The sequence below is a fragment of the Poecilia mexicana genome, unplaced genomic scaffold (genome assembly GCF_051168715.1).
Source record: "Poecilia mexicana isolate PSO_F unplaced genomic scaffold, ASM5116871v1 scaffold_20, whole genome shotgun sequence".
NCBI classification, from domain to species: domain Eukaryota; kingdom Metazoa; phylum Chordata; class Actinopteri; order Cyprinodontiformes; family Poeciliidae; genus Poecilia; species Poecilia mexicana.
This window is the reverse complement of record NW_028263389.1, coordinates 6,526,969-6,770,761: the sequence shown is the minus strand read 5'-3', so window position 1 is coordinate 6,770,761 and position 243,793 is coordinate 6,526,969. Positions and strand designations below refer to the sequence as shown.

Below are 243,793 nucleotides of genomic sequence, written 5' to 3'. Positions count from 1 at the left end.
TGAAGTGAAGTTTCTTAGTTATAAATATATTTTCTGTTCCTGTTCTGTATGACTATCTTTTCATATGTAAAACTTCTGTTTATTTGCTGAAGGTATCTAAGAAAATTAGAGCTAAAAATATTATTGTTTCCCAAATATTTTAATTGATAATGTTAAGACTGTTTCTATACATGGAGAAGATGAATAGTTTAAGTGTTTAGATATTCAACCTGCTCTTGGTTGTTAGTGTCTGAGATGTGATGCCGACAGCCATCACCATCTTCAATGGCTGTTTGAAGAATCTTGCTGAGATACAGCAACATTAAATTTCCCTTTGGGATTAATTAAGTATTTTTGAATATGAATTTGAAAAGCAGCTCTAGACAAATGGGTCTTTAGCATTGATTCAAAGGAACTCATGTTTCAGCAGTTTTGTAGTTTCTGGAAGTTAAAAACTGAATGCTGCTTTTCCATGTTTGGTTACGAATCTGGGAAAGCTGAGGAAGACCTGAGTGGTCTGAAGGTTGATTCATCAAATCTGTAATGTATTTTGACTCTGAGTCATTCAATGATTTATGAATTGACAGAAGCATCTTAAAGTTTATTCTCATTGCTACAGGGAGTCAGTGCAATAACTTTACGACTGAGGCGATGTGATCGATCTTATTGGTTTTAATGAGAACATGAGCAGCAGTCATATAGATCCACACAGCCCAGTCCTCCACCACTTTCAGCAGCAGGAATTCCAACATTGAACCCCATCAGGGATAACAAAGGCTACTTTTGCTATACATTGTCTCCACCTGATGAGAATGATATATTATGATGCAATCCCATATTAGATTTTTGATGAATATCGGTTGTTACATTGTTGTAAAGTTTTGTAGGGTCTTGTTTTATGTGCCCCTTTTTAACAATGAGCTCCTGTCCCTCCAAAGGTCTCAAGAGATTAGGATTAAGAAGCAAATCATTGCAACACTACTATGGAGTACCAAAACTGACATAATTAAAAATAAAAGTAGAAATCTATAGTTTTTGTTTTTCCTTTTTCTTAAACATGTCTTTTAGTCATTGGTCCTCTATGTACTTTCCCAGCTCAAACAATTATTTAATAAAATCAGTCTTATTCCCGGTCACTTTAAAATGTTTGACCTTTCTGCTTTTTGTCTTTTTCTTTTTTTTTTTTTTTTTTTGCTGTTTGACTTGCAAGAACTTAAACATAGTCATGCAGGAAACTCAAAAATAGTACATTAATACAGCATTTCTTCACTGCAGGGTTTCATGAAAACTTGTTCAGTTGTATCAGCTTCTTACAAATAGCTGACAAAGATGAGAAGTCAAAAATCAAGAAGTAGTTTTGTAAGTTCTGCAGGCAACTCACAGGAACAAACTTAAACTCAGTCAAAGGTCATGACAGCTGGCTCTATATTTTCTGTACTTTGTTTGGTATTTTTGTTTTTGTGAACAAACCTATTAACAATCATAGCTAAATATAATGAAATGAGAAATAATCACTCATATTCAGTAGCTCTGAGCTTCACTGGACAACTTCATGATGATGAAATGAAGAGAAAGAGCTGACTTCCTGTTTCTCAAAAACATGAAGAAGGGAAGCTCCTTTTTCTTACTTGTCTGTTCACAAATAAGGTCGATGTTCATTCTTTGCTGATCAACTGATCCTAATAGATCAACTGGTTTTAAAACTTACACTATTCTCATTTTATCTGCAGAAATTCAGGTACGTTTACATTGTTGATTGTGATGATTTAACCAAATATTTAATCAAGTTCTGTCATTTGTATATATTGTCAAACACACCTATTGTTGTTGAAAATATTTCTGTTTTCAACAGACGTTAAAAGAAGGTTGAAGATTTTGATTTTAAGTGTTGCAGATACTTTTGAAGAGCAAAGAGTATCAGTTTTTTCCTAATGTCTTCCACATATCAGTTCTAGATGTGTGTTAAGCTCATGGGTGCAAACAGCATTCAGAGTTACTTTACAATGAGTTAAACCTCTGACCTCAGAGCTACTTTAATAAATCATCTAAATGTTTGGTTTCCAGCCTGAAGGTACAGCAGAGTCTGTCTGAGAACATGCTGACAGTCAACATGTTACTGAGTGTCTTCTTTCTTCCAGGTGAGATGTTTGTTCTCTTCCTTTCATTCACATGAATTGTTTCTAGTCTGAAACATTTGATCCACATGTAACCTGCTGCAGCTGAACTGGAGTTTGTGGATCATGAAGTTTCTCTGCAGAAAGATTTGACTCCACGTGATATTCATCATTTGTCTGATTTTACAGGTGTTTTTGCTGACTACTGTCAAAACAACCCAGTAGCCCTCTTGATCACAGCACCAAAGGAGATTGAAGCTCTGAGTGGATCTTGTCTGGAAATCCCATGTAGCTTTAAGACATTGAGGCAGTTTATCAGCAGGAGAAATACCAATGGAGTCTGGATGAAAAATGACACAGATTTTAGCAGCGATCCAAGTGTAGTTATTTTCAACAGCAGTAGGTCAGTAAACAAATATCCACTGAATATCACTGGAAACCTGAGAGAGAGAAACTGCACCACTCTGTTTCCTGATTTAAATACAAGTTATACAGACAAATACTTCTTCAGGGTTGAGAACGGACCGTTCATAGCAACAGCTTGTGCTGATCCTCTTCAGATAAATGTTAAAGGTAAGAGAGGTTTTATTTTATAATACAGTAACATTAACATTCATGTTGACACTGATATTATCTCTGGTTTAAGAGAAAATACTAAACAGTGTTGTAGTCAAGACCACCTAACCCGAGACAAGACCAAGACTTTTAGGATACGAGGCCAAGTTAAGACCAAGATCAGCGCCTGGCGCTACATGACACAATAAAATGTAAAATATGATCAAAATTGCTTCTCAAATTGATCTGAAAGATTCACATTCCCATAAATACACCTAGATATTAAATACTTAGAGCTGAAATAAATTTAATCAATATTAAAAGCAGAACAAACTCTTTGTGCTTCCAACTCTGTGCTACAATCCGTGTTGGTCTCATGATATCCTAAAAAGATAATGCCCTAAGAGCTTGCCCATATCATTCATGTCAGAAACCACCACTGTCTGCACCATAAAATATAGCAATTAAGGCAATGCACTAACGATAAACAATGCTCAAATATCAACACTGACCAAGGAGCAACAAGCAAGAAGTAATCAAGCACAAGGCGCTCACCGTGAGGGGGGTGGAGAGAGTAACAGAAACAGGTTATAAGCAAGTCACATTATTGTTTGGATTTTAATTGGTGTGTTTTGCATCCACTGAAAACAAAGATGTTAACAAATAAGCTAGACAGTACGCTGCAAGTTTAGTGAGATTTCCACTGGCTTTGAGTACTACAACACTGCTTAACAATCGCTTTTTCAATAAAAAATAATCAATTTGATTTTCATCTATAATTGTTTTAAAGCTTTAAATTAATTTTCTTTCTCGTATTCTGCTACCCATCATGATGTAGCTGTGCAGAACCACATCAAACTCTCAGTAAGGAGAAGAATATTGAATGAAAAATCTGCAGTTGGCAGAATCTTTAGTTTAAATAAATAACATTTTAAATGATCTACAGTAAGTTAATGTAAAATTTAAGTACCTCCTGCCTCATTATAAACATAATCAATCAATGAATTTTTATTATTCATGTCTCAAAAAATAAAGTTTTATTTATTTAATAATAATCCTCTGTTAATGAAAGTTGTTTGAAAATTAAAATATTTTTATTTCTAAATCGTCATTAAAATAACTGCAGTACTGCAAATATGTAAATGTGCTGCACAGACAATAATGGCTAGGAAATCCCATACATGCAATCAGACTTCATTTTTAATTGGTTAATATAGAAATAGTAAAGCATTGTATAGAAATGCTCATTTAAATTTATTTTATACATCATAAACTGTGATTAGATGTTAATTTTTTAAAATGTGCATCTGATGTGAATCACCAGATTCTCCTCGGAGTCCCAGCATTAATGTTCCCTCTGACCTGAAGGAGCATCAGTCTGTCACTGTAACCTGCTCAGCTTTCACTCCCTGTCCACACTCACCTCCTCAACTCACCTGGAATCTCCAACAAGACTCTCTCAGACAAACAGAGAAAAACACAGATGGAACCTTTACAACTAAAATCCAGGAGAACATCACTCTGTCAGACACACATGATGGATACAACATCAGCTGTTCTGCCAGATATCCTGTGATTGGAGGAAACAAGACAGCAGAGACAGAAGTGACTCTCAGTGTTTCATGTAAGTGATCCTGTCAGCAGGTCATGGTTCAGCTGTTTGTGATCAATAAAGTTCATGTGTCTCATTTTCCTCAGATGCTCCTAGAAACACCTCAGCATCCATCAGTCCATCAGGTTTGGTGTCAGCAGGTAGTTGGGTGGAGCTGAGCTGCTCCAGCAGAGCCAAACCTCCACCCAGATTCACCTGGTTCAGAAAGAGCAAAGAGGGAATGTTTAATGTTTCTGTGGAGCAGGTTTACAACTTCAGTGTTAGTGAGAAAGGAGAGTTTTACTGTGTGGCTACAAATGATCTGGGGAATCAATCATCAGTGATCCTTACTGCTGAAGGTAAAGTGTTACTCTTTCTTGTTAATGTATAATCTCTTTTTCATATCGGAAATGTTTAATGTATTTAAGATGAGAGGCTTTTCTGCATGCATGCAGCTAAAATGTTGAGCTACTACAACTAAATCTTTTAAAGTTGATCTGAAATGGTGTCAGTGTGACTCAAAATTTAAGAAAGGTTGATGTTAACATTCTTCATGTTAAATATTTCATTTATTTTGTTAAAATCCTTTATGTGTTAAACATTTCTTTTCATCAAGTGTTAGAAGTCCGGGTCTATGCTATGGTGAGGATCCTGGGAACATTGATGCTCTTCAGTGCATTCTGCATCTTTCAATGGTAATAAATGTTTTTCTATGAGCTGCAGACCTGCTGGTCTCTGTTACATGTTGATGTTTGTTAATATTCTGATTTTTGTCTTTCAGCTGGTTTAGATTCTCCAACATACAAATGAAGGTAAGCTAATTAAACACGATATTTATTTTCAGTCAATAACAAAATCAGAAACTTTTAGGAAACTTTTTGTTTTAGACAGCATCTTCAGCTGACCTCTAGCTTCCTTTTAAAGAAAGAGGTCAGTTTAAATTAGCGTAGAGTAAATTTATTTTCAGTTCCTGAAAGTGATAATCTAAATATATTTAAATATATTAATTTATTTATTTACATGATGACAACCTAAAAATGTTGCTGACATAAGACCTTGACTCTTCACTGAAACCCATTTTAATTTGGCCCATCAGTCAGAGCAGGAAAAACATCAAAACTTCTGCCTGTTTTGTATTTATGACATATTTATAGGATGGATTCAAAGGAAACCTGGTCAAACTGAATGAATATGTTTTTTCACCAATATTTTCTTTTCATTTTCATTTTTAATTGAAAACCTTTGTAATTCCATTCAAAATAGTTTATTTCCAATAAAGTGTTTTGCAAAACCAACAGACTGACATTCCTTCACTGTCTCTTGTCCTCAGGCCACAGGAGAAGCAGACGATGTCCACAGAGTGACAGAGGTTCAGGCATCATGAGCATCAAGGAGACACAGAGGACTGATGTGATGTGAGTCCATCGCTGGTCACCAGTCCATCACAGGTCACCAGTCCATCACAGGTCACCAGTCCATCACTGGTCCAACCTTTGTGTCATGGAAGTGACCTCATGTTTCTTTACTGTTTTCTGTGATGGAATATAAGTATATAAGATGATTCATGTAAATAAGAAAAAAGTAAATATTGATTAGGAGAATGAGATTGTTTTTCTTTGTCAAATTCATTGTTTACTTGATATTTGACTTCAAGTTTTTTTTCTGTCTTAATAAAACCATATATATATATTAAAAAAATCCTCTTCTCGCCCTCTGCGGGTGGTCTCTTTCATCCTCTGAGCTCGGGTCCTCTACCAGAGGCCTGGGAGCTTGAGGGCTCCTCCAGTATCTTGGCTGTGCCTAGAACTGCACATTTCTGGACTGAGATGTCTGATGTTGTTCCTGGGATCTGTTTGAGCCACTGCTCCAGTTTGGGGGTGACTGCCCCGAGGGCCCCGATGACCACAGGCACCACTGTGGTCTTCACCTTCCAGGCCTTCTCCAGTTCCTCTCTGAGGCCCTGGTATTTCTCTAGTTTCTCGTGCTCCTTTTTCCTGATGTTGTGGTCACTTGGTATTGCTCTGCCTGCAAACTAAACTCCATCAGCAGCTTTCAGACTGCAGACGTCCCTCATGTCACTTTAAAATAGAGGAAGTTGATTTGTTGTGTTCTTCATGTTTATCATAGAGACTGTAACTAATGTATTGACTGAAGTTAAGTTGTAAACATGTTTCTGTTCCTGTTTTATATGATTTTCTTTTCATATCTTTCTCATTCACATTTTTCAAAAATAAAAAAGTTTTTAAAGATGAAAACTAACTTGTAGGCCATTTCAATTGTTTAGGACATTTAACGTCACCAATGAATGAATACATGAACTCCAATGTTGAGCTGCTTGAATAAAGACACAGGATCTCAGTCCGTTTAAAAACTTAATTTAAAGAGAACAGCACAGAAACAGCAGCCACTAAAAGCAGCAATGTTTTACTGCAGTAAAGGCAGCCCTTGCAAAATGCACACAATGTGAAATTACATCTCTACAAATAAATGTTAAAGGTAAGAGAGGTTTTATTTTATAAAACCGAAATATTAACATTCATGTTGACAATGAAATTATCTGGTTTAGGAGAAATCACTAAACTTAAAAATCTATTGTTCAATTTAAAAAAAATCTATTTTATTTGAGTCCAGAAACATTTTAAAGCTTAAAATTATTTTTCTTTCTCATCTTCTGCTATTCATCATGATGTAGCTGTGATGAACCACATCAAAACTCTCAGTATAGAAAATAATGTTGAATGAAAAATCAGTAGTGGGCAGGATGTTTCGTTTAAATAAATAACATTTTAAATGATCTTCAGTAAGTTAATGTGAAATTAAAGTATATCCTGCTTTATTATGGACAGAATCAATGTGAATTATTATTAATGTCTGGAAAAATGTTGCTTAAATGAAGTTTTATATATTTAGTAATAATCCCCTGTTAAGGAAAATTGATTAAAAATTAAAATATTTTTTTCTTTATCATCCTAACTATGACTGTATTTCAATCCGGAAAGACTCAGACGGAGAAAAGGGAACAATTAAAAGATTTAATGACAGGAGTGAATAACAGTTCTTTGGCGCTCGGGCCCCGGCAGCTGATATGATCTGAGATTTGATGTGAACTCGATGAACATCCCGATAACTGATTAGGGATGCTCTCCCCCCAAAAAAGGGCTGAGGCCGGGGCCGAGGCCCGAGGAAAGGTGAGACCTAAAACTCGTGTGATGACTTAAGAATGCAGGGAGAAAAGTACAATACGGTTGTAGACTAAAGGAGTGCAGAAGACCAGAAGGAGAGAAGCTGGTAGGAGTAATCAAATTGATAGAGGGGTTTTCATGATATCATGATGCACAACTGAAGAATGAAGGCCTGCTCAGAGAAGGGGCCGAAATAATACGAGGCATGAGAGTGAAAGATAGTTGAAGGTGCGGAGCCAGGCTGGGGATAGGATCAGCTAGATGACAACATCAACTGGAGAATGATGGAGGGATAGGTGCCCACTGTAAGGGAGCCAACACTGAAAGTATGAGGGAAAAAGAAAAACAACTGAGACAAGGGCCAACAATGAGAGAAAGGCTGGCACATGGACGAGCTGAAGGGGCAGGAGACGCTGGGACATGGGCCAGCAGCAGGGGCAGAGAACGCTGGGACATGGGCCAGCAGCAGGGACATGGGCCAGCAGCAGGGACATGGGCCAGCAGCAGGGACATGGGCCAGCAGCAGGGACAGGAGACGCTGGGACATGGGCCAGCAGCAGGGACAGGAGACGCTGGGACATGGGCCAGCAGCAGGGACATGGGCCAGGAGCAGGGACATGGGCCAGCAGCGGGGACATGGGCCAGCAGCGGGGGCAGGAGACGCTGGGACATGGGCCAGCAGCGGGGGCAGGAGACGCTGGGACATGGGCCAGCAGCGGGGGCAGGAGACGCTGGGACATGGGCCAGCACCAGGGACAGAGGAAAAGGAGTTAGCAGTGGAGAGAAAAGGAAAATCAAGAGGGGAAGTAAACAATAATGAAAGAGATAATAATGATAAAAACTCACTAGACTTAGGATGAGGTAAAAGGTGAGACCTGTAGGAGGCAGCGTGGAGGCACAAGTAGGAAAATGGGACAAATCATCACTAGATAAGAATGCTTGCTTTAAGTAAGAAAAGACCAACCACCACCAGCGAAATGCGAAGTGCTCACCTAGGCACTGAGGGAGCGTTGGGCTGACAGAACAGTAGAGATGTCTGGACGGATATAAGAGGAGAAAGCTGACGACGACCACCGGCCGGGCTGCTGGAGAGATGACGTTGGAATGCCTTGTGCTGCAGCGGATGTAGCTGCACCTATCCTAAATGAGTGGCCCGAGAATTGGCAGGGAGGGAGGCCACATGCGGCTAAAAGAAGCCTCAGGTGTTTTAGGAACCAGGAGGCGGACATGACGAATCCTTCCGGGGATAGGAAGAGAGGTTCGGGGGAGAACTTTAGTTTATGTCTTAAGAGAGCGAACTTGAACATGGTCAGATAAGGGCAGAACGGACCGTTATTACGGGCCACGATGATGATACAGGCGCCTTTAGATTTAGAGTGCTTAAGAGATAAACTGAAGAAGTCGGCGTGGAAACTAAGATCGGAAACCGCCAGATCCCGAGAAGAATTGAAGATGTTGTTAGGAGACGTGAACTCCCCCAAACGGAGGAGACCGTAAAAAGCTAGAAGAAAGGTGCTCGAAGAAAGATAGGGGGAATAGGAACTGCGACTGAGGGTACTGAGTAGATTGATGAGGATAGGAAAGGTAATCGGTTTCCTGGAATCAGGGGTAGTGGGGCGAGTATTATGAATACCCTTCAGAAGAAGCTTGATAACCTGATTCGAAAACAAACTACGAGTAGGGGAAGGCTGGTGGAACAGAGAGAAAAAGTTAATTCCGGCAACTAAACTGCGAATATACGATGGCGACAGATTAAATTCATCAAAACAATGGGTGATGAATGCTGCGACGGTGCTAACTAGAACGGGGAAAAGAGGGGTCCCGTGAAAAGAACAGAATTTGGCAAACTTGTGCCAGGCAAAAGTGTAAGATTTGAACGTGGATGGGGCGAGGCCGCCTGAGAGGTAGCGTTTAGCTGACTGAAGCAGAGGTAGGAGAGATGGGGAGATTAATTCAGTGCGAGGTCCTCGAAGGGGGGAATAGGCGTAGGGAAGAGGTCGGCTGTAGGACAGAGCCGACGGAATATCTGAAATTGGAAACGAGACAGAGCATCGGCAAGGGTATTAGAACGACCAGGAACATGACGCGCAGAAAGCATGAAGTTGTTAATCACGGACTGCCACGTAATACGTCGCAAAAACGGCATAATTGATTTGGAGGAGGATCGGCCTTTGTTAATGGCTTCGACGACTGCGGCATTATCACAGAGGGCTACAATGTGCCTGCGTTTCCACCGCTTCCCCCAAAGGCAGCAAGCTACAGCAACGGGGATGATTTCATAGAACGCGGAAGACTCGGACTGAGGAAACAAAGAGGGCCATTTTTCAGCAAACCAGCTGCCCTGGAAAAAAAAAACGAAACCCGCGGACGGGGCAGCATCGGTAAAAAACTGATTGGAATCTGATGTGTGAATAACGTCATCGTAGAAAAAAGAGATGCCATTCCACGAGTTGAGCAAAGAGGACCAGAACGCAAGATCGGAGCGGCAGCCATCCCGGTTTACAACTAAGCTACCATTTTGACGGAGTCTAAGGTAATGCCGAGAAATTGCAGCTCAGTAGACGGACCAATGGTCTTTTCCTCGGAGAGAGGGACGCCGATGCGGCTAAAAAGACTCTTCAGATTAGATAGAGAGTGAGAAGAGGGAGAGGGTGGATCAACGAGCAAAAAATCGTCAAGAAGATGAAACACGGAGGGAAGTTTGATGACGTTCAACAGAATCCAGCAGAGCGCTTCGGATAATGCATTGAAGATGCTGGGGCTACTCCTACACCCGAAGGTCAGACGCACAAAGAAATAGAAGTTAGTGTCCCATTTTGCGCCCAGAAGATGCCACTGAAAAGGATGCACAGGCATGACTTTGAAAGCGTCGGTGATGTCAGCTTTGGCCAGCCACGCGCCGGTACCGGCTGATTTAATCAGTGCAATGGCATGGTCTACTGTCGTGTAACAGAGAGAAAAAGGCGGCTTTGGAATGAGACTAATACTGATGTGGGAGCCAGTATGGGGAGCGGAAAGATCTAAAATTAAGCGTTTCTTCCCTGAATATTTTCGGATCGCGACTCCCAAGGGGTTGACGCGAAAGAGAGGGAAGGGGGGGGAAAACACAAGGACCGATGACAGCCCTTTGAGACTTCTTTTTGTAATAACTGAGCCACAGCGTTCGGATCGTGCAGTGCTGATTGCAAGTTCGGGATGACCAGAGAAGAAGCGGGGAGCTGGGGTAAACCTATAAGGAAACCTTGAGAGAGGCCGGTGATCAGAAAATTAACAAATGTACGATCGGGGTGGTGGATTAACAAGAAGGCTAATTCGGGGACGTTTATGGGGGTAGAGAGAAAGCGAGAAACTAATTCCTGAAACGTTGACTGCTGCTTCTGGGGAAGGTGCGGCGGGGGCAGACGGATTTGGGGTGGGCGTCTTTGCAGAAGCTACATATATGAAGAAAAGCACAGTTAGGAAAAGAGCAGACGTTTTCATTAAAGTTGCTACAGATAGGCATGTTGTTAAATGCTTGGACCTGTCTGCCTCGACGGTTGAACGGGACAGCTTTCAGGAGCAGTTGCGGAGGGAAGGTAACGGAAGGTCCGGTCTTGAAAGGGAGAGAGGGGTAAAAGGCGCTCTGATGACCCGGTACGCCGCACAGGTGACAGGAAGCGGCTTGAGTGAGCATTACGAGAATTTCCATGTCTAAAATGGACCAATTTAGAATCTGACCTGAGTGGGAAAGAACGGCTGCGGCTTTAGTGGCAAAAGCTTTATGATATTGGTAAAAAAGGGACCGGCCGTATTGTAAATGAAGATCAGAGATCAAAGCCAGGTAAGAGTCCAATTCGATTCTGCGGTCGGGATAAACAGAACAAATGACGTCCCTGAATAGCTAAAGGCTGCCACGAACTGACCAAAGGACAGATCCTTTACCAGACGGGGATCAGAAGATTTGATGATGGCGGAAAATTGCTCCGATGAAGCTATGCTGTGATCAACGGCAGGGGATGGCAGAAGGATAGAGGTTAAATTGACGTATTGACCTTGAAGAATCTTAGAGCGGAGACGAGGGGAAATGTTTGAATACTGCGGCGTATATGAGGAGCCTGTTACAGGGAGAAAGGTCGGGAGAAACAATCAACAAGGCGCGTAGAAGGAAAAAGAGAGAGTAAACGGGGGGATAGGCTTACCAGAAGAGGGTAGAGGACGGGCGTTGGCGAAGGTGAACGTTGGCGGAAGGAGACCGGCTGCGGGCGTGGGGGGCATTGAAGCTGATGCGACGCCACTGGAAACGTTCTGTTGCAGCAGGGAAGATAATGACGAAATGGAACATTGAAGAGAGTCCATAGAGACGGCGAGCGAAGACGAAGGGAGAAGGGAAGGTCCGAAACTTGAGAGAGCCGGCGGAAGAGGTGCAGGACACGGCACCGACGCAGAAGACGGACCGGGAAAACAATCGTCCATTTGGGGGGAGAGAGGGCGAGCCTTGCGTCGTTTGGCGGGGGGAGCAGAGAATTTATGAGTTCTTTCCCTGCAAACCGGAGGTGGGGGCTGAGGAACAGGAGCCGGCGGAGAAAGAAGAGACGGAGAGTCGACATCGGGAGGCAGAAGGGCGGCTAAGGACGCCACTTGCGGAGAACTGAGATCCGCAGAAAAAGAGATCCCTTTGGACCTGAGGATCGAGGCTGGGGACGGATGCTCCGGGCGCGAGGGAGCGCTGCGCCGGACGAGTGAGGTGGGGGAAGGACCGGGATCCCGACGAAAAACGAATGGGGAACCGGGAGGATTATCAGACTCAAAGTCAGACATTAGGTTGCGTACCAACTTGAACGCAGCTGGGAAGAGTCTGACGGTTTGGGTGTGGATCCTTTTATGCAGAGCCTGATTGCTGATTGAACGTGCAGGGTGAGGTCCAGGCTGAGAATGGGGATGAGCATGACGTCGATGGGTGAACGGAGGGGGCGGAGTCTTCCAGCTTGAACTTCTGCTATTAGCTCCATTACTGCAAATTTGTAAATGTGCTGCACAAAGAATAATAATTAAGAAATCCAATACATTTAATCAAACTACATTTTTAAATGCTGGATATAGAACTAGTTAAGCATTGTACAGCAATACTTGTATTAATTGATTTTATACACAATAGATTTTATACACAATAATCTGTAAATCAACATTTATTTTTGTAAAATGTGCATCTCATGTGAAACCCCAGATTCTTCTTGGAGTCCCAGCATTAATGTTCTAATGTGCTGTTATATATGTTATAACAGCACATGTTATAGTACTGTTATACTGTTTTAGAACATTAATTATTCAAAAACCACTCCCTGAATCTTCAGTTAATAGCTTATTTATGCCAGTCAATTTTATTAGTCAAAATGTGGACCATGAGGGGCCCTGACACACTTCCTGTAAATGACACACACTTCCTGTAGTGTGTATACTGCAGTACTTTCTTCAACCAACAGAGGGTCCACACTGAGCACACACTCTTTGCAAACACTTTTTCCACTTTTTGCTACCAAATGGGCCAAGTGAAAAAAAAGCATGAGACATGTTAGCAGAGCATCCTGAGGTGCACTAGAGTAGTTTCCCAAGTGGGGTCCAGCATTTTGGATCCCACAATGAAACAGGGCCTGGTTCTCGTTCCTGTCTTTCCCTCGAGACGTCATGGGAAGTTACCCCGTCAATGCCCGAGTTTCAAGACCCACCTGAATCAGTTGTTATCTGCCTCCTATCCCGGAGCTCTGACTGGCCGTTCCACCGATCCTCTGCCGCCTTCAAGTGTCAGCCTATCTGCCCGCCCTCCAACGTCGCCACTCCAACTCACTCAGTCTGCCACTCAGTCATTCCCTCCAATCTCCAGACCAACCTAAAAGAGAATCCCAAGAGACCAAAGAACCCTGGACCAACTTTACCCCTCCAACACCATTAACTCACACAACTCAAGTAAGTCTTCAAACTTACCATCAGTAAGTTCTTCAGTTGTCCATGACTTTGAACTCACCATCTCAACTGTTGTTTCCTCAGTGAGCTGTATGCTACAGTTCAGTCCCTGGACCCAAATTACTCCGGACCAATCTGTTTCTTGCAATAAACATTTGTAATTTTTCAACATTCTCCTGTGGTGTTCTTGCATGTGGGTTAAATCAGTAAAACCCATCATGACAATCTGCAGTTTTCTTCATTTCAGCATAATCTATATTTTCTGTTTTTCCTTTTCCTTACATACGTGTTTTTGTCATTGGTCCTTCATATACTTTCTCAGCTCAAACAATTATTTAATAAAATCAGTTTTATTTCCGGTCATGTTAAAATGTTTGCCATTTTTGCTTTTATTTATTTATTTTGTTTTGCTGTTTGACTTGTAGAGTTACTCATTAGAACATAAACATAGTCATGCAGCAAACTTGAAAATAGTACATTGACACAGTATTTCTTTGCTGCAGAGTTTCATGAAAACTTGTTGAGTTGTGAAATTACATTTTTTTACAAATTGCTAACAAAAAGCTGAGAAGTCAAAAAACAAGAAGTAGTTTTATAAGTTCTGCAGGCAATTCACAGGAACAAACTTTGAATAAAACACACAATCAAAGGTTATGACTGCTGGCTCTATATTTTCTGTACTTTGGTATTTTTGTTTTTGTGAACAAACCTATTAGCAATCGTATCTCAATATAACTATGAAATGAGAAATGACCGCTTATATTCAGTAGCTCTGACCTTCATAGTACGACTTCATGATGGTAAAATTAGGAGACAGAGCTGACTTCCTGTTTCTCCGACAATGAAGAACGGAAACACCTTTTTCAACCTTCTCTTTCATAGATAAGCTCAATGTTCAATCTACTGCTGACCAACTAATCCTAACAGATCAACTGGTTTTGAAACTTAAACTATTTTTGTTTTATTTGCAGAAATTCAGGTAAGTTTTTATTGTTGATTGTGATGATTTAACCAAATATTTAATCAAGTTCTGTCATTTGTATATATTGTCAAATACACCTATTGTTGTTGAAAATATTTTTGTTCGCAACAGATGTTGTTAAAAGAATGCTGAAGATTTTGATTTGAGTGTTGTAGATACTTTTGAAGAGCAAAGAGCATTAGTTTGTTCCTAATGTCGTCTTCCCCGTATCAGTTCTAGATGTGTGTTAAGCTCATGGGTGCAAACAGCATTCAGAGTTACTTTACAATGAGTTAAACCTCTGACCTCAGAGCTACTTTAATAAATCATCTAAATGTTTGGTTTCCAGCCTGAAGGTACATCAGAGTCTGTCTGAGAACATGCTGACAGTCAACATGTTACTGAGTGTCTTCTTTCTTCCAGGTGAGATGTTTGTTCTCTTCCTTTCATTCACATGAATTGTTTCTAGTCTGAAACATTTGATCCACATGTAACCTGCTGCAGCTGAACTGGAGTTTGTGGATCATGAAGTTTCTCTGCAGACAAATTTGACTCCACATGATATTCATCATTTGTCTGATTTTACAGGTGTTTTTGCTGACTACTGTCAAAACAAACCAGTAGGCCTCTCCATTACAGCACCAAAGGAGATTGAAGCTCTGAGTGGATCTTGTCTGGAAATCCCATGTAGCTTTAAGACAATGAGGCATTTTAGCAGCAGGAGAAATACCAATGGAGTCTGGATGAAAAATGACACAGATTTTAGCGGCGATCCAAATGTAGTTATTTTCAAAAGCAGTAGGTCAGTAAACAAATATCCACTAAATATCACTGGAAACCTGAGAGAGAAAAACTGCACCACTCTGTTTCCTGATTTAAATACAAGTTATACAGACAAATACTTCTTCAGGATTGAGAACGGACCGTTCATAGCAACAGCTTGTGCTGATCCTCTTCAAATAAATGTTAAAGGTAAGAGAGGTTTTATTTTATAAGACAGTAACATTAACATTCATGTTGACACTGAAATTATATCTGGTTTCAAAGAAAACACTAAACTTAATAATCCCTTCTCCAATTAAAAAAATCGATTTGATTTTTGTCTAGAATTGTTTTAAAGCTTTAAATTGCTTTACATTCTCATCTTCTGCTATTCATCCTGATGTAGCTGTGCAGAACTACATCAAATCTCTCAGTAAAGAATAAAAACTTTGTAGTGGGCAGGATGCTGTTGAATTTAAATAAATAACATTTTAAATGATCTACAGTAAGTTAATGTGAAATTGAAGTATCTCCTGCCTCATTATAAACATAATCAATCAATGAGTTTTTATTTTTTATATGTGGAAAAATAAAGTTTTATTTATATAATAATAATATTCTATTAATGAAAGTTGTTTGAAAATTACAACATTTTTTTTATCTAAATCATCATTAAAATAACTGCAGTACTGCAAATATATAAATATGCTGCACAAACAATGATTAGGAAATCCAATACATGTAATCAAACTACATTTTTAAATGGTGGATGTAGAATTAGTGAAGCATTGCATAGAGATACTCCTTTTGATTTATTTCATACACAGTAATCTGTAAATAAATATTTATTTTTGTAAAATGTGCATCTGATGTGAATCACCAGATTCTCCTTGGAGGCCCAGCATTAATGTTCCCTCTGACCTGAAGGAGCATCAGTCTGTCACTGTAACCTGCTCAGCTTTCACTCCCTGTCCACACTCACCTCCTGAACTCACCTTGAATCTCCAACAAGACTCTCTCAGACAAACAGAGAAAAACACAGATGGAACCTTTACAACTAAAATCCAGGAGAACATCACTCTGTCAGACACACATGATGGATACAACATCAGATGTTCTGCCAGATATCCTGTGATTGGAGGAAGCAAGACAGCAGAGACAGAAGTGACTCTCAGTGTTTCATGTAAGTGATCCTGTCAGCAGGTCATGGTTCAGCTGTTTGTGATCAATAAAGTTCATGTGTCTCATTTTCCTCAGTTGCTCCTAGAAACACCTCAGCATCCATCAGTCCATCAGGTTTGGTGTCAGCAGGTAGCTGGGTGGAGCTGAGCTGCTCCAGCAGAGCCAAACCTCCACCCAGATTCACCTGGTTCAGGAATGTACCAGGTGAATCTGACATGAATATATCTGTTGGCCAGATTTTCAGCTTCAACTTTTCTGAGAGAGGAGAGTTTTACTGTGTGGCTACAAATCATCTGGGGAATCAAACATCATCAGTGATCCTAACTGCTGAAAGTAAAATGTTACTCTTTCTTGTTAACATATAATTTCTTTTTAATATCGGACATGTTGAATTTATTTAAGACAAGAGGCTTTTTTGTATGAATGCAGCTAAAATGTTGAGCTACTACAACTAAATCTTTTAAAAATGATTTGAAATTGTGTCAACTTTGACTCAAAATGGAGAGACAGTTGATGTTAACATGCTTCATGTTAAATATTTTATTGGTTTTATTAAAATCCTTCATGTGTTAAACTTTTCCTTTCATCAAGTGTTAGGAGTCCGGCTCTATGCTACGTTGAAGATCCTGGGAACATTGATGCTCTTCAGTGCATTCTGCATCTTTCAATGGTAATAAATGTTTTTCTATGAGCTGCAGACCTGCTGGTCTCTGTTACATGTTGATGTTTGTTAATATTCTGATTTTTGTCTTTCAGCTGGTTTAGATTCTCCAACATACAAATGAAGGTAAGCTAATTAAACACAATATTTATTTTCAGTCAATAACATCATGAGAAACCTTTGGAAACTTTTTGTTTTAGATATTATTTTCAGGTTTATCTTTCCTTTAAAGATAGAAGTCGGTTTTATAAAATTATTAGCACAAAGGAAATTTTACTTCAATTCATGAAAGTGATAATCTAAATATATTTAAATATATTAATTTATTTATTTACATGATGACAACCTAAAAATGTTGCTGACATAAGACCTTGACTCTTCACTGAAACCCATTTTAATTTGGCCCATCAGTCAGAGCAGGAAAAACATCAAAACTTCTGCCTGTTTTGTATTTATGACATATTTATAGGATGAATTCAAAGGAAACCTGGTCAAACTGAATGAATATGTTTTTTCACCAATATTTTCTTTTCATTTTCATTTTTAATTGAAAACCTTTGTAATTCCATTCAAAATAGTTTATTTCCAATAAAGTGTTTTGCAAAACCAACAGACTGACATTCCTTCACTGTCTCTTGTCCTCAGGCCACAGGAGAAGCAGACGATGTCCACAGAGTGACAGAGGTTCAGGCATCATGAGCATCAAGGAGACACAGAGGACTGATGTGATGTGAGTCCATCACTGGTCACCAGTCCATCACAGGTCACCAGTCCATCACTGGTCCAACCTTTGTGTCATGGAAGTGACCTCATGTTTCTTTACTGTTTTCTGTCACTGAACATGTGTTATAAAGTAAAACACAAAACTTTGGTCAGTATATTAGATGATTCATGTAAATAAGAAAAATGTAAATATTGATGAGGAGAATAAGATTATTTTTATCAAACTAAATTAATTGTATACTTTATATTTTACTTCAAGTTTATTTCTTGTCTTGACTAAAATCTTTTTGTTTTACATCCTTTAAAATCTTCAATAAAAGAAAATGATTTTCAGATGTTAATTTTGTCGGAGCTCCAGTGTTCATCAGGTCAACATGATTCTTTACATCTCAATGTTTCTCACTTTTTAAATCAGCTTTACTGAAACAGAGCTAACAGAGTCTCCCTGTGTTTATCGTCTTATTCTAATTTAAAGTTTGGCTTCTCTTCTCCTCTGTTGTCACATCATGACTCTGTCCAATCAGGTGTTGCTCCTGTTTCAGAATCTCATTTCTTTTTCTCCTCTTGATGTGTTTCAGTCTCTGCCTGCAAACTAAACTCCATCAGCAGCTTTCAGACTGCAGACGTCCCTCATGTCACTTTAAAATAGAGGAAGTTGATTTGTTGTGTTCTTCATGTTTATCATAGAGACTGTAACTAATGTATTGACTGAAGTTAAGTTGTAAACATGTTTCTGTTCCTGTTTTATATGATTATCTTTTCATATGTTCCTCTATAACATGTTTCAAAAATAAAATGTTTTTAAAGATGGAAACTAACTTGTAGGCCATTTCAATTGTTTAGGACATGTAAAGTCATCAATGAATGAATACATGAACTCAAAAGTTGAGCTGCATGAATAAAGACACAGCAGCTCAGTCCGTTTAAATACTTCATTTAAAGAGATCAGCACAGAAACAGCAGCTGCTAAAAGCACCAGCCTTTTACTAGAATAAAACGTTGCAACGTTTACATGAGTAAACCCATGCAAAATGCACAAAATGTGATATGACAGCTGTTATTGTATTTCCTGTATTTTTGTCCAGTATTTTTATTATTATGATTAAAAATTAACAGTAATAGCTAAAGAAAACTAGCAAATTAGAAATAATAACTTATCATATTCAGTAGCTGTGAGCTTCTAGGACGACATCATGATGCTAAAATGAGGAGACAGAGCTGACTTCCTGTTTCACAGATCATGAAGAGTAGAAACTTCACACACAGATGAGTGAGTCGAAGGTCGATGTTCATTCTGCTGCTGATCAACTGATCCTAATAGATCGACTGGTTTTAAGCTAATTTTTTTGTTTGTCAGGTAAGTTTATATGGTTGATGTTGATGATTTAACCAAATATTTCATCGTGCTTTGTCCTTTCTGCATTTTGTCCAAGAGAATGTTAGCATATTTCAGTGTTTGAGATTTCTGTTAATAGCAAAGATTAATGAAGATGTTTTGACGTTATTTCTCCTTGAGTTTTAGAGCAAATTTATATTTAAATAGCAAACTTGTAATTGTTCCTAGTTTAGCTTATGGGTGAAATGTATCCAATGCAATCAAATTTAAACCTCTAATATCAGTGCTACTTTAATAAATCATCTAAATGTTTGGTTTCCAGCCTGAAGGTCTATCAGAGTCTGTGTGAGAACATGCTGACAGTCAACATGTTACTGAGTGTCTTCTTTCTTCCAGGTGAGATGTTTGTTCTCTTCCTTTCATTCACATGAATCATTTCTAGTCTGAAATATTTGATCCTGATCTTCTTGAAATGCTCAATGTCTAGCATGTTTTAATTCAGATGCATCTCAAATGATGCAGACTCCCAGTGAGTTGGAAGTCAGTAGATCATGAAACAGATTTCAGTAACTTTTGCATCTTGTTTTTCTAAGACTCAACAGAAGGAATTTTATACTTGGTGCTGATTGTAATTGGAGTCATTTTGCTCATCTGCCTGGTTCTTTCTGCTTGGTAAGTATTAAACATTAAAATAATAAAGCTTAATTCAGGTAACCATAGTGATGTTTCATTAAAACCTTCAGATCAATAATAGAACTAGTTCTCTATAGTAAGTGTGCAGCTGAACCTTGTTCTGGTTTCATAAATGTTTTAATCCTCTCAGGTCTGTTCCAGATCAATCTTGACTCTCAGTCTGAATCTTTGTTTTGTCTCCTGAAAATCAGCTGAATTATTCAGACAGATCTCTAATGTCTTCCAGGTTCTTTAAGTCCAAACGTCCAACTTCACCACAGACTCAGGCGAGGATGTTTCCATCTTTTGTCAGCAGCTCTGCAATTATTTTCCACCTCAAGTTAATTATGAAACACTTGCTAAACAAGAGCAATGTTGTTTTCCTACAGAATCAAATATATGAGGAGGTTGCTGTTCAGTCCAATGAACCAGAGGAAGAAGTTCATTATGGAGACATAAAGTTCCTCCAGAGGAGACCTGAAGCTTCCTGTGTCTCAGTGCAGGACAGAGGACAGCAGGAGACAGAGTACGCTCAGGTCAAAGTGTCTGCTGACAGGCCAGAGGATGTTTACGCACAAATAAAGAAATCATAACTTATTGAGAGAAATTACTTTGTCTAGAGGTATAAGTTAGTTCCTGAATTTAAACATTTTCATTTCACAGTTTAATGACAAGAAGCTCTAAAGCCTCTTTGTCCTCCAGGTCTCACATATTTATCTCTTCTGATTTTATCATCATAACTAATAACTGCTTTGTATTTTTGTAATCACTTTCCAACTTAAAAACCTTAATATGTTACAAAGGTCAGAGTATGAAAATATTATTTACTTTTGTTGCTTCTTGCATTCTAGCTTTAAACAAATCCATGTCTTATTATGACAAGCTGGATTTTTTTTTTTTTTTTTCATTTTTTAAACTTTGAAGCACCCGCTGTAACTTTAGTCTCATCTGATGTCTCTTTAATTCAGTTCACACTTCACCGCTCTCATTTCTCACCCAGCTACTTATTCGACTCAATCTCTTGGTTGTTTAGTAGTTTACTTGTTGAGACGAATAATCATAAATGTGCTTAAATCTGATGAATAATTGAATTAAAACCTACATTATGTTGTGTGTGCTTTATATGACTCCTCGAACTGTGGTTCTGAACTATCTAGTTCATACAAACTACTTCTCTATTTTGAATGTGAAAGAAAAGGTCCACAATAAAATGAAAAAAAAACCTCTTGAGCAATGTCCTGTTGGTGTTTTATATTAATAAGTGTCATATAACCATACTTCCTTAAAGTAAACAGTTGAACATAGAAACTACTGTACAAATGAAAGAGAGAGCTTTTTTTGCTGTCTTATTTCAGGAAGTAGCATAACCAGCATAATTTATGTTTGCAACTGATAACAGCAGCCTTTGTGGGTTTTTCTAAATAAAAAAAAAAACCACAAAGCTTTTCTATCAAGAATTTAGATCCTTTTTTTCCATCCTGGGTTTCAAAATATTACTAATGTTAAAATTCATCTTGTGCAATGACAGATATCTAGTTCATACAGGAAGCTCTCAGCCTTCCTGTTATCCACTGAAACATCCTTTTTTCTGTTTCTGGTGGCCTAAATTAACAGCTGGCTTGACATTTTTAAAGAATAGAATAGAAATACTTTTTATTGCCCCTCAGTGAGGAAATGTAAGTGATAACAGCATACTTTTAGAAATTATTTTTCACCTTGTGATTGTTAGATTTGTCAGTTCTACTTTGGTTTGTTTGTATTTTTCTTCTAATTCTTATGTGTTTGTTCTATGCAATTCAGTAAACTATGATAAAGCTTTTAAAACATGTGTGATAATTTTATCTGAATTATCAGTCATGTGCCATCTGCTTTGTTTTTTTATCTCTATCTTTAATTTCTTTTTATTTCTCTTTCTCACTGTTTATGTTTTTATCTTTTTTTTAAAAAATCTCTCTCTTTCTCACTGTTTATTCAATGTCACATGCTGTTTTTATTTTAATTATGTAAAGCACTTTGAAATGCCTTGCTGCTGAAATGTGCTATACAAATAAAATTTGATTGATTGATTGATTGATTGATTGATTGATTGATAATTTTTTATTGTACTAGTTGTGATATAAACTATTGACTAAACACGGAAACAAATACAGAGTTATCAGTCGTACCTTTGCAAAAAAGAAAAAAAAAATCCCTGACAAGTAATTGAAGGTCGAGATCTTCTTTAATTAAGAGGTTATGGCGCCATCTGCTGGCAGTCAGGTGGTACTTTGGCCCCCTCACCGATTGTTTTCCTTTCAGGTCACAAAAGAAGCAGAACCTCCCTTTCAATTCGGGCTTTAAAGTAAGAGGGCAGGAATCAATCTGCACTCAGCTTCTTATACACAGACTATGAAAGTGACACACGACTCCAGCAGGATTTCGAGAGGAACAAGTGAGATTATTGCTGATTATTTGTCCTTCTGTGCAGAACTAAGACAGAACTACAGGTACAAAAGAGGCAGTTGGTAAGTCAGCAAACATTTAACCAGAGACACAAAATTTACATGTTATTGTAACGTTATATGATGCTTCTGCTGCTGCAAATAAGGCCAGAGAGTTGACAGTCCAGTAATATTTGATTCAAACTGATTATTGCCACATATGTCTCACTATATGTTCCAACATAGACCCTGAACGTTACATAAAGGCTGTTTTTTTTTTTTTTTTTTGCCAGATGTATATTGCAAACATAATCTGTTGCTTCTGGCTCAACAACAATGGAATGTGCAAAGATTTTAACTTCGACATTTAAGATAAACTCCTGCCACAAGAATGTATTTATAGTAAGCCTGATTTGTTTGAAGGGTTTTGTGATGATGTCCTATCCATTTTACTAAATATAAATAGAGAGGGCTTTGTGACATAATCGTGAAATATTAATAACAACAAGACCGGAAAGTTGATCCAAGACAAGCGACTCTCCGGGCTTGGGCTGAAGTCCTGAAAGGAAAAGTGACGTTAAAGGCATCAGGAAGAGGGCATTGTTTTATTCCTCGTTCCTCCACATCCGTGGTTGCCTGAGAACCAAAATGTCTGACTGAGGAACTCAATAGTTGAGTAGTTAAAGGCACTACACAACAGCTAAAAAGAAAAAATATCACTTTCTTGTCTGATCAGCAGCATAATCTTAAAGGACAAGATGCTGACATCGATGCAAAGCTGGAGGCAGAAAGCAAAAGAAATGAGTTTGCCTCAACTGCAAAAATCCTGCCATGTGAACATGATGGAGCTGTGCAAGATAACACAAAGGGAGCAAAAATGATTAGAGGTTGGAGAGGAGTTGAGACTTGGGTGGAGGTCATCCTCCAATCAGGACAACATCCCCAATCAGCCAGTAGAGATCAGAGCGTACTGACGTGTTAGATAGCTCAGTCAACCTTCTTTCAACGCTCTGGACTCAATTCGTTATAGAACAGGAACCGTCTTGATTGTGTTTCATTGAGCACAAGAATTAGGCGCTACTTTGTGATGGTGTGCCACATAAAGGTCCAATACAAAACAGTTAAATTTGCAGTGAAAAAAATGTGAAATAAGCTCAGGAGGTATGAATGTTGTCCCAAGACGAGACCTTTTCCTACTCGGGAGCTGTCAATGGAGAGAGACATTGGGTGTGGGAGTATTCCCTCTGCTGAGAGTTTTTCCTCTTGAGCCAGACGGTCGCCTGATTGTTCTGAGCTGCAAGAGGGAAAATACAGCCAACACTACAGTACATCAGATTACCCGGCCTTTGTGGAGTCTCTAGATGGTGCCATCTTAGGACGCTGAAGGACTTTCATTCCCGTGTGCCCAATGCCAATCTGGATTTGAAAGATGTTTGGTTATTGGATGTTTGTGCTAAACACACACCAGGCCATCTTGAGCCAAAGGTCAATGACCAAACTTGCAATTGTACAATTATAATTTTGTCTGAAAGAATGTAACCCAGGCTTTGTCAAATAGAGCAGCTTCTCTTACATGTCTGCAGAGGAAGTTCAGAGTCTGATCAGGATGCCTCTTGGTCACTCTCCATTGGAGATTTTTATTCCTTTTGGCCCTGAATAGACGGCTGGCCAGACCGACTTTACATCATTATTTTAATCACTTTAAAACAGTGGGATTTCAGAGTTCTCCTATTTAAAAGCTTTCTGGGTAAAACTTGCTGAACTACTAGTCATAAAACGTCCTGTCTGTGTGTCAGAAGATGGACTAATTAATCTGCTTTTAGCTGAAACCGGAGTCCTGAATTCATGCAAAATAAATTGAACTTTTCTCCATTTTTTCAATTAATGATATACATTTTTTAGTTTGTAAAATGCAACTGTTAATCCAATGATTATTTTAATTGTCATTTTAACTTTACATATATATCAGGTTTGTCATTTCTGTTTCAAACACAGTGGTCTATCAGATTACGATGGCAGCTCAATCTGAGAATATGTTGACAGTCAGCATGTTACTGAGTGTCTTCTTTCTTCCAGGTGAGATGTTTGTTTGCTTCTCTTCACATTTAGAGACATCACATGAATCATTTCTACTGTGGAATGTTTGGTTCTGATATTGTTTAAAAGCTCCTCATGGTGAACTGAAGTTAGACGACATTGCAGTCGGGTTTCGCTCCACGTAATGTTGATCATTTGTCTGTCTTTGTAGGGGTTTTGACTGGCAACTGTTATAAACCACCGACGCTCTTCATCACTGCACCAGAGAAGATTGAAGCTCTGACTGGATCTTGTCTGCAAATTCCATGTAGCTTTAATACAAAGCACAAAAGATTTGATAGCAGTAGGACTGTCTATGGAGTTTGGATGAAAAAGAGCCTCAAATTTTCTCTTAATCAGAACGTAGTTATTTTCAACAGCAGTAAGTCAGTTAACACTTATCCACTGAAAATGATTGGAAACCTGGGAGAGAAGAACTGCACCACTCTGTTTCCTTACTTAAACACAAGTTATACAGACAAATACTTCTTCAGAGTCGAGAACGGGCCGTTCAGAGCAACAGCTTGTGCCAAGCCTCTTCAAATAACAGTTGAAGGTAAAAAAAATAAAAAAAAATACATACAAAATAGTATATAACATGAATTAATTTGGATAATTAATAAAGTCATAAATAAAGTGTCGTGGAATGACACCTCTCTGGTGGGGAGGAAGTTGAGTCAGACTCGGACTCAGCTGGACTCCTGGCCTTGGATCTCGTCTCTTTGAGAGGTTGGACACTTCCACTCTGGAGTTGCCCCTGCTGAGAGGTGCCAAGCAGGAGTGGGTATACTTGTTGCCCACCATCTTCGTACCTGTACATTGGGGTTCACCCCGGTGAATAAGAGGGTAGCTTCTTTCTGACGGGTTCTGACTGTTTGTGCTTAATTGCCAAACATTATTTCCAATTACCCACCTTTTTTGGAGTCCTTGGAGAGGGTACTGAAGAGCGCTCCTGCTAGGGACTCCCTTATTCTGCTGGTGAACTTCAATAATCAAGGGCAACGACAGTGAGACCAGGAGAGGTACGGTTGGGAAGAGCAATCATAGGCATGGACCTATGGTCACCTTGGGCGTGGGAGGAGTTCTGAGAGACCATGGAGAACAACTTCGGTATGGCTTTGAGGCAATTCTGGTTCACCGTCCAACGTCTCTGGGAGGAAATAGTGTTGGTGCACCACCAACACTATTTATGATGAGGGAAGGTATGCTGCTGACCTCAACTTGGGATGTCATGGGTGGATGAGCAGAATACTTCAAAGACCTTTTCAGTCTCACCAGGAGGTGTTCAACTGAAGAAGCTGAGCCAGGGGACCAATCTCTGGTACAGAGGTCACCAAGGTGGTTAAAAAGCTCCCTGGTGACTTGATCATCCACCACTGTATTATGTGGACATCGGGGCAGTTCTCCTGCAGTGGCAGTGGAGACCACAGAGTGTGTTCCAACTACAGAGGTCCTACCAGTCTAAATTAACTTTGTGGACTTTGAGAAAGCAATCAACCATGTCACTCGGGGAGCCAAGTGGGGGGTGAAATGGGAAAATGGGGTATCAGGCCCTTTGATAGGTGCTGTTAGGTTCTTGTTTGACTGGCATCACATCTTATTCTGCTTTGCCGACTGTAAGTTAGGCTCCTGTCCGGTGACCACAAGGACAAAGGATGACAAATTGCCCTTTGTCACCGATTCTGTTCATAACTTTTATGGACAGAATTTCTAGGCACAGCCAAGACATTAAGGGGTTCCTTTTTTGGTGGCCAGAGGATTGTGTCTCTGCTCTTTTCAAATAATCTGGTCCTCTTGTCTTCATTAGATCATGATCTACAATTTCTGCTGGAGATATTCTAGTTAAACTCATAGATAAACTCACCTCATTCATTTTCAAAAAAGTGTAGACAATATTTTACCTTGTTCGTTTAATTGTAATCCTCAGATTCTCCTAGGAGTCCCAGCATTAATGTTCCCTCTGACCTGAAGGAGCATCAGTCTGTCACTGTAACCTGCTCAGCTTTCACTCCCTGTCCACACTCACCTCCTGAACTCACCTGGAATCTCCAACAAGACTCTCTCAATCAAACAGAGAAAAACACAGATGGAACCTTTACCACTAAAATCCAGGAGACCATCACTCTGTCAGACACACATGATGGATACAACATCACATGTTCTGCCAGATATCCTGTGATTGGAGGAAGCAAGACAGCAGGGACAGAAATGACTCTCAGTGTTTCATGTAAGTGGTCCTGTCAGCAGGTCATGGTTCAGCTGTTTGTGATCAATAAAGTTCATGTGTCTCATTTTCCTCAGATGCTCCTAGAAACACCTCAGCATCCATCAGTCCATCAGGTTTGGTGTCAGCAGGTAGCTGGGTGGAGCTGAGCTGCTCCAGCAGAGCCAAACCTCCACCCAGATTCACCTGGTTCAGGATCAGCAAACATGGAGACATTAATGTGTCTGTGGGGCCAGTTTATGGCTTCAATTTTACTAAACGGGGAGAATATTACTGTGCGGCTACAAATGATCTGGGGAATCAGACATCATCAGTGATCCATCTTGGCTATAAAGGTAAATATTTATCTACAATAAATAGATAATCATTTTAATGTGTCCTCAAACCTTTTTTGCTTTTACTCTTATCATTGAAGTTGTTTATTTCATTGAGGCTTGTCATCTGGATATATAATATGGATGGGCATTCTAGTTGGAGGAACTCTCATCATCTGCCTGGGTGCTTTATTTCGGTGAGTATGAGACATCGATCATCTCACTTATTTGGCTGTTTGTGTTCAACTATGTCTCTAGATGAACATTTGATTCCCTTCCAATTTAAGCTTTTCTTTTGTAATAATTTATATTCACTTCATGCACCGCTTCTTGCTATATGAGATTTGAAGTTGATGTTAACGCCCTACTGTTTGCTTCTCTGTGTATCTGACTGTGCCGTCGCCTGAAATACAGCAGAATTGTTCTGAAATCTCTTTAATTTCTTCCAGGTTCATTAAGTCTAAACGTCCAGCTCCTCAACAGACTCATTTGGAGGAATTGTCAACTTCTGCCTACAGCACTGCAGTGAGTTCTCACTTGTTGATTTGTAATGCAAATTGCATAAAGATTAACACACCGGTAGCACAAATCTGTTTTGGCATTTCATTTCAATTAGACACTCTCACACCACCTTTTAAAACATTTAACATTCAAGCCTTTTTTGATTGCCAGATAAGCCTTTCTACTACATATTTGTGGTAGGAATAACACTTTGTCATCTCATGCTGTGCTATGCTTATGCATTACACACCTCAGGATGCTGGATGCATGAAAGTAGCCGTAAAACTTTCAGAACAACTTACTGTCTGATTAATTTTGCAGCTACTTATCTGACCACTTGGGGGCACTCACAGACGGTTGTAATTATCACAGCACCTTATTTAAGTTTGCATCACAGATTATGTAATATGTAATTTTGTTTTAATTACTGTTCAGTTTTTTGCGTTCTAATTTTGCTCTCATTTCAATCAACTAAGTCTTGCTGCACTGCCATCTTTTCCTGGGTCCACCTTTAATTTAACTCTCACTGGCTATTATTTCAACTCGCGCAGCATTTTCACGACTAAAATTAAACCTGAATCCATTTCATCTCAATACAAATTTGCCTGTCTCGTTTTTATTTCATGATAAAAGCTAAAAAGTTTTTGTTATCATTCCAGTCATTCTGCATGAGTTTTTATTCAGTGTGCATCTACTTTTTCTAGAAATAAGGAAGTGGTTGGCTCAAAATATTGTGTAGAATTTTGATCCACAAAAGTAGACGTTTTCATAGAGCATTGAAAATTTAATTCCCAGGTTAAGTCCACTCAATAAAATGAAACTTTGATTTAAATAATTTAAATAACACGGTGATGTCTCGTAAAGTAACATATAACGTCAGGATGCAGCAGAACACTGTGAATACCTAACCTTATAATTAGTGTAAGAAAATTTCAGCTGATTAAGAAACATTATTTGTCCCCAGAGTCAACCCGGTATGGAGTTTGACGTCCACATGTCAGCCAGTAAATCTAAAGAAAGACTCCAAGATGGAAATATGAATTTCACCCAGAGCGGTCCTGAAGTTTCCACCTTCTCAGTGCAGGACAGCGGGCGGCCAGAGACAGTGTGCGGACAGGTCAAAGTGCTTGCTGACAGTCCAGAGGATCTCTGTGATGATGATGATGAAATTGCCATTTTGTGATTTCTTTTGGTTTATAGAGATGTTGGTTCCTGTAAAGACGGGAGAGAATTTCTTATTTTTTTCTGCTCACAGATAAATGATCATGGATCCTGAATTTTCCCTTCAACTCTCATGGATTTATCAGCTTTGACTTCATTATTATATGAAATAATTAGCGCTCATGCATGACGTCACTTTCCAGCAACCCAGACAGTTTCAGACCATTGTCAGTGTAAAAGATTTCTTCTTCATCTGATGTAATGAAAGTGAACATAAGATGCTCCTTCAGTTTTGACTACTTCAGCTATTAAATAAATACTTCAGTGTTTCTCAATGTCTTTATTATTACCCATCGGTTTATGGTTTGTGTTTTTTTGCTTATAGGTTTCTTTTAATTAAATTCAGTTAAGTTTACTTACATCGCTTCGTTTCTCAGCAGATGTTTCAGGGCAAAAATCTAATCCAATTTGTTAACAGTATCTTTGATTCAGACAGATTCAAAGTCAGTTATATTCATTCCTATTCAACCATAATTATAAAACAATGCAGACTAGTTCAGTTTATTATTCCAAATGTTTAAATGTTCTGTGTCCAAGGAAGCGTGAGGAAATAGAGAGCAACCATCTGTCACAACCAGCAGATTCTGTGACTTTAATAGTTATGGCTTCCAATCTATACCTTTGTTCTCCGATTTTATTTCTATAAAAGTATTATCCTAGTTAATATTTTTAGTAATTCTAGTCTATTTAACCCAGATATGGATTAATAATGTTAATCTTTTGTTTGTTTGTTTGTTTTAACATTAACCTGTAGAAATATCTGCTGGTTTCATTCCTACTGGTGAGACCGACAGTCTTCCCCGTGCTCTTTAGTTTGTGTTAGTTTCCGAACCGGGCTTCCTTCCTGCGCGTCTTTGGATCTCTTTTGTTTCTTCCTGACAATTATTCACAGAGAGGAGGCCATTGTTTGCTGCTTTGAATTTTTTATTTTATTTTTTCTCAAATGGGGAGGGGTAACTGTTTGGATCACTTTACATGTTATTAGTGGTGACATAAACAAACAATTTACTAAATTTAGAAAGAAATCTTGAACGTTGGTTGCGTATTTATAAAAAAAAAATAAATAATCAAAATAAGCAAAAAGTAATTTAAACTGAATTATTGAGATAAGTGACCTAAAGCTTTCAATTTCTCTGCAATTTATTTTGAACAAAAATTCTGATTCAAATGAACTTTTAGATGATATTCCAATATATTTATTCAGTTTTGTTATATAGCTGTCTAATGAAGTTTATCATTGATTGTCAAAAACAAGGTCTCAGTTCCTCTATTATGTTTAGTTTACTTCTGTTATTGGCAGGAAACATTTGCAGCGCTTCTCTTTTGGGTTCATAAGCATGCAAATCTGTAGATGAAGTGACAGATGGTTGTTATGAACCCAACATCCGCCTATTTAACTCCACTGGCCTGTTATTTAATGTTTTAAAGACAAAAAGCGAAATGAAACAGTAAATGTTTTCAAAAGGCACCATTTATTTTTCAAGTCACTGTTCCCACATGTTAAGATTCTTATACATTCCACTTTTATATATAAAAAAAGAACCTTGAAAACACCTGATAATCTCCGAGGCATTTATTGGTCCGACTTTTCACAAACTGAGTGTAAACATCAGCCGAGATTTGATATCATACCGTTTAATCACAGTCATTACACAAGTGGCAGAGAGAATAATTTGTAGAAATCTTAAAAAACTGTAGTGAGGAGTTAGCAGACATCTTCATCAAGTTGAGCTTAACTTAATATTAAAATGCATTTTATGACACTATTAGTTTTTTTTTTTTTTTAAATAAACAACTTTAAATGAGTAAAAACTTTCTTTAAAAAAAAAGCTCTTTGGTCTTCAGTCTGTAAACTCTACAAAGGCACTTTACGGTCACCCTGATTGGACGTCAGCAACATGCCGGCAGGTATGTGTGGACGGAGGTAGTGATGTTAGAGTCCTTCTAAGGATACGTTCACACTGCAAGCGAACTGACTCAAACCTGATCTTTTTTTTTTTTTTGAGGAATGTGGGAGGTCGAGTTACCAGGTCAGACTTTTTAGAATAAGTGTGAGTCTACATGTGGTGCTGAATCTGACTCATACTATTTTCTTGAGTGCTCTTTCCAGCATCTCCACGTCACAGTGATGTGTCGCCCCAAACAAAATGCTGAATTTCGCTCTCTTTTTACTGGTGCAATTCCTTCTCAGTGCCTGCTGGCACATTAAAGTAAATACACTATTTTTTTTTCATGTTTCCTCCACCAAAGATTGCTGTGTTACACTATAGTTGTTTTGCACATTCAGGTCAATTTGTAACCGCGAACAGTCGCCACAGAAGTCAAATACGGGCAACATTTTAAGAGTAATGGAATGAACGGCTGTGCAAAAACAAAACAAAAAAATTTGATTCCAGAAAAAAATCTGATTTGAGCATCGAGATCTACAGAGTGAACGTGGCTTTTTAAAGTAGGTACGAGTTGAACTGCAAACTGAGCCGCCTTTACGCAACTGTTGCACCATTCATAGTGTCCAAAACGTAGCTATTGCATTTTTGAGAACTAACTGTGTTCACAGGCACAGAGAAGGTTCAATCATCTGATCTAAAAACTTGTTCATGTCTTCATTTATCACAGGAAAAGCTGTTTTCTCAGTTAAACATGATCTCCTCTGCGCCTGTGAACCCAGTCATAGACTCTAACTGACCCTGATGAATCCTGTTTCCTGAGTGCCTCTCTTAGCTTAGATTAGCTTCTTGTCCCTGGCTCGTCTAAGCGTGGACTCTGTCCTCCAACGCCTTCAGCTCCGTCTCCACCTGAGCAGGCAGATCAGCACCGACCTGCTGAGTGAAGTACGCTCTCAGCTCCTTCGTCTCCTTCTGCCAGAAAGGTTTGGGCACATCAAACAGGGCGCCCATATCCACCTTGCTGCCCAGACCTTTGGTGTCGATGGCACCATCTTCTGGCAACCAGCCAATGTAGCTCTTCTTGGCCGCTTCCTCTTCCCTCTCTCTGCCGCAGCGCTTGAAGATCCACTCCAGCACGCGGGCGTTTTCTCCGAACCCAGGCCAGAGGAAGGCGCCGGTGGCGGGGTCCTTTCTGAACCAGTTGACGTGGAAGATCTTGGGCAGCTGGGTGGGGGCCTTCCTGGTCTGCATGCTCAGCCAATGGGCGAGGTAGTCGCCAAAGTTGTAGCCAAAGAACGGACGCATGGCGAACGGGTCGTGCATGACCACCTTACCTGGAGGAAGAGCAAAATAACACAGTCAATCAAAAAAAAGGGCCTGGGAAAAGGTTATATAACAGTGCAGGGTTTCAGCAGGTTCCAATTTAAGACTTTTTAAGACCATTACGAATAAAATTTAAGACCTAAATACAATAATGTAAGACTTTTTATGGATGTGCAGCATTATTAATCCCCAATTTACCAGTCAGGTGGGTAAAGACATGTACCTTTATGCTCTGCAGCTGCTGTGGCCTCTGATCTCATTGCAGCTCCAACAAACACTCCATGTTGCCAGTTGAACGACTCGTAGACCAGAGGGACTCCTGCAAACATCAGCATTACTTCATGTTCAATGCTGCTCTGGGTTTGAAATGTTATTAAATGTACCAAAGTACAATATGATTACATTTGGCCTGTAATGGTTTTCTTATGCAGATGGAAAATGTTGAATGTTATCAAAATTCCAAATATTTGGAAAAAATAACCTTTAGTATGAGTATATAGATAATTACCTATAAGAGTAGCAGCAGTTTTGCTGAAAAAAAGTCTTAAAATAATATTTTCTTTCCTACATAATAAATAAATGCTTCATTGTTCTAAATTATATAGTGTGTTTTCTATATGAATAGAGCAAACCTTCAGGCCTTCTGCCTCCAAAGATGATGGCATCGATGGGAACCCCTTCCTCACTCTCCCACTGGGGGTCAATGATGGGGCACTGACCCGCCGGGGCACAGAAGCGTGAGTTAGGGTGGGCACATGGTGTGGAGCTTCCTGGGTGCAATAAGAAAGATTGTACATTACATTATATTATGTTTGTATATTACATTCTTCAATTTTTAAAATTGGAACTGACATTACTTTAGTACACCACAAGATGGTGCTATACTCACTAAACTAAACTTTGTGGCAGAACTAGTAATATTCATAAAAGTGTGTAGAAAAGCTTGATTTAGGAGAATTTATCGGTCTTTTACGATCTAGAATGTTTGAATATCCGAGTCTGGTTCTACCTGGTTTCCATGTTTTGCCGTGCCAGTCGGTGAGAGTAACCCCAGCTGCGGGGGGCTCCAGCCCCTCCCACCACACTCCTCCGTCGCTCGTCTCGCCAACATTGGTAAACACCGTGTTCCTGGAGATGGTGGCCATGGCGTAAGGGTTGGTCTTGTCCGAAGTGCCCGGAGCGACTCCAAAGAACCCGTTCTCTGGGTTGATGGCCCTGAGTTTGCCTACCAAGACCCGACAAGCTCGATTTAACACACAGGGACATGAGGGACGGCGTCAGTGTGTATCTTGATAGGCTCACGCTCACCTTGACTGTCGAACTTCATCCACGCGATGTCGTCCCCAACACACTCCACCTTCCAGCCAGGGATAGCAGGCTTCATCATGGCCAGATTGGTTTTACCGCAGGCGCTGGGGAAGGCCGCCGCCACGTAGCGCTTCACGCCCTGAGGGTTGGTGATTCCAAGGATCTGGAGACGGAAAAGAGTTGTGAACAAAGATAGAAGAGGTTCCACAGTGCATGGACACTGTTGTAATATCTTTTTTCTTTTTGGTCTCACCAACATATGCTCAGCCAGCCAGCCCTCATCCTTGGCGATGCGAGAGGCAATGCGGAGGGCAAAGCACTTCTTCCCAAGGAGAGAGTTTCCTCCATAACCGCTGCCGAAGGACATAATCTGCCTGGTGTCCGGCAGGTGAGATATTAGGACTTTGTCTGGGTTGCAAGGCCAAGAGTTGACCAGAGGAGCTGGAGGATGAGAGAGTTAGAAAGGTGAATGTAAACACAAACGCATCCCACCTGAACTTATTCAGTCCGTGAGAACGTTTGAGTACCTTTGAGCGGGAAAGGTCGTCCTAACGAGTGCTGACAACGGACAAACTCTTGTCCTTCATATAGTTTCTGCAGAACAGGGGAGCCCATGCGCGTCATGATCCCCATGCTGGCTACGACGTACGGCGAGTCTGTCACCTGAAAGATCCGCAACGTGTTCACGACAAGATCCCTGGGCAATAACCATAAAACTACACAGATTCTAATTAGGCTGTAACATAAACCACAACAATAAAGTCCAACATCACAAACAGTCACAACTAAAAAAAAACAGCAGGGTTATTGTTTTATTGCAGGTTTTTTTGCTGAGTACAAGGCATTTAGAGAACAGATAGTACCTGGACGCCATATTTACTTAGTGTTGAGCCGACAGGTCCCATGCTGAAGGGAATCACATACATGGTCCGACCTGCAAGGGGAACCCAGAGGTAAATATACACATTAGGGTTGCTGATTTCCAAATTATTTATGATAAATGTCGGCAGTAATGCTTGTATCTTTAATGTTAGAGCAGGGTTCATGGCCTCTTGTACCATTACAAATACCTTATTTTACTAGAAGACTTACTTACAACAGCAACCACTATTAAATAAGCATGCTAAAGGAATTAAAGGACTAAATATTGCTCCATATCATGTAAAGTTCTCAGAAGTTCACGTGTGGGTTCCTGTCCCTATACCATAAAGCATCAATGCTTCATCTAAGCACATGAAATAAAAAACTTCAGACTGTTTTCTAAACTGACTGAAAGCAGTTTAAAAAAATGATGCCAAACTGCTGGATCTCGACCACAGATGAAGTGCAAAACAAAACCAAGAGCTGAGTTAAGGAAAGTGCAATAAAGACAAGAATCGAACCTACACAAGTGTAAAAAGGGAAGGTTATGTTGCCTTACAAAACAAACTTTAGTATTAATTTTAAACATTCCGAAGGATCAATTTTAGCCCCTATGAAGCAACAAAACTGAATGGCAATATTGATGGATGTGACCAGAAGGACAAAGTACCCATCTGTTCAAACATACAGAGATACTGAGGGTGAAAGACTAAAGTTGCTTAGAGTTGTAAGGATGATCTTATGTATATTCTTAAACACCATATAGTTGGTTGTTTATTGTGGAATATCCTTCAAAATCTGAACTTGGGCATGGCAGTGGCTAACAGGTAAAGTGCATGACCCTTGCATGGAGCCCTCAGTCCTTTACGCAGCAATCACGGGTCCTGCATCATTTACCTTTCCCACATGTCTTCCCTTCTCTCACAAATTACTTTCCTTTCATTTTGCTATGAACTTGAGCCAAAGAAAACCCTTTAAAAAAATGAAAACTTAAAAAGTTGAAGGTGGCAAAGAAGTGAGGTTAAAGGCATCGTTCAACCTACCTGCCATGCACCCTGGGAAACGGTCTTGTCTGGCTTTCTGCCAGTCCGACTCGCTCATCCAGCTGCCCAGCTGGCTCTTCACCCCTCCAGCAGGGATGGGGATGGTGTCTCTCTGGTTTTTGGTTACAATCACAGTTTTGCTCTCCACCCGGGCCACATCCTTTGGGTCTGTACGGGCCAACCAACTGCCAAATAGAAAACTTAGCTGCAGAACAACTGCTTCAGAATAAGCTATCGAGGAAGATCGGCCAATCATTCGTGCAACTCCTACCAGTTCTCGTATTTGGGAAGCTTCTTGACCATGCCGTCCCTTTCCAGTTCGGCCAGGATGTTGGCCGTTTCCTCAGGAGTACCGGTTACGACGTGGACGTTGGCGGGCTTGCACTCGTCCACAGCTCCCTTCACAAAATCAGCCACGGCAGGTGGTAGAGAAGGGATGGAAGCCAGAGACCGGACCCCGACACTGGCCCCAACACCACCCTGCCTGTAAGAGTAGAACACCATGCTTAGACTCAAAGTGACTAAACTTTAATGAAGAGGTAGTGATCAACTACTCCTGGTTATTTGCTCATTGCCATACAGAGACCCCCTTCCTATAAGGTACACCTCATGTTTCAGAAGAAACTTGTTGTGTCGAGTCACAGATGTATCCTTCTGCCTGAGAGTGGACACACATTTCCCATGTACTTGTTTTTCTAGGGCTGCCAAGTGTAATCTAATGTTTCCATGTGACTGCAGGGGTAGCTGTGTCTTGAACTGCTTTATGGGAAAAAAGGGTGGATTGGTCTTTTTCAGTTTGAGCTGAAAACCTCATAATGACATCTGTGGACAAAGAGAGGCCTGTGGGGGAGCCAAGCTATTGTTTGTCAGCAGCATAATATTCATGTACACGAGCCAGTGAGTGGTGGTTGCCATGTTTACTGGTAAAACACAAACCTGTGTGCGTGTGTGTGTGTGTGTGTGTGTGTGTGTGTGTGTACCTTCTGCCTGTTCACTACCACAGAACATACAGTGTTATCTGCTCTGCCGTGGCCAACTCCATGTTGTTGCTTATTCTTTGTATATTCAGCAGCCATTAGCAATTAAAGATTACTATTACAACAAAATTTAAAGTTTAGCTGGTTTAACAGGCAACACAAGTCCCAAGCTTTCATTTCAGGGATGTTTGGTCAAACACAGGCAAGTGACTCCCAGGTGGCGTCTTTGAGTGTTTATTAAGCGAACACCAGGCCCACACAAATACTTCAATAAATGCATGCAGATAAACTCGTAAATCTGGTCTGAACATACAAAGTGTACGTGCGGCAGGTATGTTGATGAACGTGTGTCGTCACAGCACGAGGGCAAAGAACCAGAAACTTAATAAAGTGGAGGCCAAAACCTTCTTTGAAGTTGTGCTTTGAGAATTGCTTAACCATTGGCGTGAGAGCAATTAATCATCAACACAGTCAAGCTTGTGCTGAGAGTGCAAGTAAATGTGCCACAAGACTCAGAGTGGAAGTGTCCATCTTTGGTCTTGTTATCTTGGAGATAAACTGGAAGTTACATCAAGCAGCTGGAGCGCAGGAGGTGGTCGGCAAGAAGATAAACCCTTTTTTGGTTTCTGAATACCGACGGTTGTGGACCATCGGTCTACATAGGTGTACGCAGCTGGGAGTTTCAATGTTCACAATGAAAACACCGACTTTGAATGTTCCACATGTACCATATACTGTCGTGTTTGCCATTTGATTTTTATATTTGAGCATGTTCCTAGATGGGTTACCTTTGGACCTCAGATAGGTGGGGCTGATAGACATGCAGGTTTGCTGATATTTGGCCATAAACTAAATCTACAAAACACAAGACAGCTGCTAAGATCTTCCTCCAAGCACACAATGCCCACCGCTTTGTTTTTGTTAACTTGAAGTTGTGAAAACAGAAAAACAATAAAGTATTTTTAGTTTCCCCTAAAATATTGCTCAAGTCTTATGTTGTTCTCTTAAACCCCATATTGTCTATTGTCTTGCCCAATGAGCTGAATTAAATAAAAACCACTAATGATTTGTTGTCAGGCCAACAATGTTTGGTTAGAAAAGCACAAAATGAACTTTCAACACAATTAAATTGTTTGTGTGGGAGCTTATTGGGTACTCAGTATTAAAAAAAAACAGTGGCTACAGAGTGAACACAAATGATTTGGAAGCTGTGAGAACATAGCTGCTCTCTAGCTGGGAAGGTTAGAACAACACTGAACATTTCTAAGGGGGTATTTTGAATTTGTTTTATAAACCTAGACTGCAGTTGGTTATCTTTAGTCCTTAAGCTGATCAAAGATGAACCGTATACTATTCGTGGTCCATTGTGTCTAAAATATTTAAAAGAAATTGCAGCTTGCTGAAACACCTTTGTACGTTGATACTGGCTAGCATTCACAAAATAGAAAATCCAGGATTGCTGTTGATTTTCCTTAGCGCTGAACCCCCAGAAGCAGAGACAGCAAATTTAGTGTCTCCTCTTAAGTGTATTAATGCATATTTAGGTACATGTGGTTTTGGAATGATAGTTATAAATTATTTTAGAGAGGGTCTCACATATTCACAGATTTCAGCTATTCATGCACAGTTGAGCTCGCCAACCCTTGTGAGTTCCTCTGTAGTTCTATGTTGAACACAACTAGTGATTAGCAAAATCGTATCGTATCGTAGCACCCCGACATTTCACATATTGACCTGCATATTTAATTATTCATTGAGCTGAGCAGATCAATTACAGATCAGTGAAGTGGAAACTGAACAAAAGAACCTGCCACTGTCTTCTGACCCACATGACAGACAGACCCCTGCCCAGAAAACTTAAGGATAAAGACCCTCTGTTCGCCTTTTTTTTTTGTGATTCTGGATGAAACAGTCTCTTCAGTCAGATCTGCAGTGAGTCAGTCTTTTCACCACACAGGCAATCAGTTATCCACGTTATTCCTGTCATGCTGTTAATTACTGTAACTGGTGAGGTATAGCTAAACATTATGATGACTGTGTCTCGGACTGAGAAAGGAAATGACCCGGATTGGATTTTGACTTAAATTTGTTAGAGAGAAGCTTGTTAAAAATTAGAGTTACATGGTGTATAACTGATAAGACTGGATTAGTCGTTTTGTTCTTTCTTCTAATTTGCGTCTTTTTCAAGCTGGTGACCTTTGCACTAGTTTCCCCCCTCCTCAAAACTGCTTCCAGTTCTCCACCCAGTTCCCATCCCAGACCAGATATGCTGAAGAATGTCGCCTCACGGCACGTTTTGCAAGATTAACGAGGTTATAATCTGGCAGGAGGAAAACGAGACTATCCAGCAAGGAAAACATGGAATCCTGCTTTCAGTCGTAGGACGTTTCCTTGAAAACGCACACCTCCGATTCGACAAGCCAATCCACACACAACGCAGGCCAACACACCTCCTCTCCCACCTCACCACCCCTGCCTGACAGATCCTGGTTGAACGTCGAGGGGCCAGAGTCTGAGGCAAGCAGCAGCGTCACAGCAGACAACATGCACACTTGTTGAATTATATTTCGCTTCCAGTGACAACTGCACTCGGCAACAGGCCTTCAGGTAGAAATACAAACAGAATGCCCCATTGATGCTCACACACACACACACACACATACATATACACACACTGCACACAAAGTGTCAGTGTCTCTTTGGCATGCACCTTTAGAGATGAAGTAAAAGCACACACTATTTGAACTGGTTGCTCACTTTCACTGCAGGCTTCCTGTGTGATGTGGCCTCATCACAAAGCCTCCGGCGTGCAAGGGTAAAGAGAATGAAGAAAATGAATGAAGGAACGGAAACTGAACACAAATTCACTGCTTTGGCAAAAGACACAGAGATGTTGTTTTCCTGAAAGTCAGTTGACGTGGAGCCGAATCAAGTCCGACTAGTTTCTGACTGCAGCCCGCAGAAAAAGTGGGGAATCACTTTTTCCCCACTTTTCTTTTCTTCAAGAGTTTCCAATAACTCTTGAAGAAAAGGTTTAAGACGATAAGTGGAAGTAAACAGAGTGGACAGATTTCGCTGTCAAATAATAATAATAATAATAATAATAATAATATCAGATTAGTTGAACTGCATCAGAAAATATTGAATGACACGAGTAAAATACTCACCTTCGTATAACTCCTAATAAAAGGCACGACATCTTTTGGTGCTAAACTTGGACTGATAAGTTTAAAAAAAAACGGCAAAAAAAAGCCACATAAAAGTTATCTGCGGTGAGGGGGGAAAGGCGAATGACTGCAGCTAAAGCTCTTCACAGCTCATATCTGTTCTCTCACTGAGGACCTTGTACTTTGCTCCAAATGAAACACTCAGTAGATGCTGTCCTGCCTCTGCTGACCCACGACCGGAGCGGACTGATGGCTCCAAGGCGTCCCCACGCTGCTTTATCACGGTGAACTGCAGACGCTGGACTCGTAAGCTCGCAGAAGCGGGGAGGAGGCGCTTCTGGCGGAAATTTACATATGTTGTTGTTAGTTGGCTTGTCCGCAGTTTGTGTCCATGCCAATGATGTCCCTAAACCAGGGTGCTCGCCCTGTTCCTCCCGGATGATGCAAGCCCCGACAGTTCCTGCACTACAGCACGTAAAAACTGACGCAGAGAGGCTCCGGAACAACCCGGAAGCACGAGCTCAAGCGCGGAAACAAACTCAAAACAGACTCCTTGTGCTGTTCATACACGGTGATAAACACGTTTCAAGCTCGGTTTTTAGCTCTCTTTTTTTTGTCAAAACATCACAGTTTAGGTCTTTTAAGTCGTAAAATGTGCGTAAATCCAACGCATCTTATTTTATTATTATTTCTAGTCACTCGAAAATAACTTCTCAAACCCACATAATGGAGACCTGGGATGACTGTGTCACTTTTTGCTTCAGCTCATTTAACTCCTTCTTTCTTGGGAATAAAGTTATCAAACCAACACACGTTTTTACCTGAAATGGCTCTAATAGGAAGCCCTGTAAGTGTACTTTGTTGCAACTTGTAACAAATGCAGTGAGTTGAAACAATGAGACAAAATAGCGGCTACATTGTAGATTCCATTTTACAAGTGTATCTGAGAAGTAGAACTATATCTGTCACTCTTTATGATGGACAGAAATTCAAACACCGCTCCTGTTGACTTTATAGTTCTCGCTGCATATTCTCTATAAAGCAACAAACAGACATGTGGAGTCAATTTCTGACATTTCTAGACTAAAATCAAGCTATTGGTGATGTACTCTTGATGTATTAGGGTTTGAAGTTGATCACAAATTGTTGGTTTCTGTTCCTCGGGTTCTCAAGAAAATTAAGATCTGGCAGGTTTTCTTGTCACAGATCGAAAATTCAACTCAGTTTACTTATGTACCAACTTACAATAAATGTGGTGTGATGGTACTGTACAGATGATGACTTCAAACGTGTTCAGTTAATACCCGTTTAAATAAAGCATACAATACAATCATATGGGGAAAACATAGTTAAATACATAATAAACTAATCAAAATGATAACGCAAAACAGACACATTAACATATAATGCCAGTTGGTAGATGGTTATCTTTTTGAACCAAATGCGTAGAGTCATTGATTTTGCAGTAATCTTTCCTATGGCAGGAGTTGCTAGTTGTTAGAGTCGTTAGAAGTTATTGCAATAATTCTCAATGTTTCACTTGTGACAAGGTGTTCCATTAATGCTGAAAAGATCGTCGACGTTTTGTGGCTGGATTGTTGGAAGAAGTTACTCTGACAGGACCTTTGCCTTTAATCAGGACTGTGTCCTTGAGCAGGATTGGATCTGAATCAACCCCACACATGTATCGCATCACAATGCTTTACTGTAAAGTTGTCCTTTCTGTGTCAGGTAAACATGTTTTCTGTGTGACCTAAGCAACAGGAAGGATTAAATAACAGCAGAAATATTATCTTGTACATTATTTTCCATCCAGCAGAATTTTAGTCTCTTTTTGGGGGTTTTGGGTTAAAGTTGCCTGTCTTGTTACAAACCCATTGTTGGAAAATCATACTTGACCATACTTTTTGCAAGACTGATGAGTGATTGCTTTTAATATAAGAGAAGCCATGTTAAAAGTAACTGCAAAAGCATCTACTTCTCTTTTTCCAGCTACCTATATAGTTTATAAGACAAACCAAAACAACTACGTACTTTGGCAAAAATTCGGAAACTTACATGTTCTCCTGACATGTAAGAGATGCTGCTTTTCACTTTCTCGTTTATGCAAATGTGTTTAGTAGACCAGCTCAGAGATAGTCTCAAAGTCTAGTATTCTGGGCCTCTCTGTGTTCTGACTAAAGCAGCAATCCAAAATGTTTCCAGCTGTGAGAACACAACACCAGCAGATCCCACAAAATGTAGCTGCAGGAAAGTCCAGACCTAATTTTTTCTACATATTGCCAGCACATTGTCCGATGTTCATGTGTGGAAACAGTTGTTGAAACTATAATTACAGAGCTGCAGCTGATTTGAGACAAACACTAAAGGAGGTTTAGCACAACAATGTTTCAGAGCACAAACGGTCTGTGTCGAGCTAACACACAGAAACCCTGCGCTGCCAGACATGCAATGACACTTAACTTGTGGATTACATTGTCTGGCACCACTTCTGTAGACAAAGTGCAATTTCTACCAAAACAGCTTAAAGGCCAGGAAGAAAATAAACCTTTGCTGTATTTGAAATTTGAATGGCAGATTGAATGGATGATTTAGATAAGGGAGAGTTTTACAAGTAGATAAGCTTTAACAACGTAGCAATGATGGGTCCATTTGCGGTGCCTAGCAAAAGTATTTATATCTCCTGAACTTTTTCTGACTTTTTCTGTTTGTTGTGGTACAACCATAAACTTCGGTGTGTTTTAACTGAAAGATCATCGCAAAGTGGTAGAAAAATGTGAAGATGAAAGAAAAGAATCCATTTTTTGTTGCATTTTGTTTCCCATATAAATCTGAAAGGTGTGGTGTACATTTGTATTCATCCCCCATACTCTGTTACTCATGAATAAAGTCCAGTGCTGGGTTCAATGGGCTCTTTATCAAAGTGCGTCCAGATTAACGCTAGAAATCCCTTTTGCAGGTCACCACAGGAAACTTCTGGAACAAGGTGATCTGGTCAGACGAGATCACAACTAACGTTTTTAGATGCTAAAAGCAAATGAAGCCAGAAAACTAACACAGCACTTTAGCACACCATCCCTACAGTGGAATATGGTGGTGGCAGTATGATACTCAGGGGATGGCTGGAACTAAGTGCAGGGCAATCCTGGGAGATGATGAAAAAGGCCGGAGTGAAGGTATACGCTCTCCATCAGAACAACTATCCTTAGCATGCAAGAGGGTTTATGAGTATATCAATGTCTTAGAATGGCCCAGTCAAAGTCTATAGAACCTGTGGCAAGCACCATCCAAATTAACAGAGCTTGAATTCCCAGTTTATTTTTGTAATACTTGAAGGTGCAAGTGTTGACTATGTTTGTAAGGGAATTAATATTACATCAAGTTACAATGCTTGGAGAGAAGACCACAAGAAGACAATTAAATAATTATAAAAATATTTCTATGAAGTGATGTAAATAAGAATCAAATAAAATATTACAGAATTACACTTTTGGTAAGCGCTACAGTTGTTTGTGCGAGTGGCTGATGGTGCTTACGTGGCTCGCTGTGATGACTTTTATGCAACTGGATGCAAAGGAAGGAAACTACATGCCTGATCTGTTTTTATATGTAGCTACTGGTGGTTGAGTGGGTCAAACCTGGTGCAATAGCATACTTTCCAAACACAGAAGCAAGTCCAAAGGTTCCCTGTGCACCTCTTTTCTCTGTGCCCCACTTTTCACTTTTTTTTTTTTTTGGAGATATGTGAACTTTGTCCAGATCATTTCTCAACTGAACTGTACCGAACTCTGTGAGCTTTTAATCACTCACCCAGTCAAAATAAGTCAATAACAGGTTCTGTTTTCAGTGCAAACAAGTCCAGCCTTTGCTCTTTGGATCCTGCCCTGAATTACATGATTCCTAAGAGTTAAAGTTCATCAGCAGAAAACAGAGTGGTCCACACGCAGCCTGTCACACACAGCAAGTGATTATATCTAACAAAGGCGATTCATCCCTCTTGTACGGATGTACTTGCTAACACAGTAGTGCGGTATAAAACGACGCACTGTAAACAAGCAGAATCCTGTTAAGAGGAGGAGGCTCTGTCCTCTCTGGAGCCTTTATTTGTTTGACCGGATCAGGTTAACCGCAGCTCTGTCCACAACAGTTCTGATGAAAGAGACCCCGTGACAACAGATGTGCGACAGCAGGTCCAATCGTTCAAACTCAAACTCTGCATTCAGTAAAAAAGTTGTGTTGCTACATTGCTGCCACTACGTAAGTCTGGCATGAGAGATGAGCCTTGTCCTCAAATACCTTTAAAATTTCAATTTAACCTCCTCACATTAGTTCCTTTGCCGTGTTAATAAAGTCACTAATGCCAAATAGTCTTAAAAAAAGAAGAAGAATGTGACTTGAAAAGGACAAACTGATACAAAAAGACACTGGAAACAGATATAATGTTGTATAACGTTGTATTTTCATGAGCTTGTTCAAGGGCTGTTAATGTTTGTACTACATGTTCTCCTCTTGTTTGTCACAAACCCCTTCAGAACCCCTGAGAAAGAAACAGCGACACCAAGTGGAACCAGGCAGAACTAAAACTTTTGGACTAATTTAAACAAGTTCATTGAGTCACTGGAGTAAAATGGGGGGAGAATGGGGAATCTAAAAACGAAACATAAAATAAAAATAAAAAAATAAAAAAAAATTTTTTTTTTAAATAATAATAATAATAATAATAATAATAATAATAATAATAATAAAGAGATTTTTTTTTATTCTACGCTATCTTTACTTTGTTTTAATCAGCCTGTGAAGTCCAAATTGTGCTCAGTTAGTACAAAGGGACCCAAAGTGGGAACCATTAGCCCTCCACCAGCCTGAATACACACCAGTATGCTTACATTTTGTTTGTGCTGAATGTATGCCATCAGCTCAATGCTGCAGTGGAATCAAGCAACATTATTCCAGTCTGTTACTGACCAATTTTAATGACTCTCTGAACTGAAGCATAAATCTCATGTTCTTAGTTGACAAAAATAAAAATAAAAAATGCACCCAGAGTAACCTTCTGTTACTGCAACCTTCCTGCTTCATGGTTCAAAGTCTAGCGCATTCAACCATTGTGTTCTGAATATCATTTGAATCGGGGGAGTTTTTACCATCTTGAACCAATTTGGTAATTCTTGACATGGATGAACCAACTTAAATTGTATCTAAATCAATTTAAGATTTCACTAACACTTTTTCGTGCTACCAGTTTTCATTGAATTGAAATTGAAATTGAAAAGCCCTACATGTCCTCTCCAGATACCAAAAGGAATTAATTCAGTAGAATGCAGGGGGTGGGAGATATTCAAGTTTAGAAATGTCCTCTACAGAGGACAAAAATGAACTACTGGTAGTCAGGAGGTAGCTTTTCCTGCCAGGACCACTTGTTCTGGGAAGAGTAGCGGTGGAGTGGCTTAAAACTACAATGCCCACAATTCACCGCGACAGCTCGCAGCGAAGTGGGGGAAAGTACGGCGTTGTCACAAAAAAACCCTTCTACTTTCATTTTCGCTCTTTATGCTGAGTAACTCTGAACACTTTCCGTGTTCTGCACGGCGTCGAGTTTCACAGTGAAAAACGCGTATTTTCCCTCTTCTCAATCGCTTTTGCCAAAGCTTAATCATTCTTTTATAAGTCTATTAAAATAAGTTTTCATCTGCAGAGCGGACATGGCTTCTCCGGGTATTCAACTCGAGTCGAAGAAACAGGTGAGCTCCGCGGCTAGCATGAGATGTTAATCAGAGCAGTTTCAAACGCGCTGTCTCTTTAAAACACCTGGACGGAGAGGTAGTGACGCTAGCAGGTGGGCTCGGGAGGAGGGGGTCAGCTGTGTGTTGGCTTTGATTAGCAGGCAGACATTAGGGCTGGGGTCAGGTCAGGTGAAGGCTCAGGTTAGCTTCACGGCCTACAGTAGCATTGCGTCGAGAAATATAATCCGAGCAGGCTGCAGGCTGTCACTATAAAAGCTCTAAAGTGATATTTTTGTTTCAGGTGGATGACTTCTGTCAAAACCTTTCCAAGGAGGTGATGTTTTATTTTTAATATTTTTTTTAAATATTTGGATTTTTGAGTGTTTGTATTGACGTGAATTGTTTTTAACAGGCAGAGCAGTTGCTGTCCAAATTTTTTCCTGAGAAGATTGAACAGCTGCAGATGCTCCTGAAGGTAGGAGGAACTTCCCCCCCTTCTCATCACAAGTTCTTAGAAGTGAAACCAAAAACATTCATGGTGTATTTTATGAAAAAACATCACACCTTTTGGGGTTTTTATTGTTATGGCAGACATCTTTCAGCTGCGATGACCTGGCTTCCCTGAAGGCACCACTGGACATCCCAATCCCAGACCCGGCCAAAGAGGAGGCTAAGCGCAAGAAGAAGGAGGAGGTCGGTCCTGAACAAAAATTGTGTCCAGCTCTGACCTGGATTAAATAACATAAATATAATGGGGGTTTTTTTGTTGTTGTTTTTCTTTTTTTATGTCTCACTTCAAGCTCGTTAGCTCAGTGTTTTTATCTTTGATATTACCTTTAAATACGGCACTGAAAATGATTTCTTGGCTACCATGGCAACAAATCTCTCCAGGACTTTCATTGACCAAAAGATGTGTGGGCCTTTTGTTTCAGATGATGCATAATCCCCTTCAATATTTTTATTTGGCAGAATAACTCCCACAAGAGGTGTTCACATATAAATAAAACAAAAATAAATATCCTTACATAAAAATAAATATTACATCCTATCTGTAACATATTTGATGTCAATATTTTTCAGGGGATTAAGTGAAAATGATCAGTCTGCTAAGTTTTGGAAGGAAGCTTTATTTTCGAATGTTTTTAAATGTTGGTACATGTTCATTTTAAATAGTCATAAAGCGCACCTGAATAAGCTGTTAAGCAGACAATCGGTGAAAAACTCTTGTCAAGAGACTTTTCGTTCTCGTGTTGCAGAAAGAGGCGAAGGAAGGGAAGAAGGACAAAGACAGCGATAAAGAGGAGGAGGATTCAGGTAAAACCGGAACAAAGAGGAGCTGTTTCCCAACACCAATCACGTCGCCTTGCTAAAGCATTCATAACACATGAAACTGCGTTTTCTCACATTACAGCTACAGACTTCAATGTGTTTCGTGGGGGTATCATGTGACAGGCCAAAACAAAAGTAGAGCAGAATTAGGAAGTGAAAGAAAAAGGAAATGTAAAGAGGGGGAGTAAAGGGGATGGGTACTTTACCAAGGCCCTGCAAACTGCTGATTAGAACAACGAACAAAACTAATTTAATTCAGAAAACGGCTCTAATTCTGCCTCTCTAAAGTATGCATGTGTGACTCCGTGTCCTCTAGGGCCTCCTTGTGGTCCCATCTGCAGCAACGAGAGAGTGGAGAGTCTCTTGAATGAGGTCAAACCTGAGATCCAGACTCTGAAGGAGAAGCTCAACACGGTCAGTCTATCGTTTTAGTCTTTCCGGTTACCTCCTGCAGATCTGTTAGACCTAATTAACGAGTCGGACGATGTTTCCTGTCAGGTGTCAATGTGGGTGCAGTTGCAGATCCCCAGGATTGAAGATGGCAACAACTTTGGAGTGGCCGTACAGGTTGGTAACTATTAAAAATCTGCTGGTAAAACGTAGACGTGCTTTAACGCTGTTGGAACGATCTGGAGCTGAACTTTCAACGTTCGATCTCGTTAACAGGAGAAAGTGTTTGAGCTGTTGACCAACACGCGCACCAAGATCGAAGCATTCCAGACTCAGATTTCAAAGTAAGCGCCAGCTAATGCAGGCCGGGTTTTTGGCCAAAGATGAGAAGGAGCTGGTTTAACTTCTGTCTCTGGTCCTTTTCATTCTCACTCGTCAGTTCTGAGTTTGCGACTGCAAATGTGTACTTTACATCAACAGATGGAGGGGAACACAACAAGGGCTGTCGGGTTGTGTCTGTTGGGTAGCATTTCTGATACCCTGAGCTTTGATTTAAACTCGTATGAATCTGAGTAAAGTGTAAAAGTGACAGTTTTTTAGCCAAAGATTTTCTGAAAATCAATAATTATCCCTGTTTACTCCCTGTGTTTGTAGGGGCAACAGACAACAATGCCTTTCAGTAGTTCAAGTTCGTAAATACTTGGGACACCTCTTTAAAAACGCTTGTAACTTCCTATTTTAATAATTAACACTCTAAATATAACTTAATAAGCATCAATACACACCGTGGAAACTGTCTTAGCTCTACTGTATAAGCTAATACCTACAGTCTTCCTTGTCTCTGCTCTTAGCCAATCAGCAGCCAGGAAAATAAATGGTGCTCCTGGATTGGCTGGTTTGTATACATCAGCCAATAGAATGTCTAGTAGCATTGTGCCTTAGTACTTCTGCTTCCATAGCTGCACTTTCTTGAGAATATTCTAGATATACATTTTAAATATACGCAGATTTTTCTGCAAATAATTTTGAGTCGCATTACACAGAAAATCTGCAAATACTGAATCAGAATGTAAAAACCAAAAAGGCCTTCTGTGTTAGCCTGCTGCTAATCTTTTATGGACAACCAGACCTTAAGAAGTTTATCACAGTCCAAAAGAACAAAAACCATGGCATTTTTTTTTAAAGTGTGAAGCTTTGTTCTTTATTTGTAACACATTCTGTGTGAATACACAATGGAGCAAATCATCTCTGCTAGGGCAAAAAACAGTTTTTCTTCATGACAACATCCAATGTTTCAGCCAAGCACTCTGCCAGAAGCTCGGTTGTCACCTTTCAGTCTTCTGCTCCGTCTTTGTTACTTGTTTCTACTGGTTAAATTATGACACGCTGAGGCCGGTAACCTTTGGTGAGCAGCTCCTCTTGTGTTTGTTGCGCCAGGTATTACAGTGAGCGAGGCGACGCTGTGGCCAAGGCCTCCAAGCAACCCCATGTGGTCAGTAACCGTCACGTTTATCAGCCAGAGACCTTTACAATCATGTGGTTGCAACATGACAAAATGTGAACAACTTCAACTTAAATCCAGCATGCACTCTCTCTCTCTCTCAATTTTTTTTTTATTTCACTCCTCCTTTCTGTCACAGGGAGACTACAGACAGCTGGTTCACGAGCTGGACCAGTATCAGTACAGAGAGCTTCGCCTGGTGGTCTTGGACATCCGCAACACATACGTAAGACGCCATACCTCCACGCTGTTGTCAGACTGATTAGAAAAAAGTTGTAAATCACATGTATTAAAGCGGACACGGCCATCTGCTGTGTTTCGAATCAGATATCCAGCATGTAAACGATTCCAGCTGCGTCCGAGCAGCGGGGCAGTGGCTCAGTGGTGCCCCTGTTAATAGGAAGGCAATTAAACGAATTGCTTTGCTGGTGTTTAAACTGATTAGCGCGCCATATCCCATCCAATAACCCATGCTTCTCGCCCCTTTGGTCTTTGTCCTCCAGTGTTTGACGCTGGCAATGAAGACGGCTCACTCGGGTCTCATGTCTCCCTCGTAATCATTTCATCCTGCTGTTTCTCTCTCTCTCTCCTTCTCTCGCCCCTCAGGCGGTGCTGTTTGACATCATTAACAAGAACTACGACAAGATTAAGAAGCCCAGAGGAGATGGAAAAGCTCTCATCTACTGAGACCAGCTTTTTTTTCTTCTTTGTTTTTTTTTTAGACAAGCTACTGTTCTGTGACACTGATTGAATTCCAAAACACACACGTCCTGGCAGAGATGACGTTCTCTCAGAGCGCTGCATGCATGTTGTTTCAGATTACAAAAAAAAATAAAGCGACAGGATTCTTACAAGTGTTCTGCTGATTAATTTGAACAAACTTAAAGGGGCAGTGTTGCGTAAAATTGACTTTTTTTGAATTTCTATGTTGTTCTATGCTTTGATTCCTTTAGTCTCCCATGGCAACCACTCAAAAAGCAAAAACATTTGCTCTCGCCAACCGGCGCATTTTCAATGCAGCTACTAACTGGAGCTGCAGCCGAGCCTCTGCCTCCCAGAGCCAGCAGCAATAAGCGAACACCTGAGTGTCTGCTGAGCTCGTGAAACGCTCTAAGGAACGACTGTAGATGGGAAAATGGTGTAAAGTTGTTGGTGACTTCCTGAAGGTGGCAGGAGCTTCTTAAAGAGACAGAGACCCAATTTCAAGATGTTCAATTGTGAAGTCAAGTTTCTTCGAAGTTATATTTGATGTATAATTTTTATAACAGCTGAAGATAACAGTTACTTGATTGTGCTATAAAATGGCACAATGTACCCATAAAATACACAATACTGCCCCTCTCATCTACTGGGAGTGTTTATCAGAGTCTGTGCCGCTGAAGAGGCCCTCTCCGGGTAAACCAGGGGACCCCTGACTGGGCGTGAGCCGGTACCATCCCTGATAGAGGCCCCTCCACCCCAGGTAGCCCAGAGCTCCTCCCAGCTGCTGAGACGGCCACGCAGGGAAGTATGCCAGCACACACAGGAGCAGGACCATCCATATGATGAGTAGAACTACACAGAGGAGGAAGAGGACTCCCAACGGAGAGCTGGGGGACCTATGAAGACGCCTCTCCTGCGCCAGGTGGCGACCGAATACGGACAGTTCCTCCACAAGCAGCAGGCAGCACAGGCAGAGGACGAGCGTTTCCTGTGACACTTCGTAGCCTCTCCACATCATGTTGGCCTTCAGGCACGACGCCTTGTTCTGGTTTTCATGCAGGAGCAGCAGAGGCTGCCCCGGGGCGGGGGAGCTGTGGGCGTCCTGGACGGGCGCCAGAGGTTCGTAGCAGGCGCCGGCTGCGTCCTCCAGCAGGGTCAGAAGGCGCCGGCAGCCCCACCACAGCAGACCAGCGAGGCCGATCCGAGAGAGGTGGCGCAGGGTGAGGGAGACGGAGCGGCGGGCCGAGAAGGAGAGGAGGGAGACGAAGGAGCCTGTGAGGATGCAGGTCCAGCCCCAAGTAGACCTGAGGAACTTCCTGTAACACGGAGAGGAAGACATATGGTTCAAAAGTCTGTAAAATAGCATGAAAACATAAACTTACCTGCCCAGGACACTCCAAATTATTCCAGGTTTCAGATGAAAAGGCAAAAAAATTGTAAAGATAAAATAAATGTCTTGCATCTAGAAATTGATCTGGTGTCAAAATGAGATTATTCAAACACTAAGTGAGAAGCAGAGTAGGGCAGAGTTTTTACCCTTTGCCATCTGATCTTTGAAGGAAACACAAAGTGATTAAAGATAATGAAATATAAAGGAGTAGCACAAATATATGTTATAAAACAATAAATGAATCTTAACTACTACTCTGCCAATAAGTAGCCTTACTTTGTGCAGAGGCCATTTTAACTTCCCTGGATTTGGACAAAAACAGACTTTATAGTAATTCATCTGTAAATTTAAAATGTAAAATATGTAAATAAGTATCAATATACAGTAAGTGTAAGATTATTGTTAATTAAGGCTTGCTAGCCCCAGAAAAGAAGGGGATTCATTTATGTCATGATTTAACATGATTCTATGAGGGGGCGGTGGGGTGGTCATGGCCCCCGTTAATCCACCCCTTGGGAACGCCACTGTTGAAAGTTAATCATTCGATTTGAATACAAATCAATGTTCTCGGCATGAATATTATTCCTTATAACTGGAATTACCAAGTTACAATTTTAGTTTCACCCTCTTATACACTCTTGAGTGTTTTTGTCATATTCCGTTCGTCAGTCTTTATGCATCAAGTATTTTCCCTGTTTTTCATCAACTTGCTTCTCAGCCAACACAGCTTTCATGTAAAAGCATTTCATATCCATCAGTCCCCATAAATCACCCGCATTAGAACCCAAAGCTAATCACTTTTTGTCGCTGAAAGCTCTCACCTGTACAGGTAGTGGTTGCCGTTGGCGAAGATGCTGTACCTGGACACCCAGAAGCTCAGCAGAGGCCCAAAGAGGACCAGCCCTGACAGCATGAGGTGGAAATGCCTCCGGACCAGGCTGCATCCTAAAACCCAGGCCAGCAGGCGGGTCACCAACTCCAGAGCGGCACTCAGAGGTCTGAGGATGAATCTGCCCGGGAGAATCAACTCCGCCGCTACCTTCTGCAGCTTTTCCAAGTTGACTTCTGCCCCGAAGCTTTTCCAGGAGTTTTCGGTGTTTGAATCCATGTCAGTCGATGGTCTTGTTTGTTGCTTAACAAGCTGGCGTCCTGTTGGTGTCTCTCTTTTGACTGTAGAAGGCACACAAGTCCCACTTTGTGGCTGTCAGGCATGCAGCAGACCACATGGTATATAAAAATATAACACCTCTGCCCCCTTTTACCCTTAAAATCCCCCCACCCCCATCCGAACACAGGCTGAAAGAGGAGACGTGTCCATGCAAGCCGCTGCTAATGATCCCATTATTTTTTTTCAAAGCAGTGGCACAACACCAATTGCTAGTGTTGACACGACAGCTAAGAATACTAGACACTCATAGCTTCTGTTATTTTCTTTTCATTTTTGCTGTCAAATTTTAAAGAATTACTCCTACATAGATAATCTGTCTTCTTTTTCTGACTCTCCTTTCATTTCTCTAATAGAATTGCCTATTTTCAGGTTTAAAATTGCTGCAGGCCTGCAATTCGCTCTAACAAACAGCTACATTTCACACAATGCTTTCAGCCTTTTTATTTCCAGTGCTGGTCATCAGGCTACAACCCTTTTAAGCCTTTTTTTTTTTTAACTCTGAGCAAAAACACTGACCACTTCCATTCCTTCCATTAGATTCCTGTGCTAAAAACAGGGTCAGCCGGGCCTGCTACTCCCACGACGAGCTTACAGACTCATTCTCTGGCAGCTGAACACATTTCAGATTGAAAGGAAAACTGAAGTTGGTGGGTTTTTCGACACGATTCGAACAGTGGGCGTAAATAAACGAGCCACGCCAAAGAATCTCAGTCTAATTTTAGTGCGCTTGCAGTATGGCTGCCACTACAATGTCCTTCAGGCCTCTGCTGTGGTTACTGCGGCCAGCCGCTCATTGTTTATTGTTTGTCGGACGCATTTCAAGCAGCTCCCCTGGTTAAGCGTACAATTAGTCCAGCGATATGAAATTGGACAAATTCGATTTTCAGAACAGAGAAACGTCAGAATGACGGTTCATGTCCTGTGACTTTTTAACTGGGTATGAAGTGCAATCAGATTACCCTTCAAACCTAAAGCTTAGATCTAGTCACCACACATCCCTCTACTGGCTTTTTTTTTTTGCCGCAGAATACAGTTTTGACACTTTCTGAACGGTTTCTAAAACTGATGCAGAAGATAGCCACCAGCCACCGACTAAACGTATTTAAGTTGCTTTGAGGACGCCGACCCACAGGAAGTGGTGGTTCTTGCACGAAAGCAAGAACCACGTCAGACTCCTACTTCTGCTCTCTGTTTACATTTTTAGAATAACCAACAGTCCAGGTTGGATCTGTCTACATACTTAATACATACTTTGACACGATGTGCCAGTTATTGACCAGAAAAGTAAAAAAAAAAAAAAAAAAAAAGAAATGTTTTTTCTTTTTTTTAAATGCTCACGTTTCCCCCAGTGCAATGGCATCCTGCACTGGGAGCATTTTCCATACTATCCAGTACTAAATGGCTTTCTGCCACAAGAACAGCAAGAAACAAAAGAGTCCTAAAGAAAGAGTAGGGGTTTGTAAAAATATAGAGTAGTTTTGGTTTGATTCCAGCTTCCTCCTGTCACATGTGGCTGTTCCTCTGAGTGAGGAACGTAATCTCAAGTTGCCTTCTGATCTGTGCTTTGGTGTATGACTAGGTGAAATGTGGCTGTAGTGTGTAGCGCTTTGGTTGATCAGTATGCTTGCAAAAGTGCTCCATAAACTCAGTCTGTTTATCTTGTTTTTATTAGCTGCATTTGACTGAAGACATTTTTTCCCATCAGAACCATATTATAGTAGCCTTGATATGGGAGAAAAGCCACATGGCCAATTGATGCACATCATCACAACACTACTTCTCCTTTATGGTTCATATGATGAGCTTAGCCACGAAATAAAGCTTGAAAATGTCAATTTTACAAAATAACTCCTTTTAAAAGATTCAAATACTCAAAAAAAGTTTTTCATTTAAAACCAGATTGTTTTAGAAAAGTTTTTTTCCCCTGCCATACATGAAATCAACATTTATGAAAATATGTTTTATATTTACCCAGGTTATCTTCAATTTTAAAACTTTCCAGTATGTCAAAAAAGCAAAAATCTAAAAACAAAACATCAGGGGCAAATATCAATTAAATTAATATTCTTGTTTGAGATGTGACCGTGTTCCCTTTTTTATGCTTTTGCCCGTTTTTGTGGACAAATCAAATTGCATCTAAGTTTTTAAGCTCGTTGTTCCTGCAGAGAACCATGAAGAAACATATTTAATAGTAAGAAGCGACAGTCTTTGTGATACAATCAAAGAAAATTCTCTTTTTATTGACACTGTAAAACAACTGTCTGAAATTGAGACTTGAAGAAATTTATAAACACCTGAAAATTGCATATACAGATCAGTGTGAGAGATATTTACCATGAGCACGTCCCCGGGTCAGGTTTCAGCACAATACCACGCATATTCAAATCTTTGAAATTTATCACAGGTTGATACTGCCTAACACACAAAAAGAATCACTCTTAAAAGAAATTAAATAAAAAGCCACCTTGGACCAGATGGTCGTATTGCAGACTGGTGAAGAGAAAAATCTATCGTCAGGCGTAATATTTGGGATTTTGGGCATCTAAATCTCATCACAGCAAAAATGAAAATAAATGCCGACATCAGTTCCCCACAATGCACATCTCATTAAAATACTATACATGTATACAGAATCATCATCATTTTCTCCCTGCAATATCCATCATGTCTAACTTATTAAGCACTAACTTATCATTACGTCTTGATATCGCTCTGACTGCAGCACTCTGCAGCGCATTTAGAGGTCTGGTTAAGTCGAAAAGCGTCGCCTGGATTATTCTGCACAAGACCAAAAAGAAAAAAAAAAGGGGAGGTGGGACGAAGATCCAAAAACAAACAAGAGGACGTCCCTCTGTGTTCAAAGCCGCTCCTAAGGTGGGACCATTGAGCCGTTCCGAAGCAGCACTCCACAGCCGTGCCAGCCTCGTGATCGATAACATCCAGCATTGAATTCAAAGGGTCACAGTTCGTCTGAGCTTCCGAACTCCCAGCAGCCTCGTTTTCGTCGCCGCGTCCTTCATCTCTTCTCTTCCCGCTCTTCCTCCAGCGGGTGGGTTTGTCTGTGCTCCCACATGCGCACCGCTCCGTCCCACTGTGGGCACAATTTCAAAAACGTGATTTAATACAAAGTCCAAAGTTTTTTCTTTTGGGTTTCTTCTTTTAGTTTTTAGTCATGTATGTTGTCAACTTGCTTGCTGCATTTTAGGACATTTACAGGTTACTAAATTCTAGTTAGAATACTTAAGTTTGTTTAAATGTCTTACGGACTCGATTGTATTCTTAGTTACCATTTCATTTCTTTCATTTCACTGACTCTTTGCAACCTGCTGGGTTTCATTAGATAGAAAATGTTTTAAACTAATTTGAATAAAGAACTGAACTAAACGTTTCATAACTGGAATGAGTTGAATTGAAAACACTTTTTTTCTGTAAAATGTCTCAAGATGACATTTGCTGTGAATTGGCGCTACATAAATGAACTGAATGACAGCTGAGCTAAAGACAGCTTCAGGTATCAACTCTTTAATCACGTATTTGTTTAAAAATGTCATCAAAAGCATGTTTAAATCATGTTTAGCACATTCTGTGAATTTGAATCTACTTCTAACACCAACATATATTAGAAGAAATGTTTTTGATTATAAATTTTACAAATCCTACATACCGGCACATGTATTCATAAAGAGACAATTTTTATCTGAAAATTGATAAATATATGGGAGTTTGAAAAGGGGGTAAATAGCAGCAGAATACAGCAAGGTTTTTATTTATTTATTTATGTTGGAGAAATTTTTAGAGAATTAATAGCTTTCTAAAACTGCATGATTGAAAAAGAAGATCATTCTTTATTAGTCCCACAAATGGGAAATGTATTCATAGAGAAAATGTAAGAATAAAATATCATTATATTTAATAAATTATCTCTAAGCAAAAATAATCATCATAATTAACATTAATAAAGGCTAGAAAACATTAGTCGGTGTGTAATTAACCTGTTGAAATTTTCGGTTTCACTTCGTTTATGTCAGTAACTAACTAACTTTTCAATAGTTTTCAATTTTATTGAACATGACTGTTTCACACATTGCATATATAAATAAAGAAAACAGCTTTAGTCTGCTGTGAAATGACAAATGTCACCTTCTGCGCTTTAAATTCAAGACCATTTTACAAAGGGTCCAGTTTATATGTTTCTATATAAGCGTTCCTAAAGTTAAAATGGCTTCCTTTAGATGTGATGCCCGTCTGCATGAACAAGACTCACAGAGCTGCTGATGATTTTGTCATCGTATGGGTGCCAGCTGACGTCCCTCACACAAGCGTCATGACCCGACAACCTGGACACCACCATGCCAGTCAGGACGTCGTAGACTGGACACACACACACACACACACACACACATAAGCAACTCGTCAGATTCGTGTAGAGGAAGAGCGGCCTATTTTTTTTTTTTTTTTCATGCCGGGAGTTTCACTGGAACGCCAAGAGGAACGAGGACTCACTGACGATTTTTCCCGTGGAGCAGCCGGAGTAGATGAACCTCTGCCCGGTGCTGAACTCCGGCGAGAAGCGGCAGCGGATGAGCGTGTGCAGAACGCCGTGGCCGCGGTAGGTCATCACCGAGGTGTCGCCGGTCAGTTTGTGTTTCTTCAGGGCTGCAAATCCCAAAAAAATAAATAAATAAACGTATTAAAAAATGTCAAGTTTAATGTAGGAAAAAGCTGAATGTTTCCAACACAAGAGATCTGAACTTTCCATTTAAACTTATCAAACTACACTCTTTCTCAATAAGGTATTTGCTTGTAAATTCAAGTGTTACAAAAAAGTTCATCAATCCGAATAACTCGGTTTAAAATCATATAATGAAGGATTCATTACACTTGAAATTGCTTTTGCAACAATACATTTTGCTAGACGATAAATCGTCACAGTAATTATTGTGATAAACGATAATATTGTTGTTTTGATACCATTTTTGAAGGCATAATATAAAGAAGATATAATAATGTAAGTTTGCTCTCTCAAGCATCAATAAACTTTTTTATTTTGCAGAAAGAAAAAAAAACTTAGCACTGGAACTGGAAGATATTTTAAATGTCCAAAATAAAACACAACAAACAAAAACAATGAATAAAATGAAAAAAAAAGCACCAAAACCATAAAACATTGATTATGATGTCTCTGTAAACAAAACTGCTCTTCAAAAAATATTTAATCATCAGAATGGAAATGATCACGCTCATTTTTTTTCACAATGCAGTTAATTGATTATTTGATTAACTGCGACAGGCTTTGCCTTGCAGTCCTCTCAGGTATGCAGTGATCTCTTGTTCTTTGTGCTGCTTCTTCAGCCAAACTTCTTCCTTCCACTCAGTTTAGCGATAGCACTCTGGGAACGCCCATCTTTTTTTCTTTTTTTTTTTTTTTATTGGTCTAACTGAATTTTCAGTTTTCATCATCCAAATTAACATAAATAACTAAATGATTTAAATGCATAACTCAGTTTGCTTTTTTTTTTTTAAGCCGAATTACTACATTTGACTAACTTTTAGACGACACTCTAATTTACTTAAGTGAGCCCCCTCGGCCCCATCCTCACCTCTCTGGGGAACCTGCTGCCAGCGGTAGTCCCAGTTTTGTTGGGTGACTGCCAGGCGGGAGGCAGCCAAACCCTCTTTGGGTGAGAATTTCCGGACGTCCCACAGCTTGATGGACTGGTCCTTCGAGTTGCTAATGAGATAGCGAGCATCGCCCTGACACACGAAACACAACGAAGAATTGAGGCGCACAAGCCGAACATCATAAACAGCTCAGCTTTTTTGATGACGGGGCCGACGGACCAGCAATGCCACCCACCTTGCTGTGGATGAAGGTGACGCCGTCTCTGTGGCCGGCCAGCTGTCCGACGGGCTGCGGCCTGTCCTCTCGCAGCGTCCGTCTGTCCCACACCTTGCACAGAGCGTCGTCGCTGCCAGAAAAGAGCAGCTGGGACGAGCTGTCGGCGAACGCCACCGCGTTCACGTCATCCTCGTGGGCATCGATCTGAGGAAGAGTGGGGGGGGAGGGGTCGCAAAAGAGAGCGCTGGTTATTGTGGGCGAACACGAAGCGCCGACATGTAATAATCAAAACAGAGATAGAAGTGGGGACGGACTCAGGAGGTGAAGGACCAGATGGTGGGAGTTGCCTACTGACTGCTCTGCAGAGTGAAGCTGAGGGGCTGAGGATGAGGGAGTTTGGTTCTTATCCTGAGCTGCACTCCGCGGAGCAGCATGACTAGTCGCTTGGAGAAAAGTCTGACACTACGGGAGACTTCGGCTGGTAGATGATCGCAGAGAGCGCATTCTCTGTGCCAATGTTGTAGACGTTACGCGTCCGTGACATTCTTCTTTGCAGAATAGATTAAGCTCAGTCAGCAGAGATGCAGAGCAGCAATATTTAAAGATGGAGAATGTAAGTTTTATAAAAAGTAGGGTTTTTTTTTGTTTTTTTTCATTACATATTTGTTAAAACTGTCAGTATGTCCTTACATTACAATATGAGACAGATAATGTGTGGAAAAAAAACGAGCTCCTCTGGTTTCTCCTTACGTTCAACTGTTCCCAGTCGGAAACAACCAATCAGAGCAAAGGGGAGGGTCTTAATGCTGTTAATCACCACCACTTATGTGCTGATTGACAGCACTAAGATCCTCCCCCTGGCTCTGATTGGTTGTTTCTGACTGGGAGCGGTGTGTTTCTGCAGATGACAATAGGACCAAAAGGAGATGCCAGAGGTTATCTGTCTCCAATTATAAAGTCAGGACAAAATGATGATCGCCATTGGATTTAAGCATGGAACTATTATTATTAGTAGTAAAAATTAGAGTATTTTGATGTAATAAGAATATGCTTTGATCTAATCCATTCCATTGTAGCTCCTATAACAGGTTTTCTTCCAGGATTGCCTTGTATTTAGCTCCACCCATCAGCCCATAAGCCCCATTTCCCCAACAGGATGATACTTCCACTTCCACTTCACAAAGGTGATGGTGAAATCAGTCTGCCAGTTTCCTCCCTGTGTATAACGTTTAAATAAATGTTCGTAGAATATATGAAACAAGCACACCGATCTTCACTCACCTTCAAAGTTCGTTTATTCTGCTCAAGATCAAAAACGTAAAGGCAGCCGTCGTTTGCTCTGAAAACACAAGATGGGAAACACTGAATACATTCTCGCTCGACACTTCCAAGCAATTTACATCCTTCCTTATGAACTGGTGAAGTAAGCAGCACACGCTCCCTCAAGACAAACGGCTGCAACAATGGATTCAATTTTTCTTAAAAGAGCTCTCAGTGCTGCCCGTCAGTCACTGCTTTGACGCGTGACAGCGAGTTGGACTCACCCGCCCAGAATCTCTTTGCCATCTGTTGACGCAGCCAGCGAGAACACGCAGAACCTCCTCTCATCTGGACTACAGAGCACACACACACACACACACGTTATCACAAAGCAGTAAATCCCAACCACACAGCCGACCAAGTGATATTGCACATCAAAAAAAATTTATAAATTAAAAAAAGAAAAAAAACAGCGACATGAGTTTGAATGAATGATCTCAGTGTTGGACAGAGGGACACAAACACACACGGAGAGCAGGGACAGGATGGATGATGAGGCGACAGATGCTGACAGCGTCATTCGTCCCGGTGGAAGGGGGGAGTTGGAGGAGGCCAGGCAGGTAAGGAGTGATAGATTACCTGCTTTGTAATGTTATAAGTTACTATGAGGGGAAACACTAACTTGAGGTCCAGGGCGGTGTGGTTTTCACTGTCTCCGTCTATACTGCACAAATGAACTGTGGGAGAGACGGAGATGGATAGAGAGAGAGAGCATGTGAGAACCAAACGTTTTTATTGCACCAGTTGAATAAAAGATTTTGGAATATGCAAGGGATAGCTGTCGGTAGCTCATTATGAGGTTTATACAAGAATAAACAGTTTTTGCATTTTCTTGAGTGTGTCAAAATAAGAGATTGATTGACAGCACTGTGACCCTCCTCCTCCTGGCTCTGATTGGTTGCTCCTGACTCAGTCGTGTTTTTCTGCAGATGGCAGTAGGACCATAGGGACAAGGTAAAGAAGCTTGATTTTTTTTCTTTGTTTTCACAGATTATTGGTCTCATAATATACTGTCATGACATAGTGACACTTTTAAGAAATGTCAATATATATTTATATATTTTCTTTTTTCAAAAAGTTACCTAACGCAGCTTTAGGTTTGGGTTTCAAAATCAAAAAGGTAATAAATATATGTTGTACAAATAATGAATATTTCATGTTATTTTGGTGGCAGAAGGAATAAATGTTACTTTCTTGTTTTAAATAAAATAAATTAGATGACTTTTAATTATTTGAATGACTAATGATTATTTTATTTAAGGAGAAGTGGCAAAAGCAAATGAGGTGGATCAGCAGGGCTTGCACGTTTTCACATTGACAACTGATGTGAAACATCATCCCAGCTGCCCCGTAAATTGAAACGCTAGCTGTTAGCAACGACACTTTGAAGTTCTGCAGCAGAACGACGGGTGAGGAAAGCAGAGGAATGGGACGAGTCATGATCCGAGCAACATCATCTGTAAAACATGTGTGAGTGTAAGAACTTCAAACAGCTCTCGGTTATTAGTAAAATCTGTTTTACAGCAGCTGCTCTCCTAAGAAACAGCACGACTTTGCCTCTGCATTAAACTCACAACTCACAACAAGAACAGAATCGCATTTTCCCAAGCTGCTCTTTTATGTCCTTCTTAAAGAGAAACCAAAACCGACTAAAATCAGTAAACCGAAGCTTCGCCAAAACCGCATCTCAGAAATTGGCAAGAAAATTCCGACCGACGTGGGGAAAAAAAACCGCGCAAACACGAGACACGGTCACTAAATTTGGGGAAAATACATTCCCTGTTGAAACAGTGTTTCATTTCTCATTTTAAATTTAATACCCTGAAATTTTGCGTAGCAAACTGTCTCCCTGATTTGGAGTTAGACACATTTTCAGTTCGTCTCCCGTTTGTCTTAACATGCATTTTTAGTCATTAAAATAGTCAGCCTTACTGTAATCAGACCAGCTGGAGTAGAGCACGTTGCGAGCGTCCGGAGTGAAGCAAACGTCCAGCACGCTCCAGCCCACGTCACGCGCCTTCACCGTCCGCTGCAGGTGGAAGCGCCCCCTGGTGGTGTCGTACAGGCGGATATTCTGGTCTGCAAGACAAACAACATATATTTGAACTGCTAAAACACAAATATTTCCAGGTTTTAGTATAGAAAATGACACATTACGTTTGTATCACTATTTATTATTATTATGATTATTATTATTATTCTTGCAATAGTTTGCTGGAATTTTGGCCCATTCCTCCTGAATGAACTGGTGTATCCGAGTCGGGCTTGTAGGCCGCCTCACTCGCACACAAAACTTTCTTTGAGACCAAGATGAAGATTTTGCGATGGCCGCTCCAACACAACACATCTTTTAAATTAAATTGGCAGCATGCTATGAGAGTCACAATCCATTTGCGTCACCCAGCTTTAGCTTTCTGGATGATGTCTTGAAGTTTTGCTTCAGTATTCTGAATCTCTTTTGTGAAGTGCAGATTAACAAATGCGTACATTCAAGCGTCTTTGCCATCAAGCTCATGGACGTAAAAACTGGCTAATTCGTTCTTCGTTCTGTGCTCAGCGACATTTAGGGCCCAATTATATATAAAAGATAAAAGATTCAGGACCCCAGTCGAGCTCTACCACCAGCATTAGGCTCCTTCTTCAGTGCCTGCAGCAGCACATTGACAGTGAGCTTTTTAATGAGGAAAGCAAATAAAATCAAATGACGAGGAAGGAAGGTGGCAGCTGTATTGTTTTCTTCCAAAATAGCAACCTAATAAAAACAGAAGTATGCACTAAATGAGGAATTGGGGGGTGGAGGGAATGGCAAAAAAAAGGCTTTTAAACAAGAACTGTAAATGATTCCAGGATCATTTCCTCTGGGTTCTCATGTGAGATGCCGTATTATTTACCTTGGCAGGCGGAGAGGAACATGTTGCCCTCCTCACTGTACACTCCACAAAAAGCTTTCTGCAGGTAAGTATCCTTGTGGGACACGTAGTTTGGCAGAAAACTGCAAGAAAGAAAGAAGGGTCAGAATAGGGTCAGAAAAGTCCTCATTGTGTCCAGTGCATAAAAATCAAATTTTAAGGAGAAAAAAAAAAAAAAAAAATATATATATATATATATATATATATATATATATATATATATATATATATATATATATATATATATATATATATATATATATATATACATATATATACATATATATATATATGTATATATATATATATATAGTCTTTTTTTTGGGGGGGGGGTATCTACTCACTGTGTGCGAATACGGCTGCACTCTCCATGTGAGAAACTGGAGCCTCTACATCTGCCTTGTTCTCTCTGGGCATAAAACAGTTAATAAAAAATTACTACCTGACAAAAACACACACACAATTAAACTCTGTTAAATATATGTTTATAGTCATGCTTAAAATAAAACAAGTTGGACTAAAGAACATATTTTGCCATGTTTTTTTTGTTTTTTTTTTAATTTTCGGGATCAGACCTCTGTGAGCATGTGGGTGAAACTGTGTCGGCTTTTCAAGGCGGACGAGGCAGTAGCCAGGAGAATCTGCGTTCGGATCTCACTGCGGTCCACTTCCTGTGTGTCGGGTTGAGAGTCCACTGGACGGAAAGAAATACAGTCTAATAAGCAGAAACTTCTGGAACTGTGTGCTTTTAAAACATACAAATCAGTGTATTTGTACTTTCCTACAGTTTTCGAGAACTCTATTCAGGGGTCAACGTGATTTTGCATGAGTACTAAAAAATATATTGTAGTTTTGAGAACTGATTATGCAAGAGGAGACGATCAAATCGAGAATTTGTCTGGCTCACATGGAGATTACCTGGCGGATTGTAGCGGTCGCCCAGACGCCCGTCCCAGGCTCCGTCGCTGTCCTCATCGGAGTCAGAGTACGACTGGACCAGCTGCAGTCCAGTAGCTTCATGGCCATGGACCACTCTGACCTGGCCCCTGCACACAAAAAGGCAACATTAACCAACATCCAGGCAAAAATACTGAAGGGAATCTAAACCGATGCACCAAAAATAGAATATAATTTATACAAATTATGTTGCATGTACGGTATATATATATTTTGTTTTCCTTTGTTAAACGGTGAACGACGAGGAGCTCAAAAAGTAGATAAGAGCAATAAAAGGTTACAGGTTACGATACTGTATGAAATTACCTTGAAATATTTCACTTTTTGTCACACATTTTGTGCTACACCAAAAATAGAGTAAAGCAAAATTGTCAAGTGGAAGGAAATCAGTTTGTGTAACAATAATATCGCCAAACGACTGCCCACAGCGCAATCGTTTCTGGCCAATATACTCCAGATGTTATGAGTTCACACTCTGCATACAAATGTAACCTTCAGTCTGCTGGAGTCTTACGCCAGTAGACAGTGCCAAGGAGTGCAAAGGTCACAGAGGTTCCTGGAATATTATGGGATATTACATCCACTGTACATTTTATGTTTTTATTTTATTATTCTTAGGACCAGCATGGTTTCACGCCATGCAGGAAACACAGCACACTCGTCACAAGGTCCACTCACATCAGATCAAATAACTTTTTTTTTTTTACTATAGAAGGAAAACACCATCTGTGAAAGAAAACTGTTTGTGCACAATATCAGTGAAAAAATGGTAGTGGCAGCATCATGAGGTGGAAATATTTTTATTTCTTGTTAGTAAAAAACAAAAAACAAAAGCTCAAAATCGTGTTTCATTTGACTTAGCTTTATCAGTTTAAAAACTTTCTTTGTCTCTTTACTTATAGGGTCACTTAGAGAAATTTAACTTTTCGGTTTTTTTGACGGACCGAATCCGAATAAACCTATCAGCAATAGAGTCAACAAGTATAAAATTACTATTCTGCAATTAAATTACAGCCGTTAAATGAAATGAGCAGTGCTGCAAAGCCATGCCTTGTGTGAACAAGCCAGTAGTTTTATATTCTAGAACGGGATTTAATTACAAATTCTTTCTTTTTCAGCACATAAACATTCAGTCAGAACATAGGTTATTTATTCTGTAATGGAAAAACAAAAAAAAAACCACCACAAATTTTAACGCTCATTTTTCATGAGCAACTAAACCAAGAAAGCAAAATACAGATAAAATGCAATTAAGATTAAAAACCCATAAACTTCAAACTGATTTATTACCTTGTGATGAATGAGCTGGTATGATTATCAATTAGACCGTCTGCTTCCATGCACTTACACTGAGGTTGTTTAATGTGTGTAGAGAACGATCACACAGAAGATATAGCAGATGTGAATGCTCTACTGTTTTCTATGCCAACAGTCTAGTGAAAGTGATAGCCCTGCCATTCACAATTTAATTTATAGGGATTCTGTGGATTCTCGTGTCATCTTGACTCAATTGACCTACATAATATAGGCAAACAGGAAGTAGGTCGTTTCAGTGCCCTTATGTGAGTTTACAGAGCCAATTAGATTCCAGTAAGGAACGTCTTCGTGAGTTGTCCAGTTATTGAGTAGTGTCTTCATAAATAGCACACAAAATAACGCAAACTTTGCGCTTGTTTTTTGTACATACAAATGAATTCCTGCCACATTTACCTTCTCAGTAGGTAAGCCAGCACTTCAGCTAAGTCAACGTCCTCCTCGAAAGCGGACTGCCGGTCGCTCTGCTGCCTGTCAGCCGTCCTGCGGCCTCGGCTGCTGCTGCCGCTACTACTGCTGCTGTTGCTCTGGTTCTGGTTCTGGTTCGGTTCTGCTGCTTCAGAGTGGTCTGCTGGGTTGCCACTGGAAGAGCCCCTTCCACAAGACATCCCAGAACTGGACTGCGAGCCCATAGACTGAGAGGGCCTGGCAGAGACAGAGAGTTAGGAGACATTTTTGGGGGGACAATTTTGGGTTTTAGTTTTGCAGAGGTCATGTGAAGAACACCGTGTGTTTTAGGAGGAAATGATTAAAAAAAAGAAGCGTTAGGTAATGTCAGGCTGCATCTAAAAGAGTCACTTTGACAAATTATTTGATTACTTTGACTTCTTAAACCCAAACTACCTATGTGGTTCGCCAAATAAAATCTATCGTCACATGTATCCTGTGTGCATGTGCTGCATAAAACGATGCAGATTTGAAAGAGTTAGCTAAAGTTGCTAACGATAACATTAGCTACCGATGGGAAGTCCTCTTGACAGCTCGTCGGTCCAACTCCTCCTGGTTTCGGTGGGGGCTTGTCCGCTAGCTGGATCGGGATTTTCAGCCCGGTCTACCACACAATGCTGGTTTTTGCAGCGAACATGCGGTTTTGACAGCAGCACAATGTTTGATCAGTGGGCAAGCTGGGCCACTCCGTCAATCGCCATGTTGTTTACAAAAGTGTGAAAAAACCCTGCGCGTCACGTGACCAGCTGTCGTCATATAACCGGAGAGCACAAATAACTTTTACACCTCACCGATGTGCCAAGGAATCAAAGCAACACTAATTCATGTTACTTTATTACCAATAGATTGTGAATTTCTCTCAGAATTATATTTGTTTGTCTCTACAACCTTTACTGAGCTTCTCAGACCAATACAAAGTTAATAATAATAATTATTATTATTACTATACTACAACATAATAGTAGTTGTAGTAGTATAGTAATTATTATTGCTTAGCTATTATTAATGTTATTACTATTATTTATATTTGATTGTATTATAATAGTTCTATAAATAATTATTACTACTATTGTTATTATTTAGTAATTATTATTTCTATTAGTTATTATTACTATTGTATAAAATATTTATTATATTAAAATAAAAAAATTACATTAATTAATTATTAATAATTAAAATTAAATAATAATAATAATCATAATAATAAGCGTTATTATTATTAGTAGTAGTAGTAGTACTACTACTAATAATAATAATAATAATAATAATAATAATAATAATAATAAATATAAAAAGAAAACAATATAATGTTTTGAAAAGGCTTTTTGAACCTACATGAGCCAGTAAAGTGGAAAGCCAGTCCAGAATAGCAATTCATTTTCTTTGGCCCTGATTATCTGTACCTTCAATAACAGAAATATCAAAGACTGTAGAATATATAGCTTCTGTTGTAGTGTTGAGGCAACACTACAACAATAAACATTAAATGCACAATAAACATTGTGCATTTAATGTTTATTAAAATATATTTAGTGTTTGAACTATTAGAATGGGAAATTATGTGCATTTCCAGAGGGAGTCTCAAGTGGCATTCATAGATTTCAGCTATTCTCAAGAGGTAGTGGTGCCCTAGCCCCACAAATACAGAGAGTACATGGTATTCTGTTGCTCCCCTGCTGTACTTACAGCGCAAGTCTTTGAAGTACATCCTGGATTTTCAAGTCTTTTACAGCCTCTAAAATCTTCCAGGCATCTCATCATTGAGCAGCTTCCCTTTAAACATTGAAGGAAAGCACAGTGTTACGATGAGTTCAAGGTGATGGACGGTGTCAGTTTTCTGCAGCAACAGTTACTTGCATGTATTGCAAAAAGTTCAGTTTTGGTCTCTGTACCTTCTTCCACATTTTTATCATCTTGCCTGTGGAAAACTGTAAGTTGGTCTTTTTGTTGCTGTCCTCTTGCCACTCCTCAGTCAAAACCAGATGTGTGGAGTAAGTTAAGTTCTTAAGTTATCTTGTCAACAGAATCTCTCACCTGAAACGTGGATATACTTTTTTTTTTTTTCAGTTCTTCCATAGTTACCGTGGGCCTCTTGGCTGCTTCTTTAAATGCATAAATTAAGAAAGATAGACCATTAGGTCTTTCTTGTTATCTTCATGATTTTTTGGAGGTAAATTTCAGATTTTATGCAAATTATCCAAGCTACCATTCAGTGATCCCTCTCAAAACAGGCATAATCTGATAAAGACAGATAATTAAGAATAAATAGGTCAGGAGCTAACATTAAGTACAAACAATAACATCTGGGCTGGTTTTAAGGGTGAATACAGGCTAATCAGCAAGGGACTCCAGTCCAGAAGACACTGAATTTCTGGAGGAAGACATTAAACCTTCAAAGAGGATTTAGTGTGATTAAAAACAACACATTTGACTAAACTGGAAAGACCAGAAAAATATCACCCAAATAGTTTCTTTTAACGACATGACTTTGCACAATAGTTTTGTTCATGGGTATAACTTCAAAGCTGTGTGGGTGGTTTCATCAGCTGGATTCAAGTACTAGACTGCAAAGGCTCAAAACGCCACAGGTTTTGGGGTGGTAGCTTTAAAAAAAAAAAAAAATCACACACACACACACACGCACACGCACACGCACACACACACACACACACACACACACAGACATATTTGGGGTTTGCTTGTTAAGTAACCCAGCAGTAAGCATTGCATCTCTCCAACTCTGACTCTCCTGTGAAGGTAAACATGTCAGGGTGTGACCTGCCTCTTGCTCAGTGACTGCCAGGGTAGGCCCCATTAATGGATAAATGGATTTTCATGTAGCCGTTTCCTTAACTTCCCCCAGACGTGTTTTTTTTTTTTTCTTCTTCTTCTTCTTCAGTGACTGGGGATGTCTTAAGGCCATTGTTTTTATTGTTTGCACTCCTTTGTGCTGCCATTTTAACCCCCAGATACGTAGAAATTATAGACTTAGACTGATAGACTTGTTAGGATCCATTCCAGGTTTTGTATTAATCCCCACCGGAGCTAGTTTAGACTAGTAGAAGCCGGTTTTATTCATCTTGTTTATTTAGCGCAAAGCTCTGTTCTCCAGAAGACTTTAATCCATATTTAGTTTCTGTTTCAAAAGGATATTTTTGTCCAATAGTACCTGCGCCGGCATTAGGCCTCAACTTGACCTGATTTAAACCTCGTCTGGGAAACTGTTCAACTGGTTTTTAAAAAAAAAAAAAAAGTTTAATCGATAGAACGACATATTCCAAGTTCCACAGCTGTACCATGCTGAAGTTTATATATTACAGAACATTAACTTAGATTAATGTTATTTTCACGCGTTTACTAAAAATTGGGCTTCCATACAGTTACATCAAAAAAGTAAAAACCAGTAGGTAAAATTGCGTACAAGGTCAATGGAAATAGGGATGTATGAAGGATAACAGATAGTTTGTTAACGAGAAGAAGTTTTGTGACAAACTGCTAAGGAGGCATCGGGTTGATTAAAACTGGACACACAATATGCGGCGTGCTTAGTGATGGGGACCGAACGACTGAGCTTGGACTGGACCTGCAAAAAACAACTACATCACTGCTTTTGCCTTCCATTGATTGTCTAATAGATGAAAGCTTGGATTATAAACAGCTGCATTTACAAACAGCATGTCCAAAATGAAAGAACAGATGGCTGTGTTTTTGGTTTCGATTAGCTCCATACCAGCCTTTCTGAACCCATCTGGACGTACTAGCCATGCTGCCAGCTAACACCCTTCCATTCAGGTGAAAATGGAAAAATGTGACCTCGTCTTGATGGTTCATCTATGCTGGAAACTTCTGGCACATATTGGCCAGAACAGCAGTTGGCCACCATTGGGGACCTTGGTTGCAGGCAGGTGGAAACCCATTGCTGACATAAGAGTAAAAATTTTTATACATATGTGGGCCAAAAAAGTTGAAAGTATTCACAGGCACTATGATTTGATTATTTTTAAAAGTTAAAAACACTAAATTAAACAGAAAAGTCAGATCTTGTAAATCATTGTAGACCCAAGCTTAAGTATAATTTAACGTGTTTATCATTTCTTTGTGATGACTTTGCAATCTTTTTAATTTACTGGTTTGTAAAATTTCGCCCAATTTTAAAAACTAGTGCACACCCATGGCTAGTTTTGTCCCCTGGATGTCGCTAGAAACAAAAAAAAAAAAAAAAGAAAGAAAAAAAAAAAGAAAATTATGGTTAGTAAAAAAAAAAAAAGATTACTTTCGAGCTGCACCTACCATGTTTTCAGAAGATTTCAATCAATCTGATTCCTCTTTGAGAGGCCCCACATCATCAGTGAAAACTTCACGCTACAATGTTTCCTTTGAATTGTGTGATGTATCAACTTCCTGTGCTGGTGTTTGGTCACAAATTTGTGACATTTTTCAGCTGTGGTTGCGGGCTGCTCAAAACCGTTCAGCCGCCGCAAATGGTCTCCGGGCCGCTCTTTCGACACCTCCGCTCTGCTTCATCAAAACTCCCCAGACGAGAGAAATGCAATTTTGCGTCATCACACAGTAAAATTGTAATAAGTGCAAAGAGACAATTTAATGTCATACTGTCAACTACCAATGTTTTTATTTTTTTAATTTAATAAGAATCTCGAAGAATTCTCCCATTAAACATGTTTGTTTTTTTGTTTTTTTTGACGATTTGCACATCATCTGTAAACTTAATATGGAATTGTTAAAGCTTTGTTTTTACAAGTATATATAAAGCCCTGCAACCTTTTGTAAAAGACATGGGCGAGTGACTGAGCAGACGCCACAAAGGGCATTGTCTCTTTGAACTTCATTATCAAGAGAGACTTCCTCCTTTACAAATTTGCTGCTTTGGTTAACCAAAAATAGCCATCAAGCATAATTATTGTTGTTCCCCTAAATTATCTGTAACCATCATTGTAGTTTCTGTTCTCCTTCTCACTAAACGATTCAAGTACATATCGCGTAGATGCCCTTCATCTGAAGATGGGGCATTTATCGAGGTAAAACCTTTTAAAAAAAAGATTAAAAAATGCTAAAATATTTTCAGAGCTGCAGGTTTATTTGAGCCATGCTGCATTGTTAATCCTAACAGAATATCATATGATACAGTGTTTGCATACTGTATTTTTTTTAAACTTTGGTTTATAATAGTGACTGCATTTGATATTCAATTAGTGCACATGGCAGCAAACATGTGACTCAGTGAAACCCTGTTTAACAGCACAATGAGTAACCTTTAGTTTGAATATGTGTATTCACTGGGGTGGCATTAAGAAATTATTTTAGCAAAATCAGAGGTGACACATCTAAGAATTCTTATAAACTTGTTACTGCAGCCTTTTCGTAATTTATATTGCAAGTTAAACTTTGTTTCTTTGGTGTATAAGGATGAACTAACGGAGGCCAAGTTTTTTCTTGCACTCCTCAAAATGGGAATGACGACGAAACACGTCATTGAGATGAGAGTTGATCTCCAAAAGTTACAGAATTTTTATAAGACAAGTAAATCCTCATCAAAATGCCTTTATACATACAGTCAAAGGAATATCTAAAGTGTTTAAGACAAGCGGAACATCTCCATAATGACCATAAGTTGAGATCTTCTTACAAACTGATTATTTAGGTAAAATATCAGAAAATACAATTAAATGACTATTTGACTTTTTGGGAAAAGAAAAAATCCCTCCACATGGATCTGTCGTGAATCAAAGAATGAATATTTGCAGTAAAGTTTGGCATTATTGTTAGCAATAATGGTGAATCTCTTGATGCTTTCTCTTCTAAAGACTCTGTGAACTTTATTACTTCATGGTGTCAAGAACACTTAAGAAAATCCCCTGATTTTGACTAACAAAGTGATATCTTAGAAATCCATAAAAGCCCTTTGCCATTTTCAGTTTTTATTTTATTTTTTGCTTAAATTTACCAGAAGTGCAAATAATTGTAGAGGTTACTGTGAAAAAAAGAAAAGCAGTTTAGTAATGCTAACCAGAACCGGACTAGCAGATGCTAGTCAACTTTGTTTTGGGCTCCATAGCAACATGAATTGTACTACAGCAAGCTGTTAGATGACAATAACATGAACGCAGCATTAAAAAGATAAGAATTAGTTATTTAATATATAGTGTGCAATGTCGGCATACTGTTTGCATTGTTGCAGGAGTGCAGTGTTAACCTGCTCTACATTAAGACGCAGTCAACAGTCCATAAGAGTGGGTATGTTGTCTCCAATTGACAGACAAAAATAGATTACCCTTTTTGGAGGAATGAATAGTTCACATAGTGTCGTGACTGGCAATGACGTTTATAATAATATACATTCATCTGGAGCAACTCCAGTTCATTCTCAAGCATTTTCACAATTACCCGGCAACTGCATTTTGATACAGTTCACTCTGCTTATCTAATAACAACATTAGGTCTGTAAAATATGACTAAGTACAGTGAGGAACTATTAGAATCAGCTGTAATGTGCAGGATTTTTTCTATAAAACGTGCGCGCTCAGCAGTATTGCATATTGCTCTGGACGATATCTCTTAAGGTAAACGGTCATTTTCCCCTCAACTCGTCTCTCCTCGTTCAGACCTGAGTGGAAAAAAAAAAAAAAAAAAAAAAAAAACAGAGGAGAAAATCTTCACCATTTCAGAAAAAATAAAAATCATGTTACAGAAGTGAAGCAGAGAAAGCAGCAGATAGCCTGAAAGCTTTGAGCTCACCCAGCCTTTGAGTGGTGTGTCTGATCTTTTCTTGTGCAGACTGTATGTCTCCCCCCTCTGGAACAAGGACCTCTATCTCCCCCACATGGTAGCCAAAGTCAGCTTGGTCTAGATCTATCTTCACCCCGTCCTCTCCTTTCAAAGTAAATGACCTCCGTGTTGTGGTAAACTCTGCGAAGCAACACAGCTTCAACGTGTTCAGCCAGGAGTCGTCTTCGTCAGAGGGGGTAATGTCCGCCTTGCAGTCCTCACATGTGACTTTAATCACCTCCTTCACTCTCTGGTAAATTTCAGGCAGATTTGTGATCTCCTTATATCGAGTACACAGAGACTTTTCTCTTCCTGGCTCCACCGTGCCATTGACCGGATCTATTGGACACTTGAGCTCCCAGGATTGTTTCCGTCGGCGCAGCCACACGTCTCTCAACGTCAGTTTAAAATCCGGGGTGTCAAAATACTTATCGTGAAACTGTTTCTGCCCGACACAATCTGCAGGAAGGGATATAAAGTTAGAAACCAATGGTTAAAACTAATTAAATTAAACTGAATATGTCTGGAATGGCTGCAGGTGCAAATCAAGAGTTGGGAAATTATCAGTGAGCTCATATAAAGCGTTTTTTATACTTGCCTCCGATGTCCTCTATTGCTTTCAGGGTGTCAGAGTCGAATAAAAACTTTCGTTCCACTTCCACGCTCATCTGAAGAAAATTCAGCAACATCAGCCTAGATACGGTTATAAATAACGCCAAAGTGCATCTAGACTTTAAAGGACAGAACAACAACACAGCAATAGACAGATAGGTATTTTTAAATATAGTTTGCAATTTCTCCTTGTTTTTCCAGAACAAGCAAAAGTCATGATGTGATTTCCACAGAATCTTGATGTTATTCATGTAGGAAGTTTTATCTGTGACTATCACCAAGAGTAATTTTAAAACTTGTGAACTTATTATGATAATTTCATTTTTAAACCTTAAAGTTGTATCAATCTCAAGATATATTCTCAAATAGTCAAGCTGTTCTGAAACATGTTTTGGTTAACTACCAGCCAAACAATAAAAAAATGAATCTGGATACCTCTAATGCACTTTTTTAAAGTGAATATACAACTTTTTGTATTTTATGATAGAGGTAAAGCAACATATATTGGTGCCTTGCAAAAGCACAAAAGCACTTCATGTCATGTATTTTACCAGTGTTAAATCTTAAATACAAAATAAGTACCTTATTTAACTGTAACATACAATTAACTTTTTATTTAATTCAATAATATTTAAGAAAAATAATAATTTGAGCAAACCAGTCATAGTATGTAACTTAACAGGTCAGCTAAAAAACAAACAAACTTACGGTCCACCCTCTTTAGGAATGCAGTCATTTTTGTTGAGATTAGTAATTAGAATAAAATAAAAAATAAAACAAAACACCTGCCCTACGAACAGTCCAAAACGCTGCTGGAAACATATACCGTTAAATCTGCGAAACAATGTGCAAAGCACAATAGAGGGACCAATGTTCTCACATACCTTCACAGGTGACGACCTTTCAATTCGGGGTTTTCTCACTCAAAACCCGAGTTTTAAGCAGGTTTTAAGATAACTCGGGCCAGTAAGCGAAATCTATTTTTGCTCAGGCGCATGAAGGGGCACCTATGGAGGTGTTCAGGATAGTCAACGGCCGCCTCGTCGGTGCAGAGGCGCACAGATGGTGCAGTTTTAATCCTCACCGCTTCATAAATATTTATTCCGCACACTCGACTGGTTGATGTGCGCCACACCTAACATTTGATTGAAAACATGTCATAATTCGTGCGGGAGGCGCCGAGCAGTGGCTTTGCTGCTTTGGCTCCATTATTCAGCTTTAATTAACTCGTCTGAATGTGTGTGACGATCCAAGTTGGCAGAATGGGGGCTCATTTATAATTCACCTTTTAAAGTGGGAATGAGGAATGGTTTCATTTTAAAGGGCATTCCGTCTAATCTAGTCATCGACATGTTGTTTCTTTCGTAAAGGGGAAATTAGGCAATCGGGCTGTTTGTTCTTATGATAATTGCATTGGCCATTAAACACTTCCTGATATATAAATAATGTGTGATATCTGTGGAGTTACATAAGGGATTTCATAGTCATGTATGGAGGACCAAAACTGCTACAGTCGAATAAATTACTACTCAGAACCAATTGAAAAATGTTACACATATTTAATCTTGCATATAAGATGACAACATGAATGGAAACAAAAACAGAGTCAAGACAATTTCAGAATTAAGTCACTGATTGGTTAGGCTAAAAAGTAAAGTTTATGAAGACCCTGCTACATGTAAGAAAAACTATTATGTTTTTGTTAATACAAGTAATATTTTTATGACAATGCTAACTTACTATAAACTTCATAAAAGATGTATAGCTTTATTTTTGTTCAAATACATGCAAAGAGCTGCGTAAATAATTTTCTTAATGCAGTCAGCCCATGAGATAAATTCTGAATCATGCAGTTCCTTCTAATATGCAAGGTCAACTCCCTATGTAATTAAAATGAAATGATTATACTGATAAATTATTTGTTGCTAAGAAACAAAAATATATAGTTTTGTAATAATACTACTACTACTACTAATAATAATAATATTAAATACAAAAACAGAATTAAAACAAGTTGAAAAGGTTTCAAATATGAATAATAATTTTTGACATAAAAAGTAAACTAAAATTACGGTTAATATATGCAATTGAATTATTAATTTGGTATTGTTTTGGAGGTAAACCAAATAACATTAGCACAGTTTTACTCTGGTTAGCATTTTCAGCTCTTAATTGAACATATGTATTACACACACACACACACACACACACACACACACACACACACACACACATATATATATATATATATATATATATATATATATATATATATATATATATATATATATATATATTTATATATATATGTTGCTTTTCTAAATTACTCAATCAGTAAATGGTAAATCAGTGTAGCAAGCACACTGATTTATATATTTATATATTAATTTATTTATATATTACACTTTAGTAATTATTTCAAGATTCCTATTAATTATAGATAGCTAAAAAATAATGAAATATAAAATCTATAAAATAAATATACAAATTGTTTGTATTTATAATTTAATTTTGCATATAAATTGATATCTATTCATTAATTTGTTTTTTATATAGAAATATAGGAGTCTTTCACGACTTATTCATTTACCGGATTTTGGCACTTCTCGCCCTCCATAACGCATGTGCCCTCTGAATGTCAGCAATCAGCCTTGGGGGGAGCTGTGGTCTGTTTACTAGAGGGAAGAGGGGAAGGAGAGAGGGCGAATGAAGGGAGGGGGAGAACAGAGGAGAGCAGAGAGAGAGCGAGAGAGGGAGGGCAGGCAAGAAAACTTTTCACTTGTGAGGATCCACAGAGGAAGCGTGTGTGCGTGTTGGAGCGGCGACCATGCAGGTAAAAACGCATTAGCTAATTGCTCCGAACTTAATTAAACGAGATTCGCGGTCGGTTAATTGCGCCCGTTCGAGCGCGGAGAGTGGCCTGCGACTGTTAGACTAGCGAGTAAAACGACGGATCGTGCCCCGATACTAATCCGATCCATAATAGAAATCCTACATTAAATCCCAAACTTTTTTTTTCTGCCCCCTCCGTCTCTGTTTCGCCTGCTCTCCCTGCACCACCCCCATCGTCGAGGCGAACGCGACGCACGTACTCCGCTTTCAAGTAGCTTTTTTTGTGTGTATCGTTTAATTCTCTCGCCAATTACGTGTTGGGAGCTGTTTAAATAAGAGTTTAAAATGCCCATGTGTTGCACCGAAAGTGTTTAAGGTGTGGATACGAGCGCTAGGACGCAGTTAAATAGGGGGTCTAACTGGGCGGCGAGGGAGGAGGGGGTTCGAGTGTTCCCAACACATCTGTAAGCGGAGCCCACGTTCATTAATTAAATGGCTTTAGTCGGGCTAGGCCTCCATTTACGCTGCTGAGCAGCAGGCGGCGGGCGGTGCAACCCTAGATGCCCGATTGGCAGCCCACAATCAGAGGGGGAAGGAAATAACCAGAGGCCGAGGTTGTTGTTTTTCTTTTTTTTTAATCCGAAGTTTAGTAAGAGATTTTTTTTTTTATGGCACGGGTTAACTCGATCGATGTTTTCCAGCTCCCACCTGGCCCGGACAGAGTTTGTTTCCAGGGAGTGGAGAGCACCCAGTTGGAGGCAGTTTGAGCAACGGTTAATTATCAGCGCCTGCTAACAGGCTAGCTAGCGAAGTGACACGGCTGTTAACAGCTCCGGCTCTTTTGTTTATTAATTTAACGACGGCCCAGCCCAAACCGAGAGCCGATTGGAGATTATGCTGACGCTTTCCTCGTCTTTTTTCGCAGTTTCAGAGAAGTGTGTCCGTCGCCGCAGGATTATTTTTTGGTAAACTAACGGCTAACGAGCATTTCCAAGCAGCACTGTAATGCGACGTTGCAGGGGGGCTTCACAGCCTAGCTTGCTAGCTAATTGATTCGGTCGGCATAGCTAATTAGACTGCTCATTAATTAGCCTCCTTAAGGCAGAGAGACTCAAAAAGCTGTTACGTTGTGGTCTTTATTGTTAAATGTGTCACGGGGTATTAAATGTGATGTACACAATGCAGGGGTAGGCTCATCGAAATAGTATCCGATCACATATCCCCGCTAGCTTGCTAATTGGCATGAGTAGGAAGTAAGGTGGTAGCTGTGTTGGTATTTTTCCTCCCAGGCACGGGTTGCGTTTTTGGCTGCATCTGTGATTATTAATGCTGGCAGAAAAATGCATCTACGGTTTTCTTGAAATGCATACTGCTGGATGTCTTTTTTATTATTTTTTTAACCAATACAAATGCATGCTGTTGAGTTGAAGCAATGAGATCTGAAAATAAACGGCCCAGTGTTTTTGTGGCATCTGTCAGAAGTGGTGCTGCATGGCATAATTTGCATTTCTTTTTTTTGTGCCTTGTTTGTTCTCCTTTTTTGTAGCACAGGTTTGTGCACATGTGCTCTGAGATTAGTCTGGATTTAGTTTGAATTAAAAGAGGAATAAAACATTAGCTCTTCCATGTGGGAACCTCATTATATCGATGGGTTCTTGCATCACAATGTGAAATTTGAGCAGGTTATGGCAAACAAATAAAAGGGGATCCTCCCATAAACACATGGGCCAATCTGATGATCCCATGCTATCATAACCTTATATAGAAAAACAAATGAGAGACAAATTTACATACTGCAATCTAAGAGATTTTATTAAAAAGAGAGAAGCAATTATTTCTAAAGTTCTGGTAGGGGAAAAAAAATCTATGTTACAACCTGGTTTCTTTAATTAATCAATTAGCAAAGTTTTCAAGAGTTATTTTCAAGACAAATGCTTCCTTCTGAATGTGAAAAGTAGACATGGTGCCAACGACAGGTGTTTAAATAAAAAATTAAGATTCAGTGTTTTAAAAGCTGAAAACAACGGGGTGTTTTTGTCTTTCAATTTACACTTGTACAATGTGTTGACTACCCTGTCATCACAAGAGCTGTTGCCTTTTTTTATATATATATATTGCCACGAATCAACGAACAATATTTAGTGATTTGAACAAATTCCAGTTTGTTTGTAACCACTTGAATTTTACAAGTCAGTTAACCGACTTCTGTATGTTGAGGAACAACATTAAGATTTTATTCTTCTTTAAAAGTCAACATTATAGCTGAAATGCTAAAATGAACTATTCTGTGCCATTTTTAGCAGAAACCGGAGCTCGTCAGGACTATTTTTATATTCATTGTTTGACGCAAACCTTCTTGAAAACATTAACTAACTTTTATTTTTATTATTATTATTATTATTCACATACATTTGGCTGAGCAAAGTTTCAGCAATATGCTTTTGGCTCTGTTGTTAGAAGTAAAATAAAATTGGAATGACAATCTGGATATGTTTATTGAAAATGTTGCGAACAAAGCCAAAGGGGGCGGAGCAGCCAGCTGCCTAATAACCAACCAGATGATTGGAGGACAAATGATGGCATGAACCTTGCTCGAATATCATGCGTTTTAATTTTTTTTTTTTTTATACATATACCTAATCAGTATTAGAGAGTAGTCCATCTCTAAAGTTAGTAGTCATCTTTAGGTGCTTATTTTGAAGAATATACATTTTATTTTTTTTATACTTTTTGATTCAACGCTTTGTAGAGAAACTCCAGTGTAACAAGCTAATAATAATTACTGGCTAATTCAACAGAATACTTGGTTAGGTAGCTTGGTAGTTGTTTGCTTATATCAGACCAGAGAACAGCTCTAACTTAATTTGATGGATAGCGGGCGCTCTTTTTAGTTTCCACACACTGATTTGTTTATTTTTTGTGTGTGTGTGTGATTGAAAGCATTTTTTTCTTGAAAACAAGGCCAAAGTATCCATGTTTCAGCCAGATGGCTGGCAGTACAGAGCAACAAGTCGGGGCAGCACTTGCTACCCTGACACTTCAGCATCTAATTGAAAGTAGTTTAAATCGCAGGAGATTTAAAGTGGATTTAAAGGAGTAACTTTTGCCTACTCGTGTGGTTAAAGATTTGACGTAAAGGCGGAAAAAAATAACATAATGCCGATCTGAGATTAGTTTGTATTTTAACTAAATAAAACTCCAAAATGACTCCCTTCTTATGGATTAACATGGTTGGACGAGGTCAATTGGTTTGACTCTCCAGATGGTTGAATGCCTTTTTATTTAGAGGGGGAAATTATCAGCTGGAAAAATAATGTATTTCCATTTGCGTTCAAAGTTTTGTGTCGTCTCAAGAGTTGAAATGCGTTCCAGGAAACGAGCCGTGGGGGAGCATAAACAATAAGCATTCTCGGAGTCTTTGATGAAATTACCCCAGTATCAACCTGCTATTAATGGGCCCGCTGCGAGGCTTAACCAACAAGTGCGCTAAAGTATTTTTAGAAGGAGGAGCGTGATTCACTGACATTCGTTTGTATCTGTCAGGAGGAGCCTGGAGAGACGGTGTGCAGTGAAAGGAATGGAGTTGCAAAGTGGCTGTGCCCGCTGTGCCAACAAGGGCAGCCTGACAGATTTTCCTTGTCTCTACATCTCACTGAGCAACACAGCGTACTTCCATCGTGTGTGGACAGACTGCTGGACATTGTGAGTTTGGTATGTGACTATTCGCAATATCTTGCATTACAAATGTCATAATCAATGGCTTGACTCATTTTTTTTTTTTTTTTACTTTCCTTGCCTTCTAATTACATTGCTTAACCCAATAATTACAGCCAGTGGAAGGAAGAAAGTAAAAGATTTGGGTCCTATAGATCTAACATCAGGTGTACAAAAAGAAACTACTACAAATTGAAAATGATCCTGTGTTATTAAACAAACATAAAACCAAAAGCCTTGCTGCTTCCATTTGGATTAAGCAGAAAAGTTGCAGCCTGACGCATCTAATTAAAGCACTTCATTAACTAATCATCACCATGTGTGACAGTGTTTTCTGTAAAAGCAGGAGCTTTGGCGGTTTAGTCTTGAAGTCTTGTGTCCGTTTACACAACGCCAAGGTGGAGAGACATCAGCAGTGACTTTAGAGAAGCAATTGTTGCTGCCATTTAGTCTTTCAAGGGGTTGTTGGGCCACATCAAAGCAGGTTTAAAGTTATCGTTTAGCAGCTAATTGACAGTTTCTTATCTTCCCAGGTTGGAATGTTTTTGAACCATGTTTGTACTCAAAAGCATGTTTGTAGTACAACCTTGAGAGATGATGGTTAAATCGCCAGGCTTTAACTCTGGGTGCTAGCTCGTGCCTTAAAGTCTTAAAGTATTTAAAATGAAAGCCCTAGGATGTCTTAAATTAATTTTAAAATAAGTTGGCCTTAAATATGTTAGTCGGGGTTCTTAAATTTTGTTGTGACAGAGCTATTTAATCATAATCTGTGCAGTTTTCTTTTTTTTTTATCTCGTGAGACTTTACTGTTACGCAAAACTTGAGTCACATGCAGAAATCTTCACTGCTTTGTGTGACTCAGGGTGGTTGCAGCTACAGTAACTTGCTGCTAATATACCTGTGTTAGCTACCTTAATAGATAGCTAGCTATATTAATACAACTAGCTAGCTAATCAGCAAGAGTAGCTAAAATGGTGACAAAGGTAAAGCTAGCTATCTATTATGTTTATCATGGCTAAGTGAAAATTTATTGCCAGTTTGCTAGAATAATGTTTGTCTTAGCTGTTGGCTCATTGCTGTTGCCAACCCATACAATTTATTTATTAGTGACTTTCTTTTGTACATTTCTGTCATTATGGGTCTTAAATTCCGTTCATAATGCTCTTAAAACATTGGTTAAGACGTTTTTCATTTGAGTTAGTGAAATGTGAGTAAGCCTTGTAAGACTCAAGAGTAAGACTTTAAATTTGACCAAAGTGGCTTAATTTTCTTAATCTTAAAATTACCCTTTGGTTAATGCTTATAACTCACAATTAGCAATGAAATACTTGTTAAAGTAGTCGTTAGAGACAATTAACTAGAGGAATAAATAATGTAATACAAAATGTGTTAATATACTAATACGATTGGCAGCTCTAGGTGAAAACGGTTTATTATTAGAACAACAGTAGACTAAGTTTTAAAGTGTTTATGGAGACACCACATTGGGAATAATGAGCCACCTCACAAAAATAAAAACTTTAAAGAAAACACTTATTGTGAAGTGTTGGGGAGATGGCGAGTTTGTATTGGTGGATCTATTAAAGACGGGGTATGCTCTCGGGGTAATTTGCAAATTAAAGACTAGCCAGGCTTGCTATGTGTAATATAACCACACTTGCTTGAGTCACGCCCAAATGTGCTACATAATGACATTCGGCTCATCTGGCAGGAGCTGCTGCAGAGTCAAGTTTGTGATGGGAATTCAGCTGAACGACTCCTTCTCTTTTTACAGGCCGTTTTAAAACAGGCTGCGAGTGGAGTAGAAGATTACAGAGGTGTTCAGGAGACCACAGGTGAGTGTTGGGAATACTTACACTTAGTTAAACCATAAATGGATATGACATAATCATCTATGTGAAATGGGTGGATTCCCAGACTAGTAAATATGGATCCTGTAGCGCTGTGGAAAGTATTTGTCCATACATTGGTTTTGCTTTTTTTGTGTCATAGTTAAATTTCAGATTCAAATCTTGATTTAAAAGATGACATGATTACAAAAGACCATTTTCAAATGACTATCACCATAAGAAAAAAAACCCCTCCAGACCAACATATGTGAAAAACAAACTGTTTTTTCCTCTCTTGGCCCTTGAAGCATTTGTGAAAGCTGGCATTGAGCCTTTTACTTTGCATTAGGGAAACTTTGTCCCACTAAGTCAATCACATTGGAGGGTTTTCAAGAAGATCATCACACCTCTTCTGAATCAATTGTAAGTCTAGACTTTGAGTAGACCACGCCAAAACATTCTCTACTGCAAAACCCAATTTCACTTTAGCTTTAGTTCTCCCGGATGTTCTTGAGAATTTGCTCAGGAGCAAAATTCATGGTTCCGTCATCTGGGTTCGTTCAGGTCTTGAAACTAGGTGTTTATTATATTTAAATGTTAAAAATATGAAATCTTAGAAATGGGGATAGCAACAAATTAGCATTGATTTTGTTGATGTATATCCAAAAACATGAAAGTTAAGACTTTTTTTTTCTTTTTCTCCCCCCTAGATGCTGAATTTTCACAACTGATGTCCACTGAAGAAACCCATTCAGACCCCTGCCAATCTACAGAGTGTTCAGACGCTAGCCAGACCCTTGCTGACAAAGAGATGGAGGAGGAAAGCATAATGGAACGGGAGGGAGGTGACGCTGAGGTGGTTTTAGAAGAGGAGGGAAACTTACCCCCAGAAGCCAAACTGCAAAATGCAACTGAAAACTCAGAAATACCAGGCACGAGTGAAAAGTCAGTTGGTAAAAACAGCGTTCCAGCTGAAAAAAGCACCCGGTCATTCAAATGCAATGCCTGCTTGGAAAGTTTCTCCAACAGGACTGCCTTGAGTGTTCATTATACCTCTGCATCCCACGTTCAGAGGATGACCTCAGGCGCTGCAAAGCAAGGTGCAGAAGGCTCTACCCAGCCTCCCTCAGTTGCGGGTTTGTCTCGCCCGTACATATCGAACAAGCCCTACCAGTGTGCTGTGTGTCGAGTCTCATACAATCACGCCATCACCCTTGAGAGCCATATGAAATCTGTTTTGCATCAAACCCGCAGCAGAAATGCTGGCATGGTTTCAAACGGTGCAGTACCTGCTGCCAGTTCGAGAAGTAGCAATGCCAGCGCTCCGAACCCGGTAGTTACAACCTCTGAAAGCAGAGGCAGCTCCTTGGGCACCACCAGCAACTGTGCTGCTCCTGCGACCGTGATGGTGGGCGGCGCGAAGGATGGAGAGCAGATTGCAGGTTCACAAGTGGCTCCCTCCCTCCTCACGTCCCCGGTGGCCTCCGCTCAGGCAGTCTCTGCCTTTCTCACCCTCCTCACGTCAACTCCCAGCACCCTGTCGCATTCCATCCTCCCGTCGCTGTTCGCAGCGGGCGCCGCACCCGGTACCGCTGCGCCTCAGCTCGTGCCTCAGCCTCACATGGTCATGCCCCTGATCTTAAATGGGCTCCAAGCCCAAACTCAGCAGCATCAAGACAACCAGCAAGGACAGCTCCTCACGCAGTGCGTGCCATTCGTAGGCCTCAACCCAGCCCAGCAAGCCCTACTAACCCAAAGACTTAACAGCTTACAGAACCAGTGGCCCTCATCGGTTGTTTCAGCTCACGTGCAGCCCCCTCAGGAAGAGCAAGGGCAAGAGAGGCAGAGCAGCGACGAAAAGTCCTCGGATCAGATCAAGAACGGGGACAACGGGACTTCGGAGAACGGCAAGGGAGACAGACCTGAAGGAGAAATCGTTGATGAATCTGCACAGTGTGCAGACGGAAAAGACAAAGGGAAGGTTGACGGCAATGAGGACAAGGTGAAAGATCAAGGTAGCACAACAGACCGAGATGGCTCTACAGATGAGTTGAATCCGAAAGGTGATAAAGAAAATTGCCTGAATCACTCCCGGGCAGGCACAGGCAAGAGCCTCCGCAATAACAACCTCTCGCCTTCAGCGTCTGTGGCCAGCCTCAGTCCAGTGAACTTAGACCTTACACTCAGCCCTGATTCCACCCCTCAGAAATCTCAATCTGGCACCACCCCTTGTGATTCACCAAAATCCAGCCCGAATACCAATGCCTTAACCACCAGCCAAACTAATCTTCGTTGTAACGCCGCAGAGGCCAATCATTTAGACCTTCCTGTACTGTCAGAGTTCCAGTCCGAGGTTCTGTGGGCATTCTTTGAGTCCCGTAGTGAGGCGGATGCTGCAAGTCCTCCTCATGAGGACTGTGAAGCACTAGGTAGAGAGGTGGGGCTTTCAGAGGAGGAGGTTCGGAGGTGGTTGAGCCACGCCCGCCAGACAAAGCAGAGACGGAGAGCAGAGCTGAAACACATGGATGGATTTACAAGACACAGTCAAGGATCTGATAACGACTATGACGACGAGGAAAACTCTCTCATTATCGCAGAAGGTGACGACGATGCTGAAGCATCAAGTAGTCAGGTCATGGATTTGTCTGGCACAAGAGGGAAATGCAAGAGGAGGAACACAGGAAAAGAGGGATGTGGAGAGTCCGCTCTAACGTCCGACTCAGAAACCGAAATGTACACTTCTGTCATCGTTTCTGATGAGGAAAGCCAAAACGAATTGCTCAGAGAAGGTCCTGAAAGTCCTGCTAAGGACGAAGCACAGCGGGAGATGCACGGCGACAAGGGCACAGCTGGAGGAAAGGTGCTGCGCTCCACAACTGTGTTTCTCTCCGATGCAGAGGACGAGTACGAAGATGATGAGGGTGGAGGAGCTCAGAGGGCTAAGAAGAAAAAGCGCAAAGGCGATTTTGAGCGAGACGAGGTGGAGTCAAAGAAGGAAAGACAGGACCCGGATGTGGATCTGGAGTTGGAGGCTCAAGGTGATCCTCCGAGTGCGCAATCTGCAGCGATGGACCATACTGAGATTCCCCCCGGTGCTCTGCACTCTGTCCCTTTGTCCATTTCTCCATTTTCTACTCAGTTCCTCAGCCCTTATGTTCTCTCCCTTCCTCCCTCAATGGCAAGCGATGGAAGTAAAATATCGGTCTTTCCAAACTCCCCAACAATCTCTCGCTTTCCTGGCTCTTTACTCTCGCAGACTCTCTCCTCCCACAACCAAACCTCTCACTACCTGTCCAACGGAGATGATTCCGAATCTGCGCTGGATCTCAGCATAGGGAAAAACAACTCCAAGTATGCTTCGTCCTCCTCATCTGTCGATAAAATATCAGTACAGAAGGGACAGCTGTTGGACGGACTTGGCCTCCGGCCCACATCCAAAGGCATGGTGGTTGTCCAAGTTAAACCAGAACCCGGCACTGCCATGGCTTCATCCAATAGCCCAATAAATCTGGTCAACTGCGGCAACATGACAAAGTCGAACATTTATATGAGAGCAGATGACAAGACAAACGCCACTTTTGTGAAAGTGGAGAGAGACCGGGAGAAAGAGACCGAGCTGCAAGAGAGGAAGTCCAAAGGAAAAAGGTACCGGGACATGCGCCGCTCCAGGACCATCATTCAAGCTGAACAGCTTGACATTCTGTATGGCTGCTACTTCAAAGACCCTAATCCTGGGAAGCACGAGTTTGAACAGATCGCCGAGTGGGTTCATCTCCCAAAAAAGGTCGTTCAGATCTGGTTCCAGAACATGAGGGCGAGGGAAAGGAAAGGCGAGGTCCGGTTCATCAGCGACGGCACTTTGGCTGCTGTTGGAAAACCTCTCATCAAGTTCACATGGCCTCTTTCTAAACCCATATTTTCAAACAAGACTGCTACAAATAACACCGGGGGCATCCCAGCTACTCCAATTGTTCGGACACTTATAAAGACGGAAAAAGAGCCCGAGAAAGAGCTGGCAAAAGCAGCCTTAGTGAAGAAAGTGATCCCAGTTCCCATCAAGCCCAAGGAGGTAGCTTACCCCACTGCAGGGTCTCCTGTGAGCAGCAGCATTACTGCAGTGCCAAAGACCAAACTTGAAGCCAGCAGCAATGTCAGTATGTTGAAAGTTTCATCCAAAGTCCCTACCCCCGTCCTCTATCCCCCACCCAAGGAACCAGTTCCAATTGCCCCACGGCCCATCCAGAAACAAGAAGAGGAGAGTGAAGAAGAAAAAACCGACGAGGAAAAAGAGGATGACAGTGAAATGTTGATCAGACCGGGCATGGCTAACCGCATGGTACCGAAGCTGGCTACAACTCCCATCAACAACAGGCCTCCAGTCTCCACTCTAGTGCCACCAAAACAAAACGGCCTCAACTACTGGACCCCCAAAGTCCCCATAAAGATCAACACTCTGTCAAGAGAACAACTGGCGCTTCCAACACACACGCCGCCCCGTACCATCCCCCCTCCTCCCACCCCTAGCATCGCACCGGTCAGCCCAAACACACCCGGTTCCGCCAAAACAGGGAGCCCGTCCACACCAATCATCGTGAAGTCCAGTCCGACGGAAAGCAGCTTTCTGTCCCACTCTGCCAGCCGCAGGCCACGCACCCACCTGTCCTGCCTTCAGCTGTCCATCTTGCAGTCATGCTATGAAACCTGCGCCCACCCCAATGCTATGGAGTGCGAAGCGATCGGCACAGAGCTCAACTTGCCTCTCAAGGTGGTGCAGATCTGGTTCCAGAATACCAGAGCCAAGGAGAAGCGCTGGAGGCTGCAGCAGGAAAAAATGGTATGTTGCTACTTTCCTGTATTACTCTGTTTTTAAGACAAACAATAAAGATAAATATTTTTGCACTAGCAAAAAAGATTATTGCTCCTCCTGCAGCAATAATCTTAACAAAAATGGATGTTTTGATGTTAAACTGTAGTATTCTGGTCACAACATTCAATTTTGATTTTTGGTCCTTTTTATAATATTTCGGAGGTATTCATCTTCAGTAAATATGTAAAAACTTTAAGTTTATCTGATCCACATAGGATCTAATTATAGTGCTGTGAGAAAGTATTACCTCTTAAAATCTTTACTTTGTTTTAGATCATTGTACAATTTTTAAGATTAGGTAAAGGTAACAAGAATAAAACTAAAATGCAGTTCACAAATTATGATTTTATTTACTAAGGTTAAAAAAAAGCTATTCAAGGCAATCTGAACATCTGTGTAAAATTCAGTGCGCCCTCAATAGATTCACTAGTGCCTATATTGCCATGTGAATTAATATTATTTTTTTTTATTGAATGTGGAGTTTGCCCCACTTTTTGTAATTTAGCTAGATTAGTATGGTGGACTGATCCTGCCAAATTTGACAAAAAAATTTAGAAAGAAAGAAATGGCTTGATAGGGTAATATGCTAGATATACTATATATATATATATATATATATATATATATATATATATACTTGCATTGAAAAATATTATCTTCCCCAACTTAACTGATTTATACAGTGCAACATAAATTAATATGCAACATTATTTCTATTTTTATCTTACTTCTAATCTTCCCATTCTTTTTATTTTTAATGCAATTTCTTTTGATTACATCACATTTTATTTCATACATTTTTTTTCTTCTAATTTTTTGTTTATTTTTTTATTTACTGTCCCTTTTTTATCATGTGGTGATTTATTTTCTCTTGTATTTTCTACCCTATTTTCTCCTTTATTTACCGTTTCTTATGTTCCTCATATTCATTTTTCTTTTTGTAGGAAAGTAATGTGACAGTAAATTAAAAAAAATGAAAAACAGAATATAATGAAATAAAGGAATCTAATAAAACAAGACTGGAAATAAAACAGGAAATACTGGTAATTTGAAATCAATACTATTGAAAATAATTGTTGTGCAGTAATCTAATAAGTTAGGATTTTTTGGGGGGCAGCGGGGTTGCCATATTTGGCACATTAATCATCAAGCCATTAATATTAATATCTTTTGCCAATTTTGGCAGGATCCATCCTCCATACTTTGCAAATAGTTTTTAAAACATCATGCCAAAGCATTTCAATAAGATTGAACTCCAAACTTTGACTAAACCACTCAAAAAAGAAGTGTTTATTTTATTTTAGCAATTTAGAGGTAAACTTGCTGGTGCGCTGTATAAATAAAGTGCTTGTGCCTTTAAGGTCCTGAATTGATAGCTGAACAATCACTTTCAGGATTTTCTAGAAAGCAAAATGCATGATCCCATCATTTACAGCAGCTAGACCAGGTGTTGAATCAGCAAAGTGCCACCAGCCTATCAAACACCTTCCAAAAAAAATTCCTCTTTTGTCCAGAGAATATGTAACAACTCTTAGGGATCATCAAAATGCTTTTCAGCACATGGGAAGAAGGGCCTGTTTTATCAGCAGTTTTGGTTTCCCCTGGAATCCAAGTCTCTAAATGTTGACTCATTAATAAGGATCATAAGTGAGATTTGTAGGCCTGGAGAAGTTCTGTGTCCTGTGAACTTCTGAATGAGTCATCCATGTTCTCCTGGTGTAATTTGATAGGTTGGCCACTCCTGGGAAAGTTTACCACTGGGCCTGATATCTTCATTTGTAGATAATGGCTCCAACTGTGGCTGGCTGGAGACCTAGAGCGTTAGAAATGACCTTGTAATCCTATCCAGACTGTTGCTTTTCAGGGAGTATTTTTAATCTGTTCATGAATTTCTGAAGATCCAGACTTGGTGTGTTGCTTTTTAAGATATTTCAGCCTACATCATGCTGTTAGATAGGGTGTGTTTAACCGATCTCTTTATTCTACATGTCTGGTAATAAGGCCTTGGTGGGGATACTGTAAATGACCAAGAACATGACCAACTGAACCCAATCCAGGATTAAACAAAGCACTCGACTGTAATTCCACAAAAAAAAAAAGCCAAGTTAATTTGGATCTCTCTTTTTCCTTAATAAACCTAGACATCACAGATCCCCAACCTCAAATCCCCAAGATTTGAGGTTGGGGATTTCCAAAAGCTTAATGTTGACTGCTTTATTCATTCTACAATTTCCCATGTCTGTTTGGGTTCATTTTCATGTTGGACCACCCAACTGAGTCTAAGTGCCTTTTCACACCTGGTATTCCGGCCTATCTGTTTCGATTGGGGACTAAAAATTGCAACATTTGCTTACAATTGCAGCTAGTGCGGTTTCCTTAATCACTGCACTTTGTCAAACTATCTAAACCTTTTGAAAAAAACCTGTCCCCCCCGCCACCCTGCATCTCTGGTGGTTCTGGACCAAGAACCACTAAAGGAAACAACACATAAACCTCTGAAATAGACACTGAGCACAACTTCCTGTTTCACAAACTCTTAAGAGAAGTGGATGTTTTCGGCCACTTCAAAGATGAAGATTATCTTTGGCAAAAGACCACGAGCCACACCTCCCTAAAACGAACCGGACTTTCTAGGCAAACAGACTAGAGTTCGATTAAAGTAGACAGAACAGGGCTGGTGTGAATGCAACCTATGTTGTTTGGTTGCTGTAATAATTTCTGATACTTTCTTCCAATCTTAATGAGTCTTTTTCTATCTCCCTCTTTGTCTCCCTTGACCAACCGCAGTACCCCCTGTCAGATGGGAAGGTGGACACCAGCTCGGGAAGCTACCTTCACTACAGCGCCCTGAAAGCCAATCGGCCCATCCTTCCCAAGCCCGTTCAGCTAACGATCACCGAACCTGCGGCCTCTCCGGTGCCGGGCCAGCCCGCTCCGAAGGAAACCCTGACAGGCCACTGCGACGCCTGCAATGTCTCCTTCGAGTCGCGGGCCGCTGCCAGGGCCCACGTCTTCTCCCCACATCACCTGGCCACTTTGAGAACCACTAACTTTGGCCAGCCCACGGCCCTGGTCAACAAGAACAGCTCGCAGGGTTCTCTCTCCACCGCTGTGACCAGCCCAGGAGCTGGCTCCGAAGGGGAGATCGTCATCGAGTTGCCACCCTCGACGGCCACCAGCAACAGTTAAAAAGACTCAGATCAGGCATGGTCTGCACATTGACAATTGTTGGACCCGTTTGGGCTCCTCAGATTTTAATAAACACATTTGAGCACTAATCCTCTAAAGGTAATCTTTCGCTACGCCTACCCCTCACCCACTCCCCACTTTTTCTCCGCTCCTCTTTGCTCGACCGTCACTTGGCCTGACATCATGAACTGAGCAGACTCTCTTCCCCATGCTGCTTGTCACTTTCTCAGCTGATTTCCTGATGAGTGTGCGAACCCTCTAAAGGTCTCCTTGACTCTTTCACACCTTACCGCAACAATTTCTGATCCTGACTCTGTGGTTATGTACTGACTAACTTCTTATAATTTGTAAAGGCACTCAACTCACGATGCTTGAGCTGTTCTATCCTAAAGACTGATACAAGTGTTTCTACCTTTTTGGCAGTGGCCACGGTGAGCCCATAAACACTTTTTTTGAGGTGACATGACATACTCACATAAATAACTGCCCGTTTTTTTTTTTTGTTTGTTTGTCCCCCCCACACTCCCTGTGGAGTTGTTTTTTTTTCCCCTCATGCCAACTTTTCACCTCTTCTCGGGCAAAGATTGCTTAGATATCACACAACTGGACTGAGCTGTTGGGAGAGGAGGAAAAGCTGGTAATAGCCAGCTTTTTGGTTGCTACAAGAATTATTTCTCATTTGGGATTTAAAAGAGGTACTATAGAGAGAGAGGGAGAGAGAGAGTAGGGCTGCAAACTTGTCCACAATAACATGTTCATAGTTTCATGACAATCTAAAGAAAAAAAAAGACTGAGCTAAAAGGTTTTTAAGAAAGTAGAATCTGTGGCATACCGCACTTTGACATTTTACATTGTTTGAGATGTTTTTAAGCATTCTGATGCAGGTGTCTTTTTATGGAAAGATGCATTAATGCATGTTGGATGCCTTAATATAAATCACGTGAAATTGATTTTTTTTTTCTTTTTTTGCTAATCAATTGTAATATGCTTTGGTTGTGAGCGTAAAATACAAAAAAAAAGACTTGTCAATGAAGAGCTTTTTTTCCCCAAACTTTTTACACCCATTCAAGGGGATCTGTCTCTTTGAATGTCACACCTGATATTCTATGAGTTAAGAAATCCTGCCTGTAAATTTTTCAGCGTTTTCTTGGCCAAGAACTGTAAAAGTTTTTTTTTTTTTTTTTTTTTTTTAACATTAAATTCTGTTTTGTTTTTTGTCAATTTTACATCCTCCCTAAATGTTTGTGTGTCTCATTTTTGGAATGTGACCCTTCAGACTTGCTTGGGAAATCTAAATGTTTTACACCTCCTGTTGGTGTGTTAGTAATATGGCAGCCTTAAAAGGAAAAACCCAACAGGGGAGCTTTGTAAATTGATTTCAACTCTATTTGGCACCAAGACTCAGACTGATTTCCTGACTTTTTTCTATTTTTTTTTCTTTGTCTTTTTGAATACTGTAAAAGTTTTTTTTTTTTTTTAATACTCATTTTATTCTCTTGAGTGTTTGTTCAACGACGGGAAGCAATTACAACTGGCAAAACATTTTTATTTAGGTCAAAAGCCAATCCAGTCAGATTGAGAAAGCAGGCCTGTTTCCCCCTCTTTTTTTCTTTTTTTTTGGTTTCAAAGCAGAAAGTGATCCTGGTCATGTATGTGCTGTGAAATGGGATGTTATACTCTTGAAACCCACGGCGACGGAGACAGCCTGGTGTTATTGGTATCATCTAGTGGTTTATGGGTACTCAAATCTAGGAAATAAATTAGGAAACAGAAAATGTATTCACTGAGAGCTAATAAGATGGTGCTGTGTTGAAGGACACAAACTAAAGATGTTTTCCTTCGGTTTAAGTTGTATATTAATGTTACTATTAATAGTTTTAACAAAAAAAAATGCAAAACTAAAACCTGAACTTTTTTGTAAAGAAATATATAAAAAAAAAGACTGATATTCCAAAGTAATCCTCACTTTGCTTTCTGTCATTCAGAAACCAAAAAGCAATCTTTAGGTCGACAGAGAGCAGGAGAGGTCCTAATGCAAACTGTAAAAAAAACAAAACAAAAAAAAAGGACATCCCACAGCTTGACACTTGCACTAGTCCACCATTTTTGCACAAGCTACAGACGTGAGACGAACGCAGCCATCGCCGCAGCGGTGAAACAAAGAGGGGAACGATGTCCTTTTAACCATGAGTAATAATTTGTACTTCTGTTGGAAACTGTATCTTGTGTGTAAAGCAAGGACTAGCGTGCTCGAACCTCAAGACTGGGATTACACATACACACACATATGCGCACACACACACAGACACGGTGTTGCACTGTCCAAACTAGATGATGTTTTTATGGAGATCTGCTTTATATTCCCTTATGTTTCATTGTCACTTTTGATTATCACTATTGTTATAACTGTACTACTTATACAATTTATTATTACTACTCATCACTGTTTTTTTTTTGTTTTGTTTTGTTTTATTCTTATGGATTCATAATGGTTTTTAATGCCACCGCTCTGCTCAGAAAGAGTATGGTATTCCTATGAATTTTGAACAATAATAGTGGCAGTGTTGTTATGAATTGTTAGATTTTATGATTAAGCTTAATTTTCCTCCTCACTTGTACCTGCCTTTGTGTTTGGTCTCCATTATGCTTTCTTTGTTATACAGAAAAACAAATAAAACCAGTTGAACAACAAAGCGAATAAAGTTGGTCTGATTTCATCAAACCTACTCCTGAAAAGATAGCTAGTGCATGTACTGTTAGGTCAATACAGCAGGAGATGTTTATTTGCATATGTGCTGTTTGGAATATATTTAATATTTTGTAATGCAAATTTTCATAAAGATCTCGCGAATTGTCCAGGTTTCCTCTGTGGAAACCAAAGTGGGCGATTTAAAACGGGTAAAAAAAAATTCTGGTAAGCATGCTAAAATATTTTGTTTTCAAAAGTGACATTTAAAATAGCTTTTATTTTAGTATACAGGAATTATTCAGCTTGCTAAATGTTAGTCTCGACACGTAAATAATTTCAGAGCTGCAAACCCTTTTAACCTCTTCCTGCCGAGCGGTCACTGTCGTGGCCAGTTATTTAACAGCTGCTTTCTAGCTTGTGGGTGTTGATTGCATTCATTCATTGGACTCGAGTGCGTCACTCCATAAACCTGCCACCTACTGGGCAAACGTTGTAACTTCAGGAAATGAAAAGATTCATAAAATAACACGTGGTGGTTCCCTTATAGACAGTCAAATGCTGAGCACTGGACGAAATATTTACCAGTACTGCTAGAGTATAAGATCATTATCAGTAAAAAACAACAATAGCAAAAAATAAATTCATAAAAGAAACAATATTGGTAACATTAATAAACTGCTAAGAACCAATCTAATTGTTAAAATTGAGAAAGATCAACATTTATTTTTGGATTATGTTCCAATTAATCCCGTTTATTAACAGGAACACCCTGTATCACTGGCTATATTTTACTCAAGCATGTTTTCATCACTGGGACTATAATTTTGAAAGTACTCGTAACACCTGCAGTCAAAAACTTAGTTTATCACACAGCAGTGTATTGTTTTTGTTGCTAAAACCTTTTTTTCCTTTTTTTTGTAATAAGTGATATCCTGATATTCCTTCTATAAAGGGCAAATACTAAGATGTTTTAAGGATGTTTATGTAATTTCGAAAGAATGCTGGTTCTGAGATATATGCTTATGCTTACCGTGGAAACAAAAACGCATGCTTATGGCTTTCTTGGAGTATAAAAAAGTAAGGTAATGGACAATAATGAACCCACACCTCAAAAATTAAATAAAATTAATAAAAAATGAAGACATCATTTTAACCTTCCCCCACAATAACTAGCTACAACTACAACTGAGTTTAGATCAAAGCACATGTATGTGTTAGAATGTCTCAGGTGAAGTATAGACACAAAGAGAGACAGTTGATGTTCAAACACAATGTCCATCCAAACTGATTGTGACTGAGTACAAATTTCAGTGTCTAGGTGTGCAAAGTTGGTGCAAAGAGGCTTAACAGAAATTGCTAATTTAGGTGGTTGAATACTCATGCAGTTAGAAGCATTCTATTCCAAATATGCACTACTTTTCAGTTCTTCTACATCACAAAGTACAGGTAAAAACAAAACGTGTGGTTGTAAAATAATGTGAAAAGGCTGAAGGTGTACAAATACTTTTGGCATTACTTTGGTTTTCTTTTGGTTGCAGAAACATTGAGTAATTTGTGTAGTTGGTCAGATCAAGCTGTGTATACGTAGTTTTACAGAAGTAATAAAGACGATTAAGCATCAACAATTTCAAATGTTGTCAATAATATAATTTCCTGTCAGAAATAAAATGCTTATAATACAAATCATTAAACGTAAAAGTAATAGCTTCTCCGCAAAACACGTTTGTTTCCTGCGAAAGGTTTCCATGTTTATTTTAACTAAAATGTCATAAAAAGGTTTTCCATAATGATTTATTAAAGGGACCTCGCTCAGTAAGGTCAAATAGGGTGAGGCAGTTGACATAACTCGCTCAAATATTATGGGAATTTATTCGGTGAGCAATGGGCTTTGTAAGTTTATTAAAGTACCGAGAGGAGTTCGATTGACAGAAACATCATCCAATCAAATGCGTACGACGCCATTCGCGAACCGGAATGCCCCGTGTGATTGTCCAATGAACACACGGAAAATACTGAAAAGGTTTGTCTGGAATTCTCTGTAGACCAATAGAATTGAGAGCTTTACGCCTGCAGTGCTAAGTGACTCCGCCCCCAGCTTCCATTTCTGAACTGAGGAGACGCCGCCGCGCTCGCGTACAGCCCTCGCCTTTTTTTTAAATATACACGTTTAAGTAAATAAAGTCGGTTCGGTGTCGCATATTTGGGCCACTGCCTAAAAATAGCGAGTGAAACAGCACACATTGTGTGTCGTGGAACGCTGTTTGAGTTATAGCTAGAGCTGAAGCTAGCATTTTATTTCCCATTTTAACTTTACAGAGCGGCGTTTTCCGCCGTTTTTTTCTTTTCGCCGCCCCGCTCACTCTACCCCCTTGTGTGTGAGTGGGGGCCTGCAACGTCGGTTTAGCCACGAGGCGCGTCGGTAGTGTCGGATAAGAGCGATGGCGGAGTTCGGCAACGGACTAGCAGATGAATCTCTATTAGATTCAGATCCCGGACATCCCGAACTGGAAGACCCAGGTGTCGGTGACGAAGAACCGGGGTTAGAAGAGGGAGAGGCCCCAATTGAAGACCCGGTGAGTAAAGGGTATTGTTCCGCTAGTGAGAACCATCTTGGATACCAAGGCACGTTAATGCCACTTCGGAACAGTTGGTTAAACAGAACGTATAGTTTTTCTGATCTCCTTCTAAAAATCTTTAGTCACATGCCGTCTGATAACGCTACTTTGGTATCAACCGCCATTGTGGTTCACGCAGTGCAATAGACTTGGGTGGTGACATGCGTGGTGTCCGCGGCCATCTTGGCGCAAGAGCAACACCAGTTTCTCTGCGCTAGAGAGAGCAACCCTAGCCTGTTGGGGGTGGGGGGGAAAATCCTCGTCGCAAAAAAAAAAAAAGGAAAAAAAAAAATGCAGGACGGAGATGCAGGACATTGTTGGGGCGAGCACCGGACAGGCCGCCGCCGTTAGCTGTCGTTTTAAAAGTCTACCTCCTTAAGAAGGCGACCGGCTGACGGTAATTTAATCTTTTATCTCCTTTCATTTTTCTTCAATGAAGCTGCTTCTGCTGTTCAGGCGCTGCTGTGCGAGCACACGCGAATGACCCAGCGGCAGAAGGCTAATGTTAGCATCAAATGCTGCACCCTAAATGACCAGCGAACCTGTCAACTGTTGTCGGTAGTCACGGGATAAATCTGCGGCACGTCATGGTAGCTGTCGGGCTAATTGTGTTACACGACAGACACAATTCATTCTCACGGGATAACATTGGTGTGAGCGAATAATAAAGCCATAGCTAGACGAGGCCGACATACACTTGACCATCTTTTTTTTTTTTTTTTTTTTTTTTCTCTTTCCATTTTCTGTGCGCTTTGGCCGACTGTGGGCAGTAACCTGCATCACGGCTAGTTTAAAATTAATACCAGCTGCACATTTTCAATGGACTCACACATGCGTATTCTATCATTTGCACTTCAGTGCATATTTCCCAGGTAATTACTGGATAGCATGCTTTGGCGAGGAATTTAGGTTTTCTTGTAGAAAAATCGTGGCTGGGGACGGAGATGGAAAAAGGGGGCTGCGGTATCGAAGGGGCTGGGTTTGCATCCTTCACTGTTTTTCTTTTCTTTTCTTTTTTTTTTTTTACTGGAGGAAACGAGGGGAGCGTGAGACCTTGTTCTTAATATGCGTCAAAAAATAGGGGTCAGAACGTGTCAGATGCAGGTGGATTGCTCCCCTGGTCTACATATGAATCGTGAGGATATTTGTGATGTCTTGGATTACAACAAACTGAATGCAGGAAGAGTGACTCCGGTTACTGTAACTCCCTTTTTGTCCTCTGATTGGGAGATCCGAATTTGGGATGATTCTTGACTGTTACTGTGAGCAAATGAATTAAAAAATATATAGGCAAATAGGCAGTGGCTCTGAATTATGCTGGAGCGACTCCCACTGTGCTGCAGTGCACCACTGTCAGACAGGAGGGACTTCACACACGTGAGGGCACCATCAAGTCAGTGTTCAGCGCAAATGATGTGACGGTTTTATAGAAAAATGTGTTATTGAATGAGAATCAATATGGCCTCAGAGCAAACTGATGTCAGTTGTTTGAGTTGAACAGTTATTTGACAAATATTTAAGTTTATTGAAGTCTCTGGGTGAAAACACACTCATTTTCTTGGAAGGTTTGGTGTTGGAACTTGGGAGCCAGAATTTCTAGTTTACATGATATTTATAAAGTGTGTGGCAATTTGCAATGGCTTTTGTTTGTAGACGACAACGCTATTTTTTAAGAATTGTATTTTTTATTTATTTTTTGGCTTTGGCAATGACTGATGTTTTCTAATGGTTGTAGAAAACATGGCTGATAAAATGGTCGACCTTGAGAAGCTGTAAACTCCCAGTTCCCATTAAATGTATCAAAACTAAGAACATCATCAACAGGTTATACTGTGATGCACTGTAGAGTTTTATAAAGATAAATTAATTGTGTGACCTATGCTTTAACGCATTCATCTGGGATAATCATGTCAAATATATTTGTCATTGTCTATTTGAAACCTATCAAATAGGTTTCAAATAGACAATAAAACCTGAAATGTTTTATTTTTATAAGGGGAAAAAGGCTGTGATTAAAATCTTTTTGTAACCAGAAAGATTTTTAACAGTTACACATCTATGGAATGAATTAGTGGTATGTTTTTTTTTCTTTCTTTCTTTCTTTCTTTCTTTCTTTCTGGATCTACTCAGATGAGGACTTTTAGCTTTGGTGCATATAACTGAGCATCAACATCAGATGCATGTCAATGGTAACAGTTTGAAGCTACTCGTTTGACAGACGTATTGGAAATGTGCCCGTTTTTCAGGAACTGGAGGCTATTAAAGCCCGGGTCCGAGAGATGGAGGAAGAGGCAGAAAAGCTGAAGGAGCTACAGAACGAGGTGGAGAAACAGATGAATCTCAGCCCCCCACCAGGTACGTTTGTTTTTCGGTTGACCAGTCTGTAGTTTTCCACTTTATTTCAGTGAAGGGAGGACGCTATAACAGTGTTAAGTGGCTTCTTGAAAACAATTTTTTGTCAATATATGGTTGACACAAAATTCCTTTTGAGTGGCTTTGAGTTAACTTTTTTTCTGTTTGTTTGTTTTTTTTTTTTTTTTAAGATTAGTTCATTATAATGAATTTAATTACTGTGTTTTTCTTTTTCTTTTTTTTAATGTGTCCTGTCTGGCAGTGTTGCACTCAATCATTCTTTGTGCAAAGGAGAAGCCCAACAGATTTACTTTCATAAGTGGCTTTGTTTATAAGTGGCTTGAGTTTCATATCTCTCTCTCTTTTTATATTTCAAGTGCAATGACCACTTTTCCTAGTAGTAGTGGTGCCAAATATGCAGCTAGCAGAAGACTTACTAAGCCCGGTGGTAAAAGCACTAGAGCAGTCCCCCAGCGGTTCAATGTGTTTTTGTTTTAAAAAAAAGTTGACACGATCCTAATCAGCCACTAGATCTTAAAACAAGCTTTGAGATATTACCTAAAATGGATGGTGATGACTAGGCTTATTTGTATGCTTAACTAAATATTCTTGGGTAGAAAACTATTGCATTGAGGTTCTTTGTGTTTTCCTAAATCCTGCCATTTTATTTAGTAACACTGCAACTTGATGCAGTGTTTTGATTTGCTGGTTGTTGTTTGTTAGTTTTCTAAGCAAATATGGTATTCTGTTGTATACTCTGATTGGATGAAAAATACCTCTCTGTGATTGGCTGGTGGTGTGGCTCATTTACAATAACTTTGTCAAGTCCAACGCTGAGCCAGAACATTAATTACTCTTAAAGCCTGCAACAAGCCATTGAACATTTTACAATGTGCTCTTCACCCCTTTTGTGCTTTAGATTGTGTCTCATGATGAGATCATGTGTCTGGATGATCTCATCATGAGATTGGTCAAGCTGCTCTCCTATAGACTTCCACAGTGCCATATAACAGCAGGGGACGTCCTTCATCCTGGAGACTATTTAAGTGTTACTCCCCCAATGTAGATCTTATCTGCCCTCTTTAGCATGAAAGAACAACCTCCTATCCTTAACAATAGATAAACGGCTAGACCATCTGAGTTGGGCTCCACAGAATTGTTGGTACATAACAATCAGGGATTCACACCTATTATCCAATCAAGTCTCTCTTCTCTGACCAGAACCTATAAAAGGAAGCCAGATCCACTGTTGGTCAGAGCAGACTTGACAGACTCCTTTGACTCTATTTCTGTTCTCACCTTACAAGGTTCAAATAAATTTCTTATTTCTTCTCATCCAGACTCTTGTTAAAGGAATTTTTTCCACGACAAGCCCCAGTTCAGTGTGTCTACTATAAAGTTATATTAACCCGTCTTTTCTATTGCTGTTATTTGTGTATAAAAAAACATTTTTAAAATGAGCAAAACTTAGCCTGGCAGGGGGGGCAAGTGAAGCTTTGCGCCCCGCCAGGCTTATAGTCCTCTGGAGAAAACTCTGGGTGTTCTATACTGAAATTGTTTAAATTTGCTGTCAAAACTACAAGGATGGTTCCTGGAGATACAATTTTGACTTGGAAAGTCGGTTTCCAAACTCGGTACCCAATATGGCTGCCACATGTATGAAATACAACGATAGTTGTTAAAGCTGTTGGCACTTCTGTTACGTTTATCACATTAGAATTGTGACATTCATGTTGGTGTTTTAATAGATATTTGGTCCTAAAGTGTTTAATACAATTCAGACAAATATATTATGGGCTTGTATTTCTGTTAGTAGTTAGCATCATAGCCATTAGCCAATACCACTAGGTTTCCAACCTACAACTACAACACACTCCACTCAGGTGTGATGCCATGACACTCCAACCCTGATCTGAGCTCACAGATAAATTGAATGGCAGCAAAAGACTCTAGATAATAAGTGGAAGAGGCATGCTTGTGAAAATATATGGTTTATAATGAATGTACCACTAGTAGTGATAATGCAAATGGCTTTACTTTTGAGTGTTTTGTTTGCTTGAGCAGTCCAATATCGTCAACTGTTTGAAATAAAATGTTAGACCTATGAGTGTATTACTATGGCAGAGCAAAACCACAGTTTTATTTGCAGTTTCTAAGACAAACATCATCATTTAAGGGTTTTCATAAAATTGTCTGGCAACGTGTTTCCAACCACAGCAACACCACCCAACTAAATTTTGTACTTAAAAGGTATCCAACTCGACCAAAAGTTGTTTAATTGTTGGCCCAGTTGGACTTGCAGCTCAACAAAGCCTGTTAGCTCCTTCACAGTATTTCCAGTGCTGCCTCACATAGCTGTGGGCCTGCTCTGTGGCTGCCATGGTGAAGAAGACATGTTGTTACTAATGCAGAGGAGCTCAAAATAGGTTTCTATCTAGATGTCCTTTTGCTATTCCTGAAGTCTTCTTTAGGAGCTCCTTTTTGGAAGATGAAAACTTAGGAGCACACCCTAGTGTTTGCCATGGGGTGAGGGGTCAGGATGTCTCAACATTACTTAAAGGAAAACCGTCTTACAGGACAAAATAAAAATTCCTGTTGTTGCATAAATTTTTTCTGGATGACCTGATTAAGGCAGGGACACAAGTGTCTGTCCCAACCAGAAAATTGCTTGGCAACGTAAGACCATTATAGGCTGAGTTCAGGGTACGGCCACCACTCTTCGCAGAGACGTGCAAAAAGCTTTGGATCAATGAGCTCTGATTTTCCAATAAACTTGAGACGTAATGTGAAGTAAATAATCTAAAAGTGCCGTAGCTTTGCTATATGATTCAGTATTTCTTTTCTATTTAACATAAATCCTGTTTCCCGGAGTTGTCTTCATCTCCAGTTATTCAGAGGTTACCATTTCAAAATAAAACAATTCAGTGATCTAGAGAATCAAATACAGGACAGCTTTAAATAGTTCCACATTTGTTTTTTATTTTTTAAATACGTTTATGTAATGACGAACAGTCTGCAGTCATGGAATCAGGCCTCATTATGAACTGGATTTCTGTGTTGTCGTGACTGTTGCTGCATACATTTTGATTATTAACCAGTTAAACTTGAGATTTCATGTGACTGAGTCATTCTCTATATTTTTTAAAAGCACTTTCTGCTAATAAAAAGTTAGTTCAGACATGTGTGTCCCAGAAAATGGAAAAAAGCCCGTTATTCAATCCTCTTCCCACATTATTTTAATAAATTATGAGCGAAAATTTGATCATAACTGATGGTGCAGAGGTTATTTTGGGTAAAATCATGCAGCAAAACCTCTGTTCCCAGACTGTACGATGTTGGAATTTAAAACCTGTAATTTTTCTTCCAGATCTGTCTTTCAAATCCAGGTTGTTATAGGCCGTCTTGTCTCTCAGCAGTCATATTGACTTCTTCTCCCTCCTTGTTTTCAGTTGGTCCTGTCATCATGTCCATCGAGGAGAAGATGGAAGCAGATGGCAGATCTATTTATGTTGGCAATGTGAGTAACAGTCTGTTGTCCTGCACTATGTTTGACGTGCTGTTTGTCACTTGGAGTTTAGTCAAAAAAAGACCCAATTTCTTATGTTGCTACTAAGAGAAAAGGGGGAAAAAAGTTGGAATTTATCCTTATGAAGCGGGTCAGTAATGGTTGGTATTTGTAGTTTTTTCACTTTAAATGAACTCCAGACATTTTCCAAGACAAACCTAAAAATTCTGTTTAGCTTTTTGTCATGAAAGGGCAGCATTCAGCACTTCCATACTTGTACTACAGCTTGATAGTATTTAGCATACAGATATTCTGTGCTGTGGTGCTCAGCTCCCTGCTGCTTTGTTCGGGTTTTGTTGGCCTCCCTCTCTTCTGCCCTTTTCTCTCTGACACTTCAATGGCTTGGCTTGCTTTAGTCAGAATGAACACTGTCCTGCACTCAAGTTGCTGTGGTACATTGTGGCTTCTGAAACCCATCAACAGTGACAATGTTCATATTTGAAAAATAAGTTCCTTTATTGTCAGATTTGTTGGATGTTGGTGTTTCTCCCTGTGACGTATCTGGTAAATGTTTTTCTACATTTTCTCTCCTCAGGTGGATTACGGTGCTACGGCAGAGGAGCTGGAGGCTCACTTTCATGGCTGTGGTTCAGTAAACAGAGTCACCATTCTATGTGACAAATACACAGGGCACCCCAAGGGGTAATAACCCACCTAATTCTCTCTTATGTGTGCTACGAGTTACTGACTAAGAATAAATGGGCAAATATTTCAAATGATGCACAGATTAATTTAATTTGGAGATAAATGCAAATGACGTTCAGTTTTTCAGTGAGACGGGGATAACCTATTTTATTTTTATTTTTCTGATTTGAATGACTCTTCCAATGAAGGAAGTTTCAGTTCCCATCAGTTTAGTTTGTTGGGATATTTAAAACCAGAAGCTCAGCAGAAATTACAAATGCACAGAGCCGATATTGATATCTGTATCGGTCCTGATATTGAAAAGAAATTCTAGTGTCGGTGACAATGTGACCGATAAATAAGGGTTGATCTCTTTAGTCTAATTCTATGCGTTATGCTCTGACCTTTTGAAAGGTTTGTTACATTTTATTTTTACATGTTTGGCCAATTTTAACCTATGGTTTTTGTCATTTTCAGTACTCCTAATTGCTCTGACTCAACAAATTAAAGCTGCGTTGTCTTTACATGTTTGACCAAACCTATGAAGTATTGGTGTGTTTTAGTGTGTTGTAATGGTGCAGAGTTATCAAATATATTTGTAATTAAGTAAATTTATGTTTGTTTATAAAAGAAACATTTTAATTAAATTTGGCACCGTTTTTCTGTATGGGATCGGTATCTGCCAATATTAAACCTCAGATATCTGGATTGGATCTATGCATCCAGTTCTGTATTATCTCAGAATTGCTTTTTTTATTATTATTGCATAATCATGTTCTTTTATTTAGAAATTTCTGTTGATTAGCAACTTTTTCTTCCTCCCCTCATTTTTAGGTTTGCTTATATCGAGTTTGCAGACAAAGAGTCTGTTAGGACAGCTATGGCTCTGGATGAATCCCTTTTCAGAGGAAGACAGATAAAGGTAAGAAACTTTCACTTTGACATGCAAAAATGGACAGTAACTTAATTTGTTTTTTTTTCATGTACTGGAAAATAAAAATATTTAACTTTTGTGATCTGAAACATTTGACTCGTCAATAAAATGGTCCGAGTCCAAGGCGACGCAGTGACCATCCAAAAAAAGTGTTGACGTCACAGTGGAACTGCATGTTTTGAGTCTGAGAGCTCCCAACACCCCAAACTGTGTTCAGGTGGGAGCCAAGAGAACAAACAGACCAGGCATCAGCACCACAGATCGCGGTTTTCCTCGGGGCCGGTTCCGATCACGGGGTGGAGGAGGAAGCTTCTCCTCGCGTGCACGATACTACACTGGTTACACGCCACCTAGAGGCAGAGGACGGGCCTTCAGGTGAGCTGCTGTTGAGGCCTCTTGCATCAGACCCCCGGGGAGCCTTACCTTCATGTGTAACATGCCATCCACCGTCAAAATCTGTCGGTACCCTTCACTTAAAATATAACATTAGAGACTGTAAAACGTTCCATTTAGCTTATGAAAAACACTGAGAGCGAGGGCTTCACGTTGTCTGTCATTATCGCTACTACAAAGTCTCCAGGCCATTTTGTTTGTCAGCTCAGTCGTACAGGTTTTCTTCTGGTCCTTGCTACCTTATTTAGTGAAGCTGGCATTCAGTTGGAGCAAGTCTGGGTTGTAATCCTTTCATTTTTGTGAGAAAATGTCTGACCTTCAAGGGCACAGTCTCTAATCAGCCACTCCCACACACACACACACACACACACACACCATGAAACCTTAACCCTCCCAGTTCACTCACAGATCTGGCCTGTAAGGAAAAGAGGGGAGAGGCTTGGATAAGGGCAAAAATACTGATACTAATGGACAGGACCTTAAATTCCCCCAGGGACTGATTAAAAGGTGGGAATTAGATAAACTATGTGGTTAGAAAGAATCTAATCTTAAACTCCCGATAGCTACACAATGTGCCCTCATTAATCAGCAGCAGCATTGGTTAGCATGTCGAAACCACAGAACATTCAGAGTTGTTCCATTTGAACTGGCCTTGATGATTTATCTCCGAGGAGTCTGGTAGCTACATCAGGACTTTTATCACTGCTTTAGTTCAGACTGAGCTGCAGATCTGAACCACATATAACATTTCACCAGTGCTTTGTCTTATTGTGGAAAAAATATCAGCATCAAACCTGGCACGGAGCTGCAGCAAGCTTGGGAAGGTTTCAGTTTTTAGCTGTGATCAAATATCGGGCTTGTTGGATTGGTTCTCTGTTCCTAGCTAAAACCACCTCAGTTAGCATTTCACTGTGCTAAAGGATTAAATAGCCAAATCATATTTCTTTAAAACCTAAAACCTAACGAGGCATGGAGCTTTTGGGATTAAAGTCTGAAGTAAAAATGCTGTAGAATCTCAGTATTTACTCAGATTTAAAACTAGAACATGAATTGCAACTAATGCTGCCAGCATTTCAGTAGTATCTCAATGTCACGCCTCATTATTATTTGGTTAAGTGATCTCTGCAGTGTTTATAGTAAAAAAGATCAGTATGCACTGCACCTTAATAAAATGCAACATGCCACTCTGAGGACTTTATAACATCTTGCTGTAAATAATTCACTTTTGGAAAAAAATTTTTAGAAAGCGTTTTTTTTTAATCTAGGTTTTAGTTTATTCTATTAAAGATGTATTCCTGAACAGCTTTCTTTTCCATTTGACCTTTGACCTTGAAAGAAAAATAAGCAAAGTGGTAGCGCTGAACAATGTTAGATTATTGGATCCAAAATCTGTGACCTTTGTGTCTTATACCTTGCCCAAATGTAGCCGCATTTTTAAAACTGAATAACTCCGCTGCATCATTTTAAAAAGTATTGTACACAGGGGATCGGTTTCAGAAAAGTTTACCTCCACATGAAACCATGCAAATCTGCTGCAGAGTTTTAAATATGCCAAACCCACAGAGGGCAATGTGTGGAACCCTAAATCTCAGTTTTCACATAGTTTTCTCAAATATCCACTTTGGAGTTTTTCTAAATAATCCTTTTTAGTGATGGAGAGTTTTTGTGTGGATCAAAGGCCACACAAAAACTGTTTTCCCAGATATCTGGCTACATGTGGACTAGGCCACAGGCACTAGGCATGCATCGTGTTGCCATTGACGACACTGGTTGTCCTCTTTAGTTTGAGTTGGCACAGAAATGTGTCCACCATGTGGAGAAATGTTGTGGCCTTCTCGCAGCCTGCTGAGCGGCAGTATGCAGCAGCAGTAGGTGTGGGAGGGGCCATCCTGCATTACTCCATGCTCCATTGAGTCAGAATAAAGTCTCTCCAGCACTTTATCTGTCATCTCAATTAAACAACTTGAAACTTTTCTAAACCTTGATGCCAAAAACCGACCCAATGCTGTCAGGATGATCACATCCACACGATTATCTTCCCAAGTACGTGCAGCAAAGAGCCAGGATTTTGATGCCTAACACTATTCATAATGTCGTTTGTGTTGTTTAATTTTTTTTGTACTCTATGTATGTGGATTTTTATTTTATTTTTTTTGCATGAACATGACTCCCCGACCTCCACTTACACTGCGCACACACTCGCTCCAGCTTCACAGCGCTCACTCCCAGAAACGAGGGTTCATTACTGCAGCCTGACCTCGGCATCTGGCCTTCCGAGCGGCGGGGCGTTCAGTCCCAGTGTGACCCGTTTGTACTGTCTGTGCGAATGAGGCGCTCTGCCGCTGGCTGGCGTCACTCTGTGTGTGTGTGTGTGTGTGTGTGTCACGTTGTGTTTCTGAGTGTGGATTAACGCTGCAGTTGTGAGTCCACCGTGTAAGTGAATGCGTCTCGCTGATGATGTGTGTGGTGCTGTTTGTCCTCACGGTCTTTCCCCCACAGTGACCCCCAGAAGGAGGCTCTCTCATAGAGAGACAGAGAGAGAGAAAGAGGGAGAGTGCCATTGCTGTCCCCCCTCACACCCCCCACAACCTCCCCACACACACTTATCGTTCTCACTCAATATCTGAAAAACAAATTTTCCTCCTTTTTTAAAGCTATTGGTCTGTCCTTCCACACTGATTAAAAGACAGCCTGTCTCATTTTAGACATTTACAGTTGACTTTTTATTCAAACCTTTTCCTCCCCTCACACACTCTCACTTATCTATTTATATATATTTATCACACCAGAAAATTGGTGTCCATCTTCTTAAGCCAAACAGAAAAAAATCTCACCCTCTTTTTCTCTCTCTTTTCCAGGGGCCGAGGGCGAACAACATCGTGGTATTCCCCTTACTAAACACCCCCCCCTCCCCAGTACTCCCCTTACTATCAGTCCTCCCCTCCCATCTCTGTTCCATTTTAAAACACACACATACACACACACACACACACACACACACACAATGAAACTCCTCCCCTCCTCACCAAAAAAAGAAGAAACCACTGAGGAGAGGAAAAAAAGACAAAAAATGGAAAAAAAAAAAAGAAAAAAGAAAAAAACACAAACCCCTCTCCTGGACAGAGAGACTGGCTGGCCGCAGTGTGAGATTGTGTGAGAGCGTGCGTGTGCAGAGCTTGATGCGGTCACACCTGGTAAGGTAAACCTCGGTTGGCCATTGGTGGGGGTGGGGGGGAGGTGAAACATCTGTTGGGTTTCTCTTTCTTTTTGTTTTTTTTATTTTGTTTGTTTCTGAATGGGAGGGATGGGTTGGGGAAAAGAACAACAAAAAAAGTGGTTTAAAAAGAAAGATGGTATCTCAGGCTGCAGATGTGTCTCCTTTGGTCTGGCTGTGACCTCCTGCTTTCACACCATCACCAGTACAGCCCACCCACTCACCTTCCACCGCCATCCAAAAAAAAAAAAAAAAAAAAAAAAGGGAGGGAGGGCAGGAACAAGGAAAGTTGATGTTCGATTTTTGTGTTTTGTTGGTAGCGCATCAGTGTGAAACGTCCACTAGCTTTTGAGTGTTTGTTGTTGCAATTATTGTCGTTTGGAGTTTGTCATTACCTCCTGATCCCCTTCCTTACCCCACCCCACCCCACCCTCTCAACCCTTTCTGTCTTTCTCCCTCTTACACCCTACCCCCTAAAATGTATTTTGTTTATTTATGGATTGTCTGCTGTCCAGTGAAGGACTGTAGGATTGTATTTTTTTTTCTCCCCCACCTGTTTTGTAGCTGAAGTAACTTTGTTTTTGCAAGTTTTCCCCAAACCAGGCATGTTTCATATCATATTTTTTTTTTTTTTTTAGTACTCCCCCTTCATTTCCCCAGTGCTCCTCCCTCTGTGCACCTTGTCTTCCATCTCTCCACCCCCCTCCTCCGCCTCTTTCCCCCCCTCCTCTCTCTGTATATTAGACCACTTCTTGTCGTTTCAGGTTTCAGGACCAGTGGAGGCTGACAACCCCTCCCCAGGTGGCGCCGGCCCCCCCCACTGTCTCCGCAGCATCTCTGTCTCTCTCCGCTCCCGCTATGCACACTCACCCCATCCTGTCGGTGTGGGGAGGCGGGGGTGGGGGGCAGGGCGACCACAGGCCCACCGCGGGGGGCATTTACTACAACAGCAAACGCTGATGATGCTTTTTAACTAACACTTTCAAAAAAATGAAAATAAATTTTAAAAAACAAACAAAAAAAAAAAACGTCACACATCGCCCACAACGAACATACACACCTAACCAAACACACTGCAGAACTGACGGCCAGCCAAGCCAACACATGATTTCCCACACACAGCTGAAGCCAACAATAGCCGAGTGGCAGACGGGCAAGTTTGTGGAATAGAGAGGGGGGAGAAACTGGGTGAGACGAGGGGTGATTAATTACCAAGGTGCGACTCGAGGGCGCCCCCTTTCTCCGACTAGGTGCAGTGCAGTCACGGCTTGTTTGAGAAAGGCTGCCCAGCTAACAGCATTGAATTAAATTGAAGAGTGGGCTGGAGCTGTTTTAGGGTGGGGAAAGTCAGGGGGTGGGGTTGGTCTGGAGACCTTTTCTGTTGGTTTTTTGTTTTTGTTTTGTTTTGTTTGTTTTGGGGAAAAAAAAAAGATTGGGGGGGTTTGGGTTTGAACAAATGTTTTGCTTTTTTATTTTTATTTTTAACCCATGAGTCTGTAATTAGGAGAAAAAAAAAATAAAGACATTGTGTAAAAATGAAATTGCGTCAGTTTTCTTTTCTGCTGTGGTCCGTCTAAGAAATGTTCACTCATGTATTTATTAGTTCCTCATGGAAAATACTGAACTATTGTGGCATATTTAATTGTCAAAGTGCTCTGAAACTAACCCACATTTTTCTAACTGAATTTAACAATTCACAAGGATCGTTTTTCAACTCAAGGAATCTTGACTTTTTGTTGAGGAGGTAGTAATACACTTGAAAAATTCAATCTGAATTCATTTACTCATTTAAAATTTTAGATTTATATTTATAAATATAAATATTTCTAGTAAAATTCCTATGCCGCTGTCCAACATGCCTAGACAACACGCCTGTGACTACTGTATTTATTAAATGTCTGTGTGAAGCAACACAACTGGTAAGCTGAATCCTCCCTCAAGTTGCTTTATTGGAAAAAATCTAATAGGTTACAGATTGTTAAACTAACCTTTAACAAAAAAAAGCTAAAGCGTTTTTGGGTCTAGACAGGGTATGATTAAGTCTATTGGCTGTGGTGTTCATCTATCGCATTCCAGGGATTATGAATCAGTTTGAAAGCAGTCATATGAGGTCAAGTTGCTTTTTTACTGAAGTTAATATACTATTGAAATCAGTATTTCAATGCAACAAGCCCAAACGTGCTTGTGCTTATGTGTAATTAATTGATAAGAGGTCAGATGTTGGTCAAGTCTATGCAACATAGCTTTGGAAAAATCAAAAACTGGCTGAACTAAATCTTAAATGATTTACATAAATGTGCTGAGTTCCCACTCTGTTTATGAATAATGAAATAAACTGAGCTAGAACCCACATTTCTAGATACCCTTGTATGGCTAACATCTCACTTTCCGTTCCCCAGTGTTCCCTCAAGTTTGATCAGAAAACAATTTGCTTCAAATGTGTTTTGCTCCTTTTAATCTGAGGAAGCAGTTTTGGTACAGCGCTGGTTTTTACTTTGTACAGCATATATGTTAAACTAGATGTGATGATGCCACAAATATCCGTAACTAGATGCAACCAGGGATGTGTGCCAAATTGCTGCTGTTGGCACCGAGTTAAGTAGAGCGAGCAGCCGTGGCGGCCATTAATCCTCCCCAACATCTGGCTGGGCGTCCAGCAGCTGTTCGAGCTCTGCGCGCCGTCACAACTGAAAGGGCTTTACGGGCAAGCTTCAGTTCTCACACCTCATAGAAAAGGTAGGAACGTATGCTGCATTCCAGGTGTACTCGGAACTGGAAAATCCCGACTTACCAGTCGGAAAAATCAACTGGGACGCCCTCCGATGTCGGATTTTCCATTGGGGAAGTGGGAGCAACTCTTAACTACCTCCAATTGGGACTTGTTAGGCGGACTTTGCGTTTCAACATGGCCGCTCTTCGCATCGACAGTAGTAAGCTGTGGTGGAAAAACATTTTACCAGACACATTTTACACGTGTCCACATGTAACATTACTTTAAAATCAATGCTACACGTAGCACCCACAACTCTAAACAAATTAAAAGTGTTTGCTTATAGGTATTGGAAACGACGTTAAGGCACCGCCATATTGGAAATTCCGACTGTACTGGACGGAACGCTATTACCTGGTGTCTGACATCAAACCCAGTTCCGAGTTCTGAATTCCCAGGTAACTGGGACGCAGCATTGAGCCTGTTTGATTGATATAGGAAACATGACTGCCCTCTAGTGGCAGCTGCAATTTTACAACCAATTTAAAAAAAACACAAAACAGCAGTGATGTGGAGTTTATTACTTTAACACAATGAATAAAAACATTTTCATTTAATATTCTGACAGCATTGAACACCACAGCTTGGTTTATCTGTGTTTCTTGAAGGCTGTAAAAAGAAAAAAAACATGAATAATCATCCATTCATTGCACCTCATACATCCACTCCCTTTTCCTTTATAACAGACTCACCTCTCCTCTTGGTTTTCTTTTTCATGAGTTTCTTCTTCTTCTTTGGTCTACCACTTTCCCCATCCTGGGGTAATTAGACAAAAAAAGTATCTCAGAACTGACAAAGAGAGCAACACATACATATCCCATAATCCACTGGTGAACCTGGTAGAGACAGAGTTCCTCCATATATGCCATTCACTTGTGAGAAAGTCAGAGGTCACTGAAAACACACCTGTCCACCTTCACCGCCGGTCAGAGCTGTGATGTCACCGAAGTGTGTGATGGCGCTCAGCTGGCTGGACATGGCCATCGTGCTCCTCTTCCTGGCTTTCTTCTCGTGCTTCGGCATATTCAGACGCACCATCATCGACTCCTCGTAATTTTTCCTGTAAAGTAGCAATTGGTTCAATATTCTTAAACTCCCACTACATTTCCCTGTAATGGGAGTATTTGGTGGAAGTCTTTCTAAAACACACCAGAGGAGTGACACAACACAAAAACCCTAATAAAATTCAAACAGATGGATGTCTGAACAGACTGCAAAGAAGCCATCAAGTCTCCACCTGTGGAGCTCGTCTCGGCTTTCCCTCTCCGTCTGGAAGTCTCGTCTGTCCCGGATCTCCTCCGGAGCGTCGCTGTACTGCTGCCTCAGCTCCTGGATCACGGAGCTCCGCAGAGCTGCTCGTCGCTGCCGCTCCGTCTGAGCCTTCTTCCTGTCCGCTTCCGTCATGTCACCGTCTGAGGGGAAAAATTGGGCGTTTTAATATCCGATACCGAGAAACCGCCGTGAAACAACTCTGCTCAATCGGAGGTGAATGTCGTTACCATAATGCACTGGCGCAATCTTTGGCGGTACATATTTCCTGCCACTAGAGTGAGCTGCTTTCTTGTCGGAGGCTGCCTTGTTCTTCGTTTCATCCTCAGAGTCCTCCGATTCGCTCAGCTAGGCAATAAGACACAAAAGAATCTCTACTTTTTTTTTTGTCTCTTTACCCAAACTTAAACAACTTCATTCCAATATAGTGAGAGAAAGACTCTTTCATTTAACTAAAACTCTTCGGTAACAAGCGGAAGAACTTACTTTGCTGATGAAATTGTCAGGATTTGGACGCAGCTGGAGTGGATCATTTTCAGCTAAACTCAACAAAAACAGATAAAACATGTATTCAAGTCAGGCTGCTTAAGAACTGATGACCTTTCACATATGATATTTAATGGAGGGGAAAGAAAAATAAAATCTACACATTACCCAAACTTCCAGTAACAGCAGTGCGCACCAGTTTATCAATCTGGTACTTCAGTTTGTGGTCTAGCGGTCGCATTTTCTCTAGCACCTACAAAAGAGGGAGAAAGCTGAATAAAGAGTGAAACCTGCACAGGCAGGAACCTGCGGCGTGTCTTGCAGACATTCTTACGGTTCTGATGGTGACCACTCTGCTCAAAGCTTCGCTGTCTTTTATCTTGCCTCCTTCGGCCTTGATGCTGATGAGATGAGTGAGGTCCTGAAGGTAGAAGAGCAGGAGGTTGTAGCGAAGGTCCAAGAAGGACAGACCCTGTGAGGAACCATCAGAAGCAAACAGTTTATTATTATTATTATTAAAGAATCAGAACGTTTTCATTAAATATTTACAGTATTTCAAAGAAATGTTCATACTTCTTGAACTTTTAGCAAAGAGAAATCACAATTTATTAGACTATTATGTGACTGCAAAGCAAAAAAGTAGTGCAGGAAAATTAGTTGCAGCTTTCTTTTTATAAAAAAAAAAACAAAACAGCATATGTTGGTATTCAGTTTCTGGAAGCAGTGGCAGCATCATGGCATGGGGATGCTTTTTTTTAAACACGTTTTGTTATTATTTTTTTTTTTTACAAATAGTATGAAAAATGTGTTGCACATTTGCATTCAACCCCTCTGAGTCAGCATTTTTGCAACTTTGTTGCTATAATTAGTAATTTTTCTCTAACAAAAATAATAATTAAAAAAAACTACATTGGCCAAAATTGAAATCGTCAAATTTTTAAGAAAGCAAAATTGGTGCTACCATATTAAAAAAAAAAAGCATGTTTGACCATTTATCTGGTTATTTCCAAGATTATGGTTTCAACTTGACAAAATGTAAACAAGTTGAAGAGGTATGTGATGGTATATCTTAAACTAAAATGTGTTCACAGATTTAGGTCATATAGAGTTACAAAGACTCTACCCATGTTTACTTACCTTTGAAGTGTTGAATACTCCATTCTTAACTTTAGTCAGCAGCTCTTGAACATAACTGGTTACTGATACTACCTAAAGTAAAACAAAAAGGTCAAACCTTCATCTATGGCGAACCACTACAGTAAAAGCAATAGGTACATAGTATTTTCCAAGGAACCACTGGAAGGTAGTGAATATAAGCTACTTTATAGAACATCCAGTTCCATTGCAATAGAATGCTACACCTTCTGCCACCATCTAATAATCTCGAACAAAGTTATATGTGATGCATAATGTGTTTCTACTGTTTCATTTAAGACCTTTCGAGCAGAAGCTGCGACATTTTCAAAGCTGAGGTTTAAAGTAAAGCCTCAACATCCATTTATTTCTATTACATACAACTAAACTCGCTTTGTTGCTAACCTTACCTGTTCTGTCAGATTATTCAGCAGCTGCACAGCTTTGGGTAAATCACTTTCGATTAGATCCTGTGAGACAGACAAAAAAAAAATACAATACATGTGAAATAAAATAAAATTTAAGAGAAAACATTTGAACATTTAAGTAGCAAAAGGCGAGCAGGGTGTTTATCCGTAAGCTTCATCGACTGCGCTTTAATATTAACATATCATGGCACAAATATTTAGAGATGTCCTCGGTATTTAAACGACTTTCAAGAACATTAAAGAAACCCTTTGTACGAATACAATATATAAAATATCTTAGCAAGATGGATTTTACTCACGTTGTCAACAGGAGCAGCCATTTTAACTTCAACCGACCTACGGAAGCCGCAGGGAGACAGTCTTTTTGCCGCGCCTGGTGTAATGACGGGAGCTCAAAAATATGTCCATCCAAATAAAACAAATGGGGCGGAAATTATCTTAATCAAAAATGTCTCCCGAAGATTAAAAAATAAAAATGAAAAACGTGTCCGTGCGCCGTATCGTATCAGAGAGGATACTTTACTTCTAGAGGGGGATTTTTTGAGCTGTATTATCACCCCAATACATTTTTATGGCGACTTACTTTTAGCCCAGATCAGGTCAGGTCGCCACTAAGTTCAACAATACTTCCCAATCTAAAAACAGGTGTCTACTGTCTTTTTCTTTCACAACCTTTTATAGGCTGGGTGTCAAGATAAATAATCTGAAACATTTTAAAAATATTGTCTTCAAGGCAACTGGACAGAATTCAGCAGAATAAAGGTTGAACTTCTATTTCTTTCAGAGTCTCAATAAACTATTGTACAATAGTTAGGTCAAATCTACTTGTGTAGATTTTATTTTATTTTATTATGACCATATTATGCCAGCTCTATCTAAGGCCCATCAGCTTAAATGTCAAAGGAAAATGTATGTTTAACAGCAAGTTATGGTATCTAATTCAGTCACTTTTTTATCATGCACACATATTTTTAAAAAATTACTATATGCATTCTTATTATGCTTATTTATCAGATTAAAAGTACATTTTAGCTGGCATTAAGCATACTTTTCATTAGACCTACATTACTGTATAATTTTCTTTTAATAGAATTAATATTCTAATCTTAGCAGCCATGTTTTCATTAGCTGTAAGTGAGGAAAAAATAATTAAAATGAAAGAAAAATATGCTTTAAAACATCACAGAATCTATATAATGTGTGTTTCACTTTATGCATTTACTTACTGAGAAACACTTTTCAACAATATTTCAATGTACTGAATATTACTGCGTATGATGGTTTCCATACGTCGTGGTCCAAAGGATCACAAGGCAACACGAAAACTGTAGCTGCCCTTCTTAAGATTTCACAATGCAACCACTTTTCTGATACAACCGTGTGCTCTTTCCAAATCATTTTATTTGAAATCAAACCTTTTCATTGGGCTTGAATCATATTCTGGTTCACAGTTATATGAAATAGTAACATTAACAGTCATGATGTTGAAAATGATCTCATATTTTACAGGTATGTTCTGCTGATGCCCTTGGTTGACGTTCCGCATTTAGCCCAATGCTACGCTGTCAGGGGTGTCAAACTCCAGTCCTTAAGGGCCGGTGTCTTGTAGTTTTTAGATGTGCCACAGGTACAAAACTCTGGAATGAAATGGCTTAATTACCTCCTTCTTGTGTAGATAAAGTTCCCAAGAGCCTTGCTAATGACCTAATTATCCTATTCAGGTGGGGTGCAGCAGAGGAACATCTAAAAATTGCAGGGCAGTGGAACTCCAGGACTGGAGTTTGACACCCATGCTGTACTTTTCCCCCCCACACCTAATATCACTCAGACAAAATCGCCTACAAATTAATTACAAACGTCAAAGTCAATTTTGGGGGGGGGATTTCAAAATAGAGCTACTCATCTACGACTGCTTTACGTAGGTTGTTTGTCACAAATCAGCTCTCATCTGGCAACCTGGGACGACTTACCAAGTCAGTGTGAGAATCTCCACTGTCAGGGTTAATTGGGGCTGATCAGATAAAGACATCCTGGATGTGTTGCCTCACAGTTCAGGCCTCTGGGATAACTGCTGAACTTGATAACCACCTGTCCTCCAGAGATGCTAATGAGGCAAAATGGTAATTCAGGGATCCTGGCTGCGGTGGGTGACTCAGTGTTGAGTTTTTCTTTTGGGATTTCAGAGGAACGTATGAATGTAAGTTGATGCATCTTCCTAAAAAGGATAAATGTGTAGCAGTTAGCGACTGAGAAAGTGACAGAGAAAGAGAGAGAGAGAGGAAGTGCTGATGTGATCATCAGAGGGGTACCTGCCTCTCGGTGTCCTGCCTTAAAGTCATTGCGGCTTGCACCGTCTGAGGAGAGCTGCAGAGTTTGAGGAAGAGTCATGGTAAGTCACAACCTATTTTTGTCGAAAAGTCCAAATAACTTAATGAGGATTTCAGGGTTTAAAAGAAAAGGAGTAAACGGTCACAAATTAATAAAAACTGTATATATTCAGGAACTTCTATGGGAACCATTGTTCGATGGTAAAACTGACTCAGAAGGTTGCTGTGTGAATATTAGATTTAGGGATTCACCGTTTTCTGTTGTACTTTAGTGTTTGATGTTGAAAAAAGAAATTGAGAATAATGATAAAATTCACTTTGGAAGATGTTTCACATGTCAAATGTAAAAAGTAGCTTCTACATTTGATTGCCAGTTTTTAAAAATGTTACATTTTACATTCAATGTAAATCTAATCTAAAAATGCCCCAAGACAGGCTTTAAAATGCTACTTGCTGTTTTTTTTAAATCAAATATATATCAATAAAGCATATCATGAAAAAGTTAATATCTTAATAGTAACAATATATATTTTTTTGACATGAATAAAAACAAGTATGAGGTAAATCCATCTCCCATGTGCCCAGTTTTATGGTTTTAATATTTTTTTAACAGCCTAAAACTTTTCCTTCCTCCATTTTGAAAAAAGAAAAATACAAATATATTATAAGATGAAAATAAAAAGTCATGCAGCAAAGGCGCACAAAAAGCGACTTGGTAGGTTTTAGTTCTGCTTTCTGAAGATGAATTTCATTGTCTTTTTTAAATTTTTTGAAACGTGAAGTTGTTTAACGGCACTTGTATTAATCCGTTACATTTCTGGTTGTTTACAAATTGCTGAATTTGTAGCACGAGAGCTAATCAGATTCTGGGGGAAAAAAAAAAATTAAACTAAAGCTCAAAGAACGTGCCTGAACTCGACTATTTTGACTGAAGTAATTCAAGAACAAAAAAGCATGGGGCCTAATCTAATTCTGCCCATCAAACGCCGCCCGCAGATGTCAGATTCCAGAGTGTCGTCTGTCATCCAGGAGTGGGTGAGTTCGTATCCAGGTCAGCCTCACAGTCAGCCCCTGAATCCCGTCGCCTCCAACCAGGCCGCACAGTCCAGTCAGATGTCTCAGATGGACATGATCTCGTACGGCCAGTCTCACACGGGGATCATCAGGGGGGTCACTGACGAGAGAGTAGCCGAGCAGATGATGGGACTGCCCTACCTGTCCTACAACACGTCCTGCCTCAGCAGCAATCCCAACTCGGGGAGTTTGAACCACCACCAGAGCCACGCCGGTGCTCAGCAGGTGAGTCCAGCACGTTGCGTTTGTGGGGTGCGTGACGTCTAACAGAAGCGCTGCTGCTCAAACACCCGTTCCCGTTTCTCCACCCAGGACTTCTCGCCCTTCCTGCTGCCCAGAGCCCCGGTGACCAAGAGAAGCATCAGCAAGGACAGCGCGGAGTACCGCCTTCGGCGCGAGAGGAACAACGTCGCGGTGAGGAAGAGCCGGGACAAGGCCCGTAGGAGGATCCTGCTGACCCAGCAGAGGGCCCTGCAGCTGCAGGAGGAGAACCAGAAGCTGCAGATGAAGATAGGACAGCTCACCCAGGAGCTGGACACTCTGAAACACATCCTGTCACAGCGGCACCTGCAGGGAGGCGAAGACGGCACGCCGCAGGAGTCTGCTATTTGACCTTTTTGCACCCCCCCCAGCAGGTCTCGCGGGTGTCAGAGCTGCCTGTCAGGATTAGGCACAAATGTCCGAAAGACTGAAAAAAAGAGTCTGTTTTACACTAACATTTGTGATTTTGGGAAGTGGAAAGATTGTCTTTAGCATAGGTTTAAAATGTGTGTTTGTTGAAGTTGCATAACGGCAGAAAAAAAAGAAGAAAAAAAGCAGAACTAACTCAAAGTGACCTAGCAACCACACAGAGGTTATGTCCACCACCCTTCTCATTTTAATGCATCTCTTTGTGTAACGTAACTTGCCATGTCTGCCCAATTTTTCTTACTGCGCTCACAAGACGAAAAACTAAGAAAATGAAAAGAGCCTTCTTCACTGTGCTGTAATATTTCACAAAGCGTTCGCACTATGTAATTTATCAACTGAATTGAAAGCTCATAGATTTGGATAACAGAAGAGTTTCTGAAAACAGACTTGAGTTTGACTTTTTAACTTTAATAGGAGGATGGCTCAGAATTAATAAACTCTAGTTCAGTTTTGATTCCACATAAGTGTCTCTTCTAACTCATCGATTTTAATTGGCAACTTTTTTTATTAGCTTTCTGTCACTAGGTAAGGATTTTGAAACATAAATTCTGTTTAAGCAAAAATGAAACCTGAGGATTTTCTACATTTGCAAGCATTGCAATCCCATCTTAATTAACTTTATCATCTGAAATGGCATTTTTACCTGCTTTTGCTAACCAGTGTTAGTGGCACATTTTATCACAATAGAATCGTGAGGCCTCACTTTGGGCTCAGAGTACATTCCTCTCCCAAAGTTATATGCTGAAAGGGTCAAAACTGGCAACGTAAAGAAAGACTGATCATGCCTAAAGATAGCGAAGCGGGGTAAATGTGCCAAAGTTGAAGCTACGTGGTGGGGAAGGCAAAAATAAGCAAAAATAAATAAAAAATGATACTGAACTGGTGCGATCTGGAATCGAACCCGTGTTCATGGCTTCTTTGAAGATTACTTTCGCAGTTTTACTTTAAAAACGAAACTTTTCCCAAGATGGCGTGTGATCCGTGACGGGCTTGCTTGAAATAAAGCCTCTTTTATTCAGAATTCAAGTCTGTCTCTGAATTTATTTTTTATTTTAATTTTTTTAAATATCCTCAGGTAGGTATCTTCGTAAGCAGCTGAACCCACGCTGTTTATAGCCTATACGTTACCAGTCTATTTTTAGCTGAGGTTAACAATGTAAATATGGAAAAACAGACTGCAAAAGAAAATCTGAGCTCTGACAAATCGTGAACTTACAGTCAAGCTTTACCTTAGGTGTAGCTTCTGATGAATATGAAGGTTTGTTGACTTTAGCTGACGCTTGATTGAACAGGTAAATATTTCCGCTCCTAAAAGTTTTTAAAAATCTAATTTAGAAAGTGAATACGTTGATGTCCAATTCGTAACTGATTACATCTTTCAGTTTATGATTAAAATGAGAATTTCTCAGCGTTTGCTAACTAGCTAACTCTTGCAGAAGCATGTATGCTCAGAGCTAGGAAATAAACACAGCAGAGGTTTCTTGTGTGTCATGACACATTTGTTTCCTTAAAATTAAACTATGTTCTAATTTAAATTAGGTCGTAAATGGCGACATCTTTAATTTAAGAGGTACTTTTATATGCTTTGATAACTTCCAGGTCATAAAAGTTGAGTTTTTGCCACATAAGGCTACTGATTTTATTTTTTTTTTAACTTCAGTTAAGACTAGCTTCTTGAACAAGTAAATATTAATTCCCCCAAAATGTTTTTGTATAATAAATTTAAGTATTTCATGATATGTTGCCTAATAGGGAAAATTTATCCTTTAAATAACAATTTTAGCTTGTGCTAACTAGCTAGCAGTTAGCCGCCAATCAAGATAAAACTTTGTCAGTTATTTTTCTGTAGAACATGTAAATATCCTTGCCCCTATATGTTTTAAAAATACACATAGATAAGGGTTAAAAAGCTAAACTAAAATAAAATAACACCAACTTGTAACAAACTATAATTAATGCTATTTTCAATCATGTATTAAACATAACTCACTGAAAAATAGCTTATGTGGCATATGGTCCCTTTTAGACACGTGATAAAGGACATATAATCTCTTTTTGGGTGTGTTTATGTTCCTTTGTGTGTGTGGTAGTAGGTTTATGTTTGCATAAAAAGGTAAAATAAACCCAAAGTGTTCGCTAAACAGTATTGCTGAGCTATAAATGTGCAAATATCACACACTAACTGTTAAAGGTTTAAGTTAGGTAAATGAAAACAGCATTTTTAGTTGAAAATGTATATCTTTTTTTTATATATTATGATGGTTAAATTACTTAAAGAAGATGCAACATAGGAAGAAATGCCTCTTTTGTGATACATTAAAAAATACATATAAAAGGAGTTGTTTTACTGGTTTTAAAATCAGATATGAAGAGACGGAGCTGTTCAGAACCACAGCGACGTTGAGGACCTCAACTTTAACGCTGTTAGAGTCTTCAAAAACTTTTCCACTGTGTCTCGCAGACTGATTTGTTATCCGACTTCTACTTTATAACCATTGCCTAATTATTTTTACCTGACATTCGAAGGTTCGTCAGGGCTGATTGTGAAGCGTTGTTGCTCAACAGAGTTACACAACCCCCTGTGGTTTGTAGTGAAGGCGATGAAATCTAAAAATCTAAGTGCCTCCGTCCATAAATATTTGATTTGTGACCACCGTGATGGGATTCTCTTGACGTAATTTCACCAGATTGTTGTTGTGGAATCTGGTTTGCAATTGTGCAGTAATTCTTGTAAAAAACAACAAAAAAAAAGGTCAAATTATTAATATTTTTCTTCCCAATAGGAGATCTTTGTTTTGTTTTCTTGTGACGCACAAATTAAAGGCCGGATTACACTAATTTATCTTAAAAACATTTCCAAAACAGCAGCAAATTGGAATATGTGACTTAAACAACTGCAGAAACTTGTGAAAACGAATCAACATGTTGTGTTGACGCTGTCATTGATTCCACTCTCCCCACCCCCTCAACAGCATCCTTCGTCAAGGTGCACACCAGCCGCGCTATTTCCCATAAACCCTCTACCCACAGAAACGGACGTCATGCCATGGACCGTTGTGCCCCAGCGGTTTCCCTTTGTGGGATGGGCAAGATTTCGACACAGTGGAGGACAGAGATGAGGAGTGCAGAGATAATATCAGTGTTTGGGGCTGTCAGGGCCTTCCTGTGGCTGTGATGGTAATGAAGGGACACAGAGATAGGACCCAGACGGAAGGGGTGGAGGGCATCAAGCCAAACATTTGATTTATTTATTTAGTGTAATCTTGTAGATTTCTGATTGGAATATGGTAATATGAATTTCAGGCGACATAGCAAGTTGTGAAAAAGTATTCCACCCCTCATCTGCTATTTTTTTTTTTGTCACACCTATATTATCAAGCTAATTCTAATATCATTTATCGTGCCCCCTCGCCCTCCCCCCAAAAAAAGCAACTCCATTTCAATTGTTTGCCTTTTTTTTTTTGGACGATTCTCAAGACTTTAATGAAAAATATTCTGTGGCTTGACAAGACGAAGGCACAGAATTACAGAAGGTTTATTTAACAAGTAAGGTTGTCTTTTTGAGATATCAAAATTAGTTTCATTATCTAAAACATGATGAAAAACAAACAAAACAAAAACAGAACAAGAACAAAGGCAGAAGTCCTCTTTAAGTGTGTTTTTTCCCACAGGATTGTCAAAATGAAACACTAGCAGTTTCGTGTTGATACCTTTTGTTGTGTGAGACCACAAGAGGTTTTTTTAAAAATTTTTTTTATAAAAGCAAAAAACATTTCTGATAAGATATTTGATAGCGAGTATGCCCAAGTAAAATAACACGTTTTCACATTTGTTAAAGTTAAAAAGATCTCTTAGTTTGCAATTTTACGACATGCAAAAAAAACAAAAAACTAACGGGACTGCCTATCAACCCAGCATAAACGCCTCGGCCGGACCTCGACAGTTAATTTCAACGCTTGAGATTATAGCGCATCAAAAATAATAAGAAACGTACTGACACAGAGATTCTAAGAAATGCTGTAACACTTCCTGTATGCACCACTCGAGGAGCAAAGCAAAAAACTCAGACATTTTCCAGACATTTTTTTTTTTTGCAGCAACAAAATAAAAAGCAGACACTTGCTTGTGAAAATTTGTGTAAATGGAGAGTGAAAGTGCAACAAAGTCTCTTTTCTTTTTTTTTTTTTTCAGTCTGACAAGTCCCTCATGCAAATAAAAACTTCTTGTGTGACCGTGTCTGTTGAAATGTCCCGCAGCGTCATGTGGGGCAATATGTGGTCCCAGGACTGCAACATCTCCACAGAGTTAAGAAAGCCTGTATTTCACCTAATCCCTACCAAGTTACTCAACAACAACAGCGCACCACGTGAACCCCACTGCCACCCCACCGATGGAGCTCCGCTCTGAGATGTGATATTGATAAAAAAAAAAAAAAAGTGTCTTCATTTTATATCAGGGGGGAAATGAGAAGTTAGATGACCACCGACGATGTGTTATCTTTGATTTTAGACATTTAAAAAATGCGTTTCGTCAACTGAAATACGGAGCCTGAATGAGGAAAACGCATTAATTCTGTAAGGTAAGGTAATTTTATTTATAAAGCACATTTTCAGCAACAAGGCAATTCAAAGTGCATTCTGCTTTAATGGCCATGTGGTCCATGCCCCAGTGGAACAAACAATGTTATGGGTCATCCACTGAGACTTAAAACAGCAGGTGAGATGTTTCAAACTAATCTAAAGACAAAGTTTCAAACATTTAATGCACTGCAGGAGTAACCTGCTGATAGTGATGATCTTATTGTCTTGCTTTAAGATGCAGGTATCAGGCACACATGGATAAAACGCCATTCTCCCAAGTCTTACCATGCAAAGGTCAAAAGCGTAAAGGCGCGTTTGACGTGTCACTTGTAGATCCCTGATTTATGGCGCCACCCTGTGGCAGACAAGCGAAAGGGTAAAGAGCACAGATAAACAGATGTCATACTCTGACACCCACCGATGTGCTGCACGACAACACTCTAACTCGGCTGCTGCTTTTTTCTTTCTTTCTGGGAAATATATGAAAATCTTCTCATTGTGTTGAAATGTTCTTTCTTGAAGGAAAGTCAGGTTTTGTATATCTGTTGAAATTTCAAACAGACATCAATTTTATAATTTGATTATTTTCTGGAAAGCAAATAAATGTTTCAGAAGTACTGTGCTTTAGCATTTATCATTAACTAAACTGCTTTAAGGTTCTACGAAGGACATGTTTTATTTCTGTTGGTAGTGAAAGCTATCCCCCCCCCCTTTGTCACCTTCATGTTAATATCTGAATATATTCTAATTCTCAAATTAAATTCTTATGTAAAACAACAGTGATGAAGATAACTGTTGGAGGACTTAAGAGTGAAGTGAACGTAAAGTGTAGCAGTAAACCTACAGCTAGATGGTTTAAATCAAATCTTTATTTTGTATTAGAATGGCTCAGTCAAAGTCAAGTTCTGAATTAAGGTGAACTCACAAATCTCTGGCAAGACTTGAAAATTGATGTCCGCTTTTTTCCCAGGCAATCTGACTGAGCTTTAGCAATTTAGCTAATTTTTCTTCTTCTTTCTCTCCCTTAGTTGTATATGCTGCTAGAATATACCTGCAAAAGGCTTACAGTTGTGGTTGCAGCACAGTACTGAGTATTAATAGGGGCTGAATACAGAGGCATGCCACACTTAGATTATTATTTGTGAAAAAATAAAGCAACTGTGCACTGTTTTTCCATCTCATAGTTATGGATTACTTTCTACTGCTCTATCACATAATAACCCAATAAAATACGTAGAGAAGTGTGTCGTTAGGTGACAAAACATTAATAAGTTAAAGGTATATAAAACAAGGTACTTTAGTTTAGGGAAATATAAATTAAGTATTAATATGTTTTGTCAACAGATAGATATGTCAAGATTTGGAGAAAAATAACTTTTTGAAGTATAGAAATCTAACAAATTATTTAGGCTTTTACAGGTATTAGATTTTACCACATGTATTTTTGGAGTATTTAGCATTTATTAATGTCTATATTTATTTAAGTGTTGCCTCTTGCTGAACCTTTTTCCCCCCCCCCTCCCACAGAGTGAATCCTCAGTTCACCACACACGATCTTTGGCAGCGGTATTACGACGAGACGCTGTTTCCACGGTTTTAGCCGATTTTTCTCGAAGTGTTCCGCCGCCGGTGGAGCTGCTCCCTTTAAACAGGCGGCTTCTCCGCAGTTTTCCATCCGCTTTTTGTCCGCCAGGCGACGCGTTTCTTTTTAAGGTGATGTCGCAGACATTCATGGGTGATTTATTTTGGCTCCTGTCGTAATGTCGGCTCTCCGAAACTTGGACTGACACAGCCACACTGAACTAGGGAGCGGTGACGGCTGGACTCAGGAGCGGAGAGTCCAGCGAGCATCCCCCCCGGCGGCGGGGAGCATCACATGTCAAAGCGGCGGAGCTTTAGCTGAGCTCCGGACTGACATCGGTCCAGCGCCCTTGCCTGAATCAAAGGAAGCCCCCGGAGGACACCAGAAACCGAAGCCCTTCTTCTCCAGGACAGAAATGTCTGCTCTGTTATTAGAAAACGCAGGTTGGCACCGAGGCGCAGCTGAGAAACGGTGAATGCGGTGAAACTCTGACTCAACCCGCAATGTCATGGGTGTTTGGAAGAAACAACTGGCTCTTTCTGGCCCTCCTTTAACAGCCTTTTGATAAACGGTAAGTGAAAGGTGCGTATTTATCTTAGGCACCAGGCAGATGTAATAGCATCTGTTTGTTGTGGTTTAGCTTTCCGGGGCAGGTGTCTCGACAGTGGCCCCTTCATCACTGCTGCTCTCTGTTTTCAGAGGCCAGCCAGCTTGTCCCCGTGTGTTACATTCCTTCCACGTCCTTTCCCCTCCAACCTCCTGTAAAAAAAAAAAAAAAAAAAAAAAAAGCTCTTATGTAACCCTGTGGGATTCCTTTTCTGTTAGACTTCCTGGCTCTGTGGAAAGAAAACACGGCAACTCCTGAAGGAGCCCCATGTGGACAGAAAAGCTGTCCCAATGCCAGATCAGAGCTCCCTATTCTCCGAAAGCACACAGCATGCTAATAATAAGTCACAATAAGGCTTTATTTAGGTATTTAGCTGAAAGTTAGCCGAGAGTGCCATCTCATGGTTTTGATTCTGCAATGGTATTTTCAGTGACAGTGTGGTATGTAGCAGGACAGGAACTTTGTACTGTCAGAAGTGTATGCGGAGACAGAAAAGGCGTGACTGAGTTACGGATTGCATCATTTAGACACGCTCAAACAGCTGTTAAATACAGAAAACGTCACTGTAAATATATTTTTTATGCCGTGGTTTGGCGCCCGCTCTAGCACAGCGCCCCTAAACCCACTTTTTACGCCACTGACAGGATCAGTCGATGCATTTTGCAGGTTTTGTTTAATCTGTGACCTTGTGTGTTGGATGTGACGTAAAAAATATGGTCCAGGTTAGAGAGAAAACAAAATAAGCAACATCATAACTTAAGAAATATATCAAACAAATGAACACGTTTTACCTTCAAAAGGACAAATTGCTCACATTAGTAAATGGAGGAGTTTTCAGTGAGGTTTTGAACAAGATTCTCTCTCTTCTTTTTTAGTGTGAAAACAGAAACTCAGAGAAGTGAGGTCTGATTGCATCTGGAATAAAATGCATTATGGGAAATGAACAATCTACTTTTATTTGCAACATACATGGCTGCTCATTTTTTTAAAATTACTGTTAAACAAACACACGATATATAGCAGAGGCGCAAGGAACAGCACAGTGCTAGTAGCAAAAAAGAAACAAAGTTTAAGACTATAACAACAAGCACATAAAAGTAGGAAATGCTCCAAATATTTAAAACAAAACAATATTTTGTTTGCAAATACAGGTTTAAAACATTTCAGTGAGGCTTAATAAAGTCTAAGTTGGTGTGAAAAAGATCTAAACAGGGAGTAAAACTTTTCTACTATAGTACTTAAGAAAAACATGACCTCTCAGAATATTTTCACTTGTTGTATTGCTTTAATTTGACATTGAATTATTTGCAGAAATATAAATGTACCCCAAAGAGGGCTGGACAATAAATTATTAACAATATGTATTGCAATAGATCAATATCGAAAGATAATATGTCTGATAAAATATTCAGTATGTAGAATATTGACTGAACTCCTATCCAGAATCGCACAACGTTCTGGAAGATGTAGGCAGAAGACAGACTTTAGCTGCTCAGCCTCTCACTGCTATGCTAGCTGGGTAGTGTCAACTCACTCGCTCATTGGTTACCTAGCAACAACCTGTTGAGTGACTCGTGCAGCAGCAGTTTGGGGTTTGTCACTCTGCCTCGTAGCTGCTAAAAAATAAACAAACGTGGAGTGAAAACTGAATAAAACAGGGAAGAACACGCAACAAGCTTGGCAGTATTTCAGATATTTAAAATAAAACACAACTATTGATATTGACAAGTGTCAACACTTCTATCGTGATAAGTTTATCCAGTCACATCGTCCAGCCCCAAGTCCAAACAGTTGTTTGTAAATTCCACTTCTCGGAGCACGTAAAATGCCAACCAGCGTTTGTGCTTGTAATTATAAAAATGTGAAAAAGTTTGAGTTCTTTTCAAGATGCTCCTTGTCCTGTAAACATCTGCTGCTTTCAGTGGTAGAAACAGACTTTTCTTAGGTTTCTTGCTGTTGTTACTTATAACTGTGTGATCTGTTTCTCTCCCAGAGCTCCGCCTCCCATTCTGCCTGAGGACCTCCGACCTTAACGACAAACGATGACCTCCCCTGACTCGCCTCCCCTCGTCTCCCCCTCCCCATGTCCGGCGCCTCCCCCGTCCCTGCCCTCGTCCCCCGCTCCCTCGTCCCCTGCCCCGTCCTCCTCCTCCATCCCGGCCCCCCCCTCGCTGCCTCCCACGGGCGAGGTGATGGTGCTGGCTCTGGGCAGGAAGAAGCAGCGCGTGCTGATCGCGCTCTCCATCCTCCCTAACCTCTTCCTGGCCTTCCTGCTCTCCTCTGACCCCCTCATCACACTCTCGCCGCCCCACCACTGCCGCCTGCCGGGCCCGTCGCCCTCGCTGGAGGCGCTGAACGCCTCCCTGCCCTGGGAGAAGGGCGCGCGGCCCGGGGAGACCGGGAGCCCGTCCCAGTGCAAGCAGTACGCCAACGGCAGCCAGTCGGCCGTGGTGGACTGCGAGTCCGGGTGGGACTACAACGTGACGGAGGGGCTGAAGAACAACATCGTCACCGAGGTAACGCTTCAGCCTAGCTGCTCAACTGTCAGTCTTTTCTTTTAGTTAGTACTTGGGGCTTAAATGCTGAGAAACCTTTTTTTTTTTTTCGTTTCCGCTCGTCTCTACTGCAGAGTCCTGCTGAGCTTGCAGCTTCACTTTCTGCAGCGTTGTGCTAAACTTTGATTCAGCTTCACAAACTTATTTGACCTCAAGGGACAACCGGATAAATCTCTTGTGCCGCAACACAGGAACATTAGTGTTTTCCAGGCTGCAAGGTCAAGTCATGTTTATTTATGTAGCACATTTCAGCAACAAGGCAGTTCAAAGAGCGCTACATCGTAAAAACATCATGCAGTCGCCATTTATGAAACAAGCAATAAACATCACATTCTATCAAAGGCCATCATCAAAATCATCAAACGTATACAGCATTGAATATCTAATATCTATCAAGGTTTTTAACCTTGATTTAAAGGAATTCAGTGTTTCGGCTGGTTTGTAGTTTTCTGGAAGTTTGTTCCTGATTAGAGGAGCATAGGAACTCAACATTGCTTCTCAGTGTTTGGTTCTGGTTCTGGTCCTGGTCTTGTTTAAACAGGACGACATACAAAACATTCCAGACAGCCTTTGGCTCCCATTCATTTGAAGTACAATAATAAAAAATAAATGCGCAGAGCTTCGGTTCTTCCTAAACGGCGAAAAGCAGTTTGCTGTGTTTTTTTTTTAGCGCAAGATTTATTTATTGTGAAAATCTTCCTCTGACTTTGGCTCTGTCATTTATCAAAAATCAGGGAAATTCCTTACGTCCTTTTGGTTCCCAAGCAGACTTCCTCCATGGTGTGGAATGATTTTTTTTTTTCTTAAATTGATAAATGTTGTATAAGTTATTGATTCTAATTTACTGAAACATACACAGAGCAAGGGAACAAAGGTGAGTGTGTGCAGTCACTGTCTTTAAAATCAGCCACCTGTTTCATGCAAATCATTTTCCTTTACCTAAGAACATGTAGAAAACTCAAAGTCTCAGTCATTTGGATAAGCTAAACAAAGTTTAATAAAGATGTGACTTGTGTTAATAATAAAAAAACACCTCTAATGATATCAAGAATTACATTTTTGCAAGTTGAAATTTCATTTTAAGATGCCTTGAATTATTGCTGCTTGTGAGAAATAAGCTTAAAATATCTCAGAATCTTGGATAAATTATGGTAAATATATCTGAAACGTTTCTTGTATAGCAAGCTGCTGCTGTTTGCAAAACGGTTTTGACCAGTAAATGCTAAAATGGCTTGCCTTAGAAAGCAGAGGAGATCATTTAGCATTTCACTGTTTGAATAGGATAAAAACCATCAGGCTGTTCAGTTTGTTTAAGATTTGCTGAAGTGCAAAGTGCTCTTTTGCACAGTTCAGAGCTTTTACGAAAGCTCATATTTAATTTAGCTCATTTCATTGTTTGCCCATAATAGCATACAACTTAACAAGGTGGCTTTTCTGTTGGCTTTAAAGCAGATTAGAGTGATAAAAAAAATAAAAAACACACAACCACATACTTCAACAAAACGTGCTACAAATAAATAGGAATGCCTTTTTTTTTTTTTTTACAACAAACTGAGTTTAGGTCCTGTTCTGTGTTACTTTGGTAACACTAAAGCACAAGAATATAATGTGGATAGTCTTAACAGCAGTTCAGCTTTATTTAGATCGTTGTGCAAAGAAGAATTTGAAGGAGCATCTTTGGAATGTCCAAGATGAGAATTTCCATTATTGTAGAAGACGATCCTGATTACAGAGGGAGAGCTGCTGCGCTGATATAAATGGAAACTGAGGCATTAAGTAAAATGAAAGCATGCAGGGTAAATAGTTTATTTAACAGCTTTCCTCTGTGACCTGTTATGTGCAGCGTTAATCATTTTTGCTTCCCAGCTCTGAGCACCTAAACCTCAAGGACACGGCTTTGTGTCTCCAACCTTTCAGCCGACCTCTCTCCTGAAACTAACTGTAATTACAGCTGCTTCTTTCCCAAATACGTTGTGCAGATCTCTGTTGCTCCCCGTTTGTGAACAATTCTTCATACATTTCTGCTGCATCTGCACCACGCAGCACAGTCGGTGTCCGTGCCCTCTGCCCATCACTCCGTTTTTCCATTTCTGACCATGCTGCTGTAAGGAACCCCACCCAGTCCTCCAGTCCACGGTATGAGGGCAGTGTGCTGGTGATCCACCCACACCACTGCAGCAAACGGAAGATTCTCCAAGCGCTGCCAAGGGACGCATTTGGATGCAAAAGCATCCGTGTTGTTAAAACAGTGTTCACACTCAGGTTTACAGACAGGATGCTTTGCTGTCTCTGTGTGTTTGTGTGTGTGTGAGATCTTTTCCTCCTTCCTGTGCAGCTTGCTTCACTGTGCTGAGGCGGGTAGCAGTGTGTTTAAAGTAAGACGGGACAAGCTCCCGATCAGCTCCAGATCAATAAGTATCGCCTGTTTCCACACAGTACAGGCTGTTAAGTTAAGGCTGACTTGGATTCATTTGGCTTTATTCAAAGTCCCACTCACCTTGTGCTGACATATTACGTGTGAGAAAATAACTGCACTTCCGCATAACTCTGTCCTGTCTGAACATTGTTTAACCTTTGATTTCATTTTAACTTGGTGTGCCAAACCTAAGAGAAAAATGTAATTATAGTAAATCTTGATGCCTCGAGATGGCATTTATTGTGACAGCATCGTGGTCTTCATGATGTTGTTGTTTCTCTTTAACAAACTGAGGCCTTCACAGAACAAATGAATTCATGCTGAGATGAAATTACATAAATATGAAGAGAAGCAAAAGTAAACTAAAGCCGACTCGGTGATTCTTTGTTTTGGGAGTCATCCACATTGAGCCAAACAGGCTCGGATGTGGCAGCTTCATGCCTGACTGCAGGTTTCTGTCTGCTCCCGCCAAACCAGTCGGGGGAGTCTCTGAACTCGTTTGTGCTCATTCCCGCTCCGCTCTTGTCGTGCAAAGCATTCCAGGCGCATGAGAGACATGCGACGTCGCGCCGCCCTTTGTCCCAGCGTCCACCGTTGTGATGTCGTTACTCGGCAACAGGACAACTGGTATTATGTGACGGGCCTTTTTCTGTTGCGCCACACGGTTTCCAGTCATGCGAGGCCTCTTAATGTTTAGCCCTCTCCTCGAACTCCCTATAGACCGGATCATCAGAACCGTGTTAGCTCCCCCCCATCCTCCAGCAGAGCTCAGCTGTCAATCAATGGATCAATTTGGGGAGATGAAACTGAACCGAGAGCAGAAACCTGGTGTATTAAACAAATGTGCTTCGACTTTCTATCTCTGCTCGTATGTGACCACACTGCACTTTCAGCACAGTTATTTACCTTTACATTACATAAAAGAATCAGAGCCTCCTGTATTTGCTCAGTGGGTGTTAATCCTTCTTTTGTTGAACTCCAGACCTGCATTCAGTTTGATTTCACTGATGTTTTACCTCTTAGTCATCAACTACAGCTTTCTGTTTATATGGTGTATCCATCTCTTGAGACTCTTGATGCTTATTGAATCTGACCTTTCTTAAAAAAAAAAATCATAAATACTGGTCCTGACTCAAGCAGATCGTCTCTGACAGACCTCTCTCTCCGTCTTTCCAGTGGGATCTGGTGTGCGGCCAGTACTGGCTGGTTCCGGTGGAGGAGGTGTGCTTCATCCTGGGCGTCCTGACTGGATGCCTCAGCCTGGGCTACACAGCTGACAGGTAAACTTAACAACATTCTCTCACATCCATTTATTCGGATGTGTAGCTTATTTCTTTTAAAGACAATTGGACCTTTGTTTCTTTGATATTTTTTTTCCATTCTCTTTTTACTTTCTTTCTCTCTTTCTCATTCTTTGTTTCTTGCGTCATTCAAGTTCATGTACAAGTGAAGGAAGGCGAGGGAATACTTTTGGTTTAGTTTGCCAAACCTTTTGTAAAACTTGGTGGTGGCAGAATCATGCTGCATGGATGCTGGTCGGATTTGATGGGAAGCTGGTTGGAATATTTAAAAAAAAATAAATAAATAAACTTGCATAAATTTTCCCTCTCCTTACATTTATCCTGTCATGTGCCACAGCAAATCTGAAATTATTTTCATTAGAGCTTGTGATTAAAACAGCACAAATCATGGACTTCAAGTTCTTTCCTCTTTATTTTAATTACTGTAAGAAACTGGAATGTGATGTTTACTAAAGTACTAAAGTAAACCTCACCGATGTGAGACGAAGCAATTAGCCCTAAAAAGTCACCAGCTGTGGCTGACTTTTTTTTTTTTTTTAAGCTCCACCCACACTCCCACAATGCACTGCTGGCCTGCATCCACTGTGTCACTGGGAGAGCTAAGCTGGGAGAGCGATGATGTCATTTCAATCAGCTAATAGCCCTCATTCATTTCCTGACCAGCTGAGCGTTGCGTGCGTTTGTTAAGGCCAGTAATTTAATGCTGCCTCCTCAGGGCTCCCAACGCAGAGCCTACAACAGGAGCAAGAAGGTGCCAAACCGCAAATCAGCGAAACATCGGCAAATTATCACAATGATTTATAGTCAGGGTTGACTAGTTCTCCTTCTTTAGTTTTCAAGAAGGTATTTGTCTTGAGGATAAACAGTTCTCACTTAAATCAGCTCAGTACACAAATATGAGCTGTTTTGTTCCCCAACATTAAAGGTTTAACTATGTTAGTAGTTACGTGTCTCAGCTGCAGCTTTGTGTCTCCGTGGTTCTGCAGGCTGGGCAGGTCCAAGACCCTGCTGATCTCTCTGACTCTGTCGGTGGTGTTTGGGGTGCTGGTGTGCGTCTCCCCGTACCCTTCCATCTTCATCGTCATGCGCTTCTGCCTGGCTGCTGCCAGCGCAGGGGTCTACCTAACTCTGTACATCGCCCGTAAGTATACCCAGTTGTTGACGTATCATCCAAGTCATACGCAGCCAGACATGCATTTCTACATACAAAAAGCTAATAATCCAGTGGCTCTCACTATGGTTTTTTTATTTGTTGACAGCAGCAGGAGGCTTTTTTCTGTTTAATGGGAACTGCTTTTGGGACTGGTTGTAAAAACTCTGAAAACGTCACAAATTTATGAGGCTTAATAAGCTATGGAGACTTGTGACATGTAAATAATTGCTAACTAGAGCATAATTAATCCATCTCACCAGCCATGGTTAAAGTTTCATTTACTCTTGATGTAATACTTTTTAAAACTACTCCATATTTTGTTACACTCCAACCTGAATTTTTGGGAGATTTTAGATCATAGACCAACATAATGTGGCATGTAGTGCATAGTTATGAATTGGAAGGACATCTATACATGGGTTTTCCTAATCTTTTCCTAAAAAAAAAAAAAAAATCTGAAACGTGTGGCATGCATTTGTATTTGGCCCTTTTTACTCTCCTATCATAAAATCAAATGGCACCTAGCAAGCTACAGCGGTCCACCTAAGCTGGCAAGGTAACTCTAGAGGAGCTGCAGATATCCAGAGCTTAGGTGGGAGAATTTGTCGACATGGCAACAAGAAAAAGCAACAATACAAAAAGAAAGCCATAAGACATCCTATTTAAGGTGGGAGTATCATGCTGTGGGAATGCTTCTTCAGCAAGGATAGAGAAGCTGGTTGAAGCTGATGAGGAAATGCTTGGAGCTAAATGCAGGACAATCCTGCAAAAATACATGACACTGAAGTTCAGTCAAACTCCCATCACTTGGTTTACATTAAAGCATGAATTAGAATGGCCCAGTCAAAGTCCAGACCTGAATACAATTAGAATATGTGGCACAGCTTTTAAATTGATGGGAATAAACTCGTCTGATCCACTTTAATTGATGTGTACAGCTGATCAATGACTTGATGCAACAAAAGGGAGAGTCTACAAAAAAATGTAAAAGCATGCCGCACTTCTCAGATTTTTTCTAATAAAAATCAGTGAAAGCAACGAATCCTTCCCTTACATTCCACAGCTTTGTCCTGCTTCGTACGAATGCACCACATCAAATCCCCATAAAGTTTGTGGTTACAAAGTGACAAAAAGGGAAACAGTTCAATGGGTGTGAATACTTTTATTATTATTAATTAAAATTTTTTTTTTACACAGTCAAACAAACAAAAAATGGCATCCTCATGTTTGCCTGTTTGTAGCAGTGAATGCTTTCATCCGGCTCAGACTGGTGTGTCGGCTCAGACTCACCTAGTTAAATCTCCATAATTAGCTTTTAATTGGCGCTCGGAACTGGCGTCAAAAGACCGAATTTGTAAATATCAGCGTGCAATTACTCGGCTGGTTTAACACGCACAGAGAGTGGGACGCATTTGTAAGTCAAAAAGTGAACCGTGTGGAAAAAATAAGCATCTCAGAGCAGCGGAAAGTGATGTTTTCTCGCTCGGCAGGTCTGGAGCTGTGCGAGCCGTCGCTCAGGCTTGTGGCGACCATGCTGGCCGGGTTCATGACTGTGGCGGGGGAGCTGCTGCTGCTGGCCGTGGCCCTCGGCTGCCAGTCCTGGAGGGGCCTGCTGGGAGCCGGGGCGGCCCCTCTGACGCTCTTCCTCAGCTACGGGTATGACCGCTCGCCCAAATTGATAAATCGTTGAGTCTGTATTAAAAGGACCCGTGTCCTACGGCCAGCTGGCTCGCAGAAAGCTCTGTCAGGTTGTATCGATCTACTCCTTGCTCGCGTCAAGACACATTAGGACCACTTCATTCAACGGGCCAAGTTTCCAGCAAGCCCTCGCCGCTCCTCCTAACCAAATTAAACGAGATTATCGGCAGATTTGCGGCAATAATCCTCAAATTTTTAATAAGAAAGGATTAAAGATTTGCACCACTTGCTGACTTGTTTATTTCTTTGGCTCATGGAATAAATCGGTGGCGCAAAAGCTCCCCGGCTTTCAAATAATTCCGTTTGAGGCTGAAGGGTGATTATGTGTTGGGTTTCCCCCTGCTGCAGCGTTCCCGGTGTGTTCCCAGAGTCCCCTCGCTGGCTCCTCCTGTCGGAGCGATCCGCGGACATGAACGCGTTCAGCGAGAGGAGGAACTCCAACAGAGACCTGAGGGACGACGAGAGCTTCACAGGTTTGTTTACAAACTCGCCTCGGAGTCTGGTGATGTGAGCCCGTGTTCAGTTTACGCACCATTTCACTTTTCATTTTATTTCATTTCATTCACTCAATAAATATGAGAAGCTAAAAGGCATCGGGAATGAAAAAGAGAAGAAAGAAGTATGTACTTCTAATATCTGCTCCCTATTCACACAAAGAGAAGGTTAGCTATTGAACTCAGAAGACTATTTCAGACTTATTTGAAATGCATCGAAAATACACAACAAAATATCAGCTTATTCAACGGCTTATAGCTTCATCATAATAATGTTCAGATTTCTTTTAAATGCAGAAAGAGCTTTTGATTGTGTTATCTCACTGTCAAGATTGTTCTTAGTAGTGTAACGTTTTTATTAAACCATACATATTTTCTTTTCCTTTTTACAAATATAGTTTCGTTTGAAAATAAAAAGCACTCTTTTACATTTTAATATATTTTACTCCATCGATTCATTAAGATTCAAAACAATTAGGTGTATAAATATTGGTTTTGTGCGATTTCTGTATCCACTTATTTCAAAGTATTTACATTTATTACTGAATGTGGCATTTTTAAGTTATGATTTCAAAATGAAAGTCTGTATGGTTTAAAGTTGTTTTAGTGAGATGATGCCAGAGAAAAGTCCAGGAGTTTTGATCTGAGATCTGCTGTTTGGCTTCTCTGCAAATTGTTTCTGCTTCCTTACAGCTGCTACATTATTCCTCTATTTATGCAAAATGACAAATTCAGCTGTGTGGACGGTTCAGCTGCAGGCTGTCCAAGCAGAATGCCTGACTAATATCACCTTTTTATGCCTTCTTTTCCACAAAAACCAGACTGCCAGAAATAAGCCTAATATAATGGAGGTTTATTTTATATATTTGTCTGAGGCTTTGCTACATAATCACATTAATACATGTCATAGATAACATTGTCAAAATTTTAATAATCAGTGTCACATTCACAGATGCAGGAATAGTTGCTAATTTTATGTTTAAAACAGAACCAGTTAAATGATGTTTTAGATATTTTTTATGTAAACATGCAGTGAATGTTTACTGCATGCTAAGTTATAATCAAGGATTTGCTAAACGCATTTGCTTCCTGCCTTAAAATGCAGCTATAATGAGCCATAATGACATACTGCTGCTGTTGAAGACAACCTAAGTCAGGCTTTATTTACATATAAACATGTTTACAGGATAGAAGCAGATGTTTCCATTATTGCTTCTGTTTTGTTAGCTTAGCTCTGACTTTATCGTTCTTATCCTCCACAAACCTCATTGCTTTGTTGTCTTAGTAGATGGGAATAAACTGTATTGTCAGTAATTATATATGGGAGTTATGTTTTGGTAACTCAAACAAGTGAAACGGCTTTTTGATTTGTGCGGCATGAGGAAATTAGTTTAGCCCTGTGTGTTTCCTAAAACAAAGATGGAGTCAGATTCATGTTTTGTCTAGCATATGACATAAGAAATGGCAAAAAAAAATAAAAATACATACAAAAGATCGAAATGTAGGTAGTTTTATTTTTTATTTTTATTTTTTCTAATAGGATCCTTGTTGAATAAATATGTGTTTAAGAAGAATTAGTGGTATAACTATGCCACAGTAGCTGTGCTAAAGAAATCTCTGCCATTAATTCACAACAAATCTTTGTATACAAACATGAAAAATTGTCTAAATATATGTGAGAACTCTTTGTATTTGAGAGAAGTGGGACATTTTAATGTATAAAATGTGTAGGAACCCTGATTTGAACTAAAAATGATGTCTATAAATTATTAGTGGAAACATGCACAGCACTCAAAACCAGAGTCACTTCCAACATGACAGAGACATTTTTCTATCAGTGACATTTCTAAAAGTAGAATAAGTACACTCATGCTGTGCAGCATAATTATTCTGCATAAGGTTCTTCCTGTTAAAAAGGCATTTTCCTTTCCACTGTCGCCATGTGCATCATTGGTTTGACTAATTGCTGAAAAGTTAATGCCGCAATGAAATCAGTTATTCACAGAACAATTAATACTCCGTAATGTGACGTTTTTATTATCTTTTTACTGTAGTCTATTTCTTATTTTTTTCCCCCTGTTTTATCTTATTTCACCCATTGTAAAGCACTTTGATTAAACTACCAAATGCTCATCCAGGAATTTTTCCTATTAAATCAGTGACTCGGTGCAACAGACTGGGTTTACTTCAACAGAAAGCTGACAGTCCTTAAATATTTATCAGTTTAAAAAAAAAAAACATTTTCCCCTTTCTAAATCGGTAAAATTTTTGTAGCTTTGGCGTGTATTTTAGGAAGGCAGGGGTTGTACAGTACGGTTGAACTTTGATGGTTTTGGTCCCGTTGTTCCGCAGAGCTGGACTCGGAGCCGGCCCCCTCCTCCCGCCCCCACCTGTCCTTCCCCGAACTTTTCCACAGCAAGAACATCTGGAAGAACATCTGCGTCCTCGGCTTCACCTCGTAAGTCACCCCGCACTAATTTAGTGCCGGGACAGTGTTTTGTGTCAGCGCAGCGCTTTGTGTACAGGCGTGCTGCAGTCTCGTATGTCATCCCTGCAGCCTTGTGATGGACTCTAAACCTGCGTGGACGCTCACTCTTCATCCCCCCCCCCCCGTCCTCTCTCCTCAGATTCATCTCTCACGGCATTAGTCACTGCTACAGCTCTTTCCGTGGTGACGTCAGAGGCACCGCCCCCAGCTTCTACTGGACGTACCTGCTGTCCGTGAGCGCGGGGGGCGGGGCCTGGGTGCTGCTCTGGGCGACGGTGGACAGGTGCGGTCGTCGTGGCATCCTGCTCCTATTCATGACGACGACGGGCCTGGCCTCTTTGATTCTCCTGGGACTCATGGAGTGTAAGCTGGCTTTTAGAGGGCAGCGAGGGGCTTTGTCTTGTTTTCTTTTTTTTTAATAATTGTTATTTTGCATAAATCTACACTCAAACAGGAGAGACTATTAATAGTCCAACAAGGTGGAAACAGGATCTTTTCATCTCCTGCTGCTAGGGAATGATTAAATGAGGCTTATGTTGGGATTAAAGTCCTACCTCTAATGATGGAGATTTCATTTTAGCCCACATTCACCTGCAAGATCAAACTGAACTTCATCCATTATGAAAACGATAAACAGCACACCAGTCTGCTTGGTTCGTGGAAAAGTCCAAACTATACACATTGTTTTTCCATCACATTGTGGAAACGCACATTTCAGAATCTCTGTCTCCCCCTGGTGGCTGGTAAATAACACATCTCCTGGTTTATGTAGGACACTGCAGTGAGAGCAAAGTCAAAGCCGTGTCAGAGGCTGCGCTTTAATCACTCATCAACAGCGAACAAGGTTCTGATTAGACTGCTGGGTGGGTCTTTGCTCCTTTACAAGCTGAAGGAAGTCGAGCTGACCGAGTCGATTCAATCGCATGAGACGCATCACCTTCACGTTGTCAACACTTTCTCTTCTCCTCCATCACAGATCTCAGTGAGACGGCCATCACGGTTTTCTCAGTGCTGGGTCTTTTCTCCTCCCAAGCCACTGCATCGCTCTGCATCCTCTTCACCGCAGAGATCATGCCCACCGTCATCAGGTAACAAGCACACTGGCAGAACACTTTCCAAGCTAGGAGCATTAGAAATGCAGTAAGTCACGAGGGAGCAGAGGATATGTCGTGTCAATAGGGACCAGTATAAAAATGCTTGAATTTCAATTAGGTGTTTTCAAAGTTTAGAAAGTGCTGGATTTCTATTTAAAGTCCTTGATGTTCAAACTACACGGTTCTGTAATACAGGGCAATTGAACTAATTCAGATATTTTCAGAATACAAAGACACACGTTTCAAACAATCTCTAAAAAAAGTGTTCTCGCTAAGTTTTCTGGCGTTTAGCAAATAGAAGCAAGATATACAAACCTGTGTGGATTACAGGAAATCCTAAAAGTATTGAACACTTACTGTGTCATCTTGTCCACCCAGGTGTATGCAGCTAAACTTCAGTTAGAGCCAATAATGTCACATGACAAATTGAAGAAAAGCAACTTGTATTTTTTGAAAAATTTCCACTTAAGATTGTTTTTTTTAAGAAACTCCTTTTTTGCTACTTTTGAGTTTTTACATGTTATTTGTGGAAACTTGTGGAAAAATGGGTAAAAAAAAAAATCCCTAGTAGGTTTAGTGTCATTGTGGAAATTCATTGCTATTATTTCTTGAAATGACAACAAAAAATAGCCAAAACCTAAATTTATTATCATAGCCATATTTAAAATCATCAATGACTTCTTTACCATTTTTTGTTAAAGTTATATAGAGTCAGACCTCTGCTTCAATCTGTCAAAAAAAAATAAAACATTGATCCAAAATGAAGGCGTTGAGGATGAGTGTGTGTGTTGGTGTGTGTCCAGGGGCACCGGCGTGGGCGTGGTGCTCGCCCTGGGCTGCGTGGGCCGCCTCAGCTCCCCGATCATGGACCTGCGGAACCACTACGGCTACTTCCTGCACCACGTCATCTACTCGTCCCTGGCGCTCCTGGCCGTGCTCTCCATCCTGCTGCTGCCCGAGAGCAAGAGGAAGCCGCTGCCTCAGACGCTGGGCGACGGGGAGCAGTACCGGCGCCCCCCGCTGGGCCGGAGGCGGAGGGACAACGTGCCGCTGCTAGCCACCCCAAACCCAGAGACATAAAAGAGAAGGCTGCCGCAGCGCCGCCACGCAAACAGATGCCCGTCTTTCGTGTTTGTTCGCAGGAGGAGAGGGAGAGAGACGTAGCAATATGGAGACAAACCGGAGGACGACTGGAGATGAAAAGGGCTGTAACGGACTTTATGCTTCCTAACATATCACACTCTTTGTCATTCCAGACGCAGACAGACTGCTTGAGCTGCCTCAGACTTCACATCTCTCCGTTTTTTTCTTTCTTTTTTTCGAACACTTAGATTTACTTCTGAACATTAACAACATCCACACACATCCAGGAAGCTCTTCATTTTCTGTCATGAGACACACCAGCATTCAGCTACACCTCTGTGACTGTGTGTCTGTGGTAGAGGCTGCATCCTCCGGCTGCAGGCGGCAGTCATTTGTTACTGTTCCTATTTTTTTATGCATTTGATGTGGGTGAGAAGACAAAAAGCGCTCAGAAGTGTAGAAGAATCAAGGTTAATTTTTTTTTTTTGTTTGTTTTTTATAACTTGTGGGTTAACTCTCCGATCTGGCACTGGAGCCTGATGGGGAACAGCAGCTGTAACAGGAAAAACAACAACAAAAAAAACATTGTAAATACTCTTAGGTTTTAATTTCTTTGGGGCATCTGAGTTTTGTTTTTTAATGCCAGACTCGGTGGCCGGAGCGATCCAGTCTGCTATGTAGCGTGGCGACGAGAGAAGAGCACTTTGAATATTCTGCTTTGTAACATGAATGAGTTAATCCGACCAAAGTCTTCAAGTTTAGGGGGATGGGCCTGTGAACATAAATCACACATTCTGATCAAAAACGTCTCAGTAAAGATGGCAGCAAAGTCTGGCCTGGAGCTAGAACTATTTATACTATTTATGTCGTCGTTAAGTTTAATCAATAATTTATCCTGACACTTTGAGTCTTAATTATGAAGCTGGATTGGATCCGTGTAAGCCTTCTGTTTATCCCGGATGTCAACCATGAAACATTCCTGTCTGCATGTTTGGAATCACAGAAGGGCTCGTTTTCTCTGCATTTCCTCCGACTTGATACTTCTAGATGAGTAGCGTCAGCTGATGCTACACGGATACAAACAAACCGCAGTAGAGGTGTTGATCATGTTTATAGGCGTATGTATATTGGCCTTTACTGGAGACAGAAAAGTTGTCTTTTTGGGAAAAAGGGCCCAATGAGCATGCTCCATGTTGGGGAGCTGAAGAGGGCCCCTGAGCTCCAAATTAACCCCTCATTCATTCCCTGTTTTCCAGACTGGGCTCCAACCCAGTCTGGAAAAGTCTGGAATTTGATTTTATTATTTTCCTGGTCTGGAAAAGTGTCGAGAAAAAAATATATTTTCAGATTTAACTTGCTTTTCCATTGCCTAAATGTGCTCTTTTTTCCTTGTTTCCTCCTCTCCTTTGCCCTCATCTGCTTTCTTTTTTCCTACCTTTTTCTTACCTTCTTCCTTGTACACTCCCCTCATTTCTTCTTTCCTTCATTTCATCTTTTTCTACCTCTTATCCTTCATTACGTCCTTCCTTATTTTCTTTGTTACAAAGCCTTCTTTTTTTCCCTTCCTTCCTGTTTCTGGTTTTTGCATAAAGCTTATAGATTCAGTAAAGGTATCTGCCATGAACACAGTGAATTTTATATTTTTAAAATAGTGTTAAATACTGACGACTTTGCAGGTTTGAGACAGGAAAAGTATGGTGTTTAATCTGTCTTGTGGGAAAGAAATATCGCAGGCAGGATGATTGAAAGCAGGTAAATCTGTTTTGCAGATTTTGCTGGAGCGAACCGACTGATTATTTTTCTTCGTATGTGAAGGATAAGGAAATGGGGGGTTTAATTTGGACTTTGAAGTTAAAGAAATGCAAGTTTGTTGATGACTTTTTTTTTTATTTCTCTGTATGTTGCACTCAACAAGTCTAACACTTATACTCTAGTTCTTATCATTAATTAACTTGGCTTGAATATAATTATGTCTGACAACACTGGCTGATCTGTTCAATGATGGAGTGTGATGCAGTTAATTCTGATTTTATGTAAATTAAAACTGGTTTAATAAAAACAAGCGCTGAATTCAGACTTTATCGTTATGAGAACATGAATGTGTCTGTTTAAATGTAGAGGAAGACAAAAAAAAACCGGCAAAAAAATAGTTTGTAAATATTGAATGGACTGCTGGTCACTGGAAACTACTCCCTTAAAATAATCTGACCTGTTTGTGATAACTCTGACGTCTTAGCGCCATTGTAGATTTGGATGGAAATTTCCACCAAAAAACAAACAAACAAAAAAAAACCCATAAATTTCTGAGCTCCCAAAATTGACTTTTGAAAGTCAGAAATGTCCAAGTTTTTTTTCTAGAAAATAGTTGGTGGAAATTTACTTCTTTAACTAAGAACATGAGCCACTGACCTTTAACAAAAATGGTCTGTTATGAAAAGTTTTCCTCAAGACAAGAAGTAAAACAAACAAACAAAAAAAGTGCTACTATTTCATTTTGGGGGTAAAAATAAAGACATTTTGGGAGCGCCGACTATATGTTAAATTGACAGTTTGGTTTCATCTGATTAATTGTTGAAGATCTTTCACTGAAGGATACTTCAAACTTTCCTGTAATGTTGAATGAATAATCCGCCTGGGGAATTCTGCAGGGGGCTTTAGACTGAATTTCAACATGGACAAGCTAGCTTGGTTGCTTTTTTTTTTTTTTTTTTTTTTAGTCTGCTTCAGCAAGGAAACGTTTGGGGAACAATGGTTAGTATTTAGAGAATGTTTCCTGACAGTCATTACTGACAATCACTTTCAGGGAAAACGATCATTCAGGAAACATTCTTTGAGCAATCAACCAACATTTCTCTAACAAACATTTTTCAAAGATTACTTTTAGCCTTTAGCAAATGCTTTCAGTAAATTTTAGCCTCTAGAAGCTACTGAAACCTAAGAAGAAACCTTTTATGAGCATTGGAGATACTAGCTGTAGGTTACAGCTGACTTTACGGGAACATTAAGTGGACATTTCCCAAACGTTCATCGAACCTTCACAAAGCTTTCTTCGTTTTCAGTCAGTCACAGTCCTCAACTCTCCCCAAACTCACGCTGCTCTGCCAAAACATGACTTTTCTAGCTTATTTCTGTTATTTTCTTATTTTTCACTTGCATACAGCACCAGCTAGGCCAATCAAACTGATCAATCTTGTTTAACTGCCAAACCAACTTGGAAATGATAGTGGCTGTAAGAAACTAGATAAAAATCTAGCCTCTATAAATGAACACGCTTTCCCCAAACCTAGCTGTTATAAGCGTTTAACGTGAAGACAGCTGAGCTCCATGCAGACGCTTTTGAGGGTTGGCGTTAAGTGAGGTCACAGCTAAACCCGAGGTGTGAATGCTCGACATTCAAGGAGCTCCTCAAGTGGCATGTTGAGGTCCACAGAAGAAATCCTCTTACATGGATTCCAATTTGCACCTCTCATCCTTGGACAGGACAAGGCTGACAGATATATCAACCTCTCCCTCATAAAGTTAATAATATTGTCAATGATTTGTTACATTTTAGTTTTATTTTGTCTTATTGGTCATATTACCAGAGCAAAGTTTTTTGTATTCTCATAGGTTTGGCTGTTTAGGCTGTTTTTAATATTAACATATAGGCTTCATCTGTTAGCAGGTGGAAGTGGCGCAAACCCTAACAGCAAATTATATTTCATCTGGTATAATTAAGTCAATGCAACAGACAGTTGATAATTATTTATTATTTATTCAAAAAGCTGAAAGATTCATAATTACAAATATAGTTATCTGTGATTAAAGACAATGAGGGACATTATTCTTAACGCAACAGCCCTTATAACTGTTCTAAGAATGTATTTATTTATTTTTGCAATAGCCACACAAACAATTTCTTTCATTAAGTGGACAGTTCCAACTCAAAACATATATATATTTTTTTAACATATATACAGTCTTGTTCAGTAAAATAGAATATGCATTGTGAAAAGGTTGTTTGTCTAATCAAAATGGTCTTTTCAAAATGACTTTGGCTTTGTTCAAGTATTTCACTTCCCCCAATCTCATGTCCCCTAAGACGGCAACAGGTGGGCAGACGTTGCTTTGTTCGTGCCACCTGACTCGGCCTGTCTTTGAAGACAAAGGATGTTGGCCGTGGAGACGGTGCGACGACAGCTGAGAATGGATTTACACACCGGTATGTTCCAGCCTGAAGGTTAGAGCGACTCGTCTGAACAGAAGGTGTGAAATCAGAGACACGGCGAAGAGACGGACAAGGGTAAGGTGGCCGACACGGGCTGGCATACGTCTGCAAAACACAACCACGTTATTAGAGAGGCTGCGCACGTTACCTTAAGCATCTTGGTCTGTGTAACGCTGAGCGGACAAAATGAAGGTTACCATGGGTTCAGGAAAAGTAGCCCCATCATTTTTCCACAAAAAATGGGGGGGAGGGGGGATTTTATGTGATAGATCAGTGGAGAAAGTGGAAGGAAATTGCACATTTAGGCTTTTAAATATTTTATAATTCAAAATTTGTTAAATTTGTTTAACCCATTTTACTCTGATACCCTTGATTGCAATCCTATGCAAGCAATTGCCTTGGGATGTCACCTATAATCAGTAAACAGTCTTTGATTTAATCTCAAAATAAATCCGATTGTTCTGTGAAGGTCTCAGAGATTTGTTGGTAAACAAATTGAGAGGCCCACTGGAGGAGCTGTAGAAATCCACAGCTCGGGTTGATGGGACAACTCTGTCATGTGATCCACAAATGCATTAGAAGATGTGAAAAGATGTGTTAAAAAGGTCGTTTTCGTAAAGAAAAAGCATCCAATTTGAACAGGGAATATACACAAACAAGACCAAAAGTTGAAATTTGGACCTGCATGCAAAATATGATGTGACATTACAACCAACACTACAAATCCCCCAGAACACAGTGGAGATATTTCAAGATGTACTGGAAGAAATGCTGCAAAATGTAATATATTTAGTCACTACCATCGCAGAATCAGATTAAACACTGGTTTTAATCATAACATGAGAAACCGTTCAGTCGATGAACTCCACCTGACCACTCCCACCGACACGCTGCATCCCCCACATGCACACCTCTGCCCTCACCTTCCTGCTGGTTCAAACAAAGCACCAGCGTGCAAATGGCTGCCCTAAAGAGACAATAGAGGTTGCTGTACAAGTCCCAGCTGAGAAAGAAAGCTGCTGGCATGAGGAATATGTCAGGAACAATAAGTCTGAAAGAGAGACACTTCTGTCAGAGGGGTAACAGGCAGACAGGAAGTTAAAAGACGTCTCAAAGTGTCTGTGAGCTATCAAGTGATGAAAGAGGCTTGTTAAACAGAGCAGAGGTCTTGGAGTAGAAGATTCTTTCTCCAGACATGTCTGAGACAAATTATCACCCTCCAGGCAGGCCGACACTCTGCATGGCGAAGAAATAACTCTCTTGATCCTTGAGTTGACAGTCAACACTTCTGAATTTAAACATTTACCTTAGCTTATCTTCTCTGTACTGGGGCTAGAAAAAGGGAAGAAAACTTTAAAACGATTTAACTCACTCAAACAAAAAAGCTGTCTTATTAAGTAATAAATTATGACGGAGACGAACAAAACAAAACAAAACAAAACAAAAAAAAAACAACCATCTTCAGCTTCCAAAACAAACATGGAGGTGTTATTTTTATCTGCACGCACGCGCGCGGTCACAAAGGTTGCTACAGCGGAGGAGGACGAATGACGCCTTCGTTCACTTAAGCTCGACAGAAGGAATCCTGAAACTATTTCACAGGTTTATCTTTGTCCTCAAGGCTAAATGGAAGGAAACAATGCGGGTCCAACAAGATGCGCGGTCGGTCAGTGTGCAGTTACGGCATGAAGTAGCTGTCAAGAGCCCGGGGGCGTGTACGGTGTACGGCGACCCCCCCGGCGACAGCTGCGTCTCTGTTGTCGCCTTTGGTTGGAAAGTGTGAACATAACGGGAAAAACGTCTCAGAATGTAGGGTGAAACTGGTTTTCTTTTTAAAAACACAACTAATGTTGAGGATAACGACAGGGAAGCAGTCTCGCGAGCCGGGCCGGCAGCCGTATTTATCTGCTGTGTGACACTGTGCCACTCGGCCTTTGTTCTCCGTCTCAGTGCGCCATTGACATTTGCACTGGCTTTGTCAAAGTCACGTGGTTCATCTCACAGCTAAAGGAGGCGAAAAGACAACATGGTCTCCAGAACGCCTCTAAGTCTTTTTTGTTTTTTTAAGGCATTATGCTCAGGAATCCTTTGGCTGACACCCAGAGGACTGTCACAAGGTGTGTGCTGATGTTATTTAAGAAAACTAGACCCTGAAATGGGATTAAATCAATTTGCTGCATTATCCTTTGGCAAATGGGGCCGGTCCATTAACCCCCAACGTTAAGTACTGTAGTTTAATACACTTTAATAAGGTAACTGTACTTACATGTCACATATTTTTAAATAGATACCTGCTGTGTGTTTTAATTGATACTACTTAATTTTCATCTTCTGATGCAAGGTGAACCTCCACTCAAGTCTCAGCTCTTTTCAGCTACATTCATCTTCCTAACAAGTGTAACTTCCTGTTGAAGAAAGGCATTCCCAGAATATGATGCTGTTCCTACCAGAAGTCACCATGGTGATAATGGTGCAGCGTTGGCTTTCTTTGCACCCTAAAACTTTGCTTCTGTATTAGCTGACCAGATCCAACCCATCTACATGTTTCCTCTGCCCTTTATAGCAAACTCTACATGAGAATTTTCATATTATGCTGTCCTCAAAGCAGTAGTGCAGGGTTCAGTCCCTGACCTGAGACCTTTGTTGTCTGTCTGCGCCCTTCTTCCCTCTCAGTTCATTTCCTGTCCTGTTAAATAATGAGCACTAGTGCCAGAAGATGTTAAAAACAACATTACTTCCTCTTCAGAACTCTTCAGTTAAAGTCAAGTTTATGGAGTAGGAGACTAATTAGAGCCCCTTCAACAGGCTCTCCACCTGAGCTATGGATGTTTGCAGTCCTCCAAAGCTTTAATAGAGCTTTGGAGGACTGAAGCTTTAATGGCTGCTTCTCTGATTAATGCTCTCCCTACTTGTCCAGTGCAGTAGGTTGTGCCATAGTCTTTTCCATCTTCAGATGATGGATTTGACCGTGCAATCAGCTGCAGCGGATTTTATTTAGGGGTGTCAGAGTTAAGAATAGAAATGAATACCAGACTTTTATGGAAAGGATGTTGAAATTCATCTAAGATGTGTGCATTAAAGGTGTGGTATGTAACTTTTATAAAAATGTTTTTTGTTATTTTATTATTATTATTATTTTTTACATATTTCTTAAAACCTTCACTGTCTACTTACAGTATATTATGAGACAGAAATTCTGTGGAAAAATCGAGCTCCTCTGACTCCTCCTGTGGTCCTTTCACAGATTATCTGTCTCATACTACCAGGACTCAGTGACGGTTTTCACAAATATCTAAAAGGAACGTAAATTTCTACAGGTTTCCTATTGCTGCTGCAAATATGCCAGACTCAGACCAAGACAAACTGTCTCGTTTATTCACAAAACAACTCTTAACTGGCCCTAAATGTTCAGCCTCTGCATCGGTTTGAAGCATGCATACAGGCTGCATATAGAAGGGTTGAAGAGGCTTGAAAAGCTAGTTGTTGAAATCCGTGAAAGGGACAAAAGACAGCTGAGAATGAGAGCCTCGGTGTGCTGAGGAGTGCGACACAAGGAGCAGACAGCCAATTAACGAGACCCACGAGGTTGCTGAACTCCCAGCGTGTGAAATCCTCGGTGTCACAGGGACTCGTGTGCTTCTTCAGGGGGTCTTAAGGTGGTCGGCTCAATAAACACCTGACTTAAAGATGTCTTCTGTTAACGTGACGCTTATTATCAGCATTGATCCTGCTACTAATGATACGGAGTTCACTGAGAAGGTGGTGGATATCCCGTCTGAGGTGAATGTATTTATTTCCAGCACGGTACGGAGAGCTTTGCGAGCAGGCAGCTGTCCCACCCAACCTTTTATTGTGGACAGAGGAGGGCACACTGTCCAGAGGGAGGCAAGGAAGGTCTGCGAGAAAGAATCCAAGCCAAAGTATTCACAAGGTTATCTTTGTCCTCCAGGACAGTTGAATCCTCTGACAATAGGGACTCTGACAGTGTGATGTTCAACCTTATTGTAGTGTGAGTGAAAGGTTCTTTTTCCGCTTTGGAAAAACTGTAAGAAAACATCAACATGGCTTTTTCTGCACATTTCCCCCATACAAGCAAATATTTATTGAGTTAATCAGCAAAAGAATTTGTAACAGCAAAAAAAATATATATATATTTTGCACATTTTAGACAAAATAATCCTGAAAATTTGTCTCGTAGATACCACTCAGCCTTCAGTGTTGGGCAGGAATCTTTTCTGAGATTTCAGTATTTTTTATTTTTTTTGTCTTCCATCTTTCAAGAAGGTCAGGACCGAAATAGATCCTGATTTAGAATCTTCTGATAGTCTTTACATGCAACAGCCAATAGAAACGTGGCAGCTATGACTGTCCACACCTTCTTATTTCTAAATGCAGATGTTCCCTTTTGTGCTCCTGCTCTGTCCTTGTAGGGGGGGGGAGCTGCTTCAGCAAAGCACTGCCTACTGGATGTATAAAAAGAGGAGATCCAGAGAAGCTGCAGCAGCAAAGGACAGAAACAGCACACCTGCCGGTCAGTACGCCATCATTTCATCACTAATCCTGTCAGTGACTCAAAATCTGATGTAACATTTCACCTTTTAAAGACTCATCCAGCAGAACAAGTCAGCTAAAGAGAAGAGGAGCATCAAACAGGTAAAGAAGGTCATAAGTTCCCCAATAGAAAATAAATGACTTTAGGGTAATTCACCTGTCTAGTTTTTGGTGCAGCAGTCTATATTTCACATATGATAATAATAATAATAATAATAATAATATAGTTTTATTTCAGCCGTAAACAGGGAAAAGTCAATAACAACAGCGCTACTAATCTTAATAACCAACAATAACCAATAGTGCTGCTAAAGGAATATAGGAGAAATGAAGATTAAGAGTAAAGAAAATGATCAAATAAACACTGAATATGTGAAATTAATTAAATTAGCAAGTGTGACTTGTTGATGCAATAAGAGCAGGAATCATGGGAAACAATGTTGATCACAGTGAGTAAATGATGAACCGATTAAGTAACCAATCAGCTGAATAATCGATCAGTCAGTCTACCAAATAACTAGTATTTTAGGGATGGTTGTATTTGAAATTTGCATTTAATTTCTTTGCAGTTCTGTGTTGCAATAGTTTTTGCCTGGTAATTAGTCTTCACATCTTTATGTCCTATCATTCTGAAATTTTTTAAAGAAGAAAAAAAGATTGTAGTTGAGAAGTGACTTTTAACACATTTCTAGTTTAGTTTTATTTAGGTTCGGGACTTCTCTGGATTCTTTAGAGAGTAAAAGTAATCCACTGCCTAAATCTTTTGAAATCCAACCCCAACATTCCACAGCTTTCAAGATGTCAGGTGATGCCATAATGGCGGAGTTTGGGCCAGCAGCGTCCTTCCTGAGAAAATCCGACAAGGAGCGACTGGAGGCCCAAACGCGACCTTTTGACATGAAGAGGGCCTGTTTCGTGCCCGATCCCGAAGTGGAGTATGTTAAAGCCACAGTTACCAGCAGAGATGGGGACAAAGTCACCGTTGAAACTGAAACTGGAAAGGTAAGCAGGGCGCAAATGTACATTTGTAACCTGGAGAAATGGTTGTGGTTAAAAACAAAAAAACCCAACAACTTTTAGTGGATCTTAAATGAATTTGAACAGAGATATTTGCTGTGATGAATGTCTTACAGACTGTTACGGTTAAGGAGGTAGATGTCCACCCCCAGAACCCGCCAAAGTTTGATAAAATCGAAGACATGGCCATGTTCACCTTCCTCCATGAGCCCGCGGTGTTGTTTAACCTCAAAGAGCGTTACGCGGCATGGATGATCTATGTGAGCAATCGCTACAAACATCAACAAGCTGCTTGTTTTCAACTTTACGTTCACAGCATGTCATACGTTTTCTGTCCGTCTCTGGCGTCAGACCTACTCAGGGCTCTTCTGCGTCACCGTCAATCCTTACAAGTGGCTGCCGGTGTACGATAAATCGGTGGTTAACGCCTACAGAGGAAAGAAGAGGAGTGAAGCTCCTCCTCACATCTACTCCATCTCTGACAACGCCTACCAGTATATGTTGTCGGGTGAGTTCCAGCTAGAAAAGAATGTCAGAAATTATCCAGATATTAAAAGACAAATGGACTAACACAGATCTTGTTTGATATCGTAGACAGAGAAAACCAGTCAATCCTCATCACGTAAGTTATATATGGTACTCAAAGCTGCTTTGATTATATTTTCAAGCTGATTTCTTTAACCTTTATATCATATTTATTATGTATACTATATGTTTTTATCTGCGCAGTGGAGAATCTGGTGCAGGAAAGACTGTAAACACCAAAAGGGTTATCCAGTACTTTGCCAGCATTGCGGCTGTCTCTGGAAAGAAAGATCCAAATCAGGAGAAAAAGGTTGATATTATTCCTTCAATGTTATAAAGAATAAAAAAACTAAAATCTACGGCTACAGTGATTAAACCTTGTACTTCCACACAGGGAACCCTGGAAGATCAAATCATCCAGGCCAATCCTGCTCTGGAGGCTTTTGGAAATGCCAAGACCATCCGAAATGACAACTCTTCCAGATTTGTATGAACATTTCCTCACTTCCTATTTTTTATTGCTGCATTTGGAGAGCCTGCAGAGTTAAACATCAAGTTGAAGAAATGACAGAGTATCATAAGTTGTGTGTGTGTGTGTGTGTGTGTGTGTGTGTGTGTGTGTGTGTGTGTGTGTGTGTGTGTGTGTGTGTGTGTGTGTGTGTGTGTGTGTGTGTGTGTGCGCGCGCGCGCGCGTGCATGTGTTATTATATTTTACAGGGTAAATTCATTCGAATTCACTTTGGGGTGAGTGGAAAATTGGCCTCAGCTGACATTGAGACATGTGAGTCTGCTTTGATAAAAAGCTGTCCAACATTTTTCCATCATTTCTTGAACGATTTTCTAGTAAAACCACGTCACTTTTGTGAAAGTCAATGACTACCTTCAGCTTTATATTCATAAGAATACAAAGCTTTTGACTAAAGTTTAGCTTGATCTCTTGTGGACACCCTAAATGTAATCATAACATATTTCTTTTTTTAGATCTGTTGGAAAAATCTCGTGTCACTTATCAGCTCAAAGCTGAGAGAGACTATCACATCTTCTATCAGATTCTGTCCCAAAGGAAGCCAGAGCTGCTTGGTGAGCACACTGCAAACAAAGACTATGCAAGTCTTATAAAACACCTCAGTCTTTATAACCGAACCTTTTCACTCCTTTAACAGAAATGCTGTTGATCACCAACAACCCCTATGACTACGCGTACATCTCTCAAGGAGAAACAACCGTAGCCTCCATCAACGATGCAGATGAGCTAATTGCTACTGATGTAAGTAAATGCAGTCTGTTGGCCGAAATCCCCCTGCACATAGTTTCCAAACTAAATCAAATTAAATTTTATTTGGTAATAGGAAGCTTTTGACGTCCTGGGATTCACCCAAGAGGAAAAGAATGGCATCTACAAGTTGACTGGAGCTATTATGCATTATGGAAATATGAAGTTCAAGCAGAAGCAGAGGGAAGAACAAGCAGAGCCCGACGGCACAGAGGGTAGGCAATGACGCCGTCTGTTTGTACACTTTCACATCGTTGTAACTACAGAAACATTCTCTGATCCCATTGGAATAATAGTAATAATCTGACACAATAACCAATTTTAGATGTGGACAAAGTGGCATATCTTATGGGCCTGAACTCTGCTGACCTCATCAAGGGGCTCTGTCACCCGAGAGTTAAAGTAGGCAACGAGTGGGTCACCAAGGGCCAAAGTGTGCAGCAGGTAACCAAAACGCATCTATGTTTTGTGTGTGTAACAGCAGAATTGATAAATATCACGTTTAAATCAGTTTGCATCCATCCCATTTTTAGGTGTACTACTCTATCGGTGCTCTGGCAAAGTCAGTGTATGAGAAAATGTTCCTGTGGATGGTGGTGAGAATCAACCAGTCCCTGGATACCAAACAGCCTCGGCAGTACTTCATTGGGGTGTTGGACATCGCTGGATTTGAGATCTTTGATGTGAGGGTTTGTGGTTTCATGGGCAGCCGATCTGTAGGAGAAAAGATCTCACTCTGCATTTGCTTTTATGGCTTCTAGTTCAACACCTTTGAGCAACTGTGCATCAACTACACCAATGAGAAGCTGCAGCAGTTTTTCAACCACCACATGTTTGTGTTGGAGCAAGAGGAGTACAAGAAAGAGGGCATTGTCTGGGAGTTCATTGACTTTGGTATGGACTTGGCAGCCTGCATTGAACTCATTGAAAAGGTTTGTACATCATCCAGTCTAAGAGCATTCAAGACGTCATCTGAGGATTTATTCTCAGATCAGATGCTCATGTTCATGCTGTCATTTCTTTTCTGTGCATAGACATTAAGGGATGCTAAACTTGCAGAGTGTTTGATGTTTAATCTTTCGTGAATCTACTCTAACAGCCGATGGGCATCATGTCTATCCTTGAAGAGGAGTGTATGTTCCCAAAAGCCAGTGACACGACATTTAAGGCCAAACTGTATGACAACCATCTGGGTAAAAGCCCCAACTTCCAAAAGCCCAGAATCGTTAAAGGGAAACCAGAAGCTCATTTCTCTTTGATTCACTATGCTGGTACTGTTGATTACAACATCGGCAACTGGTTGGAGAAGAATAAAGATCCACTGAATGAGACTGTGGTTGGACTCTATCAGAAGTCTAACCTGAAGTTACTATCTATGCTGTTTGCTGGGTATGCTGGCGCTGATTCAGGTGAGGCCTCTGTCACCTTACTGATTATTACTTCCATTTAATTTAAGCAGTAATTTTCAACTTTAATGTCTATAATGTTCATACAGCCCAGGATGCAGGAGGCAAAGGGGGAAAGGGAGGAAAGAAGAAAGGTTCTTCCTTCCAGACTGTGTCTGCTTTGCACAGGGTAGAGTACATATCACGTTAGACATTTTCAAAGCTAGGTATCCTGCATCCAATACCTTATTTATGCTGTACTTGCATTAACAGGAAAATCTGAACAAACTAATGACCAACCTCAGGTCAACTCACCCTCATTTTGTTCGCTGCATCATCCCCAATGAGACCAAGACTCCCGGGGCTATGGAGAACCCTCTGGTCATGCACCAACTGCGCTGTAACGGTGTGCTGGAAGGAATCAGAATCTGCAGAAAAGGATTCCCTAACAGGATTCAGTACGGCGATTTCAAGCAAAGGCAAGAAAAACTCATGTTATTTGCAAGATCCTTTCCAATTGGGTATAAATGATGTTCCAAAGCATGACACCTAATTTGTTGAAGTTGTCAAGTTTGATGGTTGAGGTCAGAAGTTGTCATTGTTGGTACTTTCTTTACAGCAATGTTGCTGATGCTTCTCTTGGGTTACCTGAAGTTTAATAAGACAAATATGCCAACAACCCTGAGAACTATAGAATTTCGCAGCTTACGATTTCATTTAGAAATTTTCATATTTACCTCCAAAAGTTGCGCCGTTTCAGATATCGCATCTTGAACCCGAGTGCCATCCCTGAAGGGCAGTTCATTGACAATAAAAAAGCAGCTGAGAAACTTTTGGGGTCTTTGGATATCGATCATGAGCAGTACAAGCTGGGACACACAAAGGTTGGTTCTGTATATTAAAAAAACCATTAAGAGCAGATTGAGAAAAACATTTCCTGTCCTTTGACAAAATAAAATAAAATAAATCTGTCACTATCAGGTGTTCTTCAAAGCTGGCCTGCTGGGTGTACTGGAAGAGATGAGAGACGACCGTCTAGCTCTCATCATCACTGGGATTCAGGCGAGATCCAGAGGACTACTTGCCAGGATTGAGTTCCAGAAAATTGTTGAACGCAGGTTGGAGTTCACTGCTTATTTTCACCACAAAAAAAACAAAAACAAAACATAATTCTGACAAATAAAACTCAAACATCCTGATTTTCTCCACAGGGATGCCTTGCTGGTGATCCAGTGGAACATCCGTGCCTTCATGGGTGTGAAGAATTGGCCCTGGATGAAGATGTTCTTCAAGATCAAGCCTTTGCTTAAATCAGCTGAGACTGAGAAGGAGATGGCAAACATGAAAGAGGAGTTTACCAAGCTCAAGGAGGCCTACGCCAAATCCGAAGCCCGCAAGAAAGAGCTTGAGGAAAAGATGGTCACCCTTCTCCAAGAGAAGAATGATTTACAGCTCCAATTTCAATCTGTGGGCTGAGTACCTTATCTTAATTTTTAACAGTTGCATAGAGCTACTGTAGAATATAACACAAGCTTAATTCCCTCTGTGTAGGAGCAAGACAATCTTGCGGATGCCGAGGAGCGTTGTGAAGGATTGATCAAGAGCAAAATCCAACTGGAGGCCAAAGTGAAAGAGCTGACAGAGCGGCTGGAAGATGAGGAGGAAATGAATGCAGAGCTGACAGCCAAAAAGAGGAAGCTTGAGGACGAATGTTCAGAGCTCAAGAAAGACATCGACGATCTGGAGCTGACTTTGGCTAAAGTGGAAAAGGAAAAACACGCCACTGAGAACAAGGTATATTTCATGCTAACTCGCTGGTCAAATTCTTGGCTTTGGGAATAATTCCCTTCTTCATGGTAGTATGTTGTGTGCTTCCTATAAGGTGAAAAACCTGACAGAAGAGATGGCAGCGTTGGATGAAATCATTGCCAAGTTGACCAAGGAAAAGAAAGCTCTTCAGGAGGCTCATCAGCAGACGCTGGATGACCTGCAGAGTGAGGAGGACAAAGTCAACTCTCTGACCAAGGCCAAAGTCAAGCTGGAACAGCAAGTCGATGACGTGAGTTCTTGCATTAAGAGAGAAGTACCTTGGATGGACTAGAGACAAATTAGTGAGCTAATTGTTTGGAATGATGCTTCAGCTTGAAGGATCCCTGGAGCAAGAGAAGAAAATAAGAATGGATCTGGAAAGAGCCAAGAGGAAGCTGGAAGGGGACTTGAAATTGACCCAAGAAAATGTGATGGACCTGGAGAACGATAAACAGCAGCTGGAGGAGAAGCTTAAAAAGTAAAATTTACAAATCAGCAGATGTGATTTTTATGACAGTTGTCTAAAGTAAAAGGTTTGTGCCTGTGAATGCAGGAAAGACTTTGAAATCAGCCAGCAACTCAGTAAGATTGAGGACGAGCAGGCGATGGGTGCTCAGCTTCAGAAAAAACTGAAGGAGTTGCAGGTAAGCGCTCCAGCAGACATGTTATGCTTCATTTTCTCTTTATTAGCCGTGCCTCTAACAATGTCGGGCGACTTCCATCAAGGCCCGAATTGAAGAGCTGGAGGAGGAGCTGGAGGCCGAAAGGGCTGCCCGGGCCAAAGTGGAGAAGCAGAGAGCCGACTTGGCCAGGGAGCTGGAGGAGATCAGCGAGAGGCTGGAGGAGGCCGGAGGAGCCACCGCAGCCCAGATCGAGCTGAACAAGAAGAGGGAGGCTGAGTTTCAGAAGATGCGCAGAGACCTCGAAGAGGCCACCCTGCAGCACGAAGCCACCACGGCAGCACTGAGGAAGAAGAACGCCGACAGTGTGGCCGACCTGGGAGAGCAGATTGACAACCTGCAGAGGGTCAAGCAGAAGCTGGAGAAGGAGAAGAGCGAGCTCAAGCTGGAGCTGGATGATGTGGTCTCCAACATGGAGCAAATCGCCAAAGTGAAAGTAAGACACTCCTAGAAAAAAATAAGACTAATAAAACATTTATTTTATTTGTTTGTAATAAAATAAATGTGCACATGTGTGTGTGTAAAAGTGCATTCTTGGCCTTTAAGAAATTGGAATAAAATCAGTTTCAGTGTTAGTGTTAGTGATTTAGAAACTCTTTAGAAAAGACATTGTTCCAGGAAACACTAAAGGACCTTTACATGAAGAAACTGGTCTATGCTTTCTAGTCTACTAGTTTTCCCCAGTGTGATTTGTATTGGATTAGCTCGTTCCACATTGTTCATACACATACTGTGGCTTCAAGCCTGCAACAAAATATTTCTATACATCTTTACTGAATTGCATGTTCATGCTACTTTACAGAGATACGAGTCAGAAGCTTAACGGTATATACTTTTTATATTGAGTATTTTTGCATCTTTAGTGAAAGTAGTCTTTAGTTTAGTGCCTGCTGACATTTTGAAGAAAACTCCCATATACTAAGCTAACAGTCATTAGCACCATGTTTATGTTACTTATAGCAACACAAAGAGCCCCCGTCCCTCTCAAAAGTGTAAACATTAAAAATGTACCGAATCCCAACTGTTGCCAAACAGATGATTTAAGAGAATCTGGGGCACCTAATGTTACAGCTTCATCGGACAGAACCATACATAGCAGTCTCCTCAACAAGAAATATTGTGATGTTTCAATTACCTCAACATCTTGTGAGATGAGATCTTGTTACAGCCTAGTGAACATGGAAATCAATCGGTTGCACGTTTTCTTCAAACATGCTAAATTTGACACCTTGTTAATCTTTTTCTTTAGACCAACCTGGAGAAAATGTGCCGTACCCTGGAGGACCAGATGTCTGAGTACAGAATAAAGTCAGAGGAGGCCCAGCGCTCCATTAATGATTTCACCATGCAAAAAGCAAAGCTACAAACTGAAAATGGTAACAAAATACAGTCATGCGGAAATAAAATCACCATTTTATTTCACCATTTCATGACATCGAAAAACCACAGGACAATCTGCGGACCGAGCCTTTGTTTTACAGGGGAGCTTCTGCGGCAGATGGAGGAAAAGGACTCTTTGGTCTCGCAGCTGACCCGAGGGAAGCTGTCCTACACTCAGCAGGTTGAAGACCTCAAGAGACAGCTGGAGGAGGAGGTGAAGGTAGGCTACGGTTTCAAGAAGTTCTGCTTTTAGTACAAAAAAAAAATCTCTCCCAGCAAGACAACTTGATTTTATTCCAATTTCTTAAAGGCCAAGAATGCACTTGCCCATGCAGTGCAGTCTGCTCGCCATGACTGCGATCTGTTGAGAGAGCAGTTTGAGGAGGAGCAGGAGGCCAAAGCCGAGTTCCAGCGCAGCTTGTCCAAGGCCAACTCCGAGGTGGCTCAGTGGAGAACCAAGTACGAAACCGATGCCATCCAAAGAACTGAGGAGCTGGAAGAAGCAAAGTAAGGACTTCAGAACAGTTCCCTTCTCTTTTGTTTTGCCTGCGCTGTGATTGCTTTATTATGTTTTTGCCTTTAGGAAGAAGCTAGCTCAACGCTTGCAGGAGGCCGAGGAAGCTGTTGAAGCTGCAAACGCTAAATGCTCCTCCCTGGAGAAAACCAAACACAGGCTTCAAGGGGAAATCGAGGATCTCATGGTGGATGTGGAGAGATCTAATGCGGCTGCTGCAGCTTTGGACAAGAAGCAAAGAAACTTTGACAAGGTGCTGACACGTTGCGGATATGCAGAGTCCTTTTGGGGGGAAAAGGAAGGCTTGTTGAGAAAATTTGTTACTTGAAATTCTTGCAGGTCCTTGCTGAGTGGAAGCAGAAGTACGAGGAGTCTCAGACTGAGCTGGAAAGTTCTCAGAAAGAGGCACGTTCCCTCAGCACTGAGCTGTTCAAGCTCAAGAACTCCTACGAAGAGTCTCTGGATCATCTGGAGACCATGAAACGCGAAAACAAGAACCTTCAAGGTACGTAGAACTCATCATTCAAGTTTCACAATACACACGATATGGTTGAATGATAGAAAACGGAATAATTCTGCCTAAAACAGAGGAAATTTCTGACCTGACTGAGCAACTTGGTGAGGGAGGAAAGAGTATCCATGAGCTGGAGAAGATCCGCAAGCAGCTGGAGCAGGAGAAAGCCGAGATACAAACGGCTCTGGAAGAAGCCGAGGTGATTAAAATGTTGGATACGTCACGCATTCACCTTTGTGACCTTTGATGCTTTGAGGGGAAACCCAGCCGCTTTCTGTTTTTTTGTGCCAGGGTTCCCTTGAACACGAGGAGGGTAAGATCCTCCGAACGCAACTAGAGTTCAATCAGGTGAAGGCGGACATCGAGCGCAAGCTGGCCGAGAAGGATGAGGAGATGGAGCAGGCTAAGAGGAACCAGCAGAGGACGGTGGACACCCTGCAGGGCTCCCTGGAGGCGGAGACTCGCAGCAGGAACGAGGCTCTCAGGCTGAAGAAGAAGATGGAAGGAGATCTCAACGAGATGGAGATCCAGCTGAGCCAGGCCAACAGGCAAGCGGCAGAGGCTCAGAAGCAGCTCAAAGGAGTCCATGCCCACCTAAAGGTCACAGACCCAACATCACAGACGCTTCGATTTTCCATTCCAGGCTCATCACTTGTCAATGGAAGGTAAACCGAATCTACGTATTGTTTGTCGTAACAGGACTCGCAGCTACATCTGGACGATGCGCTTCGGTCCAACGACGACCTTAAGGAGAACATCGCGATTGTGGAGAGACGCAACAACTTGCTGCAGGCGGAGCTCGACGAGCTGAGGTCTCTGGTGGAGCAAACCGAGAGAGGGCGCAAGCTGGCGGAGCAGGAACTGCTGGATGTCAGCGAGAGAGTTCAGCTGCTGCACTCACAGGTACACCAGCCAGCAAATGTCCAGTCTGTACCCATGTTGGTACGAGGGACGCTTCACAACTCGGCTCCTCCTTTAGGGTGGAACAGCGCACGAGGGATAATGAGAAGTTGAACAAAAGTTTATAGGCAGTTGGACAAGTGAACAAGTTTTCTGTGGCTTACTTGCATGTTGAGTGAACATGGAGCCGCTCCCACTCCTGTGTTGACCAGAGTCTAGCTCTGCACCGAAGCTGGCTTATCACACTCTGCTTCAAGGCTCATGATTCGCTGCTAAACTTAAGAGCTACTTCTTTTTCCTGCATTTTTATCATTTTAAAATTTCTGATTTTCATTTCTGAACTGATTTTCTCAACACTTTTCACTTCATTCTTTGGAACACAATGTGAGATTACTCAACCTCCAAACAATTCAAATCTGAAACACACACAAAAAAAGCCCTTCTACCTGCCTGTATGGCTTTACAATGTTTTTTTTTTTTTTTCTTTTTTATAAATGTTCAGTTTCAATCTGTTTTAACAATTTTTTTAATGTTACCAGTCAGTCAAGACGTGCTACTGGCGAGCTAACGCTCTATCCTGATCTCCCAGAACACCAGCCTGCTGAACCAGAAGAAGAAGCTGGAGGGAGACATCGCCCAGATTCAGAACGAGGTGGAGGAGGCCGTGCAGGAGTGCAGAAACGCCGAGGAGAAGGCCAAGAAGGCCATCACCGACGCAGCCATGATGGCAGAGGAGCTAAAGAAGGAGCAGGACACCTGCGCCCACTTGGAGCGCATGAAGAAAAACATGGAGCAAACCATCAAGGACCTGCAGCACCGCCTGGACGAAGCGGAGCAAATAGCGATGAAGGGCGGCAAGAAGCAGGTCCAGAAGCTGGAGGCCAGGGTAAACTGTCCCCATCCGTCACAGTGCTGCTGGAAATTACAGCACCTTTTACATTTATAAACGCGACCTCTTTTTTTTTTCCCCTCACCCCCTTCATTTCAAGATCAGAGAGCTGGAAAACGAGATCGACATGGAACAAAGAAAGAGCAGTGACTCTATCAAAGGGGTCCGCAAGTATGAGAGACGCATCAAGGAGCTCACCTACCAGGTCAACCCCGCCGCCACACTGCAAAAACTAGTTTCTACCACAAATTGTATGCTTTAACTAAGACAAAACCAACTTTAAAATAGCTTTTCAGAATGATATGGGAGCTTGTTTTAAGTCAATAATTCCTTAATGTCGATGAAAAAAGTCCTGGTTCCACTGGTAAGTTATTTCACTTGTAACATGGGAAAAATGTCTTGTTATAACTTCTTCATCAACATTAAGGAATTGCTGACTTAAAACAAGCTCCCACATCTCGCTGAAAAGTTACTTGTTAGTCCGTTTTGTCGCATTTAAAGTGTACTAAGATATTTGCACTAGAAATTAGAGCAAAAACACTAAGATTTTGCGTTCATGCTCAGTAAGCAACATAATCTGCTGACTGAACAGACGGAGGAGGACAAAAAGAACCTGGCCCGTCTGCAGGATCTGGTGGATAAACTTCAGATGAAAGTGAAATCCTACAAGCGGAGCGCGGAGGAGGCCGTAAGCTGGAACACTTCGGTTTTGGTCGCCTTCATACGTTAACATCGCCGATCCTGATTTTATTTTATTTTTTCAGGAGGAACAGTCCAACGTGAACCTGAGCAAGCTGCGCAAGCTGCAGCACGAGCTGGAGGAGGCGGAGGAGAGGGCCGACATCGCAGAGTCTCAAGTCAACAAGCTGCGAGTGAAGAGCCGAGACGCCGGAGCTAAGGTGCGGAGACGAACGTGTCAAGGTTTCAACATTTGCTGCTCTAAATCATTTTGCAAAAGGATGATGTCTTCTGTCTGTTTTTTTATTCCCCCCCCAGAAATCGCATGATGAAGAATGAAGCCACTGCCAAGGCTCCTCTGCGTGCCTGTAGTTTAGTCGTAGCCTTGTAGTTGTTCTTTATCCTCCATGCAACATGAGCGGAAAAAAGAATAAATGAATTATGCATGCACCTGCACCACCAGTCTCAGTGGTTTAATTTAACTCCATCAGCTGATTACAGCAACACTTAAAATACATTTTGCAAAAACCAGGATGTCTTTACTACCAGTACAAAACTGCTGAATGTTTTCTTCTGTTTTTTTTCTTTCTGGATGACAAAAAGAAAAAAAGAAAAGAAGTAGCCTTGGCTTTGATTCTCAGAATTGTGCTTCTCGCAGCATGAGGCTCTGATGTGCTGCTGACATGAGCAGCTGAGTGTGCAGCTGGGGATGGGCTGTAGGAGGATGACTGCAGGCGGCCCGGTTCAGGCAGGAGGACGGAACAGATGAATTGGGGTTCTGAGTCGTCTCAGGCCTCGCTCTGGTTTGGTCAGAGCCAGGAAACCAATCCATTTAAATCGGGGTTGAATTAAAGTGGAAGCTACGTGTTGCATCTTTCATTAAATGACATTAATACCCCTGTTGAGTGTGTGTAAACTTTTGACTGGGGCAGTAATGTGAAACATTTAGACGTCGTTGCTGCTATAATGTTCTGATTAAACAGCCAAAAAAAACAAAAAACAGATACTGTTAGTCCACTAGAGGGCAGCATTGGTATGCTTGGCCTACTTATTGAAACAAATAAGCTTCCCTTATTTGTTTCAATAAGTGCATCACAATGATACGTACATTTTTTTCTTTCAAAGTAAAATTTCCAAGTATTTTTTCCCCCCACTAGCTGTTAAGTCCTTATTTTTTGAAAAAGCCCCTTTAGGGAAATTATTGTAAATAAACTTTGCCATACTGATGGGTCAACCATCTATCAAAGTTATAATATATTGAGTCTGATTAAACTATATCTTTGTTCATTTTTATTACTTAAACTGCTCTATTTCCAGTTTCTCACACCTCATCATGCTCATAAATAGATAAAGGAGAGTCAGCAGCCTAACAGCCACGTTATAAAATGCTAAAAGTAGATCCTTTAAAATTACTAATCTAACCTAAAGATCATGTTACAAGGAAATCTTTTTTTTTCTGCTTTACGTAAAAAAAAGAAAAGAAAAAAACAAATACGATGGTACGTGTCTAGGGTGTTTGTTTATTGTGGCAACAGTGACGTTACGGTTCAATCACGGTGACATCTCAAAGTCCAAGCTTTCTTTTATAACTCTATAGAACCACTCCCAATAAAATAAACAGTGTCAGTGTGTTTAACGCCTCTCTCCTTTATCATGTTGCATAATACATGATTTGCCATTTTTTTATCAGCTACTCTGACCTATTGATATCAACAGTTTACTTATTGTGCTGGAGGAAGATTTCTGACGGGGGTAACTGATGAAACCATTTGGTGCATAACCAGTTTTTCCACTTTAAGCTAAATATAACAGATTCTCATATTTGAGCCAGACTCTGTGTAACTGGTCTTTTAATTTTCTTTTAATTTTTGAATATTTGCTACCAATTTACTGTTCCCCCTGTTGACCTTAAAGTAGGCAAACAGCTAAACTTAATTTTTATCAAAGTGAAAACATTGCATTGCATTTTAAATATGGTCAATATTAAACATGAAATGCACTGTAAGGATGGAATGGAATATTTGATAGGCTTTAGTATTTCAGGTGCAGTGCTTGGTAATAAAATATTTTGCCACTTTGATGGACTTATGGTATATTCCTCCTCACAGTGAAAATAGGTAGTGATCAAGATGCAAATCATGAGGTTGCACCAGAATTTCCTGCAGGCCTCGGAAGAATCTTTCCTAAAATGGTATCTTTTAGCACTTTGTTTCTAGCAGCAAAAATTAACACCGAAGTGCCTGAGATGCCAAAGTCTGACACGTAGTTATTTTATCATCAGAGGTGTAAAATGAAAAAAAAAAAAAAAAAAAAACAAAGAGCAGTGTAATAATCACCTGAAGGGATCATGACTAAAGAAATGGCAGCACATGAAGTACCGAGAAAAAAAAAAAAAAAAAGCCAGCAGGATCTGGCAAAGAACCTGAGAAATCTGTCCTCCCTAAACATCAACATGCATGTACAAAAAAAAAATAAAAGCCTTATATCTGCCGAACTGTTACTTTTGGCCTCCAAGTAGTGAAATTGTTCTTGCTGCCAACGCCTAAACACAAAGAACCAAAAGATCCATGACACTGATTTATTCCTTTTTAAGCTTTTATGCTTAAAAATAAAACATTACAAAGACTCAAACTAAATACTTTCTGTGAGACCGATCATGACAAGTCTAAATTAATTAAACTTCCAAAGTCTTAAGATAGAAACTTAAGTCTGATGAATTCTTCGCAAGAGCTCAAGGGACAAGAAAATCTGGCTAACTGGGAGCAAAAAAAAAAAATCCTCTTCTCACCCTCTGCGGGTGGTCTCTTTCATCCTCTGAGCTCGGGTCCTCTACCAGAGGCCTGGGAGCTTGAGGGTTCTGCACAGTATCTTGGCTGTGCCTAGAACTGCACATTTCTGGACTGAGATGTCTGATGTTGTTCCTGGGATCCGTTTTAGCCACTGCTCCAGTTTGGGGGTGACTGCCCCGAGGGCCCCGATGACCACAGGCACCACTGTGGTCTTCACCTTCCAGGCCTTTTCCAGTTCCTCTCTGAGGCCCTGGTATTTCTCCAGTTTCTTATGCACCTTTTTCCTGATGTAGTCACTTGGTATTGATACATCCACAACGGCTTTCCTCTGTAAAAGAATGTTTTGCAAAATGGAACAGTGGATGTGAAGGCAGTGCATTCAGGAGGACATATGCTGTGAAGCAGCAAAGCCCTTCCCAGATGATGTCAGGGCTTGATAATCTGAAACAGAATGTGTTGCCTTGGTGTCAAAGCGCCTCGGAAAGTCACAAAGTACACTTCCAGCAAACACGCAGAGCGTTGATCAACCACTGGGGTCAAAGGATGATTTATCTAACCATCACCACAGCAGCTCACTGGTTGCCACAACTACTAGCGACAGGGAGGAGCTGCACACAGTGAGGCTTTTGGATGGCTCCACCTGTAGCACAGATTGTCGTTGGCACTCAACAGGAACGGCGCCTTAGGCTTTTATTCCTTTTGCCTTACATGCAAATTAAACTTTATTACCTCTAGAAATCATCACACAGACATAAATAACACAGGGAAAGTCAAAAAGGTTATGTTAGAAAAGTCAGATTTATTTATAAAACAGATATATTAAGATTTGAGATTGTCTTTGTGCAAACAAGAGCAGAATGTTAAGACAGAAAATATTAATAAATTCAATTCCAGTGTACAATTCTCATATTTACAGACATTTCAAATCCTTGAGAACAACAGTTTTTACTCCCTTCAATGGTCAAAGACAATAGAGATCATGAAACCTCACAGGACAGCATATCATGCACCTTCGTGCTTATTGTCACCTGGCAGAATGAAATGCAAAGCTGAAGACAGAGCTTATGCCAATAGCTTAAACCTTACAGAGTGCTTTGTTCTTTTAAAAAACAACCACATGTATACTTAGAAGCGCTGGTCACATCCACCATGCCACAACACTACAAATGTTAAAATCAATCACCATTTGGTATTTATAAACCGAGGAGCTGCATACAAATTAGAATACACTGTACATGAAACTATGCTGATTGTATCAGGCTTGCTCATGCAGTAACCCAACTTCCTGCCAGGACTTGGTACACAAATTTTAAAAAGCAGCTCAAGCAAGGCAACTCTTTGTCTGAGCTACCCTCATGTCTTTATGGTTGCAAAATAAACAAAAACAGGAGACACAAAAGAGTCATCGCAAAGAAACAACAACAAAAAAACCCCCAGATTTCTCTCTACAAAGTTTCCTGCTTTTTGTTCTCATCCAGACTCCTTTCACAGCTCTGTCTCCTTTTCTCCACCGTCTGAGTCTATGTAATATTCATCGTCTGTTGTTGTGTCAGAGTTACTGTCTGAGGATTCGTCAAAAGTGTTGAGACTGGACACAAAGCCCCTGGAGGGCCGATGCACTCTGGATGACTGGCCATCTGCTGGGTCTGCTGCTTCTGGTGAGCTGGGAAAGGTGGGAGCAGGAAGACTAGTAGGTCTGGACATGAGTCTGGTTACCGGTGAGAGGGGAGGCGTCGGAGGAGGGGTCGGGGGACCCTCTGCATCCCATGAAAAGTGGCAGATGTTCATGCTGGGGCTACGAAGAAGACCTGCGCTTGATGGAGTACCGGTGCTGGACTGAGAAGGGGGCACTCCTGAGCTCCACTTTGCCAAGCACTGAGTCAGTGATCGAGGGAGGGATCTGGATCGCATCTTCTCAGCATCACAGGGGAAACGTGACATGCGAGGGTCGTGTTCAGGCTGGGTATAAAACGGTCCCGTTTCGGCAGGTGTGATGGACCTCTGGTGCAACTCATTGCCGCCATTTGCGGGAGATAGAGCGGGGTGAGAAAGATCGCCCACGCTCATAAACCTGGCCCCAGTCGAAATCCGTCCAGGCCGTGCCGGTCGACTGGAGAGGACAGAGCTTACAGAGAAGGATCTCCCTGGTTCAATACCATACTTTAAATCCGCGTACGATGACGTAAAGGGTTCATTTTCCTTTCCTGGACTTGAAGTGGGGGGACCGGTAGACACCCGGCTCCTTCTTGAGACTCCCAACCTGATTCCATCCACGGGCTCAAATGGAGAGGAGGATTCCCTGCGCCGATGGAGCTTTGGGCTGAAGAATACGTTGTCCTCGAACACTTCCGCAGCGGAAAATGGGGAGACAGGTGAAAGAGAAGAAAATGGTGAGAAGGGACTCCTGGGGCTGGGTGTAGACTTCCTGCTCTGACTTGGATAAGCAAAATTAGGGCTGAGGCTCCCATCGATACTGTGATTCGAAAAGGAGAGGAACTGGCTTGTGGCTGTATGCTGTCTCTCACTGTTTTCACACATTTCAAACTTTTCAACTGGGCCATGGACTGTCAGATGAATTTGACTTTGAGGTGCGGCACAAGAATTCGGATCCTCTCTTTTGTTGCCTTGAGTGGGATGTTCTGACCAGATGGGCAAATCATTTCCTGGCTTTCTTTCTCCAACAGACCGTGCTGGCACGAGAGTGTATCTATTGTCAGTTTGTCTTTTCGTGCCCTCTGTTTTCACTGCATTGTCTTTCAGCACCATCTCCTCCTGTCTTCGTTCCTCCAGAGTTTTGGTACTGTCTGCGCTGGCATCGCTGACACTGCTCACATCGCTTGATCCACTGAGAGAAGGTGTTTGGGAAGTGCGCCTCCACTTAAATGGGAAGGACGAGTCCTCCTCTGTTCGTTTGGAGCTGAATTTTTGCTTCAGCTTGTTAAACATCTGGTCCACTTTGTTGTAACTCTTGGCGACCCTGTCCGACTCCGACCTAGGTAAACCAGAGCTTGGTGTGCTGACGCTTCTCTTTATGCCAAACCGGCTTTTCTTAGGACTTTCTTCATTATTAACCTCAACTGAATAAAACCTACTTTTACTCAGAACGCTCTCGTTGGCGCCTGCGTCACTAGTTTCTTCAAGACTGGGTTCACTCTTTGTTGACCTGCCATCACTGGAGCTCTGATCAGAATGCCTGCACGACCTTTCAACTACTTCATTACTCTGCGCTGAGCCTGGCTGCGGCTTAAACTTGGTCTCCACAGAAACCAAAGTGTTTGCGTTGTGTTGTGAAGATGTAGGTGTGGTGTCCTTTGGGGTGTCTGCAGCAACATCTGATTTAGATTTAATTTTGTAAACAAGTGTTTCAGTTACATAGGTTGAAGAGAAGCTGTGTTCCTCATCACCTAAAAGAGACTGTGAGGTGATATGAACCCTGTTGTCAAAAAGCTGTAGCTGACTATTTGGCTGATATTGGACGAGGCCTTGAAGGTTATTATTGTTGACCCGGTCAGTGTCTGACAGACTGCATACCGAGCTTTCTTGTTTTGGAGTTCCGCTTTGGAAAGGCTTTAAACAAGCCTGGGATGGTCTGACAGGCGACAAAGGGGGTTTGAAAGTGGAGACAAATAGGTTAGCATCTGATGAAGTCTGTGGAGCATGATTCAAATGGGAAGGTTGGGAAATCAGAAATGTCTGTGGTAAGGTCTTCAGCTCTCCTTTTGTCTGCCTGGTAGACATTAGTGTAGAGTAAGGTGGGGTGCTATAGCGATTTTTATACCCACTGGGGAAGTCAGGAGGGAGGGAAAGGGGAGCGGAGTGACGACACTGAACTGTGCCAGACTCCACTGACAGAGTACGTTCCTGCCTGGTTGTAAACGGGCCCTGTACTCCCTGGTCGGAGCTCATGGTGTCACCAACTGTCTGCTTGTTTACGCCACGCTCCCTGGTCACTACCTCAGCACAGTCGGATGATAAGGAGCGATATTTCCCCCCTTTTCCCGGCTGTGTGTTGTTAAAAGCCTTGTGGTCACCCCCTTCTGGACTACCTGACTGTGGATACGAGAAGGCAGAGGGGGGACTTTGGGTGAGCTTTGTGGGAGCTGAAGAGTTGTTTGCCTGGACCTGGGGAAGATCTGGCTTCTCCACACTGACCGACTCTGAACACTGTCCATCCACCGAGTCCTGCCACGTTACTCGCCGCTCTCTCTTTCCATGTTTTTTTGGTTCTCTTTCTAGACTGTTATAAACTATGCTTTTTAACTTGGGGGGAGAAGGTTCTGAGGTGGGACTAGCGATTACTGGAGTTGCCGGGGGTGTTAGGAGAGAGGAGGCACTCACAGGAATTGGTGACGTCATGGTGGAAGCGACAGGAGGGCTCAGGGTGGACGGGCTACGAGGAGTGTTAGCAGAGGATGTGATTGGAGTGGCTGGTGTGTAGCTGCCTCTTGTTTTATTGAGAGTGTTTACCGAAGGAATAAGGCTTGTCACGGGTTTAGTGTGGTACGGTTTAGGAAGGCAGACATAACTTCTTTTAAAACCAAGAGGTGAGACGTTGGATTTACTGGTAAATGTTGATGTTTGAGCTGAAGAAGAGTGAACACTGTTGTTAGAAGAAGCCTGTTGAGACTGGAAAGAAAGCGTATGTTTTGTGTTTGAACTCGAGGAGCTGTCATAGGTAGTTTGAGAAGGATAAGGTTGATTGCTCGCTGCACAGGAATAACTGTGGAAAAGAGGGGGTTTGCTCAACTTTTGTGTGTCCATTTTGTTTTGAGATGTAGGTGCACTGGTGGATTTCAGTGGAGAACCATTGTATTTACCAAAGCTATCTGCGGGCAGATTTGAGGTCATGGGAGTAAATGAAGTAGACGAAGGCACACGAGCCGAGAGCAAAGTCTTTCTTTCATCATTCTTGTCTGGAACCTTGGTTTGCTTTTGTGTTGTTTGCGCTAAAACTGTGCTAACTTTAGAAGCAGGCCGACAATCAGGCATACTCTGAGGTTTTTGTGGTTGTCTATTGTCTCCATTTAAGCCACGCTGCTGGATGGCAGTTCTTTCTGATTCAGGTGACCGCATCTTTAAAGAGCGGTTGATGTTGCTTTTGCGAGCCAACTCCACTGTGTTGTTGTTATCACTGTTAAGCATATAACTACCCAGTCTTTTGTTGTCTGTCAGACTCGGAGAGTCCGTTTTCTCGTAGTCTTTCTTGTTTGTGTTTTTCACACTGAGAGGAGAACTGCCTTCCTGAGAAACTTGTTTCCACCAGGAAGTGGATTTCAGGTTTGCTCGCCTTGGAAGACTGTGAGTTTTTGAAGGAGCAGAGTGATCAAGCGGAAAATATCTAGTAGGAGAAATCGAGCTCTCTGAGAAAGGGATCGTGTTGTCCACATTCTCACAATTTTGTTGCCTCTGAAATGTAGGTTTGGAAGATGTAAAACTAGTTTGGGTCATCTGAGACTGCTGGGTATAAGAATTGTCTTTCATAGTTCTGCTTGTTGGTGAAGTTAGGAACGAAAACTTCTCGGATACGTTTCTCTCTCTATGATCGGAGCCGACAGGAGAGAGTACCGGTCCAGTTTCAGTTGTCCTGTAAGAAACCGGAGAAGGAGAGAGGACAGACTTTGGTCTCTCTTGTTCATTATTATTGAGAGAGCAGTTCCGAGATGAGGACTTCCCCTCAGGGAGGACAGGAATTTGACTGGAGTTTGTGGTATTGGGGTTAACTCTTCTAAAAGACAGGAAAAAGCTGCTCGTTGCTGGATTTGTGCTAAGAGATGATTGTCGACCTTGGAGGTCCATTTGGGGATGCCTTTGTTCATTAAGGTTAGGGGAGAGGTGAGACCAAGACGTTGGAGAAGTGGCTAAAGGGCTTATAGCACCCGAATCTAATGAAACAGTTGAAATCATGTCCTTTTTAGTGTTGAAATCCAAGCTTGAAGGATCACTTTTACTTGACCAGCCCACTGTATTACTTCTGGTTCCCAGGACTCTCCTAGGAATGTTCGATCCATCCGTCAACACATTCTTCACACCTTGTTGGTGATTTGGTGACGTATTTGCACCTTCTTGTAAATCCGCCTGAGCTTCTGAATATCCAGTTCCATCAAACCTTTTGGTTCGCCTTACACGACCACCCCACTGAGGAGCGAGAACTGTCACCATGGTGGAAGACAACATGGGTACAGGCTCATCCGAACAGTTGCCAAAATAAGAATGGTTTTCAAGGTGTGTTTGGTGTTGTTTTTTGTCTTTTTCAGTTCCAGTTAAAGATCCGGGGCACCGTCTGGACTGTGACTCACAGGGTCGTCCGTACAAGTCATTATTATTATGTTCATTTACTCTGGTGTTACTATTAGGAAGAATGTGAGTTCTGTTCAGGTTCCCGGTTATTCCCAGATCACGGTTAACAACATTGAGGAGTTTTTCTCTCTTCTTGGCTGAAAACAGGATTGCCTCTGACGATGGACATGCGCTGGTTGTTTCTATGGAGGAGCTGGATGAAGTTCCATTAACCTGTTGAGATACACAACATTACCGTCACTGACTGAATGTGCTGGATCTGCCTCAAAACAAGTTATTTTTCTCACCACAAAATACTCCTCCCGAGACACAGAACCATGCATAAGCACAACTGATCCTTAATCTTTGATATTTAGCCACATAACAACCATAAACCTCAATGTACTTTATTGGGATTTTATATAATAAACAATGTGGATCTCTGCAGCCCCTCCAGAGTTACCTAATGTCTAGTTCACACTGCAAGATTTTTATGCAGATTCTTGTCATGGTTTTCTCCTTCCAACAGCCTTAAGGACGCCCCAATTATCGGGATGCCTCTCAAGGATTATTGCTGTTGTGCGTGGTGTATTAAGAATCACTCGGCAAGACATTGGGACCACTCTGATGTAAAATCTGGGGCATTCGACATGTTGGATTGTCCTGGTATGTGTGGTGTTCCCTGAAGAGAAACACAACAGAGTCCAATGAATGTGTCGCTTAGTTAATTAGAAAGGGAGGGGACTCCAAAACTGGACATAGCAACAATCATATTAGAATACAGCCTTGCACTAAGAAATTCACTGGTGTTCCTTTGTCTTGACTCTGCTTTTTGTTGACTAATGTTTTCCTAAAAACAATCTGTCACTTCTAAAGAAACTTGATTTCACTGGATATTATTTACAGATATCAAAATAAAGCGTGGTGATTGCCACACAATTGCTTTTATGGTTTTTGCTTGTGAAAATCTGTTACGACATGTATCATTTTTCTTTCCCTTCCCAATTACACAATACTATGCACTAGCCTGCTGCGTAAAGTCCCAATAAAATGCATCATGTTGTCATCGTAACATGTCAAAAATATTGAACGGACAGGGATACTTTTGCAAGGTGCTGCTGTGTATTTTAAGTACAGCCATTACATAACTGTGTGTTTCAGTAGTCGTTTTCATAAGTCAACTTGCTCTTATCATCCTTATCTCACCAATGCAAATTCCTAAGCAGCCTTGAAAAAAGCTTCCTGACTTTTACAGCAGGAAGGCTGCTATCATAATTCCTATTTTTTCCTCTCATGTGCTATCACAATTTCTAAATACATGCTGACTTCAGCGGGAGCTTTTTAAAAGCGTACGTTCCCATGCAATAGCTATTTTAGAGATTGAAGCCTTGTCAAACAGGTTATTTTGAAAGGCATGAGAGAGTTCCAGGGACACAAAGGCGCACACACACACACACACACGCACACACACACACACACGCACACACACACCCTGTCTCTTCCAACTGTTAAAATAACCATCAATCTCAGATGTTTTTAAGTGTCACTCAAAGATCCAATCACAGAAAACCGTCACCTGGTTCTAAAGAACTGGAAGCTTTGAACTCTCCTCTTGATTAGAGCGGGAACACTTTGAATAATGTCGGCTCAAAAACTGTAATTTGTTGTATCACTTTCACGAGAAATTATCTTTACCTGCAAGGCGCTGTTCTTGATCTCGGCTAACTCTGGGTCAACCAAACTGGAAACAAGGGATGGAGGGAGGGAAAAAGAGAGGGAGAGAGAGAGAGAGATTTAAATGTGAAATCAATCTGATATTTTAAAAAAATGAAAAAAATACATTTTATTAGTAGGTTATAGCAAGAATAAGCAAATCTACACAAAGGTTTTAACAATAATTTCTGCAGTTAGACACGCCGTTCCTCTTGGACCGTCGTTCCTCTTGTCTCTGTAATGTTTTTAAGCGCAAACATTAGAGGGATTACACAGCCAACAATTTCCACGGGAACGCTGATCAACCAGATTGTCGGCATTCCTCGCTTCCTTGTTCTTCTCTAAACAGCTTTCCCAGAGTCAGATGTTCTCCGACTTTGCACCGCATGTTCTCTCTTCGTTCACTCTTCGAAGAAGGAGGAACAAAGGAACAATAACACACACCCTATATTCAAGATGTCTATATAAGGGAATAAAAGTCTAATATGACTGCAGGCAGATGAGAGACGGGGTTGAAGTGGGAGACTCTGATCTCCGTTGACAAGCCACACGGCAGTGTGCAAACTTACAGAAAATAAATAATGTAGAGTCATTCTTTTCACAATGTGATTCATATTCATGCATCTAAAATATAAAGTGATTTTTTTTTTTTTTTGCAAGAAATTAACAGGAAATGGTAGAGTTCATGCAATACTGACTCAAGAAGGAAACACAAGGAGAGTAATTAGCCAACTGGAGGATGATCTGAGAAACTATATGACGCATCAACTGAAACAATACTAAATTATACTTCCTGAAAGACTTCCCACACTTTATTTAGGAGTTTCATTACAACCTTTGTGAAAATACAACAAAAAAAAAAAAAGCCACTTCTTTGTGCACACCACCGTAAGACGGTAGTGCATCGCAAATGGAGGGCAGCAAACCAGGTCCAAAGATTCAATTACTGTTTGACTAAATGTTAGAAAAACATGTGATTTAAATGGCAGAATGAACCTTTATGGGCAGATATTGTAAAACAAAACGCTCCGTACCTGGACCACGCCTCTAGAGTCTTCTCTAGTCCCAGCTTCGGCTTGGAGAGTCGGAGTATGAGGCTGGTGACGAGGATGGAGCCAGCAGCGTTCTGGATCTTGACCTCTGAATGACCCCAATGATAAGTCTTGTCCTTTCCTAGACTGTCTGCTGATGTGTTGTCCTGGTGTTCACTAATAAGAAATGAGCAGGATAACATTTGAAATCAGACTGATCCCTTACTTCAGAGTATTTTTGATGCAAATATTCACATTGTTCACATTGCTTAAAAGTTGATTTATCAGATTTATCTGATTGAACTGCTGGTTTTGCCTGATTATTTCACTAGGAAGTGAAGTAATCACACTTTGGTGAGTGAAATTGAGTTGTGTGGAAGCCGATATGCAGAATTAGGGAGATATTGTGCAAAATATGGTATTTTAACATAGTGCATTTTCTATTACTTTTACTTCTTAATTTTTATCTGAAGAATGAACCTATCTGACAGATGCATCTAATTAAAATCACAAAATTATCAACAACATATCTTTATGCATTCATTTCACATGGAGTGGTTTATTTCTATTCATTTCAATGATTATGATTTAAAGCTTATTAAAAAATAGACTAGAACAAGTCTATACAATCATTGGGAAGACCAGATTACATATTGCTCAGAAGACAAGCAGATTAAGACACAAAGATAGCGGCTGCTCACAGAGAGCTGTATCCGAGCACAACAGAGGAATGTTGATAGGAAGGAAAAATGTGATAGAAGAAGACACACACATGCAGAGATAAGCTCAACCTTCCTATGATTGAGGGGGGAAAGTCCAATCAGAAAGTAAGGGAGAAATTCACACGGACTGTTTCATTTCTTCATTGGACTACAAAGGTCACGTTCCATGTCTTCGTCGATCTTGCATAATATGAACATTTTCTCAGGTGTGAGAAACAAAATAATTTGGCAATTTTTCCACGGTTAAGAAATCCGAATTAAAAGAAATGATGAGATGAAAGCAGCTAAAACAAGAAATGTCTTGGTTTAAAACGTGTATCTTAGTAGTCCAGATCTTAGAGTAAGAATTTGAAATAATAAAATATGACACAGTGAAATTCCCAGACTCAAATTCAGACACTTCTGTGGCCACAAAAACACATATGGGCAAATATTAATGGGCAACACTGGTTGCAAAACACAAAAAAATGAAGAAAAGTTACTAATCTACATGAATGAAATGTCACCAGGAATTTCTCTTCAAGTTATTGTTGTTTTATTGAACAAGTTGCAACTGGCATAGCAATATATTGGTACATAGTGCTCATAAATAATTCACAATCATTTATTGTGTAGCCTAAGTCATTCTTTGCGATATCGACTGCAACGATGCTGTGGTAACACTAAATGTGTGATATATTGTGCAGTTATACTTCTATCATCTTACTTATAAATTAAATGTTATCTGCGGAGCCAACAATTGGGCTTATATTCTCCCTTCACTATCACTAAAACCATTTGTTTCACTCAAAAGAAACTGGAGGTCACTTCAAAAAGAATCAATGGTTATTGGTGTTTCTGAAGGAGAAATGGGAGCAAAGAAAGACATATTACTGTATGTTTGTTGAAAATGGCAGCAATCAGCAAGGCAACTCGAAAATAGCCACACAACAATGCCAACAGGGATTAAGGATGGTATTCATTATAAGCTTCGGCGCGGTTGGGGCTCTGCCAGAATTTAAACACATCTGCAAGGGTTTCTTTGTTCCACATATGTGAAGCTATTTAAAATATTTTTGACAATTCCAAGTTTCACATTGAAGTTATTGACATGTACCCTGTTGTGTATCCGTTTCAAAGTAGCTCTAAGCATTAGAGATAAAGGGATCGGAGGCAGTCAGCCACTCTGCTATGATCGCTCAAGAAATTCCTCAAATATTGATTCAGGACGTCCCTTGTTAAACATGGATTCCTCCACAAGACCCTTCTGTATATTTACCCGAGATCATATCAGAAAATATCAAGGATGAAACAGTTCAACATTTTTAAACGTGTGCATTCAGAGTAAGAGGAGTCTATTTGTGAGCTGAACTAAACTGCACGGCTACTAAATTGCAACCCTAGAAGGGAACCAACTGGGAATAAACCAGAGCTTGAGCAAATCCCTCACTATGACTAAGGAGTACAATTTGTCACACTTGTCGTTTCACAGTCAACCACAGTGACGGAGGAAGAAAGGTGGACAGCTGCACCTCGAGGAAATAGCAAATAATGTTGCTGCGGTGTTTCCCCTGCAGTCCTCATCAATTATTACTATAAATTCCAGCTGTTCACAATCATTAATGTCTTCGGTACAAAAAAACCCTGCTTGAGTAACCAACAGTCATGGACTGGATAGTGTCTGGGGAAATGCTGATAAAACACAAAGGTTATCCTGGAATGACGGGATCATTTTTTCCACTTTGATGATATAGCAACATGAAAAAACACAGCAACTCGTTTTCTTGTGGCAATGGAGGGTTTCATAAGATAAACAAGAGGGGAAAAAAATGTCACAAACTTTGTGATTCAACACAATTCTGGCTGCTACGTTTTCCCCGTTGATGGTTCAAGTGCTTAATTGCATTTCTAGTATTTATCTGAGGCATTTAAAAAAGACCCATTTCACTGTATTAGCAGCTGAAGTGATGTAATAGGAGTTACGACTGAGCCTTGTAAATGTTTAAAAGTTTAAGAAGTACCTTAAAACAGGAAAAAAATATCTATAATTTACCAATTATGAAAAATTAATCATGACTCACTAGTGGATCATTGACTCTCTGTGTGTGGCTGCAGTGATATAATTACTGCAGGATGGAACCGGTCTGAAGATAAGGCCAAAGGAGAGTTAAACCACTCCTCTTGCCTTTATTGCTCCGAAAGTGTAAGTCTGATTTGCTGGGTTTATGTAACAAGTCAACACTTTCTCCTCCAGCCAGCGAATCGAGTGAAGACGCCCACTCGCGGAGTCACTAAAACTTGCATATGTGCAATCCGCTGCTGCAACCCACTGCTGGTATGTCAAACCAGTGCAGCAAGGATCAACTCTTGAGTAAACACAGCAAATGTAATGTCAGGAATTGTCTCTAAAAGGGCATTCACTTCCACTTTTTATCAAAATGTACAGTTAGGAGGCTGAATTTTTTCATGTGTGTGACATAGGGCTAGGCAAAAAAACAATAACAACATCCATAGCGATAGACACACGATCCAGAATAACAGAAAATACGTCCGATCAAATTTTGATGATTTCACTGAACTCCAATCCAGAACTGCACAGCATTCTGGGGGATGTAGGCAGAAGAAAGACTTTAGCCACTCAACCTCTCACCGCCAGCTAAGAAAGGTTGTTGGTATCAACTAACTCACTCACTCTTTGGTTACCTAGCAACAACCTGGTGAGTAGAGTAACATGCGCAGCAGCAGTTTCACATTGCCCCCAACATACTTGGGTCTACTTCAGTCCTCAAAAGTCTTCGCTTAAAGAGGACAAAGGTACATTTTCAAGACAGCAGATGCGTACTCGATGACGCACCAACTCGCACGGGAAACTGCTCAGAAGGGAAACAGTGTTCACATCAAACTGCTTAGTATACAACACCGAGTTGATAATGCTGGGAGTCAATGCAACCAGTGGCAAAGACGTGTAGCGTGACAGCTACTGAGAGCAGCACTGACAGTTGTGCGGTGGATGCCCTAGTGAAAACAAAATGGGAATAGGCACCCAACTAGCTTATCAAACTTGCTAGAGGGTCCATTCAGATTGTGAGAAATGAAGGACCTTGTCACAAGAAATGTAGGTGATTAGTATGCTTCTCAACCATCAGTTTATACGGTGAGGTTTATACAGTATGCCTGAGGATGTGGGAGCAGTTTCAGATTTAGCTACCCTGCTTCATAACGGCTTAAAAATAAAAAAAGGTCACAGTGGAGAGACGAGTACAACAGCTCAAGAGGAAATTTTGGATAAAAGAGAAAAAGAGGTCAGTTTGACAGCATTTTGGATAGTTAAAAACTAATCAATAATTATCGATATCAACTGATATGAATTGCTTGTATCATGATATGTTTTTCAGTAATAGCCTAGCCCTACTGTAACCTTTTTTTAATTTTTCCTCAAGCTTATACAGAGCTCAATCCCACCTTGCCCTCAGGGATGATTTACTGGCATCACCCGAGAATATTATGCATTAAAGCCTGCTGGAACAAGACATGAGAGAGAGAGAGCGACGCAGAGAGAAAGGTGAGGAAAAAGAAGGAGGGGAAAGACAGTCTCATGTTTTCAGAATGTTCCACGGATAACACACCTTTAGCGTCTTATGCCTCATTTTCCTTAAGGCATAGAAGAGGTGTTCTCGCATGGCAGAGATACTAATGCTTTTAGATCCTTTGAAGGGGAAAAAGGCTCGTCTACCATTGTGGATCAGATCGACGTTCACACAAACTTATTAGCTCTCCTTCGTAAGTAAGAGTGTGACTCAGGCATCCTTCATTTAGAGGTCACTAAAGGTTGCCAAGTTTGCTTGTCGGGCCTCCAAAGAAAATGAAGGGTGGGGCAGTCGATTATTAGCTTGTTCCTGGGACTGTAGCCGCCTCAAGCAAGGCGCCCTTCCCTACTAATTGGTCTCTAGATGGTGGAACTACATAAGAGTGCAATGTGGGGTGTGTTAACTTTCTCTGCTTAATTGCTTTGTGTTTCTAATTAGTGCTCCTTCATACTCATAGCAGCACTTAAGACAACTCGGTGCAACAACTGCTCGTCATTAGGTTATTCCTTCTTCAAATGTGCATCTGACATCAAAGTATTAAAGGTAACAAGAGGTTCAGAGGCCCCCCACTGAAATGATGATGAGATCAAGGGGCCCCAATGCTCATCAGTCATTCATTGTGATTGGCCTTGATTATGCCATCTTTCTGACCTTTTCCTACAGCTGTGGAGAGTAAAAGGGCCGAGAGGGATTCAAGTCCCAACAGTGGAGAGTTGTCAAGGCTGGGCCGGCATAATTAGCTGAAACAGAGACTGTGTATAGTGATGTGTGTGTTGTTTTACCAGCTAATAACGCTGATGTGGTTTGTGGGAAGAGAGGCAATTATAGGTTTATTCTTCTTTGATCGTTGTCAGAATCATGTTTTGGCAAATTTAGATGAGAAACTTTTTTTTTTGCTGTACCCAGCTTTCTTTCAAACTTGAAAGTCGTGTTCTCTAGACTTTCAAATCTGAAGAGACAAATGGGTTTAGGTGTCAAGCCATACTGATGCCCTCGGGGAACAGGAAGCAATTAAAATGTAATTAAATGCCCCTAGACATCCTTAGTTATTTGTACGTCGATGCACAAAACTGATGCTTTTATCTAAAAAATGTGGTTAGGTTCTGTCAGAGGTAATGGTGTAGAAACATGGTGCAAGATTAGACGGGAAATGGAGGAAGAGTGAAATAAAGGTAGGTGATTGTCTCTACAGGATTGAGTCTTCAAGAGTTTCTCGAAGAGAGACAAGGTTTTGGTAGGTCACTGTAAAACGGCACATGAAAAGAGTCTGGATTGTCTTGAGGGTGGCGTAGGCACTACTAGCCAAAAATACTTTGCAACCGAAGCGACTATGTCCCTATGAGTGCATTCAAGTAGATGGGTTTCATTAAGCTTTAGTAAGCTAACATCAGTGACTTGAATTTGTTCCGACCGGCTAAGGGTAGCCAGTGGGACGCAGAGATCTGACATGCGTGTCTTTTAGGCTAACTGAAGACCAGACACATCTGGAGCATTTGAAGAGGTTTCACAGCATAGACCGGGAGACAAATTAGCAAAGCATTGCGGTAGTCAAGGCAGAAAATTAGCTTCTTAGCTTCTCAAGGTTCCAGCATATTTTCCATTTCAAAACTCCAGACTATTGCAAACAATTTTGTCATTTTCGGTAAACAAAAAAAAACAACTTTATGCTCAAGTTTGATTTAAATGTCTGCATGTTGAGACAAATAATAAAACACATGCTTGTAATTCAGCATGTGTGGGAAAAAAAAGGATGTTTCACTGCTTCTTTAGCATTTGGACAGAAACCAATTCCATTTCAAGACCTACAACATTCACGCTCATTTGAACTGGGCTGATCTAAACACGGACTCATTCAGAGTACAGACTGTAGCCAATAAACCTTTTATTCTAATTGTGAAATAAAAAAAATAATTTCTATTTAGCATCACAAGCCCTTCAGATCAGACCCAGGATTTTAAATCAGAAAGTTTTTAAATCGTGATGTAATGTGGTTATATCAGGATTTTACATAATCCTGGTATAATCGCAGGATTATAGCAGGATTTTAAAATACTGTCATCTAAACAACTCAGAGTCCCAAATACTGATTGCTGGAATACTGCAGTGAGGATATGATGAAAATAAGTCTGGAGCAGAGAATGGAAATATCATTTTAAAAAACATTTTCCATTCTTTCCAACTTATTCATAACAGGACAAACACAAAAATAAATTCCCAAATTTTCAAGGCTGCTTACAAACCACATACTTTATATCATATATTTCTATATTTGTCAATGCAAACACTAATAAATTGGTTTTTGTTGGTTTTGCATAATTTTGAGCATTATTTTATTCTGTTATTGTAAATTAACATTGACAATGTTTTTTTTATTATTATTCTTAAGACCTTTTGCAAAATGTTGCCTTTTCACCAAATAACTTGCAGAAAAAAAGAAAAATAATTCAGCACTTCCTTAATTTTGACTATTAATTGTTTATCAACTATTTAACTATAAACTGCAGATGTCCCTCGCTTTAGAGTAGAGAAAAACTTACAGGTATCAGTCACATTTAACCTGCTGATGACAGCAGAACAAAACAAACTTCAGCCTTTATTTGACAGCTGATATGTAAAAAGACAGTTATCATGACTAGAAGCCTGATCTCTCTTTGTTTTGATGCTCTGTAAGCCGATGAGTAACCGAGAGGCTTATTTTGGTTGCAGCATTATGTGCCTAATAGATGTTGCTGTTTTCCTTTTTTTTTCCCCCACATGAGGTCAGCTTCGCTGTGGGTGTGTGCACAAGCTGCCAGTTAGCACTTACATAACTGAAAGGACTAAAAAGTGTGGGTGTGTGCGCTCAGCTCTGACGAGCATATGCAATGGATCAACTCCTGCAAATGATTTACTCCTTAAAATCCCGGTTAAGTTTCGGCCTAATGAGCTTCCACCTAATGGGTTTTATGATACATCTGCGCGAGTGTCAACAAAACCTAGGCCAGGACAAAGTGAGACTTGTCCCAATGCTGCCACACCTTCATCGCATGTTAAATTTAAAGAAATACTGTTTGCTTTGCTTATATACGCTGGTACACCCTGGGCTGGTTCAGAAGGAATTAGCAGGAGGACAAGGGAAGCTCGATCTCCAACATGCACAGACAGTAATTGAGTGTGCATATACAGGTGCTGGTCATAAAATTAGAATATTGTGATAAAGTTCATTATTTTCCATAATGTCATGATAAAAATTAAATTGTCATATATTTTAGATTCATTGCACACCAACTGAAATATTTCAGGTCTTTTATTGTTTTAATTTTGATGATTTTGGCAAACAGCTCATGAAAACCCAAAATCCCTGTCTCAAAAAATTAGAATATTATGAAAAGGTTCTCTGAACGAGCAATAAAAATAATCATCTGAATCAACAAAGTAACTCTAAACACCTGAAAAAGATTCCTGAGGCCTTTAAAAACTCCCAGCCTGGTTCGTTACTCAAAACCGCAATCATGGGTCAGATTGCTGACCTGACTGCTGTCCAGAAGGCCATCACTGACATCCTCAAGCAAGAGGGTGAGAAACAGAAAGAAATTTCTGAACGAATCGGCTGTTTGCAGAGTGTTATATCAAGGCACCTCAGTGGGAAGTCAGTAGGAAGGAAAAAGTGTGGCAGAAAACGCTACACAACGAGAAGAGGTGACCGGACCCTGAGGAAGATTGTGGAGAAGGGCCGATTCCAGACCAAATTAAATTTTCATCTCCATAAAACTTTTCAGCAGATGGAAGCATGAAGTGCTCCAAAATCTTCTGATAGCTGCTGCATTGATCCTGCCCTTGATAAAACCCAGTGGACCAACACCAGCAGCTGACATGGCACCCAGACCATCACTGACTGTGGGTACTTGACACTGGACTTCTGGCATTTTGGCATTTCCTTCTCCCCAGTCTTCCTCCAGAGTCTGGCACTTTGATTTCCGAATGACATGCAAAGTTTGCTTTCATCCGAAAAAAGTACTTTGGACCACTGAACAACAGTGGTCCAAAGTGCTGCTTCTCTGTAGCCCAGGTCAGGCGCTTCTGCCGCTGTTTCTGGTTCAAAAGTGGCTTGACCTTTGACCTGGGGAATGCGGCACCTGTAGCCCATTTCCTGCACACGCCTGTGCACAGTGGCTCTGGATGTTTCTACTCCAGACTCAGTCCACTGCTTCCCCCAAGGTCTGGAATCGGCCCTTCTCCACAATCTTCCTCAGGGTCCGGTCACCTCTTCTCGTTGTGCAGCGTTTTCTGCCACACTTTTTCCTTCCTACTGACTTCCCACTGAGGTGCCTTGATATAACACTCTGCAAACAGCCGATTCGTTCAGAAATTTCTTTCTGTTTCTCACCCTCTTGCTTGAGGATGTCAGTGATGGCCTTCTGGACAGCAGTCAGGTCAGCAGTCTGACCCATGATTGCGGTTTTGAGTAACGAACCAGGCTGGGAGTTTTTAAAGGCCTCAGGAATCTTTTTCAGGTGTTTAGAGTTACTTTGTTGATTCAGATGATTATTTTTATTGCTCGTTCAGAGAACCTTTTCATAATATTCTAATTTTTTGAGACAGGGATTTTGGGTTTTCATGAGCTGTTTGCCAAAATCATCAAAATTAAAACAATAAAAGACCTGAAATATTTCAGTTGGTGTGCAATGAATCTAAAATATATGACAATTTAATTTTTATCATGACATTATGGAAAATAATGAACTTTATCACAATATTCTAATTTTATGACCAGCACCTGTATATGGTGGAGCTGCAGAGATCGGTGAGCAAGTATCAGCTCGCCGGTAAAAATCCTAACAACTGTGCCCTGAAGTAGCACAACCTGATGCTGATGCTTTATGCAATAAAATATCTGCATGGAGGCATGCAGCTACACATGCAGTATGGGGGTCTAAAATTGCCCAAAAAAAATCTATAAAAGGACAAATAGATAAATCATTACTTAAATGTATCTATATTTGATTAAAGATTAAAATAAATGTGCACACAATAATTCATTACAAATGCAATTACATAAGCATGATGGGGAGAAAAAAGTCTAGATTTTCCAGCACATAATTATTTTACTATTTATTTAAATATTTAATGACGCTTGCTGAGGGACATTATACATTTATATATTAGGTCAGTCTTTTTCATTAAAGTCAGTGCTCTAATCAATATTATTTAAAAATGACAAGTTTTGAAGGTTAAAAAAAATCTGTCGGAATATATTTGGTGAAAAGAGCAACACCTTCAATAAATTCCCCGTGCAAAGCAGTACAAAAAGCATGAACTAATTGAATACGGATAAATGTTGAAGTATGATTTTAACTGATTTTTGATTTGTTTCATTCATGATTTATCAATTTTAAATATAACTACATGTTGATGTTTTAGGCAAACATTTTATATATTCATGAACAAATCTGATATTTTCAAAGTTTAATTTAAAAATGATACGTGTAACTACAAATTATTATTACACTTTTGGGCACTTTGGGAAGTCCATAGCTACCACACAGAGCCAAAAAGGGAAGGTAATTTATTTTTATGGATGCGAGCTGTCAACTAAAATGGGCTAGAAACTTAAATGGGTCATATTATATTAGATAATCCATAAACCGACCAAAATAAATGAGGAAAATAGCTTTGTAACAGTTAAATCCACACGTAGGATTAAAGGAATGTTTCCATACTATGGCGTGATAAAAATCAATGTATTATACAACTTATAAAATGTTACATGACGGGATGATTCCATAGCCGAATTCACCCAAATGAAGTCCTGAATCAATCACAGCTTTAATTTGTACGACACGACTCAGATTTTTTCCAGATAACCCTTACATTTCTAAAACCGCCGTTTTTAAAGCGAAGTTTGGCGCGCGTTCGTCTCCCTTCATAATAACCCGTCTCGAATCGCTGTGAAAAAGCCACACAGAAGCCTAACAAGTGCGCAGAATCGTGTAAGAACACCACGAGAAGCGAAACCATTACACACATATCACAAAGAGTCCCGTAAAATGAGTTTTAAATTGATTTTCAGCTACCTTGCAGTTGGAGTCCATGCAGTTCTAGCTGTGGCGCACTGAGGCGTCGTTGTCTCTCCTCCTCCTCCTACTCCTGCAACTCTGAGCTCCAGCTCTGCTGCGTCACTTGTTGACATCCTATTTTAACCGGTTCAGTAGGACCTCGGCATTCAGGATGGGAGTGCACAGCATCTTAAAAATGCACAGAGGAATTCGATGGGAACTTACAGCGAACAGAGATGCCACGAAGAAGACATAACGTCAGGTCAAAGTGCAACACCTCCGGTGACTGACAGGTGACCAAAGCGGAGACACAGATGGCCCCGTCCCTTTACTGCAGGTTGCTTCCTTGGTCGTTTCCTTCCCCTGCCACTTCTTCGTATCTCGTTATTCCCTCTTACCACTACATCTAATCACTTTGCAAAAATAAGGACACCATTGCAGATATTTAAGCAGATATTTCTAATGTTTTGGCTAAAGATCCCTGCTTGTTGTTAATAAAAAACTTTGTCGATGTTTTATTGTGAAGAAATTGCACATAAATCTACCAGCTGGCACCAGGTATGAGGGAACTTTGCAACCACAAAAGATTTAAAATCTCACCATTTCAAGCTGTGCAACTTTTTTTTTTCTTTTTTGATTTTGTATTTTCTTTAGCGACAGTTGTAATTACACATGAATTATCTAATGCTGATTCATTTTCTGCTTGTCTGAACCTGGAGAAAAGTTCATTCACACTTTGTCTATTTGTAATTATAGTCGTTTTTGTAGTGATGGCTCATACTTGACAGTTCAGTTTAAAAGCCTGAGAAATTGTTGAAATTGAATTGAAAATGCCTTTTTGTCATTAATATATCGTAATGTGCCATTGGACATTTCTTCAGAGTGATAGTACTTATTCCTATTTGAGCTTTTTCTTTTGAAAACTTTTTATTAAAACTATAAAACTCTAAGCCACTCCCCTGAATTGATCATTTACAGGATAATTTTTTTTAAAAGAGGGAGAACACTGAATCATTTTCACTTTGTGTTATTTCATGAACTTATTAGAAATGCTAATGAGATCATTGAAAAAAAATAAAATAAATAAAATTATAGTTATCGAAAAAATAAGTTAAGATAACATTGGTTTTCAAGCAAAAGGACATTCTGACATAGATTTAATATTACAATTTTTTTTCCATTGCTAATCCTCTTGTTAAATGCAGAATGCAAAAATGTCAACAACAAAAAAGAGCATGTTTTCGACAACATAAACAAGAGGCCAGTGTTGTCATGGTTGCTGCAGGAGGTAAATGTTCTTTTCTCATAAATCTGAAGCATAACTCTGCTGGAGAAACACGTTCTGCCACAAATGGAAAGATACCTCACTTATTCTTGACACATCTCTTTTCTGTTTTGGTCTGTTTTCTGTGTGTAGCTTCCATACCCTCCATCACCACCTGCTCAAAGGCTTGGCAGCTCTGGGCTGGGCTTTGCAGGGAAAACAGCACCCTCTTCCTGTTCTGACATACTGTTCTTTTCCACTGGAATTCAGGAAACCATTGTTGGGATGAAAGTCATCTGAATCCCCGGCCCAATTTAGGAAGCACAACCCGGAAAATATAATCACCGGTTGGGGACCAGTGATGATTTAAGTCCATTTGACAATGATTGGCAAATCTGGTAGAAAAAAAAATGCTGTGGAGCTGTTCAGATTACCGCAAGAGAATGTCTTGTCACACGTGATTTCATAATAAACTGAGTAACATATTACCGAAGCATTTTCTAATTCAGACTTTAACTGTTCAACTTTATCTGGGATTTGAAGAACTTGGTTTGTAATCTGTGAGTTATTGTTGATACAGAGGCCATTATCTCCTAGCCACTCTTCAAAATGGGAAACACAAAAGAAAATAATTTTTTTTTAATATTGTTGGTAAGCAGCATGACACTCACTTTTATGAAGCAGAATTTCACAATTGTATTTCATAAACATAAATAATAGAAGAGATTATGAAATGGTGCTCAGAGGACTGAAAAAAAATCATCACTTGCATTTGGTTTTGAATTATTGCAGCTGATAATGTGGTTTTACATAAAACTTTAATCATTGTAAGTTTGAACATTTATGATGACAGGGATATGACCTAAAATCTTGTCAGTATTTATAAAACTTTTCAAGTGAATAGCTTAGAATTTCCAAATGACATTCTGTTGAAAAGCTATAAGCAGATAAATATCTTTGTGTCGTCATTTTGGCCTCTGAGGCTAAAGCTAACAGCTAGTCAAGGCTGAAGTGAACTTCTACCATCGCTCAAATACGACAGTTTTATGTAAATACAACTTAATGAAACGTTAAAATGTTGCGATGCTTGCATTAGGTGGTTATTTTCACACAAGCCAACGATTATTTACACAGGAAATGAAGAGTGCAGGTGGTGGCGTGCCACTCTCTGTTGTTTCTCACTCCAGCATGAACAGAAGGCAGTGCTCAGATTACCACAAGCGAATAGCTTGGCTTAAAGATGCTAACTGTAATCCATCGTCCAACTCAACATCCCCAAGCAAGACCTCTTTCTCTCAACAACTTGACATGCTGTTTGTCAGAACACCAAACACAAACAGCCTATCTGTGTTGTGCTCCTCTACGGAACAAATTCTAACTTCTAAAAACCTTGAATTGCCCCTTTAATATCACACCGAACTCCAGAGTTCAAGTCCAGATTGAGGGATGCGTAATACCAACATCAACCACAAGAGGTCAGTGTGGTTCCGTGTCAGCGTGGACACAGAACCACAGACCTCCTCTTGATCTGATTTTAATTCGGGATAATTGCATTTCGAAAACCTATGTATGCATCATTGTACATGTTTAATTTGAATTAACTCCGCGACACTGAAAAAGTATCTATTAATATTTTTGACAATAGATTATAAATCTTGACTGGATGATTAGCCTATATGTCCTCTTGTCTTTGGTTTAATGTTCAGAGTTAACTTCCCAGAGTGAGAGTGGATAATCCGGTCATTTTTTGTTGTGGTGGAGCCCCATCATCCTCTCCCGAACATCATCATCCTCCCCTCCCCGCCCCCCGTCTGGGAGGATGCAGGACGGCGGTCCAGAGCTGTGACTCCTGACGGCTCAGATAGAGAGAGAGAGAGAGAGAGAGAGAGAGAGAGAGAGAGAGAGAGAGAGAGACTCCGTCTCTGAGACTGGAAGAAGTCACGCTCCGGAATCTCATTTCTCTGCGTTTGTTTTTCTTCTTTTATGTATGTATATTTTTCTTCTCTTCTGCTTTGAATCTGTCACGTGCTATCTTGGCTCATGACTGAACGCGCTCAACATCTGGGATGATTTCAATTATGGGTCGATTTGGGATAACATTTCCCCGGAGCCGCCGCTGATGGTTCAATCCCCGTCCGACCGGGTCCTCGCAGCGTGATGGATACAAATGAGTTCGTCGTGCTGAAACTTTTATTTTTGGCCTTTTTGGGTGAGTCTGACTCTCTTTTGTGTCCTTATTATCAACAGAGCAGATCTTAAAACAACCGCAGCAATTAACTGAGCTAATTAGGCGAGGGAGTCTTTAAAAAGAGAAAAACAAGCAAAAAAAAAAAAAAGAAAAAAAGAAAGAAAGAGAGAGAAAGAGACTATAATTAAATACATTTTATAGGTGGCCTTCTGTATATTTCTATATTTTCTATTTGCATCCCCGCTGTGTGCCATACAGCAAAGTGAACATAATGAGCATCAGTTACATCTCACAGAGCATGCACTGAATGAGGATCGCTCAGTCTAATGTGACCCCAATGAAAAGCCCTGACCGACATTATGTCCAGTGGGAATGTGTAGAGCTGTCTCATTAGCTGGTTGCACAAAATCAAGTTTGAAATCGTGTCTTATCCTGAGTCAAATTATGACTAATAAATCCACTCCAGGCTTCTAGCTGTGATGCTGTGCTTGTACATATTTTATTTTAGTAGATTTTAATCAATGTTTATTATTATTATTATTATTATTATTACTATTATTATTATTATTATTATTATTATTATTATTATTATTATTATTATTATTATTATTATTATTTTAGCTAGAATAGACATAAATAAGATACAACTATGTTTTTTTTAACACATAGTGCTCAAAAAAAGTTAATGTCTAACTTAAAATAAAAGAATGGATTTAATTACTCTCATAAATTAGTTAAGTTTTGCAATAGATGACAGAACTTTTCCACATTCTGTTATGCTACACACACATACACGCACACACACACACCCACACACACACACACACACACACGCACACACACACGCACACACACACACACGCACACACACACGCACGCACGCACGCACGCACGCATACACAGTTTTTTCAAGTATTTTGTGTGATACAGAAGAAAAAGCCTAGATGGTTTTGAAACGTTTTTGCTTCACAAATAAAAATCTGAGACATGTGGAGCGCCCGTTGTATTTAGCGCCCCACAGGTCAGTACCTCTTAAAGGTAGTTTTCACTGCAGTTACAGCAACCAGGCTTGAGGCTCATGTCTGTGCAGACTTGGCTTTTCTAGAGGTAGAAATTCTCTCATTCTGCCTTATAAAATAGCTCCTGCATGGATCAGATGGAGGACATCTGCAGAAATCGAATTTGAAATCCTGTCACGGATTCCCAGTGGGGTTAAGGTCTATTCTTTGACAAGGTCATTCCGTACACAAATGCTTTGATCCCAAACCATTTATTCGCAGCGCTGACTGCATGGTAGAGGTGCCAGGGTAGTTTTCTTCCTTGACAGTGATCCTTGGTCAGAGTCTCAAGCTTTTTTCAGACTCAGACAAGTTTAGTTCCACTGTTACCCTGGATTTAGCTCCACCAATAGTTAAATCAACTCCGACCCTGAAACCTCAGCAGGGGTTAATGTTTTAAGCTTGAAAAATCTTATTTTCATTCAGACTATTGGCATCATCCAAAATATAAACTTGGAATTTATATATATATATTTTTTTATCAATCAGTTGGCAGTGTAAAACATTTTCACAGAAAAACTACGTACAGTCAGCCAGGATGATTTTGCATATTTTTAATTTAAAATATTAAATGTTCTTACAAAAATGTTGTGGCTAAACTTTAACAAGTGCTAAACATTGCATATACAACTACGGTTCATTAAGATTTGAATGATTTTTCAGTCTGATGTAATACACCCAGAAATGATTTTTTTTTTAAAGTGTGCAGAGATTCTCCATTTCGGCTGAATCCCCTGGAACCTGGCAGGGATTGCTAGAAGTAATTTCAACCAGCTGCAGTTGTCAAACACAGCATTTACCTCGATGTAAAAATAGAATTTATCGAGAGGACGAGCGCTCATGGATAGCAGATGGTCTTGGTGGATGTTTTGTGGTGGCACCATCTGGTCCTGTTCAGATTGGAAATATTCTGCTTCCTTCAGCGGGCAGGCCAGGTAACGCAGGATTGCAATTTCAGCGTTTGTGGTTATTGACTTGAAACCTGGTTTGTTTCCCCAGAGCGACTGAACCTATAGAGGGTAGTAAGACCGGCACCGACACGATGCTGGAATATCTTGAGCCAAAACGGGGATCGTATTTTAACTCGGATTACTTTTCTCATCCAATAAGGATTCTTAGCATTCGCCGCATCTGTTTGAGCATCTCAAACTTGAGACTGAGATTTTTTTTTTCACATTAATGGAATAACAAGCAGGCCTGCGTGGGCATGTTGACATAAAAAAAAAAAAAAAAAAAACAGAGATTATACATCAAGGCCTTAACTCAACACCCGCTTCCATAAGTGCACAATAGCATTACCGCGGCATATTTCTGAGTGCCGGAGAGAAACAGATCTCAATTGTCTTCAGGTTCAGGGAATGTTACGAAACCACATCCACAGACATTTCTCTGTAAGACAGCTCGGCTACAGAATGATGACATTTAAGCTCAGTGTTATCCTCCCTGCAGATATGTTTTAATAAAGATCCCTCTAATGCCAAGAGAGATAACGTGGGACATTTCAGCAGCTAAACCTCTCTGAGCTGCTAATGTTAACGTCTGTGAGCCAAGCATCAAGACAGCATTAAATGGCAGGTTATGTTTGCTTTATATCTACCACTTGCTTTTCTGTGATTTGATGAATGCAGACAAGTTAGAAGGCTTATGGATGTTTCCTGCTTTTATGAGATGAAAGCAAAATACGTTGGTTCACGTAAATAAGAAGTATATTGATGCTTGGGGAAACCCGGCCGTGGCAGTAAAATGGTCTGGGCCATCTGGGGTTGCTTGTCCTGAGTTATGCCACAATATTTTGACCATAAACTGAATCTTCAGGTTGATAATAATGACTCCAAGCCTATCTTGTATTGTAATCTGCTGTATAGCAAAACTCTTTAGATTCAACTCCCTGTAACATCTGCTGTCGATTTTGCTTCACTCTTTGATTGAGAGTTCTCAGCAGTCACTATTGGAGCAATAAGATATTTGGGTCTTTAAATTATTTAGTTTAAGGTCCTTTTTTTAGTCAACTTCACTGAATTTGAACAAGAATCAGGTGCACAAGTCTGAATATGTTGTGCCTCAAATCCTCACAGACTCAACCACATGCATACGCCCCCACTAATATTTGGATAAACAGCCCTTAGCAACTTGCAGAGAAACTACATTAGTTTCTTTTAGTTATCAACAATGTCCCAGCGTAATTTAAATGCACATTTGGCCACTTATAATATGAGAATTTGTGGAGTTGATGAGACTTGCTTTACTTCCTGGTAGGTCTGGATACAGTTTAGACTGGAAGAATGTCAGAGGTTTACCCTTTTTATGGGTTCCAAAAAAACAGCTGGAAGTTATATTTGTGTGTGTTGCACGGCTGAAACACACTCCTGTGTCTGCAAGTTTCAGCTCTCCAGCTGTTGATTAAGAGCTAGCTAGGAGCTATGTTGATTATTATTTAACCAGTTTGTTTCAGTACCACTCGTACTGAAACAAACCTGCAACATGATATTATGTCCATCACTCTTCACGGTTGGTAGGTTTTCTTGACTCCTCCTAACATCGTTATTGTCTCTGTGGCTCAATAGATCTCTTGTATTTTCACTAATTCCCATGACGACGGTTTGGGTCAGATGGTTGAAACTCGGAAACTGTTTGTTGATCGAACAGGATAGTGACCTCAAACAAACAACGCTGGCTTCGGAGTGATGAACTTTAATGATATTGAAAATGAATGAATGAACTATAAATATAAGCCGATTTGTACAAAGGAACTAGTTAAACCTTACCAATATGGCTAATGTGGGGATTATGCCAAAATGAGCTGATGCCGTGGAAGATATTAATATTAATACATTCAGACTCATTGAAGTTGTATCGTCGTCCCACCTTGTAAAAGAGAGGAGTTCAAATGCATCCCTACAATATCTGAATTAAGATGAAGTTTCTGCTCACGATGTGTGTGTGTGTTTGTATCGACTTCTTATCAGATCAGTAAGTAATCCTGAATGGCAGCGTTAGCGCTGAGCTTTATTTTCCACGGGAAGAGAAAGTGGCCGGCCGCAGACGCAGCAGACAGAATGACGCGTGACGCGCAGACATGCCAGAGTGTTTAGCTCTCGTCTAGACTGAAACGCTCTCTCATCGGGGATCCCCAGGTGCCGCGTGCTCAGATAAGTGCAATAACGTGACGCAGTGAGTCACATTGATTTGTTGCTTCTAATGTCGGGCAAGCGCCGTCGGTGCAGGAGAGAACGTGGGCCTCCATCTGCACGGCAGAGGAAGAGCGATTCCCTCTGATGACGGAGCATCTGCTCACCTCTTCAAACAGCAACTCACTCTCGTGGTGCCTGGGGGCGCTTTCTGTTTTCACTTCCATCCGAAAAGGTTGTAAAACATGTTTGTGTTGTTCTTGTTGTCATTATTGATCTCAAGAAGGATTTCAGTGTGGGAAATCATTTTGATGCCTTACTCTTGTTTTTTTTTTTTTTTTAAATCCACGTGGGATGTTGGTAATGTTTCTATTGTAGAGAATTACTCTAACAAACTGATACTAAATGGTTATTTAGCTTTTGGTTTGGTTAGCTACAGGTAAGGCAGGGATAAGTGAAGAGTGACTGAATGCTTAAAGATGAAAAAAGAAATTATCTCAATCCAGGGGTTTCTGTTGCATTTTAATAACCCACATAGATCCAGGATTGTGTTCAGGCTACCTTCATTTGTGTGGCAGAAATTATATTCAGCTGAATATCAAATTAACCCCCCCCCCCACCCAATTTTCAAAATCCAATCATGTTTAATAAATTGAGTTTTTGAAACCATTCAGTTTGCACATCAAAAGAACATTTAATGATTCTTCCTGCAAGAATATATCAATAATGTCTATTTTTGTTGATGTAGTTGTATTACAGAAAGGATGATTATCCTGAGAAGTTTGGGTCTCTGTCTTTCTTCTCAGTGCTTAGTACATTAAGTGCACACAGGCTCTGCATAGCAAACTGCTTTTCTTGCCATTGTGCTCTCTTATCTTATAAGAAACAATCTGAAAGAGGTAAATAATCACATATTGGACATCCTGATGCTGTAATAAGTTACATGATACAAAAAAAACAGAGTGAATTTGCAGTCTGACCACTGCGGGCATGCTTGGTGTCAGAGGTTGCTCCAGGTTTAAACTGGAGTGTGTCGCTGATTCCCTGACACTGTTACATTTGAACTTTAGCTGCAGCTCACAGGGAGTGAAAGTGTGTTTTGAGCGTCATGAATATTTCAAAGCTCTGTTAAAGATTTATGTTCCAGAGGCGACTCAAAACCCTCTGCTGATCCCCCGTCGCCGTCTGCTGCTGCAAACTCTCCGGCGCTGCAAATCACAGTCTCTTATGGAAACATTTTAAAAATACAAATGAATCAGAGAACGTGAATTTGTTAATGACACTTAATCTTTCACTCTTCATAAAGGAATATTTGTACACGTCCACAAAGTCTAGCGACATCCGACCCAACAGCACCCTCTATCTGGAGGACGACAACTCCTCCAACTCCACCGGGAGCCGCACTTAGAAGAAAACAGCGACGCTACAAGTTTAAGCAAAAACAAACAGTAACAATAGAAGAGGGGGATAATACTTTTTTTTACTTCATTTTATTTCTCATTGAATACAATATAACTGTATGTTCAAAATGTGCTCGTAGTTTGATTTGGCTCTTTTTAATGACATTAATTTTTATAAAGACACGACAAAATTCTCTCCTTCATCAACACCAAAAGAAACAAAAACCCTCTAAGAAAGACTACTATTACCGAAAAAATTTACATTCCCCTTTAACAAAGTGAAACGTGGGCTAAAAAAAACAACAGCAACAAAAAAAAAAGTTTCTCAGGGCCGTTGTCCTTTGTCTTCCTGTGCGCTTAAGCAGCTCCATCTGTCAGACAGAGCACTGGGTCAGAGGTGACTGGACTAGACGTGGGACAGTCCAGCTTCCTGACACAGATTTTGTTGCAAACAAAGGCAAAGGTGAAAAGGGAAGAACCTTTTCCCCTCGATTAAAACCTCTGTAGGAATTTAGCTAAAAAAAAAAGGACATCTGTGGAACAACAACGGCAACAATGATGCACAGAAATCTAAGAAGAAGGGATAAAATGGTCTCCACTAATTACAACTACTAATAATTAATAAAATGAAAAGTCTATTTCAGTCGTATTCAGTCACGGCGCTATTAAAAACTGTGCTTCACTACAGACACAAGAAGAAAGAAGGGAAAGTGAAGAAGAACATTTTTTATTCACCAAAATATATAAAATGATCAATCTAGCTTCATGCTGAAATAATTAACTGCGCAAGAAAAGCCTTTTGGGGATGTTTTCCCTTCAGATGAAACCAGAACAAAACAGTAGGCCTCTCCTTCTGGTGGGCCGATTCTTTAGGCGGCATCAAGTGTATGAAAAATAACCAGCAATTTCAATCAAGACCAAAACAATCAGAGGAAAGAAATAAATTATTTTGCCACTTGGGAGGAGGATGGTCATAATAGTATTGTGTTTCAGTGTGACATAATCAGATGTTGTCATGTATGGTTTTGTTGGTTGAGGAGTTAATTAAAAGCTTATGTTACTCATGAAAATAGAGAGTGATGTTGCACCAGTCAGCGCTGCGTATTAGTGTAATTGAAATGGTCAGATTAACGATTAATCCCAACACAGACATCATCCACCACATCGTGCATGACCTTAATCTTTTTGGTTAATTTCCAGATAAATTAAACCATAGATTTTTTTTTCTTACTAGAAGAATGGAAACGTGTGTTTCAAAAAATAAAGACGTTAGCCTCAAATGTTGCGGCAAGTACTCGTTACTCAGTCTCATGCCAGTGAGGATTCACTCAACTCGACATGCCACATGCTTGAAGCAGCTACAACTAACAGCAGTCCGATCTACTTTATGAATAATTTGGTAAATAATAATTTGACCTACTGGAAACAGATTGAGATACATTCAAATTTGATAGATCCTCAAATCCTTAAATATCCAGTGTCAAAAACACTTTGATGTATTTTCTGTTTGTCTTAATTACATGTAAGAAAAAAAGTGCTGTAGTCTTTGTCTGTGATGTGCTGCATCAGCTACCAACTCACCTTATCATCTATTCGTTCATTCAGTACATCACGAATGAAATCTAGGCTAAAGTTGGAGTGATAATGCATTTTTCCTCCGTGTCCTGGCCTTCGCAGCATGAAAGGGCCAAAGGGTCGGTAATTAACGGCCGGAGCGGGCTGACATATTCATGACAGATCGTCTGTGTTGTGCACAGATCTACATCAGATGAGTCTGAACCGCCTTTCAGTATCTCATTTTGGCAGACCGAGCTACTCAGAAGTTTACATATATTCATCAGGGAGATGAATGTGATGTTAGGTTTTGCATTTAAGGATTTATTCTGTTTTCTGGATGGAGTCTACCAGGTGGACTGATAATTTGTTTGAACGTACGAGGACTCTGTTCACAGATTTGAAGTTACTGTGGATTTTTTAAATTCTACACAGGGACAAAATGATCCATACAGACACAAATATACACATGCCTGCATTTTGATAGAGGTCTTACTGTTAGAGAAATAAGACACACTTTGTAGTCACAAGATTTATGGTGAATATATGACCACTGTTCTTTGGAAACAGGGTAGAGTCTACTGGACATATGATTGTCTGGTAGACTCGGTTCAATTATGGACCAAAATTGCAACGTTTGTTAAATTTTCAGTGGGTGTGGTTCGCTTTCACACTGTCAAATGATCCAAACCCTTTGAAAAACCTATTCCCCTCTTTGTCTGTGGCGGCACTGCACCAAGACCTCCTGAAAGAAATGACATAAAAACCAAAGAAGACATGAGCACAACATTCTTCAGGAAATATGAAGAAAAATGGCTTCAGATTTTAGCGGTTGTAGGATTTCTCTTTTGTCTTTGTTACACTTACCCAGAATGCCCTGCACTATAGCTTCCTTTCTGCTTTTTTGGAGCATCTCTCATCTGCTTGGCGTTCACATTCAAACCACACCAGAGCTCACTCCAACCAAACGGAGACCGAGGCTCGTTGGGGGACCAGAGTTCATTTGTCTGCGTCAGAGTTTGATTGAACTTTCAACACGTCTCCGAACGAACCAGACTTTCTGGTCAAAAGATCTAGAGTTCAGTTAAAGCGGACTAAACAGGGCCGGTGTGAATGCACCATTAATTTGGTGGACTTACTGGTGTTCATGTTGCCAACGACAAAACTATTGTCATGGTGCAGGCTGCTTAGTTATATTAAGCCCAATTTTAATGTATGGGTTACATGTAGAATCTGTATTTGAGTCTGCATGCACAGTCCATCATAAATTAAAAAAACCCAATTACTTAAGGTCCATGTTGTACAGTCATCCAACCCTAAAGAAAGATCATTAAAAGTCTTCATTAAATCCCTCATTGCAAGTGACGTGAAATTCAAAGAAAAAGGATCGACTGTCAGGCAACAGCTTGTTGATGCCTCCTGGCACCATTCAAGCTGTACTTGTCACACAGCCCACTTAGACTTTTAAAACTTTGAGGCTCGGTCAAAGAAAGTGTGGCTTTAACGTTCTTTCAGCTTCTCCCCTTTTGAGTTACGGTGTTTTTTTTTTTCAGGCTGCAGAGGAGTAGCTCTGAAGCCACTAACAGTCTTGTTCCAGCTGATTATCTTTGCTAATATATTACAGTGTTGGATTCCATACATCCACTAAGTTATGCCAACTCAGTGTTTTAACTTTACCCCTGCCTCTTATCTACCTCCAGCAGCCTCCTGTTTCCATGTTTGAGGACACAACTCGCTAATTCTCGGGTGAATAGATTGCTGTTTCTCCACCGAAACAAATGCCAAAGCTGTGCTTATTGAAACTCTTTGGTTTGGATAAAAGACTGGCTATTCCCATGGCGCTCAGTGCGGCAGCCTCAGCGGTTCCTAACAAATAAGCCGTGGCAGCTCACAAACAGATGGGTCCCTACCGTGGGGGGGGGGCCATTCTGCCAGAGCTTGGCTGCAATTTTCTCTTCCGCGTTGCAAATGGACTGCATTTATGTAGAGCCGTTAGCCCAAAAGCCAGCGGCGATGCCTCACTTTCACCCGTGACACATTGCTGCACCTCAGGCCACCCCAGATGAAGCCATCCTACACACACACACATCGTGCTATTCTCCGGAAAAACACATGGATTCCCCCTTTTCTCCAAATGCTGAATTTTATTTCTGTCCTTGTAAAGGCTATCCTTTATCTCCTCCTCTTCTCCTTCCTGCTTTTGTTTGCCAAGTGCCCAGAGTTCCCCTCTGTCTTGCACATTTGTATCAAATCCAGCTTTGTTTTCCTTTCTGTCCTCTTTGCCCCCCGGTGCCCCTGTATGGGTGATCATATTAGTCAGTCATACTGAGTTATGGTATGGTACGATAAAAGGTTTCTGTTGCCTCACAAAGTGTTTAGAATTGATCTTAACAAGCAGATTAGGCTGAGTTGAAAGGTCGGCCATCAGAGACAGACCCAGTGTTGCGTAAAGCAATCGTAACATCAGACAGTAGTTCCAGGAAGTTATTTACGCTGCTGTACACGGCTGTGCCACATTTAGCCCATCTTTAGTCGTGCAACAACAAATGACGGTGGTCGGACAGACAGGCTGACCTTTGTCCTCGCTGACAGCTGGCCATTTGTGGCCTTGAGGTGAGTGTGAATGTGAGTGTGAGGCTGTCGGCTTAGGAAAGTTGCAGAAAAATACTGGCGTCGTATGGAGGAGAGTGTCTGCAGGTAGAGAGGTAAACTGTTGAGGCAGTGACCCTGTGAGAGAAAGGAAAGGTCAACCAAAGTTTATTTTTGTTCTGTTGGTAAACCACTTATGTTCATAGTGATTCTGGTCTAAGTGAAGCAAAATGAGTCAGTGGCACCTTCCTGGGGAGGAGAAAAACATCTCGTCCAATCTAAAGAGTAGCATATCTGCCTGGCATTTCAGTGGCATGCAAATGTGTTTGTATACCATTTGAAACACAGGCAGAGTAGATATCAAATCCACAGTCTTAATAAGTAAAGAAAACAATGCACTATGCCAGACGTCTTGCCCATATAGATCGGAAAGCACTTTGCTCCTCTTGGAAGGACTCCCAGCGGTGCAAACACCTCCAAATTGCACATATAAGTATTTTTGGCACAACATCTGGTGTGCATATGATGTCCTGTCTGCAATTAGATTTTACCTACTAGCACAAATAATCAATCCATGCTCTCCTGGGCAGAAAACAAGTCAAACAGTCCCCCAGCTGAAACAATCTATTACCTATGTGTTCCTTCAACATAGAAAATGGGACGTTCAAAGACATCTAAAGTAAGGCTCCTATCTGGGTGGGGAGAAGTGGGAACATCTCCAAATTGAGCGTATAAGGTTGATGCTGAAAAACCAAAAGGACTTCAGAGTGTTTTAAAAATAAGCCCTCCCACTGCTGTTTTTTTTTTTTTTTTTTTTTTTGTTATTTTGGTCAGACATGTCAAAAAAATCTCTGAGGAATTCTCATTGCAACTTGGAGGCTCATTATATGTTGCACATTAATGCAGCTGTGGTTTCATTTTACGTGAGTGCTACTCAAACGTGGGCTCAGTGATTGCATCACTTATATGTGTGCTGCACTTTGCAGGCGCTGTGTGTACTGAGGAAGATTAATTTACCTCAGCATGTCTGGAGTTCTTTGATTATTTCAGGTGATGATTATTTAATAAGCATCTGATATTTGAGGATACATGATTTGATCAACAGCCTAATTAAGCCTCCTGCATGTGTGTGTGTGTATATATATATATATATATATATATATATATATATATATATATATATATATATATATAGCCTTCATTCTTTTAAACACTCACCATAAAAAAACTGGTGAAATACAGACTTAATAGAGAGGACAGGACTTGATGTTCCATAGAAGACATTTCATTTTTTCATACTTAAATATCATGTACTGTGTTACTGATAAACCAATATACATGTTAATGATTAGCAACGGTGTGAGAGCAGGTTAAGTAAGGCCTGTTTTTGTTTTTCCATTTTCTTTATCTACGCTGCTCAGCCTCACTGGCAGAACCGCAGAATTGATTCAGCTATGCATCTTGTGGCACATGAACTGGTTGAAGAGTGCTTGCCTCTCAGCAGTCAATCACAGTGGATTTCCCTCAATGGATTTCCTTTAGTCCTCCCACAGGACTGTGACGAGAGCTCTGCTAGGACCAAATCCAATCACATCGTCACCATCTTCTGTTGGGGTCAAGGATTTTGTGTTTGGTTTTCCAAAGTGAAGCCGAGTACATTTCGGATAAGACCCACCTTATGAATGATGACGAACTTCTGATTAACGTCTTAATATTTTCTTCATGGTTGATGCCTCCAGCATCAAAATGTGTTGTTTCTTTGTGTTTCACAAAATGCAAAATCAAATTTCAGCTTTCCTGATGGCACATCAACTTTGCAACTATGCCTCATAGTCTGGTAACTAGTTGTTGTCGAAGGATACAGTTTGTGTGCACACATTCGCACAGAAAAATTAATTAGTTTTTGAGGGTTTAAAAAAAAGAAGAAAGGCAGGAAAGCATCTGATGCACGACTGGAAGAAACAGAGCTGTTCTTTCTGTCAGGAATTGGGCATAAACATTAATATTCAGCATCAAATCAATATATTAGAGAAAGATAATCTGTCCCTGTCAACGATGGATTGTTCCTCATAATGTGATGGAAAGGGGAAGGTTCCCCAAAGGATCTGAAGATGGAGTAAGTTACACTGTGGCCATCGTTGGTCATCAGAGAATTTGAATGTCGATGACCAAACTACACCAGCTATTTGCTGTTATTGACATGGTCTACTACTCCATTGAGTTTGACCTAAAAGATTCCCAGCGAGGAGCTGGATTGAACAATCTCCAACTTTTAGATGTGTCTAGTCTAGCCTTCATAAACTTGGAAGAATTCCTTTGGCATCTGAGAAGAAAACATGTTTTTAACTGTATGCTGTAGTATACGGGCACTGAAGAATAACCCAGAGGTTAAAACGCAGCGCACAGATAAGCTTAAACATTGTCGTGCCGACGGAGCAGATCTAGTGTCCGCCCCTAATAGGCAGTTATTGCAGCGTCCTGAACCGTTTCCCACTGAGCAAATACTGCGCTTGAGCAATCTCTTTTCCTGCAACACCGAACCAGCAGTAATCGCATTGCTGCCCCGTGCCTCGACGCAAACACGAAGCAGCGCACATTGATGTTGCAACAACATCCTCTCCAAGTTGTTTTTGTCACATCAGGACCCCTTCAGTGACCACATACATCAGCTCGCTGTTAGAAGGTCGTCCATCTTCCTGTCAGGGGGCTCGGCTGATAACAAGAGCGACTGACACCGTGTCTTTTCCTCTGTCGCCTGTTGTTACTGCTGGTGGGCTAATGTGAAGAAAGTGTCATTTTAGCTTTGTCTATTTGTAATTTTCAGCTAGTTTTTGATTTGTGTTTTTTATATAAGAAAAAAGAAACGAGTGGAACATGTTGCTAGTCGAAAGGTAAACAGATTTAAAAGATATATTGTTCTATAGATTTAATTTTTTTTCTTATAGAACTAACTGCAGCGAGGATGCATAATAATGCTGTTTGAGTTTCCTCTTATTACAAAAGCGGCTCGATGCCTGTGACAATAAACATCTCTAACAGTGTCCGGTGCAAATGTAGCGTGGCATATTTTGCAAGTGTAAAGTTGTGGTGCACGGTTGCTCCGGATACTCCCCGTTTACTCCCCGTTTACTCCCAGCGTTCACATTCTAGCCTCCGTCTGTTTTATTTAACTCCCGCTTCTGCACTTCTTTCTACACTGTATTGAAAAGGTTTTCTGTTGAAATGTAGAAGAGTGAAAGAGATCCTCAAAAGCGAGCATTCCTCCGGTTATCTGCTTCAGTCACCTGTAAGCCAGATAAACTGAACCACTGCCTGAAGCGATCCTGAAACTAAGAACAGAAAACAGAAAATAACTCACAGTAAAAATCATCATATCCAGAAAATAGTTGAAAACGTGTTGAAATATCCAGAATTGTATATTTTTTTTAAAATCTGATGTTCTTTACTTCCTTGCTCTATTTACTAAGTTAAACAACCCGAGAGTATACTCAAGTAGTTCGGTATATCCAAAGAGCAAAGATTAGCAAGTGCTAAGCTGTGATTCCCTATAATACAGGAATCACGTTTGGTTTGATCCAGCTTGTTTCCTTAGCTTACTCAGAAACACTGTGATTGACATCAGCCTCCCCTGTTACAGGCTACAGTAACCCTGGCAGGAAAGCACACAATCAATACCACTGGCTCAGCTGGACAGCGAGACGTAACAGACATGCACAAACACCTTGTGACAGTTCCTACCTGAAGCACAAAAACATCCCATTAAAGCAACCTCAGAGTTTGAAATGACATTGGGTATGACCTGGGTCACATGGAGTCAAGAAAACACGCCACAAGTAAGGACCCTAAGTAAAGATATTGTTAAAAAAAATAACCTTCGAGCTGCACTTGAAAAGTAAGCTCCGTGCATAGAACACCTGAGGTTCTTAGAGTTTGATCCAGAAACAAAATTGCTCAGTTCAGCAAGTCTCTGATCTTTTGAGGGGTCTACATTAAAGTTTGTAATTAACAAGCAGCTCAGAAATGCATTGTAGCCCAAGGCCATTCAGCAGTTTTAGACCAATACCGACATTTTTAAATTTGACAAACAGGAAACCAGTGCAGAGATTTAAGACTATCCATTCCCAAGTGTTGGTCAGGAGTCTGGCAGCAGCATTTAGGACAAGCTGCAGCGATCGAGTCTTTTTTTAACAGACCAGGAAAGTCAAAGTTCTAGTAATCTAACACACTGAAAATAAAGGCATGCTCATGTTTTTCTGTGTCCTCTGCTGACTGGAATCCCTTTATAATGGCAGAACCTTTGAGACGATAGTAAACTGAGTTATGAAAGGACGTTACATGATTGTCAAAATGTAGGTTTGAGGCTAAAACCACACCAAGGTTTCTTTTCAATTTCACACGGGTAAAAAAAAAGATTCTCCACACTTTGCTGCGTAAAAGATGCTATTGCCCACTGCTACGTACAGTAGATTTGATGTTATGCTGTGGTCATGTTTTTCTTCCAAAGACTCTTGCAACCATATCAGAGTAAATGGCATCATGGACCCTTAGAAGCTCCACAACTTGCTAAATAAATTCAGAACCAAGGAAAGGGAAAACATCCATCCAAGGTTTTACAAAGTGTGGAGGGGGCTCTGTGAGGTGAAGGTTTGTGAAGAATACAACTGTAGATTTGTACTGTGAGAACAAGACAGGAAGCCTTTAAGGGACTTAATAGTAATGACTGATTTCCCTTATTGTCCCTCATCTGTGTTTTAAACATGTCCCACACTCCCACAGGACATGCCACAATTTACAGAGCGCTGCAATAAAACACTCACACAACCCAACCGGAAGATGGTAGTTGGTCGTCTGAAAGAGAGGTAGTTAAACTTTACTTACATAACACCTATAATAGATTAAATCCTGAAATGTTTTACAGATATCATAAAACAAAATCACTGATGCACATTTTGGTTTGAGTATTTCTGTGTGAAGTTTTGCATGTTTCCCCCCCGCAGCGTCTCCCCCCTGCAGGAACTCGGGTTTCCTCTCACAGGCCAGAAACATCCATATCTGATTATTTTATTTATAGATGCCTTTTGAAACATTCAGGGTCACCTTACAGAGTAAAACAATCTAAAACTATCCACAATGCAAAAGCACAGAGAACAGTAAGATTAATTTATGATCAAGACATAAGAGTGTATTTGAGATCAGAAGGGAGGAGCGTCTGAACTCTTCCTCGGCATTCAATAGAGAGAAGCTAAAGGTTGTTCTCAACATAGGCGATGACGTTGCAGAAGAACAAGAATGATGTGACTAATGGAGGGAGATTTTGGGATGATGCATACCAAAGTTATGCATCATCATGTTTCTGGGGACCAAGGAGAAGATCTGTAATTGGCTGGTGATGTGGCTCATTTATTTTGTCAAGTTACAAGGTGAGACACAGAACAAAGCGCCTGTGCCAGAATCCGAGTGGGTGTGAGACGTAAATGCACTCCCCACACATTATTCTTTGTTCACAAAGATATACGCGATCACATCAGTCTCAGCGCGAGTTCAAGTCTTTGGCGCAAATATGACATCATACGCAGATGATTGCTCTTCAAGTTTATGTGTCTGCGCTTTGAGGTAGTTTATGAACATAACAGGCTCTACAACACAGCCCTGAGGAACCCCAGATCAGACTGGACATGGACATAGATGTTTTTTAATGAAGTGAGTGAAGCCTAAGAAATACGATTTAACCTAGTTCAAGGATGTGTTGGTGGCCTTAATAGCAACTAATCTATTAGTACATTTGCAGCATGTGAAATTGCATCAAAGGTTACTCTCAGTTCTAGACAAGTGAAAGTCGACTGGAGTCCAGAATCTCCTGCAAAAAGAAGAGAATTAATTATTTTGATCATTGTTTTTTTCTTTTTTTAATAAAGATTATTAGTAGCCATGTGAGGTTAAATCAATACCTAATTTGACATTTCTTTAATATTTTTGTTCAACATTTTAAATACTTTTAGCATTTAAGGTGTTCCCTATAAATCAAACCTCCACTTGGTCAATTGGTCTTGAATGTTCAAATAAGCGAGGCACCAGTTCGACAGGCGTGTTGTGAGGCTCGTATTCATCCAGGTAACGGCCTCACAGCTGTTAAATGATCGTAGCTTAGCACGCTATTCTCATGTTGCTCTGCTTAAATGTTGCTTTATAGATTTCTTCAAGGAGTTTCCCATTTCTGCCTGTTGGTGTTTTGCTCATTTAAATTATCACGTGCAGAAGACCTAATGAAAATCCTGCTGAATGGGCCATTCTTTTAATTCCTGTAATAACGAACGTAGGACTTAATTAAACAAGTCTTTTTTTTTTTTTTTACATCTGTGCTTTCATTATGTCTGTTCTTTGTGGCTGTGCCTTCCTGGACCCTGTCGCTGATCTGTAAATTGCTTTGAAAAAACCCCCAAACAGAGTCGTTCTTCTCTGTAGCCCGAGCTTTTCTAATACGTTATTAAAATGTTAATTTGATACACTTTCAACGCTCACGTGCATTCTGTTTCCCTTTTCATGAACCATAAGTGACCTGATTCCATCATGGGAAGCTTAGCTTAATCCATGATAGGCTCTGTTGAAAGTGGTCAGGAAAGGCCTTATTAGTGTAAAAATAGCACCTCTCTCTCTCTCTCTGTGCGTGTGTGGGTGTGTGTGTGTGTGTGTGTGTGTGTGTGTGTGTGAGGGACTTGGCCACCTTTTTCTCCCAAACCAGCCGTTGACTCTAAAATCTCAGTGAAGGGGAAGCAGGCAGCATGATGACTGACTCACAGAGGATTGCCTCATACTAAATGTGATTATACCCCTTGATCTTTTTTCACATTTTATCACATTGAAGCAGTGTGTTTACTTTTGCGAGGCACTGCTAATGTTTGATAGTCGTACATGAGGATTTCAGCAACCCGAGCGTCTCTGTACCTGGAGACTTTTCAGGACGTGCATGAACTTTCACGCATTAGACACTTTTTATTTGACCTGTTTGCTTTATGTGGTTAATTCTTTCTGGATTGTGGGGCGGGGGAGGTACGTTTCTCTAGGGGTCTGTGAGTGAGCGTCTTTCAGAAAACAACATAAACCTGACAAACTCTTACTTCCCTCTGACCATTTCTAAATCGCAAGCCGCGAACTGGAGATGCTGAAGTTTAAACCACTGAATTTATCAATCAATCAATCACATTTTATTTGTACAGCACATTTCAGCAGCAAGGCATTTTAAAGTGCTTTACATAATTAAAATAAAAACAGCATGTGACATTGAATAAACAATGAGAAAGAGAGAGATTTTAAGAAAAAGAAACAGTGAGAAAGCCTTTCCTTCTGTAGGACTTTAGTCAAACTGCCATTTGACAAGAACTCAAACCTTTATAACTTCTTTAGTCAAACTGTTTTAGTCAATTTTATCAAAGAACTTCCTTAAAGGAGCGGACAGTTGGTATATTGAAATATAATTTCTGATATATATACAGCACAGAAAATGTGCTGAGCCCGGTGGTTGGGCTTTTGAGTTAAAAAATGTTTAAAGTTGACTGGAAATTTGAAGACATCACTTGATAATTATGTGTTATTTGAAAGATTGTAAGATTAACACCTGAAAACCAACTATAAAAAGTCTTAAAAAATGTAAACATTTTAAAAAGACTTAAATAAATAAGCAATGTTAAGCCTGGTTAAAGCACAAGTAAAGCCTGGTGGCCCGCCAGGCTTATAATACAATGGGGGAAACCCTGCAGTGTATACTTGTAATAAATACTTTTTGATCTTACATTAAAAATATATATATAACAGATGATTTGATCATTTTTTGTTATCATTATGTTATTATATTGTCCTTTGAATTTGTTCTTTCTAAAGTTTTGAGTTGCATCTCCTTCTTACCGTACAGGTCGTCGTGGTCGGTGTGGAAACCACTTCTCTAATTGTTGCTTTGTGACTGGTTTCATACAATGTAACGACCTGTCATCCAGACCCACCGTCTCCAAGAGTTTGCAATTAAATAAATGCTTACTTGAGGATTTTCTCTTCTCTCTAGATTGTGTGAACAAGCTCTTGAGCTGTCACACACCGAGTAGACGTGTTCAGCTCTCTGCTAAATCTCAGGCTCATGAATCTCTCTGTACCGTCACCAAATGTCATCCTTTCCCACTAATGATGTCAGTCCTGCCTGCTTCCCCAGAGCACATCTCATTTCTAACCTCCCCTGCTGTTCTGCTGAGCAGTAACACAGAGATCCTGCTGCTCCGTCGCCGTCGTGGGTTCATCACTTCATACGGCTCGCTTGTATTTATCAAAAGGAGAAACTACTGCATTTTATCATGGCATAGAGTTTGTATTATAATGGCAAAATGGTATGAGTTAGACCAAGCTGTGTATTTCATAATATGGAAATGACTGAACTTCATGTAGATAAACCCGATGAAGGATTGTTCATCAGGTTCATCTAGTGTGTCACGGCCTGCTGGGGCCCTTTATGGGTCTGAGGTGAAATTCACATGTACTTCACTCGTTCTGACCAGTAAAACAAGTACATATTTAGTGCATTTCTTCAAAATTAATTAATTTTTAATTATTAAAAATATTTTTAATTGAATTATTTTCGTCTTGTGTGAACGAAGATTTAAAGAGAGCATACACAGTCAACGTCTGCTATTCTCTACAGTGATAAGTATACGAAGACGTTTAAATAACTTGCGTTCCTTGTGAAAGTGAGCTTTAATCTAAACCTACAACAACAAAACAAAAAGCGAGAGTTTGATCTTTTTCCTAAAATATTTTTAGCCTACGTGTTGCAGATCAAAACTTCCTGGAAGCCCAGCCTGGTGTAGAATATGTGGTAAGGGAATGTAGGTGATCTTTGGCTTTTCCAGACCGAAGCTTCTGTGTTTGCATTGGACGTTTAAAACAGGAAGTTATTTTGGGATGCGAGGGCCCGAGGTTCACTGCCACTGGGAATAAAATGCAAGCGGGGACCCTGTGGGAACGGAGCGGCCGAGAGCCAAGATTTGAAGTCGGCAAAGAAAGGTTTCAAAGACGGCTGTCATTAGAGTGCACAGTACATCACTGCGATATTTGATTTCACGTATCGATCGGTAAACACAAAGAAGTTCTTTTCTTTGAGCCCTGACAGCTGAGAGGATCACGAGAGACGACTTTCTCTTTCTCCCTGTAGATCGTCATGATTCTCTCATCCCTTTCTGAGGAGGGCAGGAAGAGTTTAATCTCTTAAAGAGGACAGGGGATATGGATTTGACGCCAACACCTCTCATAAGCCTGGATGTTTTTATGCAGCTGTGATATTGGGAGTGGCAGGGGTGTTGTTCTCAAACCTTTTGATCTAAAAGTGGTTTTAAATCTTGGTTTTGGAGAGTCTTTTGCCCTGGACACCGCCGTTATCAATTTTTCCTCCTTCCTCTGACATCCAGACACTCCAATGTTTAATAGATTTGGAAAAAGATTCAGCTATAAAAATCTGCATTTTGACCACATTGCTTAAAGATATATAATCCTTATAATAGGTTTTTGTTGTTGAGTTATAGATGTCATTACTAATTCTCTACTTTTTGCTGTTTTTTGTGTGTGTAAAATGTAAGTCTTAGTCTTTGTGTGATTGGATGCAGATTTTTTTTATTTTTTACACCTGTCTTCATCTTTTCTGCCAGGTGCAAATGTCTAAGAAGATTTTTTACCTCCGCAAAATGCAGAGTTTTCACTCTCATCTAATTAGAAAGCCCTAGCAGAGAGATTTGCTTCTCAAACTGAACTGCCAAGCAAATAGCATCTCTGTGTGCCGACACTGGTCGCTGAATTTAAATTTAGCAAAATGAAAAAACAACAACAACAAAAAAAGACATTCTTTTGATTAAAGTCACTTCCAAGGCAAAGATCTTCTGAGTCTGAAACACCAACACAGTTTTGTGAACTCCATCCTGTAAAAACGTTGCCTCTCACACAACATCATAGCGATAATTCTTCACACCCTGAGGATGGCAGGTGCTCTGAGAACCGTGGATAACATTATGAGGATAACATTCACCGGAACGCGAGGAAACATTTAACTTTCTCTACTCGCTTGTAATCCTGTCACGCTATTGTTTCTCTGTCTTTTGTTTCAGTGGCACAAAAAAGACACAAAACCACGGGAAGTAATGCTTTGGGTCAGAATTAAGCATTTAACACTGCAGCACACACAGTTTTATCAACAGGCAGGCCAGGCAGACACTCGTGAAATTCAATTCCCAGGCTGCCAGGTAATAATTATTTTTGGCTTATCCTCAGAGCCATTTGATTTGTGAATGAAGCTAAAAGGCGGAGTGCAAGAAATAACTTGCAAAGTGCGAAACTGCTACTGGGTAGAGTTTAATATTTGCAGATTGGGTTCTTCTCTGTCCTTTGTGACTGGAAGAATTCAGTAATTAATGAAGCTCCTATGTCAAAGTAAACCTAAATTCATGAAGTTCGTTTCATCAGAACACCAGACGACTGCCGACGGTTTTCCTACAATGTTCCCCTCTGAATGCAGTTTCACTACTACAGTGTCTTAGTCTTCGTTACTTTTGTTGTGATTTGTGTCTTGCGTGTGCTTAGATATATATAAACCTGATGGCAAGCTAGCAAATTATACCCAGGAATTGTACATTTCAAACGTTCATGATCCAGTCAGGATGTCAAACTTTAAACAGTTGAAGCTGAATGAAAACAGAAGTAGCGACGCATATAGCCTCTACGGTGAATGCGATGTGTTCGGCGGCGGTGCAATTTGTCAGTCATCCAGGATGTGGTAATTGTAAGTGCTCAGATAGGAAAAAAAAAAAAAAACTTGTCCCATTTACTTACTTCTTGAATAAATTGTTTTCCATTTCAGGCTTACAATATTAAACCCGTTGTCACATCGTTTTATCTTTTATCTTGCTACTCAAGTTAACGAATCTGAAAGCACATCAAACTCGGATCTGAACTGGAAGAAATAAAGCCAGTTGAACATTAAGTCCTGGCATGTGCATAAAACATAATTTGTGATGCTCCCCCATTATGTATGATGCATGTTTATTGGGCTGAAGGGTGTAAATATCAGCGATAACCTGACAAGTTTAGGCTGAAAGTTCAGCACTCTAGACATATTATTTGTATAACCACAAGTGATTCACATAGTTTCATGTATATAATTTTTTTTATTCCACTTTATGTGCTGAATGCATTTTATATTTTACATTTAGGCCATATTTAAATGACGAGTGATTTTACACTTCTGTTACATAACTAACGAATATAGTTATATTTACTAATATCCAAGAGTTTCAATCGGAGTAGCTTCTGAACAAAAAAAAAAATCTATTTCCCCTGAGAAATAAAGAAAGTTTATTTGAGATTAAGTTGGGGCCACTTCAAGCATTTGCCATGTCGAGGTGAGATAAATTACATGAATGAAGATAAAGCTTGTGCGAGGGAATTAAGTGAGGTCAATATTTGGTCATGGCTGCAGATGCTGTGGTGGTAAAAACTATGTCTAAATCGCAACGTTCATGTCACAACGTTTTTTTTTTTCTGCAATAAATCTATAGGTGTCTGGATTAGCTAGAGAGCAAACTACACATATCACGCTATCTGATGCATAGAGGATGATCTTGGAATATTGTCACTTGAATTCAAATGTCTTTGCATGTTTAAATGTGACGGCAGATGGACGTATAACTTTAGGACGACATGAATCACTAACCCACCTGTCTATTCTCAGTTTGTCCCCCTTGGATCGACGTGCACTGAGCATGCATGTGAGGGCTGTGCGGACAACTCTGATCATGTCATAAGATATTTGAATATCAAATAACCACTGTTGAACTTCTCTCCTTGTGTTTCTTCTCTGGAGGAGCAAAGGAACGAGAATACTCTATTGTTACTTGTGCTTAAATGACGGGTCAGGAGACGCCTCAGTCTTGACCCATGGAAATATTTTTTCTGTGTTTTGCAATGCATTTATGTTGCTGATATTTAGTTTCACCGATAACTCCTCGCTGCTGTATTCGGCCTGCACCCCTCTGATCATCTCCTCTTTGGACCAGCCTGGGTCTGAGAGCGCCGGCGGATTTAAAACGTGTCAAAACGCTATGTTTAGAGAAAATCCTTCTGCTTTAGATTCTCCAGACACGTACGATAAGATAATATTCTTCCTCCGTTCCATTGAGTTATTGCTTTGGAACGAGCGCAGAGCAGAAGACAGAAAATCGGATCGAAACGCAGAACACAGCACCTAAAAACATCCTTCCTTGCATGGTCAGATAAAGGTCTCTAAATTTAGCGCAGCCTCTTGGTCGGAGTCCTGCTGGGTGCCTTCCAACAGGAGCCGCCTCTTTGAAAGTTTCACAAAAAAAAAAAATAGGGAGATTTACCTTCACGTGCTGAGTATTGTTTAGCTTTGACCAGAGCTTGAACCAGAGTTTGGATTGCAGAACGGTAAGTGATAAAAAAAAGACACAAACATGGATAATGGAATTGCAAGCATGTAAATGGATGTCTAAATACTGAAGAGGGACACTAACGACCACTAATGTTCAGCTTACAAAGACGCTGCAAAGCGCAGAGAAATTGTTCACAAACCCGTCCAGGTAGTTTCCCTCCAACGAGTTGACCTTCACAGCTTCCACTGAAGACATGCTTGTTAATGATTAATGACAAGACGCGTCTCCTCTGCCATGCACTCGCCTCGCTCCCCGCGGGGTTTTGTGTTTGAACACACCAACAAGCGCTCTTCAACTAAAAATATAATTATTCAGACCAATACTGCAGTTGTAAGGAGTTAGAAAACTCTCATTTTGTCTTTACATTGAGTAAAGATTGGTGGATACATCTTTGTATCCACCAATCTTGTTAGTTGAACCTAGACTAACAATAACTGCAACAGGAATGGTTTAAACGTGTATTGATTGGGAAAAAAAAGCAATCGTCTCATTTAAATTATTCATTGCCGATTGGGGAACAGAAAGGCCTTTCAACCAGATGTTGTTATTGCTAATCACAGAAAAAAAGTGAAACTATAAGAAAACAGCAACGATAAGCAACAGACATTACTCAACAACACATTTAAATTTATACTGTAGTGCATCTCCAAAGCTGGTAACGAGCAAAAGGTAGATTTTTAGATCAGTTTAGTGTTTAGTGTTTATTCTAAAAGGAAATGATTCTGGTCCTTTTTTTTTTTTTTCCAAAATGAAAGCCGAAAAGGAAATGGCTTCTTAAAACACATCCTACTTAAAATGCATTTGTCATCAATCTAGTTAAAACAAAATGTCCAGGCAGTGCTGAGCCAGGCTGTTCGAGAAATATTTGCTCCACTGCATCCAAAGCAAGCCGGGAGATGCAGACCTGTCTTTTTATTCTGTTGGAAGAATGCTGAATGTATCCACAAAGTTTAGCATGAGTATCAATCAGTATGAAGAGTAAATGACAGTGCCATCAGCATATAACTTAAACACTGTTTAAATGTTCCCTGATGACTTATCTGCTCATAAAGAATATAATAATGTGAAGACTTGAATCTTGTGGGAGTTCCCTCTGGACTTGAAGTAGTCATCTATGCACATAAACACATCATAACCACCTATGACTTGTGTTTTTGTGTCAGTAAATCACAGAGGGAGGCGAAATGCAAAGCACTCTTTTCATTATGAAACGTTTTACTGTGACTGTGAGTCGCTCTAATGAGAAACAAGTCCTGAAGACGCCACATTAAAAGCATCAGAGCTAACTAGCTTAATTGAAAGACCCAGCGTACCGCCTCAGTGCTTCACAATGTGACCTTTGCGTAGTTTAAATTACACTCAGACTGAGTCCTTTTAATTGTTGACATTTAACCAAACAAACTAAGTTTTCCGCTGCTAAAAAGCACCAAGTAGGCATTAATATTCAGCTGAGAAACGAGCCACGGGTTCGTCAAAAACAAACCTGACAAATGCTTGAGTAAAGGTTAAGTGCACAACAAAGTTAAGATTTCAGTGTTGGAAGTGAAAGAGCCCAGAGTTTTTTCTCTTTCTGAGTAAATCCAAATGAGAACCTGACAGTGTTTTCTATTGCTTTTTCCTTCTTACAGTTAATACTTGGATGACGAGCGGGACGTCAGGTGAGCACGTCCATCCGTCAGTCCAGTCACACACCCAGCCCCCCATCGGTCAGCGCTTCACCTTGTTCTTATTTCTTGACAGCCTCTGACACGTTCAACTTGGAGCCCACCATTACCTGGCAGAGGAGGCTCTGCAACGAGTCCCGTCTCCGGTGGGAGGTGGAGGTCTGCGGGGAAGACTTCAAGAAGGACATGGCTCACGTAGACCCGGAGCAATGGTGCAACCTCACATACTTCATGAGGTAAAACGGGATTTGAAGATAGATTGTTCATTTCATCATACGACACTATAATACGTGAAAGTGTGGCTCAAAGCGATCAGTATTTGCTAAGTAATTCACACCTCGCAGCTGATGGATCAAGTAAGGAAGGGAAAGGGATTAAAAATCCTGCTACCCTGAACACTTTGTTCTCTGAGCCATTTTACCCAGAAGGAGGAAATATGCAGCAAACGTTAGGAAATCTCTATCATTAAGGGGTTCCTCGTATTTAGGTATGAATTACAGCAACGAGTACAGTCTCTAGACCAGAGGTAACATTGAAAACATGAAGGGCAGTCAAGAACATCTGGTGAAAAGCTTCAACTTGCCATCGTTGTTTTGCCCTCGTCTCACATTGTGCTCTGCTGCCACCTCATTCTGAAGTAAACAAGGCTCAGTAACCTTCCACATGATGTAAAAGGACAGAAAAAACCCTCAGTCCTTCGTAATTGCTCACCAGTTCCCCTTTAATGCTAACACAGCTGCTGTAGGTCCTCTCAGATTTAGCGTGAACACTCTGGCAGGTCTTCAGCCCCGTACACCAGGCAGCAATACAATTAAACCAGCATGACGCAGCACTAAGGTTTTCTCTGTGCCGAAGTAGCTCTACTTTGGAATGACTCCTCATTGGCCCATATTCTCACATTCACCTTTGATGACCTCCATTTTTTCCCGTTTTTTCATGTTTTCTTGCATGCAGGCACTTGAAGGTGGTCTCAGTTTATTTATGCACTAATACAAATATCTGTACCATGCAATTATCTTTTCATATTTCATCTGCACTGCGTGTCATGCTGAATTACTTTGTTCCTCTGGATTCTCGGTTTGCAAACTTAGCAAGGCCGTACATCTTGCACTTTTCAAAGAGTTAAGAACATGGGTCATGCAAAGTTCATCTTTGCTGATGAATAATGAACTAAACATAACATTTGGGTTGAGTATATCAACCCAGATGACGCTTGTTGTTCACTGTAGATGTAAAGGAAAAACTGTAGAGGATTTTGAGTTATCATTTGTATCCGTTTGTGGGTGATGCCTGAATAATAGCATTTTTGGCTAATTATACTGGTGTTAGTTTAATGTGGAAGCACTTTTTTTTCTACTGTTAAAAAAAGATTATTTAGCATTGATTTAGTTTTAGCATCAAGGAGTAAATTATATAAATGAGGTTTTATTTCTTAAGGAAAACCTAAGCCTTGCATTTATAGTTTATGCCAAGAGGAGAAAGGGTTTCCTCGCTGCTCTTGACAGAATACACCAAAAAGTTTTGGACAGACTTTCTTCTGGAGATTGTGGGGCATCATTCAAGGGTTCCCAGCTACTGCTCTGGTCTTGGCATCATTTTTAAGCTACAACCTCAACTTAGACACACATAACGCCATACAGCAGACAAATGAAGGGTAAGACTCATGAGCAACATCAGACTATGCTAAAGTTTTGAATGTTTTTAGGTTTGCTGTTCCTCCAAGTCTGTGGTCATGATCTTCAACATGTCTAAGGTTGCCAGACTCAGCCTTAGACGTGCGGTGAAAACCTCCGTCTCCTGGGAGAAGCTGATATTCCCTCAGATTGAAAGAAGACAGCTGAGGTTGTTCAGGCTTCTGCTCAGGATGCCTTGCAGGCCTCCAAGGCAAACATGCCTGGAAAATCTCCCTTTGGATGTTTTCCAGGCACGTCCCACTAGAAGGACTCCAAAAACTTGCTGGATGGATTGTATACCCCTTCTTGTCTGGGAACCCCTTGGAATTTCCCTGAATGAGCCGGAGAACATCGTTTGGGAGAGAGAGATGTCTGGATTTCCTACTGGGTGGTAGTAGCACTCAGATCTGCTCAGTGAAAGAGCACGGCCTGCGTCTGCAGCCTTCTCCAATATCTAAGAAGTTAGAGCTCATCTATCGACTAAAGTCAGCAATCGGAACGGTTGGAGTCATTGAACAAATGTGGGTAAACCTGCCCACTGACTAAATCTTTTCTCGGACCGTGTCCAGAATCTTTGATGGAGATATTCCATCTCAGCAATCGCTTGTCAAGAGAGACAAAGAAAAAAATGATTCCAACTAGATCATGCTCTTATCCATCATTCTAGTTTCTTAAGGACAAGGCACATAACCCCAAGTGAACGACGGATTTGGGTATCGGTGTATGTGAACAGGTAAATACGGCTCTTTGAGCGCTCTTCGTGCCCAAAAACTCTTTTTGAATCTTTTTCACATTTTCAACACGCGATCCTTCTATTACCCTCCTTTTCTTGCATTGTGAATCTTTTCAAGTTGCTTTGCTTTTTATGTTAATAAAACCTTTTTTGGCACATTTCTTCTGGAAGAATTTACCATTGCAGTTTATTTTGTCACTAGCCTTTGTCCCTCTGTTGTTACACCTGCTCCAGATGTTTAGGAGGTCACTTTACCATATGCTAATGCAGACATTGAGGGAGAACGCCAACGTTTTCTATATGTTAGTTCTCTTTAAATGCCTCATGCATTATGCAAAGTCATGGACTCATTTTCCTCACAGGTAGCAGACAATTAAATTAAGACAGACATAATCACTTGAGTTTTAATTGCTTTTGGAGGCATTTATTGCTGTCTAACCTAATTTCTTATATTCCTGGAATAAATTAGATGGAGTTATATGCTTTGGCCTCCTTTGTGTTCCTGAAAAGATGTCAGTGCAACACCGTCCATGTGACTGGATTCCTAAAATTTTATCTGATGTCTTATTATTCCAAGTTAAGTTGTTGTATTTGTAGTTTTCTAATGACAAATACAACCAATGACCACATCACTTCCTCCCATGTGTCAGAATGTGACAAACTACAAATGTGACTTATTCTTAACGGCTTTCTCTTCATGCAGCCTATCATTTGGGGTGTAAACTCGTGTTTTGGTATGTTTGCAGTTGTGCTGTTGTAATTCCAGGTGGTGGATTAAACCGTTAAACTCTGTGTTAGTTGGTGATGTTGTTTTATAACCTCACACTTCTTTGAACTTCTCCACAACTTTCTTACTGACCTCCCTGTTGTGTTCCTGGTACTTCCTGTTTTTTTTTTTTTTTTTTTTTTTTTTCGCAGAACAGCTGGGTTTATACTGCGGATAAATTGCACACATGTGGACTCTGTTTAGTAATTAGATGAATTGTTGAATACAAATTCACACCACAGTGTTGGGTACCATTTGCAAAAACACTTGACAGTTTGAATTTTTTCCTTTCTCCGACTTCACAATTATGCGCTGCTTTGTGCGAGTAATAGTTGTGGAATTTTGTGGCTGCAAATCAAATGTGAAAAAGTTTGAAATGCATGAATAGTTCCACAAGGCACTGTGGGAGGTATGTTTCCCAAAAATGGATCTGCTTTTCACAATCCGTATTTCTCCACCACCTATTTGTATCTATTTTTATCCAACTTTTAAACCTAATTCCTCCCTTCCACCTCTTGGCTCTCGTACTTTTGCCTAAACTGCTACGAGAGCGGGTTTATTGCACAATAGCACGCGCACTGAAGTCTAAATGATTGTCTCCATTTGCGGGGGGTAAATTCTCAGAAAAAAAAAAAATTCACCACATTCACCCATGAGATTGTTCAGTATTTGGCAATCCCATTGATTTTAAGAAGTAATGTTTTATTTAAATTCATGGAAAAGTAAAACATAGTCAGAGGAGGGTATCCTCAGACTGAGGCCTCGAGTTGTGCAAGCAAAAGATACTGAAAATGAGGCTGAATGATAGGTATTCAATTATAATTAAGCATGTTTATTATCTGTAAAGAGATGTTGCGCATGACATTTGACAAAATTACTGTTTGGGCTTTTCATGGTATGATAACTTTGAGTAGAAATCACACAGTTTTATGACTGTGAGTTAGGTGTCGTTCTTGCAACTTCTGGACTAGGAGACATGTTCCTTCACGTTTAAGGACACATCGTCACTGTTGTGCATTTCTTGTATATTTGTTTCTGGACTGTTACTGGAAACCAGAGAAAACCAACCGAACCAGCGGGGATTTGAACCCATGAGTCATAACTTTTGCTCCCACTTTATTGACATGAATGTGAATGCTTTGCCAGGACTTTTACATTTTTAGCCCCCATAGGAGTTAAAAGGAAGGGAGCAGTGGAAGGAGAAGACGGAGGCAGAGAGTGATGTGGAGGGATGGGGGCTCGGAGAGCTCTGACCCTGTTTTACTGAGCGGCAACCACTGATGACTAAACGTTCATTCTGTTTATTAAAATCTGGGTACCGACCCTGCGCCACCGGATAGACCACTGGCAAAGTGTGCACAGTTGTTTCTGCTTCATTCATTTTCTTCACATTGATTTTGCTCCCAGCACAGCTTCGGCGGTGGAACCGTGAGCCTTAATGATTCGCATGTAGCTTGACTCTTCAACACAGGTGCACTGTCCAGGTGGGAACAAACACTGCTCCGAAGTCATTACAACTTCTTAAAGTTGTTGTTGGATATCTTTGAGTAATCTGAAATAATACATGTGACACAACTATCGAAGAAGATTGTGACTACAATATCTTTACTTCTTCTGAAATAAACACCCAAAATCTCTTATTTTAGGTACGCCTTGCTAGTTCGGAGTAGTTTGAAGTCGCATTGATCCTCTTTCAGATCCTCAGTGTGAACTTTAGCAAGTTTTCTTCAGGTCTAAATGCATTTAATTGATCCTCCCCGATCGGCTGATTCTCTATTTAGATTACAATTGAACTAGTATGCCTTTTAAAGTGGTGGGTCCTATTTTATAAATAATATGAGGCAGAAAATGGACTATTGATTTGAACTTTCAACACGACAAACACAGCAGAAACCCCTCTGTGCCTCGGCCTCAAGGACTATCATTATTCAAAAGTAAGTCATTTCTTCCTCTAGCGTTTTTTTCTCTCTCGGTGCCCCTGAGGGAAACTGTCCACTGAACAGCTTTGAAAGATGTAACCTCACTGCAAAAAATGTAGCCTGTTCTCAGCATTTTCTCAAAGACACAAGGGAGACACAGGATTTTACGATTTGTTTCTACTACGTGTTATTGGTCCGAAGCGTATTCTGGACTAACGGAAAGAAAATCTTAGCTTTTCTAACAACCAAATTGGAAAGCAGACCTTTGCTGTGAGTCTTTGGAACAACGCAGGTTGCCTTTGCACTGAATTAGGGCCACAACACGGCATTTGAAATCTGCCAGAACGTGAACGGTCTCTGCAGAGTTTCTATAAACGTGGCCTGTGTCCACTGGTGTGGATTTGTCAACACTGACTTAGAAAAAAAGCAGCTCGTCCTGCTGGCTTCATGCCGACCGAACCGCGTCTCTACAGGGCTGGCGGCGATCCAGGCGTTTTATTGTGTAGCGTTTGTCACAACAACTGGTGTCCACATGCCGTCCTGCATGCAACAATTAGGTTCCCCGCGCTTAGACTCGTCGCACGCTGAACTCCTCATGGAAACACGCTCCCAGCTGGGGGAGAGCATGCACAGCTGTAGATCGCGCATATAGGCCGGTTGCTGGGAGACGGAAGGAAATTGTTTTCCATGCTGCTGTCTAAATAAATGCAAAATATATTTGTCAAGCTGGAGTCTGAAAAAAGTACGAGGAGCAGCTCGTAGGGGATATAATATCATTTTGGAAATACAATTTAGCAGCATGACTAAAGAATAATCTAATTTAGGACTCTGAGCCTCGGAGTGTGTGATCAGCTCAGGGTATTCGGAGGAGAAGACGTGGCGTCGTCCCACTTCTGTATGTAAATGTGCAGGGAAATGGAGGAAGCTCGCAGTAAACCTGTGTGGGACAGTTGATAAAAAAAAAAAGAAAAGAAAATACAGATCAGCTGAAACTGATTGTGAAGAGTCAGAAACCACTCAAGGGTTGTAGAGAAACAACCCTGGGCAGAAGGTATATAGATATCTTAGCATCGAGGAGATGTAAACAATCATGGAGGTCCTGCAGACTGTAGGGGCATCTTTAGCATTTCATAAGTTAATGATTCATTTAAAACCACTAAGGACATTATTGAACTCTATATTGGTCACTTTTTTTTTTTTTTTTTTTACCAATTTATAATCTCTTTTTCTGGAGAGACCTCGGCATGACATATAGCAAATGAAACATATTATCTATTAAAAGAAGTGATTTCTTTTCCATGATTTACTCAGGTTTCTTACAATGTTTTATTGCTATTTTTTGAGCAGCCGCTTGGTGCAGCATAAGTAGTTTTGAACATGTTTTATAAAAAAAAAAGAATAAATAAACCATGTTTAAATTACACTGTTTACCAAAGCAGACGGAGAGAATGAATCCATGAACCAATTCTTAATTTGAGTACAGCATTAAAAACGCATTCGGTTTTGTGTCCTGGCGTACGGCTAACCTGCACAGCGTGTGTAAATCAGTTGCCGTTCTGAATGTGTTGCATAATAACACATTTGGGGAATAACCAGTGGATCCCGACTGTGTGGCGTTCTGTTGCAATTTGATCTACACCTGAAACCTCGATGTGTTTTTCCGTCTTGTCTTTTTCAGTTTCGTCTGCCAGTCAAACACACACCGAGTCTCTAGGTGTGTGTGACCAGTGGTACGAATGGCATCAGTTAATGTCATTAACTTGGCTGAACATGACAGATTAGGCATCTAATTGGCCACTTCCATCTCCAGAATGGCAGCTTCCAATTTTACTACTGGTGACTTCATGCAAACATAAACTTGTTATGTTACGTCAAAGGGACTCAGGTTTATCTGATACAGTTGGAACAGCGGCCACAGTTTGGCGTCGGAGCCTAATTTATAGGTCATATAGAGGACAGCAGTCTAAATGTATTAGTTAATATGATTAGTCCTTGGCTTCAGGGTTATGGCTCATGTTTTCTATTAGTGTTGTTATTTACAAACCGGGAAAACGCCTATAAAATGAGAGGCAGCTTTACATAACGGTCTAGATGTAAAACATGGATTCAACATGTTTTACTCAACAGTGCAGTCCCTTTGTGGGATTCTGTGGGGCTTTCTTTCTTTTTTTTTTGCCTCTGAGACGCCACGCCGACGTCCCTCATCACCTGACGCACTCTGGGGGCTTAAAGCAATTACTCCGGACTAAAAACGACTCACGACCAAAAAAGGAATAGCACTGCTTTACTCCTGAGAGTGAAAAAAAAGAGATATTTGTTGATAATATTTAACGTGTCTCTTCAATTGTTGCTCATGTAGCTGCAGAGGCATTGTCTGCATTGCCGTCAATAAGGCTGAGTCTACGTTTAAGCTGACATGCTGCACATGTTCGAGAGGAAAAGAGTCGATAACAAAGACGCTGGAGCTATTTATGCCACTGCCAACCCGTCAGTAAGGAACGTAGTCATTGGCTGTCCTAAAAGTCACAAGATGACATCATTTCCTGTCAGAGAGAAAAAAAAGAAATGTGTTTACCTGCCACCATTTTTAACAATTCCTATGAAATAGATGAACATCAAGACTTTTTTCTTAAAACTTGTATTTTTAGAGTTGAACAGACTGTCAATGGGCATAACTGTAACGTATGACTTTCTGTTTTTTTTTATTTTTTATTATTATATAAATGTGAACATTAAGCACTTTTATAGTCACATGTTCTTCATATTAATATTTATAAATCAGGAAAATGGCTCAGCCTGGACCTGCCTGTATTTACAGAGGAGCAATAATTAAAAATAAAAAAGTTTAAGACAACTGCAACTGTGACAGACGGGGATGAACGACGTTCCAAGTTTATCTTTCCTCCACACACAGTGAGAAGGATACTAAAGGAGGTCAAAATAAATAATGAAAATAAATAAATAAGTAAAAGGAAAATCCCACAAGGTCTCTTTTAATTTAACATCTTTACTGGCATTGTTTGTTTAATAAAACAATGTTTAAAGTAAAGGCTAACATGTTTTACTGCATGTATATTGTTTTCACATTTGTATAGCAGCTGTTGCAAGTTGTTTAAAATAATGTGATTTTTTTCCCCCCACAGGACAATAACAACTCAGTTTCCTTTACATGGTTTATTTTATTTGTTTTTTGCTTTATTATTCTTTGTGGAGCTTCTTCTCAACTTTATTAATTCATGCTTCTTTGACTGTCGTTGCAGATTAATTTGCGCTCAACTTGGTCAGACCAGAGATTAATATATTTTTTTGTGTGTGCTCCAGGTTATTGTTTGGTATAGAGCTTAAACAACTTTAACCGTATGAATGTAAATACTAAAACAATGAACGGTTTGATCTGCCAAGAGTTTCCATAAATATGTAATATTTTTTATCTTTGGCAGGGATTTTTCCTTTCTAATTCTGCCTTTAGCTTGGCAGCTCAGTTATTCACTCATACAGTGAATGGTGCATAAAATGATCGAAAACAAACAAGGAGTGGGAAAAAACATGAGCTGCATATATAAGCATGTTCAGCCTCCTTTACTCTGATACCCCCAAATACAAGAGAGCAGCTGGTGTCAAACAAAACACTAAAATGCCACTATCACAAATCTGAAAATGCAAAAATTGATAAAATCACTTAGATTTATTTATTAGTGTATAATATTTATTGAATCGCACTGTTGCAATAATTACCAGCGTTGTTTGTTTAGCTGCGCAGAGATTAAATTTGTCTCAGAGAGACACACCTCAAAGAAGCATTTCATCCCTAAAACACCAAACTGTTCTTTTTTCATCTTTGCTACGACTCCTTTATGTGACGGCTCACGGATGTCAGAGTTTTATAAATATCTCAGAACCTCTATCCTTGAGCTGATCCAAGTGATGGAGACAAGACGTTTTATCTCGAGGTCCTAAACTGCAGCTCTGAGGCTGCTTCTTCGAACTTTAACGGAGAAAACATCATCAGCTCCTCTGTAGCCGGAGTTCGAGGATGAAGAATTCAAACTGGAGAAGAAGACGAAGGATTAGGTCTGGATGGGTGTAATTTGTCAGAGCTGAGCTTGAAAGGCTTCAGGGCCCCTCCGATTAACAAGGCTAGTGGTGCAAAAAGAAAAAGAAAGGGAGTAAATAGCAACACATCCCTGGTCACAAAGATGGATTACTTACTAAATCCCAGGGGCTGAGCTTAATTCTAGCTAAACAAAAGTGAGATTTAAAGGCCAGTTTGACCAATTTAAGCCTGCATAAAACTCACCTTTATTCTGCAGCTGTGTGTTTTTGAGATGTTTTGCTTTAACCGTCTTTTTTCTCTCGCCGTCTCTGCAGCGAGTATCACCTCTTCACGCTCTGCACAGAGACAAAGTCCCACAGTGTCGACTGCTACTGGCCCAACCCGCTGGTAGAGAGCTACATCATCCACATACACAAGCACTTTTTCTCCAACTGCACCATAGAGGAGGTGATATGGATGGACCCGCCGGACGACACACTCACCGTCCTCATCCTCATACCGGTTTTCCTCACCTTGGCCATGATTGCTCTGGTGGTCTGGTGCAGCAAAAGGAGCGATCTGCTGGCGTAGGACACGAGAACACAAGATGGAGAGGAAAAACTCAAACGAAGGACCAAATCTCTTCAATTTGTAAAATAGATTGTTTTTTTTTTTTGAGGGGGGGGGATTAAATTAATAGCACAGTAAACTAACTTAATCTCTTGTTACCAGGGCTGATGAAAAGCTCGTATATATCAAATCTTAGATCTTGCCCCCTCTGAGGCATTGTACCGTGTACCAATGGCTCGTGTGTTTCTCTGTAAAGTTGCTCACTCTTGTGTTCAAGTGAAAGGAGTTGAGGGCATATTCCAAATTAATCCCTAATCTAGTGTCACAATACAAGAGCATTTCATTCATAAGAAATTTGACATTAAGTGTTCACCCCTTTTTACTTGTCCTTGTTCAACGTAAGTGCATGTTTTCCGTTAAAATTCATTTGGTGGAGTTTTTTTTTTCCAGCGTTGAATTCAGTGTTCTGAAAAGATAAATCAGATTGTGTGAAACTGGGATGAGAGACAAGAATTTCAATTTATAACCTGCGTAGAAACTTAGCATGTGTCCAATGTGAAGATACTGATTTAAGTCAATTGAGACTTGACTTTGGTTTAAAGTGGCGATCTGAATTGGGGCAAAAAAAGTATTTAAACTTAAATTGGACTTTCCCTCAAATACTTGAGATCTGACTTGGACTTGTCCCTAAAATAGTTCACTTGGTCTTAAGACAAAAAGATTTGAGAACTGAACTAAATTTGCCTTCAGAGACTCAATAAATGTTATTTTTAGAGCAACAGCCTTTAGACTCACCTCTAGAAGAGCCTTGACATTGATTTGGAAGAAACGTGACTTGTAGACGCCTGTGGAAGAAATCAGAGCAGATGAATTTGAACCAATCAATCTTTGGTTCAAGATTGGACAAACAATATTTTGACTCCATGCATTTGGTATCTCCTTACAATTGCTTATCAAGATCGAAGAAAACAAACAATCTTGTCAGAATGAGTAGTAAAATGACGTTGTCTTAACCCTTGTATGTCGAAATGGGGTCCAACCGAACCCACACAAGTAAAACTTGTAGCATTTTCCATAGTCCTCTACGTTTGCCTCAGTCCTCGCACACGCAAGGGTTAAAGCCACTACTGTGCTCACTTGAAATGAACAAACAAGATCAGATTTAAGCTTTAGAGAGATTCTTTTTCTTTTCTTTTCTTTTCTTTTCGTTTTTTTTTTTTTTTTTACCAAATGTGACTATTAAGCTAGCTGTTTCTGTGTGTCTTCTGTCTTTATGGTAACCCAACCAGCTTCCTTGAGGCTTTCCACATTGGGACTTTAAATAATCGAACTCCTTCGAGGTGACAAGGACGTGGGTTGTCTTGATCGACCCTCACTCACTGGGTTGATTTGCCCAGAAGGACAACTCCGTGCTACATTCTCGAAATCTCAGAATCGCAGACTTTTGACCCTCGAGATCCCTGCCGGAGAACTGCATCACCGCTGAACGCCAAAGCATCCACCGCGCCAGTGACCGACCTCTATGCCGATGGGAGATCTTAGTCACAGAGGAAGCTGTATTTAAATATTCTATCGTCGCACTGTATGGTTCCCTGGAAGGAAGCTAAAGTTGGGATTTATACTGTTTCGAGGAATGCGATGTTTAGTCTTGCTTAATGACTGAATGGATCTTCGCCACTGGAAAGAGTAAATGTCGCAACGACAAGGGAAACACTACGATTTATATATTTTGAGACTTGAATTTTCAGTTGGACTGATCCCCAAAAGTCTGTTTTTGTAGCAGTGTAACTTATAAGATGTTGCCGTTGAAATACTAGTGCTCACAAAGGTGAGTTATCAATAGAGGCCAAAATCTGTCTGTGCCGTCTACTGTATCTTTATTGCTTTTCCACTGTTACTCAGACAAGAGATGCACGCTGTCGGTTTACCACAACAACAACCAATTATTAATTTGACTCCCTGAGCCTTTTCAGACCCAAATAACTCTTTAACTGAAGTCATCCATGACTCTTATGCCATCACTTTTGGGTATGTTGGTAGTTCAAGTGTGATGGAAAATGTCCAGCGTAGAGAGCTTTGATTTAATGTCCAATATTAACTTTAAAAAAAAAATCTTATCCACTCTACTACAAAGCCAAGCTAACTGTGTTCCAGTGGGATTAACTCATTGCTAGATTAAATGAACAAAATATAAATCACACTGAATTTGCTCTCTCAAACTAAACAGAGTTTGAGCAGCAGTATGTTTTAAGCTGCAGATTTTTATGAATCATAAATCGTCCGTAGCTGCAAATGTAACCTATTTTTATGACTAGGAGAGCCATGTGGGATTTTCACTTGGATGTATCTCTCTTAAACTGAGAATCCAACATTTATGTGTAATTTTGTGTTACCAAAAGTTTATAAGTGAGATGTAGCATAAGCTAGGCACTTTTCTTCATTCTGCATCAATCAAGGATCACTCTCTTTCAGTAAGTTTAGCTTCTGGAGCTTTGAACAGACACCATTAATATCTGTTTTGAAGCCATCAAGCATTTTCAACACTAAATTGTACACTGGATATGGATGCCTGGCATAACTAAAAGCAGAAAGTCAGCTGGTTTGTCATAAACATTTGATAGGACACGATGACATTTAGTCACTGATCAAACAAAGACAGAAAGAAAACCTCTGTCTCAAAGTCTCTGTTCAAATCCACACATTTATTTTGCAAAGGATTCAATTTTCTGCTTGGTTTGTGCACAGAAACACAATCAAACTTTTTTTAAAAAAAATTATCTTTCCAAGGTATAAAATTGATTTTAAGAAACTCAATTTCTGATGTTATGTGTGAACCTTGTCTGGAGATGATTAATATATATATATTTTACTGTCTTTTATAGGAACAGACAACAGTGAAGCCTTTTTCAATCGTCCCTGAGCCTAAGTCTGTTTTTGTCATGCTCTAATTTCTCTTCTTGAATTTTGATGCTTATGACAAGGTAGAAGACTTTTTCAAAACTGTTTCAAAGACCATGATAATGGCCATAATTTCTCCATTCAAACACATTTTTGGGACATTTCACCAGGGAATAAATCTTTATGAGTTTTTAATTGACATGAAAGAATTATTTAAGTGGAAAACCCCCAAAAGAGGGATTACACAAGGAAGATTATGAAATAAACTATATATTTAGCTGTAGGTGTTGATGTAATAAGATGAGAAATATTAACATTTTTCTAACTTAATTCTTGAGGTGTGATATTATCTATTTATATCTTATATAAACTTAATGTTTGTTAATGCTTTAAAGTGTGCTTTTGGTGACCTTTTCTTTTTCACAAGTTTTTACACGACGCGTGAAATCTGCTTACTGATTTGCCTTTGAGCAGCTTTGCATGAAGCCCTTTGAATGGGAGGATAGTGTCCAGGGTACAGCAGTGTGTCAGGGGCACAGAGGGAAATGAGAAGCAGGACGGATAGGAAAAGGGTAAAAAAAAAAAAAAAAACTCCCCTTGAAATGTTGTCTTTTCTAAATAAATAATAAATAAAGTCACGTTGTGATGTGTCTCATTTGATTTTGCAGTTTATTTATTTTCAGACCAACAATAAGCCACATGCTTTACTTAATGTTACATCCTGATTAATGCTGAATTGCTTTCTGCACAAGAGCTTTTATGAGATAATCGTATTACAAGGTGTGTTTGTGTCTGGTCAGGAAACGGCAGCTGACATCTCTGCAGAGCCCACACATCCTGGACACAGACTGGTTAGAACTTTATCTTCAGGCTGTTGCTGCAGAGTGTTAGTGGCAGTAGCCAAAGACAGTTTATTCCACGCTTCATATCTCTGATGAACACAACAAACTCCTTACAAGGTATCAGCTTTTCATGATTCTGAGATTGTGGTAATTTATGCAATCAACATCAACAGATTTTTTTTCATGCTAGTGCATAATTTTATGCAAATATGGCCCAAAGCATCAGGTTTAAGTGAGCGCTAACTCCCACCTGCAGGTGGCAGTATTTTTATTTTATTTATTTTTTTCCTTTTACTACACTCTAGTAAAAGTGAAAAAAACTTGATGTCAGATTTAATACATTTGCAAATATTTCTAAAATCTGTGATTTTGACACACACAAAAAAAAAACCCTGAAAGGGACTGATCAATGTGAAAAGATTTTCAATATTATTTAATTTTGCGAAGTACTTATTGCATGCTGAGACAGTTATGTATTTATTTTTAGCAGTTTGTTAATGGTTTTTATTGATACATTCAGGCACAACCGGTCCATTGAGATCATTCATGATCTTGATGTGGCCCAAAATGAAAAAGAGTTTCAGTATCTTTAAGTATGTAAAGTTTAGAGTTACTTAATGTCTGGATCCTGTCAACGTTTGAGACCAAAGTCAAACTGCTTGTTAGCGTTCACAATCTTAGCCTAAATCTGATTATGATTCTCATAGTTAGCATCATTACAAGTTCACCAGGTTTTTTTCTTTCCTTGATATAAATCCACCTGAGATTGTCTGACTCTGAAAAGGATCCACTCTATTCATGACATGAGCTTTTGTAAAGCTGTTTCTGTGTAAATGTGCATCACTTTCCAAAGGCTATCTGTTCACGTTCTCAGGGGGAGAGTTCATTTTATCATTTAACGATCTGCTGTGAGGCTTTTTACAGACAGTGACTTCCCAGTTGAACTCAAATCGGAGCTGTACATGTGGAACCTGAAGTCGCTGACACATCCGCTGTCCGATTTATCCAGTCTCTACTTTGTCATAGAAGCATGAAATTAAAATTTCTCCTGACTGTCATTCCGAAACGCTGACATCCGAATGCAACATCGTGTCTACAAGTGACATAACATGAAAACTATAAGGAGGCTACGGTGACCTTTCTAATGGTCAAACTCGACATTTCAGTTCTGCATGACTGAAATTCATGAAACACCATTAAACATTGACCTCAGTATGAAAGGCAAAGACATGGCAACACTTTATTTGAAGGGTTGTTCATAGACATGACAACAGCCATGAGCTTGAAGGAGTCTTGGGTAAATAATAACACTTTAAATGCAAATTCAACACTTTTAATTGACTTTTAATGCAACTTTTAAAGCAACTTTGCATTATTTACCGAATGACACTTCATGAAAAACAATCATAAACATTCATAAAGACTCCTTCATGTTCATGACAGATCACCCCGTCAAACAACAGTTTATCACCTTTACTGCAGATGATGCTTTACTATCGATTGCAAAGAACAGCGACAGTGCTTTTAAAAGTATTCATATGCTTATTGAGCATTTTGTCACATCAAATTGTCAATTAGATTTATATCTGAACTTGAACTGGGCCATAAATCCTGATGTGCTGATGCTGCCGCCGCCATGTTTCACTGACGGTCTGATGTTTTCAGGGTGATTTGTTGTGTTAATTTATGTTTTCAAATGATTTCACATTTAATTTTCATCATCCCTTTCCACAAAAGTCAGGTTTGTAGAGTTTGTGGTCACTCCTGTAGTTGCTGCTGTTTGTCTGAATGACGCTCTTCTTGACTGGCTTGAAAAGCTGTGTTGTATTTTTTTTTAATTTTCACTTACTTGAAGACTCCATAATGCATCCATTTCATGATCCTGTTTAATCTTTTGCTTCATCTGCTACCAGCTCCTTATAAAGAACAAAGAACAAGATTTAATTGCAGTTTTTTTTATTACAAAAATTTGCACCAGTGGTTGTTATAAACATGTTTGTCTTGATGTTGCAGAAAAAGGATGAGGTTTCCATGGCGCTGCAGCCCCCTGACAGTGGGGGTCAAAAATGCAGAATATAATTTCAAGGAGAGGAAAGGAATAAATACTGAAACTCCTTTACATTTTGAGTCATTTTAGCTGATTAGACTGTGATTTTCTTGTAGTTGTGATCCTTGTGGCTCCAAATTAGTGTCATTTCTGTGCATTAATCTGCTTGTGTCAAGTGAAAATTTTGCAAATATTAGCAAAGCTGTATAATAAAGACATGAAAGGGGGTATAGAAAATGTCAAATTAAATGTAAATATGGGGAAATAAAAAACAAACTTTTTTTTTCTATTATTGAAAACACAAAAAAGTTATGAGGACAATTTAGAGAAGCAGAACAAAGTAATTGTGACTTTAGGTAACAGTAAAAACATCAACAAAAAACTGAAATATTGTGACATATTTAGGACAGTAACAGTCATGTTAATAATATATAATCATAAAAATTACATGTATTAGTAAATTGACTGACTTTTCCAGTCATACTAACCAGTTAAATTCACTTATAGCTACTTATAAATCAAGAATAATTAGAAAAGATACAGACAGAAAAGGCAGATGGACTAAAAAGTCAATTATCAACCTCTGACTCCTATGAACCCAGGTGGGTCAACATGCGCTGAGTTGAAATATTGCATTGAAACGCAACACAAAAACGTCCATCTTCCCATTGATTCAGAACCCTGGGAAAGTTTACACTTGCATTAGGCGTGTGTGTGCATCCACATCTTGGACTTTTTTTTTGTCAGGACAACAGTATTATCTCATCCTCTGCAAACAGCCGTGGCACTGAACCTGCAACTGATGTTCTATCTGTCTGTGTAAACTTTTGAAACAATGCAGAGAACATCAAGCATGCAATTTTCAATCTTATCTCCGCATCGTATAAATAAACTCGGGGGGTCAAACAATGCTGTCACTGGGCGACGCTCAATGGTGTTGACATTGCTGTCAGATCCTTCGACAGGGGCACACAGCTGGCAGCGACAAACTCACCGAGCACCAAACAGTCGCCGCTAAATAAACAAATGCTTTGATATCAGGCAAGATTTATTCTGTTTGCTAGCAGGAGACAATGCAAGGACTCTTCTGTTTCTTCTTCTTTGTCGCTGCGAAGCAAGAGAATGTAGAGGCGCAAAGCAAAGGAGACAAAAAGGTCACTCTGTGCGGAGTGAGATGCAGCGCCGTGCCATTATCCACGAGGATGGCCGCTCACGGAGCTTAGTCAGCCAGCGTCCTGCTCACAGGAAGGATATTAAAGCTTTTTCCCAGAGTTGACAGAAGAATACAGGGAAGTGGGTTGACCCAGTGGTTTTGACAGGAAGTGTGAGAGTGCCAGGCGTCCATGCAGACCTGCTCCTTGGTGATGGATAAGATGCTGGTGGTGCACAAAGAAGCACTTTTACAAGGCCGATGCGAATTTCTGCCATTGTGAATGCCGAGAGCGCTCTTAAATAAAAATAGCAACTTAAAACCAGATCTGCTGGTAGTTTGTTTTAACAGTTACGGTCAAGCTGGACGTGAACCGATTATTTTTTTAAAGGTATTTATTTCTTTCAATTTTTTTATTTCAGAAATTGATTTTAAATAAGAGGCACTGTTTTCGTTTTTTGTTTTTGCTCAATTAGATTTTATTGTTTTCTTTCAAATTAGGTTTTTGTAGCCAACAAGTGATGCACTTAAGGCTCAAAGTTTATACATAAAAGATAGAATACTATTTATGCTATTTAGCATAAAACTCACTTCCACCCTCTAAACAGTTTATGGGTTTTTATCAGGAAGCTGCTGCACATTAATGGGCCTCACTGTGGAAACATGACAGTTTTTCTCAATTGCTTTGGTGCAGTTCTCTCCAATCAGTTCAAATTCCCATTAATGTTATTTCAGCCTCCGCGACATTCAGCTATTTGTGCATCATAGTTTATAAATCCTTCTGGCAAATAGTAAATCCTTTTTGAACATGCATCAAAAATTGCTTTCATAAAGTTCTCTGCTATCTAATAACATTATAATTTGAGTATGTTTTATAGTCATTCCCTCTAAAACAACAACAACAACAACAAAAAATCTAGAGTCATGACGTGCAAAAAAGATGGTGACCTGGTTCTCAAAACATATCAAGCAAATTTCATGCACTTCCTCTTCAAGTCTTACCTGGAAATCTCCAAAATTGAACGATCTCTCTCAGGTGAAACTTGGCTTTCACTGGATGATATTGTTACAAATTAGAACTGCAAAGACTAAATAATATATGTAGTAAAAATGTGTGTTCAGTGTCTCGTAGTCATTTAGCTCACCAACTACAGTAATACGCAACTTGAATGTATATTTTACATGACTTTGCAAAGAATGTGTTGCGATGTCGTGAACATTTCAATTAGTACCACCTGATATTTTTGCATTAGATAAAATGACATGTCACTAAATTGTTCATGAGTAATGTATGAAGATTTTTCATTTTGGTGGCACTGATACTTTCATAGACATGAGTATTAACTTTCTGCTGTGGACCTTTGATGTGAACTCATAGTTAAAACGTGTTTGACTCCAACTTCAGTTTTAACCTCAAGATATATGTTTTTGCAATTGTTATTTCTTAAGCAAACTGATTTTTTTTTTTAAACTCAAGTTAAAATGAAATAAACCACAAATCCAAATGTTCCTCAAGTAAACGTGACAGTCCAGGAAATTAAAGCAACTTTAGAAACTGTATTTTCTAATATTTATGCTCCGTGTTTTCTGCCTTGATCTCGGCATGCGCGCACAAATTACAGTTTACATCTAAAACACGCCATGAGACTCCTCACCGTGGGGTTAATGCAACATGTCTTCCTCTTACAATTGATGATAAAGTTCTCGAATGTTTTCCTATGGAGGCCTGAGAGCTGGGAGGTTTCTCTCCACCCACTCAAAACAAACAAACTTGGAATAGACGCGCTGACAGCCGACAGCTTCTGGGAAGACATCGCAGTGGGGTGCATCACTTCTAGCGGGGTTTCGAGTGAAATGCTTCAGGCTCGACCACAATAGCCCCTCCACTGGTTTCTACAAATCATCCGAGATCGCCTTACAAGAGCATCAAGCCTCCTAAAGGCAGTTCTCACAAGTAGCTAAACCAGACCCACACACACACTCACACACACACACATGCACACGCTCACAGATTCCCACAGTAAAAAGCACTGAGGCGTATGACCCAAACAGGACATCCTCTCAATCTTTCACCCTCCAGGCTTCCCACTCCCCTTCTCCACCATCTTAAACTTCTCCTTCCAAGTTTAGAACGTGGCACAAAATCTCATGTGATCAACCCGCCTATCATTACCTATCAGTGGTTGTAGCCAGGATCCTTCCCAGATGGAAAAATACACCTACGTCTATGAACTATAGCTTAGACATTGTTTAATTCATTCTGTACTTTCTAATTGGTTGGATTGTTGACTTTTAAATCAAGATGACTTCTGGAACTTTCTAAAACAACTGGGAGCCATCTCTTGTTAGTAAATGTTGATTATTAAAGGGGCGGTATGAAATTGGGTCTCTGTCTCTTTAAGAAGCTCCTGCTCTTTCCGACACTCCACCTTCAGCACGTCGTCATGACATCGCTCCCCCGTTAAGCCTTCGACTGGGGAGTGGATCGTATAATGATCCCAGCAGGTGTCTGCTAATTGCTTCTGGCTAGTCTGAAGGAGCTGGGTAGAGGAGCAGTGGAGCGGGAGCTCGGAAGCTGCAGCTTCGAACATTTATGCAAACAAAATGGTTGCAATGGGAGATTCAAGGATTTGTCAAACAGGCATGAATGAATCAAAGCAACACTCCAGGTACGTTTTTGATGAGATAATATTACAACATGTTGTCATAATGCATAACATTGTAACAACGATGTAATTGTTATAACCTTCCCTAGTTCACATTACCATTCACTGTAGTTCCAGACACACACAGCTAGCCGCTGCGTTTCTTGGCTTTGGATTTCAGCCATTACTCAACCCTTATCTTTTAATGAATCCATTACGGCTGCGGTTGCTGCAGAGCGCAGAGTATGGAGAGTATATCAACCAGAGGTAAATACTAGATTCACTGCTGCGATGTGGTGCAGATGGAGGACTAGGCGTATCGTATTCTGTGTCACTCTGAAAGGGTTTGTTCCTGCTAACGTTCCCCGCCTACTGGGAAATACTTTTCCATCAGTTTTCAATATGTGGGATATCAGGGGTACAGACTACCAATAAGAAAAGATACACAAACACACACACACACACACACACACACACACACGCACACGCACACACACCCCCCCCCCCCCCCCCCCACACACACACACACACACGCGCGCACACACACGCACACACACACACACACACACTTAGGGGTAATTAAAGTGGTCAGCAAAGCTCACATCAGATGACAACAAAGCTACGTTTCAACCTGTTAAGGATCGTAAATATACAATCAAAGCTGTAAAGTATTGGTTCAGATCAAAGCGGATGTATTTGTTAGAATGAAAAATAAAGAGTCCAAACATAAACCCTATTAAGAATTAAAAAAAAGCGTAGATTACTGATGCTTACTGTCAAACCTCAGCTTTCATTTTTGAACAAAACAAGGCAAAAATGATCTGTTTGCAGATATGTAAAGTTTATAGAGATACTTCAAAGTTTTAAATTCAAACATATTTGATGAATTCCTAAGATTCCCACATGGCTGTCTGCACCGGTTCCACAGTGACACAGACTTTATCCTTTTGAGGATGACAAGAGAATATGGTGGGTTCTGATTGGATACAACATGCTTCTTTTTTTTTATTAATCTTGTAAATCCATTTTGAATCTATGCACAATTTCCCTTAGTGACCCATTTAAGTTCGATCATGTTGATGAAGATTCCCAATTTTTGTCCACATCTGTTCAGTCCAAAATTTAGACCATTTATGCGGCAGCACATATGTCCCTCTTTGTGCTAATTTGTGGCATTAACATTTTTTTTCAATGATTATTATTCAAGAAAAGTGCAAGAAAAAGTGCATCAGAGTGTGTGCTGTCAGATGATGTGTCTAAAAGCTGACATGGTGGGAGTTATAAGATTTTTTTTCCCTTAGTTTTTGAACTCCCACTCAAAGATCAGAGCAAATCGGTGGGGGGGGGGGAAACGGTCTGATTCTGATCTCTGGTTAAAGGACTCGAGCATTTCTGCCCAGGAGACTTGCAGCTGTAACAGCAAAGAAAAGCGGTTAAAGAAAGTATTGAGTCGGGAGTGAAGGACACAGAAACTCACCACATTCCTTTTACTTTTTCAAGAAAAAAAACAAACAAAACAAAACAAAACAAAACAAAAAAAACCAAACACTTGAACCATCACATAAAATCTTACTAAAAATACCTTAATTTTTTTTTCTGTTGCTGTGACAGGTGATTGATGTCTATATGGATCAGATTGTCTTTGGCTGCACTGAGAAAGAAAGAAATCTGGACAATAATTAAGTTTGCACAACAGAAAAAAAAATCTATTAAATCTTAACAGAGAGCTTGGTTTCTCCAACATGCTAACTTGCAGTAGTTTTTACCAGCATATATATCAAAAGCACAATTTGGTCATTTCTACTGACGGTTTAGTAAATTGTGTTGCAAAATGACCTAATTTTTGCTCAGTGTTTCAAACTATTTCATCCTCCTCCATCTTCATTTCACAATCCCCTGCTCTTCCTTCTCATCCCTCCCTTGTCGACATTTTCTAGCATCCTGGTCTTATCCCATCTCTTGCCTTCACCTTCCTTGTGTTTTTCTTTTTCCTCGCCCTCGCCCTCGTCCTCCTCCTCCTCCTCCGTTCTCCTTTTCCCCAGTGATCCTGTGTGCCCCGCTCAGCTGGACTCCCCTGCTGCTGGCACGATCACCGGACAGCTTGAGTCCATCTACCTCCCTGAAACGCAAACAGCCGGATCAGACTGCTCGGCAACAGAAATCGTTACGAGATTAATTGGTGCGTCCCGAAAAGAACACGGCCTTTTGAAAGACTCGCAGGCTTTAGTGTCTCTTTAGCGAGGATTTTCTGCAACACTTTGGATGATTTTCCACCATCCAGCATATGAAGAAAAAAATGTGGATTTATGACACACATGGATGATTTCCACATTTCACACTTTTGCAAAAAAAAAAAAAAAAATAAGTGGGAGGTTTTGACATTTGTCAGGAGTTTGAGTCAGTTTTTTTTCCCCCAACTCTTATGCAATATGGAAATGTCCAGGAGGCTCTGATGCTGAGTCAGATGGCATGTTTTCTTTTTCAGTGCTAAGCACAGAAAAAAAAAAAAACATTAATTTGCTAATTTTCATGTTTAAAAATTATCTTGTAGTAATTTAACACCATTTTGAGCTTCAGTTAAAAGTGTTGGCTAAACTAAATGCTGAAACTAAAGTTTTATTTTCATTTGCTACTAGGCATTTGTCCAATGGTCACGTTTTCAAAGCACAATTAGCACAAAATCCTGGCATAGTCAAACCAGAGACACGTTTTATGTTCAGACACAATTTGAATAGTAGAAAAAGTTTTATGTTTTCATTGACATATTCAGCCAATTTTTATTTTACTTACAAAGTCTGTTTTGGAGAAGGAACAAAAAATGTTGGGGGCCAGTTGTGTGATTCAGTTGTGGCGTTTAGAACAAATATATTAGGTACAAAAAAATGTCCATCAGTTGTTGTAAAGGTCACCCATTAAAACTGGCTCATCACCATTAAGGGGAGCTAAGTCTGAAAGCCCATCTGTCCAGTTTTTCCTGACTTCTTTCCAGTTTTGGGGTAAAAAAAAAAAAAACTTGTTAATTTCTTTCGACATATTTACAACTTTTCATCTTGTTGCTTCTTCCCTGTGAGCGTTCAGCCGTGTATGTACATCCTGCTGCTGCTGGCTTGAATTCATGCTCAGTTTCCTGCAGTGGAAAGGGGAATGAAGGCTCCTGGGCATCAACGTGTGAGCGGCTCGACCTGCGACTCAGCACATTTATATACCCAAAGGCTCAGACAGCAACGTGCTGCTGACGAATCTTTATGCAGGTTTAAAACATCCTAAGGTATGACAGGGATTTTTTTTTCATAGGGCAACTGTCGTTTACAATAAGTTTTGTTGTGTTGTAAAATAATTCAGGCTTATGGTGAACTGTTAAAATATTAATATACAAAAAGCTAATTCAATGTTAGCTTCAGCTCTGGCAAATGGTTTAAATTTTTAGCCATTACAAAGCGTCTTTAAGTTTCCAAATTTTGAAAATGTATCGTTCCCTATTTTCTCAAATGATTGACGACTGTTTTATGGTCAACATTTGATGTTTTGTTTTGATTTTTGTTTCCTTCTCCTGACTGGTACCTATAACATCAAAGAGATCCTGTTAAACTTTAAATACGGCTTCAACTGAAGGAGAAAAATGACTGGAAAATAGATTTGGGAGACCAAAATTTGATCTGATGTTGATCAGATTCTTTATAGTTAATGGTCGGTGGGTACCTGAGCAAGACAGAGAGCTGTGAGTATGAGTTTACTCCTTTAGTGGATATTTTGTGTTGAACAATCAAAAATACTTTTCACATTACCATTGGAAAATGTTTTGAAGCGATGTATGTGGTTGGCTTTTCTTAGCTTTTACCTGGCCTTTTAACAATGTGGTGCAAACGTGTTAGAAATGTAGATGCTGCTGCCAATCAGCCTGAGAAATGGCTGTAAGGTAATACATGAATGATATGGCCATTTCTAAGTTATTAAATCAAAATCTTTTGAACAACAACAACAAAAAAAATGCAGTCAAATATGCAGCACTTTCTCTGAATGTAGAAAGTTGACCCAATTTCATGTCAGGCAGCACGACAATGATCCAACAATGATCCAAATGAAGGTTTTGCAATAACTTGGAAAAATTCACACCTTAACTCAAATAAAATGCAAGGAGAAAATCCAAACCTAAATTAGCTGAAGTAACACTGCAAAGGAAAGGAGGACTGTAGTTCCTCCATAAGAAAATTACATTTTATTAGATGCTGTGATTGAAAATGGGAGTACAGTCATTTTAGCAAAGTCGGTATTGACGCTCAATGATTTGAAAAGATCTGCATGTACAGTGTGAGATTGAAAAGTGACAGATAATAAAGGAGCGTGAAGCTGTGAAAACCCGCAGGTAGACTCAGATTAATGTTACTGTAACCTCCGACTACTTGTGGGTCGTTTCACTTAAGTCGTCACAGCATCTTTAGAAAAAGTTCAACTGTAGAACAAAGAGCAAATAAATCATGTCATATTGAATTTTGGTCATCGCTACTGTGACTGTGTTAATGCTGGACATGGGCCACTGTGAGTAGGAGTGTACTTTTTTGGTTGCTGTCAGTGTGAGTGTAAATGTACCCCGGAGGTATTTTTAACCTCAGAAGTGAGTTTCACTTTTCCGGTGGCAGGTCTTTGCTTTGTCGTTTTTTTTTTTTTTTTTTTTTTTGGTGTTGCATCCTGCTGCTGCAGATACAAAAAGCGATTCAAAGGAGCCGTTTTCTGAAAGCAGCCTTCGATCCAGCACAGGGTTCCTGTTTATACCCACTTAAACGTGTGCTCACTCACACACACACACACACACACACACACACACACACACACACACACACACACACACACACACACACACACATGTTTGCGTGGCTATCTTTGTGGGAACTTTCCATTGACTTCCATTCATTTCTACAGCCTAGACCTTACCTTTACCCTTTTCCTAACCCTAACCATCACATACCTAACACTAACCCTAACCAAAACTCAATTCATACCTTAGCCCTAAATCTGACCCCTGACCCAAAAACAGGGTTTCCCCTTGTGGGGACCAGGCTCCGGTCCTCACAAGGAGCAATTGGTCCCCACAACGTAGTATATGTCAGGAAAATCGTCCCCACAAGGTATTACAAACAAACGCACACACACACACACACACACACACACACGCACACACACGCACGCACTCACTCATCCAACACCCACGTTGCCGGTACCCGGTCCGTGTCAGATGTACAGTATACGCAGGGCGCGCGCGTTCACAACTAAATATATACATGGATAAACAAAGATTTCTGAGAAGGAAGACGTTACCGCTGCACACCGACGGAACGACACGACCTCTGACGAAGCTCCAGTAAACCAGTTGAAGTGTCTTTCAGCAGGATTTCCTCTGACATCATCTGCAGGTGGAGCCGCCGGAGCTTTCCAGTCACATCACAGCGACGAATAAAAACAAACTCGCTGTGGTGTGAGAGAACCGTTTGATTTATTAGTGTCTGCAAAAAAAAAGTGTCTTTTTTTTTTTTTTTTTACTGAGCACACTGACCTTCCTGTGGGCCTGCAGCGAGAGACCGAGAGAGAAAAAAGTTCAGAGCCTGAGGAAGGTTTAGGACTCGGAAAGCTGCAAAGGCGTGGAACCAATTAACAAATGCGGCCAAGTTAACATCTCTTTTGATTTAAGTCTGCACTTTGGCCCACTGTGTGTTTATGACTACTTTAATTTGAAGAGTTACCTCGGTTACCAAAACTGAAGCAGACACTTACTCCCTCCAGCCTCACAAACATGTTATCGCTTCATGTAAATATGGCGTAAACAATATTAAACTGTTGTCAAGTTTGCTTTGGGTGGTGATGCACGCAAATACTGAGTCAGTTTCTCAGAGGAGCTGGAGGAGTTTCACTGATTAGATAAAACGGCTGAAGGAATTCAAAACTCTGCGATGGTCAGAAATGTGGCCAAAAGGCAAGGCAGGTAAAATAAATGCTGGTTTTATTGGCTCTGTTGTGAATATCTGCAAAGGATGAACTCTGGAATCGCCCCTAGTGATGATAAAGTGAAACTTATAAACCAGTGGAACACGTTTCTCCTCTCGGATGTTGTTTCTTAGCTCCAATGGGACACGCTGCTGGTCCTCCACGGCGGCTCGACTCCGTTGGATGCTGCTACTTTGCAGCTACGCAGCGGAGCAGAAACCACACATCCAGCTGCCACTTCAGGTGCTGCTTGTCTTATTACCCACCAATAAAAGCCTCATTAGGCGTCTGTTGCCAAGCAACTGGAGCTGTCACAAAGTGAACTGGTCACCATATGATGTTCAGTGTCTTTTCTTTTTTTTTCCCCGTTATGAATCTGTTCGAGCAGGGATTCAGAGGAAAGAGGGTGAAGTTGTTTATCATTATAAAAGCCTTTTACAGTAATATGTGTGTGTGTGTGTGGGGGGGGCACTCTTTGATTCCCTAACATGTTTTTGAATTGTGGATATTTAACATGAAATTCAACACAACTGAAAAAATAAGTATTATTTAAAAAGCATAAAAACAGCAGAAAGAGGAGAATATCTAGAAATGTCATAACTTCTGTAAATTGTAAGAATACACAATTTAATTTGAGGAATAAAGAATAAATTAGGTCACATACTAACTCTAACAACTGCTGAGATCACACACACGCGCACGCACACACAAGTGCATCGCATCAGGAGAACATGATTAAAACATCATTACTCGTCATTGTCGATGAGGTTTGCTGTGTTTAAACCTCAGGTGTTTACATCTAATCTGCTGAACTCCTGACTACTGGAGTGAGGCTGAACACCATGATGAAATCTAAAGAGCTGCTTTCAGAATCAAGATCGTAGCAGCTAAATGAGCTGGAGGACTTCAGTTATAATCTTCTTTGGATAGACGAGTCTAAAAACGAATTATTCAGATCCAGAAGACGAGTTTGGCATAAAGCAAGTGTAGCTATCCCAGAAAGAAACGTCAAAACTTTGGAGCATGGGGACAGAAAAGTCTTGGCTGTATTCTTTGCTGCTGAACCTCCTGGCTGGCTCGCTGTCAAATTATCCTACAAGAAATATCTGGCATGCTCAGAGGACGACTGAGGAAAATTTGGGCTCAAATGTACGACAAAAAAAAAAACTGAAGCTGAAGCAGAACAGGACAAAACAATAACCCAAAACATAGCAGTAAATCCAGTAAGACACTGGCTGCTGAGGGGGTGTGAATATAACATTTTGTCTTGATGACTTTTGTTTTATTGGCAAAACTGACCTTGTTGGTGTTTATATAAAATTAAATTGCTTCCATTTCTAGAGATAAGTAAAGTAACTTTACATATTCATGTGTAAGTACTTCATTTGATGTGTAAAAATGAATATTTTAAGATTGAAATATTCCCAAACACAGGGTGTGCTGTCATTTATTAAATCATTTTAAGACGGTACAGAGGAACAGTTCAGAATCAGAGTTCAGTTTTTTCTTCAAATAAAGTTTGATCTACAGGAAAGCAGTAAAAAGAGAAAACTTTTAAAAGAATAGGTATTATTTAATAGTCATAACTATTATTATCATTATTATTAAATTATTTACTTGTTTAATTTTTCTTAGGGATCTACAAAGCATTTTTGAATTGAATATAATTGCAGTTTTTAGATTCATCTATATCTAGTCCTCTTGTTTCAGGTGTTTTTCTTTGTGCATGTTTTTCTCTTTTGTTTTAACCCAAACCCTGAATTCATGTCACCATAAATTTCAATCTTACAATATTCAATGTGTCAGTGAGGTAATGTGACCCTCTTTAATACACTTCGTAAAAGCTGCCCATAAAGTCTGGTATTAAAACAATGTCAGATGCTTATGATGGGCCATGTTGACTTCAAGAAATTTAGAAAAAGAGTAAGAGAGAGAGAGAGAGAGAGAGAGAGAGAGAGAGAGAGAGAGAGAGAGAGAGAGAGAATGGACCAGTCCAGCCAGTCAGTACTTTGACTGGAAAGATTAGCTTCCCAGGAATACCAAATGCACATTTGTCAAACCATTCGCTACTTGAGGAATCTGCCTCTCAACGATGCCAAACCTTTGCATTGATTCTTTGATTTCCAGGCAGAGAGAAATCATTTGGGTGTCGCAGAGAGTGAAGCGCTGGAACGGGAATCTGTCTCTCAGAGTCACCCTAAAGGCCGATTTAGACATTGCTATTCACTGCATCGCTGCGGTCTTTTACAACAAACGACAACAACAACAGAAAAAGGATGAGACACAACCTCGACACTGGCATCACTTACATTTAGTTTCAACCTAATCTGAATTTAAAAGACTTATTGGTAGCACTTAGCTTTTAAGGAGATTCTCCAGCTCCACTGATGTTTTTAGTAAGCCATGGCGATGCGACACTAATAGTTTTATCACCAGAGCGGGAGAAAAGCGATGCATTTACTCTGCTCTTTGAGAGCTCTTTAAACGTGCAGATGCAGTGTGAGATTGACAAGTTGCAAAGGTGGGCTAAAAAGTCTCTTCAAGTGACTTTGGCAAGTTACGTGGCAGGAACAGGGGTTATTTCTAGTAAAACGCAGCCCAGAAAAGGGTTGGGGATTTAGAGATCCCCAGTAGAAATAAATGACTAAAGCAGACTGCAGAGGTCTAATGGTGCAGAGGAAAAGTATTCCTACGTATTAAATCGTAAACTCAGTAATTTCATGTGATAAACCAAAAGAACATGACAAGACATTATTTATGTGCTGCAATGATCCAGTCAAAGTTTGGACCTAAAATTTTAGAAAAAGTGTAAACATGTGACACGCTTCATTCAATCTGATTGAGCTTGGATGCAAAGAACATGTTGGGGGAAAAAAAAAAAACTTCAGTCTCTAGATGTGCAAAGCTGGTAAAGAGTTACCCCAAAAAGACGCTTAGGTCCACCGAAAGGTTTCCCTAAAACACTACGATTAACTAAAATATTTTCACCATCGCCGATCTTCTTCATCACATAAAATCCCAAAGAAACATGTTTGAGTTCATTGCTACGACATGTAACATTCTGAGGAGCTTTAAGGAGAACACTTTTGCACAAGACAGTAAAAGGATGATACATTTGAAAAATGTGAAACAAAAAGCCTGATCCGTGTGTCGGTAGAACTGCCTCGCATATCACAACGGACACGCCCACAGCCCGCTGCGAAACACGTCTTTAGAAAGAACAAGATGCATGTAGATGAAGAGAAATGGGCCTGATGATCAGGGGACGTAAAAACGAAGATAAATCAAAACACGGGCATTGTGCTTACAACCAGAAAGTCCTAATCATTGAGGTACTTTTGCTCCCTTCGCATTATCATCTCATGTAGTGAGGCAATCAAGAGCCAGTGCAATATTTATGTGTTGATAACAGCCGGGCTGATTGCTCGACATCTTGACAACATGATCTGGAGAATCGATTGACTGTGTGCTTCCTGGGAAAAGAGTCACAAGAGTGCGGGGCGACAGATGAACACAATTTCGGTGCCATCACCTTCGCCTGTGATTGAGACGCTTTATGAGAATCTAAAGAGTAATGGCTGTGCGAGCTCTTGTCATTAGCTTTATTTCAGGAGATTGCCAATTTGCACAGTGAAGAGGTGGCGAAGATGTGCTTGGCGAGATAACTGGAAGAGAGACAGCGTGCGAGCCAGAGTCTGCGTTGTTCAGACTGTTGATGCTGAAAGGTGCACAAGAGGGCATTTTGTGTTGGAAACACATCCAAACAAAGTCTAACTGGTTCTGAGACGGATAGGGAAAATTTAGGAGATGTTTGGTTTGAAAAAGGAAAGTATGTTTGATCTCCAGAATTGGTTTTAGATGCTTGTTAGAAGTTTAAATGAAGACGTGTTTTAGCTGGGTTGGAGTACCATGATTTAAAAAAAAAAAAAAAAACAACAACACAGTTCCCTTCAACCTGGGATTTTCTGACAGCAGGTTGCCAAAACATATTATTTTTTTGTTATTTTGCTTTTACATTTTTATCTCTAAATCTACAACAAGTGCAAACTTCCTGTCAGTGGTGTGTCCTCTTTTTGTTGAGTTTGTTCAGAAAGTACGAATTTTGCCACACAAGGATTTTTTTTTTTAATAGCAAAAATGTTTAACTTCTCTAACAGGAAGTGTCTAGTGGTCAGTGCACTGATAATGTAGCTTTAAATATGATATTATCTGCTCATATTTGTCTTTGTTCTCTGTTTTACTTGGTCACAAATAGATAAAAAGGATGAAATTAGTTTCTAACATTTAACAAAATGAAGCTGAGTTTCTGATCACTCTTTCTGACATTTTTTAATCTTTTACAGACCCTCTTGTATTTCTTTTTGTTTGAAGCTTAAGCTTTTATACCAGAAAGTTTTGCTTATTCTGAACCTAGACTGCAAATGCCGACTATAAATATCTGTATCGTGGAATAATGCCTCAGTGAGGTCTAACTTCTGCAAAAATAGTCAAAACTATTACCAACACTATGCAATTCTTAAGCTATCTTAAGCTATTTAACAAGTTGCACATCCACAGCCGATGATTAGTTAATCAAATACTCTCGAAAACATTTTTGCGGTCGAAAGGCCTCAGCAGATTTATGCCTGTTATCCCAGACGGGCCAGCCTGAATGCTGCCACCTGCCTCCTCCTGGCTCCATCCCAGGATCTCAACAGCTGCAGCACTCCACATCTCTCCACAGCTCAACAAGAGTGTGAGCCGCCACAACTTGGCTGCTTCTCCACGCTGCAGGGGTGAGGAATGTGGTGGGCAAACAGGGTGGAATGAGAGCAAGACACGGCTTTTACATTTGACTGTTAAAGCTAAACCGTGACCTGTGTTTCAGTGTAATTAACGCTGCCGTTTTAGACAGGTTTGATCAGGAAAGTTAGATTGTGTAATAGGAAATATGAGAAGGGGGAAATCTCCATGTTCTGGGCAGAGTTTAGCTTCTAGACCGTCGGTCAGAAATCTTGCAGATATAAGTTTCAAATGCGTCATAATTTAATCATGTGTGTAACTTTCTTTTGATTATGAACAAGTGCAACCAGTTTTTGTTAACAGAGCGCTTTTCATACCCACACGTATAAAAAGCGCAATGTAACAAGTTGCATGTTGTGTTTTCTGGCCATTTTGACAAATAAAATAACTTTCTAAAAACCTCATTTAGAACTTGACATCACCGTTGCATTCATGTAAACACATGAATGTTCACTTCAGTGTTCAATGTTGATTTAGAAAAAGGCTCTGCAGGCTTTTACATCTGACCACCACCAGGGGGGATGTTGCAGTTTTTCCTCATGTGACTCAGAGCAATGAAACACAGGCAGGTGGCTTTAATATGTCAGAGGTTGCAGCGATGACCAATCGCTTCATCATTTTTATTATCATTTGATTAGAAAGGACCTTGAAAGCAAAGCAGAGAAGAAAAAACAAAACATGCAATCTCAACAAATGGAAAAATACAGACACAAAGACTGAGACTGTGTGTGTGTGGAAAAATATAAGGGAAAAAATATATAAAAATACATCTGTTTCTGCCTTTTGTTTGCTCTCAAACTGGGTTAAGAAATGAAGATTGTCAACATCTCCTAAGAAGCCCTCAGCTCATTTTCCATATCAGTGGATGGAACAGGCTGTTGATGAATTATACTAATGGGTTGCAGAAGACAGGAACATTTGTTTCACGTTATATTTCAAACATCCAGCTACTGAAATCAGCCGAACCCCCAAAATCCTTTAAACGGCAGCACTTAGTCGCTGGAGGCCTGAAGCTGCCATGGCGACCAGCCAGCATCCCACAGGATAAATGTTTGATTGATGTGCGGGCCACGTGATAGTTTGTGAGCTCTGCGGTTTTACAGGAAATAATACAGCAAGTCAGAGCAGATTTTCAGTAGTTGGTGTCAGGACCCAAAATAATAACCCTACATTTCACAATACAGTCTAGATTAAAGGTGAGGGATGTTTGAGGGTTTTTTTTAGGGTTATAATCAGGATTAGTGTATAAGAAATATGCAGAAACAGTTCTTTGTGTTTTCTGCAGTGATCAAAATGCAAGTGGGAGATTGTATTCCTATTATTATTATTATTATTATTAGTGTTTCGGATCAATTAAAATTCAAAAGGATTACCGTGCCACTTCTCGAAAACCCCACGCTGTCAGGTTCATTTTACACAAAATAATATATCTTTACTATTTACATGGCGAGACGGTGAACAATTTCCTCCCCTCGCCACAGATTTCCTTCCTTTTTCTCTTTTTACGGTCTGAACGCTCCACTGAGCCCATTTATGATCCTGTCATCTCGAGCAAAGACAGGCACAAACGCTGAAAATCCGGAGCTGCTCGGCCGCGGTCAGCTCTTTCTGTCTGCCTTCTCACGTTTTGCAACGACACTTTAAGTGACTGACGACGTAAAGCACTATTCCACTTTAGATAACTTGCTTTTTAAAGAAGCATGACTACTAGGATCTCGCGCCATGCTCCGACACAAAAAGCAATTTTACTGCATTCACGACGCTGAAAGAAATAATGTCATTTCTATCTGGCTCACGATGAGGACCAGGGTGAGCGATCTGAGTGTTTCTAGCTCTGCGGTGCAGTGAGAGAGGAGCCTCCTGCCCAGACAGGAGTCTGTGGAGTGGGTGTCTGTGGAGGGAGGATCATAGCACTTCATTTATCCAGTGTTCCTCTATTCATCACAGCTTTAACAGAGTCCAGCCTCCAGTCAAGCACTGAACAGTTTTTCTCCTAAGCTCCTGTTGTTTCTTTGAGCGATTGTCCATCAGAGGTCTGTCCAAACACGACAGCAGCAGAAATCAGAGCACTGCCCACTTCAGCGCCACAGAATGTGTGCAGCATCAGCATCGCACTGGTCTGCAAAAGTATTCATTCCTCCTGAACTTTTTCATGTTTTGCTGCGTTTTCTTCAACATTTCCCTGCCTGTAAAGCGTCGACTCTGAGCCGAGAACAGGCGAATATTCGACCCAGACCAGTAAACGGACCTGGGATGGGGTCTCTTTTGGAAATGGCCCGTTATTACAAGGTTAAGGAGGATGTGTTGGCGACACAAATGACCCATGGGTTCTTTTCAAACATCCATCCTCTCGGCCGAAACAACAATAGCGATGCGAACAGCCATTCAAAGTTGGTATGTTAATCAGTTGTGAGTTTCCCCTCAACACAACCCAAAGCAGCTCAGATTCACCCTGTAAACCAGGTCGTACCATTTTAACATCCCTGCAAACTGCAAAGCACAGGGTTGTTTCTTCATATCTAAAACTAGTGAAAAAATAAAGGCATGTTTATATGTTTTCTTCTCTGTCTCTGGGCTCTAGCTTCCTGTTCCTACTTGTTTCATGGCCCATCACATTTCCTCTAAATGCATTCTGGAGTCACTTTGCTTCTCCTGGCAAACTGCAGTCTCCTCTAACGATTCATCATTCCTATAACTCAACTATCTGCTGTACTGGAATAAATTCTCCCACCTGAGTTTTGGTTGACAGGTCAGGCCGTCATACGGACAGTTGTCTTTGTACTGGGAGTAAACCACAGATGGGCTACGCATTAATTTGGTCTAAAGACAGCTGATTGCACTAGGTTGCATTTCTGAGTGATGGAGTAAGGAAAGTATGCTATACGCTGGAGAGAATCCACACAGGCACAGGAGGAACATATTGTATTTTTGCAGAAAGACTGCAATCAATTGTGCCACCATTCAGCCTTTGGTCTGTCATATAAAACTGTAAAGGGAGGATATTGAGGTCTGTTATTGTTCTTTGATAAATTTTAAAAATGCACTTCAACAGATAGGGATAGCTTTTCAAATGTTTTCTCTGAAGGAGGATATCATATTTATGGGTTTTCTTCTGCAAACTGCATTAGAAGTCGTTCAACGGCGTCTTTATGTGAATCGTTTTTCAGCTTCAGAGCGGACAATGTAGCTGTGTTTCATCTGCTACATCCTCTCTCTCCTCCTCATAAGCTTCCATTTGGGAATATCTCCGCAGAATTGCGTGCTTTCAAGAATCCAATTTCTGTGGTCAGCAAAGCACTTTATCCCCTTGTAGTCTGTGTCCCTGTTCAAATGAACTTAAAATATGCATCAACAAAAGGGAAGTTGCATGGAGCAAAAAGTGTCCAAACCACACAGAGAGGCAGGGAATGAACCCGCCCCGACCCACAGAGCGACGTCTGCTGCTGGATCCGTGGATTTCTCCCCAGCTGTGTTTTTTTTTTTTTTTGTTTTTTTTTTTTGCTTTTTGACATGTTTAATTCAGATTATATCATAAAACCCTTCATCAGTTGAGCTTGCATTGCTGGCAGAGCACCATGTCAGCAGTCGTGAACCGTTCTCTACAGTGACATCAGAGGGAAAGCTTTTTCAGTAAATAATAATATTAAAAAAGATTTTAAAAAAAGGAGATATTTAGTAACAGCAGGCTAACATTCTGGACAAAGTTCAACATAAAATTCCTCTGTATCTGTTTGTTGGGAACAGGAAGTAGGAGTGGAAAAACAGAGCCGACGGCCAAGCTGTGCTCGGATAAGCAGAGCTCCCCGCTTGCCAGCGACGCGATTGGTTTTTCTCCGGCCAAGCAAGCGACGATGACTCCCAAAGTGACGCAGATTCTGTGGTGTGGGATTTGGAGCTGCTACTGCTGCTGTTGACCCTCGTGATTTTGGAAAGGAAAAAAAAAAAATAATACAGTGCCTTTTATCTGCATCTCAGTGTCATTAATCACTTTAAAACTTAACAAGCTTGGAATAAGCTAAACATTCTGGGTAGAGGCGGCTGCAGTCGGGCTTTAAATTTAGCTTTCTTTGTCATCTTTTGACTCCATGTGACTAAAAATCAAGAGATCTTCACATCGTTGTATTAAGCACCCTGAAGCAGCACCGCATGGGAATGTAAATAAAGCGAACAACACACCGAATGCTAATAGAGCCAAACCTAATAAATTTAACAGCGCAAGCAAAAGAGAACGATAAATATTTAACAATCTTAAAACTTCCTCGTCTTTGTTTCGGTTCTCTCGACGCCATCAATTTATTTCCAGCTTTATGCAAAATATATCTCACCCCGGCCTCTGCAACATTTACAAGTTGTTTAATGTGAACCAGAATATTATGTAAGGACAAACTGCATCTTTTGCCTCTATTCCAAAATTGCAACGAGGCAGAACTGGCGAGTTTAAATCCAGGACTCAGAGCAGAAAAATGAAAACGGTTTGGACTCAGAACTTTCTGACGGTGTCTCTCCTGTGGATGCGTTGCACTCGTTGCGGAGGTCTGATAAGGTAGCTGCTCCTTTTGATTTACTCCCGACGTGTTTTGCTTGATGAGTGCGATTGTTAAAATTCGAGCGTTCGTTGGGGGGGTTTGCAACACCCACGCAGCTCGGTGTTTCTGTGTCGACGGAGACAGTGAGGTCAAAGACGTTTGAACTGCAGAAATCAGATGAAATCTAATAAGATGTGCAAGATGCACTGCATGTTTCCTCTATCTGCCCGTGTTTTTCTTGATACCTGAATGTTTCAGATCATCAAATGATTTTTTAATATCGGACCGATGCAACCCGACTAAATAGAGAAGGAAGTTTTCAAACTATTAACTATTCAAACCAACCTGGCTCTGTGTGAAAATATAACTGCTGACATTTCTAAATCACAAATTAACCACTTTTTTTTTTCCCGGTTAATTTTGACTTGATAGATGTGTAAAATAAACATAAACAGTTAAATCGTACCCGTCTGTTGACATGAAGCAGGTTAAAAGAAATCAGTAAGCAGCAGGGTTATGTCCCTGTCTAAAGAAAGTCAAGAACTGAAAACTAAACAAAACACATGGAGCAAGAAATAAATATCTCCCAACGCTGAGAGCTCCTCTTTACAATCCTTACATCATTCAGTCTGAAAAGGAAAAATGTGCTCTGACTTAAGAGGCTTACTGTGTACTCACTTTGGATCATCATATTTCGTTATGCATTTCCGCCACTGCCACGATGCGTGCTATACATCTTACCGTACATTCATGTGAATGCATCTTTCTTTGTATCCCTTCCTGAGAACTCTCAAAGTCGGCATAATCACTGTCAAAACAGGAAGCAATATTCTTCGTACCAGTGAAATATGCATGCACGTCCCATCACATTTTCTTTTTCTTTTTGCAATCTCACTTCCTCAGTGGAAGAGAGAAAGGATGTAATTGCTTTGCTTCTAGATGCTCTGAAAAAGCCCCAAACTCCATAGAAACTGCTGCTTGATCTAGTGTACGTCTCTAGAGAAGCTCCTTGAACTGCTCCGTTCCACGCGCCTCTCCTCCCCCCCCCTCCCCCCAATCTCCAGGAGTTGGGAAGGATGTTTGGGTTTATTTTGTATTTGGGCCAAAGGTCCAGGAGGAGATTTGTTGTGTATACATGCAGAAAATGCTGTTTAGTTTGACCGCCGGTCTGCTTCCTGTCTGACCGTCGCTAAACCAGAGGAGTACAATGGACGCCAATCGATCGACCCCCAGGGGGTCCCGATCTGTCCGCCTCGTCCCTCACAAAGCTGCTTTAGTTCATTTATTTTTTGCTCTTCTTGAATAAAAAAAAGTCTATTGAATTCATGTCACCAAAAATATAGTCGTATTTGTTCCAAATACAGTAGTTTACACCACTTTCCCCCCACATAATTAAAACTGTGAATGGTTTTATTAGCGTGTGTCACTCTTGTGGTGATCTGTGCTTTATAGTTTACTCTTTTAGAATAATATAGAATAAGAATTGATTTCACACTGGACACTCAACTAAAAACTAAAAACATATTTTTAAAAGGGAAAACATCACAGTTGTGCAATGAATGGACAATATGTCCTGAATTTTACAAGTGAAGTGACTGCCTGTTTGGATTGTGCAAAAAAACAAACAAACAAACAAACAAACAAACAAAAACCACTTACAAAATTATATTCTGATCAGGTTCATGTAAAAAAAAATAAAAATAAAAAAACCGATGCATAGCAGCACAAATATAATCCATGCAAGCAGTTGTTAGCCACAGTTTTAATTCTGAAGTACTGAAGGAGTTCTTGTCATGTTTGGAGCGGGAAATCTCCAGTAGTTTGTCTGGAGCTCCTCCGTCTCCCACTGGGTTGAGGAGGCGTCCCAGTCAATCTGTAATATTAAAAGGGGCCGAATTAGTGTGTTTTCAGCCATGTTGTATCATTTTGTAGCACAATTAAGTCATTATGTTGCCCTCAGTTGTTATAAACATGCTGTATATATCAAACATTAATTAAAAAAGCTTGACTTTTCAATTTAATGCTTTAAAATCGGGCCTCTGTCTCTTTCCAAAACTCCACTTGTAGGAAGTCATCACAACCCTTATTGGGGTATGTAATGGTTTTTTGCCTGTGTTAGGCTGATAAGTAGTTCAGATGATGAGCTCAGCAGAATAGCAGTTCCACCAGGTGTTTGCTAATTTCTGCTGGCTAGTCTGGAGGAGCCAGCAGAGAAAAGAGAGGGAGGTTTGCTCTTCGTCGTCCAAGGAGGTGTCTTGTTGCACCAAATGTTTTGGGCAGCTGAATGGTTGCTAAGGGAGATTCAAGGATTTATCAAACATGCATGAAAGAATCAAAACATGTCTTTGTTGATGGCATAACATTATAACATGACATAAGGCTAAAAATAGTTGATTTTGCGTATTACTAACCCTTTTAGTCTGTTATTGAACCAGAAACTTTCTTTCAGATAGTAAATGACAAAATCATTTTCAAAAGATGGTAAATAAATTTATATTTTAAAAAGCATATACCAGTGTTTCATTGCATAATAAAATGTGAATGGTGCAAGAAGCAACGCACGCACGCTACTAAAAGTAAAAAATATCAATTATTTAAAAGTTGTGCAAAGTAAATGTTATATTTTCTACCATCCATAATAGGTTCTGGAAGAACTGATACATTTTTTGTGTTTTTTTTTTTTGTTGTTTTTTTTTCTTTCTGCAGCTCCCTGAAACAGTAAACCTCTCCCACATGTCCACAGATTGAGGTGATGGCAGACAAACAGCGAGGCAGAATATTTAACTTTTTTTTTTTTTTTTAATACAGGAAACTTCACAGATGATGTCTTTCTCCGTTGGACATGTGTTTGCTTTCTTTTGCCCCCTGAGCCTTCGTTGCTTGCTGTTCACACACAGATATAAACACAGTGTGGGTTGAAGCAGCTAAATACTAAACATGTTTAGGGTTTATGGGATACTTTTAAAGGTTGAACCCCGTCGCTCGTTTTTCCGACACGTCATGAAGGAACCGTTTATTACACCCCCGGGGAGCCATCAGCGGAGCAGCTCCACCGTTTAATCCACTGATTAAAAACATCGTCTTTCATGCGACTGCGAGCGAGGATTATTGTGCTTTCCGTAGGAAGATTTACCAAAGAACTCGTGTAATCATTTCGCATCAGCTGAAATATTTTTGCAGCTTCATGGGCTCAAAGGTTTTGATTCAATCCTGTGACAAAAGAGTTATTATATTTTCAACTGATCAAGATATTAAATTCATTAGTTACGATATTCACATCCGTAACAACAATAACTCAATTTTATTAATCTCAACCTACAATGTTCAGTTTTTAGCAAAGTAAGAAATTTCAATCAACCTTGTAGTTGTATAAAAGTTGCTTTTATGTTGTGGATCCACTGCAACATGTGGCGTCTTTAATGTACATTCAAAGTCATCACCCAAAATTCACAACAAATCCTACAAATGTAAGATAGAGGCACATGTTTTAATTAAAAAGCATAACAAATTTTTTGTTAGCGTGTTTAATTTAAACACTTTGGGATTAACAAAGTGTTCGTGGATTTGAATTTAACTTTTAAATTCTCACTCACTCGTCTCTTGTCTTAAAACAACCTTACAGTATTTGCATATCAGAGATTTTCTTCTTTGTCATACGAGGAGAGTGGTTGTCTAATTGTGAAAATTCAACTGGAGTTGATTTTTTCCAACATTTCTGATTTGAAATTTTGGAAATCCTCAATGAACTTTAGTCCTGATCAATTATGGCTGCTGTGCATTTAAGACTTAAGGGGAAATTTGCAGACATAGTAGAGGTTTGTCTTTCATAAAATCAATCTCGAAGTGAAGATGTCCTCCTTAGTATTTGAAAACTTGTAGAAGAACATTTTAAAGACTTATTCCCCACAGTCTGGTCACTTTGCGTCACAGTGAACAAATCTGACATGATGCAACTCGATCGCTGCAAACAAAACTCCAATTTCCAACTTCTGGAGCAAACCGAGTTTATAAAATATGATCAGCAACACTTTCCATCGTGATGCTCAGCATAACAA

General features: G+C 40.3%; 16 protein-coding genes across 23 annotated transcripts; 10 read left to right on the top strand and 6 right to left on the bottom strand.

Moving 5' to 3' along the window:
- Positions 1-1,633: 1,633 nt before the first annotated feature.
- LOC148153335 (sialic acid-binding Ig-like lectin 13) lies at positions 1,634-21,726 on the top strand. 2 transcript variants are annotated; one of them, XM_088001592.1, is made up of 8 exons: positions 1,634-1,717; positions 14,669-14,742; positions 14,908-15,291; positions 15,965-16,264; positions 16,339-16,596; positions 19,577-19,655; positions 19,903-19,942; positions 20,045-21,726. In XM_088001592.1, exons 2-8 carry the CDS (start codon positions 14,700-14,702, stop codon positions 20,246-20,248), a joined length of 1,308 nt encoding a protein of 435 aa, XP_087857718.1. In that variant the 5' UTR covers positions 1,634-1,717; positions 14,669-14,699; the 3' UTR covers positions 20,249-21,726. The 2 variants fall into 2 exon arrangements, 1 of the variants encoding a protein (XP_087857718.1); XR_015761729.1 differs by lacking the exons at positions 1,634-1,717; positions 14,669-14,742; positions 14,908-15,291; positions 15,965-16,264; positions 16,339-16,596 and adding exons at positions 18,913-19,004; positions 19,306-19,379 and having other exon boundaries at positions 19,903-20,192.
- Positions 1,651-18,461, top strand: LOC148153336 (myelin-associated glycoprotein-like). The gene is made up of 9 exons (XM_088001596.1): positions 1,651-1,717; positions 2,044-2,117; positions 2,283-2,666; positions 3,973-4,272; positions 4,347-4,598; positions 4,856-4,934; positions 5,021-5,051; positions 5,570-5,723; positions 17,688-18,461. Exons 2-8 carry the CDS (start codon positions 2,075-2,077, stop codon positions 5,621-5,623), a joined length of 1,143 nt encoding a protein of 380 aa, XP_087857722.1. The 5' UTR covers positions 1,651-1,717; positions 2,044-2,074; the 3' UTR covers positions 5,624-5,723; positions 17,688-18,461.
- A 2,302-nt stretch (positions 21,727-24,028) lies between the features above and the next one.
- On the top strand, positions 24,029-28,680 carry LOC106909566 (sialic acid-binding Ig-like lectin 14). Its single transcript, XM_014975954.2, has 7 exons — positions 24,029-24,151; positions 24,324-24,707; positions 26,079-26,378; positions 26,453-26,710; positions 26,808-26,886; positions 27,139-27,214; positions 28,155-28,680. Exons 1-7 carry the CDS (start codon positions 24,088-24,090, stop codon positions 28,371-28,373), a joined length of 1,380 nt encoding a protein of 459 aa, XP_014831440.2. The 5' UTR covers positions 24,029-24,087; the 3' UTR covers positions 28,374-28,680.
- A 1,184-nt stretch (positions 28,681-29,864) lies between these two features.
- On the bottom strand, positions 29,865-39,417 carry pck2 (phosphoenolpyruvate carboxykinase 2 (mitochondrial)). Its single transcript, XM_014975952.2, has 11 exons — positions 38,977-39,417; positions 35,104-35,316; positions 34,833-35,017; positions 33,792-33,862; positions 33,456-33,591; positions 33,182-33,369; positions 32,929-33,091; positions 32,630-32,845; positions 32,253-32,390; positions 31,844-31,939; positions 29,865-31,631 (listed from the first exon to the last, which is right to left on the bottom strand). The coding sequence occupies exons 1-11, from the start codon at positions 39,006-39,008 to the stop codon at positions 31,162-31,164; spliced, it is 1,908 nt and encodes a 635-aa protein (XP_014831438.1). The 5' UTR covers positions 39,009-39,417; the 3' UTR covers positions 29,865-31,161.
- A 5,075-nt stretch (positions 39,418-44,492) lies between these two features.
- On the top strand, positions 44,493-48,773 carry psme1 (proteasome activator subunit 1). Its single transcript, XM_014969422.2, has 11 exons — positions 44,493-44,717; positions 45,001-45,033; positions 45,112-45,174; positions 45,291-45,392; positions 45,956-46,013; positions 46,345-46,442; positions 46,527-46,595; positions 46,695-46,762; positions 47,856-47,910; positions 48,059-48,145; positions 48,526-48,773. Exons 1-11 carry the CDS (start codon positions 44,679-44,681, stop codon positions 48,604-48,606), a joined length of 753 nt encoding a protein of 250 aa, XP_014824908.1. The 5' UTR covers positions 44,493-44,678; the 3' UTR covers positions 48,607-48,773.
- fitm1 (fat storage inducing transmembrane protein 1) lies at positions 47,591-51,213 on the bottom strand. The gene is made up of 2 exons (XM_014969420.2): positions 50,833-51,213; positions 47,591-49,937 (listed from the first exon to the last, which is right to left on the bottom strand). The coding sequence occupies exons 1-2, from the start codon at positions 51,117-51,119 to the stop codon at positions 49,265-49,267; spliced, it is 960 nt and encodes a 319-aa protein (XP_014824906.2). The 5' UTR covers positions 51,120-51,213; the 3' UTR covers positions 47,591-49,264.
- Positions 51,214-53,386: 2,173 nt separating this feature from the next.
- dcaf11 (ddb1 and cul4 associated factor 11) lies at positions 53,387-64,690 on the bottom strand. The gene is made up of 15 exons (XM_088001348.1): positions 64,477-64,690; positions 63,915-64,163; positions 62,166-62,293; positions 61,823-61,941; positions 61,592-61,656; positions 61,230-61,330; positions 60,271-60,417; positions 58,961-59,015; positions 58,563-58,631; positions 58,300-58,357; positions 57,037-57,222; positions 56,780-56,933; positions 55,683-55,835; positions 55,444-55,550; positions 53,387-54,270 (listed from the first exon to the last, which is right to left on the bottom strand). Exons 2-15 carry the CDS (start codon positions 64,148-64,150, stop codon positions 54,196-54,198), a joined length of 1,653 nt encoding a protein of 550 aa, XP_087857474.1. The 5' UTR covers positions 64,151-64,163; positions 64,477-64,690; the 3' UTR covers positions 53,387-54,195.
- A 5,194-nt stretch (positions 64,691-69,884) lies between these two features.
- Positions 69,885-72,419, bottom strand: thtpa (thiamine triphosphatase). 4 transcript variants are annotated; one of them, XM_014969423.2, is made up of 4 exons: positions 72,245-72,419; positions 71,347-71,479; positions 70,719-71,207; positions 69,885-70,587 (listed from the first exon to the last, which is right to left on the bottom strand). In XM_014969423.2, exons 2-4 carry the CDS (start codon positions 71,435-71,437, stop codon positions 70,487-70,489), a joined length of 681 nt encoding a protein of 226 aa, XP_014824909.2. In that variant the 5' UTR covers positions 71,438-71,479; positions 72,245-72,419; the 3' UTR covers positions 69,885-70,486. The 4 variants fall into 4 exon arrangements, with proteins under 4 accessions (XP_014824909.2, XP_087857554.1, XP_014824910.2 ...); XM_088001428.1 differs by having other exon boundaries at positions 71,347-71,474; XM_014969424.2 differs by having other exon boundaries at positions 71,347-71,441.
- A 1,579-nt stretch (positions 72,420-73,998) lies between these two features.
- Positions 73,999-90,493, top strand: zfhx2 (zinc finger homeobox 2). 2 transcript variants are annotated; one of them, XM_014969413.2, is made up of 5 exons: positions 73,999-74,193; positions 77,736-77,903; positions 79,681-79,741; positions 80,446-84,569; positions 87,390-90,493. In XM_014969413.2, exons 1-5 carry the CDS (start codon positions 74,188-74,190, stop codon positions 87,789-87,791), a joined length of 4,761 nt encoding a protein of 1,586 aa, XP_014824899.2. In that variant the 5' UTR covers positions 73,999-74,187; the 3' UTR covers positions 87,792-90,493. The 2 variants fall into 2 exon arrangements, with proteins under 2 accessions (XP_014824899.2, XP_087857350.1); XM_088001224.1 differs by lacking the exon at positions 73,999-74,193 and adding an exon at positions 74,200-74,806.
- Positions 90,494-92,571: 2,078 nt separating this feature from the next.
- On the top strand, positions 92,572-105,718 carry pabpn1 (poly(A) binding protein, nuclear 1). Of its 3 annotated transcripts, none has more exons than XM_014969415.2 (7): positions 92,572-93,053; positions 95,342-95,450; positions 98,897-98,964; positions 99,548-99,654; positions 100,471-100,558; positions 100,788-100,945; positions 104,942-105,718. In XM_014969415.2, the coding sequence occupies exons 1-7, from the start codon at positions 92,919-92,921 to the stop codon at positions 105,135-105,137; spliced, it is 861 nt and encodes a 286-aa protein (XP_014824901.1). In that variant the 5' UTR covers positions 92,572-92,918; the 3' UTR covers positions 105,138-105,718. The 3 variants fall into 3 exon arrangements, with proteins under 3 accessions (XP_014824901.1, XP_014824902.1, XP_014824903.1); XM_014969416.2 differs by lacking the exon at positions 104,942-105,718 and adding an exon at positions 103,822-104,004 and having other exon boundaries at positions 92,574-93,053; XM_014969417.2 differs by lacking the exon at positions 92,572-93,053 and adding an exon at positions 93,077-93,492.
- A 1,730-nt stretch (positions 105,719-107,448) lies between these two features.
- ngdn (neuroguidin, EIF4E binding protein) lies at positions 107,449-110,642 on the bottom strand. The gene is made up of 11 exons (XM_014969418.2): positions 110,564-110,642; positions 110,247-110,306; positions 109,840-109,911; positions 109,037-109,174; positions 108,871-108,955; positions 108,703-108,755; positions 108,447-108,564; positions 108,185-108,359; positions 107,854-108,007; positions 107,640-107,703; positions 107,449-107,556 (listed from the first exon to the last, which is right to left on the bottom strand). Exons 1-11 carry the CDS (start codon positions 110,582-110,584, stop codon positions 107,537-107,539), a joined length of 960 nt encoding a protein of 319 aa, XP_014824904.2. The 5' UTR covers positions 110,585-110,642; the 3' UTR covers positions 107,449-107,536.
- A 1,533-nt stretch (positions 110,643-112,175) lies between these two features.
- cebp1 (CCAAT/enhancer binding protein (C/EBP) 1) lies at positions 112,176-115,376 on the top strand. The gene is made up of 3 exons (XM_014969412.2): positions 112,176-112,653; positions 113,588-113,890; positions 113,978-115,376. The coding sequence occupies exons 1-3, from the start codon at positions 112,651-112,653 to the stop codon at positions 114,275-114,277; spliced, it is 606 nt and encodes a 201-aa protein (XP_014824898.1). The 5' UTR covers positions 112,176-112,650; the 3' UTR covers positions 114,278-115,376.
- Positions 115,377-120,487: 5,111 nt separating this feature from the next.
- On the top strand, positions 120,488-137,482 carry slc22a17 (solute carrier family 22 member 17). The gene is made up of 10 exons (XM_014975345.2): positions 120,488-121,088; positions 123,118-123,640; positions 127,272-127,375; positions 128,383-128,537; positions 130,040-130,205; positions 130,596-130,720; positions 133,094-133,199; positions 133,369-133,592; positions 134,206-134,317; positions 135,127-137,482. Exons 2-10 carry the CDS (start codon positions 123,167-123,169, stop codon positions 135,401-135,403), a joined length of 1,743 nt encoding a protein of 580 aa, XP_014830831.1. The 5' UTR covers positions 120,488-121,088; positions 123,118-123,166; the 3' UTR covers positions 135,404-137,482.
- A 6,405-nt stretch (positions 137,483-143,887) lies between these two features.
- On the top strand, positions 143,888-156,184 carry LOC106909044 (myosin-6). Its single transcript, XM_088001483.1, has 38 exons — positions 143,888-144,266; positions 144,955-145,166; positions 145,298-145,441; positions 145,533-145,689; positions 145,776-145,803; positions 145,911-146,016; positions 146,101-146,193; positions 146,424-146,487; positions 146,688-146,786; positions 146,870-146,973; positions 147,056-147,194; positions 147,305-147,423; positions 147,513-147,662; positions 147,741-147,911; positions 148,079-148,388; positions 148,475-148,554; positions 148,638-148,843; positions 149,125-149,248; positions 149,346-149,482; positions 149,576-149,831; positions 149,916-150,158; positions 150,247-150,423; positions 150,506-150,651; positions 150,727-150,817; positions 150,900-151,289; positions 152,103-152,229; positions 152,335-152,453; positions 152,544-152,740; positions 152,817-153,000; positions 153,087-153,252; positions 153,336-153,460; positions 153,553-153,861; positions 153,961-154,164; positions 154,751-155,047; positions 155,151-155,255; positions 155,643-155,738; positions 155,815-155,949; positions 156,047-156,184. The coding sequence occupies exons 2-38, from the start codon at positions 144,963-144,965 to the stop codon at positions 156,065-156,067; spliced, it is 5,823 nt and encodes a 1,940-aa protein (XP_087857609.1). The 5' UTR covers positions 143,888-144,266; positions 144,955-144,962; the 3' UTR covers positions 156,068-156,184.
- Positions 156,185-159,296: 3,112 nt separating this feature from the next.
- LOC106910970 (uncharacterized) lies at positions 159,297-178,830 on the bottom strand. Its single transcript, XM_014977705.2, has 4 exons — positions 177,879-178,830; positions 167,541-167,714; positions 166,489-166,534; positions 159,297-165,027 (listed from the first exon to the last, which is right to left on the bottom strand). Exons 1-4 carry the CDS (start codon positions 177,992-177,994, stop codon positions 160,003-160,005), a joined length of 5,361 nt encoding a protein of 1,786 aa, XP_014833191.2. The 5' UTR covers positions 177,995-178,830; the 3' UTR covers positions 159,297-160,002.
- Positions 178,831-180,995: 2,165 nt separating this feature from the next.
- Positions 180,996-218,425, top strand: LOC106911151 (receptor activity-modifying protein 3). Its single transcript, XM_088001431.1, has 4 exons — positions 180,996-181,333; positions 205,143-205,172; positions 205,255-205,414; positions 214,638-218,425. Exons 1-4 carry the CDS (start codon positions 181,282-181,284, stop codon positions 214,891-214,893), a joined length of 498 nt encoding a protein of 165 aa, XP_087857557.1. The 5' UTR covers positions 180,996-181,281; the 3' UTR covers positions 214,894-218,425.
- The last annotated feature ends 25,368 nt before the right edge of the window (positions 218,426-243,793 follow it).

Bases quoted from the DNA above. Each gene is read 5' to 3' on its own strand.
- LOC148153336 (XM_088001596.1), top strand. From the start codon at position 2,075: ATGCTGACAGTCAACATGTTACTGAGTGTCTTCTTTCTTCCAG. The intron at 4,935-5,020 runs GTAATAAATGTT...TTTGTCTTTCAG, and splicing joins GCATTCTGCATCTTTCAATG to CTGGTTTAGATTCTCCAACA. The intron at 5,052-5,569 runs GTAAGCTAATTA...TCTTGTCCTCAG, and splicing joins TCTCCAACATACAAATGAAG to GCCACAGGAGAAGCAGACGA.
- LOC148153335 (XM_088001592.1), top strand. From the start codon at position 14,700: ATGCTGACAGTCAACATGTTACTGAGTGTCTTCTTTCTTCCAG. The intron at 16,597-19,576 runs GTAAAATGTTAC...TGTTTTTCTAAG, and splicing joins AGTGATCCTAACTGCTGAAA to ACTCAACAGAAGGAATTTTA. The intron at 19,943-20,044 runs GCGAGGATGTTT...GTTTTCCTACAG, and splicing joins CAACTTCACCACAGACTCAG to AATCAAATATATGAGGAGGT.
- LOC106909566 (XM_014975954.2), top strand. From the start codon at position 24,088: ATGGCAGCTCAATCTGAGAATATGTTGACAGTCAGCATGTTACTGAGT. The intron at 24,152-24,323 runs GTGAGATGTTTG...CTGTCTTTGTAG, and splicing joins GAGTGTCTTCTTTCTTCCAG to GGGTTTTGACTGGCAACTGT. The intron at 26,379-26,452 runs GTAAGTGGTCCT...CATTTTCCTCAG, and splicing joins AATGACTCTCAGTGTTTCAT to ATGCTCCTAGAAACACCTCA.
- pck2 (XM_014975952.2), bottom strand. From the start codon at position 39,008: ATGTCGTGCCTTTTATTAGGAGTTATACGAAG. The intron at 33,370-33,455 runs GTACTCAAACGT...CTCATCCTCCAG, and splicing joins ACGACCTTTCCCGCTCAAAG to CTCCTCTGGTCAACTCTTGG. The intron at 33,092-33,181 runs GTGAGACCAAAA...TTCCGTCTCCAG, and splicing joins GGCTGGCTGAGCATATGTTG to ATCCTTGGAATCACCAACCC.
- psme1 (XM_014969422.2), top strand. From the start codon at position 44,679: ATGGCTTCTCCGGGTATTCAACTCGAGTCGAAGAAACAG. The intron at 46,014-46,344 runs GTAAAACCGGAA...CGTGTCCTCTAG, and splicing joins TAAAGAGGAGGAGGATTCAG to GGCCTCCTTGTGGTCCCATC. The intron at 47,911-48,058 runs GTCAGTAACCGT...TTTCTGTCACAG, and splicing joins CCTCCAAGCAACCCCATGTG to GGAGACTACAGACAGCTGGT.
- fitm1 (XM_014969420.2), bottom strand. From the start codon at position 51,119: ATGGATTCAAACACCGAAAACTCCTGGAAAAGCTTCGGGGCAGAAGTC. The intron at 49,938-50,832 runs GTGAGAGCTTTC...TCCGTGTTACAG, and splicing joins GGCAACCACTACCTGTACAG to GAAGTTCCTCAGGTCTACTT.
- dcaf11 (XM_088001348.1), bottom strand. From the start codon at position 64,150: ATGGGCTCGCAGTCCAGTTCTGGGATGTCTTGTGGAAGGGGCTCTTCC. The intron at 61,657-61,822 runs GTCTGATCCCGA...TTTTATGCCCAG, and splicing joins TCACCCACATGCTCACAGAG to AGAGAACAAGGCAGATGTAG. The intron at 54,271-55,443 runs GTGAGTCTTGTT...TTGTGCCCACAG, and splicing joins ACAAAATCATCAGCAGCTCT to TGGGACGGAGCGGTGCGCAT.
- thtpa (XM_014969423.2), bottom strand. From the start codon at position 71,437: ATGTTGCTGAATTTTCTTCAGATGAGCGTGGAAGTGGAACGAAAGTTT. The intron at 71,208-71,346 runs GCAAGTATAAAA...CCCTTCCTGCAG, and splicing joins AGCAATAGAGGACATCGGAG to ATTGTGTCGGGCAGAAACAG. The intron at 70,588-70,718 runs GTGAGCTCAAAG...TTTTCCACTCAG, and splicing joins ACACACCACTCAAAGGCTGG to GTCTGAACGAGGAGAGACGA.
- zfhx2 (XM_014969413.2), top strand. The intron at 77,904-79,680 runs GTATGTGACTAT...CTCTTTTTACAG, and splicing joins TGCTGGACATTGTGAGTTTG to GCCGTTTTAAAACAGGCTGC. The intron at 79,742-80,445 runs GTGAGTGTTGGG...TCTCCCCCCTAG, and splicing joins AGGTGTTCAGGAGACCACAG to ATGCTGAATTTTCACAACTG.
- pabpn1 (XM_014969415.2), top strand. From the start codon at position 92,919: ATGGCGGAGTTCGGCAACGGACTAGCAGATGAATCTCTATTAGATTCA. The intron at 98,965-99,547 runs GTGAGTAACAGT...TTCTCTCCTCAG, and splicing joins GATCTATTTATGTTGGCAAT to GTGGATTACGGTGCTACGGC. The intron at 99,655-100,470 runs GTAATAACCCAC...CCTCATTTTTAG, and splicing joins TACACAGGGCACCCCAAGGG to GTTTGCTTATATCGAGTTTG.
- ngdn (XM_014969418.2), bottom strand. From the start codon at position 110,584: ATGGCTGCTCCTGTTGACAAC. The intron at 108,956-109,036 runs GTAAGAATGTCT...CCTCTTTTGTAG, and splicing joins GAGTGGTCACCATCAGAACC to GTGCTAGAGAAAATGCGACC. The intron at 108,565-108,702 runs GTAAGTTCTTCC...CTTATTGCCTAG, and splicing joins CTGACAATTTCATCAGCAAA to CTGAGCGAATCGGAGGACTC.
- cebp1 (XM_014969412.2), top strand. The intron at 113,891-113,977 runs GTGAGTCCAGCA...TTCTCCACCCAG, and splicing joins GCCACGCCGGTGCTCAGCAG to GACTTCTCGCCCTTCCTGCT.
- slc22a17 (XM_014975345.2), top strand. From the start codon at position 123,167: ATGACCTCCCCTGACTCGCCTCCCCTCGTCTCCCCCTCCCCATGTCCG. The intron at 133,200-133,368 runs GTAAGTCACCCC...CTCTCTCCTCAG, and splicing joins TGCGTCCTCGGCTTCACCTC to ATTCATCTCTCACGGCATTA. The intron at 133,593-134,205 runs GTAAGCTGGCTT...CCTCCATCACAG, and splicing joins TCTCCTGGGACTCATGGAGT to ATCTCAGTGAGACGGCCATC.
- LOC106909044 (XM_088001483.1), top strand. From the start codon at position 144,963: ATGTCAGGTGATGCCATAATGGCGGAGTTTGGGCCAGCAGCGTCCTTC. The intron at 146,974-147,055 runs GTAAGTAAATGC...ATTTGGTAATAG, and splicing joins ATGAGCTAATTGCTACTGAT to GAAGCTTTTGACGTCCTGGG. The intron at 148,844-149,124 runs GCAAGAAAAACT...GCGCCGTTTCAG, and splicing joins TACGGCGATTTCAAGCAAAG to ATATCGCATCTTGAACCCGA.
- LOC106910970 (XM_014977705.2), bottom strand. From the start codon at position 177,994: ATGTCAACAAGTGACGCAGCAGAGCTGGAGCTCAGAGTTGCAGGAGTA. The intron at 166,535-167,540 runs GTACGGAGCGTT...CCTTGTTTCCAG, and splicing joins ACTCTAGAGGCGTGGTCCAG to TTTGGTTGACCCAGAGTTAG. The intron at 165,028-166,488 runs GTAAAGATAATT...GTATCTCAACAG, and splicing joins TCAAGAACAGCGCCTTGCAG to GTTAATGGAACTTCATCCAG.
- LOC106911151 (XM_088001431.1), top strand. From the start codon at position 181,282: ATGGATACAAATGAGTTCGTCGTGCTGAAACTTTTATTTTTGGCCTTT. The intron at 205,173-205,254 runs GTGAGCACGTCC...ATTTCTTGACAG, and splicing joins GATGACGAGCGGGACGTCAG to CCTCTGACACGTTCAACTTG. The intron at 205,415-214,637 runs GTAAAACGGGAT...CCGTCTCTGCAG, and splicing joins AACCTCACATACTTCATGAG to CGAGTATCACCTCTTCACGC.